At 44.4% G+C, this 274,466-nt stretch overlaps 24 protein-coding genes and 3 long non-coding RNA genes across 45 annotated transcripts in view; 15 read left to right on the forward strand and 12 right to left on the reverse strand.

Annotated features, from left to right (window-relative positions):
* The window catches only part of LOC133167032 (regulator of G-protein signaling 8-like), a 5,221-nt gene extending 154 nt beyond the window's left edge, over positions 1-5,067 (forward strand). Inside the window, exons 2-7 of one of the 2 annotated variants that reach the window (XM_061297534.1) lie at positions 280-586; positions 1,161-1,217; positions 2,938-3,048; positions 3,311-3,372; positions 4,074-4,240; positions 4,410-5,067. In XM_061297534.1, coding sequence (XP_061153518.1) covers positions 2,948-3,048; positions 3,311-3,372; positions 4,074-4,240; positions 4,410-4,604 — 525 coding nt within the window. In that variant the 5' untranslated portion in view covers positions 280-586; positions 1,161-1,217; positions 2,938-2,947 and the 3' untranslated portion in view covers positions 4,605-5,067. The remainder of the gene's footprint in view (positions 1-279; positions 587-1,160; positions 1,218-2,937; positions 3,049-3,310; positions 3,373-4,073; positions 4,241-4,409) is intronic. The other variant, XM_061297533.1, reaches the window with a different exon arrangement.
* A 3,144-nt stretch (positions 5,068-8,211) lies between these two features.
* Positions 8,212-9,658, forward strand: LOC133167048 (regulator of G-protein signaling 16-like). Its single transcript, XM_061297557.1, has 5 exons — positions 8,212-8,328; positions 8,489-8,572; positions 8,659-8,720; positions 8,800-8,966; positions 9,058-9,658. The coding sequence occupies exons 1-5, from the start codon at positions 8,285-8,287 to the stop codon at positions 9,271-9,273; spliced, it is 573 nt and encodes a 190-aa protein (XP_061153541.1). The 5' UTR covers positions 8,212-8,284; the 3' UTR covers positions 9,274-9,658.
* Positions 9,659-15,452: 5,794 nt separating this feature from the next.
* On the forward strand, positions 15,453-20,128 carry LOC133167047 (regulator of G-protein signaling 5-like). Its single transcript, XM_061297556.1, has 5 exons — positions 15,453-15,612; positions 16,146-16,259; positions 16,769-16,830; positions 18,416-18,582; positions 18,658-20,128. Exons 1-5 carry the CDS (start codon positions 15,569-15,571, stop codon positions 18,820-18,822), a joined length of 552 nt encoding a protein of 183 aa, XP_061153540.1. The 5' UTR covers positions 15,453-15,568; the 3' UTR covers positions 18,823-20,128.
* A 2,678-nt stretch (positions 20,129-22,806) lies between these two features.
* Positions 22,807-33,448, reverse strand: LOC133167147 (regulator of G-protein signaling 4-like). The gene is made up of 7 exons (XM_061297734.1): positions 33,317-33,448; positions 26,985-27,103; positions 25,282-26,620; positions 25,088-25,192; positions 24,437-24,501; positions 23,605-23,768; positions 22,807-23,518 (listed from the first exon to the last, which is right to left on the reverse strand). The coding sequence occupies exons 3-7, from the start codon at positions 25,323-25,325 to the stop codon at positions 23,276-23,278; spliced, it is 621 nt and encodes a 206-aa protein (XP_061153718.1). The 5' UTR covers positions 25,326-26,620; positions 26,985-27,103; positions 33,317-33,448; the 3' UTR covers positions 22,807-23,275.
* On the forward strand, positions 29,017-31,686 carry fetub (fetuin B). Its single transcript, XM_061297726.1, has 7 exons — positions 29,017-29,317; positions 29,416-29,529; positions 29,613-29,700; positions 29,793-29,959; positions 30,114-30,224; positions 30,332-30,418; positions 30,764-31,686. Exons 1-7 carry the CDS (start codon positions 29,102-29,104, stop codon positions 31,487-31,489), a joined length of 1,509 nt encoding a protein of 502 aa, XP_061153710.1. The 5' UTR covers positions 29,017-29,101; the 3' UTR covers positions 31,490-31,686.
* An 81-nt stretch (positions 33,449-33,529) lies between the features above and the next one.
* Positions 33,530-59,288, forward strand: LOC133167142 (carboxyl-terminal PDZ ligand of neuronal nitric oxide synthase protein-like). 3 transcript variants are annotated; one of them, XM_061297723.1, is made up of 13 exons: positions 33,530-34,002; positions 34,312-34,383; positions 45,304-45,396; positions 46,278-46,336; positions 47,070-47,178; positions 47,298-47,439; positions 47,654-47,856; positions 48,985-49,146; positions 50,016-50,181; positions 50,312-50,488; positions 54,209-54,405; positions 54,475-54,599; positions 56,630-59,288. In XM_061297723.1, exons 1-13 carry the CDS (start codon positions 33,898-33,900, stop codon positions 57,099-57,101), a joined length of 2,082 nt encoding a protein of 693 aa, XP_061153707.1. In that variant the 5' UTR covers positions 33,530-33,897; the 3' UTR covers positions 57,102-59,288. The 3 variants fall into 3 exon arrangements, with proteins under 3 accessions (XP_061153707.1, XP_061153708.1, XP_061153709.1); XM_061297724.1 differs by having other exon boundaries at positions 33,536-34,002; positions 47,702-47,856; XM_061297725.1 differs by lacking the exons at positions 33,530-34,002; positions 34,312-34,383 and having other exon boundaries at positions 45,304-45,395.
* Positions 59,289-61,077: 1,789 nt separating this feature from the next.
* lg14h8orf82 (linkage group 14 C8orf82 homolog) lies at positions 61,078-62,542 on the reverse strand. Of its 3 annotated transcripts, XM_061297732.1 has the most exons (4): positions 62,225-62,539; positions 62,032-62,091; positions 61,906-61,954; positions 61,078-61,737 (listed from the first exon to the last, which is right to left on the reverse strand). In XM_061297732.1, exons 1-4 carry the CDS (start codon positions 62,270-62,272, stop codon positions 61,268-61,270), a joined length of 627 nt encoding a protein of 208 aa, XP_061153716.1. In that variant the 5' UTR covers positions 62,273-62,539; the 3' UTR covers positions 61,078-61,267. The 3 variants fall into 3 exon arrangements, with proteins under 3 accessions (XP_061153716.1, XP_061153717.1, XP_061153714.1); XM_061297733.1 differs by lacking the exon at positions 62,032-62,091 and having other exon boundaries at positions 62,225-62,542; XM_061297730.1 differs by having other exon boundaries at positions 62,032-62,339.
* A 204-nt stretch (positions 62,543-62,746) lies between these two features.
* Positions 62,747-66,387, forward strand: si:ch211-191a24.4 (uncharacterized protein LOC100150331 homolog). 3 transcript variants are annotated; one of them, XM_061297727.1, is made up of 4 exons: positions 62,747-62,907; positions 64,402-64,504; positions 64,595-64,719; positions 65,519-66,387. In XM_061297727.1, the coding sequence occupies exons 2-4, from the start codon at positions 64,404-64,406 to the stop codon at positions 66,175-66,177; spliced, it is 885 nt and encodes a 294-aa protein (XP_061153711.1). In that variant the 5' UTR covers positions 62,747-62,907; positions 64,402-64,403; the 3' UTR covers positions 66,178-66,387. The 3 variants fall into 3 exon arrangements, with proteins under 3 accessions (XP_061153711.1, XP_061153713.1, XP_061153712.1); XM_061297729.1 differs by having other exon boundaries at positions 65,584-66,387; XM_061297728.1 differs by having other exon boundaries at positions 62,777-62,907; positions 64,402-64,719; positions 65,584-66,387.
* An 896-nt stretch (positions 66,388-67,283) lies between these two features.
* LOC133167140 (PH domain leucine-rich repeat protein phosphatase 1-like) lies at positions 67,284-75,591 on the reverse strand. The gene is made up of 17 exons (XM_061297720.1): positions 73,690-75,591; positions 73,279-73,475; positions 73,025-73,150; positions 72,770-72,918; positions 72,516-72,662; positions 71,990-72,220; positions 71,617-71,819; positions 71,486-71,546; positions 71,312-71,407; positions 70,878-71,033; positions 70,603-70,803; positions 70,312-70,474; positions 70,058-70,188; positions 69,864-69,980; positions 69,581-69,775; positions 69,264-69,501; positions 67,284-69,014 (listed from the first exon to the last, which is right to left on the reverse strand). The coding sequence occupies exons 1-17, from the start codon at positions 75,281-75,283 to the stop codon at positions 67,947-67,949; spliced, it is 5,073 nt and encodes a 1,690-aa protein (XP_061153704.1). The 5' UTR covers positions 75,284-75,591; the 3' UTR covers positions 67,284-67,946.
* A 1,111-nt stretch (positions 75,592-76,702) lies between these two features.
* On the forward strand, positions 76,703-88,099 carry tns3.2 (tensin 3, tandem duplicate 2). Its single transcript, XM_061297721.1, has 16 exons — positions 76,703-77,017; positions 77,589-78,319; positions 78,600-78,742; positions 79,262-79,352; positions 79,431-79,499; positions 83,046-83,202; positions 83,300-83,661; positions 83,782-83,865; positions 83,977-84,108; positions 84,223-84,318; positions 85,181-85,258; positions 85,540-85,617; positions 85,706-85,874; positions 85,960-86,028; positions 86,333-86,362; positions 87,177-88,099. The coding sequence occupies exons 2-16, from the start codon at positions 77,740-77,742 to the stop codon at positions 87,316-87,318; spliced, it is 2,280 nt and encodes a 759-aa protein (XP_061153705.1). The 5' UTR covers positions 76,703-77,017; positions 77,589-77,739; the 3' UTR covers positions 87,319-88,099.
* A 12,347-nt stretch (positions 88,100-100,446) lies between these two features.
* igfbp3 (insulin-like growth factor binding protein 3) lies at positions 100,447-110,172 on the forward strand. The gene is made up of 4 exons (XM_061297286.1): positions 100,447-101,093; positions 102,354-102,622; positions 102,765-102,884; positions 107,905-110,172. Exons 1-4 carry the CDS (start codon positions 100,727-100,729, stop codon positions 108,022-108,024), a joined length of 876 nt encoding a protein of 291 aa, XP_061153270.1. The 5' UTR covers positions 100,447-100,726; the 3' UTR covers positions 108,025-110,172.
* A 351-nt stretch (positions 110,173-110,523) lies between these two features.
* On the reverse strand, positions 110,524-113,208 carry igfbp1a (insulin-like growth factor binding protein 1a). The gene is made up of 4 exons (XM_061297287.1): positions 112,631-113,208; positions 112,284-112,453; positions 111,917-112,045; positions 110,524-111,625 (listed from the first exon to the last, which is right to left on the reverse strand). Exons 1-4 carry the CDS (start codon positions 113,013-113,015, stop codon positions 111,515-111,517), a joined length of 795 nt encoding a protein of 264 aa, XP_061153271.1. The 5' UTR covers positions 113,016-113,208; the 3' UTR covers positions 110,524-111,514.
* A 5,206-nt stretch (positions 113,209-118,414) lies between these two features.
* LOC133167386 (uncharacterized) lies at positions 118,415-127,723 on the forward strand. 3 transcript variants are annotated; one of them, XR_009717964.1, is made up of 5 exons: positions 118,415-118,752; positions 120,548-120,622; positions 121,677-121,814; positions 123,918-126,703; positions 126,874-127,723. It is a non-coding gene; the product is annotated as an uncharacterized LOC133167386 (long non-coding RNA). The 3 variants fall into 3 exon arrangements; XR_009717963.1 differs by lacking the exon at positions 118,415-118,752 and having other exon boundaries at positions 120,205-120,622; positions 123,918-126,333; positions 126,435-126,703; XR_009717962.1 differs by lacking the exon at positions 118,415-118,752 and having other exon boundaries at positions 120,205-120,622.
* Positions 120,699-136,770, reverse strand: LOC133167385 (adenylate cyclase type 1-like). 3 transcript variants are annotated; one of them, XM_061298150.1, is made up of 20 exons: positions 135,884-136,770; positions 134,674-134,823; positions 133,556-133,674; positions 132,567-132,678; positions 130,446-130,573; positions 130,031-130,189; positions 129,710-129,851; positions 129,226-129,381; positions 128,206-128,400; positions 127,053-127,150; positions 126,891-126,975; positions 126,587-126,676; positions 126,396-126,498; positions 126,021-126,328; positions 125,499-125,615; positions 124,972-125,118; positions 124,395-124,493; positions 124,078-124,186; positions 123,056-123,180; positions 120,699-122,801 (listed from the first exon to the last, which is right to left on the reverse strand). In XM_061298150.1, exons 1-20 carry the CDS (start codon positions 136,736-136,738, stop codon positions 122,469-122,471), a joined length of 3,630 nt encoding a protein of 1,209 aa, XP_061154134.1. In that variant the 5' UTR covers positions 136,739-136,770; the 3' UTR covers positions 120,699-122,468. The 3 variants fall into 3 exon arrangements, with proteins under 3 accessions (XP_061154134.1, XP_061154135.1, XP_061154136.1); XM_061298151.1 differs by having other exon boundaries at positions 126,021-126,147; positions 126,236-126,498; positions 135,884-136,721; XM_061298152.1 differs by lacking the exons at positions 120,699-122,801; positions 123,056-123,180; positions 124,078-124,186; positions 124,395-124,493; positions 124,972-125,118 and having other exon boundaries at positions 126,021-126,147; positions 126,236-126,328.
* An 8,630-nt stretch (positions 136,771-145,400) lies between these two features.
* sirt5 (sirtuin 5) lies at positions 145,401-148,552 on the reverse strand. Of its 2 annotated transcripts, none has more exons than XM_061298206.1 (9): positions 148,414-148,552; positions 147,646-147,755; positions 147,422-147,555; positions 146,853-147,078; positions 146,468-146,555; positions 146,339-146,392; positions 146,150-146,273; positions 145,935-146,050; positions 145,401-145,866 (listed from the first exon to the last, which is right to left on the reverse strand). In XM_061298206.1, exons 2-9 carry the CDS (start codon positions 147,740-147,742, stop codon positions 145,794-145,796), a joined length of 912 nt encoding a protein of 303 aa, XP_061154190.1. In that variant the 5' UTR covers positions 147,743-147,755; positions 148,414-148,552; the 3' UTR covers positions 145,401-145,793. The 2 variants fall into 2 exon arrangements, with proteins under 2 accessions (XP_061154190.1, XP_061154189.1); XM_061298205.1 differs by having other exon boundaries at positions 148,357-148,495.
* Positions 148,553-149,196: 644 nt separating this feature from the next.
* LOC133166932 (phosphatase and actin regulator 1-like) lies at positions 149,197-159,065 on the forward strand. Its single transcript, XM_061297340.1, has 13 exons — positions 149,197-149,340; positions 155,304-155,468; positions 155,531-155,611; positions 155,712-155,840; positions 155,933-156,136; positions 156,205-156,472; positions 156,623-156,822; positions 156,917-157,073; positions 157,236-157,291; positions 157,374-157,435; positions 157,863-158,003; positions 158,083-158,159; positions 158,244-159,065. Exons 1-13 carry the CDS (start codon positions 149,226-149,228, stop codon positions 158,257-158,259), a joined length of 1,671 nt encoding a protein of 556 aa, XP_061153324.1. The 5' UTR covers positions 149,197-149,225; the 3' UTR covers positions 158,260-159,065.
* Positions 159,066-159,140: 75 nt separating this feature from the next.
* On the reverse strand, positions 159,141-161,248 carry tbc1d7 (TBC1 domain family, member 7). 2 transcript variants are annotated; one of them, XM_061297342.1, is made up of 7 exons: positions 160,899-161,248; positions 160,611-160,691; positions 160,335-160,525; positions 160,091-160,228; positions 159,861-160,006; positions 159,562-159,691; positions 159,141-159,480 (listed from the first exon to the last, which is right to left on the reverse strand). In XM_061297342.1, the coding sequence occupies exons 1-7, from the start codon at positions 161,008-161,010 to the stop codon at positions 159,394-159,396; spliced, it is 885 nt and encodes a 294-aa protein (XP_061153326.1). In that variant the 5' UTR covers positions 161,011-161,248; the 3' UTR covers positions 159,141-159,393. The 2 variants fall into 2 exon arrangements, with proteins under 2 accessions (XP_061153326.1, XP_061153325.1); XM_061297341.1 differs by having other exon boundaries at positions 159,562-159,709.
* Positions 161,249-166,934: 5,686 nt separating this feature from the next.
* LOC133166493 (desmoplakin-A-like) lies at positions 166,935-182,653 on the reverse strand. Its single transcript, XM_061296434.1, has 24 exons — positions 182,333-182,653; positions 181,674-181,761; positions 181,065-181,186; positions 180,830-180,980; positions 180,600-180,725; positions 180,407-180,466; positions 180,147-180,314; positions 179,979-180,083; positions 179,820-179,915; positions 179,495-179,620; positions 179,192-179,344; positions 178,815-178,969; positions 178,582-178,708; positions 178,264-178,450; positions 177,759-178,054; positions 177,512-177,690; positions 177,185-177,323; positions 176,808-177,001; positions 176,554-176,716; positions 176,377-176,460; positions 176,034-176,141; positions 175,831-175,929; positions 175,225-175,722; positions 166,935-173,004 (listed from the first exon to the last, which is right to left on the reverse strand). The coding sequence occupies exons 1-24, from the start codon at positions 182,566-182,568 to the stop codon at positions 167,545-167,547; spliced, it is 9,120 nt and encodes a 3,039-aa protein (XP_061152418.1). The 5' UTR covers positions 182,569-182,653; the 3' UTR covers positions 166,935-167,544.
* Positions 173,011-175,218, reverse strand: LOC133166495 (desmoplakin-B-like). The gene has a single exon (XM_061296435.1). The coding sequence runs from the start codon at positions 175,176-175,178 to the stop codon at positions 173,736-173,738; it is 1,443 nt and encodes a 480-aa protein (XP_061152419.1). The 5' UTR covers positions 175,179-175,218; the 3' UTR covers positions 173,011-173,735.
* A 1,716-nt stretch (positions 182,654-184,369) lies between the features above and the next one.
* Positions 184,370-187,160, forward strand: LOC133167311 (uncharacterized). 2 transcript variants are annotated; one of them, XR_009717942.1, is made up of 4 exons: positions 184,370-186,118; positions 186,271-186,463; positions 186,589-186,681; positions 186,747-187,160. It is a non-coding gene; the product is annotated as an uncharacterized LOC133167311 (long non-coding RNA). The 2 variants fall into 2 exon arrangements; XR_009717941.1 differs by having other exon boundaries at positions 184,370-186,463.
* A 2,146-nt stretch (positions 187,161-189,306) lies between these two features.
* Positions 189,307-196,939, forward strand: LOC133166970 (solute carrier family 22 member 23). The gene is made up of 10 exons (XM_061297404.1): positions 189,307-190,473; positions 190,828-190,931; positions 191,445-191,599; positions 193,177-193,363; positions 193,494-193,621; positions 193,851-193,953; positions 194,222-194,448; positions 194,663-194,695; positions 194,800-194,923; positions 195,255-196,939. Exons 1-10 carry the CDS (start codon positions 190,060-190,062, stop codon positions 195,673-195,675), a joined length of 1,896 nt encoding a protein of 631 aa, XP_061153388.1. The 5' UTR covers positions 189,307-190,059; the 3' UTR covers positions 195,676-196,939.
* Positions 196,824-197,983, reverse strand: psmg4 (proteasome (prosome, macropain) assembly chaperone 4). The gene is made up of 3 exons (XM_061297408.1): positions 197,831-197,983; positions 197,329-197,404; positions 196,824-197,155 (listed from the first exon to the last, which is right to left on the reverse strand). The coding sequence occupies exons 1-3, from the start codon at positions 197,981-197,983 to the stop codon at positions 197,034-197,036; spliced, it is 351 nt and encodes a 116-aa protein (XP_061153392.1). The 3' UTR covers positions 196,824-197,033.
* A 71-nt stretch (positions 197,984-198,054) lies between these two features.
* Positions 198,055-204,068, forward strand: LOC133166969 (serine/threonine-protein kinase MAK-like). 2 transcript variants are annotated; one of them, XM_061297401.1, is made up of 16 exons: positions 198,055-198,191; positions 198,405-198,508; positions 198,598-198,763; positions 199,204-199,258; positions 199,417-199,538; positions 199,658-199,740; positions 199,803-199,935; positions 199,999-200,170; positions 200,288-200,455; positions 200,559-200,930; positions 201,007-201,203; positions 201,287-201,408; positions 201,517-201,627; positions 202,859-202,960; positions 203,081-203,158; positions 203,372-204,068. In XM_061297401.1, the coding sequence occupies exons 3-16, from the start codon at positions 198,663-198,665 to the stop codon at positions 203,527-203,529; spliced, it is 1,974 nt and encodes a 657-aa protein (XP_061153385.1). In that variant the 5' UTR covers positions 198,055-198,191; positions 198,405-198,508; positions 198,598-198,662; the 3' UTR covers positions 203,530-204,068. The 2 variants fall into 2 exon arrangements, with proteins under 2 accessions (XP_061153385.1, XP_061153387.1); XM_061297403.1 differs by lacking the exons at positions 198,055-198,191; positions 198,405-198,508; positions 198,598-198,763; positions 199,204-199,258; positions 199,658-199,740 and having other exon boundaries at positions 199,415-199,538.
* Positions 204,069-208,424, reverse strand: bphl (biphenyl hydrolase like). Of its 3 annotated transcripts, none has more exons than XM_061297406.1 (7): positions 208,256-208,424; positions 207,058-207,161; positions 205,514-205,680; positions 205,241-205,394; positions 205,014-205,145; positions 204,458-204,581; positions 204,069-204,403 (listed from the first exon to the last, which is right to left on the reverse strand). In XM_061297406.1, the coding sequence occupies exons 1-7, from the start codon at positions 208,324-208,326 to the stop codon at positions 204,337-204,339; spliced, it is 819 nt and encodes a 272-aa protein (XP_061153390.1). In that variant the 5' UTR covers positions 208,327-208,424; the 3' UTR covers positions 204,069-204,336. The 3 variants fall into 3 exon arrangements, with proteins under 3 accessions (XP_061153390.1, XP_061153391.1, XP_061153389.1); XM_061297407.1 differs by having other exon boundaries at positions 204,069-204,410; positions 208,256-208,421; XM_061297405.1 differs by having other exon boundaries at positions 204,069-204,377; positions 208,256-208,420.
* A 948-nt stretch (positions 208,425-209,372) lies between these two features.
* On the forward strand, positions 209,373-212,581 carry LOC133167052 (interferon regulatory factor 4-like). Its single transcript, XM_061297564.1, has 8 exons — positions 209,373-209,878; positions 210,198-210,384; positions 210,564-210,640; positions 210,725-210,863; positions 210,927-211,028; positions 211,095-211,478; positions 212,126-212,235; positions 212,314-212,581. Exons 1-8 carry the CDS (start codon positions 209,681-209,683, stop codon positions 212,467-212,469), a joined length of 1,353 nt encoding a protein of 450 aa, XP_061153548.1. The 5' UTR covers positions 209,373-209,680; the 3' UTR covers positions 212,470-212,581.
* Positions 212,582-213,326: 745 nt separating this feature from the next.
* Positions 213,327-230,391, reverse strand: exoc2 (exocyst complex component 2). Of its 2 annotated transcripts, none has more exons than XM_061297563.1 (28): positions 230,329-230,391; positions 226,516-226,669; positions 226,272-226,448; positions 225,880-226,006; positions 225,080-225,193; positions 224,866-224,990; positions 222,633-222,713; positions 222,383-222,528; positions 222,192-222,273; positions 222,011-222,113; positions 221,348-221,466; positions 219,344-219,457; positions 219,015-219,139; positions 218,867-218,935; positions 218,616-218,773; positions 218,418-218,539; positions 217,692-217,753; positions 217,509-217,589; positions 217,023-217,082; positions 216,807-216,868; positions 216,576-216,642; positions 215,982-216,098; positions 215,517-215,658; positions 214,679-214,734; positions 214,490-214,612; positions 214,318-214,379; positions 213,613-213,672; positions 213,327-213,532 (listed from the first exon to the last, which is right to left on the reverse strand). In XM_061297563.1, exons 2-28 carry the CDS (start codon positions 226,631-226,633, stop codon positions 213,439-213,441), a joined length of 2,766 nt encoding a protein of 921 aa, XP_061153547.1. In that variant the 5' UTR covers positions 226,634-226,669; positions 230,329-230,391; the 3' UTR covers positions 213,327-213,438. The 2 variants fall into 2 exon arrangements, with proteins under 2 accessions (XP_061153547.1, XP_061153546.1); XM_061297562.1 differs by having other exon boundaries at positions 214,679-214,752.
* Positions 230,392-230,646: 255 nt separating this feature from the next.
* LOC133167153 (uncharacterized) overlaps positions 230,647-274,466 on the forward strand; it is a 52,286-nt gene continuing 8,466 nt past the window's right edge. The window contains exon 1 of the long non-coding RNA XR_009717919.1: positions 230,647-230,846. This is a non-coding gene — a long non-coding RNA (uncharacterized LOC133167153). The remainder of the gene's footprint in view (positions 230,847-274,466) is intronic.

Below are 274,466 nucleotides of genomic sequence, written 5' to 3' on the forward strand. Positions count from 1 at the left end.
CACACTCCAAACTGATCGACCTCTGGGACAGTCAGCAAATATGCATCTCACTAAGTTTTCTTGCGATGAGAAAATATCTGCCACGAAGTGATGCCAATATTGCACCAGATGAAGGTGGCACTTTGTTCTGAAGAGTTTAAATTCAGCGCGTAGTTGTGTTTGGTGCGCTTCATTTAGGCATCAACCAATTAAGGGAGCTGCTACAACCAACGTATTCAATTGCAAAGTTACAATGTAGTGTCATCTACTATATTGCATTTTTCCCATCTTACTTTGCAGAATTCCATGTCCTGGAGCTAGCATAATGCCCATAAGGCACTTGGCAACCGCCCCCTCTGTCTCTCGCTTCTCTCCCACATTTCGCACCGCTGAACATGCTGCTGCCGCTGTTGCTACTGCTCACAGACGGCAATTTGACAAAGATCCCATCATCGCTTCTGAGCTAGGCACATTCATGCACGCACAAGAGCGGAATCAGCGAGCACTTTACTAGAAGACGCCTTCCGGACAGCCTGCAATTTAAAAAAAAAAAAAAAAAAGGAGACAAAGTACATTATCTGCCCTGCACAGACTCAACAGAATCCAGGTAAAGGATTAATATCCATTTTCTGTTATGTAAGCCGGCCTTGTCTGAATGTGCAGCTCAAAGTATTAAATGAATCGTTGACGGCATGCAGCCTGATTATTATCTGCAGCTTTCAGTCGAATTAGGAAAAAAAAAAAAAAGATGACGGAGAGTCGCTTTGGTTGATAGCTCAAATTAAGTGATTGCCGATACAAACCCCAATTCCAGTGAAATTTGAATGTAAATGAAATCCATTCAATAACAGACATCTGCAAATCCTTTTCAATGGAATACACAACGACGTTCAATGTTTTGGTGTTCCAACTGATAAATGGGCAAAACAAATTGTACTGTGTTTTGCCAATATGGACTCATTTTAAATTTGGCGCCTGCAACACATTCCCAAAAAGTTGGGACACGGAGGGCGTTTTTACGACTCACTTTTGCATTTAGCGACGCTCAAGAAGCATTTGGCAACCAAGGACACTAATTGCTGAAGCACTTGGAATGCTGTGAAATCAATCATATATTATTATATCAATAAAGTTGCCTTGTTTGTATTTTCTGATCTCCAAAACCAACATGGACTCGTCAGACGACAGCAGACTCTCCTACCTTCCATCAGCCATTTCCAAGTTTGATAAACTGGATGGTAAATTCACAAACATGATAAACTAGACGTGCTCCGGCACCAACATAACGAACCAAAATTTTTGAGGGCTCAGTTGTAGCATTCGATAGGTACCGGATTATTAGTCTGTTTTTGAGATGGGATTAGAACCCCCAACCTCAGAACTGTTTGCTGCAGCTGCTTGTTAAGCAAAGCTGTTTTATGCACATCCAAAATGAGGGCAACTGAATTGCAGCATGTTAATCGACATCGACGATGTTGTGATGGGCACCGAGCAACCCCGCGTGCATCTTTGAAGGAGAAGAAGCAAACGTAGCGCGTACTCTCCAACTGGAGAGGTGTGTCAGCGGTCGCTATTTTTAGCTGCTTCCCTCCGGGAGCCAGCCAGCTAGCCAGCCTTTGCTGCATGGCTGAATAGAACATGCTCTGTTTCCTCCTGACAACACACATTTGTCAGGATATTTTTATAAATAGTTCAACTGAAGCACGTGTCTGCACCCGACCGCAACTCGAGACAGATTCATCACAAGAGAGCAGAGAGGAAGCTGCTTTGGAAAATACAAAGCGGGGCCATCTCTTACCTCTATGCATGAAAATAACTCCACACTTGACATACCATCATCTGGGAACGCACGAGTTTTTGAAATCTGTCACATGTATACAGAAGACATTTCAGTTGCGCCAACAGTATGTGTGGTTGCTTTTAGTATAAGATACTGACTTAAGTGGGTCAAGACGCACAGACACAAAAAAGACACCATCCCTTCGTGCAGAAATAGTGCTTGGACGGGATTTGGCAAGGAAGAGGAATCCTCAATGTAGCGCTTTGCTATTTTTAGCAAGTGGTGACATAAAAGGGAACCTTTGATTTCTCCAATCCTTGCTGAAAATCCATTCTAGTTCAATTAGTAAATGTAATTCACCTTGAGATTATGACTCGCATCAGTCCAGTGCGTGTGCTTTCTGCTATGTAACAGGCGTGTTTCTAGGGCAGCACTTTTGACACGCATTCCAAAAGTGATTAAAAAGACCCCAAAATAGCCTTCAGTCCAGCAGCTCATCGATCCAAACAAAACTGCCCAAGTATTTCTGTGTCCTCCCGGATTGGGTCAATCAGAAACTACTGGTGTTGGTGGACCAGGAGAGATCCTCACTGATGTACAACCCCAGGAACCTGGGGCTGCTCACTCTCTCCACCACAGCAGCGTCGATGCTCAGCGGCAGGTGTTGGGTGTGACCCTTCCGGAAGTCAACAACAATCTCCTTGGTCTTGTTGACGTTCAGTAGGAGGTTGTTGTCCCTGCACCACGTGGTCAGAAGGTCAAGCTCCAACCTGTATTGAGTCTCGTCGCCTTTGGTGATGAGACCCACCAGAGTCGTGTCGTCAGCAAATTTCACTATGCGGTTGTGGCTGTAGGTTGCAGTTGTTTTAGAGTGAATTGCCGGTAGTGTCCAGCCCAAGAATCGTTTTTATTTTTTTGTGGCGCACCTCCTCACAGCCCAGACAGCGTAACTTGGCCCCAATCACCTAAGAACCACTAGCTTCACAACACATTATTAACTCACAAATAATTGTTAGAGCTCATATAGAAAGGCATGTTTTAACATTATAAAATGAGCCTAAAATGTTTTGTCTGACGTTTTCATAAATGGGCAAACCTAGAAAAGAGCAGAGAAACAAACATTTGGCGAAACGATATTTTTCTGATGCCAAGTAAACATTCTTATCTTCATTCGACAGGATTAGCACCATGAAGACCAGATTAGGATGTTTATCTCACAAATCTGACTCCTACAGTGACTTGTCAGAGTTTCTGCCTCCAGCCCATGAAACAACTGCCAGGTGTTTGAAGTGAGTTCGTCCATCTGTCTGGCTGTCCATCCATCCATCCATCCATCCATCCATCCATCCATCCATCCATCCATCCATCCATCCATTTTCTGACCAGTATTGCCCATCATTCGTACCCAGCAAACACAATTTAGTTGCAACCACTCTGGATTGAGCACAGGCTACATGATGCATTTAATCATGCTGCCTTTCACTATTACGTAAACCATTAAAATTCATGACAGCCATTCTTGCCGTGGCGTTTTTTTTCTCTCTCCGTCAGATTGTCAACAGACGAGGTTGTTGGATGGTCTGAATCATTTGATCACGTTCTGTCCCACAAATGTAAGTAAACAGCTTTCTGTTTGGGGGGCTGGCCATTCACAGGCATTGTGCCATGATAACATAAAATCTTGTTAAAATGTCAAATCAAATTCAAATGGGTGAAATCAGCTCGCCCAAATATTGCAAGTGTCCAAATGGGTCACATCTGGTAGATATTGCTCAACTTCCAGGCACGATAATTAAGACGGGGAAAAAAAAAAACATTTCGCAGGTACGTAAGAAGAACAGAGGAAGGATTCTTGAGTTCAGTCCACAGCTAAAGATATTTGGTGATTCCTGGCGTCGTCGTGATGAATATTGATGTCAATCTAACCGAACAAAAGGATACGGCCTTGCACAAACCAGCGTGTTGTGAAGCTCGCACCAAGAACGTTGCATATTTACAGACAAGCCGGACGAGCTGTGCTGAGCGCTCTGTAAACAAGCGACACGAGAAGGATGGAAGCAACGGGTCAACGTGACACGGCGCTTTGAGAAAAACATGCCCTTGCTCTGCGCTTGCACATAAATTGATCATTTATCTGCACTAATGAAGCAAGATTGAAAGGGCGGGTTGGTTGTTGATTTGTTTGTGTTCTAACAAACAAAGCCCGTTTCTGGGAACAAGAGTCTAAGCTGTGCATCACCTGATAAAAGTGCCTGAAGAATATGCTGCCTCGCAATAGTCATTACGTGTAACTCTGTTTCCGTCTTTTGTCCAGATGGCCTGGCCGCCTTCCGAACGTTTCTCAAAAGTGAGTTTAGCGACGAAAACATCGAGTTTTGGATGGCCTGCGAGGACTACAAAAAAATCAAGAATTCAACCAAACTTTTGTCCAAAGCAAATAAGATCTTCAAGGAATTCATTGATGTTGAGGCACCGAGAGAGGTCAGTGGTGCTCCTGCAATGGGAATGCGAAAAAAACAATTTAGTGAGAAGTGCTGTTGCCAGGCAGAAATGGGAAAGTGTGTAAAACTGTCAAAGCTGATTGGACGCAATTGCATTTTAAGGAAAGTTTTGTTCTCCAAATGCACCACTGATGGCATTCTTGCGCCAGGTCAACATGGACCACCAGACCAGGGAGAAGACCAAACAGAGCCTGGAGGAGCCCTACCCTGGCAGCCTGAATGAAGCTCAAGCTCTCATTTACAGTCTGATGGAGAAGGATTCGTACCCACGATTCCTCAAAAGCAAGCTGTACCAGGACATTGTCAAAAGGACTAACGACCGCGGCCAACGCCGATCGCTCTGATCCAACAAAGGGACAACCATCGAAACTGCAAAGCCTCCAACCTTTTAAAGCACTTGTGAAGAGACAAATAGACGTGCTTGAGTGTCTTCTCCAGCAGGTCCATCCATCCGTGCATGCGAGTCCTTTGGAAAACGGAAACGTGGAGGGATGATAATGTTAGCCCCGCCTACAAAGTCATTCGGTGAATGACAAGTTCAAAGCGATCTTGAGCTACTGGATCTTGCATGGCCAAAAGAATTTGGTGACCTTTTCTTCATCTGTGTTGGGTTTTATTTTTCTATCCCTCACTTTAGTTTGTTTTGAAGAATAGAAAACTTATCAATGTTGTCCGTCAGTTTGAACACATTTTAGTTCTCTGAATTTGCACATCTTAAAAGTGGGAGATATGATTTTGCTGTCCATTACATATTCTCTCATGCATGACTCAAGTAAACCAAACTGTGAGCTGAATAAAACTGAATATTTGCGTAGCACATGATTCTTACTATAAGCTCTTATTGTGACTGTGTGGACACGAGATGGAAAGGAAGGCAGAAGACTCTTTTTTTTTCTTCTTCATATTTTCAGGTTTGCAAAACTTTGTCTAAATACAGAGAGAGTTACAGTTGAATGAAATAACGCTCTCAAGTGGCTATTTAATAATCTTTGCGACCATCTGGCTCGTCCTGCTGGAGGCTCTTCATCAGCTCCCCAGAGTGCCATCAGACCATTGGACAAAAAAACAACACAAGTTGCAGCGTGCATGCTGCCAAACACAACCCCGCAGAGACCACACACACAGTGGCCGAGAACAAATTCCAAATCAAAAATATAAACTACGATTTGACGTGCTGCATGGATGTCTCAGGCCTCGACGAACGGTGAAACACATACGACCAGATTTGTCTCAACCAATCGCAAGCCGTCGCTGCATCACAGCACAGCGAGGCCTTCAGATCAAAACAAAAACAGTGATATGTCGGGAAACATTATAGCTTCTTCCACTGGCATTGACCTTTGACCGCAACGTTGTTTTCTTTCTGCCCACGCTTCCAAAACAAACAAGAGACGAACGCTTCCCATAAGACGATTGTCTGGCTTTGTTTTCTCACACGCAAAATGACACCCAAGCAACGCACGTGAGCAAGTGCAACACACGTGAGCAAGTGCTCCACCGTTTTTCTTCATTTATGACATTTGCATCAGTAGCTCAGCTGCATGCGAGAGTTTGGAAATAAAGGAAACGCTTTCCGAGGAAGTGATTAGGGCACGCTGTTTGCCGGATGTGATTTGTGAAATGACAACGAAATGTTTTCTCTTTGATTATGGAAAACTTTTGCTTGGAAAAGGGAAATATCCCAGTTCTTCAAAGATGAAAATATTTCCAATCATTTTTTAATGAAATTACTTATTTTCTGGTGTTGTTATACATGTTGTCAGACGCCTGAAATAAATGTCACAATGAGATGAAAGGAACTGTTGGTAGTAACATGCGGCGTACGTTTTGTTTTTTGTTGACATAACGTCCTGTTTTTTAAATTCTTTATTAGGTCACCAACCGAGTGTCCCGCTTCACGTAGCCGCGGATCATGAGGACACATTTGTGATGCTTTTGTGCTCAACAGCCAGGACGATCATCATGCTTCTTTATTACAATCATATCCACCACGCACGGTGCAGCTATTGTCTTTCTGTTTTTTTTGCCATCATGCGGCTTGTCCACTTCTAATTTGTCCTTACAGAAGCGTTGTATGTTTCCTGACCTACTTTTCTAGGTGAAAGCCTCTCAGTAAGATGCAAAGAGGTTCATTCTAGGTCCTTTTAATTTCTTTCAAAAAGGTGTTCCCAGTAGTTCTCGGAGCTGGCCTTTTGTTCTGGAGCTTTCAATTTGCCAGTGTGGCCGTATCCTCAAATTCATTTGATTATCCTCTCTGGCAACATTTCGGGGCAGCCTTCATTTCTTGGCTTGGAAAGGGATTATAAACAAAACCCATGCTGAGTTTCAGATGAGATAATAACATCTTTCCACGGCTATGGACATCAGTGGGTGAACAAACAGAATACCTTCTCAGGTGACGTAAGGGTAAGTCACAGCTTTTGTTACAAGTCACGGTATCGGGCTTGAGTAAAGCGTCAGTTTGGATGGTCTGAAATGGCTTCAAACTGAAGCTCCCAACAAGTCAACACAAATCATAGTTTTTACATGTATATTCTTAACACTGAAGGGGATCAAGCCAGTACAACAAAATGAGGCCAAATTTAATCAATTCGGGTAGCATACATGAGGCAAACTGTCGACTTCTGAGAAATGTAAAGGAATTGAAGTGCACTTTACAATCTGAAAAATACGCTGGAATTTATTGTGGAGCGCGAGCAAATCTTGTGCGCGTCAGCTACATCGGCTGCATCAGCCAACTTCAAGGACAAAGGGAAGCTCAGCAATGTTGGAAGAAATGATTTTATTCTTTATTTCCTCCTTCCTTTCTCTCTCTTCCGGTTGCCATTGTGGTGGGCACAAAAGGTGAGCTGACATCATCGAACGAGTTCATGGGCAACTCTTTTTTTATTTGCTGGCAACAAATGGTGCTATTAAAGCTTCACCTGGACAAAGATTGCCCAACGTGTGACGGGCTGTTCTAGCAGGGGCCATCCTCTCCATATTAGTTCAGGCAACATATCTAGTGATGCACACGTGGTCTTGGGACACCAAATGTCGGCCAAATGGTTTTGATCACAAGGTTCTGGGGTCTGTTTTACTCGTAGTGATGTGAAACTGAGCACAACCGCCCTTAGCTTTTAAACGCAAGACAAACTTTGATACCTAGAAGAGCTCCTCGGTTCCAGAGGCACGAGGAAGCAGAATCTGGGGATTTATCTGAGATGGGCTCCTATTTCTGGATTTGAAGTCACCCGGGTGATTAACAAAAAAACTCCTTGATGGCGAGGCCCTTTGGGGGGTAAACAAATTCATTGCGTGTTGCTTGACGCCTCGAAACCGCCTTATAAACCATGCAGGACTTCCTGGAACTGTTTGAATAGAATCGATTGGCCAACTTGCATATACTAATACACTCATGAGGGAACCAAATCGTGGCTAATGATAGTAAACACTTTCCATGGACAAAAGAAACTGAGTGCATCATCACACACCGCTGTTCTCCGATTTCTTTGAAACGCCTTCAGCGCTAGCTTTATGTAAGCTTCTCGGTACTGACAGCGCAGCGGTTCCGGTATGGTCCGGTCCGCTCCAGTTCAATATCAGCTTGGAACCCCCTACTACAGGTCTTAAGAGAGCAAAGTGCTTCATATTGCCAAATATTAAGTTTCCGCATATCCTGTAATGACCCCTCTCTTGTATAGTAAATTCCTGGTTTGATCTCACTATTATTCCGTGTGTTAAAAGTGTTTTGTAAGAGAAGGAGTATTCAAGGACATGCTTATTAGAGTGGCTTTATTGTTTACTGTTTTCAATCATTTGAAGCCCCCTCCATCCATGTCCTTGTGTTGACTTGACGGTGACTCTCACCCATGGGCGCGCTGGGATTGGCTGCGAGGTCTGATGACACACGGGAGGCGCGGGCGCCTGCTATAAAAGCTGCTCTCTCGGCTGCTTTCAGGCACGCAGACGCGGATCCCACGGATATTTGAGCACCACCCCACACAGGAGAGAAGCCAAGCCGCACCGTCTACAGTCCGCTGTTATGTGTAAAGCACTCGCATCCATGCCCATCTGCTGCTTGGAAAGGTAAGCAAAATGGAGGCATCACCGTTGATTCTCTCTGAGCAGATAAAATCGCTTTTAGGTTTCACTTGAGCGGAATTGATGACAAATGTATTCGGCTTGCTGCACTCAAGGTCACATCCAAATGAGTACGAATGTAACCTTCTCAATATTTTCTCCGCAGGGCCAAAGAGCTGAAAGCCAGGCTAGGAAGCCTTTTGCACAAATCCGAGAGGAGTCTGTTCAGCTGTAAAATGGGAAAGAACAAGTAAGAGCAATTCTCCCAGCCCCAGCCGCCAACAAGTCTGCTTTTCAATCTGGTCAAGTCTAATGACAAGGCACTGTTTGTTCTAGGCCAACCCTGGAGGAGTGCATGAGGTGGAAAGGATCATTTGAACAACTCCTGTCGAGCAAATGTAAGGACGTCTTTGCACATGTAATAGCAGTTTTGACATTTTGAGCTGATTCAATGTTTTTTTTCCTCTTTTGGCCCAGATGGACTGTGCGCTTTCACTGCCTTCTTACTATCCGAATTCAGCGAAGAGAACATTGCGTTCTACTTTGCATGTGAAGATTACAGAAGTACCAAATGTCTCGACGAACTGCCTACAAAAGCCCACAAAATCTACAACGAATTCATCGGCAGCGAGGCTCCCCGGGAGGTGAGTCAAATCAAATCTTATATTTGACGAGCACTTGCGGAGGCCTTATTTGACTCGGTGTTTAATTCCGTCTCACCGTCTTGGTTTCCAGATTAACATTGACCACGAAACTCGTGACATCACCAGAGCCAACATGAGCTCGCCGTCGCTGCACTGCTTCGACCGGGCGCAGCACAAGATCTACATGCTCATGGCAAAAGACTGCTACCCACGTTTCCTGCGCTCGCCGGCTTTCGGGGATCTGCTGGGTCAAGCCAAGCGAGGCGCCAAGCCCAGCAAACTGTCCCTGCTGGGGAGGAAGCCCTGAGCTGGTGCCGATGAAGCCCGTCCGGCCGCACTGACAAGAAAAGTCTCCCCTTCAATGACCCGCTGGAAAGAGAGCACAGGATTCCGTTTCCGCAACTGGAACATCCCTGGATAGCGCTGCGGGGGTCAAGGCAGCTGCTTTGGAATGGCACAAAATAATCAAGACAGAAGATATGGGAGGAATGCAAAAGCTCTTTTGGGGGGGGGGTCTGTTTGTAAGCACTGTTTTTGACAAGAAAAATGGGATATGATGAAGTTTTGTATTTATTGATGTGAATTTTGTGCATTTAAAAAGAATCGTGGCCACTCCTCACTAATATATTGCTATTTATATAAAGGTTGTATTTTTACATAACAGAAAATAAACCTGACAAACTGAACAAGAATGTGTTCCATTTTCTTCTCATCTGTTGTTATATTCACAAAATGCAATTGGGTGGAGACCCGAATGTCGTCATTGGAAATCAAATCTCCCTTCCTGAGCGGATCCTTTCCAGCATTTGACCATTCCATGGTGGAGTCTGCCTCTTGCCCCCAAGTCAGCTGGGATAAGTCCCACCCACAACCCTAATAAGGATGTGGATGCAAATGGATAAACGTTGCATCAAAAATTCTATACACAATATTATCTTGTACCCGCGTCACACTCGGTTAAACAAATATTTTAACACAATCAAAGTTGAGCAGGTGTTCCTAATATTATGTCTTCCCTCACAACATCATTTTATATTTCCTCACGACTGTTAAGGGAAAAGGAATTGGTCAATAAATGAGACACGGCAAAGTATGAAAGTGGTTGAGGCCATTCAAGTGTAACACTAATAATAGCAATAATTGTATGTTGTCTTTCCATGGCGCCCAGCTTGTGTTTTGTTGAGTTGTGGTGCCCAGGGAACGGTGTGAATGGGAAATACTTTGGCAAACAGGAAGCACAGAGACAAAAGTGACAGCATGGACGTAACAGAGGTTATAAAGTTTGATGATAAGCACAGTGACTGTTTGCACTTGCCATCAACTAAGGTAATAAATTGAAAAGAAAAATGGAAGCCAACAACCGTGAAAACTCCAAGGCCCTGGAAAAACCTTGAAAGCATCGATTGGTTTAGGTTATCTAATTTCTTGTTGCCTTTGAGCAGGTTTAGATTCGTTTGGCCGCACTGGGGCTGAATGTCGACTTTGTGTTTTTAGATGTCGTTGACGGGCATGGGAACGGCTGGCTCGCACGCCTGCGGTATAATCAAACACACAAGCCGCCAACTCGAACGCCTCTACAAAAGAACCCGCCTCACCATGCCGAAACCTTCAAACAACACATCTCCTCCTATCGTGATGCTCTTCTTGCTGCCAAATCTGCTTACTTCTCATCTCTCATTAATAACACCAACCGGAACCCCCGCATACTGTTCTCCACCGTCAACAAATTGCTCCAGCCACCGGCCACCAAGCCACCCTCCTCACCCGCCCTCTGTAACTCCTACCTTGTCAACTTTAACAACAAAATCGCCCAAATCAACAGTTCTCTGACCGACACCATTAATAACTTCTCCTCCCCCACCTCCCCTGCTCTCCTGCCCCCCCTTCCTGACCTCCCGCCCTTCCCTTCTCTCACTGCCTTCTCCCTTGTCGACTCCTCCACTATCCTAGACATCATTACCGCATCCAAGACAACAACCTGCTCTCTCGACCCTCTTCCGACGACCTTAACTAAGGCCTGCCTCCCTGTCCTCCTCCCTCACCTCACCACCCTTTTTAATCAGTCTCTATCCCTTGGCCACTTTCCCACTGTCTATAAATTTGCAGCCATCACCCCCATCCTCAAAAAGCCCAGCTTGGACCCACTCAACCTCTCCAATTACCGTTTAATCTCCAACCTTTCATTCCTTTCCAAAACCCTTGACCGCATTGTCTCCGCCCAACTCCACACCCATCTCCAGTCCAACAACCTCTATGAACCCTTCCAGTCCGGATTCAATCAATCCGGCACTGCCTCTCTCTCCCTGCCGCTGAATCCCTCATCCACGTCTTCATCTCATCCCGGCTTGACTACTGCAACTCCCTTCTCACTGGAATCACTGCTCACTCACTCCATAGACTTCAACTAGTCCAAAACTCTGCTGCCCGCCTCCTTACCCACTCCCGGTCCCGTGAACACATCACTCCTGTTCTCCACTCTCTTCACTGGCTCCCTATTAAGGAGCGTATCATCTTCAAGATACTCCTCCTCACCTTCAAAGCCCTTCACCACCTGGCTCCCACTTACCTATCCGACCTCCTTGTCCCCTACTGCCCCAACCGTCCCCTCCGATCCTCCAATACTTCACGTCTGACAGTCCCAAAATCTAAACTCAAATCCTTCGGTGACAGAGCCTTCTCCTGCACATCACCCCGACTCTGGAACTCTCTCCCTCAGTCTGTCTATGACTCACCCACACTCCCCATATTTAAGTCCCGTCTAAAAATGTACCTCTTCTCTCAAGCTCATGACCTCCCCTACCCATAACTGGTTTCCTCTTCTTGATTTTATCCGATTGGTTTTGTTGTTTAGTGGCCATTTTGAGGCACATATTTCTAGAATGCATATCAATGCAAGATAATTAGGTTCGATATAATTATGAAAGCGGCATGCAATTGTTTACATTTTGCAAATTTCACCAACTAAACGCCCATCAAAGTCACAGCTGCATAAATATCTGTTCAACTGACTGACGGTGAGACATTTGGGTTAATGTCTGGACACAAATACGTGTCTGTTTTTTTTTTTTTTTCATAAATACTTCCAAGATCCGCCTGTGTTCGATAGAAACACTAGAGGGCGCTTTAAAGCAGTAAATCACCACGACAATCAAGATCTGTGTGAGTGGAATCGTCACTGTATCCTTTGTTTCGTCACTTACCTAACTGGGGATGGAGCCGTGGGGTGGGCTGGTAAATTCAGTACAATAAACACAATTCAGCCGAATAATGACTTTATCACGAGTCCCCTGCTCAAAAACACAGAGCAGCATCTCAGACGCTGTGAAACGGACTTTTGTTTAACATCAATGTTCTCGTTAAAACATCTTGTGTCGTTTTTGTGATTTTTTATGAATAAAAATTATTATGTGGAGATAAAATAATGTCAGTCTTCTGGATTTATCCTGGACACGCAGGCTGAGCTGAAGGCGATTTTTATTTGTTTTGTTCTTGCACCTTCTTGTGGTGAACATCTGATATTGCACTGCCCTTTCATGGGATCTAGTTAACGCATAACCGTTGACAGGACTGTGCACGTCTGCATTACTACTTTCTTATTTGTCAATGTCGAGGCACACAAAACGATCAAATTGCGCCCTGCGTGTGCGTGCATGAGTGCGTGCGTTTTATCCCACAATTTTGTGGGTGCTTGATAGTGGGCGGAGCCTCCTGCAGCGGGGCATGATTATTACTTAGGTATTTAGGATGAGGGACGTCGGTCTGCTCTGTTGTGTTCATTTCTTGTGATGCATTTTCATTTTTCATTCATTGTTTTCAATACAGCAGTTTTGATTCTCACGTTTGATTACACTTGGAGGTGGGAAGCATTTGCTTTTCCTTTTCTGTATTTGTCTCAAAGCCCAAAAGTGGAGTTTTGCCCTATCAGGGGGTGGAAGGTTTATGAGCACTGTCCTCAAGAAATCTTTCTAGAATGCTGCGAATGCTTTGTGCGATGGATGCTTCTCGCAAATGATGACGTCGGATGAGACATTCCTCAAGCGGCTTGCCTCATGATTTACCAAGAGAGCATGAAGTGTGACGTTGATGAGATGTCAAGGCCAAAGTGCAAAGAGATGAAAAGACATCAAAACCTCAGTAAATCGAGTCGTATTTAAAAATATATAAAACATGGCAGGACAAAAAATTGATGGTTGGTCTGTAAAAAACAAATTGACCTTTGCGACAACCAAGGGCTGTTGTCTAAAAAGTACCTTCAAATCTTTAAGCTGTCAGCTGGCCTGTGAAAAAGTCAACAAGTAGCGAATGTCCCATGGACGGGCGGACAAGACAAAACTGCTACTACATCGGCTTTCTGTACACAGACTCCAAACATGAAAAAAAAGAACACAGGCCCGACTGTGAAATGTGGAAATTTCATTGTTCCTTTTTTTCCAGGTCTGCAAAAGTATATTCAATCACATTACTAATTATAATTAACCCAATTGAATCTTACATAATGATGATGATGATGAGAAGGAGGAGGATGTGACCTCAGAGGAACTTTGGCTTTCTCCATTTTTCAATATTGGCTTTCCACTTGGGACCTGCATTTGGAACTTTCCCATGCTTAGAGTGTCGTGCTGTTGTCATTCCCAACTCCAGACACTCTCATATACCCCACTCATAAGAATTTGCCGCTACCTTCTGTCCTTTCTCTTGTCACTTGCTTGAATTAATTTATTCATCAAAATATAAGACGTTGTGTAATTAAAGTCTGACAAATTATCAAGACGTGCCTGCATTGTGATCTTGTAGCTTGATTCCGTTTCCCCAGCAAGCTGAGATTACACTTGCGGCCATGAGCATGTACTTGTATTTATTTTTTTCCACTCCACAGAGGGTTTTGTTTATTGAATGCCTCCGCTCAGACTCAACCTCCTACGCCATTCATCATGTCTGCTGCAGCGCTTGCAACTAATCAAGTACAAATACTTTGTTCCTGTTACGAAGTATCCTGTGACTCCAGTGTGAACATTCCACATGAACAAATGCCAAGATGAACAAATTTTCAAGCTCCACACTCGGCATGTCTAATTTTAAATGCAAAAAATGATTGTATTCCGCTTACGTAACAGTGGCCACAAAATTGTATATCAAATTGACCTCTGGTGGCATTGTTTCTGAAAAAAGGGATAAAATCTATTTTTCTAAGACCAGATAACTACTAATTGTTTTCGCTACAGTCTTGAATTTGCAATGGCAAAAGCTGTCGTATATCTGAGCTAAACAGTAGTTGTAGATTTTTCCCTTCCGTTGTGTAAGAAGTTTGATCCAAAAAGCTCTTTCAAATAAACATCTTCATGAAAACAATTGATGGCGCTGTGGGAAGAGACGTTTAATTTCCTCTCGCGTCAGTGTGGGCTGCAAGCCGTGAGAATCCGGACACTTATTAGTCAGCCGACCTTGTGTCAGCAATTCAGCAAAGCCATCTTGACCAAAGACATTTTGAGATGGGAATACAGGACAAATTCCTGGATGTAAAGCATCACAAAACCGCCTTCATTGAGTTTATTGAATATGACGGTGCCATAAAAGTGCCTGGAGGTGATCTGACTCAAACTTTGTCACGAAGCGCAGTGAGACTGGTGAGGAGGGGGGGGACATGTTTATCTTCATGGGCAAATGGGGGAATCCTCATTATTCAAGGATGGATGAATGGAAAGACACGCGGGAAAAGTGATGTGCATTCCAGGAAAGCGCCAGCACGAAGCAAACGTGTGCTCAACAGTACGACTGCTGTGTTTGCTCAAGCCAATAAAATGGAAAATGTTCAATGAGGTTCGCGACATTTTCAACAATACAAGCAACATAAATACAGGACGACAGAAGCAACATTGCCTTCTACATAGTATGTGGCAAATATAGTTGGCGGCTTATAATTGGAAGTGACACTAAATTGTTTGAATAATATTTATCATTGCACATTTCACATCTCAGCAGGCCTCATTCAATGTCTTTCTACTTTTGATTAAATTTGAAGTTGTCGCTTCTTATCGACTGAAGACGCGTGTTTGTATATAAAATGTCGGGAAACAACTTCTTTCTCAGTCAAGGAGTTTCCCAGAGTGAGCGCTGGGGAAAGGTCAGCCTCTCAGCCTGCTGCCTGCTGAGAGCCTCTGTGGCCCGAGAACACGAGAAAATAGTCAAGCATTCAGTCAGTTGTCAAATCAGTCGTATTAGAAGAAACTATCACATCATGATTTCAGACTTTTTGGGAAGAGTTCCTCAGTGGTGAAGGTCTGCCAGAGCTGGATGTGTGTGGCTGTGATTGGGGATGCTGAATATGAAGTCCTGCCAAGGTGTTTGCATGTAAACACCTGTCCTCCTCTCTCCTCCTCTGTCCCGCTTTGTCCAGACTCTGCCGCCACCAGGGCTGCACACATTCCAGTCTGATTGGCTTCACTTTTGGCCCGCAGCCCGGAGAGGGGAAGGAGGGGGGGGGGGGGAGCTGCATAAAGCCCCCTGCATGTTCAAAGCCTGGGCCAGAACGCAAGAAGAAGTCTCCTGCTCACTTTGGACAAAAGCAGTGAAGATTAAAACAACACTTTTGACGCTTCTGCAAAATGTGTAAAGGATTAGCTGCCCTGCCCCAAACTTGCCTTGAAAGGTAAGACCGACCCACCCGCAGGTTTCACATCATTAGAGCTTCATCTGCTTTTTTTGATTTAGCGCTAAAATGAAAATAATAAGCATATTGGCACCTAAATGTCGGTGTTCCTGCAGGAAAAAGGTTGTTTTTCCCAGAGAGAAAAATTACCTAACTCTGCTTCATATTCGACATATTTGTTATTTTGAGTAATTTTTTAGTGTTGTTTATTCCATGAAATATTTTTTGATCATAGATTTGTACAGCACAGTGATTTTAAAACGTCAACTATTTGTTGGAGAGGTCCGTTTCTGCTTCCTACTGCCGAGGTGCTCTTGAGTAATCTCAAGACGATCAGCACTGTTTACGTGTCCTTTCCACGCCAATATCGCTCCCGGCACGTGCGCATTCTGTTTCGGTGTGTACTGTGCAACAACACAAAAAGTCTAAATTAGATTTCACCTTGTGTAATGATAATATTAAGTCTAATAAACACACAAACAAAAAGCATCTGCACAAGCTGTTAACCTGCGCTTCTGCTTCATGTTTTACAGGGCCAAGGAGATCAAGTCCAAATTGGGAGTTTTGCTTCAAAAGCCGGAAAATGCAATCGACCTAATCGTTCCCTACCCGGAGAAAAGCGAGAAGAAGCCGGAGAAGTTTCACAAGTAAGCCTTTTCCCCTCCTCACCTTTGTGTAGCCGACAAGATCAAGTCCCGCTGTGGTTTGCTCGCGTTTGGCTAAGTCGCAAGACTGAACCCAAACCCAAAGCGACTTATCAAGAGTCACTATTTTTTAAGTGTTTGTGTTTTTGCTAAATATTTCTTCTGCGCTTTCAATGTAGCACCTGCATTGTCACTCAGTGCAAATCATTTTGTAAAAAGCAGAGCTGTTTTCCATTTGCTCATTACAAAATATGAATATCGTCCTGCTAAAGGTGGAACACCAAATTTTCCGAACGGTGGATCATGTGAGCTTAATTATCAGCAGCTGTTTCCACACAAACCCTCTCAGAACAAACGCTAGAATGGTCACGTCTCTCAAAGGTTGCAACAAGAAGCAGCAGCAGCAGCAGCATTTTGTCTTTTGGTTTTGTTTAATTTGCACAGCCCATTTCAGAATGTGTTAACAAAGGTTTTTGTTTCTTTTACAAATCCTGCACTTTTTGTGTGCGCAGACCTTCGTGCGAGGAGGCCTCCCAGTGGCGTGAGAGTCTGGAGCGAGTCCTGAACAACAACTGTAAGTGCGCTCCCTCCCTTATCAGCTTCACAGGAGCTCAACTCGTTCGTTGAACCAGACGTGAAGACTCTTGACTGTTTCAAAAGTTGCTCAAAGATTATACAACATCTGATCTTGGCCAATGCCCAACAGGAAACAATGCCTTGTTGAGGTCTGCTGTGTGTCTGTCCGTGAGAGTGTTTACAATGACGAGGGTTGCTTTGAATTTGGAGCCCATTAGGCCATAAACAGCCTGCCAAATTTATTTTCATTTTTAATAAAGACACTGTCATGTGAAAGAATTAAATTGACCAGTCACAAATCCTCTTTGTTCTTTTGAAGAAGTTTAACAAACAACTGTTTAATTCAATGTGTTTGTATGATCTGAGAAGTTGCGAAATGCAAGTAGCCAAGGCGCTTCAACTCGGCAGAAGACCTTTTAAAATATTTCTCTTGCACCGACGGGAGCAGAGAAATCAATTTTGTGGAGACGCACGCTCTTGATTTATATGGATTGCTCCGTGGCTGCTGCGTGTGTTACGCTTATAAATTCAGAATTGGAATAGTCCGCCAAGTTCATTTCAACTGAATCGCAGCTCCAACATGGGGAAACAACAATAAATTGCCAGATAAAGAATCTTGAAAGAAAAAGAATGTATCCACATATGGCAGTCGGATTTTTTTGGTGCGTGTAAAGGTTGAATTTGATTGCTTCAGTGCAAGTTTGAGTTGGGGAGAAGTTGACAAAGTAGATTTGTTCTGGCCCGTCATGTCTTGGAGCGCCTGCCAGAGGCCAGCGGGTCCGAGAGGTGACGGGCGAGTCAGCGGCGGGCAGCCCACGATCTTCTCTGCGGTCCTCGGCCCCCTGCGCGGCCGAGGGTCAGCAGACGTTCGCCACGCAGCGAATGGCTGTCAACCAATTTCACAATCAGCAACCTCAACACATTATTGAGCCTTGTAGAGGTTACAAGTGTGAGCTTATTTTTTTGTTTGCTTCTACGAGCAGCTTGTCAACGGGCGTGCGTGCACTTCAGCTTGATTGCTATTTAAAAGCGAGCCAGCCATTACGGTGGTCGAGATGAGAGATAAAAGGCGGAGGGGCAAGCAGAAGGCTTATCATGCCCGGCGCAGCCTTGATCAGACAATGGAACCTTTTAAGGGCATTGTGCCCAATGACAATGCCGTATAATGAACTGAGTTTGTGTTGCTTCTGGACGATGTTGGGGAAACAAACAGCGTGTATTTCTTTCCAAATCAACTTGTTTGCTTTCGTGAGTGTCAAACATTCAAAGCTTATCGTGACTAAATTTGCTTGAAACATTGTTTTAACTCTATAGTGGTCACGTTTTGCCAGGACCAACACTCGGCTGGGTCTTTTCCAAGCAAAAGTCGTTTAGTGATCTCACTCCAACAAGTAAGCAAATCATTTGAGATCCAGGATAAGTTTTTGTCGTGTCAAACAAATTCCGTTTCCCACAAAGATTGAGATGATATGAAGCTAATTGCCACTTCGAAGAAAGGTCACTAAATGGTCAAAATCGAAAGGGGCCAGGTATTGATTAGCGCTAGTATGCATGTTAAATATATTTCTGCCTCTGTCTGTTAGATGGTCTGGCTACTTTCCGTGCCTTCCTGCAGTCTGAGTTCAGTGATGAGAATATCGAGTTCTGGATGGCCTGCGAGGATTTCAAGAAGACCAAGAAGCCGGAGAAGATGGCTGCCAAGGCAAAAATGATCTACGAAGACTACATTCAGTCAGAGGGGCCCAAAGAGGTCAGTCAGGCTTCCCTTCAGATCTTGAGTCACTAAACAACTTGCTGAGTTTGACTCTTTGGTCTCCTGCCACAGGTCAACATTGACCATTTCACCAAGGATGTGACTCTGAGGAACTTGGTGAATCTTTCTCCCGAAACCTTTGACCTGGCCCAAAAGAGAATCTACGCCTTGATGGAGAAAGACTCCTTCGGTCGTTTCCTGAGGTCTGAGCAGTACCAGGAGCTCTTGGTCAACTAAAGGCCGGCCCGAGACTGAGCGGCCAGGTGGGGAGGTGGAGAATGGATTTCAATTCGTGTTTCGCTCTCAAATTCATCAATTAACAATTGAAAATGGAAATTAAGAATAATTCAATGAACTTTTTTGAGTGCTAAAACTCAAGAAAAAAAGATTCCAAATTGGTACAAAATGAGAGGAAAGTCGAATGAACAATTTGGGTGTAAACAAAAAGCGACGATACTGATATTGAACTCATAAACAAGCGAGCAGCTCAAATCAAATTGCCCCGACCACCAAATTGTATTCCTCATGGAACAGAACCTTTCATCAAAATCAATATTTAGACAAAGTTGACGCCAATCAACTCTCGTGAAAAAGAGATTTCCAAATAGGGTCGATCTTTGCGTCCAAACTAGGCGTGGATGACAAAACCACATTTTGTAATTCTTCAAAAACAACTTCAGCATACATTAGAAAAAATCCCAACGTACCTTACATGGTAGTGAACTTGCTGTTTAGTATTAGTCTTTTCCACTTTCCGTTTTCTCTCTCTCACTCACACACACACACACACACACACACACACACACACACACACACGTTTCTGTCCACCAAGCTCCTATTTGGGCTCCTGCGAGAGCCTTCCTTGAGATGAGTGCTGGCAAGTTGGCTCAGTGGTCCAGCTCCTTGGCTGCCACCAAACTGCAAGTTGCTTGGCTGGGAAAAGCAGTGGGAGGGCATCTTGGAAGAAGGCAACCGTGTGGCCAGATGGTTTTCTAAAGTATACACAAAGATATTAGCGACCCGAAGTGGTGTTTGTTTCCCACGCGCTTTTATTTACATTGTACCCAATCCGTTTCTGTGCCCTTACTCACCACACCCGCAAACAGATTTCCGATTCGGATGCTGTCATCCCTACCGATGCTTTCGATAACATTGTCCAGAGCAAAGAGTAAAACTAAATCTTGATGATAATATAAAAATGTAACTACTTTGCGCTTTAAAACTCTTTATTCCCTATAAGTTGATTTACGGAGTCATATAAAGTGTGTGATGATACACATGTATGTAATCTTTTTTTTTTTGTATTACCAAAGAAGTAACGCTGTACTCAACACAATATTATGATTTGCATATTCACCATATTCACCATTTGTCAAGTCCTTTTTCTTGTGAGCCGATGGCGCGGATAAGCCAGTCTGTTGCCATCGGTAACGGGCCAGAATATCGGTCCGAATGTGGGCCGTTGAGAATGATGAATGATGATGTCAGCAAATGGTGCATGTACGTCTTGGAGATGAGCACATAAATATCAATCTGCATACTACTTGTGAAGATGGATTTATTTGATGTGTAAATATGGATTTGTTGTGGCTAATTTATTCAGGAATACAAAATGACGGCTCCTTAATTCTTTCAATGGAGAATTCACGGGGCTTTTTTTTATATCTTTTTAAAAAAAAAAAAAAAGGAAACATTCCACTTGTCCTTCTGTGTTTATTTTGTATCAGTATAAAGGCAGAGCAAATTAAACATGAGCACAGATATAGACAACTTGATTTTTTTGAATGGTAATCGATTGGGCCTGCACGTGTGCTTTATCCGCCTCTAAAATTGCTGTTCAACTTGAATTTGGCATCTTGCGAATTACATTTGTTTTTGTTTTTTTTCCTAATTGCAACATAGCATTTGCATGATGTCATGTTGAAGACATATTTGTTATGTTTCAAGCACAGACTGAGCATAATTAAAAACAGCTTGCTAAAAGCTCGGCTTCCCTTTTCTCCTAAAATGGCGTCAGTCTTAAGGTGATCGCAACAAATAATATTGAACTAATTGGAGAAGTTAACGATGCTGTCGCACTTATGTGACAAGATGTTCCACTCGATCTTCACCTTATTTTTGATGGAAAAATTATGACCTAATCCATTACACTTGCTTCATGAGAATATGTCCCAGTTATCATTTTTTTCATACTCCATTTGATGAGTGAATAACAGAACGGAAACAGATGTGACAGAGAGAGTCTGCCAACACAAACATCGTCGGAGGCTTGCTTGCTCACATCCTTCGTCTTTTCCAAGAAGACGTTGGAAAATTTCAGATTCCTCCGGGTGTCACATGGGGGTTAACGACATCGCGAGCAACTTGTTTGTTCTACATATCGTGTACATTTAGCCGGAAGAGAGCACGATTAAAAAGATTTAATTAAATGTAAAAGGGGATGACGTGATCCAGCTTTGTCTTTTAGTCAAATGTTTTTGAGATGATCAAAGTCCGAATGTTGCCTCAGTGGCTCGTTGAAGATGGTAATGACGTCAGCCTCGACACATTGTTGCAGAGGCCTCCGAGCTTTGCAGTAGCAGCCGCCTTTTAGCAAAGTTAAAAGTTAAGTTAAAGTCCCTATGATCGTCACACACACATCTGGGTGTGGTGAAATTTGTCCTCTGCATTTAACCTATCCCCGTGTGATTTTGATCCATCCCCTGGGGGAGAGGGGAGCAGTGAGCAGCAGCGGCGCCGCGCTCGGGAATCATTTGGTGATCTAACCCCCCAATTCCAACCCTTGATGCTGAGTGCCAAGCAGGGAGGCAATGGGCCCCATTTTTAAAGTCTTTGGTATGACCCGGCCGGGGTTAGAACCCACAACCTTCCAGTCTCAGGGTGGACACTCTACCACTCGGCGACTGAGCTGGTATCGTCAACGTCATTTGTTATTGTGCAGGAGGAAAATAATTTCATGATCATTTCTGTTTGTCATTTGCACCATCGGTTGAGAGACGATTCGAGACAGACGGATGGACGCAACGATGCGGACTAAATTGCCTTCTGTTCCCGTCAGCTGCTTTGCCGGCTGGCCGGTGAGCAGGAGAACGAATTATCTGATAACATGAAACAGTCAATGGTTGGTGACATTTAGTTATTGCAAATTGTGGCACCTCAGTCCCGCAGTGTTTGCCATCAAAGCGAAACGAGAGACACAAAAGAGCTTTGGACACACCAGCTGCACGTAATTTGGATGCGTCTGTCTCAGGTCGGTCACGCTGGACACGTGTGGAGCACACAGGTGGCAGCGTGCGTGGCCCCCGAGCGTACGTGCTGCCTTGCACGGATGATTACATTAACGGGCCAGATCCTGTCGGGATTTCATTAGCGGCTTGATGCTGGGGAGGCAAAAGAGAACATCCAGTGATAAGCCAGATAATGTTGGATCGTGCTCTGCCGCTCTGTGGCCGATCAAGCATTATCTAATAGAGCTGCCGGCAAACAAGAAGCACATGGAGGCGTCGCGGCGTGCTTTCTGTTCTGTGTCTTCTTCATTTATGTTGAATGCAGGTCCGTCGCAATATTGAGACCGGGTGTTATGTGTACCACTATACTGTCAAGAAGTGTAGCAAAGAGAAAACTGCAAGAATCATTCATTTCACATTATAAAGTCAACTATTTTAATTTCAGACCACTTGAACTAATTGTTTCAAGTGGTCTGAAATTAAAATAGTTGACAAATTATAAAGTCAACCGGCTCAGTGGCATAGTGGTAGAGTGTCCGCCCTGAGACCGGAAGGTTGTGGGTTCAAACCCTGGCCGGGTCATACCAAAGACTATAAAAATGGGACCCATTGCCTCCCTGCTTGGCACTCAGCATTAAGGGTTGGAATTGGGGGGTTAGATCACCAACTGATTCCCGAGCGCGGCACCGCTGCTGCTCACTGCTCCCCTCTCCCCCAGGGGATGGATTAAAATCACACGGGGATGGGTTAAATGCAGAGGACAAATTTCACCACACCCAGGTGTGTGTGTGACGATCATTGGGACTTTAATCTTTTTTTTTTTAATTTCAGACCACTTGAACTAATTGTTTTTTCGTCACCTTGATAAATTAATTCACACCAAGTTCAAGTTGCATAACAATTGTTTAGATGAGTCCAAGCTTCAATTTTCTTTCGATCCCCAATGGGAATTTAAGACATGATTTGCGACTACATAAAAAAATACCCCAATGTCATCAATGCATGACTTTTGTTTATTTTATTTGTATACACACACACACACACATGCACACATACACAAAGACAAGAGTAGCTATTAATATAATAATATATAATAGTTACATTAGCAAATGTATTTTCTGTTGTTAAATAATCATGCAAGGTTATATTCAAATCAATTTATGTTATATTTTGATTTACAAAAGGCCTCTTGAAATTAGTAGTCCAGCATGCAAAATCATCCAAAGCATTAGCTGTACTTTCACTAAATTGAAAGGTGCTTCCTATAACACAAAAGCACACAAAAAGGAAAGCATGAGGGCTTTCCAGCAATAACAACAAATGAAACGCTGACTCTAGGCAAGCTGCACGTGAGGATTTCTTTCTTCTCTGAACATCAAAATGTGCTCTTGAAACCCTGCTAACAGCACGACCAACTTCTTGCATGCAAGTTGTTGAAACGTTCTTCCCGTCTTCCTTCCCGTCTAGGCACCGCCCGCCAGTTCCTGCCCGGTCGCCACCGCGGCGCAGTCACTTTTTGGTTTCTTCCGCACAACAGAAGCGTTGGCCTGACTCAAATCGAGGATCCATTTGGAGTGCAGGAAACGTCTGTAGGAGTCTTTCTCCATCAAGAGGTAGATCCTCCTCTGAGCCTCATCAAAACATCGGGGAGAGGCGGTCATGACGTTCTGCCGTGTTTCCTCTCTGGTCACACCTTCCAGGTTCACCTGCAACAGACATGACGAGATGAGCATGTCAAGAATGTGGCTGCAACAATAGGCAGAGACGATTCTCTTCTCAGCCATGCGGTTACCTCGTTTGGAGCGTCTTGGGCCACATACTGCTCGTAGATGGACTTTGCTTTCTTCTCCAACTGGCACGCTGGAGTGTTCTTGAAGTCCTCACAAGCAAGCCAGAACTGCATGTTCTCTTGGCTGAACTCTGACCTCAGGAAGCTCACAAACACTGCACGACCCACTAACAAAGAGATCAAATACACAAGATAATTGATAGAAAATGTCTACACACATCTCTTTATTGAGATTAAAAGAAATCAGACCAGGCTAAATTGCCAAATTGTTTGCAACACATTTTTGCGCTATGACCTTTGACCTGCAGAATCCAAATGACAAATGAAATAATTTAGCTGTGCCAAAGCCTGATTTGTTTTTTTTCTTAAACAATGCACGTGTGTTTAACATGATCAAGAGTATCCAACAGAAATTCTAGAATGAATTCCATGTCATGGCCTTGAAAGATTTGGAAAACATTTCAGGACATTCAAATGAAGTGATTGTGGTCAAGGAAGAAGCAGGTCACATCTGAGCTGGTTTACTGTAAGGCCATTGCTCTTACAAACACAAACACACATACGCACGCGCATGCACGCACACACACACACACACACACACACACTAGCTGCTACACTGGTGATAAAGCCCTGAGGGAGCGTCCAGTGCGTAGCGACACGTAGCAGAGATGCAGAGCATGAGAACATATGCAGTGCTCCCGTCTTTAGGTTTTGCTTTTTGGGCCACCGGAAACAATCGTATGTTGAAATCAGTTGATGTCTTCAAGTACTTTGTGTACAAAAACAGAAGAAGAGGAAAAGTGTCGTTTATGTGGCGCATTTTTTCCCAACTTACATTCAGACTTCATTACATTGCTGAACGATGCCTTCCATTTCTCCACCTCGGCAGCAGTTGTCACCCTAAAAGAAATATTTATTTTTCATTAATAAAGATATGGCCAGGAAAAAACAACATTTTTGTCTGTTTGGAATACAATTTAGTACAGAATAGACCAAATATTGTCTCTTGTTTGCTGAGGAGCTTTGACTGGAAGAGCAGTGCAGATGATCGATAAGCTTGCATCGACCTGGCAATCAATGATTTTTGTTGTTTACTCAGCTAAGCAAATCAACTGAGGCAATCCATTTATAGATTTGCCATCTTTAAAGAAATGGTCTTCAAGTGTTTCTGATCATCTCAAATTTGACTCACAAACATAAACATAGCCATGCATCAGGGTATTATTTATTTACACTTTTTTATTTTGCCCCCCTCATCACAAAGCATGCGACTAAAGTCCCATCCAGAAAAAGACGTTTGCTGTGTGTGTTTCTGCTGAGTCGAGATTCAATAACAAAATGATTGCGTCGCTCCAAGTAAACACAGTAAGTTCTTCAAATTGGACCTGACCGTGATGACATCGTCATTATTTGTGACCTCACTGTCCACCTAGAATATCTTTGGCTCATTTGAAAAAGTGGATGAGTAAAGGTTATTCCAACCAACCTTTCTGCAGCTTCTTCATTCTTTTCTTTTCTCTGCTTTTGGTCCACTTCTTGAGACTCTTGCTTGTGCAGCAAGAAGCTTATTTTGTGTTTGATGTCTTTGGCACTGTGCAAAAGAGGACAAAAGAAATATCAATTTGGGTTGTTTGATTGACAAAAAAACAGCATCGCCAACAATATTTTCCACTTGCTTACCTTTTCAGGCATGTTGCAGGAAGTGTTGCAAGTCCTTTACACATGGTACAACATTAAGATCCCAAAGCTTCACCGTTTGTTTTCTTTTGAACACAGAAGCGCAAACTAGTTCGGTGGCTGGAGGCTGTGGTTATGGCACCGATGAGTCGTTTAAGGCAGCGGGCTGAAGCTGTCTCCACCCCTCAGGAGCGCACATTGATGAAAATTTGTAATCATCCCAGTGGACGCTTGGGGGTGGGGGCAACGCAAGCTGAGGGAGGAACTTGGAGAGATGCTCTCTTTTGGTCATCAGTGTTGTTTATTCTTACAGGTCGGATATTTGGTAAGATGAGAAATGGTGGGAACCGCCTATGCTTTGGTTTTGAAGAAGATGCTTCGTGATATGCAAATGTTTAACAAAGCAATAAAATGCCAACTGCTCTGGCACACACTGGGGGCTACAAATGGGGTCCTCGGAGGCCGGATTGGCAACCACTGGCCTCATGAGTTCCTTTTCTTAAGCAGTTTTGGAAGTCAATAAAAATGTTCCACCATGTGACGCAAGCATGAAAAGGACAAGAGCATCTATTTTGCATCTTCAACATTTTTGTACTCTTAGATGCCGTCTGGGAGCATCTCAGATTTCTGAGCTCAGTGTTTTTGGAAACACATGCGAGCATTTAGCGCATGCGGTGCTGCCAGAGGTTCTGATTTAAAGCAGGAATGCAAACGAAAAACGCTTAAATAGTTGTTTGGCTGTTAGCAGAATTATTATCTTCTGCACTCAAAAGCAGAGTCAAACACAGTGAGTAAATGTAAAAAAAAAAGCTGAGAATATTGTTAGTAGAGCTATCGGCACACTATAGGACTCAATTAACCCTTTGGTAAATTATTCAGAGCTAATTTCCATCTGCAACCCCCTTACCCGAATTAGTTGTGTGTGATCGATAAATTGATGTGGAATTTCCTCTCAAAACAAGTCAATCACGGCCATTCCCTCAAAACGGAACCGCAGTCACTCTTTTCAATTCCACAGCTGCTAACAGTAAGACGTTTTGAAGTTTCCAGAAAGGCTTACGGTTGAGGCGATTTTCTTTCATTTGTTTGCAGCTTTAACCTAATGACCCATAAAGCAGAACTGACGGAAAACGAGGCCCGATCCATCACGGAACAATAAAGAGTTGTGACGCGCCTACGTGGGGAACTTCATGCAGGTTCACATAGTGATTGAAAGCAGCTTCGCTTCGATGGGGCCTCCGCTGCTTTGATGTGACCCGTCTCCACAAATGATGGATGGGACAAGGTGCACCAGCAGCTCTGCTCTGCTGTGCTGAAGGATTGTCCAGGACACCTTTTCTCTCTGTATTCATATCAAACACAGATGGGGCATTACAAAAACGATGCTCGGGATTCAATCATCCTTCCAATTCATTTTACCAAGGAGAAAAAACAGAAGTGATTTGTTTTTCATTTTGTTTTCTTTTTTTTAGCAAACTGGTGAGGCACTGGCACCACATTTAAAAAGTAGCCAATGGACTATTTGAAGGCAAGATGCACTTTGAGAGTGAAGATATAACGAGCAGCACGTCACAATTGTGTCCAAAATGCAAATGAAGGTGCATTAGCACTGTGTTTAGGGGTCTTATTATGGCTCATGCAGGGGTGCAAATGCATCGTCAAACATGTTTCATACATTTAGAAAATAATTTCCGGATTTACTCAACTCATTGCACTGCAAGTTGGTCATCGACGTGTGAATGAGCTTTTCACTTTTCACTCAGGGGCGCAGATGCACGTCAATGGTTCCGTTTGCGGCAAGACAAAACACCAAGGCCCTGGCACCCTGTGTGATGCATTTAGTGCAGTGGCGTCACCTAGCGTCACAAAAGAGCTCTTGACACCATTTGCAACACAGCTTCCTTTCACAGCAGGGGTCACCAGCTCCAGTCCTCAAAGGCGCCAATCCGGCCTGTTTTGGGTGCAGCCCTGATTGAAATTATTAGTTTATCAGCAAGATCTATTAAGCCATTCTGATGATTTGAACCAGGTCATCTAAAACAGGCTGGATTGACGCCCTTGAGTACCAGACTTGTTGACCCCTGTTTCACAGGCTGCTTACAAAGCTCCCAAACTGTCTAGCCTTTCAGTTATGAAGGAGAAACCATGTCAACACAACAGCGACATTGCCTTCTAAAAAATACAAAAAGGGAATGTTACTCAACTCACATAAACTGAATAAATGTTAATGTTTGACTTTTTTTCTATTCAGCTGTCATTGTGCATGTTGGTATTCAGTTTTAGTGCCCTTTATTCTCTCTCTCTCTCTCTCTCTCTCTCTCTCTCTCTCTCTCTCTCTCTCTCTCTCTCTCTCTCTCTCTCTCTCTCTCTCTCTCTCTCTCTCTCTCTCTCTCTCTCTCTCTCTCTCTCTCTCTCTCTCTCTCTCTATCTGCCTCACAAAAGTGACTACACCCCTCTCATTTCTGCAATGTTTTAATTATAGCTTGTCACTGAAGAAATGACACTTTGATCCAATGTTAAGTAGTCACTGTAGAGTTTGGATAGCAAAGTAGATTTATTGTTACTTCAAAGTAACTTAAAATACAACAATGAATGTGTAAAATGCTGGCAACAAAAGTGAGTAGGTTATAGACAGTATAAGAAATAAACTATTGAAAATGATCATGATTAAAATCCAAAAGAATCAACACGACTTTGTTTAATGTTTTAGAAAAGGTCTATAAATATTGGGACGATAAGAACAGTCACGTTGAAAACACTCTGCTGTTCTTGCAGCAGCTGAGTGGTGACTGCAGTCAAGGTGTCACAACTTTATGCTGGTAAAAATGAATAATCCAGGTTCTCTACTTGACCTACATGGTGGGATTTCCGCAAACGCACCACGGCTGTCAGAGCGTCACTGTTATCAAAAGCTCACAGCAGCACACACGTAAACTGAATATGTGCCGATACAGCACAATCAGATGGACGCAACATGAAATCTCAAGATTCTCCGATTAACCATGCATGTGCGATTAGCAAGTGGCTGACCAGGCCTTACGCTAACTGACCAGTGGTTTGGCGATGCTATTTACAATGCGCTCCACAATTGATATTGAAGAATTTCCCACAGCACAGTTGAATATCTGTCACGGCGGCACAGTGGTTAGGAAACACTGGTCTAATGAGTTTCATACTCGTTTCTGGCAGTCGTGTGAAAATGCATGAAAGCTTTTGTTGTTTCTGTTTTTTCTTGCTACCTTATCTGTTTTATCTTGCTGTCTTTCCATTGTCTTGTTTCATTTTATTTCAAAGTGGAAAAGGGCCAATCTTTAGCCTTGTTTGTGCAGATGTCAGTTAGGTTATCAAGTGGACATGCTTATGCACACATGTACCATGTACTCTGAAGCCCAAAATGCTATGTCTCCTTTTTATTTTACACACAGTATGCAATGCGACGTGCTACTCTGATTGTGTAACAAAATAAAAACAATTTAGAATTTTAATTTCAAAGGCGATTATCGCACCTGATAACCGGTTTCGGGTCTTGATTGAATTCCGTGAGTAGATCAAGTCATTTGTTGTTGTCGCTCGTCACGGCAGAGAACAGATAAGCTCTCTTATGCAAGTCTGCATCTTATTTGATCAGCAAACGTGGATCAATCAGCAGATCAAGTCTGATTGGACAGTGTCTTGTGAGAGGGGTTAAAGGCTCAATGGTTATATTTACCGAAAGAAGCAACCCACCAGTGTGTGTTGCAGGGGCTCTGGGGGGCTGCAGAATATAAAAGACGCTCATCTACTTCTTGGCACATCTATCTGACTCGAGGGAGACGCCTGCACCATGATGAAGTGTTGCCTGTTGTCATTGCTGCTGGCTTTGGGCTGCATGCACATCCGAGGTGCACCGGTGGACCAGGACGCCATGGCCATGGAGTCTTGTGAAGATGCTGTGGCCCTGGGCGCTGCCAAGGAAGCTCTTAGCAAGATTAACCAAGAGCGGCAGGAGGGCTACATCCTGAGCCTCCATCGCTTATCCAACGCACACTCCACCAAACACGTGAGACTTGCCTGTGACTAGTTAGAGAAAGTTGTTTTAATGTCTGTAATTCAGGGAGAAAAAGAGTCGAATCCATCATCGTCTGCCTGACGTTGCAGGGAGAGACGGGCATCGTCTTCTATCTGACCTTGGATGTTGTCGAAACCAACTGCAGTGTGCTCAGCAGAAAGGACTGGAAGGACTGCGAGGCTCGCCCCACTGAACAAACACCTGTTAGTAGCAACAGGAAATTTGGGTTTTGGTCCGATAGCAGCCACCCAGACTTGGTTTCAATGTCAATCTTGTTGTGGTTCAGGTGTACGGCCAGTGCAAAGCAGCCATCTACATGAACAGGGTGCACAGGGTGGTGCGGCTCTACAAGTACAACTGCGTCATCAGACCAGGTCAGTTGTTAACTTTCATTTTCATACCTCAGTTATCTTTCTGGAATCAGACAAAAAATGCCAACAAAGATACTTTTTTGTTTTTGTTTTAGTGCCCGCAGAGAGAGTGCACCGATTATGCCCAGACTGTTCAACTTATGTGGATTTCGATAACGCCGAGGTTCAGAAGACCGTCTCGGAATCCCTGGAGAAGTTCAACAACAAGAGTGGATTGGGCAATCAATTTGCTTTGCTGAATATCAGCCGAGCCACATCAGGGGTACGACCTCCACTTGCCAGGACCTCACACATCAGTTTATCTGTTTTACGACTATAGACGCTTGATCATTTGAGTATCAGATCATTTGTAAAAGCGACCTTCTCTGTGCTGGCCACTCATTCAAGTGACTTTTTTTGGTTGCTATTTTGTCCAGATGGCCATGGGAATGTATTACCACGTAGAGTACAGCATCCAGGAGACGACCTGCCCCAACAACAAAGAAACAAAGACGGACAACTGCCCACTCATGCAGTGCGAGTTTTCTGTCAGTCAAGACAAGCTCGTCCATTATTTCACAACACTACGCTATTTTTTGTATGAGGTTGTTTTTTAATTTTCTCGTGACTTTTGTGTTTTTCTTTCTCCCTTTAGCACAAAGGTTTCTGCAAGGCCTCGCACTTCCACAGTCCTGCTGGTGATGGTGAGGTCAGCGTAGAGTGTGAGATCTATGAGGCCGAGGTAAGGGCATAAAACACCAGTTTAGCTTCTTAGGGCTATCACTATTGAATATTTTTAAAATCGATTATTCTATTGATTAATCAAACATTTTATTTGCATCAAACCATTTCTAAATAAAGAGCATGAGTTTTGACCTTGTAAAATGGGCTTGTATGGTAAAAGTGGCAAAGGTTATCACCTCATAATATCGAATGAGGGTGACTTAGCCTCCCTGCTAGAATGTTTGAACAAATATGTCTGAACAAATATGTCATCCATTATGGATTGATTTTGCTTGCATGTGTACTTTAGTGTTTGTCGAATTGCCATTTGAACGGTGACCCTAACCCTAACCCCCCCCCCCAGGCTGCTGAGCGAGAGAAGAAAGTCCACTTCGGCACAGAGATTGATCACGTTCACAACGACACGCACAGCGACGGCCACGACCAAGCGCACGCCGCAGACTCTGCGCACACGCATGACCACATCCACGACCACACTAAGAGCCACGCTCACCACAATAGTGATCACTCCAAGGACAGCGACCACCACCACACCCATGACCATCAGGGGGGAAGCGCCCACAGGCACGCACACGACCACTCCCACGACCACGGGCACGGGCATGATCACGTGCACACCCACCACGCCAAGGCGCACGATCATAGCGCCGACTCGCCCAACCAACACCATAACTACAAGCATGAAGAAGGTGTGCACACGCACGACCACGACCACGAACTTGCCCTCGACCACGAGCACAAGCACGCTCACTTGCATGAGCACGAACATCATCATCATCATCACACGCACGAGCACGAGACAACGTTCCACGACAATCCAGAGGGCGTCGTCAGGGTGCTTCCGGCCTTGGGCCAAGCCACGAGCGCGCCTTCCTCGCCCGAGGTACCTGCAGGCGAAGAGGCGGTCGTGCTGCCTCTGGTGCCCGATCCGCAGATCCCCGGTGAGATGCAACCGAGCATTCGGTCCTTCCCCGCTTCGGTTTCTTCTCAGTGTGCGGCGCCACTAGTACGAGCAAAGCTGGTTGGGAAACTCTTTGCAGAAGACCCCATGTTCAAGGCCACCGCCTAGATGGCGCGTCGGAAGCAAGTGGCGTTCTTGGATACTTCATTTCCTCTTGGTTGCACAATATCAATAAAGAATGACAGAAATACGCAGCTGTTGCTCGAAACTAACATTAACTAATGTTCTTTTCAGTGACCACCACTTTTCTGTTTTTGTTTTTTACCGGCCTAGGGCATATTGAAAATTAAAACTGAATACAGTAATCCCTCGTTTATCGTGGATAATTGGTTCCAAGACTGCGAAGTAATGTCATCCTTTTTTAACATACATACATTGTTTGTGTATCAATAAGTGTATATTAAATCATATAAGTGCTTATGTTATCATTAGAACATTAAATAATAGTTTCAAACATGTAAATACTATATTAATACGTAGTATAAACGACATATCGAAAGTAATCTCTAAAAAATATAAATATGACGTGTGCGTGTGCGTGTTGTGGGTGTGCGTGTGTGCGTGCATGTGTGTGTATGTATGTATATGTAGCGAAAGTATACATACTGTAAATATGTTTTTAGAACTGTTTTATTATGATAAAAACTTTTTTTAGAACAAGGTACATGTGTACATACTGTAAATATGCTTTTAGAACTCTTTTATTATTATCACAACTTTTTTATAACAAGGTACAATACTGTAAATATATTTTTAGAACTCTTATTCTTATAATAACTTTTTATGAAAAGGTACAAGTGTACGTACTGCAATTGTGTGGACACTCCCAGCCTTCTGCTGGTGTGTAGGCAACTTTCGTGCCATAATTCCTCAATTTATAAGGTTTATTTTAAATTTGTGAATTTTTTATCTGCAATGTACTGAAGCCGAGATAATCGAACCGCGATGTAGCGAGGGATTACTGTACTGCATATAAATTTGGCTTGTGCTGGTTTGCATTGTTCGTCTCGCTTTTCACACAGTGAGGCTGAAAGCTTATAATGAATTTAAAAAAAACTATATTCGCTTCTACAATGATGCAGATTTGCAGATACGCAACATGAAAATACAGACTGGGTACATTTTGGATTTTTAATATTGAAACATAACAAATCTGGCATTTATCTTTTTGTGTTAGAAATTGTGCCTCAATATGCAGTAAATGCTCAACCTTGGCATTGTTCACTTGTGTGTGTGGGGGGGGAGGCACAGCGCAAACATAATTTCCTCTGTAGTTCAAAATCTGTACACAAGATGTCAGACTAACGTTGGCTAGCATTTAATTGCGTTTTCCTTATTTGTTGGGGGTTCATTCCCGGCAGGTTTAAAATAGTGACATGCCCATCTTGCCAAAATAAGGCGTAAACATTGCAAATAAAACCAAAAAGTCCTTATGAAAATACTCCAAGCACAGAAAAGTCGTTCCTTTGATACTTCCCATCACTAGATAGGCCTACTAAACAGTTTAAAACCAAGAAGATCCTGTGAAGAACGTAAGCTTCTTCACCATGTCAAATCTTCAGCACGACATTCACTGCGGCGCTTAAACAAATTCTAAAGCTGTGGTGTGAAAATAAACTATTGCTGCTCCACTTCCCCTTTCCTTTGTGCCTGGGACCACCTTGAGGGGAATTCTGCATCTGGGTAACACAGATGGGCTCTGCCTTATACAAACAGATAACTGCTGCATTATCAAACGATTCTAGCTCATAGATGCACTTAAACACACAGCATTTGTGGCGCGTATAGTTCCCACTTCAACCCATATGAAAATTATTGGATTATCTTTGCTATGCATAAATTGGATCTGCCATTATCGCGATCTGGGGCCCTAACTCAGACAATCCTCATGTAATACGTATTACGCACGTAATACTGCGCTTAGTAGTGGATTACCTTTAGCCACGAAGAGGCAAAGTTTAGCCCGGAGCTGCAAGAAGCCACTCCTTCTTCTGCTGGAGGGGAAAATTCCGGTTCTCCTCGTGCACGTTGTTGCGTGCGCGCAGGAGGAAAGGGGCAGGTATCACAAGTGGGGCCCCTCCTCCAGAGAGCCGAGCCGCGGTGGGTTTGCGCGAATGGAAACCGCTGGAATGGCAGGACGGAACCGACGACTCGATCGCTCCCTCCCAACACGGGTGGGGGGAGCTCGGCAGCCACTCGCACGGGAGGCAGGACTCGCCTTTGAGTTGCACACTACAAGTAACAACTCGGCCCAATACATCCGGATGCCTGCTGTGCCTTGTTGTATTTGCGAACCTTGAGCTGACTTGTTGGAGTCTTTGGAGCGCGCCAGTGCGCCGGGTGCCGCTGCAAGACGTTTACGGGGAAGCGCTGCCTGTCGAGGGCGGTGTGGCGCCGCTGCAATGCTGGCACGGACGAAGGCGAGGAGAGACATGCGCTGACCGGATTTGGAGTTGGTTCCCGTCCGCACCGACGCCTTGATTAGTCTAGTTTCCCACTGACTGCGGAGTTTAAAAATGCCCGTGAAGAGCAAATACAACCTGGTGGATGATGGCCACGATTTGAGGATCCCGCTACACAACGAGGAAGCCTTCCAGCATGGAATCAACTTCGAGGCGAAGGTCTGTTCTCAAGTGCAACAAAAAGTCGTACTCGTTTTACTGAAGTGTAATAGCACCTCCCCGAACACCACCAAAGTGGCTTACTTTTGTGATTGTGCGTTTGTGTTTTTGTTGTTGTTGTTGTTGTTGTCCAACCTGCATCGAGAACAGTGTTTAAAAAGAAACGATGAACGCCAGCGAGTATATTTAAGAACTACCTTTCTGTTTACACAAGCATCGAGGTCCATTGAAGTGATATGTCTTAGAAGATGATCAATTACGGTGACAAATTGGATGATTCATGTGCTCTGTTTGTGTTCCTGCCACCAGTACATTGGCAGCCTGGATGTGACACGACCGAGCAGTCGAGTGGAGATCGTGGCTGCGATGAGACGAATAAGGGTAAGCAGACTCAGTCAGACGCCGCCAAATTGCCTCTGCTCTACTCATATCTGCAAACAAGACCCTGCATTTGAAAATGTTACTCTGTATAAAAATCTCATAAACTGGGTGAATTTCATATTTTTAAAAGGTCAGTCCAGACGCGTGGGTGGGTGTAACTTTGTCACTCATTGACTAATGTAAAGTGTTGAAAATGGCTTGCTCTTTTTGATGGTGCAGTGCAGTGAGGTGCGATCTCTCCTGACCCCCAGCTGTGCAAACGCAAGATTGATGCCTTTTCCCCCAAATTACACTTAATGAGTGCCAACTTGGCAACGTTTGACTTTGCATCGTTTAACTGGATTGGTTGCCAGTGCACTTGGGGCCATTAGACGCTCCTTTTGATGAGAAGCAGAAAACGCACCCATACTCATGCTCACAAACATTTTCCTCATTTCGGCTCATCACTTTTAATTTTAGAGTTTTCAGAACCACCCAAAGGCTGTTTGTAGCTTCCCATTCCAATCTAATGAAAATGGCCTCGTCATTGTCCATATGTGTGGTGGCGTTATGTTATTGTCTGCCTGAGTATATTCCAGCTCAGTAGCCACGCCGGAACACGTGCGTGACGGGGCAAAAGACTCCAAATGTTCTTTTCCCCTTTTGCGAATCGTGGCCGGCACCTCTGAAGGTGGACCTCCCAGTGCGCTGCCATGGCAGCTGCTGTGGGCAGGAAAGGGAGCTTTGGTTTGGCTCGTCCAGTGTGAAAACGCTCTGACGCTGGCCAGACAACACAATGGAGGGAAACCACGGGAATCTAACTTGGGAAGGAAGATACACTAACAAAAAACAAACAGTAGACAGTGTGGAAGACATTGGTTTCATGCATCCTCTGTAAGATTTTTATCTGACCTCCAGAATATTTGTGCCCCGTCAGTCCTGGTAACCTGGCAACCTTTCCATGTGTGCTGTCATTGTTCACTGCATGCATGAGTCACCTGTGAGCAGGCTGCTGATAGCAAAGCAATGCCATCGCAAAGCAGGAAATAACTCCCAAGCTGTGTGGCGTGTTTGGCCCTTTCGTATCCGAGTGCCATTTCATCAGCTACACATGCAAACTTGGTCGCATGGGAGATTTTCTTTTAGATTGATTGGTGCTTGTTTACAGAAGAAATGGTTTATCCGCTGTGCGGGAAAACACTAGGGATTCCATCTCAATGGAAAATTCAGGGCATTTCTTGTGTTGTATACTCCTGTATATTAATCCTTAATGGCGTATATTTGTTCCTCTGTGCTGTTATATGGCACAGACACTTAGAGTTCCGCAAAAGTGAAATCAAAATTGACAAAATAATAGATATGTACAAAGTGTACAGAAGTGTTTCATTTGGCATTATACAGCTTTCTCTAGTATTGTCTATTTAAAGGTCCAAAGGTTAAAGTTGAAAGGGGATAAAATGAGCCATCAATGCGACGCTATCAATAATGACGGTTTCAGCTCTATCTCGGATTATGCTTCGCCATTCATGATTTTATGTTTTCAGGCGGCACTTCCTCAGTTGTCTCTTAAAGTGAAACCAGCAGATGGGGAAGGCTATAAATGATGTACAATGATCCCTTGCTACTTCGCGTTTCGTTTATCGCGGCTTCACTACATCGCAGATGTTTTTTCCAAATTATGAAAACATATAAAGGTCAAAATAAAACTTCTAAATTGATGAAACGTCTGTCTAACCTTTAGGACAATGTAGTATTGCTCCAAATGTTCGTTTACATTCCTTTAGAAGTCCGTTTTTGCGTGTTAGCACGATTGCGAATTATCATCTTTCCGCTAACTCGTTAGCCTGCCCAGTACTTCATATACAGGTCAAACATATAAAGGTCAGAATAAAACTTCTAAATTGAGGAAAGGTCTCTCTAACCTTTAGGACAATGTAGTATTGCTCCAAATGTTCGTTTACATTCCTTTAGAAGTCCGTTTTTGCGTGTTAGCACGATTGCGAATTATCATCTTTCCGCTAACTCGTTAGCCTGCCCAGTACTTCATATACAGGTCAAACATATAAAGGTCAGAATAAAACTTCTAAATTGAGGAAAGGTCTCTCTAACCTTTAGGACAATGTAGTATTGCTCCAAATGTTCGTTTACATTCCTTTAGAAGTCCGTTTTTGCGTGTTAGCACGATTGCGAATTATCATCTTTCCGCTAACTCGTTAGCCTGCCCAGTACTTCTTGTCGGTGACCATACTTTGCGGATTTCACTTATCGCGGGTGATTTTTTTAACCAGTTATACGCGATAAACGGGGTGTTACTGTATTTGTCAATTTCAAAAGCTGTTAATGCATAACTAGCTTCATTGTTTGCAAGTTTCAGTGATATACATTGTTGTCAGATAGTCCGTTGTTGTGGAAATATTTCATAGATGGAGTTAGAAAGCACCTGTGACATCAACGTGACTAATGAATTTTTTCATCACCGCATTTCAAAACCATGCACGTCTTGTCCAGTTTGGCTTGTAAAGTTGAAGAATATCAATCAGCAGTCAGCAGTGAATCTCTCACCTGATCTCAAGCTCCGTTTCCATTCTGTTCCATTCTTTCTCCCCCTTTTCAACCTTTTCACTCGCAGCCACTTTGCCTAGCGCCGTACTACAATTTCTTCAACCTGTCCAATCCTCCTGCTTTTCATCAGTGGCTGAATTAAACCTCGACTGATTTACCGCTCTCCTTCCGAGAACCCACAGGAGGCCTCGTCGGCCGGCTCAAATTAATGGAGACGCCAACGTCGTTTGATTTTCCCCCTAAAGTTACTTTGGTCCTAGGAGCTTCAGTTGAGTCCAAGCCCAAATCACGAAGCTCCGCCCTCGTGCTGCTTCTGTGGCGACAAGATTATTGAGATGACACTCGGCACCGTTCGACTTCAAGTACACACGCAACGACAAGCCCAACTGTCAGCACACATAACTGCACTCCAATCTTGACTTCGCATCACTTCCTCTTTACTCCTTTTCCTCAAACATCCCTCGAGCAATTTCGTTCTTTCCTGCTTGATGTCTTAAACTAACAAAATACAGCGCTGATTAAAGAAAGGGGGCACTCAATTAACTTCAAACTGAAAGATAAAAATATTCCAAATGAAATAATATATAGTAACTCTTGACTTTTTCCAATGGTTGCACATTCTTTTGAGGACAGAATGTCAATCAGATTATTTCTCTAACTTTCAGCGAGACTTGTACGCCTGCCGACACATTGATTCAATTTGACTTTGACAGTCCGCTGCCAAATCACGATTGGAGTTGTTCTCGGGCACTTGAGTCACAGAGGGGTCTCCAACAAATCGGATCACTTCTTCAAAGACCGACTGAAGAAAGAAGTCCAAGGTTTCAATGGAAAACACAATTTGGACGAGAGGAACGAGTGTAAAATTTACAATGAATACAAAGGAGCTACTTTCTTTGTTTGTTAGCTTTTTGCTTGCATCACCTGATTCACATCTTTCACAAGTGCCTCGTTCTCAAGTGCCTCGTTCTCATCTTTGTCTTTTCCTCTACCTCCTCCTCAATCTGCTTGACTCCAATTTTCTGTCACCCTAATCTGTCTTTGTAAACCCCCCTCTTTGCCATCTGGCCCCTTCGCTCTCCCCCCTCCTCCTTTTCATCTGGGACCGCTTCCCGTTCCTCCGCCTCCTTTGGATTTTTCCATCCCATTCATATCTTTATCCGTGCCGTCTTTGCACGGGGCAACGCGGCAGCCGCCGTTTCAATTGTTGCTCAATCCCCCCGCCCCCGCTTGCTTGGGCTATACTTAGCCACGGTTACCATTGCTGAGCTGTCACCTCGGAGACTTTCCCGCCTGCAGCGGGACTTCCAGCTGTAGCGGCAGCCGTGTGGAGATTTCACCAAGCCTATTTGGTCGGTTTACCTGCTTTGCTATCCTGAACGGCGCTGGGGAAGTGAAGCGGGTCAAGCCTAAGTCACCTTCAAGATAGATGCTGAGGAAACTGGCCCAGAAGACAGCTCAGTTCAATCTGCCAGCCACTTTTTTTTTTCTTCAGGTACTGTCTCCAGTTCCCAGAAAGTGACTTACTTGGCTACTGCAGAGTCAAAGTCTTGCCTTGGACCAAATTAGCGACTGTATGTGTAAACATGAACTCGGGACTAATGAGAGGCTTATCTGTCTGAATCTTTTTCACATTAGCTTGAAGTTGCCTGAATCTCGTTCCCGTCTTGGGACAGTTGCGACGTGATAAAAGGTGCTGCACATGATCATTATGTTAATGATGGACAATCATGTGACTTTCTGTCATGAATATTCATTTCACAGCACCCAGGGCACAATATGAAATTGCTTAGATCACCAATGTGTTCTTTACAAATCCGAACGCCGAATCGCTCTTGCGGCTGGAACAGCGATCACACCGGCTGTCATCATCTTCTTTATATGCACCAGAACCCCGTGAGAATATCACAACACAAATTGTTACCAAGGCTTCTCGGTCAGGGCGGATGAAAGGGAGCTCAAGAAATTGCATGATCGGCTGGCTGATAGCGTTCCTGCGCGTGTGTGTGTGTGTTTGTGTGTGTGTGTGTTTAGTAAGTGGGAGCGAGTGGGATGGAATTACGTTGCTTTCCGTTCTGGTTTTAATAGAAGCGTTTCCTCTTCACAGACACTTTCATTAAGCGGAACGCGGCTGCTGTCGGCCCGGCTTTATGCTCTGCCACATTGTGTATAAACTTTTGGAGTCCAGCTCGCCTGCAAATGCTGCTCCCTTGATATTACTTGAGTCGTAATTGGAAGACGTTTTCATGCCCTGCGATTGGCTGTCGACCAGTCCCAGCGTGTACGCCGCCTCTTCCCCAAAAGACGGCTCCAGGAAATAGGCAGATGTCATTTAAAGAAAGATGATGACAATGAATGAATAATACATTTGGTGATTTGCCGCCTTTCCATGATGATTCAGAGGAATTTAAGAAATTTTGCATTGCTCATCTGTCTAGAGCAGTGGTTCTAATACAAGGGGGTGGTGCGATCCGTAATACATAAAATGCAGGCCACCAAGGCACAGTCTTGGAAAAAAAAGTCAAATAATATTAGTAATGGAAATAAAACATCAAAGACACTCTTGCAAAAAGGTCCAATTTGGATATTTCCCGGATACTGCGGCTTGTCCGGCCTTGCACAGCAGCCAGATGAAATTGCATCAGGATGCCCGACGCTCATCCTCTACTTTCACCAAACACTCCAGGGGCGGTTTCAGGCCCCAAATGGCGTTCTCAAGTTTGTGGAATGGACCAAGTTACACTGGTGATTTATGACTCATCCAAGATGGTGGCTGTTTTCAAAAGTAAAAGAGCAGGCAAGAGCAGTCGTCCTGTCCAAGGTCACGGATATGCGAAGTACTATGTAGTACTAGATATCCTGGAATCTTGTGTTGTAGCTCCACCTGCATAGGTCATGTTTTGGTTGAATGCCACATGTGGATGATGTCAACATTAGCGCTCCCCCTTCTTGCTATGTTGAGATACCGGGCGGCTTCAGTGTGGAGCGTGTTTGTGTTATTTCAGGAAGGGGAGTTCGTGAGGGGAAATGGAAGAACAATACGTCTGCATCTGCAAATACTGCCGACATGAGTCAAGTGGAAATGTTCATGTTTGCGTAGATGCACAGCTGCCCTTGTGATTTGAGTCACATCCAAAAACTTCACTTTAAAGGGGTTAAAAGTAATGGATTAGTCGATTCTCAACTTAATCGAAAACTTTTTTAATTAAGTAAGCCATTGTTTAAGAATAATTGTTTGATTTTAGTCTCTCCACAGTAATTATTCTGATATCTGTAGACCATCATGAAAGCCAATTGATTAGCTTTTGTGTTTGCTTTGGAAAACAAAAACAGGACCAGTAACTGGATCAGATATGAGGGGGTTGGTGAGTACATCAATCCCTCTCATGCAATATTGCCTGTCAACATCCAGTACATATACTGTATGTTCCACGAAAGATGACTGTTCACAGAAGTGAGCCTCTGGTATGCCGCGCCATGAGCTACTAATCCGCCTTCTCAGCAGGGATTCTGGATAATTTGTCCCAATGAGGGATTAGCTTCCGGCCACTGCCCTTTTCAAATCAAACCGACAAAATGGCTGCTCTGCCCGTGTCAGTCCACATATTGCAAATGTGCAATGAACGTCACACTTTGCTTTTCTGTGAAATGCACTCAATGACGATGTCTTGCCTTGCTATTAGGTTTGAAATCTTCATTATTTGCTCAACTAAGTTGCCAGAAATGTAAAAAGACTCAAGACTTTGTTTTTAAGGTTCAGCAATGGCCTACTTTTCCCCAAAGTCCAATATTACTTGAGCGGTGTGCTCCGCAATGCCTCAGCGCAGCACATGATGTTCTCCGGAGGGCTCCAATATCACATTTAATATCTCTTGGTTAGCGGAATTGCACTGTAGTGGCTAAAGCATGGGGACGATGCGAGGATATGATCTACTACTGGCAGTATTATTGGCAAAATAAATTTCAGTAGATACGGCAAGTCAGATAGCGTGAAAAGTTGGCTCGGACTAACCTCTGTTGGCTATCCCTCCAAGCTCGTCGACACACATTTTCATTCCATATCTGTCCATCTTCACTGGTCATGTCTCACTATTATTTTGATTGTTCCCGGAGTCCTATATATTGCAACACTTACTCCTCCTTAATTCAGTTGGAGTAAATTAAAGAACACCTGGCTGGTGGTTTTATAGGTTGAGAAATTTAAAGAACGTCGTAAGTGCTTAACATTACAACCTGATACTAAAATGTTTATAAGACCTAGAATCAAAGTGCTTTAGTGGTTGCTGGCACAATGCGCAGAACTTCTGCTAACAGCTGTTTTTTTTTTTTCTTTTTTAACTTCCCATTTTTATAGTCTTTGGTATGGTCTTAACTAGGCTGGATGTAATTTTTTTTTGTTGGCGTTGATTTCTCCGACTGCCCATAAAGGCACCACCACGCTCAGTGCGCACATGTGAAAAAAGCGTGCGGACGTGAAAAAGGCGGCTCTGTATGGGAGAGACGTTGAAGAGAAATAAAAACACCCTTGGAAACCAAAACTTGCCCCTCGTCGTGACTCGGAGCCGCAACAAATGTTTCGGATTTGTGTAGGGTACATCGTGACAGCAAACGAGCAGGTGATCGAGCAAGCGTCTGATACGAGATCATTGCGGTCGTATGGAGCGTGTTTGAAGTGAACAGCAGAGACGAAAGGAACAAGGCAAAGTGTTGTGAAATAAAATATTACCTGTAATACGCATTTTGTTATTTGCTGATTGAAACTGCTGATTAAACTGTGAATTGAAACTAATAGGAAGAAAACAACTCTCGCTCTTTATATAGCTGACGTGTCTTGCGCATCCGTTCTGCGCATCGGATCCATAATGCGCATGCGCAGTCATACTGCCTCCGTATGACGTCCGGTCCGCGATGTAGATTAAAAAACAAACAATATTTGACAATAACACACCATCAAGGATTGCACCATCGCATCAAACGATGTGTCGTCAATTACCGTTTTTTTCCATGTATAGTGCGCCCCCATGTATAGTACGCACCCCTAACAATGGCATGCTGATGCTGGAAAAAAGCTTGTACCCATGTATAATACGCACCCAATTTTTATGAATTTTTTTTTAATTTTTTTTTTTTTTTTTTTTTTTTTTTAAGTCCCAAAGATCGTCACACACGCAGGGAGGCAATGGGTCCCATTTTTAAAGTCTTTGGTATGGTCTTAACTAGGCTGGATGTCATTTCTTTTGTTGGCGTTGATTTCTCCGACTGCCCCTAAACGCACCACCGCGCTCCGTGCGCACACGGCGGCTCTGTATGGGAGAGACGTTGAAGAGGAATAAAAACACCCTTGGAAACCAAAACTTGCCCCTCGTCGTGACTCGGAGCCGCAACAAATGTTTCGGATTTGTGTAGGGTACATTGTGGCAGACGGCAAACTAGCAGGTGATTGAGCGAGCGTCTGATACAAGAGCATTGCGGTCGTATGGAGCGTGTTTGAAATGAACAGCAGAGACGAAAGGAACAAGGCAAAGTGTTGTGAAATAAAATATTACCTGTAATACGCATTTTGTTATTTGCTGATTGAAACTGCTAATTAAACTGTGAATTGAAACTAATAGGTGGAGAACTGAACTCTCGCTCTTTATATAGCTGACGTGTCTTGCGCAACCGTTCTGCGCATCTGTAATGGCGGCCTCCGTATGACGTCCGGTCCGCGATGGAGATTAAAAAACAAACAATATTTGACAATAACACACCATCGAGGATTGCACCATCGCATCAAACGATGTGTCGTCAATTATGAATTTTACTAAGTGTGTTGGGCAGGATGGCTGAATGCGATGCGCGATTGACAACAAACAAGAAGAAAGGTGAGTTTTATTTCGGGGGAGATTTGTCATGTCTCGTCCCCAGTTTTGCTATGTGTCTAGGTTGCCATAGTTTCTGTTCGTGTCACCCCGCTCTTCCTGTGTCACCTCAGTCGATGTAACGTGTTTTGTATTTAAGTCCTGTCTGCCCCTCGCTCACCGTTGGATCATTGCATGTGTTACTGTCATTCTGTTCCTGTCTTTGGTAATGTCACCCTGTCTTTTTGTTCCACGACTTTGTCGGTCAGTCCTGTTGTTGGTTTTGTTGTACCATGACTTTATTTAAAAAAAAAAAAAAAAAAATATTAAAAAAAAAAAAATTTTTTTTTTTTTTCTTTGTACCCATGTATAATACGCACCCCAGATTTTAGGACAATAAATTAGTAAAATATTGCGCACTATACACGGAAAAAAACGGTATGCATTTTACTGACTAAGTGTGTTGGGCAGGATGGCTGAATGCGATGCGCGATTGACAACAAACAAGAAGAAAGGTGATTTCAAGTTTTATTTCGAGGGAGATTTGTCATGTCTCGTCCGCAGTTTTGCTATGTGTCTAGGTTGCCATAGTTTCTGTTCGCGTCGCCCCTCCCTTCCTGTGTCACTTCAATCAATGTACCGTGTTTTGTATTTAAGTCCTGTCTGCCCCTCGCTCACCGTCGGATCATTGCATGTGTTACTGTCATGATGTCTGTTTGGTTTCTGTTCCTGTCTTTGGTAATGTCACCCTGTCTTTTTGTTCCACGTCTTTGTCGGTCAGTCCTGTTGTTGGTTTTGTTGTACCATGATTTTCTTAAAAAAAAGAAAAAAATTAAAAAACGTGTATAATGCGCACCCCAGATTTTAGGACAATAAATTAGTTAAATTTCGCGCATTATACACGGAAAAAAACGGTAATTATCCAAGTCACTTGTGAATGACTAAACGACAGTAGAAAGGCCTGTGTCCATGGAGATTTCTTGTCAACACTTGAAACGTTGCAATTCTCAACAATTAGGCAACATTTATTCTATCAAAAAAACCAACATTCAAGATTCATTGATAATAATCCATCATTGCATTTTCTATCACGCGTGTCCCCACGGGGGTCGCGGGCGAGCTGGAGCCTATCCCAGCAGTCATCGGGCAGTAGGCGGGGGACACTCTGAACTGGTTGCCAGCCAATCGTAGGGCACACAGAGACGAACCACTCGCACTCATACCTAGGGACAATTTAGCCTACCAAGCATGTTTTTGGGATGTGTGAGAAAACCCACGCGGGCACGGGGAGAACATGCAAACTCCACACAGGGAGGGCCGGAGGTGGAATTGAACCCGCACCCGCCTAGCTGTGAGGCGGACGTGCTAACCAGTGCGTCACAGAGCCGCCATTGATAATAATAACAATTATAATTTATACTGTATATGTATGTGTATAGGTATGTAGTATGTGTGGATGTATATTTGTATATGTATACGTGTATATGTATATGCGTATATAAATAGGTGTACCGTATTTTCCGGACTATAAGGCGCATGCACCTTCAATGAATGGCCCATTTTAAAACTTTGTCCCGGACTATAAGGCCCACCATTAATGCATCATGTCAGATTTTTAATCCAAATCAAATCATTCTCTATTTATCATTTCTATTTCAACTTCAGACGCAACAAATTAATTTATAATCACAAAATATTGATCCATAGTCGTTTTGATTCATGATTCATAGTCTTCAGCGGGCCACTTATGATTGATTTCATGACACAATGCTTCGGGCCAGTTTAGATTTAGGAATTTAGTTCATATATAAGGCGCACCGGACTATAAGGCGCACTGTTGGCTTCTGAGAAAATTTTAGGTTTTTTGGTGCGCCTTATAGTCCGGAAAATACGGTATATGAATATTTGTAAATGTATACTTTTATATGTATACTTTGATGTGTGTAAGTGCATATGTATATGTAAACGTTTGTGTATGGATGTGTGTTTGTGTGTATGTGCATATGTGTACGTGTATGTGTACATGTATAGGTGTGTAGGTGTATACGAGTATATGTATACATATAGACTATGTAGTATGTATTTATGTACATATACGTTTAAACGAGAAGGAGGCTTTGAGGCCACAAGTAGTTGCTAGCCGTGGAGAATAAGCGCATCACGACTGCCACTCTCAATACATCCACAACGATTCTACTTAGCGAGACGTGATGATAGTCAGCCCAGAGATTGGATAACCACTTCGATGTTAAGCTCCCTTTTCAACGATGCGTTTCTCGCTGCCCTCAAATTCCTTTGAGTCTTCCATTTTTCTTTGTTAACGTGGCTTGTTCTGACTGATGCGCCGAGTGCGGTGTGCTTCCCGCTTTTTAAAGTAGAATGGACCGCAGAGAACTGAACGATGCAGTGCAGACAGGCCGCTCGGTGTAACAATATACGTTGGATCAAAAAAATTGGGGGATTCTTTTCTCGTGTTCTGTCCTTCGCTCAAGAGAATGCAAAGGAGCAATCGTCATGTCTATGTCTCTTCTCTTTGCAGTATGAGTTCAAGGTGAAAAACATCAAAAAGAAAAAGGTCAGCATCATAGTGTCTGTGGAGGGCGTCAAGGTCTCCTTGAGAAAAAAGAAAAAAGTAAGTGACAGTTCTCATGATTTTCCGTATGCCGCTCAAGCACGTTAAGCGTTGCTCTCCGGCTTCACCCGCAATAGTTCTTTTTTTTTTTACGTCATCTGCTCAGACACGCTAAGCCTGCGAATTCTGCCCAACTGGAGTCATATTGATTGGGAATATTGGTTTCATGAAGGTTGAGCCGGGTGAAAGCGCTGCATTGTTTTCAAGGCGCAATATCCGAGTCATACGGAAGGTCCGTCGGCGTCCGGCAGCTCAAATGTCAACCGGCGGTCCCGAGCTCATCTCCAAGAGCTCATCTCAAAGTCCAAGTGCGATGACGGACTAAAGATAGCAATGATTGAAATATTGAGTCAACAAAGCTTCAAGGAGATATGAATCAATATAAATAATTCCTCCGTTGACATTTTAGCGTGACATTAAACTCCCGAGAGGGCGGACTGACAAGGGAAATCATTGTGGGGGTTTGTGGACACGCGTGTGTGGCGCACCGCTCGGAGATGCGCGCTAGGTCAATATTTGGGATGATTTCACTTGAGAGCATCGGCAGCAAATGCCACCCGACTGGCGTGTGTTATTTTTTTCTCATTTCATTGGCCATCAATTATACTCCAATTTTGGCTATTCAAGGGTGGGGCTGCTCGACTGTGCAGGAATTAAACCCAATGTTTAAATAGATGTGATGGAATCAGTTATTTATCTATGATCGGGATCGGCTCCAAAATCTTGATTGTATCAAGTAAAATTGCTACTATCATAACTCAGCTGTTTTTTCTTTTGGTTTTTACTTCTTGGATGCACTTGAATTGAAATTGAAATGTTGCGTTTCAAAAGTTTGAACTTTGATTCCAGCCGTTCTAATGCTTAGTTTGTTTTTAATACAGAAAAAGGAGTGGATGTGGGATGAAAATAAAATGATGGTGATGCAGGACCCCATTTACAGGTAAGACACTCAAATATCTTTTCCGCCATCCCAGCACATTTTGCGAGCGCTTGACTTTTGCGAGCACTGTCATCAGGTGCACAAATTGACACCAACTTGAGAAGATTGATTTTTTTTCTTGCCTGGCTGTCTGCCATCCATATCAGACGAGAGCAAGCGGTGTGACATGTTTGGAATCCGCTTTTTTGTTGACCTCAGCGAAGCAGTTGATGTTCTCCATGATCACATGTTGCCTGCCGTCCTTAATTTAAGAAGTACACAGCCTCAGCTTGAGATTCTAAAAGCCCGATGAGGGTTGCCAAGGAACTCTCCCACGCATCCAAGCATTTAATTTCTGTTAACTGTCACAACAGCTTAACGAGCGAAATACACACTCATTGATGTCCTATTTCTGATTTGCCTCTGTGGATCAGATTTTCAAATTGGAATGCGATCATAGCGTTCATGAAAACTGTTCTCTCCAGACTTCTAAAGACTCAGAAGTGGTCCACTCGATACCTTACTTAATCCCCTAAACTGGCCCTGATCAGGTCAAATCACTTCCCACACAGTCCATTAAAGGATGACATTTCTCAAAAATGTCTCTGTGTTTGCCCATTATGTTTTTCTCCATCATTGACTTCATATGCAAGATGGGAGGCTGCTTCTCTAAATGAAGGTCGCGGAATTTATTTCCTTTAAGTGGTGCGTAATTGAATTTTTTTTTTTTGTGTGTGTGTGTTTTGTCTTTCAGAATTTTCTATGTGTCTCATGACTCACAGGATTTAAAGATCTTCAGTTACATTGCCCGAGATGGGCACACCAACGTCTTCCGCTGTAATGTTTTCAAGTCCAAGAAGAAGGTGGGTGAGAAATTGGTCTTCAAATTTTGAACTGCACTAATATTACATCAATGGTATTCAATTCCGTTTACTGGAAAAAAATGACCAGGGCCATTATTGTCGCTGTTCTCGGTCAACAGAGTCAGGCCATGCGCATTGTCCGCACTGTCGGTCAGGCATTTGAGGTCTGTCACAAACTGAGTCTGAAGAACGCGCAGCTGAGCAAAGATAACCAGGCCGACAGCCACGGTGAAAAGAATGCAGACGACACCTCCATCTTAGGTAAGAGCAACACAAAACAAAGACACATCGTGTGAGGAACGCATTTTGGGTCTGACGGAAGTTTTGGGATAGTCAGACTACATTTCCCATCATTCTTAGACGCGGAAATAGTTCGAGTATCAGTGTTATACTAATGGATGATTTTTTTCTTTTTTGCCTTGTGTCCCTCCATGTGTGGCTGCATCCATGCTCATGCCTCCGTGTATGCGTGCAGGAGTGCGTGCTCATCCACCCGTGTGTGTGTGTCTTTTACTTGGCCCAGGCGCGGCGGAGAAGACGACGACGGTCGCCGAGGAGACGGACATTGATGCCGACGAGACCAACCAGCCGACGGTGTCCGAGGAGCTCAACGTGAACCGAGGGGTGACCGATCTGGATGCCACAGCCAAGACATCCGAGCTCAACCACTCAGACAAGGTACGAAAGGAAGCGCAGATTTGCACATTTCTTTTGCGGACTTGGTCCTTAGGTTAATCCTGAGATTTCACAGTAAGCCCGTTTGAAAAATGCTCAATGTTCATGTGGTCAACTGAGTGTTGGGATGCGACTGAGCAAGTGACACACTTGGCTTGGTTTTCTCCTCGCATGGAACGTCAAACTCACTTGACCTCCCGTTGAACTGTCCACGCGTGCCCTGTCATCCAATTACAATGGGCATCCATCCTACTTTAGATTTCCACTAGTCAAGTCAGGATGCTTAGCCTGAAGCGGCAAAACTGCTGCTGCACGTCACAATTCACTATTGTCTGCAGCTTACGTCCTTACCGCGCTTTTCTTTTTTGAAGGCATTGAAAGTAAAAACAAGCGAGAAATATCTATTCAGTGGAAATATCTTATTTATGAGCACTGCAGATACCTTAGCATTCATCGGACCTCGGCTCACTGGAAAACATTTTCTCATGAAGAGGCGATCTCGCGTGTAGCAGACCTGAAAAGGAATAAGGATGCCATTTTGCTTATTGTCGTGTTTGCTGTTGGTACGAGCACTCTGCTGTGGCTCGTCTTTATTTACTCTTCTTCCTTGCAGTGCTACTGCAGTGACCTATTTTCTCGGTTTCTGATGCTCACACTTTTGATAAGAAATTTCTGTCATCATGAAAGGATCATTTGCCAGATGCCTTGAAATAGAATTTTAAACTCCTCTGGCATCATTAAGCCGTCTCCTCAGTGGGGATATCCAAAAACCAAATCACGGTAGTTCTTGTTTATTTACATTTGCTAAAATAAGGCACAACTTGATTCCTAGCCGCTCTATGGCTTAACTGATTTATTGTGAGCCTCTCCACAAGAAGCAGATCATGAGAGCGGAGTGGGTCGCAGTGTTAAACTGCCAGTTGTATATGTCTGAAGGCTGTAAGTTTTAATAATTCATTTCGAAACTCCACATCAATTATTTGTAATAATTCCAGTGTGCACACGACCAAAGTGAGCTCCAGCTACGATCTAACACTTCTGTCATGACAAGTCAACCTGTTTTGATAACCTGACCACTTAGCTGGTTGAAAATTCTCGTTTTCAGCTAATCCGTAAATTTGTTGTCGGCAGATTTCCGAAGAAGCCTCCTTGCTGATGTCCAGCCCCAGGTTGCTGCTTCCGGCGTCCAGTGTGCTCTCGCCCGGCACTCCCTTGTCTGTTCACCATCAGATCCAACTTCTCCAGCAGCAGCTTCAGCAGCAACAGCAGCAGACGCAAGTGGCCGTGGCGCAGGTGCCTTTGATACATTTGGGCAATGATGTGATTGCTTTCACAATCCCAGCCTGGCCTATATTGATGTTTTCGAATCACCTCATTGATTTTTTTTTTTTCTTCTTCTTTTTGGGCATTGGGGATGGAATCACTATATCACTCAACAAAAATGCAAAGGTCCCAAATGGCAATATTATTAAGCTTGCTGGCTTTGCTGACACTTGTAAAAGCTTGCTTTTAAATCAGGATAAAGAGCAAAAAGGTTCCCCCAAAAATCTTGCCGTTGTTTTTATCTGAGACTCTCTATGCAAAAATCTGAAATCTTTGTTGCATAGTCTCAGTTAATAATTGATTGTTCATTTCCACTCATTAAGGATATAATAGAATGACAGCAGACGATAGAATGAGTTGGTGCTCGCGGGCCGATCGATGGGCCGTGAATATTTCTTTAATTTCTCATTTATTTTTGTTAGTTAACTGAGCGCAGTCCCTCAAAAGAGCATCAAACATCTGCGGCTCATTTAGAGCAACAGCTGGGATCGTCCGTGACGTCGACATAAGTAGCGCAGGGTATGCCACAGTGACCAAACGGATGGATGAGGGGACACCAAAGTATTACAAGAACACAAAGTGCCTCGCTAAAAATCCATCTGCAACTCCTGCGGTAAAGTAGAACATTGCACAAGAGCGTGTCAGAATAAAAAAGCAGCGCCTGAGCTAAGAGAGAAAGCGGAGCCGCTGCAGCTATATTTTCTTGGTGCTGCGAGAAAAGCAGACAGGTCTTGAGAGCAATGGGCCGTTCAGTTGTTGCCGGGACCCACCCCACTAGAATCCAAAAGTGAACACCGTGCGTCAAAGTGGAAATGGAATCTTTTTTTCTTGCCCCGAAGGTTCACCTCTTGAAAGACCAGCTGAGTGCAGAGGCCACGGCTCGGCTGGAGGCACAGGCTCGCGTTCACCAGCTCCTGCTGCAGAATAAAGACCTGCTGCAGCACATCTCGCTCCTGGTCAAGCAGATGCAGGAACTGGAGAGCAAGATCACCGGACCTGGCTCCAGTAAGTCAATCTGGCAGAATATTGAGGAATCTTTCAGCAAATGCGACACACTTATAGTTTCAAAAATCAATTCACGTGTCCATGAAAATATATATTTTTTCTCATCTGATCTTTGTTGTTTACTTACCAGCGGGATCCCAGGACAGTTTGTTGGAGATCACTTTCCGTTCCACGGTGGCCCCGGTAATCTGCGACCCAACAACGCCTGAACCGGAGGTGTCGGCCCTCAACCTACCCCAGCTTTGCAGCGCCGACGGGGCCGCCAATGCATTTGCATCTTCCAACGGGAATCTGGGAAGCCCGCTAGGTAGGGACCAAGATGTTCTCCAATTGGAATGTTTTCTCGCAGGGCCTCTGCCACCTCCCTCCTCCTCCTCGCCTCCCCCTCCGCGCAAAAGCAGCAAGCCTGAGGTGACGGAGACGCCCGAAGACGCGGCGAAGTTAGAGCCGAGCCGCCGGGACTTTGCTAGTTTTCGAGAGTCGGGCATCGTCTCGGAGTACGAGTCCAACAGCGATGACAGTGATGAAGAGGAGGAAGAGGAGGAGGTGATGGAATTCTTTGCTTGGGGAACAGAGGCGGAGACCCTGCGGCTGCTGAATATTTTTAACAAGCAGCACCTGGGAGACCAAATAGCCGCGTAACACGCTAAGCAACAGCGTGACCGTTTTTCTTCCGTCCTGAAGAAGACATATCACAGACTCAAACATTTGGGTACCACTTGTGAGCAGGTCCACTTGAATATCGTTTCCTCGTTGTTATTGAAGGCGTCAACATACATATTTCTAAATTTTGAGACTACAGATTGTTTTGGGAGAACAAAGCGTTTGTTTGGGAGCTTGAACTAATTTGAACTCTTAGAGTCACTTTGCCTTCCAAATGATTAAATGAGCACTCGCCCAAGAAAGAGCAGCCGTGGCATTTTTGACTACCTTGGAGATGCTCATCCACTCCCCGGCGATCTGATGGATCTGACAGACAGTCAACTATGAAATGACGGAATAAATTATTGATCGGCCGCCTCCAATAATTGGAGCCAAATTGCATCCCCGTCCTTGTAATCCCATTTCATTTTCTTGGGAGGACTTTTCCTGACCTCCACTAGTGAGCATACACGCGGGACTGTTTCTCCCGTGGTAGTAAGCAATATAAATATTGCAAAAGATGCGTGAAGAGGTGTGGTGCGCTCGCCTGAGCTTTTCTGTTTCGTTCGTGCTGATTGATGAACTTGTGGGACCAAACATGAAAGCAGAGTTGCTGTAATGATATCTTTGTTTCAGAGAGCAGGACCCAGTTGAGATTAGGCATCAGAGGTTATGCTGCCTTTAATTAGCGTAGCTTGTTATGGCGCTATCGACGTCCGTGCTCTCGGACTGCAGTCAGGCGTCGATTACAAGGCAATAAAGTTTGAATTTATTGAAGCATTTGCAACGAGACTTAATTATAGCCTGACCGTAAAAATCATAATGTTTTTCTCCGGAGGTAATTACAATCAGGTGCATTTTCTCACACAAGAAACAAGCGCTGGATGTCGCCCCGAAGGTCGGTGGGTCGGTTAACTAATTGGGTCAGGATTGAAAGATTTCTGCATCAAACAGATCAATCGCTACTAATGTCTTGAGAGGATTCTAAGCTAAGGTCGGCTTCTGTTGGTGGAGTTTAGATTTGGGCTTTAAGTAAGCCAAGTTTGAATGCGGACTTCGGGCTTTGGAAAGCCCCCCCGGAGAGGCTTTGGAGCACAGCTTGCGCTTCCTGCTTTGATTCAGGAGATAAAACAATTTTTGCCGATTAGAGCAGGTGAAACTGCCGAACATGTTGGATTTTCAACCAGCGTTAGCATGCGTGTTTATAACTATATTTGGGGAAGAGCCAAAGTTGTCTGGCCAGTTTTGCTCCGTTTGAGGCCCCCCTCAACATCAATTGGAGCCACTTTGAGTGGAGATAATGAAGCTGTTCCTCCTGTCACAGTTCCAAACCTTCGGCATAATTGTGTAATTTTTCATCATAATTGCGTAATGTCGTCGCAGATGTGCGCACAAAATGAACCATTAGTGAGCATCCAAAGTAATCACGCTTCATTTCAAGCCCAGATGTATCAGAGGCACTACCTGTGCCATAAAAAGGGACACTAATGGCCCGCTTGACGATTATTTCACAAGCAGTCAATAATTTGTACCTACTTTTCATTGAAAATCCATTTTGTTTCCTTCCTTGGATTGTTCTCTATATTGTGTGTTAGTTCCTTCAGCTGTAAATTGAAGTGTGTATTTCACGTCGCAGAGTCGTTTGTGGCAAATCGACCAATGGAGAGCAAATGCTGCAGTTGCCGCAGTAAATTTTCCCACTGAAATGGGACATTACTCACGCCCCCCCCCCCCCCTCGTTTATTAGTCTGCAGCAGTTCTGCTAGCTCATGTGCCGTGTTAAATTGCGCACTTATTGCTGATAATAAAACTGTGTCAAATGAAGCTTTTTCTTTAATCGTGGCATTAAAACTGACTTTTGAGAAGAAAGCCAGCAGGATTAGCAATACAAATTATGTTTTATGTCTTGGTCTTGTATGTAGGTCCCGCCGTGTTGATTCATCATTTGCCAGTGTCGTCTCAAAGTCATCAGCAAAACACAAACACAAAATAAACATTAATTCATTTTGTGCTCTTCAAAGAACAAGTCGAGCACAGTCGTAATGGCCGCCGTGCAATTGAGACGCTGGTCAGGAGCGACTCAAATGGACAGAATGGAGTCTCACCGTGGGATGAGGCTTGCTTAGTTATTGTGGCTTGCTTAAGTGTTGCCTAAGATTGCGAGGGCGTGTTTGTGTGATGAAGCCTGACCACCCACAGCAGCTGCCCACTATCTTCCAATGTGTCTTGTTTGCGCTGGATAATGAAACGTTATCTTGTATGGTTGCCTTTCGCTACTATTCTCCGCAGCGCAAGATTTGTGTCATCTTTGAGATGTTTGCCCTGGACTAATTGAGAGGGTGCAGATTTGCCGGGAGCCGCGGACGCTTTGGGGAAAAGAAAATGAAACGGGAGATTGAAACGAAACCGGCGTGATCGTATTATAGTAATATATAAAATAGTAATATTCGTTTTTCATTCCAACAACCGTTTACAAAGTATTTCTTTGTAACCTGTTATGAGTAAGTGTGCATGCGTGGAACCAATGATTTATCTTCCCGTATTTTCTTCCTCATCTCCTTGAAGTATGGGTATCATGAAGCGCCGTGCGCAGCGGGCCTCACGCACATTTGCTGCCGTGGCCCTCCGGCTAATGTGCTACTTTAGTCCATCTCTGGGGACGGTAAGTGAAACGCTTGCGCATGCAGCCCGGCGTCAAGGTTAGGCCCACTCTGCCAGATTCTGCGACCGCCTCCTTCCCTTTGCAAACGGCAATATGTTTTGCCTCCTTTTATCGGGCCAAGACAATGTATCACTCAGACGTCTGCGTGCGATGCCAGACTGCACTCAAAGCCATTACGCTCGCCTCACCTGTTTGGGCATTTCTGTGATGAAAAGCAAAATTACCCAAACGTGCTTGATTTCTTAGAAGGTTGAAAAGCTCTCAAATGTGGTCGCTTTGTGTTTTTTGACCTGCTTTCCGAGAAACCTTTCTCTCTGTGAGGTAAGCTTTGAAATCTCCAGTCAATTCATTCCCACCTCATTGTGTTTGTTGGTTATTTGCATGTAGTTTCTCCTAATGTATTGCACGTGTCTTTGTTCATTAATCGCGTCGCATCGGCATCTTGCGAAATCATCCATCTTGAAGGCACCGTAAATCATCCAAATCTTTGTTGGGGCGTGCCAACTTGAATGGACATCTTTCAAAACAGCACTTCAGACAATCATGGTGTCTCTTCAACTCGCTGAGTACGCGGAGTGCCAAACGTCCTCGCCACTCCAATCGAGTAAGAGGACGTGGTAGCTGTCGAGAGGAAGCGATGACTCCAAGCTTGACACCAATCAATGTGTTGTGTGCTCTCCGCTGCCGCTACTTTACTCCTCCTCCTCCTCTGTCTTTCTGCAGTTGACCAAAGCATGTATGAGAATTCCGTTGCCCAGCAACAGAGTCCGCAGACCACCAGGCAAGGCCCGCCTTCCACCAGAAGAAGCCCGACATCCCCAAACTCTCACCTGTCCATCGGTGCCTCGGACTCTCCATCGTCCGGAGGCCAGCAGAGGCTGAAAAATGCCATCAATCTAGGCAAGGCCGTCGGGGCAAAGGTGAGCCTTGCGCAAGCTACAATCAAAAGCCACGTGCTTTACTTCTGAGCGCTCCTTCCATCATTTCAGATGAACGACCTGTTGAGGAGGAAGGAGTCCAGCCACGTGGGCGACATCGGGGTCACCGAGGTCAACAAGAACGCTGGGGCGGTGTGGTCTTGCATGGACCAACTCGCTGAAAATTCGCCATACAGGTATGAAGCGATATCCAGGACATTGTTTTGTCCACTAAATGTACTACTGTCAGGTTTATATTGACAGTTTATGGCAGGGGTCACCAACCTTTCTTAAACCGAGAGCTACTTTCTGGGTACTGATTAAGGCAAAGGGCTAGCAGTTTGACACACGCTTCTGAAATAGCCAATTTGCTCAATTTAGCTTTCACTATGTGTTTTTAGTATTGTCATTTCCAGTTCACATGTAAGTGTGATTTTAACAAGAATAGCAAAAATACATTCAAACCTCGGTTTTCGACCACAATCCGTTCCAGAAGGCGGTTCGAGAAGCGAATCGGTTGAATTTCCCATTGCAAATAATGGAAAAAAATTTAGTCCGTTCCAAGACAAAAAATTTTTTTTAGAAATTTAGAAAATAATTTTAAAGTCCTGATGTACTTTCCAGAATTTAAGTGGACCTAAATGCGCAGGGAGTTTAATTTTGTCCCATCGCGCAACTGCAGCGCACCGCCGAACACGCAACCGTAGCGTGTCGCCGACCGCGCAACTACACCGCACTGGTCGCATTATTGTGACAGAGCCGTCGCTGAAATTTAGAAAATATTTTTAAAGTCTTGATCTACTTTCCAAGATTTAAGTGGACCTCAGTGCGCAGGGAGCTTAATCTGGTCCGATTGCGCAACCGCAACGCGCCGGGCGCTCACTGTTGCATTGCTTTAAGAGCGTCCTTATGTTTTAGGATGGCTTTACTGCTCCCACTTGCTTTCTTTGGAGGCATGATTAAGGGTTAATACACTCCTCAAAGTAACGAAAATACAATAACTACGGAGTCAGTCGGCATCCGGGTCGCGCGGTCAGGTTTTCTCGGGTCCTCCCGGCTCATCTCGCAAGGTTCGACCTCCGAATTTTGTTCAACAACCGAAGCAAAGAAATTGAGAATTTTTTGTTCAAATTCCGATTTGTTCAAGAACCGGGACAATCGGAAACCGAGGTTTGACTGTAAAATAAATAGATGCAGCTCACTGACAAGTGCCGCTATTTGACAGTCCTTCGGGCGACTCATGCGGTCCTCACGGGCGACCTGGTGCCCGCGGGCACCGTGTTGGTGACCCCTGGTTTATGGTGCCCCCCCCCCCCGTTAAAACCAGTGATTTTCCCCAAACAATCTTCTCAAAATTTTTTACGGAAGAAGTCAGCAACAACTTCGAACTAAAAAAATAATAATCTCGTCACTGGCCGCTTTCAAAACGAAACTTCCAAAATGACCAAGCAAGCCGAAAGCTTTGACCTGCGGCGAACTTAATTGGCCAAGTAGTTCACCGTCTTACCTCCTGCTGCTTCAGTAATTTTTAACCAGCAGTCTCCCCGAATGGCTCTAATTAGAATGCTTCAAAGTTTGTCGGTGGTAATATGAACACGAGGCCTTGCTGTTATACAATGTCACCAATAAGACCTTATTAAAAGGGCCAGTGCGACATTCCTCAGCGCAACTCGTTTTTCCCAAAAAATACAGCAACATTTAAATAAGCACGAAAAACAACAAAGGCTTGCCAGTGTTTGCGTTTTGGACAAATGAGAGCGTTCCATTAGCCAGCCAAACGTCAGCAGTTGGCTTTGAGCTACTTGCCATGTTTAAAATAGGCTCGTCCCCTATTTTGTTGTTTGCGGCGGACGATGCCGTTGAGCGGCTTCCCCGCATTTGTATTCAAACAAGGGAGCGGCGACGAGAAGCACCTTTGGCTGCACGCCGAGACGTGAGGACGGAATTTAGAATGAGAATGCAGCGTGCCAAGTTCATGTTCGCCAGAGTTCTCAACCCCGATGACTTGTCATGTTGATGCATGGACTTTTTTTATTTTAGTAATGGATTGCAAATTATTTTGCAGAGCCCTGAGAGTTAAGACACCCAGTAGTGGCGTTTAAGTGTCCTCTTCTTTGTTTGGAATGCATCTGCAATGTGGTCTTGTCACAAAGGGGGTGAAAAAAATGATTGTATTGCACAAGAAGATGGCACAGACCTCTCAACTAAGAACGTTTTTCTCTTTCAGCCACTTCCCCTTGGACTCCATCCCTCGGCTTGACCCGCCGCCGCCGTCGGGAAAGAAGCGTCTCCCTCGGGCATTAAAGACCACCCGGGACATGATGATTTCCTCGGACCCAGTGGTCTCCTCTCCGGATGCCACGGACGTGTCTTCCCCGATGGCCCTGCCCGAAAAGATGCCCTTCATCACCAAGGAGGAGGAGGACGCATGGGATGGTGAGCTGGACGCCGGGCCGATGGAGGCGGGCTCTGCAGGTGAGCCAGCGGACGAGACGTCGGAGTTGGCGGGAAGCGGTGCGACACCAGAAAAAGCCAGCCGAGGGCAAGCGGAGGAACGCCAGCTCCTTCCGTCTGTACCAGACCTGATTAACAAGGATCCTTCTCCTAAAAGCCTGAGCGAGGAGGCCGACAACGCCAAAGACGAGCACGCGGGCGCCGAGGACCAAGAGCCCCACCCGGATCTGCTGTCCTTTGACTGAGTCCAAGACGCCAGGGCGGGCGGGATGATTCTCACCACTCTTTGTAGTCCATCCGGCTCCAGGGTGTCTTGGAAAAGGGAATGCGTGAGTTCACAAGCATTTTTTTTCTACCATTTTCGAAACATTTTAAAGCCTTTTCGAGTCCAACTTCCCGGGACTGTTTGCTGTCTGGAAAACGTCAGGACAGTTTTTGTGCATTTCAAAATAAAGGTAAAGGTGATCTGTTTTTGAAGGTGCTAAATGGACTTCTTAGTGACATATATTTTTACTGATTGGATAATGAAGTCACCACTAACCCAAGACTGAAAGGTGGAAGTGGAGTGAAAAAGCAGGATGAAGAAATTTTATGCATTATGAGAAGAAGAAAAAGCAAATCCGACTTTGATGCTTGTAGTAGCTGTTTAGAGTGTTTTCCACATGATTGCACAATAACAAAAATGTGAATTAACCTCAAACTAACATACAAAAGTATTTGTAGTGTTTGTTTCGAGTCCAAAATGGACCAAAATAGAGTGAAGATATTTCATTGCGGAGAATTTCAGGCTGAACGTTTTTTTCTTTCTTTTTTCTAAAACGAGCACGGCAGCGGAACGGACTGATGAGAGGAGTGAAATCGATGTCAAGTATAACAACCAAGCTGATGAGGACTAGTTGTTTTTATTCCCCGAGGGGGATGGGGGGTGGGAGGGGTGCTGGGTGCTACAATGATCATTATACCGAAGGCGGCAGACCAAAGACGTGATTGTCTTCATCAGTTGTTTTTGTTCTATTTTGTCCGCCTTGCCCGGGTGGGAAAAGAAGGATTTATTGTGATTCATACTTGAGATTTTTCTCTTTCATCTTTCAGTTTATTTGTTTGCCATTTGGTTATTTTCAATCCTTTTTTTTCTGTTGTTTGTTGTTAATGTTTTAGCAAAAATTGTCCATGAGAGTGAGTGCTGGAAAAAAGTATTTGCCCTCTTCTCAAATCTTATTTCTTTGCTTTAGACAGCTCAAACCACTAACTGAATCTTGATTTTTTTTTAAATAGCTTCCACATTTTCTGCACTGTCAATTTGAAATATCCTGCTTTTGAATAAAGGGTTGGGAATGTCAACAGTTTTGTAAATCAGATCGTCGATTAATCAACAAAATAATCCACATATTCATCCATTTTTCAAATATCCGTTACTTGAAGCCACTTTGATGCAGATTATCATACTAATGTAAATATCAGAAATGTATACTGTGGAGGGGGGGGCGTTTAGAATGTAAAAGCAGCACACTTCATTTTTGCATTTATCTTGTGTAGGCTTCTTGTTTCACATCTTTGGCCCTGGAAAGGTTGAGGTGTCCCAGTTGGGGGACGGCGATTCCAAAGCCCTAAAACTGACAAAGCGAGGTACACAAGTGGCCTCTAAAAGTGAGCGACGATCCCTCCGGGGACTTTTTGACCTCCGAAGCTAAGAAAAATTCCCAGAAGACACAGACCCAACTGTTGTTAGGGTCGTGGCCGTCTCAATAAAAGGAATGCAGAGCTGGACGCTCTCCTTTCCAGAAAAGGCACTTTTGTTTCACTTTCTACTCGCAGTCTATTTTCAGCTTGTGTCTTTGTGTCTTTGTCATGCAAGCTGCCCGCATCGCCAAAGGTCTTTGTTCACGTCCAAGCCGTAATGTTGTGCTCCCCAGAGGCTCCTTTACGTTTGGAGTTGGTCGGCCGACGTTACAACCTCTTTGGTTTATGGCCCCACTCACCACCCTCTCTAGTGGCTGCTGGCCTCGTTTAAAACCCAAATACTTCAATCATAAAGTGGCCACCGTGGCTTTTTTTTTTTTATAGTACTCATGATCATGCCAATTTTTATATGAATGAGCGTGTTTTCTATAGTACATGTGAACTTGTCGTGTCTGAGTCATATGTAGTGTGGTTTGGAAAACCAGCCTTTTCTTTTGTCGTGTTGAATCTTTCTTTATTTTGTGAGTTGGACATTACATAAAGAATGAAGGAAGCTAATAAATGAATAGAGCTGCTTAAAAACAAAATTACCTTAATGTCCTTTTTAAATGTTTCTATCAAATCGTTTTTGTGGTGTAACAAAAATGCTTAACATTGTTGATTATTTTGGATATTTAAGTTTTACTTCCCAAATGTATCACTCTGACTGTAATCTGTATCACATGTGGAAATAGATTTGATTATGAATTTGGTGTGAGTTTGTATTAACTGTGTCTTTTTCTCATCTTGGATTGAGGCTTTCGTGACGTTATCTGATATTGTTGATGACTCGCTCACTTCTTCAGAATGCCTTTGTATTTTATTCCTAGCATTGTGCTCTGTTGCAGCCATTGTCAAGAGATGGTCCGCGGTCCTCTAGTGGTCCTTGGCGGTATAGTAGGTGGTCCACGCAATTGGAAATGGAAAACAATTTTAAAATAAAATTGATTTATTATTTAAACTTGATTTCTTTTCCAGCTAATTTTGTAAATCAATTAACCATTCAAATTATGTCAAATGTAGCTGAGATTCCCAAAAATAGACATAAGTAAATAGCCAGTACAAGTCTATCCTCCTTTGGTGCAAAATAAAATATTATTCCGCCAAAGCTGTGGTCCCTGAGTTGCTTCTTGGTTATAATGGTGCGTCCATGGACAAAACCAGTTGAAAATCCCTGCTCTAATGTGCTGGAGCACCATCTACATGACTGAGGTGGTACGGTCTCACAAAGCCTTGTTTGAGTATTCTTGCCACTGTTTCTTGACTTATGTTTGTTGAGTCGGGATACTGCTTAGTGAGGAAGGGAAACAAATGAAAGAAGATCTACTTGCCGGTAATTTCCACATCCAATCAGTATGTTTATTGCTTAATCATTTTAACGTAATGAATGTATGCGTGACCTGCAAATAAACCAGGACCTTTGCTCAAACGGAATCAGCAAGGTTGGCAGGAAAAACAAATCTGATGGAAATCTTTTGCATTTTGTGAAATCGTTTGTTTCCAAGTTTGATATGTTGACCATTATGATTTGGGTTTTGGACATTTTCCACAATAGCTTGTCCATATAACAGAAGGCTAGAGAGGAAATGGCTCAAGCAACAAGGGTTTTGCTCCAGGAACACTTTGGCTACTTAATCTTCCAGTCACGCAAAAGACATGATGAATCTGTTTGGAAGGATTTTATGACCCAGCTAAACAAGTCAGAAACACCGGCCCTTCCCAGCAAGACGAAAATACTGTAAATACATTCTATTTTGCTACTGTTCCTGACATTTAGGGTGCATACTGCGGTGATATATGACCGTCGGTAGCAAAGAGGCAGACAAGCTGTTAACGTGTGTGTTTGCGGCTTTGTGTGTTTGTGGTTTTGTGTGTGTGCGTGCGTTTAATAAAAGTCACAGGGGCTTACTGCAAATGTGTTTACTTTTTACTGGACGTTAAATGCCGTATTGGATAATAAAAACTTACTTCTCTTCTGGGAGGATAAACACTAAAGAAAAAATTGGAGCTCGGGGTATTTGTGAACGTTGCTGTCAACAAACTCATTCAAGCATGCCATCATCATCAATATTACTAATGACTACGACAATGAAGGTTACGCAGATCAATTAGAAGTTGTTCCGCGAGTTGACGTCGCCCCCTGCTGGTCGTGCAATGACGCAGGTTGAGCTGTAGTGACCTTGCTGATATGAAAAGTGAAGCAAGCGGTGTAATGAGTAATCAGTCGGAAAAATGCATAATATGCTCAGCCAATCAGAAGAAACTTGTCTTGGTGAATATAAGCTTTTTAGACCCTCGTGCTAAATGTTTTCATTGTGTTCAGATTTGAAGGCAACCGTTTAACAAGTGCAGTTCTCTAATCCCATAATTTCTCTGGAGCAGGCAGTGCTTGCGTGTTCGCACTGGTATTGACGCTAACCACTAAGCTGTGTAAAACGTCGATACAAACAGCACTTGACATTTGCCACGTCGTGTCTTGCGAAATAAGTGGGGAACATTCGCTAACATTTCAAGTTTAATTTGGTCGTTCGCTAATATTTCAAGTTTAATTTGCTCATCAATGTCACGGGCCTTGGCAGGGCTCATTAAATTAACAAACATTTAACAATTCTTAGTTCCAGGATCATATGAATGCTTGAAATGCCAAACCTTTATGACTGACATGTCACTCAAGTGTCATTATATCAGAACATTACAGCCCTCCACCTCGGCTGTCTTCTTCTGTGGCAAAGCTTCTGGCCAGCTCATTGCTTAGTGTGTACTGCTGTTTCCTCCATAGGAAGTGCGTGGGCGGTCCTGACTGAGCCTGCTCGGAAGCGTAGCTAAAGAACGGGCTGAGCTCGATGGCCAGGGATGACCTCACCAGCCCAACGCCGCCCACTCGCTCCAAGCAGGGGTGGTAAACTCGTCCACTGGTTGGGTGCATGTAGAGTGCCTCGGGCTTGAAGTCCACCGTCAGCTTGTCTGCGCCACCACAGAACGACAGCGAGTCCCGGTCACCGGTAGCGTCCTGCAGCAGCTGCGTGAAGACCACCGGTCGGTCATCGCAACGCAGGAAGTTCCTCTCTCGCCCGCACGGGGACAGGAAGGGGAAGGCGTCCTCGTAGCGTCCGCTCTGGTTTAAACGGAGGCGACTGAAGAAAAAGACTAGGAACTGTTTGTCTGGTGAGACAAGAAAAGAAATACAAACCACCATCACATTAAAAAAGACCCAAGTTTTAAGATAAAAATGCGCAAGCAGATATACGTCGACAGCAGACTTGTCTCAGGTTGTTTATATGTTGTACATTTCTAAACAACGTCAGATTCCAGTATCGAACTCGCCTCTACCTTTGAAACAGGTGACAAAATTCTTCACTTTGGTGTCATCCAGGAACAACTGCAAAGAAGGCCGCAAGCCAAAATGAAGAACATCTCAAAGAACTTTGCATGAGAAACAACCGCCGCAACTGTCACCTGCCCTTGGTGGTCAATGTAGTAGAAGTATTCTCGGATGCGTGGCTCGGGGCTCTGACCCTGCACGTACGCAGCGGCTGTTGTAAGGCTCTTGTAGCCGGTGGGCGTGCAGCGTAAAGCGGCCACACGCTGGCTGACAAGCACGGCACTTGTCCGAAGAAACAACATTAGCTCAACCTCAAAATGTACTTACACGACTAAGAGGGATCCAACGTGAGATTCGGTGTGACCAGCAAGACATGCAGAAATACTCTCATAAACAAACTTCAACTTTGACTCATGGCGTAACCCGGAAATGTTTATATGTTCGTTTTATGTTGACTACCGCCACCCAACGGTCCAAATTGGTATAGCGCTATCGTGCTGTAAATTAAATTTGTGCGTAAAACAGTGTAAGAACATCAATGCTGTGTGGTGAATAGACATGGTATCAGATTTTGTAGATTTGTACATAAATGTATCTGAACATGAAATACAGTGCTGTCATGTTTTGACGTTTACATCTGGCGGAAGATTTGTTTCACAGTACAAACGAAACAAACTATTTCCCTTAGGTGGGTGGCTAGAGCAAGAGCGAAACACAAGTTGCGTCAAAAGTGACGTACAACTTCGCTGACTTTTTTTTTTTGTCATTCACTCATTCACGCACACACACGCACACGTAGCTAACATATGTTTAAACGCCTAGGACGCTGTGTCGTACGTTAACGGGGTTGCCATATTGAACGTGAAAACCCAACCCCTCCCCATCCCGCCTCCTCTTCCGGGCAGGGTGGGGCACCCTCCACCTTCCTTCTACCTTACCTGGGCTCGCTTCATACGGGACGCCGTAATGGCGAAATAGTTTCACTTTTCCTCGCGGACACCAACTTTACAGTGAGTTTGGATTTCTGACAAGTGCTAAACGCTGAGCCACCCACATTCGATTTGGGACACTGTTGACAGCTTTGAGTTTCCAGTAATTGATTTTTGGGCAGTGACGAGTGTTTCCGAGTGGGGCGATTTTCGGTGGAATACTTTTTAAAAACTTTCTAAAACGTTTTCTTGTAGCGTAGACGTGAGCCGATTTCGTCTGATAAAAAGTTTTGACGCACCACCACTATTGTTTTAGTGGGGTCTTTAGATAAGATCACTTCAGGTGGTCGTCGCTAGCCTCTCACTGTTGTTTGTAGGTAGAGTTAAGAAATGTCGGGGGCGGAGCCAGGTTGCATGGCAAGCATACAGCAGATCAGAGTGGATGCACCTGCTGTTCCTTTTACAGCTGATAGCCATAAAGTGGAGCCTCGGTTTTCGACCACAATCCGTTCCAGAAGGCTGTTCGAGAAGTGAATCGTTCGAATTCCTAATCAAGTTTTCCCATTACAAATAATGGAAAACAATTAATCCGTACCAAGACAAAAAACACCATATTTTACAACATAAACTGCGTAAATAAGTGAGTCGGTAATGTATAAATAAATAATAAACTGAATTAATAGCGTAGGCTAGGCTGGGGAATCTATTGCTGTATCTGTAGGTACTCGCTTGTGTTTCATTCTATTAGTAAAAATATATTTTTAAATTGTGAGGGGAAAAAAGCACATCAAGCCATTTTTTTTTTATTTACCAATGAAAGACAACATTTCAAAGATCATGTGAAAGAAAACGTTTTCTTAATTTCAAAAAACAAAAAAAACCTGCAGAAATTCTAATGGAAGATAACATACAGTATACGTACTGTATCAAAGTTCGTGTGGATCGAGCTTATTGTCGATTTTGCCATGCAAAACTCCCGCGCCAACTCTGACACACGCATACCGGACTCATATTTTGCAATTAATTATTTTTTAAATTCAACCGTTTTGCGTACTACTTTCCTCTTTTTGCCATGATCAACTTTACTGCTCCCACTTGCTTCCTTTGGAGGCATGATTAGAGTTGATGCAATCCTCAGAGTAACGAGAACGTAATAACGAACGGAGTCAGTTGGCGTGCAGGTCCTCTTGGTCCTCTCGCGAGGTTCGATGACCAAAATTTCGTCCGACATCCGAAGCAAAAAAATCTCGAATTTTTTGTTCAAATACCGATTTGTTCGAGAACTGGGACGTTCGAAAACCGAGGTTCCACTGTACTTGCAAGTTCTCTTTCACAAAAGATATACACAGTATGCCATTTTTAAAAACTGATTTTTCATGTCAAATGAGTTACTCAGTTATTGGACACAGAAATAACGGACCAAACTAGCCATACTAATTTAGTTAGCACTGTATGTGAGTTAATAATTGACTGTCTCTAAATTATAGTGATTGCTAAGCCAGAATAAACTCAAGTGAGAGCGGCAACGTTTTTCCTTTCTCTTCAAAGTTTTTTGGTGTCCTTTTCATTTCCCAGCAATGAGCCAAGCACCCCGGTCCAAGCCGGGCCACAGGGAGAGAAACGGGGACCACCGACAGCCCCGTGACCCACGTGATGGTGACCGCTCATCAGCTGACTGGCGAGTACAATAGAAACTTTCATTTTTGTTGATAGCAGCGCAAAAGACTTGAACGAATGGATCCCAGTTGTGTTTTTTGCCGTTCTCCAGGTCATCCTCCCGACCACCGTATTACGACCGCGATCCGGACCGCCGCCCAGCTCACAGCCATGAGCGTGACGGACCGCGTGTTGAGCGTAATGACTCCAAATGCACACACATGTGCTCCAGGAGAGGTGAGGCTGTCTGCGGAAAGGATTCGGGGCTTTCTCCAAGGCATGCTTCCATTCTGGTTTCTGTGACTCAATACCGTCCAACTGGTTTTCCCACAGATTTCTTTGTCATGTGGATGAGGTACGGTACAAAGCTGCTGCCGAGGATGCAGCATATGCAATAACTACATGGGTTAGGGCAGGGGTGCCCAATACGTCGATCGCGATCGACCGGTCGATCGCCAAGCCACTGTTGGTCGATCGGGTGATATTAAAATGTTTTAATTTTTATAATATATATATATATATTTTTTAATTAATTAATTTATTTATTTTTTCACACTTGACGCGTGTACAAACAACAGCGCTAACAACACAACACAAACACGCTAGCTCGCGAGTTCCCTCCAATTGTCAGAACCCTGTTTTTTCTCTTAAACTTAAGAAAGGGTATAAAAATGAGTGGGGCAGCTCGCCATAGTAAGAAGTATCACTTTCATAGGGAATGGGAGTAGGACTTTTTTATATATATATATATATATAATTATTTATTTTTTTAGTGGGTAGATCTTTGTGACTTGGTCAGTTCAAAAGTAGCTCGCGAGCTGAAAAAGTTTGGGCACCCCTGGGTTAGGGCTAGGGTTAGCGTTAATAGTCAGGTTAGGGTTAAGCCTAAATCGGGTTAGGGTTCAACGACTTGCCGTGATCAATGGCTCAAAGGATTTTGTAGATAATAACTAGACAGTCCCTCTCACAAATGCTTCACTTGAGTAATTCTCAGTCACAGAAACTCGATATCCATGCCAATGTATTGTGCCTTCAGGTATCGTTTTGATTTGCTCGGTGCTGACCAATGGCCTGGTCCTGATCTGCGTGGTTGCTGCGCAGATGGTGACGTCGGGCTTATCCTCCATGGGCGGCCTGGGCGGCATCAGCATCAACTCCAACTTCAACCTGCAGGGCACGGAGCTGCAGAAGGTGCGCGAACTAGACATGCACTACAGCCAGATGAGAGCGCCGGGCATCTACGGCGGCATCGCCTTCAGCCTGACCATGGGTGTGCTCTCGCTGCTCTTTGTGGTGGCGGGCAACAAGCCGCCCCACCGTCTGTCCCGCAAGCTTCTCTACGGGGCGCTGGCGTTTCAGGGCGTGGGGGCTGTGGCCTATGTGGTGGCCGTAGCTCTCTACCTGCACTTTGTGATCGGTGTCAATGCCACTGACGTTTGCGTGCAGCGCGAGCGGCTGTACGCCCGCAACGGCTACACCTGGATGAACTGTGACGTTGGCGGAGCCGATGCAGCCGTGGCTTTGTTTGGACTCATCACGGCCATCCTGTACACCGCTGGCACGGTGCTCACCTTCCAAACCATCCGTTGGGTGAAGAGCTACTTGAAGGAGCATAAACGGCGCCATGCGGAGCCAAAGCAACCCAGATCAAATCAGCAGAGGACCCCCCTCGGGGCCGAAACCACCGAGGTGTGACAGACCGTTTGGATTTTGCCTCCTCCTCCATTTAACAAAGTGATCGTTTAACATTTGTGTTGTGGAACTCAGATCGCTCGTTTGACTTTTTGTAAGTGCATCAGGATACCTTGTTTTATGTCATCGTGCAGTTTTAGCATTTTTAACCGTTGTTTTTGAAATGCACACATGCTGTGCTTGATTAAAAAGGAAAACTGAGAAAGGATCAAATTTGCATTTATTATTCATATTTGGTATGTTCAAAGTTACGTGTGCGTCATCAACTTTAAAACGTTTTTAGTAAGGCTTTTTTTGGAAAAAAAATTACTATGTATAGAAAGGCTCTTTTATGGAAAATAAAAAGACCATGTACAGTAAGACTTTTTTGATAAAACAATTTGACCATGTATAGTAAGATTTATGGAAACATGACTAAAGCTTTTTTAAATTTAAAAAGAAAAAATGCATATATAGTAAGGCTTTTTTAAATTAAAAAATTTTACCACGTATATTAAGACTTGTTTTTATGAAAAAAATGACCATGTTTATAGAAAGGTTTTATTAAAATAAAAAAAGACCACATATAAGTTTTTTTTTTAATAAAACAAGTTAACCATGTAGTAAGACTTTTTTTTAATGAAAAAAATGGCTACGTATACTAAGGCGTTTTCAAATGAAAAACAAAAAGACCATGTAGTATAAAAAAATAATTTAAGCAAAACAAATTGACGATGTATAATAAAACTTTTTTTATGAAAAAAAAGCGGCCATGTATACTAAGGCTTTTTCAAATGAAAAATAAAGACCATGTAGTATAAACTTTTTTTTTTTTTTTTATAAATCAAATTGACTTTATAGTACTTTTTTTTATAGTACTCTTTTTATGAAAAAAATATCCATTTCAAATAAGGTGTTTTCAAATGAAAAATAAAAAGACCTTGTAGTATAAACCTTTTTTTTCACCGTCGATGATGAAAACGCGCCCTGCATTGCATGTCTTGCGTGTTTGTTGAGGTAGGCTTTCTTGAAGACTGCATTGACTACTTCTGTACGGTAGGTGGCGGTATGCAACAGCGAAAATAGAACATGAATTCGGCAAAACAGCAACTCATTAAGAGGTCAGAAAGTTAATTTGAAAACATGAGTTTATTTAGAAAAGTAACTTTTTGTGCAGTTGAAATATATAAGTTCAGATAACATTCAATGTGCTGGTTAGAACAAGAGTATCCTCATCTTCAACATTCATTCACCACGGCAGCAAACCTCAGAACACAAACGTGGAGGAACAGCCTACTGAAATTCATACGTATATAATTAATTTTTCTCTCAGAGAAAAACTGCCTGCATTGGTGACCATGTCACTTGAAAGTATTAAACTCCTAGGAGTTAGTTAATATTGTACTAACTCTGACAAATGAGAGACCAAAAGTTATGACAGAATAGTTGGAATATCCACAAGAGAACTCGGCGCTCAACGTACCACAAAACAAAAGATGAAACAGAAAAAATATATAAATTCTGGCAAAATATTCTCAATACCCTCAAGTCGAAATTCTATTGGAAAAGCATTTACAATGCTTCTGAAATGTAAAATGCTGTTGAATACAAGTGTTACAAAAATTGCATTGCATCTTTGTTGCGCACTAAGTTAACAGTAGAAAAGAGTAACATTGACTTCTTTTAAATAATCTCTCGTCCAGACCAACTGGAATCCTGTGAGGAACCAGCGCAAATCAACGTGGACTCCGAGATGACCAGGTGGCACAGTGGCAGACTGGAAGGACTCCGAGTTAGAGCGGTGTAATGTACCGCTCAGTGGGTTTCTGGTAGGCGGCCGCTTGCTGGTTGCGAGTCTCCATCTGCTGCTGTCGGATGATCTGCTGCACTTCTTCCTCCAACTCCGGCGGAATGATCAGCTGGTCATCGGGGTCTGGCTGAGCGGAGGCGTTAAAGTAACCCCCTTGCTTCTTGAGCGGGGCGTCCCCCGCCTCCTCAATCAGGTCTTGGTTCCTGCCTTGGCACGCCACAGAACCGTTGGCTCGAGCCCGCCGGCCCAGAGGGCTGTAGCGGGTCTCCCCGCTGAGGCAGGGGGAGGGTGGCGTGACAGGGGGAGCCCAAGACTCATGACTGGAAGCCACACTGGGAGGAACACGCGTGCCACGCGGTGGGGGGCCGTGCAAACTGTGGACATCGGCCTCGACCTCCAGTCGGCTGCCGTTGGAGAAAACCCCCGGGATGGGCTCCTCGTCCTCGCTGTCAAGCCCGTTGTCGGACGACTGCCTCTGGAAGCCACCGCTTGCGACCCAGCGCCCGCCGCTTCGCCCCAGCAGGCTCAAGTGGCACGACGGCGGCTCGGCTTGCGGCGGATCTTCCGACGACACGGTGGAGCCCACCTCGCTGCTCAACTCTGACGCACTGAACTCGCTGCTAAGCTCGCTGACGGTTCCCGAGGAGGCCAGGGGAAGCGCCATTTCGCCGCTCCCCAAGTAGGGCTGAGCGTGCGCGCGTGCGCCCAGACCGGGACTGTGTGGCGGAGGCAGAAGCTCGCAGAAGCAGCAGCAGTCTTCGCTAATGCTGAGCCGGACCACCACGGCGCTGAGGCTGTCGGAGCAGCCGTAGCTTTGAGCCAGCGTGACCAGCTTCTTGGCGGCGGCCAAGGCGTCCGGAACATTCCGGACCGCTTCCACCGCCTCGCCGGGAGACAACATGTCCCACAGGCCTCGGCTGCCCAAGAGGAAGAACTCATCCTGTGGGGTGAGCATCACCGTGGAGACGTGTGGCCGGGGGGTGACGGACGGACACAGGAAGGAATATCCCATCATTCTGGTGGAGTCAGTTATGCCGTTGACTTTATTGTCCTGCAGAAAGAGAAGCACAAAGGCCCGAGTTAAATGCGCAATCTCAGCTGCAGTTGATAATTGGTTTCCATTCTGGTCTCATAGCTCCGCTAACTACGTATGCTGTGTTGCCGTTTACATGGAGGATAATACGGAGAGCCTAACACTCAAAAGTCGAGGCACCAAGCACGCCTAGAACAGACTGATGAAAAAAAACACAATGACAAAGTGTAGGAGCCCCAAAATTACGAGCGCACAGTTGAGGCTCACCTCTGTGATGATGGCGTTATGTTGTCGGACCCTCTGGCACTCCACCTCTTCTCGGACGGTGTGGATGGCCGAGAGCGGCACGGCTTTTCCATCTCGGCACAAGACGGCTTGGCATCTGCCCACGTTGGCGGCTTTCAAAGTGAAGCAGCCGCTGCGCTCGCCAGGAGGCGCGGGGGCATGTCTAATGTGACACAACGCCGCCGATCCGCCCAGCCTTTGGCCCGCCGTGCCCAGTTTCCTAGGGAAGATCGGTACAGAAGTCACGCTCAGCAGAGCACAGCTGCGGAAATGTTGGCTGTTGCCGACCGAACGTCTACCTTTGCATGGTGAGGAAAGTGTTGGTCATGTAGTCTCCCAGGCTCGGGCCTCTTTGGAGCTCCTCGGCTAACACGTCTCCCATGGTGCACTGCAGCAGGTAAGGCACCTCAACATTTCTGTCGCCATCAAAAACGCCATACAGTGCTTCACGGGCTCCACAGAAGGTGTCCAGAGCAAGCGCGGCCACACACAACCTGCCAGGAACAAACAAGTTCTATCCAGCTTTGCAAGACATGCGTAACATGAAAAGAGAAAAGATGAACCGAGAAGCAAAGGACTGACTTGTTTTTGATTCCGGAGGCTTCCGTGTATCCGTGACTCCAGACTGCAGGAGCTCCGTGACGCTCGCTGGCGCTGGGAGCGGACGGTGACGGATCCACCCTTAAACATCGGATATTACTGCAGAGACACCGTGTGATTTTGTGAGTCTTTAGCTAAAAACGAGAATGGAGGTTTCGTATTGGGAAGATTCCTACTTGAGAAGCTCCAAGCTCTTGTGGTCCAAGTTAAGGCGGGGATTTCCCTTGAGATCCAGCTCCTGTAGTTTGGCGGGAAGTGACTCTGGCAAGGTAATCTCCGTCAGCTCGTTGCAGCTCAGGTCCACACACTGACGGTGAAAACACAGATGAGGTTAGACGCGGCGGGATCTTTGGCTGGCCGAAACCGACGGATACCCAGACGACAACATTTGCATTGCTGACTGGCTTTTCGTCGCGTAGTGAGGTTGAACCTTGATCTCGGGCAGCTGCAGGACCTCCGGAAAGGCGCTGATACAGTTGGAGTGTGCAGAGAGGCTTTGCAGACGGCGGCAGCTCAAGATGGTGGTGGGCACGCTCCTCAACCGATTGCCACTCAGGTCAAGCTCTTCCAGACACTCCAGTTGGGCCAGCTTACTACAGAGCGACAAATAGATTAAACTAAGGAGCTACAACTGGTTTCCAAACATGAAAGTTTTGCGTTGCTAGCAAACAACCAAAAACTCCTCCTGATTGAGTTTGGCTTTTTTTTTGTTTTTGTTTACCTGGCAGTGAAGGCCTGCAGCTGGTTGTAAGAGAGGTGAAGAACTCTGAGGTTGCCATGTCCGCTCAGGAGCGGGACACACGTGTCTGTCAAGCAGTTGTTGGTGACATAGAGCTCCTCCAGGCTGCTCGACGTGTCCTCCGACGGGCTCGCGGCAGGGAGGCTCTCCAGCTTATTGGCCGAAGCATTCAGATAGAGCAAGCTGAAAGCATCAAACGTACAATCGGCATGATAAAGCAAATGAAAAGAAAGGCAAGCGAGGCAGCCTGTAATCACTTCTGGGCTTTGATGAAGAGGTTGTTTGGAAGCTCCTTGAGACAATTGTGCTGCAGGTCCAAGATTTGGAGCTGGGAGGTCTCCGGGCCCTCGCCCAGCTGGCTCAGAGCATTCCAGCCAGCTAGCACCTTTCGGAGGCCGCCGTTGGATAGCAAGCTAGGATGCACAAACACAATCAAGCTCACTCTCTTTGGAAACTGAAAGCTATATCTCACTCAGTCAAAAACAATTTTTGCATTTGGATCAGAGCGGTGCTAAATGTTCTTTGATCGTGTGGCGACCCCTTCACGTGGCTGTCTCCTTCGGCTTGCTTCCCACTGTCACTTAACAAAGAACACTTTGTTACACGTTACACGTAATTGATTCCTTTTGCTTCGGCTATGCGGTTCAAGGCTTGGTAGCGTTTCATGAAAGTATTTGTGTGCGATGCTCACCGCGCGGGCAGCTCGCTCACGAAATTGTGATTGATGTCCAAAAGTTCCAGTTTATTGCTTTCGCATACCCAAACTGGGACAGCACTTAGCTTGTTCCTATAAGAAAACAGACAAGCGTCAACATTCAGCTAAAACCAAGAACATAGTCTCATGCTTTGTAGTAAATCTCGGTACCAGGACAAATCCAGAAGAGTCAGATTCTCCGGAACAGGCCGCACATCCACTTCTTGCAGCTCTGTAATCATGAAGACAATATTGATGAATCAGCAACCTGAAACAAAGCGCGCTTTGCGGCCGCACCGTACCGTTGCGTGCGGCGTGCAGGCTCTTGAGGGCGTGGCCGCTGACTCGCAGGACGGCGAGTCGGTTTCTATCACAGTAGAGAAGCTCCAGTTTGCAGAGGGTGCTGACATCCAGCTGCTGCAAGCCGGTGTCCCTGAGGTCCAGCTGCACGATGTGCTCCAGCTGCTTCGTGTCTCCCAGCGTCACACTTTCAAGCCGGTTCAGCCTGTAGGAGCAGAAAATCACCTTGGAGTGGATTATGCGAACTTAAAGTAGACGGACGGCGCCAAGGAGTGATTTGGACAGATTTCTATTTTTAATCGCTACGGTATAAAGTAGCATCCGAAGCCTACCGCATACTTCAAATTTTGGTCTCCTGAAGGTTTTAACGTTTACCTGAGATCTATGTGGCGGCGAGCGCACAACGGCTGCGGTTCGCCCATGTGCAAGACCGAGATTCGGTTTCCTGACAGGCACAGTTTCTCCATGTCTTTGATCTTCTTCAGGACAGGAGGGATGCAGGTGAACCAGTTGAAAGACAAGCCAAGGTAGACCAACGCCTCCAAGGTGCCCAGCTCAGCGGGCAGTGCAGTCAGGCAGTTGGCGTCCAGAAGAAGCGTCTGCAGGCTGCCAACATTGCTTTTGGGTTAATTGACAAAAATGCAACGTTGCTTTTCCCGCCTCAATTTCTCTCGAAACATGCTACGGTCAACTCTGAGAAAGAGAACTGAAAAATTATCGTCTGACATTGCTACAAAAAAAAACAACCGTGGCCCAGAACACAGCCACAATCAACTATGCTCTGAGAAGCAAATCTTTCGGCTGACCCTTTTTAATCATAATAACTAGCAGTGAGAAAACAAAGATGACTTCATGAATCAGTTTCCTTTTTTTTTTATTGCTTTCAGTCTGGTCAACTTACTTTTGCATGATTCCAACTTCCACAGGAAGGGTTGAAATGTAATTTCCCGACAAGTTGAGCTCAGTCAGTGACGTGAGGTCACATACGGCCAGTGGGAACTCTGACATTGCGTTATTGGACAAACTCAGGGTTCTCAGTTTACAGAACCTGCAAGAGCCGCAGCGCTATAATCAATAATCTCATGACGCGTTGCGTGTTACTTTAGGACAAGCAATCTGGACATTTGACATGCCGTCAAGGTGCTGCAAACTCACCTGGTAAGTGCTGAAAGCCCTTTGTTCATAGACAAGAAGTTGTTTTTGAGATAGAGATGTGTTAGGTCCTGACTGTGAAACAGCTGAGTGGGCAACTCCTCCAGACTGCAGCATGACAGGTCAACAGAGTTCACCCGCTGGGACGCAATCTGACTTGGCCAAGGACGGACACAACGAGCAGGGTCAATTGTCTACGATCGTTTTCAAAGGACGCTGGTTTGAAAGGAGAAAACATTTGAGAAGGTCAAGCCTCACCTTGGAAGCGGTTCTGTGCCAGGAGAGGTGCTCGGTGTAGGACTCATAGCTGATATAGTAGGTCTGGCTCTGGGGACCCGCTGAGCTTAGCGCCAAGCAGTGGCTGTGCCTCTTCACCTCCTCCACCTGAATCAGGAACATTTTCAAATTGCATCTCTATACAAGTTTCCCAAGCGGAAGCAAAATAAAAAAAAATAAAAAAAGATGCAAACGCTTTTTTAAGCGCGTCACAGACGACAATACGGATTGCATACCTTGCCTCCAATGAGAGGCAGCACGTGGATCTTGCCCGTTTGGGCGTGCTTGACGGACGACACGAGAAGGCAGGTTCCGCTTAGCGTGACCTGCCGTTTGGACCAGCGATTGACAGGCAGCACCGGCTTCCCTTTGCGCACATTGAATACCCCGGAAAGCTGCACACGCTCTGAACCGCCCGCACTCCGAGGCTTTCCTGTAGAGGGACCAGGGCTCATTACTAGAAATCCCAGATCCCACTTTTTTACCCCTTAACCAAATTTATGTTGGAGTACTCGTCGAATCGTAGCACTGACAAAAACATTTCGGGAGGACAGAGTATCCAAGTATGCCTCCACAACAAAAATTAAATCAAATGAAAGGCATAAATTAAAAGAGCAAAACATCAACTCTTTTTTCACAGTACTCACCAAAGTAGAAGCAAATGAGGCTGCCAATGCCCGCATTCATTCCCTCCTCTTGGACCCTCCACGGGTCTTCAAAGCCCAGGTTGCTCAGGTATTCATTCAATATTTGTAGAGGTCTCTCGTCGTCGTGCAGACGTCGCACAACGCCGCCATGCAGCTGGACAAAGAGCGCTGGAGTCGGACTGCTATTGATCTGCTCGGGCCGCCGTCTGCTCCCCGCATCGATCTCCGGGTCGAGTCGCACCGACGCTCGCTCACTTGTCTGAGAGCTGCTGGAGCATTTGGAGGTGGCTTTTGCCAGTTGAGGTGAATTCTTGCCGTCGCCGGCGGCAGCCTCGCTGGCGTCTCCCAGCGAGCCGATCGGTCGCTTTGGAGCATTTGAGAGATATGCGGTTGAAGGTGGGTCTGCGGGAGAATCACCAGCTGAGCGTGTCGGAGAAGAAGTGAGCTCCAGCTCATCGGACGAGCTCTCAAACGGATCGGGTCCCTCTGTGGCACTGTCACAGTTTGGGCTCAATGCCGGCGAGTCTGTAGGCAAACCTGCGACTTCACTGAGGGAGTCCTGCTGCGGCATGCTTTTGGGTCCTCCCAGGCTGATGTCCTCACAAGTACTGGTCTCCAAATCTGATCCAGAGTACGCGCCACAACAATCGCTTGCACTAAAGTTGACTTCCAAGCCAATGTCGTTCAGGCAAAGCTCTGATGAAGAGTTAGTTGCAATTGAATCATCTAAGAAGAGATCAGACTCAAAACATGGTTTCGCCTGGCTGTTAAACAACAGAGCCTCATTTGCTTTTGTCTTCACGTCTGTGGGATCTGATCCAGCACTACGCGTGTCATCAGTCTGTCCATGAATATCTTTCTCAGTTGTTGTCTGGCAAGTGACTCTTAAGACACCCTCACTCTTATTTGCTTCCAGCTTGCTGACCACCTCTGCGGCCAGAGTGTCTACTGTGCACAGCACTGGCCTTGGGTAGGTGGGCAAGAGCCAGTCATGGACGTGAATGCAACCCCTTCTCAGGTCCGATCTCACCCATCCCTTGTCGGAGGCCAGGAGCTGCTTGGATTGCTTCTGCCTGAGGAAGGTTTTCCGATCCAGACTCAGGGTGCTCAGCGGAGAGGCTGAAGGGGCGACGCCGGCCGCCTCGGCGGAAGACGCGCTGGGAGAGGAGCTGCTGGTCGGCGGGCAGCCCAACGACAGATTCCGCTTGTGCCGCTGCCGTCTCTTGCTCAGCAACGAGTTGCTCGAAGTGCCGCTGTTGGCCGATGTAAGGCTGTAAATGTTGCCCGTCATCGCCGAGGGCATGTTGATGTTCTTGACCGCGCCGCCAATAGCGTTAGCAACTTGGTTTTGGTAGATTCCATTCCTGATGGCAATCTGCAGAAGGGAGGTGGCCGCCAGTCCCTTCCCTGTCAAGAGTTTTGCCTCGGCGCCTCCAGTCGCCTCGTCTTCCCCGATGGATGGTCGCTTGGCAGCAGATAGCGCCATAAATCCGCTCGATTTGGCGTGAGCGGCGTCATGATTACACTCTGGCGTCCACTGCGGTGTTGGCGAAGTCGGAAGAGCGCCAGACTCGTGTTCCTTCACACGTTCCATCCCCGTGAGGCGCAGTTAGCGACAGCTTGCAGGTGGAGAGAGCTAGCCTTGGCTAGCGTCGAGCTCTCTCCGTTAGCCTAGCCTAGCCCAGTCCGGGTGCTGCGTGGTTCTGGTAAATACCTCGTTGGGCCACATCATCCCATCGTTGCAAGCGACCGTTAGGTAAGCGGCGGGTTGAAGATTTTCGAATGCGGTCCTAGTTTGTTGCCATGGAACCCAGCACAAGAAGGCGAGTCAGGCTGTCCTGCCTGCAGACGGATGAGTGACGGGCGGCACGGCAGGGCAGGGCGGGTCCCAGTGAAAAGAAAGTGTGGTGCATTCAGTGTCGCGCCGACGCTCGGAAATTTGCTCGTGTGGGGAAAACAGTGACGTGGCACAGCAGGGAAAAAAAAGAAGAAAGAAAAATCTATATTTACTTATTATTATTAACATTACAAAGATTTTTTTTGATAGTCACACCAATAACAAACATCAAAACTAGAAACATCAATGAAGTACATCAAGCATTGCTCAAGTTTGACAAATCCCCAGGTGGGGCCACTGTTGCGCTACAATCTTGCAATGTGGCGTCTCATCAGAAAGTAAGTTAGATTTAAACTTGACAGGACTTTAGATTGTAGTTGCAGTGTGGTTAAAATGAGAAACTGTGCACACTTTCAGTGTGTCTGCCTCAAGCTGTTCAAAATAGTCATTTTTATTTCAACGGGGATATACACCTGCTGTTATTTGGTCTTTATATTTGACATCTGCAGTGAAGATCAAAGCATTCGCGAGCAAAACTTGTGTGGTCCAAGAATGGACTAGTGTGGCAAACTGCAGCAGAGGCCTGCTCAAGAATGTTGTTTTCGACCACAGGTGGTTCTACTTTACCCCCTCAGCCCACCGTGAGCCCGCCTCGTCTCGTTTCTATCTCCTCATCGACACTGCACACTCAAACACTGGCTTCTTCTGCGTTTATCAGGCTCTTCTCGTGCCTTTCAGGTTCAAGTTGCAGGTTGCAATTTGTCCGCCCCCCCCCCCCCCCCCCCCTTCAGTACACAAGCCACTTGAAAGACCGCCCCCGTGTTTACATTCCCTTCTCCATATTTGAGTAGCTCAAGGCCTTTACACAGCATGCTGTTTCCTCATTGATGACCTCATCTGTGCAATATAATGTTGTTGTTTTTTACCTGGTTGAATATGTGATGTTGATTGAACACTGGGTAGATGGTCACCCTTTAACCTCACTCTGGCCCTGAGACACCAAAAAGTATGAGCGCATAGTTACACTTTGCAGATACCTGTGTCAACTGAGGCAGGATGCGGGGTAGGAGGGGGGGGGGTGTACTCGCTGAGCTGGCCCTTTTCAAAACGGCGGGGCCAGTGAAGGCGGAGATTCGTGGGGACGGACGGAGGAAGCAAGGAGGACGCGTAGTAAGGACATGGGTGGTGGAGAGACAGGCAGGAGGGGCTGGGGGTGGGTTGCCAGCACCTTAACAGTCACTTATCTGCTTGTTTTTCTGTGCTGACTGCCTGCCATTCAGAACGGACGATACACGAGGAGGAGGAAGGAAGGAAGGAGAGGAGAGGGCACGCCGTCTGAAGCTTTGCATCTCCTTTGCAGTCTGCTTTTACTTCAGGTCCTTGCAAGTCCTCCGGCTTGTCCTCATCGGCTTCCAGCTCGCCAAGTTTGACATCAAGCAGTCCTTCAATAGTTCTGCTCAGTCTGTCGCGAGAGTCCCGTCTCAACCGCAGGTACACTCGTCTGCTATTCTTCGTGTTGATTGTATTTTGTTATCAGAGGAATTCTACCAATTGACCAATGTTGAAAATCAACTTTTCAACGTGCTGTGTTATCTGTACGTGAGCAAGTGGGGGAGATCTTTGACACCATCTGTGAGATCTTACCATGCGTGTCTGGAATTTATTGCCTGTCTGCATTTAAGAGCCTGCACTCACCATATGTATTGTAACAAGAGGTACACGATGAACTTAAAGCCTCAAAAGATTGATCACAAAACAACGTGTGGTATTCCAGCCTCCTTGCATCCCCCCCAAAAAAGTGTTTGGATGGTGTGAGTCTGTTCAAGTTTGACAGTAACAGTAAATGTCGAGTGCCCGAATCATCAACAATCAGCTTGATCTGACCTCGGGCAGATTTTGTGACAGACATGTTATTTGCGTGAAACACATGCACCATGCTCTTACACACACACACACACACACGCACGCACGCGCACGCACACGCACACACACACACACGCACACACACAAAGTTTGTCTGTCTTTGAAGCCTGCAATGAAAGCAACATTTGTGTCTTCCCAGCTCGACTCCTACGGCTCGTGCCCAACAATGACACTCGTTTAGCGGGGCGAGGTCGAGGAGTTATGACCAACAATCTTCACTCTTCTCGCTACGGTGGCCAAATGGCAACTGCCAGCATTTCCTTCAGGTCTTTGTGAAGCTTCTAGTGGTCATGACTGAGCTGGCCGCATGCAAAAGGGGGATGTCGGAAGACGAGTCTTGCTTGGGACAAGCTGTGAATGGAGAGTCCTCATCCAGTGACAGGGAGACGGATATATTGGAAGATGAGAATGACCAAGCAGCTCCTTCATGCAATATTTGCTCCCTTTCTACGGAGAATCTGCCAGAAGAGCCCAAATCAGCCCCTGCCGACTTCACTAACAGCTGCATTCAACAGGAACGAGAATCCAAAAGCCAGTTCGTGTCAAATCGAGAGTTCAGCGCAGAGCGAGAGTCGACTGAGAAGCCGTCCGCATCGCTGGCTCCTCAGGCATCGAGCATAGGGCCCAACAGCGAGGATGCCAAGGCTTGCAGTCTTACACAAAACACGGACACAGAGGCGTCGTCTTCCCAAGAAGCGGACTTTGCTTCGTTGTCTTTAGACATCGATGACTCGATCGAGCAGTTGAACCAACTGATCCTGGATTTGGACCCCACATTCATCCCCGTGCCGACCAGCAGCACCCGCCTGTCACGATCCACCTCCGTCCAAAGCAGCGGCCTCAGTCAGAAAGGAGACGCCCATCTAACTGGTAAGACATCGCGTACTTTGGGTCTGCTTTGACCTACACCCAAACATCACAATCTGAAGTCGATGCAGCGCTTTGCTGAGGAGCTTTCCTTTCGCTTGAACGCTCTTTGTCCCGCAGATGTTCCACCATCTGTTTGTGCGGAGATGCCTTCTTTTGTCATCTGAGTATCTTGATTCTGTTGCACGATTCCATTTCAGAGCCTTATCTGACTGACTGCCTTTTATGTGCCTCCCACATGGCCGTTCTTTACCTTTGGCTTGATCTTGTTGCTCTTTTGCAGGCTGGCAGCAGCAGAAGCAGATCAGTGATGTGACTGACTACTCCAGTTTTTGGATGTGCAACGCGGATTTTCCTGGTACTGGGGAAGAACCTCAAAGATTGGGGGCCGACCTGCTTGGCACTCCCTTCCATTTGTCATCACAGGTAAGCATCTTGGAAGAATCCAGTACTGCATTTTTTCAGAGATGACTATCCAAAACCACTAACAAACAAACAAACAGTAGAATATGAAACAAGTAGAAGAAAAATCTCATGGGGCTCATTTTTATCGGTCTCTCATTTTGTCTGGGTTGACATTATACGCTTCTGTTGGCATGAATAGCCTGCTTGTTTACACTCAAACAGTCTGTACTCACAAACTCACACACACACACGCACACACTCACGCACACACGCACACGCGCACACGCGCACACACTCACACACACACATGCACGCACTCACTCACTCACTCACTCACTCACTCACTCACTCACTCACTCACTCACTCACTCACTCACTCACTCACACACACACACACACACACACACTTACACGCACGCATGCACGCACATCACAAGACTGAAATCTGCTGATGTGTGTGGATTTATTACCCCATAAGACTATGTGGAAAAACAAATTTTGATCCTGGCTTGTCTTTCTGCCTCCTTCTCATATCTGAAGTTTTACTGTGTCGACCACAGCGGGCAAAGCCATCGCTTTGAATCGGTGCCAGCAACTCCGGCCTTTCCGCTGTCTCCTCCGACGCCTTACGGTAAGAAATCATGTCAACGCGTGGGCGGCTGTTGCTGTCTTCGGGAATCTTATCAGCGTCCCATTTCTTTTTTCCCAGTTGAACACATGTCAGAGTTTCCTCATATCAAGACCGGCGGCCGATGGGGCCAATCCAGCTGGACACAAGGTAAACTTTCTCAGGAGCATTTTTGCGTATGCACCAGTGCAAGCATGGAGACAAGATTTTCTGCTTGACTGCTCAGGAAGTTTGGACTCAAACACACGCTCATGGCTGCCAGACAGGGTTCAGGAGATGCCTGGAATGTTGACTTGGCATAACGCACACACACACACACCTGGCAAGGCCGCTGCTGCTGTTGGTGGACAATGCAAACATGACTGTTTTGGGTGAAAGGCAGGCAACGCTCTGGCTTCACTATTGTCTTACATGAATGGAGTAAAGCAAAATCACGTCTGAACATGCCTTCAGCTCACTTGGGACATGATGGTGAAGCATGTGCCGTAATTCATAATCCTTGCGGTATTTTGATGAATCGTGCTACAGGCAGAACAGCTGATGCTGGATGTCTATAAATAGTTTGGGCTGATAAAGGAAGAGCACTGCTGACAGGATGTGCAGGCACATCCTGTTCTGGGAGGGGACGTTGGAGAGGGTCTTTTGTTCCCGCCACATCCGGAGAGACCGGCGGCTAAATTTGCACTTATTTTGCACTTAAATTTGCGGCTAAATCGACTCGAGAACATTCAATCACCAAACCAATTTGAAAGATCGATATGAGGATGGTCGGCTAGGTTGTCGACCGAGTCCTACATTTCTTGTCACCTATAGCTGTTTACTAATGACCCAATGTGACGTGTATGTTGGAAATCATCCGTCCAGAAAAAGTGACGCTGGATTCAGATAGTAGACAATTACTTCCTGTTTACCACTTTAGAGCCAGATGACTGCCTGGGAAAGAATTTGACCCTTCGGGACACTTCCGCTCCCGGTTCAATTATTTTCATGTCGTGTTTACGTCTGATTACGTTCATGGCAAATGACCTGACGGCAATGTCAGAAGCCCTGACTGGGCTCCAGTAAAGTGCCACTCGCTCTGCTGTCACGAGGACAAGCACATTCACTTTCAACATACTCCACATATGCTATAAATGCCGATAAAGTTCCGCAAAAGATGATTGGTTGTAATTTGCCTAACCATGCAAATGGCATTTCTGGAAGTGGATTGTAGGAATATAAGCAGCATCCGTCCGAGTTTAACACGAGCAGATACTATACAAACACTTGACTGTTTGAACCCTGAGCGGTCAAAGGTCAGCAGAAAAGAAAGTCAAGACGCTCGCTACGACTGCATTCACTTCTTGAGATGTTGGACTTGTTGGGATTGACGATGTATTTCTTTCTTTGAGCCGGACAGATGGACTCCATTCCAGTTCATTCCAGTTTATTTCCTTTGTGAGCACAAGGCGCACGTGTTCATGAATGCAACACAGTCCTGCCACCGGCATTGTAGGCAAATTTATGATGCGCTCAGATTGAACGCACAGCAGCAGACGTACTCGCTTGGGCTCTGCGGGCTGTTGTCTCCGTGTCTCCGTGTTTGTAGTGAGCAGAAGGCGGGAGCGGACACGCATGCCCCGACAGAGAGGACCCCCACCACCACCACCACCACCACCCGTTCAGCAGCACGGTTGCCCCCTTTTGTCTCCATTGCCCATAAAAGGCCACATGTCACCTTTGACCCCTGCAATTCATTCTGATTGGGGGAAAGTTCTCCCAGTGCCCAAGAAAGAACAATGCTGAGTGGTCAGTCAGAGGAAGAGGGTGGAGGGGAGGTGGGTTCTCACTCTCCTCCTCCCCTTGCTTCTGTCCCTTCCTCCCTGGAAACCCACGGGTCGAGCCGTGTCACAACAAGGAGGAACAAACAGAGTGCTTCTTTTTCCATCTGGAATTGGCCATGGCCACGCTCCGCTCCAGAGCTTGAGCTCAACGGGGACCGCTTCCACGAGCTCAAGAAAGTCCGCTTGTAGGGAGTTTTTCGTTCAGCCTGCAACTGGAAGCCAGACAGAGAAAGAGGCCAACAGGAAAGCTGCCTCGTGTTGCACATCATGACCGCATCTCTTGGTATGTACAGCATGCGCTCCCGTGTCAGACATTACATTCCTGGTCCTCTTCAAATTCTTCTCTCTCTCACTCTCTCGAGGTAGGGAGGGAGGCATCTTGATTATCACTTTTAATCTCCTTCTTTATGTAACTTTCTTTTACATGTTCGCCAGATGACAGAAGAAGCATTTATTTCATCTGCGCTCCCCCCCCGTTCTTGCCCAAACACGCTCAGCTCCAAAACGCCCACCCAGATGATGTTTGACTCGATCTAGGACACATTGTATACGTATTGATGACTTTACCGTCATGAGATTGATTTTATTATGTGGTGTTGAAATCGGCCTAAGTCCCATCCTTATTTGGAAAGATTCTACTTTTCTTTGCTAAAACAGTTGGAAGAAAGGGAAAAGCCGCAATTATAAGGCCCCATTCTCCGTGATGACCTAACCAGATGGGCAAAGACTGAGGAATTTTGAATCGTCTCAAAAACGTCTGGAACCTTTTTTTCTCTGTCTAATATATTGACCGTTCTCATGACTCCAACTCGAAGTCTTTCAACTTCAACATGAATACAAGCATGACATTGCACGAGACTAAAAACCCATCTCTTGGTATTTGTAATATGATTGCTGGAATGGATCTTCCACTATAGTTTCAGCAAGACAAATTCATGGCGTTATGTTCTTTCATTTGCAGTAACTTTTATCTGTTGACGTTGCGTCCCGTTGGCCATGTCTCTTCTGCGGGCTCATCAGCTGGCTGCAACTTTGCCTCCTGAAAGCCGTTTGTCCAAAGATCAAGGCGGCAGAGCACAATGTGATTTACAGCCGCCATTTGGAGGAGTAGCGCTTTATGCTTTGGATCTTTCTTGGCCTAGTTGCTTCCATGGACTGTTTGTATGCTTTTCTGGGCATGTCTCTGAGGCAGTAGTTGTGATGAAGAAGCATCGGCAAGGTTTGGGACAGAAGCTGATGAAAATGGCATCACAGATGCTCTCCAAGAGGAATCAAGACACATGTAAGATGATGGAGTGGACTTAAGGCGTTGTATCGCCGCTTGGTAACGCTCACGTCTGTTGAAACAAGGCCGCTTTCTAAAGCAAATTCCTCCAACACGAATTCCTCGAATCCAAAGAGTGGTGGGGGTAAAAAGGGTAGGCGGGGTGTGTGACTAGGGAGGGGGGCATGGTCGTGTGTCTGAACAAGGAGCCCTTTGACTCTCTTCGCTGTGACTCATGCTACTCGAGGCCTGCTTGTGGCCTGAGGACGGCTGTGTTCATGTTTTCTGCATGATACGGATTGTTTGAATGTCAACATGTCATCGTGGCATGTTTGAGCCTTCCGCAGCTCTTGTGTTCTGTCAAAATGGATCGTACGTTGCGATGGAACCTGAATGTGACATCTATTTTGAGCTTAACATTTGTCAATCTTCAATTCATTTTTCAAAAGCAACGAAAACATCTTCTTTGGCCCACTTCAAAGTTCACTCTCAAAAAAGAAAAGTTTTCCTTGTAACATTTGACATCCTTTGCAAAGTACTGGTGGCCAGTCAGCATTTTAGCATCAGAACCGAAATGCTAAAAAATGCTATCTTTTTTTTTTGTAATAGATTCCCGAAGTTTCTTGGACAGCGTAAACCATGGCGGCAGCTCTCTTGACGGAGATTTGTTCACGTCCGACGTGTCGGTGAGCTCGGCTTCTTGTCCACGGATATTTGGTTCCACATCTTCTGTGTCATCAAGCGGCCCCCTCCCGCATTTAGACAGGTATACATTTAGCTGTCGTTATATTTTCAATCACAAGAACTTTTAGGATCTTGCTCCAATGCTGAAGCTAATCCCAAATGTCCCAAATGTTCATCAGCTGCTCGCCGCCTCCCGCTTGGCACCAGCAAACGCCGACCTCCTCACAACCCTCAACTCCCATCAAGCGCAGCACACCCAATGCCCTCGCTTCACCTCGGGCGGACTCATCCTCCTTAAATGGCAATCTGGAGCACAGTCTGCTGCAGGCCGTGGAGGACCTGGGGGTCGGTGGGGATGGGGAGCTCCCCCCGCTGTTGCCGGAAAAGAGGAGAGCAGCGGAAGGTGGCGACCTTGGCTCCCGCTTGCCTTCTCTCGCCGGCTTTTCCAGTCCTCACAGTGAAGGCAGTCTCAGCCTTTCTTTCTCCTCACTGACCGCTGACCCCTTCAAAAATTTAAGCCGGACCTCGTCACCCGGAGCAGGTACAAATCTATAAGAGGGCAGCTCCCGTATACTGGGGCACGGTGATTGTTAACTTGAGCATGTTGCAGTTTTTCTTGCAGTTGACGAAGCTTTTCTGTTGCATTTGTATTTGCTTTTAGAGCTTGGCAGTAAGCAGGACACTGTGAAGTTTGTTCAGGACACTTCAAAGTTCTGGTACAAGCCTGACATTTCCCGAGATCAAGGTAAATATCACGTTATTCCCACTCGCGTCCAAATAGTGGAAAAGGTGTCTTGCCATGCAGAGCACGAAGCAGCCCACGACTTATTCTAACTCCCACTTTATCTTCTGATAGCGATTTCCGTGTTAAAGGATAAAGAACCCGGCTCTTTCATTGTCAGAGACAGTCATTCATTCCGCGGGGCGTATGGATTGGCGATGAAAGTCGCAACTCCGCCTCCATCCGTGGTGCATCACAGCAAGAAAGGTAGGCTCCTAATCCGGATCAAAACAAGTGATCCATTTTGCTAAGTTTGGTCAGTAATGCCTGTGTCAATGTTTGAATGAATGTCAATGCGATGGATATTTTGTGTCTTTGCAGTTGGAGATCCATCCAATGAGCTGGTGAGGCATTTCCTGATCGAGTGTATGCAGAAAGGAGTCCGTCTCAAAGGCTGCCCTGACGAGCCGTTCTTTGGTGAGAATAAGAGGAATTGAAAGAATAAACACTGCGTCCCAACTGCGTTGAAATTGGGACAGTCACTTTGCTGAAAGCTGTTACAACGCCAGACCAAAGTGACTGATTTTCGATACAAACATTCCCAATTTCCCATTCCTCCCTCACTCCCTCCCTCCCTCCCTCCCTCCCTACCTCCATCCATCCATCCATCCATCCAGCCAGCCATCCAGCCAGCCATCCAGAAGTCAGTTGAGTGAACTGCTACATTACCAGCAACTGCACTGTACTGTTATGTAGCTCACTAGCTCCCCCGGCTGGTCACTGCTATCTAACACAGCTATCTCGTTCAAACGTCCGTCCATCCGTCCGTCCGTCCATCCATCCATCCATCCATCCATCCATCCATCCATCCATCCATCCATCCATCCATCCATCCATCCATCCATCCATCCATCCATCCATCCATCCATCCATCCATCCAACCAACCAACCATACATACATACATACATCCAGTCATCGGGCAGTAGGCGGGGGACACCCTGAACCGGTTGCCAGCCAATCGCAGGGCACACAGAGACAAACAACTATCCGTACTCGCACTCAGACCTACGGGTAATTTGGAATGTTCAATCAGACTATCATGCATGTTTTTGGGATGTGGGAAGAATCCGCAGTGCCCGAAGAAAACCCACACAGGCACAGGCAGAACATGCAAACGCCACACAGGGAAGGCCGGAGGTGGAACCCGCACCCTCTGAAGTGTGAGGCGCATGTGCTAACTGGTGCGCCACTGTGCCGCCCTGTTCAAACGTTTCTTGTGGTTTTTTTCCCTTGTACTTAATGTTCGTCATAGTTATGTATTCCCTTTTTTTCTGCCAGGAAGCCTTACCGCTCTGGTGTGTCAGCACTCCATCACACCTCTGGCTCTACCCTGCAAACTCATTTTGCCTGACAGAGGTAGGATGAACGCGGATGCCATGTCAAAGCAAGCATTGAAGAATGCACAACTTTATTAAGCTACTCATTGACCCAGTGAGCTAAATGCAGAAAAGAAATAAATAAAATAAATACTAAATAAATAGATATTAATAAATACAAAATAAACAAATAAATAAAATAAATACTAAATAAAAGCAAGTTGTTTTCACTGCACTTTCTGAAATTATTGTAATCTGGGAGACAATATGTGGCTTGTGGGTTTACGTTGGACTTCTTTTGTGACATTTTGTACCTGTCAGATCCGTTTGAGGAAATGAGTGACTCTCCTGCAAAGACGGCAACAAACTCAGCAGCTGAGCTTCTGAAGCAAGGAGCAGGTACAAAAAAAAATATTTGAGTGCATCTCAGGCACGTGAGCTAGCTTGGATCTTTGTGTTGACATGATCTCATTGGTCATTTTGTTAGCATGTAACGTGTGGTACCTTGGCTCTGTGGAATTGGAGTCTCTGACGGGGCACCAGGCTGTTCAGAAAGCTACCACGGTGACGCTCACCCCGGACCCACCGACACCGTCCACTGTTGTCCACTTTAAGGTGTCAGCGCAAGGCATCACGCTCACAGACAACCAGAGGAAGTGAGTGAACTAAATGCTCCAGACGAGCTCAGAGTTCATCTTGTAACATCTCACTTGAACAAAAATGCACGTGATGTCCCTCCAGGCTGTTTTTCAGAAGACACTATGCAGTCAATACCGTCATTTTCTGTTCCTTGGACCCGCAAGGCAGGAGGTGAGTCACGTGACACAACAAGACGGAACATGCTTGCAATCCCATTTCAGGAATGGTCTTGACACACAATAAAGGATGTCGACACATGACACATACGCAAGTCATCTGATGACTGACAGTATTTCGCAACATGTTTAAGTGGAATCAGTCTTCATTGATAAAATCAGCATTTAAAAAAAAATTGAGAAAGGGTTCCATGACTCTTTAACGTCACCTAGCACATGCCTCACATTCTGAGACCGAAGATCATTTGTCTTTCATATTGAGGAATGGCCTTCCCTAATTAATATTTTGTTCCACACAGATGGCCGAGAGGAAGTGCTTCTACAGCAAAGTAAGTGTCTCATCCAGGGACTGGACATTTCCACCTTGCCACGTGATATTGTCGATGAAAGTCAGATGAAAGAAAACCAGATTTGTGGAGTTTTGGGTTATCTCATACATGGTGCCCTTTTTTAATAGATGATTTCCTTTTGTTCTCATGAAGTGTTTTTATCTGTACTTTTTTTAACTCATCTGCACAGGCGTCTGACTATAAGCGTTCCATAAATAATTAGTGTGAAGGTGAAGGCCTTATTCTTCTTCTATTCATCTGATTCACTTCATTACACTTATTCCAAATATTTACGTGAGGATTGCTTGCATTTCTCTCATTTTTCGTTTTCGCAAGATTCGCAAAATTTCGGCAAAATTCCGGCAACGTTTTCCCCATTCATTCTTAATGGCACATTCAACGTTTCACATTTACATCGTTCCTGTTTGAAATTCACATCATTCAGCTCCTTCAAATCACATTGGAGAGGATTGTCAACATTACCAAGATTGCCACGCTTTAAAAAGTTTTGCAAAATGTCCTTTCTCCGATCTAATTTCTACATTTTTCTATCGATCCAACCCGTTCCAACTTTAAACATCATTCTGTCGCATTCCCCAAGTATTTATTCAGCTTCTTCGCCCTCACACGCAATTTCTCCAGAAATTGCAAATTCTAGTTATTGTTGTTTTTATTATGTTTGGACATACAGTGCGAGTTCCCCAATGGGTCAAAGTCATTATCTTTTTTTTTTTTCAGTGAACCCGCTCTTTTGCAATCATTTCAATTCACTCATGTTGTCATATTTCAATATCCTTGTTTGTCTTTCTCGCAGGATATTTGGGTTTGTAGCAAGGAAATCTCAGAGCGAGACTGAAAATATTTGCCATCTGTTTGCTGAACACGACCCGGAGCAGCCGGCCAGCGCTATCGTCAACTTTGTCTCGAAGGTCATGATCGGGTCGCACAAGAAGTGAGGCTGAATGCCAATGTGTCAAAGACATGAAACAGACGCCTTCCAAAAATGTTTTTTTCATTTCTAATACAGTTCTTACTGTATTTATTAATAATTTAATTGCAGTTTAGAATTCAATGGTAGAAATGATTTGGCGGAGATTGCCAGCATTCTGGAAAAAAAACCAAGATTTTTCTCAATAACTGAGCCATTGTTCTGAAGAGCGTGGCAGTGTGCTAACACTGAGTGTGCTGCAAAATGATGCCGCTAGAGAGAGCAAAAGCTAACATGAGGATTTTCAACTCATCAACTGGATGAAACCAGAGCACTCTTGCTAACAGTCGTGTCGAAGAAGTTAGATGGGACACGATAATTATTGTGAAAACTATATATAGTACGTGACTTGTCTTATTGATTGTCAGAACGAGCAATAATAACAAATAACATTATTTCACATGAAAGACAGCCGTCTATAAATTTATTGGCAAAATTAGCCGTTTTAACTTTTCATGTTTATTTAAAAAGAGGACTTTGATGTCTCTAAAACAATAGGGTTTTTTCTCTTTGTGTATGAGATGTATTTTTCTTTGTGTTGACTCTTCTCAAAATATTTATCCATTTATCCAGATATGCTTTGTACAAATGTAGTTTTCCAAAAATGTTCATGTCACGAACTGTATTTTTGTATATACATATTATATATATTCTGTGCATTGACAAATAGATAATGTAACTCAGGATTTATGCTATTATGTCACATGTTTTTTTATGTATTCTGTAGCTCATTAAAAAATCAAGATATAGCTGTGTTGTTTGTTTTGTTTTTCTTTTTATTGTATACGGTAGTTGCCATAATGACATACAATCCTGGAATGCAGAAATTTTCAAAATGCTTTTTTTGTCTGAACTATTTGTAGGTCAGGGCTACATGTTCATTTTGATTTATGCGACTTGGCAAAACAACGACAAACTGAATGCGCGTCTTCCATATTTGCCGTTTTCTTTCAATCTTGAATTGGTGATTTGCAGTTTTTTCGCCGTTAGATGGCAGTAAGTAGTCACCTTCTCGAACAACAAAGTGGAACGTGGATGCTTCAATTCAGTGCTCTTCGAATTGTATGGCTCATTGATTGAACAAGAATTCAGTTTAAGGACATTTTTTAATGAAGAGCTTCTTACATGTAAGCAAGACAGAAAAAAATGGGCCTCCTGGTTGCACATGAATGGCTGTCTCCATCTACTGTTTTACTTGAGATTTTTAGGGGAGAGATAATCTGATACAGGCTTTGAATTGGGGTCTATTCATCATCCTCTTTGGGGATTGCTGTGGAAGTAGAAATAGGACAGAGACACGGGAGACACGTCAGTCCAGCCAGGTTGGGAAATGGGGGAACAGCATGATAATTTGGGGCGGTGGGTGAGGGTGTGTGTGTGTGTGTGATGTGATGGTGTGAGAGTGTGTGCGGGGGGTGGGGGTGACGGTGGCGGATGGGTGTCGGTGCTGGATGACCTCACCATTTCAGGAAACTTTCCCACAGCCTGCACACAAAGAAAGCCGTCAAAAAGCAAAAAGGATGAGGAAGAATAGAAATTTAACACACTTTTAAAAAGAGGAGGCAAAGTAGGAACGTGACTGGGCAAAAGAGAGAGAGGCCTTCCAGGAGGACTCGTTTTCCCTTTGTGGCCTTTTGGAGACTGGCCGTTGCATTTTGTGTCGAAAGCGTGCACCTGGCAGCACATTCCTGGAATCACACTTGCACAGAATGGTGTTTGTAAATCCAAAAGCTGGCTTCCGTTGGGGAATGCCTCCCTCAGCCTCTGATCCCGGCAGGGCCTCCTCCCACTTTATTTGAGTTACCTATTTCAAGCCCACGCCAAGTGTGCTGCTCCTCTCGCACAAATCATTTCTCTTCTATTTGTAATTTCCTGGGCTCAGCCTGCACGCTTAGCTGCAATCCAGCAGACTCATTCAATGATGTCAATTTATTTGGCTGATGATGATTTTTTTTCTTTACTGCCACTGGGTGACATTTGATCCCGTTGCTTTCAAACTGAACATAATGCTGCTATTTTGTGAGCTGAAAAGCGTATTCTATATAAATATTTCCGGAGGCTGTATCTAAAATGCAAACAACTGATGTTCTTTGCTGGGAACTGTCGAATGCTCAGGGTGTTGTGAGCAGGCACGCGTTTTCTTTTCTGAGCCTTCACTGGCTGTCCTCGCATGACTTTCACCTCTTCTCACGTAGTGAATGAAGCAAACGCAACAGGGAAAGGCTTCCGACACCCTCGTGGCTGGTATGGCCTTTTCCAGAGCAGCAACGGTGTCTGCACCTTCAGCTTTGTATGTCTGACACAAAAAGCTTGATTGCTGGAAACAAAATGTCTTCAATACACTGACAAGATGAGCACATACGTGCATACCGACACGTGCTCACGTCCGGCCTACGTGCTCTCGGGCACATGCTGAGAAAGTAACGCCTTTATGGCCCGCGTCTTCTCTGCATTGTCCCTGCTAGAAGTGAGGCGCACGCATGCACGCACACACGCACGCACGCACACACACACGCACACGCACACGCACACACACACACACACACACACACACACGCACGCACACGAGCGCTCCCACACAAAGGAGCCGGGTACTTGGGTATCAGCGTCAGTCTTAATGAATCTGTCTCCAGGGGGCGGGACCTGGGTAATGTCCTGCACAAAAGAGCTCCCACTGGGCCAGCGAGCCAAGCAGAGGCCAAGAGATTAACTTGCATTACATCAGCATCCCCACAATGCACCTAATGAGGGAGGGATTACGTGCGTGGATGTGCGTGGGCGTGTTGGGGCTCATGCCATTGCATCACTCATTATACACTCATTTGTGCTGAATCAGTCCATGTTCAGCTGCGTGACCGTGCATGTGCTGGCTAAGACATAGGTTGGATTGGAACGTGCGTCTTTTGAAACCTCCCCTTGCTCTGAAATCCAACTGAGTTGACGTGCGGGAACCAGCGTCCACCTTTGTACCATTTCAATCCACCTCCATGTAAAGACAACCATCAGCAGCAGCAGTTTTTGTGTCCATGATAGTGGTCAAGCCCTCCCCCTTGAGTATGATGTCATCCTTCATTGGGGATGTGTTAGGAGGCGTGTTTAGAGCGGATAACCTGAGGACACAATAACAATGATGAGTGAAACCTGAACCTTCTGCTAGTGACCTAGCATGCAGTCGCTAGCCGGGAAGACCCTCAGGTGGCTACTAGCTTGCTGTTAGCATTAGCATAGGTTAATGGCCGGGGTCTTGACCTTCAGGCCGGGAGGTCAGGGAACGACCTCTTTGTCGGAATCCTCACACTGCGTACAAAGACCAAACTCACGGCTACGCACGAGACAAAGGGCAAAAGGGCGACTTGATTCACGTCTTTACTCGCCCATCCGTGCACACTGCACAAATACAAGCTTACATGCGAGCACAGAAAGTCCAATGCGGGTAGAAGAAAAGAGAAAAAAGCAAACCCTCCTCGGGGTCGCTCTCCTTTCTTGGAGTCCTGCGACAGAGAAGTGAGAGAGATACACACACACACATTCATCACCTGGGAACCCGTCCGCTCGCTTCCTCCACCCTGGCCGAGCGGCCTTTTTGGGAACAAGCCGAGCCTTGTGCGGCTCCCAACAATGTCGGCGACACTCGACACTGGCGGCTCGCTGCTAATTGTTCGCTCACAATGCTTCCTGGTATTGTGCTCAACAATGGCCACTCTGAATGGGGGCGCTAACCTACTTGTATTGTTGCTAATTGGTTTCTTGAGAGCAGGAGAAAATAGCCAGAGAAAGGGAGAGAAGAAATGTTGGCAATGGACTGCGGTTTCATTGGAGTCGCAAGTAAATAGAGTTCACAAAGGCCTTTGTGGGGTCGAGGGCCGAGGGTCGGAGGTGAAAAAGAAGAGGCGCACATGCACTATGCGCGGGCTGACAATGAGCTCATTCAGCCTCTCGGCCCGGCGACATGATGGAGAACTGAGGCCATTGGACACACGGTGCACTCAAACGTATGCTTTCGAGCACCAGCCGCAGAAGTATTTTGTGTACAGTCAGGATTTAACAACAACAAAAAGAATCTGAGGCAGCTTTGCTTGAAGAGCACGTTTCAAACACAAGCTAGCTAAAATGGCAACATCATTTATAAACACCAGAGGTGAAACCATTGAACGGCTGGACAAGTAAATAAAAGTGAGTGCTGTGGACAGATTTCAGGGGAGTTCCTTTTTAGAGGTTCACTGTCATAGAACATTCCTGTTCCTCTGAAAAAAACAAAGACGAGGCTTATCTTACGATTCCACACTCAGTTGCGTTTGAATCTGGCCCCCCAAAATCCAGAAGGCTGGCCATCGTCAACGTCATAGCTCAGTAAGCCAGTATGGTTATGTCTGGCTCGTCAAACGATCTGCTTGACATCAACTTGTGGGGACTCTCACGTCTTTATTTAGGAATGGAATCTGACAGCTGCTTCCCAGCTAACATTTTGCTGTCATTTACACAATTAACATATCAAAACAGTTATATATAAACACAAAGTATCAATTTGGGTTTGTCTAGCATGTCTGGAAGATGATGAGCAATAATACGTCTCTCGGTACATTCAGTCCGGCATTACAATTTCCACTCTTCAATTAACATGCGATTTTGGACCGTGATTTGAAGCCCGAGAGAAGCCGCAGAACATTCAAGTGAGCTCCGCACGGAGAGTCCCCGGCCGCAATCGTCTTGCTTTGAAAACGTCTCTGAGGGTGCCTTCGCACTTGCCGTTGCGTCGTCCCACAGCCAAATGACATCATGACGATCTTTTGAATCACAACTTGAGCTTCTTCCTCTACTTTGTTGGCATGTCGGTATTTGGAAACAAAGAAGGAAGACAAATAGGAGTGGAAAAATGAGCAAAGGAGGGAGGGAGTGGGGTGCTTCTTAAATAGCTCATGCAGAACAGCAAATCCCCCAGCAGGGCAAGTCAGCTGACTGACCGCCACTTGCCAAGTCATAGTAGGGGGTGGCGAACGGAGCGGGGGGTCTTACATGTACCGTATTTTGCGCCCTATTAGGCGCACCGGGGTAAAAGGCGCACCTTCAATGAACGGCCCATTTTAAAACTTTGTCCACATATAAGGCCCACCGGACTATAAGGAGCATAAAATAGAAGCTTTACTGCAACAAACTGAGGTTGACTAGGGTTGCGGTATGCACCCAGTAGCCCAGGGGTGGGCAAACTACGGCCCGCGGGCCACATCCGGCCCACGGGACCGTTTAATCCGGCCCGCCAACCCTGAACAAATTTTTTTTTTTTTGGTCATTTTGCCTGCAATGACTGCGTTTCCCCAGTAGGTGGCGAAGCGCTCGCCTGCGCATTTACTACCGGAAGCCGTGTCAGAAAGCTTGGTGCACACTCACAAGTGCGTGTACGTACTCAGTAGTACGGACTTGGCGCACTCTCGCTCTATTCGTATCAGTCCCGAATTTAGAGCGTGGGCTTTGACGACAGCATTCTTATAATTCGCGCGCTGAGCTTTCAGATGCAGTTTTGCGCTAAAGCCACCCACAAACCTTCCCCTGGAATCCTTCCATTAAAATGAGTGGCCCGAAAAAAAGAAGTGAGTGCCGAATGTTAAAAAAGAGTGGACAATTTGGCTCGACGTACGCGACGTGACGTTCAGCCACATCAACATCAACCCGTCACAGATCAAGGTAAACGGACCAACACCTCGGATCTCGCCTAAGAATTGCCACAACAAATTTTACTCCAGACTATGACGCACTAGAAAAAAAGGGAGACCAACAACACTGTTCCCACTGAAAATGAACGGGAGGCTCTCAAGTTTATTGTAAAAAAATGCATTTTGAATATGATTTGTACACATAGCAGGGATTGAAACTAGCGACCATTCTCATTTTCAAACAATGCAGGATGCTCAAGGACATTGATGCACCACCTATTTGCGACTAATCTTAACCTGTAAAGTTCTTAAGGCTTACTTTAAGGAGGTGTTTCCCGTTTCCTCACCTCTGTTACCAGGTGTTTGCGAGTTAAAACTCTGCTCTGATTTTCAGATACCCCTCACCGTGTTGCTGTTTTGATTACTTTATTTGGATGTATGCTTTCACCGATTCTTCAAGATGAAAAATATTTGGTCAGAATGTTTGCCGTTTGATGTGATCTCATAAGATAAACATCTTTCATTAATCTGAACTGCAGGCACTGAAGTGATGGAGATTGTTATTCATAATAACAGTGTCGTATTTTATGAGAATGACTGATAGCAGTTTTTTAGTGAATTAGTATTTTTTAATGCTGTTAATAAATGCATTTGTTTTCAAAAAAATTGTTTGGAATATCCATGCTTTACTACCTACTAAAGGCCAAGATCTTTTATGCAATGACCTTTACAGGTCGCTTATATGACTTCACACAACGCCTACGTCAATCTGCTCCTTGTCCAGCCCTCCGGTCCAAATTTAGAACCCAGTTCGGCCCGCGAGTCAAAAGGTTTGCCCACCCCTGCACTAGCCAATAACCAACGAGCCCTCTGTAAACAATCGCGTTTCTCGAACGATCTCCTATAAAATGATCAGAACTGACTAAAGTTCGATCTAACGCATTGGTACTACTTACCTATGTTTCCCTTCCATATCGATCCGTAGATTTACTCGAAACATTAACAGAGCAGCCTATTTTGACATGAAATAGCCTCGTGCGTATAGCAGCTATCATTATAGCATTAGCCATCCGCAATTTCCTATGAGCCTCAGCTCGCAATCTCCCATGAGCCTCAGCAAAGTGTAAACAATCGCGTTTCTCAAACAATCTCCTATAAAATGATCAGAACTGACTAAAGTTCGATCTAACGCATTGGTACTACTTACCTATGTTTTCCTTCCATATTGATCCGTAGATTTACTCGAAACATTAACAGAGCAGCCTATTTTGACATGAAATAGCCTCGCGCGTATAGCAGCTATCGTTATAGCATTAGCCAGCCGCAATTTCCTATGAGCCTCAGCTCGCAATCTCCCATGAGCCTCAGCAAAATGTAAACAATCGCGTTTCTCAAACGATCTCCTATAAAATAATCAGAACTGACTAAAGTTCGATCTAACGCATTGGTACTACTTACCTATGTTTCCCTTCCATATTGATCCGTAGATTTACTCGAAACATTAACAGAGCAGCCTATTTTGACATGAAATAGCCTCGCGCGTATACCAGCTATCGTTATAGCATTAGCCATACGCAATTTCCCATGAGCCTCAGCAAAGTGTAAACAATCGCGTTTCTCAAATGATCTCCTATAAAATGATCGGAACTGACTAAAGTTCGATCTAACGCATTGGTACTACTTACCTACCCCTTCCATATCGATCCGTAGATTTACTCGAAACATTAACGGAGCAGCCTATTTTGAAATGAAATAGCCTTGCGGGTACAACAGCTATTCGGTGACGCCCCCTGACAACAGTTACCGTAATGTTGGGAAGCGATGCGACCTTGTAATTTACTAGTCGTAGTAAAACGTACTAAAACATTTTGGCAGAGCACTGTGTACAACCAGTATGGATCAACAAATTCATCACTTGATCCATATATAAGGCGCACCGAACTATAAGGCGCACTGTCGACTTTTGATAAAATTTAGGTTTTTAGGTGCGGAAAATACGGTACTTCCGCTAACACAATCACAGAGCACAGACAAGAATACGAGCGCCAGTCCTTGAGATCAGCAGCCAGTCGAAACATAGCCTGGCTGCAACAAGACAAGGAGACACCAAAACAAGTGCTCGGCTTGCCCTGCTGTCCTGCTGTTTCCAAAATCTAAACCGTCCTTCCCTGACTCACTGTTGGCGGAAATACAACTTTTTAAATGTTGGTCCGGTCAGATCAAGATATTTCCAAACATTTGAAACATCTGCTTTCAATCCATTTTATCAAATTCCCGTACTTTTTAGTGCATGTAAACATAACGAACGGCAAATTGTTTGGTTTCCAACACAGCCGCATTTCATTTCCAGAAGATTTTGGAAGGAGACACTCTGCGCTGAGTAAAAACAGTCACAAATTCTTCCAACAATTTGAACACGATGCACTGAACCTCCAAGCTTTGATGTCGCATGATGATATCCTGAGTCTAATAAAGAAAATATAAAGATGCTTTGAAAATCCCAAAGTCGCTCGCTGACAAATACTCACAAGCATGCTGACGCCTCTTGGCTGAATGAACGGAATGCACGCGCACTCATCTTAACCTCACACACAGACACACACACACATGCAAGGTCAAGCTCCAAGGCAACTAGTGCGGCCCTGTTGCGGAAGGCTCCAAAATGCGCTTTGATGACATTCTTGCGCGAGGCGTCATTTCCCACTTTACATTCCGAGTGTTTTGATCTCGTGCAAGTGTTTTCACGATGCCGGATGGCGATCCGGAGCTGTGGGACAAGTGACTCATGGCTGGTACATCCTTTTGATGTCTGCGTTCGGGACCTCCCAACATTTCATCTGACACCTGCAAGCCAGCTTTGAGGTGCCTCCAATAAAGAAAGCACGCTAAACGTGCAGCTCATGTGCTCATCGGGCCAACTGACCCAAACGCAACAACAAGAACATATATTGATCACCTGTGACGTGACTTGTGCACAGGCTCCGGCCTTCCCTCCCAGTAAATGTGGTCCAACGTGGAGAGGGATCCTCTTCTTATCATCTCATCATATACCGAATAGTTATTCGTGAGGAGCTAGAAATGAAACGAGAAAAGCTTAGACGGTCAGACAGACAGACATACGGACAGCCCGGCACTCTGTCGTGTTAAACGTCATTGTCTTCCTCAGCTTTTGCTGACAGACATATGTCTCGGGAGTGAGTACAGCAAACACACATGGAGAAGCCCTGTTTACACTCGTGTGATGTTGGTGTCGCAGCTCGCCCGCCTTTTGGCGCGAATGGCCGGGATCCAGAGCACCGTGTACTTTTGTGGCTCAAAGCGGCGCTTTCAACTTAATGAGACATGGACTGCCTGATTCATTGACTCCAAAATATATGTTGCGGCCACAAGACTAGTGTGTCATTAGAAATCACTTGACAGAGACATGGAACCAAAAAAAACATCAGCGCTTCTTCGTAAAATTGTTCCTCTCAAATGAGTCATAACAAGAAGAGCAGGAAGTAGAAAGTTGGAGGCTGTAAAAAAGAGTCACCTGCTTCTTTGTGAATTTGAAATCAAACTTGAGTGAGCACTCAGCGAGGACAAAGAAGAGATCTTTCTGTCTGCTCGGCGGGGTGCTGCCTATGCTCGACTAACTCCTGCTGTTGAGCCAATCAAAATGCTCCATGTTCTCTTTGTGTCACACTCTGAAAGTGCGTCAAAGCTAAACGTACGTCATACTGGAACGGTTCGCTTCCATTCTCGGTTGAGTGGTCAATGTTTTCGGTTTGATACATGTTGACTTCAAAAGAAAAATGTTTGTAGAGTAAAAGTATAGATTCATGGCATCATTTTCTTTATTACTATCATTGTTATTGTAGTGATATTTGAATTATTATTGTTTCTATTCCAGTAGTGGCAGGCATGACAAATAACTCAACCAACCTGTGTACCCATTTACTGCCATTCATACAACAGAATATATGCATACATATACATATGTACGTATACATGTACTATATGTATACATAAGTATATGTTTGCATATAATATACATGTACATACATTCAAACACATGCATTCATGCATACATATGTACATACATAGTGCTCATGTGCCTTTTTTTTGTCCTGCAGCGACTGTCGAGCGTGATGCCCAAACCACAACGTGCAGTCTCTCAGGGAAGCAGAGCATTTCTTTTAAATGTGTTTTGTACTTTGTGCAGCGCCAGAGGTCTAATTACGGCTGGTTTGAACACACAGACACCCCAATGTCAAAGACAGACTCTACAAATCACACAGTCATTAGTGGCCAAATATGCTTTTTGGTTTGCTTTCAGGGCTTGGCAACACAACAAAAAGCCACGGCAAATGAAAGCAATCAAGTCTACAATTGGTTTCATCGCGCCATACGGACACCAATGGCACTTACGCAAACCCATTGGCTGTAAACGCTTTTTATTTGAAAGTCAGGATATAATTAGAAACTTGTGGCTTTCCGAGTGTGTGCGCGTCTGTGTGTGATTTTGTGTGTCTGACCGTGTGTAAAACTTGATGAGTGTGTGTGCGTGCGGGACTTTTTTCCCCGCCTCTCTTTCTTACTCACACACCCATTCTTTCCCTCATTAGGACAAGAAGCCCCAAATATTTTGGGTCAGACATCAAATTGTCATGAGGAATTTCACAGTGCTCCGTTGCAAAAATATATTCTACTATACGGTCAGGAAATATGAATCTGCTGTGCTCAAGTTGTTGGCGCCACACCAAATGTTTCTGCTGGACCAAGAATTGCTGGCTTGATTTTCACATTGCTCAAAAGTGACATTCCATCCACCTGGTCAGAGAGGTCCCAAAATGGGCTTACTTTAAACTATTTTTCATCATTCCTATGTCGGAATAGCTGAATGTTTTGTGAGGTCACAAAATTTCTTCCAGACTGCGCAATGTGTTTGTGATTTTTGTTGAACATTTGGTCGTAATTCAGTTCACCAAGTCCCACAAATCTAAATGTGAACATCTTAAACAGACAACATTTCTTGCGTCCCCGTCGTGTCTCAGAACAGTGAAAAGTTGTTGGGATGCAAATCTATTTCTGAAGCCAGATTTTTTGTTTTTCACTCATAAGTCAAAAGTCAAAGTCAAAGTCTGCTTTATTGTCAATTTCTTCACATGCCAAGACACAAAGAAATCGAAATTACGTTCCCACTATCCCACGGTGACAATATACATACAAGTAAACAACACAAAAAATAAAAACAAGAAGGCACAAACAATAAATAAAAAAGAGTGATGAATAAATAATAAATAAACAAATAACATAATAAATAAGAGGAGCAAAAATGGAGCAGACAGTCAGAATATAGCGCAAAAGTACAGGACGCTACGCAGAAGGGGGGAGAGAGTTCAGGATCCTAACAGCCTGGAGTATGAAGCTGTTGGTGAGTCTAGTGGTGCGGGAGCGCAGGCTCCTGTACCTCTTCCCAGAGGGCAGAAGATCAAACAAAGAGTGAGCGGGGTGACTCACAACACTCACAATCGTGGTCGCCTTGCTGGTGAGATGGGAGGTGTAAATGTCCTTCAGGGAGGGGAGTGAAGCACCAATAATCTTACCAGCCGTGTTCACTACGCGCTGCAGGGTCTTCATGTTTTAGTCAGTGCAGCCAGCACCCAAAACAGCGATACAACTGGAGAGGACACGCTCAATGGTGCCACGGTAGAATGTAGTCATGACGGCCGGAGGAGCACTTAAAAATGCGACCTTCCTTGCAAGGACCAAAATTGGACCGTGCGTACGCTTCTCAACGTTTGACGGGAAATGCGTTGTTCTCAAGGCCTCGTAAGGGAGAGAGATTTATAAAGTGGGCATCGCCGTGCTTGCAAGTGTCATCATTTTGATCAATCGTTTCCTGACAGCCCCCACCACCAAACCCATTTTGTATCAGTTGTGTTGACTAACCTGCTTTGCGGGAATGTCACAAACAGGAAGCGGATGCCACGGCTAATTTGCACCACTCCAAATACATTGGCACACAAACAACAGGCCAAATCTCACTAAAGTTGTTGATTTGACCTTTGCAGAATGTCTGCAATGTGAAAAAAGGGAAGAAAAATCGTGACCCTTGAAGTGAGTCAGCATTTGAGCATGCAACCCACGTGCTTTTCCCTGCCGCCTACCTGTGTGCAAAGGTCAAGGTGGCAATCCTCTTATGCTGAGTGACACTCTCTGATCCCTACTGCTCTGCGTCCTCAACCCCATTTGTGCAAAATGTCCATTTTCTTTCCATGAGGCACATGAAATGAGGCAAGTGACAACTTTGGTGCAAAGAGCGCAACGTTGTCCCTCAGGGTGGAGGCAAACAAATAAATCAGTTGACATCTTTCAGCTCCCAGAAACCTCAAATGATAGTGAAGTGCAATGCGCCAGCATCACTGATCTGACTTTGCATTTCCAAACGAACGATTTGCGGCCCAAAATGTGCTACATTGTGGCAATGTAACCCAGACGATTGTTGAGCGGACTGCCCAAAGTCCAAAGAGGAAGACGTTCCTTGAAAGGGAAACGACAAACTGTCAATGACATTGCACTTGGAAAGCAAAAATGTCATCCAGACCTCTTTTCAAGCCATCATCAGTCCGACCCGAGATAATGCCACGTGAAGTTCAACTCTGCCACTTGCATGGCAAAAAAAACTTGGGGGCCGGCAAGTGGGGTCAGCGTTTTGCTGAATTGCTTAAATTGGGAGGTAACCGAAACCCAGTGTGGACAGCGTGACAACAAACAAAGCAAAAGGTCGACAGAAGTTGAGTGTTACTGCGGAGAGTCAAGTCAGAAGAAAAAGTCACCCTAGCCCGACAAATGTTATTGCTATTGGGCGAGTGTTTCCTTACACTTTGCTTGTTATTCAGAATGTAGTCTCAACACCTTTTCTGCTTCTGTGGTGGAAATCACACAATGACTGATACTGATTGCTTTATTTTCTCAGTGTGTACCCAACTCTGGCGTTTGTTATTGCAGAATGAGAGGCTATGCTGGATCCAGGGGCTGCGGGGGGCTAGGGAGGGGGTGTGCTGCGCCTGCACAATCGTTGCCTTCCAAATCTTGTGGGGCCCGCTGGCATGCTGGAGATGACGCGCTATAGCTGCAGGTATGACAATCCCAAACATTCCGTAAAGCAACACTTCTTTGGCTGCAGCTGGTTGCACAAATACACACACAAAATATTGCTCTAGTGTGTTAACATGAAGAACAAATACTGCCAAAAAAAATTTGTACTGCCTCCAAAGAAACGTTTTCCAAATGTCAGCTTGAGTGCAATTTTGACTCACTGAGTCACTTTAATTGAGCCACCAATTGGTGATAGAAAACTGTCACGACAACTAAACACAAACGCCTGCACTGCAGCATGAAATCATGATGCACGAAGTCCAAGTTTTTCCGAACTTTTTTTTTATGCGCTGCCATTTCTTTTCTCCTATTGCGCAGCAGAGCAGGTTGCGCAGACGGCCGGCCCATCGGAGTGAGCGGCTTCGTCTTCCTAGCGGATGTTTATCGCGGTCCCTCATGTCTGGACTCCGTTTACATTATTCATACGGGGGAGGGAGTGACTTCTTGGCCTTTTCCGCTCCTGTATAAAATGAGAAGTGCGCGTCAAAGAAAATACAGATGGAGAAGGCCAGCCAGCTCGCTGCGCCACCGAGAGCAAACTCCAACTGCGTCCACTCGTTGTGACAAACGCAATCGGCACGTACCATGCCCGCGCTCTGCCTGCTGTGTCTGACGGCCACTCTGGCCGTGCTCGCGCGATCGGGTGTCGCTGCCGTGGGGCCGGTGGTCCGCTGCGAGCCGTGCGACGCCGCGGCGCTCCTGCAGTGCAAGCCTCTGCCCAAGGACTGCGCCGAGCGGCTGCGGGAGCCGGGATGCGGCTGCTGCGTGACGTGCGCCCTCGGCCGAGGGCAGCCGTGCGGAGTGTACACGGCGCGCTGCGGCTCGGCACTCACCTGCCAGCAGCAGCTCGGGGAAAGCCGGCCGCTGCAAGCTCTGCTGGAGGGACGGGGGGTGTGCGCGAGCGCGCCGTCCAAAAAACTACACGCCATCCTGGATTCGGCGCAAAAACAAGGTAGGCAACGGGGCGCGAGCGTGACACGCGAGGCTTGGCAATCGCGAGCGTCATTGCCGCTGCTGCTGCTGCTGCTTCTGTTGCTGCTCACTGCAATGTTTCATTTTTGACATGAGCAGATTTGGGCTTGCTGCCTGGCGTGGCGTCTTCCAGAGGAGATATCGCTCGATCGCAAAATGTCATGTTGGTTTCTTATGCACCTTGCCTTTCCCTCAGTGCTTTTAGTGGCGTAAGAGGCCACGTTTGACTCAAGAGCGAATTAATATCATTCAACAAATTACACAGCAGTGAAATTTGTTGCACTGTGCGCTCAACCACCCAAAAACTTGATGTGTTTGCGCACGCTGTTGTGGAATGTGGCTCGGCATTTTAGCGCTACATCATCCCTCATCGCTGACAAGGCACTTTTCCCTCCCCCCATCTCGCTACAACCTCAAGATATTTGGTGTGAACGAGCACGGCGGTGTTCACAGCGGTGAGACGGCACACACGCCAACAGCGTGTGAATACACACACTCTTGTGTGTTTAGGCACTGCTGACGTCAGGAATCCAAATCTCTGTGTGCTTTTCTTGTCTTTGGCCTTTGGGTTTGGCTGCAGCAAATCTTTCACCCAGCAGCCAAATTGTCCCCGCAAACACATCGGTTGGCCTGCGTGCAGCATCCATCCACCAGTCACACTTGCAAACACACACAACTTGGTAAAAGATGAGGAAACCGCATTTTTTTTTACTGTCATCTCCACTGCGCATGACAAGGTGGACCCTCATTGGTCCATTTGTAAGTGCAGCCGCCTGCAGGTTCCCAAATTTGTGTGCAGTCTTCTGTCATCAGCTAACATTGGCTTGCTCTATACGTCAAAGGCCCTGAGTTAAGCCACCATTTGAATCGATGCTTTGCGAATGGAAATGACTCGACTTTTTGCCCTTTGAATCACACCGGATCCGTTTGCCACAGCCCAATTAAAAGTGATATGCGTGGTCCTGTCGCTGGCTTTGGGCTAACTTGTTAATGACTCGACCTTTGTGACGCTTGCTACAAATTTAAACGCGTGTGCAGACTTAAGTGTAGACTGGATCCCACGTAACTGCAAGCCTGTCTTGTTGTTGTCTGTCCTCCTTGCTGGACCAGAAGGTTTCCAGCTAACAAACAGTCAAACTAACAAGCAAGGATTCCAAAATAAAAACAGCATTTCATTGATGGCGCCAAACATTCTGTAATTGATGTTCTGATGAGCCTTTGTTTTATTTTCTTCGTGAAGACAGTGGGCGAAATCAGGTCGAGGAAGGTCTTGCCAACAAGACGGTGACGTTGAGCACGTCGAGCGCGTCGCCCTCTTCGCCCGCTTCGCCGACTGTCAAAGGGGGGCCGAGCAGAGGCGCGATGGACCCCAGGTCCCCCTTGCACAACAAGCTGATAAAGAAAGAGCAGAACAGGAAGACTCACAGCTACAAAGTGGAGTCAGTGTCAGAGGGAGCCAATATGGACATGCAGAACTTCTCCTTGGAGAACAAACGGGAGACCGCGTATGTAAGTCAAACCCAAGCAGATGTCTGCCAAAAAACAAAATAATGCTACATCATTTGATTTGATTTAAAATTTGCAGGGCATGCGTTCTATGCAAGTGTCTTTGTTGCAAACACAAATCTCTCGATTTCATGTGTGTATGCAGGGCCCATGTCGACGGGAGATGGAAAGCATCCTCAACGGTCTCAAAATCAGCAACCCGCTCAACCCAAGAGGCTTCCGCATACCCAACTGTGACAGAAGAGGCTTCTATAAGAAAAGACAGGTGATCCCTACACAGCTTCTGCAAAACACACCTGTAGACAGACCCAGCACATGTCTGAGCACTTTGATGAAATCCTCACAAGTTCACCCCCCTCCCTCCTTTTTGCTGCTCCGGTTGCCTTGACAGCCACATCAACACTATATTATCGGAATGACTGCAACCATGTATTAGTGCAGTCGGTGCAGGCGTCTGACTCATGCCTGACAGGAAATGAGGTCGGTCAGGTGTGCAGTGTGGGAGTGTGTGGGGGTAGGCCTGGAAGAATGCGGTTCTGGAGCGTGTGTGGCACGGCAGATGTGGCGCCAGCGGAATGTATGGATGGCGGTAGTTTCGGTGGAGGAGGCGTGGGCTTCTCTTGGTGAGGCGAAGAACAAATGGTGGTTGAGTTTTTCTCGTCTGTGGTCCAGGCTCAGGCCACCCAAAGTCAACCTACTTGAGAAGGAGGAGTTAAGGACACTCAAACATGTTGCACAAATGGCAACGCCACCGTTGAAAAGTGGTGTCAAAGTCCAAAAGTCAAAGTCAGCTTTATTGTCAATCCCTTCATATGTCAAGACACACAAAGAAACCGAAATTCCGTTTCCTCCATCCCACGGTGACGAGACACAGTACACGATAAACATACAAGTAGACGACACAAAATAAAAACAAGAAGGCACAAACAATAAATAATAAATAAATAAAATGAGTGATGAATACCGTTTTTTTCCGTGTATAGTGCGCAAAATTTAACGAATTTATTGTACTAAAATCTGGGGTGCGCATTATACATGGGTACAAAAAAAAATATTATTATTTTTTTTTTAATTTTTTTTTTTTTCAAAGAAAGTCATGGTACAACATACGACCGCAATGCTTTCGTATCAGACGCTTGCTCGATCACCTGCTCGTTTGCTGTCTGTCACAATGTACCCTACACAAATCCGAAACATTTGTTGCGGCTCCGAGTCACGACGAGGGGCAAGTTTTGGTTTCCAAGGGTGTTTTTATTCCTCTTCAACGTCTCTCCCATACAGAGCCGCCTTTTTCACGTCCGCACGCCTTTTTCACATGCGCGCACGGAGCGTGGTGGTGCGTTTATGGGCAGTCGGAGAAATCAATGCCAACAAAAAAAATTACATCCAGCCTAGTTAAGACCATACCAAAGACTATAAAAATGGGACCCATTGCCTCCCTGCGTGTGTGACGATCATTGGAACTTAAAAAAAACAAAAAAAAACAAAAATGGGGGCGCATTATACACGGAAAAAAACGGTAAATAATAAACAAATAACCCAATAAATAAGAGGAGCAAAACTGAGCCAGTGTGCGTACAGTGATTGTCGAGACTAATCACAAGAACTACAACAGTGCATTTGAGGCACGTTTTCCTTGTGTTGGGGTTTTTGTCCGGGGTATTGCATCGTGGTGGAGAGTAGCGCGACTGGACAATCAAAACAAGCCACAACGGACGCACACGTCATCAGAGAGATCCTCTCGTCGAGTAACGTCGGCCAAAGCGCCGTTTCATCCCGGTTTGCAAAACAAGGGTCTTCGTTGTTCCTTGACTCGGTTCTGTCAACAAATATCTATCAGGAATGTGTCAGCTCTGCTCATCGTCTACGCGAGTGTGCCAAGCCTTATCGGCCTTGGCTTATTTGGATGCTTGCGGGGGTGCAGGCTCTTAAATCTATCCGAGGGAATGCGTCTTCACCGTGTGCTGCAGATTTATGACCGGAAACACGCTGAAAAGGAGACCGTGTGAACCGTCTAGGGTGACAATTCTGTGAAAAGGAGATTGCACTGGGGGGGGGGTCTAGGAATGGGAGGGGCTGAGCTGAGTGAAGAAAAAAGGCCTAAGATTACACTATGATTAACTGAAACTTCATCTATAATCGTTTCAAACTGCTAACATGTTTTCACCTTCACTGCCGCCATCAACTGCTCCCCACGAGGATTCACCTCCGCAATTCCTCGCTGTCAGTTTGACCAGTTTATGGTCAAGTAATGTTAAAGGCCAAAGAGGGCCACGCAAAGACAAAGATTATAGAAGAACCCCAACGCTAACCTCAGCACTAACGCCTGCAAACCATATTTTAAATCAGAAATCATCAACCCAACTAAAAAAGTAACACTTGGCCTTCTATTTATTGATTTTTTTTTCAAAATCACTTTTGGGGTGGAGCCACATAGCGGATGGAAAACATGCCACTGACAGACAAGTTGCTCAATGTGCAGTTTGAATGAAGTGTCAATGTGCATCTCATACGTGTGTTGCTGGTAATCCGAGTGCCTTGGGAGGCGTCTGAGCTGTGTGAGTCTACCTTGGCCAAAGAACAAGCTATTTTTAGCTGCAGCTAAATGAATTGCTTCAGTATCCCAGCCCAGGCCACGCGTAGCCTGCGCTGACCCATTCATTACAGTCATCAATCTCGAAACTTCTCCCTTCCCGTCTGACTCTTATGCGCACACACACACACGCACGCACACACACACACGCACACACACACACACACACACACACACACGTTCTCTCCGGTATTGATTTTGGGTAGTGAGCATTGTGCCAGTGTGTCATCCATGCCATCCTATCCATTCCATGATTGCACTCATCCAGGCCTTCCTTCCTTGCTTGGCCTGGAATCAGCCTGCATGCACGCGCTTGTGAATGGGACAACAGTTTCAGAGTTAGTGTGTGTGTGTTGAGAGGAGGGGGAGGGGCGGCGGCCTGAGCATGGCAGCCAGGTGCCTGTGTGCTCGTTTCCTTCCTTCCTTCCTTCCTTCCTTCCTTCCTTCCTTCCTTCCTTCCTTCCTTCCTTCCTTCCTTCCTTCCTTCCTTCCTTCCTTCCTTCCTTCCTTCCTTCCTTCCTTCCTTCCTTCCTTCCTTCCTTCCTTCCTTCCTTCCTTCCTTCCTTCCTTCCTTCCTTCCTTCCTTCCTTCCTTCCTTCCTTCCTTCCTTCCTTCCTTCCTTTCCTTCCTTCCTTCCTTCCTTCCTTCACTCCTCCTCGCGCCAGGCAGGGCTGCCGTATTGAGGGGATGTGCGCAAATGTATGCGGCCACCGCAATCACTTTATAATAACTGCTCAACCTTTCAGACTGCTATTTTAACTCTCTCACATGCTCTGTTCCATGGCCGGATTTTTAATTGAGCCTTTGTTCCCTGTCAGCCAGCCATGTTGGCTGTTTGTATCATGTAACATTCATGAGTTGAGCAACCAATACCAACATGTCTAAGAATATAATCGACAAACACACGTTTAAATTTGGCCATTCCGTTATTTGTCATTCAGCGGGTCAACATTGGGTCTTGTAACACAAGCGTCCTTATGTCGCCTTAATGATGCTGACTGTAAACACACATTTGTATTATTTCTCAATTTTTTTGATTTTGTTTTCCCGATTGGCAGCTCCTAAAACGTCCTCAAACTGTTCTTGGATTCTGGTTGGCCTCCACATTTTGCAAAAAGCATGCAGACATTTGCGCTGCAAGGGCAACTTGAGTGGAAACTGAAAGGTAGCCCAGCAACCGGGCGACGCATACGTTGCGTACTACAGAATACTTCCTATCCCTCCTCGCTCTTTCCCCTTGACATACACACATGCGCACACACATTGAGTGTCATCATTAAGCAGGGCAGAGTAACACAATGTTAAGCTCCTCTCGCCCGCTGGGTCAGGTCTAAAATAGAAGCTGGCCACAGAGTTGAGGGCACCTAAAGAGGCTACAGAAGAGGAGGGCGGGGTTTTGAGGGGAGGGGGGCAAAAACAGAGAAAAACAAGAGGACAGGGGGGGTGGAAATGGAGTTGATCCAGAAAGAAAACAAAACCTCAATGAGACATGTCGGACCTAGACGGCAGCAGTCGTATTTGAACAGGGCCATGAAGAGCCTTTGATCGTCTCTTGACTACACCGGAAACTGACACCTGCTCACACTCACGCAAACCCTGATCGTGTGCCGCGTCCGTGTTTCCCGAAAGGAATGAAAAAGATATTGGCCACCAGGATTATACACCGTGCACCAATGCAAAGCCCGGCCTAAAGAAATGTGGCATTCAATGTGTACATGGTGTTGAACTCATAAAGTTGCCACTCTACAAAAGCCCGTGGGCCATTTTATACGAGTGCTGAGGTGCACATGCGTGTGCTTGTATTTTGACGTGCCTTGGACCTGACCTTAGGTGCCTTTCTTCCATTTGGACTGGGCCAGAAAAATACAGTGGCGTTAGGGTGAATGACGCAAGCCAAAGTATTTGTGTGTCCTCGCTGATTTGCGCAACATGTTGCTTTGTTGACATACGTTTGGGTTGGGGGAGAGCATGCACACGCCCTGGTGCACTCGCCCTGGTGCACTCGCAGGCCATAATCATTTCCAGATGATTTTGAGTCTCTGCCAGACTCCCAGAATAGCATCATTGGTTTCCCCGCAACCCTCCGACTGGCCTTGGCAAATATTTTAGCAACGGCGTGTTTACCGTCACACTTTCTCACTCAGTGTTTCTCATTCCGAGCCTTCCATTTCCAAATGATGGAAAGAGATTGATTTGCATGTTGCTCATGTTGTGAAAGCATCACTCTGATCATTATACTCACATCATCTTGGACAATGCAGCAGCTTAGTATGTTTTTAGCATTTACAGACTCTTCCGGACCTGGGTCATACCTCGTTGTCAAGTCATGAATCCGTCATGGGTCAGGCAACACCCGTTGATTTGCATGCTTTGGGGAAATCTCGTTTCTCCGTCAACAATGACTGACCTTCGTCTTATTGGAGCTCTCTTGCAGCTTAGCCTACTTTGGCCATGGAGGTGTAGCTAAACTATTTTTAGAATAAACACATCCACCTTTCTAGATAGACGTTCCTACACGGATTATTCTTCACCATGGGAACCCTAATCTGTTTTCAAAATATTGCCCAAAATGCTCGGCGAAGGATGGAAGGTGAGGAACATGTGAGATGTGTCAAAGTGAGGGAACCACCTGCTGTCTTGCCTGCCGTCATTGATGACGAGACTGAACTTTCGCCACCTCTTCTCTTTGCAGTGCCGTCCGTCCAAGGGCCGAAGGCGGGGATACTGCTGGTGTGTGGACAAATACGGACAGCCCCTGCCCGGCTATGATGATCGTGACGACAAACAGTGTCACAACCGCGAGAGCCAATGAAGGAAGCGAGGAAGCAAGAAAGGCAAAGAAAGAGAGGGGAAGGGGTGGAGCACCTGTCCGCCAAGCTGCCCATCCATCGCAACTACCTGTTCCATGCCGAGTTCCTCTGTTGGTTCTCCAGAAAACGTTCAAGCTAAAAGGAAGAAAATGTTGAAACGCCAAGAATTTCACCATGTGCACTATTTTTGCTAGGAAGGGAGAGAAATGAGGGAATTTTCCACTCGCTTTTAAAGAACTTCTTTGGGACTGTGAGCCCCAAAATGCAGCGTCTCCGTATCAATGTTCGTGCCAGCGCCAGTCTGCCGGCGCTCGTGTCCAAGTGGGATCGCTTGCATCTCGTCTATGGCTGCATGTTGCACAAGAAGTGTTTTCCCAAAAAGTGTTTGTGTCGATACTAAGCGCTATATGGCTAAGCAAGTGCAGGCCTTGTACCATTGGACGAATCAAAACAAGTGTCTCAGGGTCGCTTCCGAAGAGCAGGACGATGGCACGGCAGGGCATCGTCTCCCTATTTAGCACAACTTCACGACTGCATCCATCTCGCCGCTCAACTGCTTGTAGCAGGATAGGATCAGCTGCAGACCGCATCGTGCCTTAAAAATGTCCCCTTTACATGCCTTACCGCCATAGCAAATCGATCACCCTCAGCCGTACATGTAATTAGCAGCAATTACAGCAATCGAAAGATAATTAAAAATCAACTTCTTGAATTAAAACACCTCTTATTGAATTAAAGGACCTGTCTGAGCCAGTCGGATCTACGAGTTCATGTTCGGTCTACGGCAAAGTATTATAGCAGTGGTGGCATCAGAAAATAGCCCAAAGCTGATGTTTGTCATCGTAGAGGCATCAGCAATTCCGTGATGAGCTTTTATCACAGACGGACCGTTGTGGAAGGGATCAGTCCACCCTCCTCCTCTCGTCTGTTGCCACCACCTGCTCCTGTCCGTCCACGATCCTCCCGATCCTGTCCTGGTTCTGCTTCTCGTTCTTGTCCATCCTAGCGGCGCTGAGATCCCATCCTTTGGCCGTGTCTGTCCCATTTGTTTGTTTTTTGTACGCGACTCGAAAACAATAGCGCTCCTCACGTCCTGTCAGCGACTTGTTGAAACGTGTGAACCCGGTGGGATCGGGTCACCCCGCCCGCCGCTGGTGCAGGCTACCCCTATGCTACAAGCACAAGCACTTAAAGCACTTTAGCTGCACCTGTGCAAATCACAATTGGGCCTCTTTGCATCTGCGTACGTTTCCTGACAGGCAGTGTATGTTCAATTTGTGTACTGTAAGTCAGGAACCGGCCAGGCTGGGGTTGCTAGGAAGAAGGAGAAAAAAACGGAAGCCGCACCAGGACTTTTGGCGGGTGAGCATAGCGAAGGCCTTTAGAAAATTCCCTTTCGTTGCAACTATTTGCATTTTGATTGTTGTTGTGTTTCTTTGATCAAAGCTTGCGCACAAATGTACAAGGTGGATGCATGCGCTAGCAAAGATCGACCCGAGCGGGAGGAGGCCCGCCGGTGTCTGAGGATCTGGCGTCCCAGTAGCTCGCTAGCACTTGCTCAAATTGAGAGACCCGAGCCCGGCGGTACTGCGAGACTTCTTGCGAGGGGAGGACAAGGAATCAAGATGTCAAAGCTATTTCCTCCCTACATGTGTCTTTTTGTATTTTCTGGCCACTCGGCAAACAGTTCTTCCAAATATGAACTATTTATCTGAAAAGATTTATAAGCTGATCCAAACTCGGTTTCTCGTGAATTGCACAGCAAACTCAAAACGCGTTTTGGGGAATGGAATCACTACTTCATGTTGACTTTGTAACATCCAATGTCTTCTCTTGCTCCTTTTATCCACTGGCGACTTTTTCACAACGTTACGTCTGCCCACGCCGCCATCTTGCCTCAAAGCCAGGTTGACACTCTTTTTTTTTTTTTATTTTGACCTTTTTGCCCGCTGGCCATGTTAAGGATCTCTGTGCACAGTTTAAATGTCAGCTTGATCCTTCCAAGTTTATTTTTGGAGCATTTCTTGACACTAAACTAGAAACCTCACATGTATTGCATTATCCAATCACGAAACCGGTTTGCTTTGAAATATCATTTGTATTTAATGTTGTTGTGGGTTTTTTAATAAAAGATGAACACGTGAAAATGACGTTTGTCACTTTGTTTGATTATGAGTATTGCAGCACAACATCGGAAAAGCGTCGCTCTGTCGTCCTCGCTTCTGCGGAGTAACAAATCTGCTGCTGTTTCCCACCAATGCAATCATTCTGTCTCGGAATGTGTCAATAAGGATCAAGCGAAGGTTCCATTTGTAAAGAATAAAAATAAATCCGTCGGTGCCAGGCGGGCTGGCAGCAGGCACGGGAGCCCGAAGCGCATTCCTGTGCCCGAGCGGGGCAAACAGAGTGGGTCAAAAGGTAGCGTGCGACTCAACGGCTTGGCCACAGCTGGCTAAAGTTAACACCACCTTCCCTTGGATAGCACCACGCACAAGCCGGGGTTAAGTCATGTTTTTATTAAATATATCACCTTTGGGTTTCTTACATTACATCTCAATTACAAAAGTGAGCAAGCGGTCGGTTAGTCTCTTTGGAATCAATAGAAACAATCCTCTCCATCAGCAGCATGTAGATCAGAAGAGAGGCGCCACTCGAGAACCACGGCACGGTTCAAGCGTGGGACTCCTTCCATGTGGTCACGTGTTCTTATCCCGAGAGAACGGCAACATACGAGGTCGAGTAGCAAGTCTTGTCAACAGACACACAAACATAATTGCGAGAGGACACATCAATACTGGAGGTAGGTAAATGTTGAAATACCCGTCTGAGCGGAGGTGCGTCAAAATGGCGGCGCCCGCGAGGAACCCGGCCGAGGAGATGTTTTTTGAGACTACGTCCTTGTTCCAATTGGACAGCCTTGCAGTCACTCCCAAGAGCTGATGCTGATTCGCATCAGGTCTTGAAAGACATTTAAATGGCAGCAATGTAGAAAATTATATCAAAATATTTAAAAGCAAAAAAAGTCAACAACAACAGCAATCATTGACATTTAAACGCTCAGTGCTTTCATTCTCGCTTGGTTTGTCACGTGCAAACCTCCAGACAACTTCGACGGTACAACGAGCTCAACTCAGCAATGGAGTTAGTCAGGGCCAAGATAAATATATACACATTGAACAGCCAATAATAAAAAAAAACAGTAACACAGAAATGTCATAAATACCAAAAATAATAATAATGACACAACCACAGCACACATTCAACCCAACTGAAATAAATAGACTGAAAAGTAAATACGTATCAATATTAAAATCTCCATTTTGAAAAGCAAAAATAGACTCTTGCTCTTCTCTTTGGGACAGAACGGGGCAATGGCAGTCCCACAACAACAGTGTACCTGATTCAAACACCACCAAGGATCGGGTCAATAAATAAACAGCTATCAAAATGGAAAATCAGTGGCTCGCTTCTTTTTCTTTGGGAGATTCTTGCTTAAGAGCACTCGGAATCCGCCAACAGCTCGCCGGAGCCTAAAATCTTCTTGCCATTCCAGGAGTTCACGCACCAGCATCGTCCCCTTTGGCCATCCAGAGATGATTCACACTATGGACAAATCAAATCATTTCAATTGACCTTCCACGTCAAAGTAAGTTCTTATGGATTCATTTGGATCATGCACACGTTTTGCGTGTGTAGCAGTACACTATTTATTCAGACAGTATCGACATTTTAATTCGTGTCCTGAGCCCAAGCGACTGCTGTGCTGATTGTATTTGCACAAGTGTATAACTGGACTGCATCATATCGACAGCAAACTATTCAAGAATATTAGAAAGAGCACTGACTGTGAAATTTGTTCTGGACTCATGCTGGTCACGCAGTGCTGGTACCAACCTGCTTGGCCTTGTAAAGCCCGTGTTTGTCACAGTTGGGGAGGTAGAATCTGGTCAGCTTGTCTCCAAGTTTCTGTTGCGATTTGGCAATTTTCTCCAAGGCTCTTTGCAGCTCGATGTGACAAGGCCCCTGTGTGGAGCAAACCGGCGACGGGAGAGTTCAACAAAAGCCTCTCCACATTGGAGCCAGCCACCACGTAGGCTGAAAACCACCAACTGCACCCCCGTATCAAATAGCATATGGGCTCCCCCTTGTGGCAGCGCCCATCGTACCATCTAGCTTGTAAAACTTTTAGCAACAAAATTCCCATGGATGAATTGACAGTGGCGTCCGTAAACCTGCCTATATGGGGATTTGCCGTGCTCACCTGCTCGACTAATTTTTTGCGGATGGCGACGAGTTTGGCTTTCATGCTCTCCTGCGCGTCGGCAGCCGCCCTCGGGTCGTATGGCTTAGTCTGGCCGGGGAGGTAGTAACTGAAGCCTGGGTCCGAGACCACGGCGACATTTTCCATCTCAGCCTCCTGCTCGCCCGGATCTGGAGGAGGGACGTTGAATTGGATGAATTGTAACGGATGTCCGTGAGGGGGGGGGGGGGGGGGGGAGAGAAAAAAGAGGGGAAAAAAAACGGCTGTGAGAGGAACAATCGGCTTATTTATTGAGCTGTATAAATTAGATCGTGTGGTAGGAAGCGGTTGGGGGGAAAAAGGCCTACCTTGTGTCTGAAGCTCCTCAGTCGGTTTGGGCTCGGAGCTCTCCGTGCACACGGCTTGTCCCCGGGTGAGAGAATGCAGCGGTCGGGGGTCCCCGGGCTTCGGGCTGCACCTCAGTCCGGAGCCGCACGGCGCCGTGTAGATGCCGCAGAGCTCATCGGCCGCCAGGGCGCAGGCGGGACAACATCCACAGCCGGGCTCCCTCAGCACCTCCGCGCACCCGGGATCCACCGGCGGACACTGGCTCAGCCTCTCGGGAGTGCACGGCGAGCACCGGATCGGCTCCGGCGCCAACACCGGGGACCCCATCGTGACTGTCCCTGTTGCCAGCACGGAGCACACAGCTGCCACCACGACGTGTTTCACGTAAAATCCACCCCAAAGCATCTCGAAGCCTTTACACTACACTACGCAACGACACAAATTGCAGCGCAATCGAGTGAATGGTCAAAAGTCAGCCGTTATTCGGTTTCCCAGCGTATCTCGCTCACGAGAGTGTTTCCTTTGATTTGGGGGTGAAATGTCTCTGTGTGCGTTGCGCGCAGCCCTATTTATAGCCGCCGGCTCGTGTATGTGTGTTTGACGCATCGGCGTTATGAATGATTTCAGAAAAGAAGGTGTACTGATAGCCTGGCCTCTGATTGGCCCACCGACGGTCAGCCCGCCAGCTCATTTGAATACAACAATCCCGTCAATATTTAGTTTGGAATAGTCCGTGCTTGCGCATATTGTGGACCAGTGAGGACACCAATGTTGTAAGCAAGGACACACGATTTTCCCACCGGGGTATCACACTAAAACAACTTTAATCACGTTATAAGGCTCCACGACAACAAAATAGTTGTCCTTTAGGCGATTTCTTTTCTTTCTTTGTTTTAAATAACGACTTGGAATTTTCTCACATGCAGATTTATTGTTGAATGAATCGGTTTGAGTGCACGGTGACGTGGTTCTTTCAGCGCCCGTGTGAATAAGCCTCCTTTGTTAGGAGCTGCCCCCATTCATGGTGCGCTCCGCGAACTTTTTACATCCCGTTTGGGAAACTCAATACAGTAATGAGCGAAAATGCGGTTGCGCACGTCTGCTCGCAGTGCGTGGGCCTTTGAATAGAACACACTGGCTCCAATCTGAGAGAAAGAGTGCATCCGCGCAGAGAGACGCGCATTGAGTCAAAACATTTGTGTAATTGACGGTTCCCGCTTAGGACACACTGAGAAATTGAAATCCGGTCTTTTGCGTGAGCTGTGAGGTCGCAATTTGGCCTCCAAACCAACACAAGGCCAGTTGAAATGACCACTTTCCTTGTTTATTAATAGAAAAGAAGTCGGAGCTGGGTCGCGCTGACCTGACGTGTCCACTGGCACGTTCCTCAAAGTGCACGCGCGTGCGCGCTTTCGGGAAGGAAGATGCTTTTGAGGCTCCAATAGCTAATCACAGCTCTTGCATGACCTCCTTCAAGTCACCAATTCAACTCACGCATGTTGTGATTTTTATTTTGTTTGTGTACAACATATGTTGTAAAATAACATCATGAGAAGGCTTGTTCGTGGTGACGATTTCTGATGCAACAAGCGTCCCCGTGTGATTGGCCCACGCAACTTCTTGATAGGATTGCATCATCTGTCAACTGCTCCAAGGCTCCTGCTCACGTGAGCTCACGTTTGGATCAAGGTTGCAAGGTGCACCCAACCTGAAGGCATTTTACACACATTGCCAATTTGGATGTTGTTCAATATTCAAACCTACGCACACGCCACAATTTACACAGGCAATGAAAACCGATTGACAATAATTCAACAAAAAAGGTCAGACAAATGGAAAAGAAACATCGTGACTGTTTTCATTTTCTTAGCTGTGTGTTTGTTTGTCCGGTTCAATAAATGGCTCTTCCTTCAATTGAGTTCAGGGCCGGGCAACTATTTTTGCAAATGACAAACTGGAACGCTAACCTCATCTATGTGATATTGTCTTCATGTATTTAGAAACAAAATATATTCTTTACAATAAATGACTTATTATATATAGTTAGGAGAGATCGTGTTGAAACAAAAGGGTACGTGCTCAGAAAATTCAAATTTTAACCTGTGAAAATTGCAACACTAATTTAATGCAACTTGCAACCGTCAACTCATATTAGCCACTCCTCATCATGCAGGAATCCCAAATACACGTGACAAGTATAATCTTCGAGACAGCAATGACTTGTAATAGCTTACGTGAAACGACTTTACCAAATACATTTGAACAACTTTGCAGTGTGCGTTTTTGTCACAACAGAACGGCTGAAAAGCGAGGACCCCCACGCATGTATTTGGAAAGGAAAGGGATACTTGACTTATGGCGCATTTTCAGCAGGAAAAGGTGAATTTGCTAACACCTCTAAAAATTCATGCGGCTGCTGCTGTCGACTGCAAACGGCATCGGCCAGTAATGTGCAAGTTCAGTTCGCAAATGTGGCGCGAATCGTGACTGGTTGGCAAAAGGCAAACTTTTTACTACTGAAAATTGCTAAATTAGTCAAATATTTCTCATCAAAAGAGCTCTGAGTGCGCCGGGGGGCTCCTGGGGATGGCTCACGTCGACCTTGCCAGAGTTGTACGAGATCAAAGGTGGCCCAAAAGGGTTGACAGGGGTCAATACTGGACTCATGGTAAACCCAAGCTAACTCGACGACATAAAATTATGAGTGACCAACAAGCGTGTCTTTTTTCCATTTGCTTTCATTTTGCACTTGGACAAGAGGTGCGGCTTCATTTATTTTAATTGCGTAAGTGAAACCTCAGATAAACCGCGATTGAAGGAGAGACAGCCACCCCCCCGCCACCCCACCCCACCCATATGCTTTGTGTGAGTTAATGTGCTGCCGGGAGCAAGCACATAAATTAGATGATGCATGCATACATGCACAGCTGCCTAACCACACACTTCTCAAACAAGTTTGTGCTTGCTTGTCTGTCTCTCATCGTATGCCTTCAAAACAGAACCTTGTCGTCTATGGACGTGGCAATTCAGCCTTAAGGACTCAAACTTGATTTATGGACCTGTGATCACTGGCTGCCTTTGTGTGCCATCGGATCCCACGCGCTTGAGGAGAGCCGAGTTATCTCAGGTCAGGGGCAGACCTACATTTTATGTCCTCTGTTGGATGCCGGCACAACCCAAAGCACACGGCCGGGTATCGTCGCCGCGGGGTTTGTGTTGGGCAGAGCGAGACGAGGGAGAACAGCTCTTTCACATGTCACGTGATGTTCAAACAGCACTTGGCCTTGAACGTCCCGCGGTTGGAATGTTTACCTTCATTTCTGGACTACAAGACGCACCCGAATATAAGCCGCACCAGCTAAAATGGGGGGGAAATCCTGTTTTGTTCATATTTAAGCCGCATGTGTTTTAATGTTTAATTCCCATACATAAGAGAATATGCACAAATCATACAATATTATAAAAATCATGAAAAGTCCATAGCTAGGCCGCACTGGACTGTAAGCCAAGGCTTCAAGGCTTGTGCAAACAGTACCGGTTTATAGTCTAGAAAATACAGTACATTTGTCAAGAGTGCCCGGAAACCGTCTCCTTGTCTCAGGAGACAAGGAGAGTACACACAGAAACGCGTCACTCCATTCCATTGAGCTTGATTCAGACCTTTGCACAGTGTCAAAAGGGGGATTTCTATGTCGTATGAACTCGGGGGGTGGGGGGGGGGGGGTGTCTTGTTTGAACCCACACCCACAAAAAGAATGCACAGCTGCATGAATGCAGCTCTCAAAGACTAACGCAATGTTTGACATGTTCACTGGAACAAATACAATTGATCATTCTGAATTTAGCTTGGTATAATTAGATTCTATTGGAACTATAACTGAAACTACAAACAACCACAAAAGAAAGCAGGACCGGATGTTTATATTTGTGACAAAACAAAGTGTTGTGAATGTACAGCTGCTGTCGCTTGATGTCATCCAAAACAAAAAAAAAGGTTTATGCAGTTTAGCAGGTGGCTGCCCGTAAGGAATAGTATTGCTAATGCTAGTCCTGATGCTAACATAAGTGGTCCCCAACCTAGTCCTTCTCTGGTTTCCATGGCAACAAGAGGGGACACTCTTGTTATTGTCTAAATTGTTGGGTTTCCACCGACGGCAGGGATATCTTCCATACTTATTTGAATGCGAAATTGGTTCAACAGCAGCAGTGAAATGGAAGTGTGGAAATATTTCTCTCTTCTACCATCGGGCTACTTTCCGTTTTACAGCGGATGATGCAAGAATACATCAGAGTCGGGCCGCACGTTTGCGTCACTCGGTATCACGGCTAGCTACTTTGCTGACTTTGTGCCCTATTTGGAGAAATGAAGTCCGCATTTGGCAGGATGTTTTGATGCGTGCCTGTTTGTCAACTTTACATATGCTTGTGAATGTGTGTGATTGCACACCTTTGTGTGGGAAACCCAGGAAGTGAGCGCTCCCATGTGCCGGCCGACGTCCATTGTGTTTGGCTTCCTTCATTCTCGTACTTCTCTGAGTGACTTTATGTTTAGCTGCGACGTTTCCTTCTCTCATTGTGCCGCTAATGAGAAGCCAGAGGAAGTGTGTGCCATAGCATGCTAGCACTTGGCAAAATCAACTAGATGGATTCTCATCAATGAGCTCCTTTGGATTTTGCATGTTTCCAATCCAAATCCAGTCCAGACATACAAGTAGGCCGCATCGAGGTGTTTGGAGCTGTTCATTTGTCAGTTGCGCTTTAGAGAGCACTTTTAAAAAGGACTATGAAAATCCTCCTTCTCACCCAAAATACCACCAGAAGGGTCAAAGCGCTTATCTTTGACAAATGGATGGATTCCAAATCATTTTGAGCTCGGCTACATTGAGGCGGTCAGTCAAGGCTTTGAATTCTTTTCCACGATTCCTCAGGTCACGGTGCTCCGCCTTGAGCGCTTTACGGCCTTTGGAGAAGCGTGTCAGATTCTGTCTTTGAGAAGAGGCCAAACATATGCGGCAGGAATAGGGAAGACTAGACTGGCCAGCCGCGTTCTTACACAACCTGGAGTTCATTGACCCGCCGTGTTTATGCGCTTGTGGGGAGAACAGAACGGAGTGCTCAGAGAATAACACTTGCGCTGGGGAAATCCTTGATTGGAACATAGTGCAGAGGAGGATGTTTTGCTCAGCTAATCAAAAAAGGAGAGTTGCTGTTTGGGCTCCATATTGAAGTGCCGTGAAAGCTGCTTGGGAAACAAGCATGTGTACAGTTGCTTTGTGGATCGCATTGGACAAAGGCTACGTTACAACAAAAGAGTCATATAAGGGGAATTTATATATTCATTCATGCATTCTATTTGTTGGGACTTTATGTTTTGAATAAAATATAATTAGTGCCTTACATTTGTTTTTGTGGTTTTCAAGGAGACTTACTTACATAATCTTTAGTTAAAGGGGCGAATATTACAGAAGCGTAGAACTGCCAATATGGAATACAAACTTTCAATGGTCAAACACGTGTATACTACATATTTGCAAATACTTTTAAACATATTTACATATTTAAATATGGGTACATATATGATATGATGCTTGTTGTGTGAAGGAAAAATGGCAATAAGCTACGCTGAAAATACGATTTGTATGGCAGTGAGAAAACAATGACAAGTAGCTGACTAAAAGTGCAACATTGCAAGCCACAATGTTGGGACAATTTTAATGCGCAGGAGTCCCCTGCGCCCCATGAGCAAGTCAAACTGCACCCAATTTCTTATCCTTGGGAGCCAGTGATGCAAACTCGTAAAAGCACAGCCAGTATGTGGTAACAGAAAGACGTAAGCGCTCGCTGGGCCCTTGTTTTCCCTCCCACGCTTTACGTCCAAATTCCAGCACCACTTCCAGTAAAAGGATGTTATGACACAAAAGGCGCATTGGGAAAACTTTGCGAGGGAAGGCCGGAAGTAGTAAGACTGTCATTAACATCCCTCTCACACGCGCTCTGAGTGCTGACGGACGAACGGCCACTCGGCTCTTCCGCGGCCGTACGCCCAACGAGCGCCAAAGGGAGCCATTTGCTCTCCCGTATCGCGGACTGTGCCAATATTTGCTTTGGCACTCCTGCGTCTGACGTGCCCTCCGTCCAGCAGGTGGGAAATGCGTGCGTCAACACACGCGCACATAAACTGTAGCGCATCGATTCATCTTAACTGTTTTGAGATTACATTTAATATCTACAGAAATATGTATTTAACATCGGTAGGGGAGAATGTGAAGAAAAATTAATGATAGTACCATTTCACATTTGAACCGCTACGGTACAGATTCTCGGTACCTGCCAATCAGTACCAGTACTCAGCGGTATTTGGTTTTGGTAGTTTGGTGTGCGCATTTGCAGTGACGGGTTAATTTCATTGAGAAAATCTCAACAGTTTAATAAAGATACTTTGGTCAGTATGATAAAACAACACCGATTCGAAACAAATGAGCAAAAGAAGATGAAGTAGAAGAAAAATCAATCAAGAAATAACATTTTACAAATAATAAAATCCACGTGTACTTTCTATTTGGGTCTGGCAAGGTTGTGGACTAAAGTGCAGGGAAGTGGGAAGGCAGGGTGGGTGGGATTAGTTTAGTTTAGTTTATTGTTTAGCACATATTATATCAATAACTGTGCAAGGAGGGAGACGAAGCCTAGGGCTTGTAAAGAGCGCCACTCCTTCTAACCCCCAATTCCAACCCTTAATGCTGAGTGCCAAGCAGGGAGGCAATGGGTCCCATTTTTACAGTCTTTGGTATGACCCGGCCGGGGTTTGAACCCACAACCTTCCAGTCTCAGGGCGGACACTCCAGGCCACTGAGCTGGTCGGATTGCACTCGTAAAGTTTGGACATGAAAAACAACAAACACAAAGCACTTTGGTTTGATCGAAAACAAAATTAAAGAGTCCAAACACCATCAAATCAAACCAACAAACTAAAAAAAAAAATCAAGTCAACAATAACCAGGACAAAGGGTCGTGACAACTGACAGGGACCACAAGCAAAACCAAAGTGAAGCTAAAGCGGGCAACTACGTATATACAGGCAACATGACGACACCTGGACGAGTGGTCGAGGGAGCTGATTGGTAGATGCAAAGCAGCGGGCCGCGACAAAACCCTAAAGAGACATAACCTGAGAAGTGCGCGGGCCAGACATGAGCCAACAAAAAAGAACAGTCGAAAGCACACATCAGAACAAAGCAAAGACAAAGCAAAGTTCCTGGCCTCCCATTTTTACTCTGTAACCTTAGTTAGTGTCACAACAAGTATTTGACCCCAACTGCAAATTCAAAGCAAAAAAGACATCCGTGTTTGTGCCCGTGTGTGGGTGGATGTGCGTGTTTTTGCGTGTAATTTGTTACTCATTGAAAAACAGCCTTAATTCTTTGGCGTCATGACCGGTCTTATGTTGCCATGACAACCTGTCATCCGGGCTGTTCAGCATGCCAGTTGCACTACCAGTTTTCACACACACGCACACACACACACACACACACACACCGATGAATGTTTAGGAGCTGGCCCTTCCTGTGGCAGGACTGAGGGGGGGGGGGGGGGAGGGAGCAACTCCGTTTGACAGACAAATACACACAATCATTGTTTGGCTTTCCTCTCTTTTTTTCTCAGCCACAATTTGTTTGTGTGTGTCCCTCTCTGTGTGTATTGTTATGTGTACTGTATGTATGTTGATTCCTGACTGTCTATTTGGGTCATAACATAAAAAGGAGGATACAGTAAGTTCCCGTGCGGACTCGGAAAATCCCAACATTACCTCGAGATGCAACAAACAAACTCTCACATAGAGCAACATTTGCACATGATGTTGGAAATTCAAAAATTCATTTTGTAATCCCTATTTGTGTGTCGAGCAGTGTGTCCTTTCTCCACTTGTGCTTTTTCAGGGCCTGTTTTGCAACGTCGAGGAATGACGTTACTTGTGAAAAACACATCTGGGATCACGGAGGCTTGCTCCATAGGTCAGCTACTGTTTTTCTCCTCCCTTACGTAACTTTGTAGGTTGTTTTGAGTAGAGAAAGTCAAGTTGCCCCCGTATGACGCAATTCTCTCTTGCTTTATTTTCACATTCACAATACTTTAATGTCATTCAAATGTAAACACGGATACAAAGTATGTCCTTTCAATTCACATAAAACATCTGGAGATTGTCAACAAAAGTTTTAGTTGTGAAAAAGACGACAATGTACAATAGCGAGAAAGACCTGCATACGACAATGGCATCCAGTATCAAAATAAGCAATTTACAGGGACGTCGTACACAACCACTGGCCATCGACTTGAAAGGATCATATAAAAGTCATCACCGTTTTGAAAAAGGTAAAGCAAGCATTGCCAGTCAAACAATTTCAACGTCGTAAGCACGACATCGTCTTGCTCATGTCCCGTTTGAGACAAGGAAAAAAAACACTGCTCATTAACGGCGCAAAGAATCGAAATGAAACCATTCAACCGAGAACGTCCGCATGCACGTAACCGCAGGCACACATTCATTGTGCTACAGCTCAACACCAAGTTTGATATGTTTATGAAAATAGGTTGGCACGTTACAAACCAATTGACTGTGGTGGGAAAGAGCAGGGGCAGGGGCAGGGAGGAGGACCCGCCCCCCACACCACCTCAACACGTCACGTCCAACTATCCTGAAATGTTGTACAGCGAGCTTTTGAAGAAGACACAAGTCGAGAAAGCACCTTACATTCGAGAGTTCCGCTACCCGGAGAGAACCTGCACGTCAATTCCACGTGTTGGCCACAGCAGCTTCCATCGATGCACACGCATCACGGGCCGCGGCTCTTTCTTTATTAGCGTGTAGCATGCTATCCCACAAAAGAATCTGAACTTGTCAGCATGAGGAAGACATGCAGCTTTTCTGACTCACTCCTTATAAACAGACATTTTATTTGACATATGAAAGCATATTTTAGATTGTAAAAATAGACCACTATTAAACGATAAAAATATTACTCAATAAATAAATAAATCCACAGATTCTTTTTGTTCTATTTCCATTAGCTACGAGTCGCGCTCACCGTGACATGGAAAACAGGCTTTCAAAGTGATGCTTCAACTGGGCAGAGGTACGCCGGAGACTGGCGAGGCTAACTACGCACATTCTACGAGCAAAATCGAACCAGGATCCGGCATGCAAAGGTGAGAATGTTGCAAGAGGACACCGAGCATCTTATTGCTACACTTGGACAAGGAAGGATCTGGAAATCAAGCATCACAGGCAAACAACCGGCAACGTGAGCGGAACGCAGCGGCGGCGGCTACATGCACTTAGCAGCTCAGGCCCCAAAAATGAAATCACCTCGTGTGTCATATGAGGTTTACGATCAGCTACAAACAATTAAAGGCCTTGCCCTGTTGCATTTTGGCAAGTTGATCAGCATAATTACACATTTGGCTCCGTCGACTCAAAACTATACACCGTGTCTCGTTGCCGGTGATGCCGCGGCAGTAAAAGCGTCATCTATAAAAGTCAACATCAAAAAGCCGCTAAGGCAAATCTCACTGATTTGGTTTGAGACTGTGGGTGGGCTCATGCGCTTAAAGGAATTTGTTGCGTGCTACACGAGGATCGCTGCATGTTTTGATGCTGATTCGGTGGATTCGACACATGGAGGCGTTTCCACGGAAATCCCGGACGCATCCTTGGCTTTTGACGACGAGCCTCCTGCATGGTGGCGTCAAGCAACAAACTGGACTTGAGCTCCATTCGAGGCCAACGCAGTGCAGGCTCGAGTCCGTGAGGACGTCTCCGCCCTCATTTTGCTCCCATTTCCAACTGCCACTCTGGAGACGTCACACGACTGCCACAGGGACGGACGGCAGGTACCTCATGGTGCCGGCGGAGCTCGTTGCTTTGGCCACGCAGGGGCCGGGGGTCCTGACCGTACCGTAGGTGGCGAGCGTCGGCGCCGGGCTCAACCTGGTGCGAACATTCCCTTGGCCAAAGGTGCTTAAGCGCTGCTCTGTGTTGCGGCGCTGCTGCTGGAGGGATTGAGACGGGCCGCAGTCTTGCTTCCGCTCTTCCAGGAAGTATGTCAGCATCTGACCTTTGCCCTTGACGCTGACTTGGCCCCGGCAAACAAAGTTATAGTGGTTTGCGATGAGACGGTAGACATCTTCTGTCACCTGGAAAAGAAATACGGAAGAATGCACAGTTTGCAAAGACGGACAGATACCATCTCGTTGACCGAGTCAAGCGAGGTCAATTTCCTTTAGTTACTGCGGCGCCAATTCACAGCCAAAGTTCTCTCAAGGCACTTTGAATTTGGAGCAGGTCTCAAACCGCATTCCTAGTGAATATGCAATTTAATTTTTGGGGATTCCTGCTGCAGAGATTTGGAGCACGCTTTCTATGCATTTGCGTGCAATATATACCATACCTGTATTTTGCCTTGGACTCCAGTGCTATCCATTCTGCTTGCTACATTGACAGTGTTGCCCCAGATGTCATACTGAGGCCGCCTGGCCCCAATGACTCCTGCCACCACTGGACCCACGTTGATTCCTGAGCACAAACCAAAAAGCAACAATGAGTTGCTGTAAACTTACACAACGCTGACCCCCAAAACTCAAGAAAATGTCAAATGTTTCAAATGAACTTGCTGGGATCAGCCACGTCACACATGACATGCTGAGATGCCTCAAGCGGGGCACTACCCAAAAACCAGCTCATAAACTGTCACTATTTTTCACCCAGTGATAATCCGTCTCCCTTCCATGTTTTCGTGATGCAAACAAAAGAGAGCCTAATGACTGTTTTGGAGCCACTCTGGATGTCATGTTGACACCTGCCTTATTAGAAACATATTGCCGTTACACCGCCATGGAATCCAAACAAAACGTAGCCTAGCATAAAAACGTGCCGCAGCTCGCAGGCGGTGACGCTTGTGTCCGACCCTCACTTGTTAAACTTCTGCCCCGATCGAAACGGAATCGTTGACGGGGGCACGTTTGAACGTGTTTGGATGCTGGCAAAATTATAAGAAGGCGCTGGAATCATTATGTTTTCATACACGTGCGGGAATCTGTCAATAAATTAGATCAACAACATATTGAAAATCCTGTCGTTCCCAATTTCAAAATGGAATCCGCTAAAATGAATAGCTGGATTCAAAGCAGCAACCTCGTGATTTTCTAACTGCACAGCTTCTGTATGGAGCCATGGAGTCTGAGGTCAGGACAACACTGTGTATGCACTGTATAGGTATAACACTGTGTAGTGAACACGCTGGCTGCCCACAGGATACTCAGCACAATGGAAGTCAGAACGGCAGGTCCCCTTGTGACGAGTTTCCTGGACGGAAGGCGCTCTTCTCTCTGATGCAGTTCCCAGCAATCAGTGTCAACAGTGTCCAGTGCAACAGGTCAGAGTTGTGACGTGACGGCTGCACGTTTCACTCACCCACTCGAAGGACAAAGTCATTGTAAGACTGATAGTTAATTGCATCCAGGACATCGAACATCTCAATGGCAAAATCTGCTACTGTGCATAGATGTGAGGTGATGGAATTCTGGAAAACATGAAACACACAACATGCGTGCTGACCAAGCAGTCAAAAGCGGCACGACTTTGCTCTCGTGGCGCTAAGCATGCGAAGCGACATCTTTGAGGCTTCGCAGGCCCGTAATCCCCCACAGCGCGGTGGACTATTAATACCAACGACGGCATGAAAAAGAACTTTCAAGAAAAGTCAAGGGTACTTTGAGCCAGGTGCCTACCTTTGAGCCAGTTGTAGGAACGAGCCCCACGGCAGCCATGTAAGTGCTGCCAATTGTCTTGATTTTCTCAATATCTCTGTAGCACTCTTTATCCATCAGCTAAAAAGAAAGACCGGGGAATCATCTTTAGCAGCACAAAGTATTACTCTTACTCGGCATTATGCTCACACACAAAAACAAAAGTTTAAAATACAACAATATGAGAATTGTCTTCCCACAGAGTCTGGAAGAATGTTTTCAAAAATGGTCAAATGGTTCTTGTGGCAGACCAAAAAGGATTCAGGTTGATGGTCTTTGCTCCCACAACTTGGTGACCCTCAGGGGCCCTTACTGGGTCCCTTTTTATTTACTACTCATATAAAATGCCCTGTGTCAAAATATAACTGATACCAAATTTCACCTTGTTAAAGTTATACGGGAAAAGTGATATCTTGTTAGCCCGTGTTTGACAATGGGCTCTTTTTCAACTACCCACCCGTCCGTCTGTCTATCCACATCTGTGATCCATCTGTCCCTCCATTGACAGTTTTTAAAGTAATGAAAATGCACCTCTGCAAAGATGAGAGAATTCTTTCACCTCATCAAAATCAGCAATGATCTCATTGAGCAGCCTGAGACATTCGACGCCCATGTTGTTTCCATCCAGTTCGATGTAGAAGTCATTGAAGTTGGCAATGGAAGCAAACAGTACTCCAACCTGAGCATAGGACTGGTAATACAGGTCCTGATGGGGACAGGGTTCAGGAGATTCTTATTCTTACTGCAGTTGTTATTAAGACCAGAAAAACAACAGATGGCAAATGCAGCTTCGACGTCATTGAAGTCATTTAAATGTTTCATCAGTGCTACGAGGGGGCCGCACTTTCACGACGGTGACCTCGCGACCAGCACATTTGCCTCATAGTTCTCGGCTTTGGAACTGAAATCTTGTTTCTGGTGTTCCTGTGTGACATTTTCGTGTACTTATATGGCCAATCCCTCCATCTGTGCACATCCGAGCGTGTGTTCCCAGCAACCTTTTGTGCGTGTCAAAGAGGTGCGAAACTCTTCCGGCGGCCGAGCCTGCCTAAACACGTCGGCGGATTCAAGATTCAAGATGCTCACCATGTTCCTGGGGTTGGACATGAGGAAGTGTTGAGCCACGTGTGCCGGCAGCAGGTTGAACAGGATTCTCTTGTTGTCCAGTTTCACTTTCTCCATGTCATCTCTCTCCTCTTCTGCCTGGGCGGCGTCAACCGTCACGTGGGGCACAAACAAACAAAAAGGTGTCAATCTTTGTCTCATTTCAACTGATCTTGGGTGGTGATGACGTGTTCTTGTCACTAGGGGGAGATAATGAGTTGGTTTTCATGTACTCGTACTGGTCTGAAAATGCCAGCTCGGAACATAGCCGCTTTAATTTCCCACGTGCAGAAATCATGACATCACAGCATAAAGTATCTTTCTACATTTCATGTTTTTCAGTAATGTTTTAGTTTTCTGCAATAACCAAGCCAAAATAAATTGAAAACATTTCTTCAACTCTTATATAAATATCAATGACATTTTCAAGGGTATTAATATTTTCACTCAGACATTTCGCGTGTAAAAAAAGATGTATGTTCCAAACATTATAAATGCACATACCTGAGTTGCCCACAGGTAGTCAAGACGCAGCTTGAGGTCGAGCTGCCTTGAGTGGAGAGCCAGCGCACCAGAGAACAGCAAGACGGCCAACACGGGATCAGAAGCTCGAGTGTGGAGAAAGCCACCGCTGAAAAACAGAGCACACGTTCCACCGGCACGGTAGGATGGATCCCACGCACGGATCCGACCAGCACCCAATGCACTTTGAGTCTTACCCGACAGCTTGCCGATAGCCGCTGGTCTCCACCATGACGGTGTAGGTGACAGACAGGAGGAGCAGCAGCAGAATCTTGGGCAGTGACGACACTCTGAGGTAGGGGACTATGGTGAGCGTAGCAGCCAGGCAGGACAAGAGCGTGTACGCCACGCTCGGACCTGCTCCATTTGCGATCGTGATGTTGAGTGCTTCGACAGCAAACGCGTCGTCGGGAGAATTGTTGGAGCTGACTTGAACGCGACCCCACGGAATAAAGCCCAACTGTAAAAACCCAAGAGCAAAACGCTACTTGACAGAGACAACAGAAGAATAAATATAAGGAAAAGCCACCTGAGATGACAGGACTTACCATGCTGGCCTGTGCGACCGAATACGAGAGCAAAACAAGGAAGACGCACACAAGCGTCCGTATCTGGATGGTCAGGCAGCCCGGTTGGCACTGACGGACGGCAAAACAAAGGAAAAGGTTGGCTGAGTTTGCTACGTGCAACTCAATTCCCACATCTTCTTCGTAAAGCAATGTAAATGAATTGAGAATTGTGTTATCAGAGGTCAAGATTGCAAAGTAGCTGCATTGTGAAAATCTGTACAAATAACCTCAAGTAAATGTGTATAAGCCGCATCTTGATCAAACAGGAACGAGACCTTCCTACCTGAAGACTGGTGAGGTGCAGGTACATGACGCAGGCCACGTGAAAACAGACGCAGAACACCAGCAGAAGCAAAACCGGCAAGGCCCTGGCGGACAAACAGCAACGTGGCACATGTGCAACATGTCCATTTTGATTCCAAATCCAACAAAGTAAGGAACCTACTGCGGGATCATTAAGAGATAGATGAGGCCAAAAAACGCCGCCAGGATCAGAGAGACAACCACTGCGCCGATGAAATGATCGTCACACATCTGGTTATACTGCGAAAAGAAAGAAAAGAAGCAGCCGTTCAACTTTTAACTCCACATGCAACTAAAACAACTTTGTGACTTGTTCAAAGCTGGACATTCCTTCTGAAAGGAACGATTCAAATGTTGCCATGATGACGCTCTCTCCTCAAATATCAAGTCGCTGCCCAATTCAATGTTGTGACAGAACTCAACGCACTTCTGCTAAAACAAGAAGTCTCTATATCTTGTGTTTGACAACTATACGTTGCTTTTTGGGTGTGAAGAGTGGCTTTAAATCACTGACACTTGGTATGTTTTCAATTTTGAGTCATACGCACTATTTACTCTGACACTATAGCACCGTATTGGACACAAGTACGGCAAGAAACCTGCTTTCGAAGAGTAACTTCTGGAAGGGGCGGCGTATTCTACACAGGTGCATGTTATTCACGGGTGCTGCTGTGCGTTTGCACCGTGCAGGAAAATCTGTCTCGTGTCCTTTTTAGCAAGGGCATTCAAAGTGGGGCCAGGTTTTTTTCTTTATTGAAGTTGTTTGATAAGGTAATCAGGACCGATTAGTTCAGTATAATTATCCAATATTGCAATCCCATGCCAAAATAAAGACAAGACTAACGTCCAAACGTCCGTCCACAACAATGTGTCCAATAATTCACATTTCAAGTTTGTAACGTTCCAAAGCGCCGTTATTTACGTATGTGCCTCATTTATTGCTCTCTGGGCTCTGCCCACGCACACAGGAGCAAGATCACATGTGCTGCTGAGACATTCCCAAATCATTATGTGCAACCCCTCCTGAGAGGGTGGGTGGATTGCTCAAAACACACACACACAAAGACACCACAGGCTACAAGCGTGGGTGCAAGGGACGAAAAGGGAAAAGAATTAGAGCTGTGTCGGGTGGATGTGTGAGATTAAAAAAAAGGAGGGGGGGGCGGGGTGAGGGGGTTCAGTCACGAAGCATCCTACTGGACTGGACCCGTAATGGGGAAAGTGCGGTATGGCCACATTATTCTCCATGCATGGTATCCAAGTCGTTTTATTTTTCTCTGCATGCTCAGTCTTACCCTGCGCTCCCTGTCTCTATTCCGAAAGAACAAGGTCAGGTAATTGAGGTCGGACGTCCCCGACTCGGTCTGGCGAGCTTCAATGAGGCGGCCGATGTAGCGGTTGACTCGAGTTCCAGGCGAGTGCTGGACAGCGGCCGCTGAGAAAGACGTCCGACTGCGCAGCTTCTCGGACGCCGTCCTTAAAGCTCTCCGCTGTCACACACGGCGCAAATACACGCTCTTGACAATGCAAACAATCAAGTCCAATGTACTGCGCTCTTATTTTATCATATTTTTTCTGTATATGCAAACGGTGTTTCTCTCCTTGAGACGGGTGTGTTAGCACACTAAGGCAACCGCTAAGCCCGACAAAGAAAAACAAATGCATGATCTTGAGTAATGTCCTGATGAACAGAAATGGAAAGTAAACAAAACAAAAAGAAAACCCGCTGTAAAATGCTCTGTGACGGCTCTCATTTCAGAGCAGGATTAGCAGCGGTTTCTAGAAAATCGGTATTGTGCTGACAAATGCAAACATAACGAATATAATACTGTTTGACAGATCAGAGAGCACAGTATTGCAGAGGCCTGGACCAAGATTCAAAGCAGGTACCTCCTGAAAACATTGAGCAACATGTGCAAACCGCATTCAACAAATATTAGGCCATAAAATCCAAGCTCAGAGGCTTAATTAAAGTTAAAGTTAAAGTCCCAATGATCGTCACACACACATCTGGGTGTGGTGAAATTTGTCCTCTGCATTTAACCCATCCCCGTGTGATTTTAATCCATCCCCTGGGGGAGAGGGGAGCAGTGAGCAGCAGCAGTGCCACGCTCGGGAATCAGTTGGTGATCTAACCCCCCAATTCCAACCCTTAATGCTGAGTGCGAAGCAGAGAGACAATGGGTTCCATTTTTATAGTGTTTGGTATGACCCGGCCGGGGTTTGAGCCCACAACCTTTCAGTCTCAGGGCGGACACTCTACCACTAGGCCACTAATTCCTCCAAACACTGAGTGTGGAGCAGATGCTGGTCACCTTGTCATCATCCTCACAGGTCATGACATTGGAGAAGGGGATCTCCGCCTTGAACATCTTCCTGCAGTGCATGAGTTGAACAAGCAGGTAGCACACCGTCTTGAACTTCATCCTCTTGGCTGGTTTGATGTCGGACAGAATCAAACCAGGAAAGATCTGCAAAAGTTAAAGCAAGTTAGACAAATGTCTTTGCATTATATTCCTAAATCTTCATCTCTCAATATTTATATGCATTTTAAAACCACTATTGAGAACAACATGTGTGTGTGTGTGTGTGTGTGTGCGTGTGTGTGTGTGTGTGTGTGTGTGTGTGTGTGTGTGTGTGTGTGTTTGTGTGTGTGTGCTGGCATAACACATAGCCTGTCTTCCTCTATGCAGCAGAGGATTAACTCTTCCCCACTGATACATGTTTCACCTATCCAGCTGTGTGCTGGTAAGAAAAACAAGAAAATACGGGCGAGGGGAAAAAGCGAGTCAAGCCTACTTTGCGCCTGTGCGACGGCACAATGAAAAATGTCTCGATGTGATGTTTCTGAAGGAAGGCGTGTCGCTTGTGGCCAAAGCCGGGTTCCACCTCGTAGTCGCCGTTCAAACACTCCAGGGTGGTCTTTGTTATGTGGACCTTACTGGGAGCAAAAGTAAGAAAAAAGATAAAAACACGACTTGCCATCGGAATATTGAGTCTATTGGAGAAATAATAAGGAAATTAATTTTCAAGAAACTTTGATCCTGAAAATGTGAAACAACAACATGATGTTTTATGACATCCTTGGTTGGATCCACGCAAGCCACACCGCTTACTGACCCAGGCAGCCCCCCAGCCTCCATCACGTTAGCCAAAGTCACGTCGTTTGACCAGACGTCGTACTGCCATTTCCGGAGGCCCAGCACGCCACACAGCACTCGTCCCGTGTGCAGGCCAACGCGCATGTTCAAGTCCACCTCGGTCGCCTCCACCACTGACCTGTGAGAAAAAGGACATTCAAAACATTGACTGTGAAGAATAAAGATTCACTAGTCAAATTAATTATTGCAATAAATCGATCGGATGTAAATAAAATGCATTCTGAGCTCTGAGCAGTTTTCCTCCACCACAATTAAAAATATCAAGTAACGATATAAAGTTAAAAATACAACCCATGACCTCAGTGAAGATAAGTAGTAGAGAAGATGAACGGACTGTGAGTCAAAGGGGGGGCATGCTTGTTTGTGCGACTCACGCTATGGTGTCAATCATGTCAAGGCCCATCTCTACACAGCAGTGGGCGTGGTCAGCCTTGGGTTGGGTCAGTCCCGACACGCAGTAATAACAGTCCCCCAGGATCTTTATTCGCCTGCAGTGGTTCTCCTATTGACAAACGAACGATACGCCCACCATCAAGCTACAGTTGTCAGATGAGATGCTCTTGAAGATAATTCTAAGTCATGCAAGAATAACTTGGCTAATCTTGTCATTAGAGTCTGCGAGAAAAAGTCATCTTCCATTCTTAACATGTCTCTTGGAAGACAAAGCAAATTCAGCACAACATGAGTGTGTCTGAAAGTGAATGCGAAATGGTAACGCACATAAATTGATCAATTCTCATTTTAACAGCTGCAAAGTATTCACACCGTACGTTGTGAAGTTGGACTTGACACCGAGCTACATTCAATTTGACGGGTGAGAAACTGCACACAATCAGCATACAAAAGCGTCTCGGCTCATGAATATCAGCGTGTGTGCATGTGCAATTGTGTGTGCGCGCGCGCTTGTAGTTGAGGCCAACTGTAATTGCTCCGACATGCTATTGAAGTAGAATCCCACCCACACGTTCCCAGATGGATCAGTTATGTGTCGCAGTGCACACTTTGCACACTTTGCACAAACCCAGACAGACGAACACGCACGTACGACACGACACGTGTGGGGACGGTGCAAAGCGGATGATTGCGCAAACATCTGGCAAAGAAAGTTAGAAGAGGAGCTTAAGAATGACAGGGCGCAGTGTCCAGTCACTTGTTGAAGCAGTTCCAGGGGGGCCTGAGGCATTCCCACAGCGCCAATGTCAATCTTATTTGTAAAGCACATGCATGAACTCAAAGCGCCCAATCTGTCTTTGGGTCGCTTCAGCTTGCCATTCCAGCAGAAAAAATGTGTTCTGCGGCGGCCTGACACCTCTGACACGCTCGCTTTGAAAGTAAATGTCTTCCTTCCTAATGCAAACATTGTATCAATCGTTATTAGTCTGCAGCGGCTACACACACACACACACACACACATAGGCACAACGTGAACGCATGGCAAGTGTAGCATTCAACAGATTACTGACTGCTGCTGCAGAGATCACCTCCTATCTTGTTCTCGCTCCCCCTCTGTGTCTGCTGGCATTAAAGCAGGACTGATTGGTGGGATGCAGAATCAAGTCGAGGAGGATAATCCATCTGGTCATGTGACTTTTGTTCATTTGCGTGAATGTAGCCGTCAAGTTTAACCACTGTGCACGTGGCTCACGAGAGGTGGAGGTCAAGAGAATGGCATAGGTTGCACTCATCGTGTGCGCTCATATGAAATCTACGAGCCACGGCTTTGCCCAATATCAGAAAAAAAACAAAACAGCACCAGAACCAGAAACATAAGTGATCCATTGAAATCCTGACTTCACTTCTGGCGCATCATGGTGGTTGTATAAGCTCTTTTTATCTTTTCACGTGGCGCTAGTCCAACCAAATCATGCCCTAATGAAAATGTTGGAAACATTTCAAAGTTTGGTTTGTTTGAAGGTGCAGCGTCAAATGAGGCTGGAAATGACACAAGTGTCACAGATGAAGAGAAATGATGGAAAAATAATGAGCAGATAAGTTGACGTTTTTGAACTCTCACTTTGAGTCTATCTGTGTGTCTCTGGCCCGTTTGTCCACAGCCGCATTGAAGGTCTTATCTCCTCAGTACCAAGCTGCTTCTCTACCTAAAAATCAGCAAATTCATCTTTCTGCTCGGAAGCCTCCATGCACTTGTCTGTTATGACCTTCATGGGCCCCTTCCTTTATTTCACTCAGCCCCTCCGGGCTGCTGGATCAATATTTTGCACAGCATATTAAATGAGCTACTGCATTTAATAATGCATTTGGCTTCCTTGTTGATCTTTTCCTTTTTTATGTACAGGCATGAGCGGGAGCGAGATCACGCAGATGTGAGATCGCCGTCACGTACAATCATTCATCAAAAATGGATTGATCAATGGGACATTTGGCCTCTAGAAGCAAATTCTGGCTCCATTGCAGCTGGAAGAACTACTGTTTATTATTGCAATGCTTTGACCGTAGTGGTTATGATAAATAAAATAAAAAAGTCTTATACTTACTGTAGCAAGTTCATCAAACTTCCCAAAGAGCTCGTTGAGCAGCTTGACCAATTCCTGTGCTGTGCACTGAGAAGCCAAGCTGGTGAAGCCCACGATATCTGCAAACAGTATGCTGGCCAAAAAGACAGAAAACCAGAGATGAAAATGGGATTGATATTTGTCAAGCTCCACAAACAAGAAACATTTCAAACGGCAAGGCGTGCTCGATCCAAATGCAGCACAAGTTGCTAAGTGGACGTTCCTCATTGCTTGAAACCACAAAATCAATCGGAGGTTTTAAGTGAACGCTGCTGGCGAGCTGATTGAGTGAATGTGAGGAAGGTGACCAACACTACTTAGCTCCAATTTCATTTGCTCAGAGGCAACAAAACAAGAAGCAGGAGCACTGCCTACAGTTCTCTTGGGGACATTTTTGTTTTTTTTAATGATTGTTTTTGTATGGACAATACAGAAGGTCACTGATCCTCACAAGGCAGATGGACTCGTGAGAATATTGTTTTTTTAATCTCACAAATCCTTTTCACCAAGCTTCGCACTGCTACATGTGTAAACACGCAGAAAATGTGCGGCGGAGATGTCAAAAAAGGTCCCCAGAAGTATGATCGCTGTTTTCACTTCATCTGCTGCTTATCAAGCTCAAGCTTTATGTCTACACGCACGTTTTTGGAGGTAGGGGAAATTGGAACGAGATGAATCGGAAGAATTATGTGGAAGATGCGTGCCAGAAAGAGGTTTGAACTTTAACCTTTTGCCAGTTGCGTCTTCCTCCGAATGGGGACCGAACTTCCATACTAGCGTCGGCAGTGCAAAAGAGTTGCCGGGCAGCTCCACGGATGCGAACTGGCATCATGACCGCAGTGACACCGATTGATGACATTTGGGGTCGCATAGCGCCACGCGGTGGGCAAACCTACGTCATTTTCTATTCTTGAGCTGGATGGCAGTCTCAAGAGACAACGTTTGGCTCGTGACGCAGCCGCTGGTTTTACCTGACATTGTCGTGACGTTGAATGTAGATCTTGTGAAAGATCCTCTCGGGGGGTTTGAGAAAGTCCTCCTTCATCTCCATGGCAACGTTTCTGGGCAGCAGACTCATTAGGAGACGCTCCTGAGAAGGCAAGGCGTCCAAAGAGTATTCTCGTGGATTTTTTGGAGCCAAAATCAACAACGTTCGTTCTTTTCACGACAAGTGATGTGACGAAAACTGTTGGCAAAACGCTCCGCAGTCGCGCGTTGTGTACATGCGTCACTGTCTTATTATAGATACAATTTCTCAATAGTGTCCATGGTGAAATTATCCGAACCAATTTGGTAGTATCGACTAAATGCAAAATGTCGTCCTTACTGCAAAAGGAAATTAAAATGTGCGTACCCCACAACACAGGTCACCACTGCACAACCTGAATGTCAAGACATCCATATCCATGACAACTGAGTAAATTCGGCCAGCCCACTGTTTGCATTGGGATCACATTCCTTTCCGACTGCTTTGAGTTTAGCTTGACAAAGGTTCCAAAAACCTTTGCATGGCGGGATGCGATGTTTCATTGTAAGTTCCAATTTCAAGACTGACTCTGGGAAGATGTGATAGTCAAGGATGGTTCGTATTTAACGCTCAATCGACGGCTGACATTCAAAAGCCGGCCATCTGTTTGCGAGGCCAGCGGTTGATAGATCCCAATCGGCTCCTGCGTGTTTTCTTCCACCCGGATCAACTGTGACCTTTGCTCAAGTATGGAGGCCACCAAAGCAATCTGCTTGCGTAATTACCTGTCAGAAGGTGGCCTGTTACCGCTCGGCAAAACGCCACATATCCCCTGGGAGGCGTGCACGGCCAACGAGAAGGTACGCACATCCATTCATTGCCAATAGTTAGCGTGGACGTATGGGGAGTGACCACGCCCAGCAAAAGTTGCCTGCTCCTTTTTCAAATGGCGCCGAGGCATATGCCACAGTAATTGTTGTTTCCTAAAATAGCCGCTGTCATAGTTACCGCCTTCCCGTAGGAAGGTTGTGAGAATGCATTTGCACCTGAAGCCTTAAAATGGAAAAAAACTCCACCGCTTCTCCCGCTGTGTGAACATGCGTGCAAACCTGCACACCTCACCTGTTTCTCGTTTTCGTCCTCCAGTCTCAGCCGCTCCTCAATGCTGTTGCGGGCCTGCAGGAAGACTTTCCTCTGCGTGCGCTCGGTCAGAATGCGCACAAACACCCCCAGCAAGTTGACGCTGCCGAAAAGTACCGCATTGGCCGCCAACTACGTGCAAAAGAGAGAAGGCAGGGCATGAAAAATAAATATGGGTACATGGACACACGTATGCACAGCTAGGCTATTTCTGTTTGTTAGGGTAAAAGCCACACACAGTTATCCCGATTGGGCTCTCTCCAGATGAAGTGTAGGGCAGCAATAGCTTGAAGGTTTTTTTTGCTTCAAGAGGACAAGTCGGCTTGTTCAGAAGTGCATGTGTGTGTGGTGTGTGTGTCTGTGTGTGTGTGCATGCGTGCGTGTTTTTGCTTGACATGAAAGGCAGCAAAAAACAAGGAGAGGAGGCTTGAAGAATATGCACTGGCAGACAAAGAGCATCATTGATTACGGATCTAAGGCTATTGATCCTGCAGCAGGACACTTTGTTGGGAGGAGGAAGTCTTTGGCCATCACCTTGTTTGAAAAGGGGGTGAAAGGTGAAAGAGATGACGCTTCCTGTACTCTGGGCCTGGAACAAGCTGGTTATTAAGCACACGTTAGTCATTATTCGGATGTTCTTCCCCAAATGTGCCTGTAAAAATTAAAGTGTTAACAATATGATTCTCAAAGCAATTTCTTGCGGCCAAGTGCTTATATTTGTGACTAATAGAAATCAGTCCATCTGTATTACAATCAAAAGGTTCTTATAGGTTACCCTCACGTTAAAAAGGCAAGGTATGAATTCATACGAAAGACAGTTTTTTTAATCTACTTCCATTGGAGTTTTGAACTAAATACTTTGAGTTGCAGTCCTTTCACTCCACTGCAACCTCGCCAAACAAGTGGTGGTGTGGACCAAAGTTTTCCCGTTCCATAAATGTGGAGGGCATCCTTATGAGTGTCCTACAAGCCCAAACTTGGAATTTTGTTTTGCTTCCAGATTTTGGGGACTCTTGTACGCTTTCAGCACCGCAAGAGGGACAGCTCCACAACACCGCTGCCTCTTGTGTCAGCTTCTCGAACGTGTGGTGGGACATTGTGTGCAACGTTTGTCGAAAATCCCTCGCCAAACATGCACGTCCCTCGATCCCCGGGTTCCAACATTTGCACCGAACGCAAGGGCTGCACCTACCGGTCTCCACAGCTCCCGCGCCCTCCTGCTGACGGACGTGGAGATGACAATAAAGTGGGACGTAGCCAGCATGACGCCGAAGAGCACCGCCAGCAGAGTCCGCACCGGCAGCAACACGTAAGCCACCAGCGTGACCAGCATGAGCTGCCACACGCCTTGCTCGGGCGCGGGGGCGCCCGCCGCCGCCGGCTCCGACGCGGCAGAGGCCAGCGGGAACGGGCAGCAGAGCAGCGCGAAGGTGAAGCTGAAGAGTAGGGCCAGCTTGGCAGTTTGCTGCAGCTGCGTCACCTGCAGGTATTTCACGTTGGTGACGATGAAGAGCGAAAGGAAAACCACGCAGTGCACCGGGTTGGAGCCCTTGGAGAGGCTGAGACGCGGGTTGGAGAGCAGCTCCACGAGGGACAGTGACGACGCGGCCACGATCAGCACCGCCAGCGCCTTGAGGGTGGCCGTCTGCTCCAGCTTCAGGTTGTAGTTTTGGAAAAGAGCCTCCAGCTCATGGCTGTTGAACTCGTCCTCGCACACGAAGGCGTCCAGCGGTGCGGTGGCCGGGCAGCGCGCCTTTCTCCGCCGGCTCTTGACTCTCGGCAAAGGCATCGCCTCCATGACGGGGCCATTCACTAAGCGGGGACGGCTGGCGCACGGACGCTTCAACTTTCTTGCTCGCACTCCCTCCGGTGCGATCTCGCAATTTGGCCCCCCCCCCTCCCTAGACTTCGCGGCTCCGTGGCAAGTGCGAGGGCTGGGGCGGTGGCACAAGTGTAGGGAGGGAGGGAGGTAGGGAGGCAGGGAGGGGGCGTGCGCGGCCTGTCCACAGGTTGACAAGATTTGGTGTGTTGTCGGAAAAGTCAACATCCCTCCCTCTCTATCTCTCTCGCTCCCTGTCCCCGCCCCCACCCCAACCTTCCCTCTCTCGTAGTTGAATCACATGAGACAAAAGGGCCAAATGGCGATTCTGCATGATACGCAAGCTAGATACGAGAATGATTGTCCCAAGTTTGCAGATGGTGCCAACCACAACGTCTTGCAAATTCTCTCTCAGTAGTCTCACTCAGATGCTTCCTTCCATTGCAATGCCGTATGCGGTGCTTGCCTGCCTGCCTTGTATATGGCTGAAGATGGCAGGCAGCAAGGCAGTGCCGGTGATTTCCCCTCAGCGTCTGCAGTCACAGCAGATGTAGTTCCCAGCTAAAAATAGATGCAGCTGCACCACGCATGGCAAGAATTTGGGCTTTTCTGCCTTTGGAACACACGCACACACGCGCACACACACACGCACACACACACACACACACACCTCTTATCTTAAGGCTGTTTGAAAAGGAATAATAAAGGACCTGGAAGTAAGGTATAAAAGCAGCTTCCTCCCAATGGACAAAAGAGTGTGATGCGTTAATTCTTCAACTTTATATATCTACAATTTGTTCTAGAATTAGTCAAGAATTTGCTATACTCATTGGTCTCCCTCAAGGGGGAAATTATGAATGCATAGCCTGTTTGACATAGAAAAAGGTCTCCAATCTGGAGTGAGAGAGTGCTGCATGCGCCATTTGAAGCCTTGCTGAAGGGCACAACAGCAGCAACCCAGCAAGCAAACTGGTATCTTTCCAACAACCAGGTGTCTCTCATGGCTAGAAATGTTTGAAGGGACCATGAGATTAGAAGCTAGGAGGAATGGCCAAAGATTCATGGAAGAATACATTTTCATTTCAAGTGTGAGCCAACCGAACTTTAATTTGTCAAATGAGGGCTCGCATCTGGAAAAACATGTACGTATCTCAAGGCACCGCTGCGCAATGGCCATCCAATAATGTTATCGTTGACAGAAATGAAGGCTATTTTCTGCTTTGAATGATTTTCTGCACGACAGGCTTTGAACACGCAAAGCCACATCCGGCCACATGCTGAGTCCCTGCTTCGTTCCGTCTCCCCAAGTAAGTGACGGCTGCAGACATTTGGACCATCCTCTCTCCAGGATGCCTGACAGTCAGTTCCCTATTGCCATGGCAACAGAGGCAGTAAGACGAGCAGTTATGAGTGATACGCCGCCAAGGTGTTTCCCGATCTAACACGACAGCTTACGCTTTGTTTCTGCTGCTCCTGCTCGCTCCACTCCAGACTCTTTTTCGGGCGCTTTGAGCTGCATGGCGTTGGCAGCCGAGGTGTTTGCGTGTGACTTTGAGAGCCACGGTGAGGCGGCTGGCTCTCCATGCTCGCTGACATTTCTCAAAATTGAGGCTCTGACGTGAAAGTAGGGCCAGCGCAAATGCGGAGGTCACAGCAAGAAATCAACAGCACAAAATCCACATCACGGTGTGGCTCGAGGGGGGTGAAGGGCAAAACTCAATGACGTGATTCTAAATTTGTCAAACTATCATCAGGTTTGGAAACGTCCGGAAACCAGGTAAGCCGTACGGCAATAAAACACACGAGTGCCGTCATGAGAGAAAAGTGACGAGCATTCAAAGCTCCCATGACTGACGGGGGCCATGGCAACCATTCCTTTCAATTTGGGCCACAGAAGTGGTGGGGTCCGTCTTTTGCTGGGCCCCAAATTCCTGCCAGTATGCCCGTGCGTGCGTGTGCGTGTCTGTGTGTGTGTGTGTGTGTGCGTGCGTGCGTGCGTGCGTGCGTGCGTGCGTGTGTGTGTGTGTGTGTGTATGGCTTTGCCTCAATTTGCAGCACATGAGAGTGTTATTGAGAGCTATTTTTAATTCTCATTTCCCTCAGCAAGAGATGTCAAAGGGAAGCTGAAAAACACTTCCACGGCAATCTCAAACCAGCCCATTGCGCACACACAAACATACATAGTTGTTAGTTTGAGAACTCACCAGCTGCATCTTCAAAAGAAAGCCCGCCAGATTGCCCATGGATTTTTTTTCTTTTCATTGTGCTTTTTAATTTCTCTCTTGAGTGCTGATGAGGACAATTTTATGTGGAGTTCAGCAGCCATCATTCTGATTGTTACCCTGAGTGGCTGCAATTCTGTATGACTTCCGAATTTGCTTTTCAAGCAGCAAGAAAAAATATCGCACTAGCTTCTCACATTTAGTGGAAATGAAAATGAGTTTTTTAATTCTCCGGGCATCTCCTAGCCACACTGCAGAACTCAACATGCGGCAAATGGCAACGATATCAATTCCCTGCGGAGGTGACAATCCATTGATTTTCAGCAGCACTTTTTGAAGTCACAGCAGACTTGAAAGCAGGATTACGCTCATCCTGTAGGAATACCGACAAGGATTTCTCTTAGGCAATCGACTTTTACACAAACGCCTCTTGTCAGTCAATTGACGTCTCGATTACGTCATTGTCAGGATCGGAATGGAGCAGGGCGACCAAATGCAGCTTGGTCCAGGGTTTATTAAGGGAAAAGGTAGTTGGAAGGGAGGATGAGGGGAACAAACCAACAGAACCAGCAAACTAACATAACTCAACGGACCGACCGACAGACTGGCTAACCAAAACAGAACTGACAAAGACAGGAACCAAGAAACAAGGACAATCTGACAGAGGAGTAAGGGGCAGACAGGACTTAAATACAAACCGGATTCGGTTAAAGTTGGGAAATTGTGTAAAATTTAATTAAAACAAAATACAATGATTTGAAAATCCTTTTCAACCTATATTCAATTGAATACATAACAAAGACAACATATTTAATGCTCAAACTCATAAACTTTGTTTAATTTCTCAAATAATAATTAACTTAGAATTTCATGGCTGCAACACGTGCAGTAGAAGTTGGGAAAGGGCATGTTTACCACTTCGTTACATCACCTTTCCTTTCAATAACACTCAATAAACGTTTTGGAAGAGAGGACACTTATTCTCTTAGCTTCTCATGTGGAATTCTTTGCCAGTCTTGCTTGATGAACCACTTCAGTTGTTCAACAGTTTGGGGTCTTCCCTGTCGTATTTTACGCTTCATAATGCGCCACACATTTTCAATGGGAGACAGGTCTGGACTGCAAGCGGGCCAGGACAGAAGCTGGACTCTTTTACTTCAAAGCCACGCTGTTGTAACACGTGCAGAATGTGGCTTGGCATTATCTTGCTGAAATAAGCAGCGGCGTCCATGAAAAAGACCTTGCTTGGATGGCAGCATATGTTGCTCCAAAATCTATATGTACTTTTCAGCATTTATGCCATGGGAACTAATGCACACCCATACCATCACAGATTCTGGCTTTTGAACTTTGCGTTGCGTTGATAACAGTCCGGATGGTCCGCTTCCTCTTTGGTCCGGAGGACACAACGTCCAGTGTTTCCGAAAACAATTTGAAAAGTGGACTAATCAGACCACAAAACACTTTTCCAATGTGCATCAGTCCATTTTACATGAGTTCGGGCCCAGAGAACCCGGCGGCGTTTCTGGATGTTGTTCATAAACGGCTTTTGCTTTGCATGGTAGAGTTTTAACCCGCACTTACTGATGTAGTGACGAACTGTATTTACAGACAGTGGTTTTCTGAAGTTTTCCTGAGCCCATTTGGTGATATCCTTTACACACGTCATTTTTTAAGGCAGTGCCGTCTGAGGGATCGAAGGTCACGGTCATTCAGTCGTGGTTTCTGGCCGTGGCGCTTACGTGCAGTGATTTCACCAGATTCTCTGAACCTTTTGATGATATTATGGACCGTAGATGTTGAAATCCCTAAATCCCTTGCAGTTCTGCTTTGAGAAATGTTGTTCTTAAACTGTTCAACTATTTTCTCACACAGTTGTGGACAAAGTGGTGAACCTCACGTCATCCTTGCTTGTGAAAGACTGAGCATGTTTGGGGAGGCTCCTTTTATACCCACTCATGGTACCCAAATAGCCTGATCACATGTGGGATGTTCCAAATAGGAGTTTGATGAGCTTTTCTCAGCTTTCTCTGTATTTTTTGCTACCTTTCCCAACTTCTACTGGACGTGTTGTAGCCATGAAATTCTAAGTTGATTATTATTTGGCAAAAAACAATTAAGTTGATCAGTTTGAACATTAAACGTGTTGTCTTTGTAGTCTATTCAATTGAATATGGGTTGAGAAGGATTTTCAAATCCTTCTACTTAGTTTTTATTTACATTTTACACAATTTCCCAACTTCAACCGAATCCGGTTTGTACAAGACAGCTAACGAGAGGCAGATGAGGGTGATCACACTGATCATGGGCACACAGAAGGGGAGAGAGGAGCACACAGACAGAAATTATGACAAAATGCACACACAATGGACTGATCGGGGGGGACGAGTCGTGTCAGTCATGGTTTGGTCTCCCATGGCTGCTTCTGGAATGGGCTCACTTTGTCGAGGAATCCTGAAGTCTACAAAACCGTTTTGTCAACGGACAAATGTATCCAAACTAACCATAAGTTCATCATGCAACGAGACGATGATCCAAAACAAAACACACCACCGACCCAACAAAGGACTTCATCAAAGGGAAAAGTGGAAGCTCTCAGACTGGCCAAGTCTAAGACAAAGTCCAACCAACGGCTGAAGGGAGAAATCCCCAGAAAGCGACAAGGAGTGAAAGAGGCAGCAGTAAAATCAAACGGGCACATCAAATATCGAGCAGCCGCTCGGTAAAACCCTGGACACAAAGTGTGACGAAAGCTGGGGACATCATCACAAATACTCATTATCACCAAGAGCGCCGCGTGTGCTCTCTGACAGATGACGGCTCCTCAAAGCAAATATTGAAGCGGCGGCACCCGCTGTTTGCAGATCAGAGCTCTCATCTGGCAGAGAAGGCGCTCGAGATGTGACTGCTGCGCAAAACCACACAGCCGCTGTAACAATGACAACTAACCTTGTATAGATTGTTGGCGAGACACAAAATGGGCGTACCATCATTGGAAAATGAACGATGCAATCATCGGGTTTGGTTGTTTTCAACTGGAACTGGGCCTCAAGCCCGCTGCGATCAGCTCCGGCATGTCCGTGACCCAAATAAGGTTAAGCGGTATGGAAAATAGAGGAAGAAGACTTTGCTTGCCCAAACTGGATTGTACACAGAAACAGATGTGAATGCTGATCTACTAAGCGGGCCTGCCTGGGAGTGTGTTGGGCATTCTGCCAACACATTGGTGAAGGGAAGAGGTTGAAAAAGGAGATCATGCTGCGGAAGAAAAGCGTGGAAATGATGAACTGCAGTTTTGCATTGTTAGCTTCTGGTAAACATGCACTTCTATCATGTCAGGTCCCAACAACACTGGCCAGTGCTTCAACTGACACAAGCCAAATGTGGCCCTCCAAAGGGCTAGCAAAGTAGCACTTCTCCTGAAACACACACACACGCACGTGCACGCACGCACAATAACCGACTGGTAGCGCAGCTGTTGCCCTCACGTCTGATTATGCTATTGACACTTGGCAGGAAGCACAAGTGGAAGCGTGCCTGCAGGTCTGAATGTAAAATCCACAGAGGAGGCGATCCGATGATGTAACTCGTTTACAACGCGGGCGCTTTTCTGCGTGAATCCACACAGTCAGTCCCTTTTTGCGCAAGCCGCTATCATGCCTCGGTTGCGTCCACGTGCTGATGATGAGCACGAGGAGCAAAAGGTTAGCTGCTCCCTTATCATACGACCAAATGGTATCAAAACACAAACTTTCACAAAGTCGACACAAGTCGCTGCTTGCTAGCAGCTAACCACATGTAAGCCTGACGGGCAGAGAGCTTAAAATGTCAACAGTTGGCCGTCTTTACTTTTGGCAGAGGGAGGAGCAATGTTGTCCATCCATCCATCCATCCATCCATCCATCCATCCATCCATCCATCCATCCATCCATCCATCCATCCATCCATCCATCCATCCATCCGTTTTGTAGGACTGAACCAAGATCGGTAGCTTTAGCAAGGAAGCCCAGCCTCCCCTTTCCCGAGCTACTTCATCCAGGCCCTCTGGGGCTGGCCAAAGAATGTCCTCTCCGGGGCTTCCTTGTGGTGTCACCTGCCCGGTCCACCTGAAATGTCCTTTTTGAGCGGGGTGTGGGGTGATGACACACTAAGTTTTTTACATTCTTTTGATCTGTAATTTAATAATAATAATAATAATAATAATAATAATAATACATGGCGGCTCGGTGAAGCACTGGGTAGCACATCCGCCTCACAGTTAGGAGGGTGCGGGTTCGATTCCACCTCCGGCCCTCCCTCTGTGGAGTTTGCATGTTCTCCCCGGGCCCGCGTGGGTTTTCTCCGGGCACTCCGGTTTCCTCCCACATGCCAAAAACATGCTAGGTAGACCAAATTGTCCCTAGGTATGAGTGTGAGTGCAAATGGTTGTTTGTCTCTGTGTGCCCTGCGATTGGCTGGTCGGTTCAGGGTGTCCCCCGCCTACTGCCCAATGACGGCTGGGATAGGCTCCAGCGCGCCCGCGACCCCCGTGGGGACTAAGCGGTTTAGAGAATGGATGGATGGATAATAATAAATTATATTTATAATGCACTTTACATTCGGAGGAATGTCAAAGTGCTATATGGCAAGTAAAAACAAGAAAACAAAACAAGGATAGACAAGTATAAAATAACTGGACGACAACCAGGATATGAGAACAGGAATTACGGAAATGCTAGAGTAAAGAGGTGAGTTTTAAATCCGGTTTTGAAAGAGTCAGTGGATTGGGGTGCTCTTAGGTGGTCGGGGAGGGAGTTCCACAGTGTGGGGGCTGCATGGCAGAAGGCCCGGTCGCCAATGGTGCACAACTTGGTTTTCGGGACGTGGAGAAGGTGTGAATTGGATGAGCGGAGGCTTCGGGTGGCAGGTTTTGGGGCAAGGAGTTCTTTGAGGTATGGGGGAGCATGTCCGAGGATACACTGGTGAGTGAGGAGGGCGATCTTATAATCAGTTCGGAATTTGATGGGGAGCCAGTGCAGAGAACAAAGGATGCACTTTTCATCTCTCTCTCTGGGAGAGACAGGAGACTGTTGTGTCTGGGTTCATCACGTGGACTACTTACTTCCACACAGAGTAATCTAAAAGATCCACAACAATTGAGCCAACACATCGCAAGGAAAAAGTCATTTGCGTGTGGTGACTCATCTTTGACTGCAATTTTTAACACACAATTTCTAACAATGCAGCAAATGTGTTTAATGCATCTCAAATAGCAAGTCTACTTTTCCTTTGGTCTTTGCCAACTGTAATATTTTGTGCACAGACCAAAAAAAAAAAAAAAAGAGCCTGAAGACATTTGACAGCGCCTGTCACTTCACAAGCCATCCGGCGAGTTAACGTTCAGAAACATGTTTGAAGCATGCAGTTGACCAACAGAGATTTCTTGTTTGCAATTTTTCAACTAACATTCCAAGAGAAACAAGCGGTGAGGGCATTGAATCTAAAAAGGGGGCTCCAAATGTAAACAGTAGCACGCAGAGAAGCTTCGCGGGGCTAAAAATAGAGCCATGGAGAATGAGAGGGAGCAGGCAAGAGAGATGTCGAAAGAGAAAGCTTTGCTTACGGTCAGGGATTAGTGCTTCCCTGGAGGATTTTCACTCCAAAAACCTAATCTGGGGTGATTGGGAAGAGCACCAGCTTCAGTCATCTTAATTCTGTTAAACCCTGCCCGGCCCAGCATGCATGGGCGTGCATGTGCGTGGGTGGGTGTGTCTTTAGGCCCCCATTAAGCGTAGAGATTCCGCTTTGGCTGCTCATAATTGAAAGATACTTATTCAAATGTATACACACACTCACATACATAACACCACGTGCCCAATTACCAGCTACGGGGAATATTAAAAGTCTACACACCCCTGTTCAAATGCCAGAGTTTTGTGATACGAAGAAGAATGATAAATCAATTAAAATGCCTTTTCCACCATTAGTGTAACTTATTAGCCATACAGGGGAAGGAAAGGTGTTGACATCTCGCCACGTCTCGCGTCTTTCAGTGGGCAGGCTAATGTTGACTGGGAAATACATTTGATAAAAGAGTGAATGTGAAAGATCCTCTTTGTGTCGTACAAAATGTGACGTGTGTATTTGATGAATGATGGCGAAGGCACACGGTCAGTGGCGCCCACCGGAGCAGGATGGGAGTCACAGGCATTTTCTAGCACGTGCTCGCAACTTACATTGCATCTGGACCGGCTGCGCTTTTCCGCTCTGCTTTTGACAGCCCGAGCAATCTGGCCAATACAACTGAGATTGGCATGAAATTGTGGCTGAGCAGGCGAGAAATTGGCGCTGTTATTTTTGGAGCGGAGTCACGAGGGAGCGTCTGACCATCATCCGCTCTCTAATAAGCAAGTGATGACGGTGAAGCGCCTCAAATAATACAGACGGCATTGAAAGTGAAGCCCTGATGCGAGAGGTAGAGCCCAGAAAGAGCAAAGATAAGAACTCAGGGGAGAAATCATAGCTGCCTGATGCTAATAAACTGTAAACAGAATGATGATGAAAGTTGGGGGGGGGGGGCAGATTGGCAAATGTCACGCACCATCTTATCTTCCACAAAAGCAGATCAAATCAAATAATACTGCGACATAACAACGAGAGAGTGCCACACACAAAAGGAGGAAAATGTCTGAATGACAAGAAAATGTTTTTTAATGAGTACTTTGACTGACATTTTCATCATGTAACAATTCATGTAATGAAGCACTGACAGTTTTCTTTGGCGTCTAAGCTGTACCACAGTAGAAAACTTGCCCTTGTGTTTAGTGGAGCGTTTGGCATAGCAGCGGGTTAACACTGCCCCCTGCTGCCACACACCAAATACACAAGACTGGCGCGAGTTGTTTTTCCGATGACCTAATATTTTGCACTTCTCAGGCGACTAAATGAAGGAACTTGCATTTGACAGTTTTCAAGTCTGCTGCACGCTGGCTTCAAATTTTACTACTAAGGAACAAATAATGACTTACGCCCGACGCCGTTTTTTTCTAATCATCATCCTACAATCAAGCAGTTGATAGTTTTCATTGATTTTCAGATGGGTGGGCACTCAAAGCAGGGGGTAAAGTCGTCCCACAAGGCCCATGAAAATGAAACCTAAAAAGTGAAACGATACAATGTTGTCAATGGCTGTGTGAAGCAGTAAAAAGAAGAATGCAACTTACTTGAAACGCATGGTGGCCGGTGTGTCTTCCATGTTGAACTCGGCCACGGGCACGCCTCTAGCGGCCACCTGAGGAGCAAACATGGCTGCCGGATATACCACAGAAGAAGTGCCAACCTGTGTGTGTGGGGGGGAGCATTGTGTCCCACAGAATGTAAACGTTACCAAAATAGTTCCAAATTGGACAGCAAGAACTCAAAACTTGATGACACTCACCACCAAGCAGAGGTCACAGATATCCAGCACTTTTTCCGCTCGACTTAAGGTATCCGAATCAAGAGCCTCTCCAAACCAAACGACGGCTGGCCTCAGAAGGCCGGAACAGCCGGCTTGTTCGCACCTGGAACACACACACATGCATGTACGCATTCACGCAGAGAGCAGATGACCATGCGAGCTTCTTACCTGGGTAGGTCCTGGACAGGGATCTGAGCATCATGTGTTCCTGGCTCCGGAGCTCTGAGGAAGCAATTTGATACGAGGTATGAAGCACCTCAACGTGGCCAAACCAAAGGTGCCATGCACATCACTTACCCTTTTCCCTCCAGAGCGGCACAAACGGGGCTCTTGTAATTGGCCGCTTCATGGCCGCAACTCATGCAACGCGTTTTAAACAGACTTCCTGGAGAGGGAAAGAGACTGAGCAAAACAGGATGTTGTTTTATTACAGGTTTATTACAGGTACAACCCTCACAGGAGCGGAACCCTACGAGTGAAATTCCACTACGAGTCTGACGGGAAAGCATTGAAAAGCAGAGAGGTTCTTATTTGACTTCAGATCAATCTCTGGAATGGGGCAAACATTTAGATTCTTTAGCTTGTCTTTCCGCAACTATACAAACTGACAGACTACCATTTCCATATTTAGTCTTGGAAGCCAAAAATCCAAATCAATTGCCAAGCTACAGACAGTCATTACCGTGAATTTCCAGGATGTTTTTGGATCCAGCACGGCAGTGAAGTTCATCAATGTTCTGAGTGATGACAGTGACTCGGCGGCCCTGGCCGGCCAGACGTTCCTCGCACTGCGCAATGGCCAGGTGAGCAGGATTCGGGGTTTTGCTAAGCATGACTTCGCGACGGTAGTGGTAAAACTCCCAAACACGGGACGGGTTTCTGGAGAAGGCCTCGGGAGTGGCGAGATCCTGAAGGGGCACACACGGTAGCAACGTTCAAACACAACACGGCCTCTCGATCAAAGTCGATGGTGGATAGATCCATTGCGAGCGCTTAACCCCATCGCAATCTCAATTCTAACCGTTCGAGTGTACAATGATTTTAGTTTTTTTTCTTTATTGTTTCTTTGCTTTGCGTAAGTCTTTGCCACTATATGTAGCACGAGAAAAAAAGCAAACACATATAAGGTAAGAAAAAAAAGCGTCCCCATTTCAGATATTTAAGTCACCTTGGTGACAATTTTTAACATGTCAAATGATGACGTGCAGCAGAATGCCAGTTAGTATTTGAAGAAAAGGTGCAGAAGCATACCTGAGCTTGCCACTTTCTCCAGTAGCCCCCGGCCCCTCTGAAGGTGGGGACTCCACTCTCTGCACTCACACCTGCTCCGGTGAGGATGGCTATATTGGAGGCCTTGGAAAAGAGCTCCCTAAATGCGGCCAGGTCTGTGCAAGAAAATGCATTCCCAACATTGACAGTGATGACAGTCTGTTCTCGATAGGAAAACAAAAAGAGTATGTGACCGGTGCTCTTACCCGAACTGGGTCTGGTCATGCTTGGGCTGTCCCAACATTTCCTCAGTTGAGCAAAAAGTTTGATAGGGCTTCTGGAGGTCAGCTGCCGTACAATCATCAGGTTTGGATGACTAGGGATGAAGTTCATTGTTATCTTAATGGCAACGTTTTTAATGCTTTTTGCATCATTGTATCTCAGGGTCACAATAACTGGTCGTATATAAAGTGTACCTGCTATTGCGCTCACCAGTAAATTCATTAAGTTATGGACGTATGATCTTGCTTGAGACTCAACATAAATTTTTGTGTGACATGACAGAACAGTAATTGCTTTATGATTGAGACATTCAGACATATCCATTTAGTTTATAACCTCAATGTGCATTCCACGTCACCACCAAATGCAACACCAAATCATATTAGTATTCTTAATGAATGTCACTCCGATACTATCAGTTAAATAGGTGTCAGTTCAAGTGTTATAAGCTAAACTGTCATGAAAATGTAATAACACTAACGTTTGACGTCTTCGCAGGTTGGAGTTTATAAAACACTTTTCCAAACCTCGTACATGTTAATGCAGGTTGGGGAACAATTAAAGTATAGGCTACTACGCGTAGCTAAGCGAGTAGCTTGTTTACGGTTAAGAAGAAAACAAACCCCGTTTCTCGCACAAGCTGTACTTATATAGCGACATTTGCAGACTGTAACTGTAACGAAGTGTATGCACACCTTTAAGAATACATTTCCAAGTTCGTTCATATGCCCGACTTGAAAGTTTGCCACTACCTGTCAAAATGTGACAACGGAAACTGGACACTTCTGCTCAGTCTGCCACTACCTGTCGAACTGTGGGAACGGAAACGGGACACTTCCGCTTCCGGATGTCCGTCTGTTCCGCCCCTATCCCATTATTTAGGATTACGAGTTGAAATTTCCAGCTACTGTCAATATTAAACATAATACAAAGGAGAGTAAATAAAACACATTGTCCAAATAACGCTACAAGCGGATATAATCACGAATGAGGATAACGGAAAACGAGACCAACAGAGGACGCACTCGTACCACTTACTGCGCATCATATTGGGGTGCATGTGGACAGTTTAATTAATTGGTTAAACCACATCATTAGATAAAAATAGTGCAAATTCAGAATAAACAAATATCGGTACAATTTTTGTACAATGGACACGCGCCAATAAACGACTGGATAATTGATTTTGCTTTTATTTCGATTAATATTTGGTGTCATTAGTGTTTGATGTTGGTTTTCCTTTTTAGGTGGTGATGGAGTGAAATTTTGAGAACCTAACCCGCTCTATCTGACGACGGCCACGTTATTGTCTGTAACCCAATGTCGTCTGATTTGATGATACAGCAGACCTCCTAACAAACACCTTAATGAACAGATAATTTTGACTTTCCATTGAATATGAGCGTGTGACGTGTCGGAGATACCCCTCCCAACCCCATCCTTACAATAGCCCACCCACTCCCGCACTGTGTCGGGCTGAGCGCTCGCGAGTGGCTGCGGCGGCGCCGAGTCTCGTCACGCCGGTCGTCTGTGGACGCTGGCCGGCTGGCAGGCCCGGGTGGACATGGCGGCGGCGGCGGCCCCGGAGCAAGAGGACCGCAGGCCGATCCGGAGGGTTCGTTCCAAGAGTGACACGCCTTACATCAACGAAGCGAGGATCTCTTTGCACCTGGAGACAGGTAGGGGAACCGGGAATCGACAACGATGAGCGCCGCATATCATATTCTATTACACCTGCAGCCTCTCGGGGCCAACGCATGGTCAAAGGCGTCCCCATCGGTGCTTCGTTATAGTGACCGCCCCCGAGACATCGGCATGACTACGAGGTTTTATGATGCAGCTTGGCGGTACCCGTGATGCGCAGCTGCACGTTGGAGGATAATAACCTCACGGTGACTCACACATGGGAAAATTCGCCAGATACGATGGCTTTATTTTAAATGGATGATTCGTGGAGAGCTCAGCCTGGTTCGGTAATCATGTCAAATTTAAAAAAGGACCCTAACCCATGCAAACTCGAAAGTGACCCTCCGTTGACTTGAAACGCTATCATGGCATTACGAGACGTGTAGCCATAGCAAATGGTACTGGTTTGATGCTGCGCTTGTCACAGTGACAGTTTTCTTTGTTGCCATGGTCACGATGAACAGCTAAAACATTGCTTTCAAAATGCATACGGGAAGAGAGCTCTTTCTCCCATTCGGCAAAAGCACACTCATCATCCTCATCTTAATCGTGCTGGTTGAAGAGCTTGCAAAGCTGTACAGTGGTCCTGAAACTGAATAGCGAAGCGTCTACTAGGGATCGGCGTTCGGTCACCATCACCCACATAATGACACCCCCCTCCCCCTTCACCCCCTACTTGCGCCACTACTGTATCCGAGTTGCACTGGACCCTCCCCCAGAAAAGAAGAAGAAAATGACAAATGCCAGTCACACGGTGCATTGACGACACGTGCCATTTTTTCTCCTTAGTCTATGTCAGAGGTTTATATCTACCGCAGCCTACTGTTGTTTTTACAATATAGTACTAAAAAGGAGAACTGTGCGGAGATGATTGTTAGGGATGTCAGGTTGTGTTGTGTGACGTCATGAGGGGAGGCGCGGCAGTTCAATACAGAAAGTGACTGAAACAACAGCTGTCGTCTTGGGTCTGATTCATATCAATACATATATCACGCACAAACATGGTGTCAGAAGTGGCTGGACGGCGCTGTGCTTCGCTGCGGGGCCAGTGAAAGACGGTGAGGAGAGACAGACGGACAGAAGGCAAAGACGAGCGAAACGGCGGTTAGCGGCCTGCTAGGCTAACGACACCACCCGCCATGGCAACGAATATACCACCGCCGGAGGAGATGAAGATGAGCGGCGACCTGGCGAGCAATTGGGACAATTTCAGAGGGGAATTTGAAGACTATCTACTGGCAACGGGATTATCAGAGAAAGAGCAACCAGTGCAAGCAGCAACCCTACGGAGAGTAATGGGTAATGAATGTCGTCACATTTACAAGCATAACTTGGGTCTCACGGTGGACCAAGGGAAGGATGTTAAAGTTATTCTTGATGCTTTAGAGGAGTACTTCAAACCAGCTAGAAACGTCATATTTGAGAGATTTGTTTTTGGAACCTGCAAGCAAGATGAAGGGGAGCCCATTGATGTGTTTGTGACGAAACTGAGGGAGAAAGCTGCTTCGTGCGAGTATGGACAACTCAAAGAGGACTTGATCAGAGACAGACCGGTGCTGGGTGTGATTGATGAAAGTGTGCGCCGCCGGCTGCTCAGACAAAAAGGTCTCACACTGGCATCGGCCATAGACATATGCAGAACGGCGGAGATGACAGACACGAGGATACAAGCAATCACGCAGGACAGGCCTCCGGAGACAGTGCACAAAATGGATGGCCCGCGGCCACGTCCCCCGCCCAGGCAGGAGCGTCCGGACGGAATCCGGAATCAGGCACCTAACACATGTGACAGCGCTATGTGCAGATTCTGCGGCATCACGCACAGGCGTGGGCGTGATTTTTGCCCAGCCTTTGGAAAGAACTGTAGGAGCTGTGGGACCGCAAATCATTTTGCCAAGGTTTGCATGAAGAGGGGCCAAGCCACAAGACAGCTTCACGCGGCAGACGGTGAAGTTCCCGAGGACATGGACAGGTCTGACATGGGAGCACACATTTACACAATGGAGAGCATAGGGGCAGTTCAGGGGCGAGGGAAGAAATGGTTTGTCAACTTGAAAATGCATGGTGGGTTTCAGAGGTGCCAGATAGATTCGGGGGCCACATGTGATGTCATGAGCATAAAAGACATGAGAAGACTTGACCCTGGGGCAAAGCTACTACCTAGCCAGACCAGGCTAGTATTGTATTCAGGCCAATCCATGCAATCCGCGGGCATATTCCACACAAAGTGCGTAGTGAGGGGTAGGGTACACAGACTGCGGTTCGAAATAGTGAGAAGTGGGCAGAGACCTCTGTTGTCAGGCGAAACGAGTGTGCGGCTAGGATTGGTGCACTTCACCATCCCAGAAGAACTTCTTATGGTGAGACACAGCAGCTCAGGGCCATTGACCAGACAGCAGCTTGTACTGACGTACGCAGATGTTTTCAACGATCCAGTTGAGTCACTCCCAGGGGATGTTCATTTTGTGCTAGATAGTAATGTACCCCCGGTGCAGGCTTCCCCACGCAACGTCCCGGTGGCCTTCAGGGAGGCAGTCAAGGCCCAGTTAGATAGGTATGAGGCTGATGGCCACCTGACGTCAGTGTCTGAGCCTACTGAGTGGATTAGCAACATGGTGATTGTCAGGCAGGCAGAAAAGTTGAGAATTTGCATAGATCCCAAGTCATTAAATCAGGCTCTAAAGAGGTCCCACTACATTATGCCGACGCTTGAAGATGTGTTGCACAAGCTGCCCAGGGCCCGCATCTTTACACTAGTAGATGCAAGAGATGCCTTCCTACAGTGCAGGTTAGACGAGGAGAGCAGTTATACCACCACGTTCTGGACGCCGTGGGGCAGGAAGCGGTGGTTAAAGCTGCCGTTTGGAGTGTCTGTGGCCCCTGAGATTTACCAGCGGAAGCAGCATGAGCTACTGGCAGGGTTAGATGGGGTGGAACCTATAGCGGACGACATTTTGATTGTGGGGTGTGGGGGGACAGATGAGATAGCCACACGGGACCATGATGCAAAGCTGTTAGCGCTCATGCAAAGATGCAGGGAGGTAAAGCTGAGACTGAGTTTAAAGAAACTAGTGTTCAGGGTCAGAGAGGTCAACTTTCACGGACACATCCTATCAGCGGAGGGCCTTAGAGCAGACCCGGAGAAAATCAGAGCGGTCCGGGACATGCCACACCCCGTGGACGCCAAGGCCGTGCAGCGATTCATTGGGTTTGTGACCTACCTCGCAAGGTTCATGCCACGCCTGTCTGAGGTGTGTGAGCCACTACGGAGATTGTTGGACAAAGATGTCCCATGGCATTGGCTGCCAAAACACGACGCAGCGGTCGAGGAGATTAAGCGACTCGTCACGTCGGCCCCGATCCTGCGATACTACGATGTGACCAAGCCAGTCACCATACAGAGTGACGCGAGTCAGAAGGGACTTGGCTGTTGCCTGCTGCAGGAGAATCAGCCGGTAAGCTTTGCTTCGCGGGCACTTACTCAGACGGAGCAGAACTATGCACAAATCGAAAAGGAATGTCTGAGCATAGTGTTCGCGTGTCAGCGATTTCATTACTATTTGTATGGGCGGGGGGAGATCACAGCTGAAACCGACCACAAGCCACTCATCTCCATTTTCACCAAGCCACTCCTCTCAGCGCCCAAACGACTCCAGAGCATGCTGCTCACACTACAGGGATACAATCTGAAGGTGGTGTACAAGCCAGGGCCCGACATGCACCTCAGTGACACCTTGAGTAGGGCCACGGCTTCGCCGCAGGGGCCTGGCTCGAGATATTCGAAACAGACTGTTTGCTGCATGCAGGAAGCACAAGTGGACGCTGAACAGATAAATCAGGCTGAGCATCTGAACGTCACCAGCCAACGGCTGAGGCAGATAAAATTGCACACAGTGAGTGATGGGAGTCTTCAGCTGTTGCAGGAGGTGGTGCTCCGTGGTTGGCCAGATCGCCGGGAGGACACTCCACTGGCAATCAGAGAGTACTGGTCCATCAGGGACGAGATCAGCGCACAGGATGGAGTGCTTTTCAAGAGTCAGCGAGTTATAGTGCCCAAATCATTGCGTGCTGAAATGTTGAAACGCATCCATGCCAGCCATGTGGGAGGAGATGCCTGTTACAGACAGGCCAGAGACACGCTATACTGGCCCAACATGCACGGTGAGATCGTGGACTATGTGAGCCAGTGCTCAGCCTGCAACGAATACGCACACGGACAGCAGCGGGAGACGATGATGTCCCATGCACTCCCTACTCGACCATGGCAGATCCTCAGCATGGATCTGTTCACGCAGGCTGGCAAAGACTTTCTGATCATGGTTGATCATTATTCGGATTTCTGGGAAGTAGAGTTGCTCCCAGATCTTTCGGCTGAGACCACGGTGCTGAGGTGCAAGGCCCAGTTTGCACGGCACGGTCAGCCTGATCGCGTAATTACGGACTGTGGTGCCCAGTTCGACTGCGAGGCGTTCAGGAGGTTTGCGAGAGACTGGGACTTTGACCATGTCAAATCCTCTCCCAGGTACCCAAGGTCGAATGGGAAGGCTGAGTCAGCCGTGAAGATTGTCAAGAGCCTGTGCAGGAGGGCGGCAAGGGCGGGGACCGACCCTTGGCTGGCCATCTTGCAGTGGAGGAACACGCCTACGGAAGGCATGCTGAGCAGCCCCGCGCAGAGGTTGATGTCTCGCAGACTGAGGACGCCACTCCCGGTTGCCGACACACTTTTGGAGCCGAGTGTGGTGGGGGGGGTCCCAGACCGGCTGCGAGTGAAACACCAGACAGCCAAACTCTGGTATGACAAATCGGCCAGAGATCTGCCCGAGTTGTGTATCGGACAGGACATAAGGATGAAGCCCCTGCCTGGGGACAGGACGGGCAGGTGGCGAAGAGGAGTATGCTTACGGCTGGTGGGCCCCAGGTCATACCTGGTGGACGTCGAGGGGACACTGTACCGCCGTAACAGGGTGGATCTGCGACCTGCGGAGAGCAGCGCCGCAATGCCGGGGCAGCACGGGGTGCAGCACATCAGCCCACCAGCTGACAAACCCGGGGATCCACCTGGCACCGCGATCGACACTACGGGCGACACTGACACAGTCGCCCAGGAGGTCGCACTGCAGGAGCAGAGTGACGTCCGCCAGCCTCAGAATGGATCGCCTCCACATACACCTGTGCCAGGGCGCAGGACGGCCAGTGGCAGGATTATAAGAGCGCCGAAGAGACTGGACTTGTGAGCTGTGTGGGTACTGAGGGGCCTCGCGGTCAATTGGGTTGTTGTTGAATGTGTAAACAAGAAAAAACGAAGAAACAAGAAAAAAAAAAAAAAAAAAACAAACAGAAAAGGGTTATATGTTGTACACTGCTCTTTGAAATGTGAGTTACATGTACACTGTTCTTTGACATGTGAGTTAGGAGGTGTTTAAGTGTTCGCTGATACGTAAAGTCAAGTGGGGGGAAATGTGGGAATTTATCTTCGATCTGCATGTATAGTTGCCATCTATGGAAGGTGAGATGTTAGGGATGTCAGGTTGTGTTGTGTGACGTCATGAGGGGAGGCGCGGCAGTTCAATACAGAAAGTGACTGAAACAACAGCTGTCGTCTTGGGTCTGATTCATATCAATACATATATCACGCACAAACAATGATCTTCAACCAGTGCTCCGGTAGACCGGTAGATTCCAGTCCTCAATCGTTTTCCTCACCAGTCAATACTAAACACAGTACCAGCACCTCCCAGTAGGTGATGCTTTAGTTGAGCTTGACGGAGGGGACGTATCAATTCAAATCCTCAGTTTTGTGTTTCAAACACGACTGTGGAAAGACTTGCACGCGTGCGGCTTCATCATGGTGTGTTTGCAACCACAGCTGCATGACACTGGTCGGATCGCTTGGCCTTGGTTACGCGTGTTTCTGCGAATGTCATTTTATTGTTGAAAACTTTTGATTTTGTTGCAGCCGAAGAAGTAGAAAGGCTAGCGGCAATGCGCTCTGATTCACTGGTTCCTGGCACGCACACGCCTCCCATCAGGCGGCGAAGTAAATTTGCCACCCTGGGGCGTCTCTTTAAACCCTGGAAATGGAGAAAGAAGAAGAGTGAAAAGTTCAAGCAGACCTCCGCTGGTGAGGATGAGAACACATTGCACTCTTCTAGACTGCATTTTAACCGCTACTTTACCTCTCAGTGTTGGAAAGGAAAATGTCCACAAGACAGAGCAGAGAGGAACTGATCAAGAAAGGCGTGCTGAAGGAAGTTTACGAGAAAGGTGATGGCACATCCAAACCTACAAGAATGTTCATGGCGTTGACTTGGCCGTCCCGCCGTTCCAAATCGTGACATTGCGCTCTTGTGCCGCGCTTGCGTAGTAGACAGTTCGTCATCATCGGTACCACAGGAGGAGGGGAAGATGCAAAATGGCCGCTCTCCCGTGCCGGGGCGCAATTTGCCACAATTTGAAGGTACCCAGCCAATGGAAGGAGCGGCTGGGACCGGAGGTAGGCAACATTGAAAAAACACCAAAAAGCAGCGAGCAAAGTCGAAGAAATTGGATTAGTGCCGTGTTTCCATTGCCTTTCTTTCTCCTCAGGTGTACTGGTGTTTGACATCCCCGTTGAGAGTACAAGTCAACCGGACCAAGCTCAAAAATGTAACCAGGCTCCCCCCGCAAAAAAACCTTCTGTGTACCCCACGGACGATATTGACTCAACATTGCACAGACCTCCTGCAATACACAAGCAAGGTCCAGCGCTACTACCAAAACCTTCCAGCAGGATCGCAAATCACACAACAGGTACATTCGCCTCTGTGACATTCTCGGTCGCGGTCTCCGAGCTCCTCCTTTCTTTGGTCAATTTCCAGATGGCACCCCGGTGAAGTTGCCGTGCATGGCAGTGAAGCTATCTCCTCCTCTAGCGCCCAAGAAGCTCATGATCTCCGTACCCGCGGGGTGCGTGGAAGCCTTCCCGCCTCTGCTCGCCTTCCAGAAGTGCTCCGCCCCTGCCAGCCACGCCCCCGTGGGCGGCCACTCACTGCAGTACGGAACACTGCCCGTCCCGCTTCACCCGCCGAGCCGAATCATCGAGGAGCTTAACAAGACCCTAGCCCTGACCATGCAGAGGTTTGAGAGGTGGGTGTCCAAACAGGTCATTCTTTGGTTTTGCAAAATTACATTGTTATCCCCAAATGTTTCATTTAATTTGTTTGTACTTCTGGGGACGCTCGTGTTGATCTCTTCAGCAAGCACTCCTGACCTTTGCCCCTTTCCCACCAAACACAGTTCTGTGATGCGCGGCATTCCCACGGTGATGATGGAATGCGACGACAAGGAGAATCTCCCCAATGAGGCGGACTACGAGGATCTGCCTGTGATGTATGGGGATGACGATGAAGACGAGGAGGAATTAGAGGAGGAAGATGAACAAGTGGATGAGGAGGAGGAGGAGGATGATGAGGAGGAGGATGAAGCATTGTTTACAAGTAGGTATAAAGACATGTAAAGACAGACATCAACAATGTGCAGCTGCACTCGCCCATGACGTACGTGTGCTGATGGATTTTCTCGCCACTGCAGGCACGCTGGCCCTGAAGGTGCTACGAAAGGACTCTTTAGCCATTAAAATCAGCAACCGTCCATCAAAGAGGGAGCTGGAGGAGAAGAACATTCTGCCGCTACAGTCCGACCAGGAGAGACTCGAGTCCCGACAGCAAACAGCGACCAAGCTGACACGGTGCAAATATGGCCACCACTCGTGTACTCCCCCACCCTCACTACAAAACATTTTGTTGGTCCAAACAAAATGACTAGTAGCGACCAGATGAACACAATTCCTTCCTTCTCGCATGACTCACAATGTCATGTCAATAAAACTAAAAGATTTTTTTTGTTCCAGACGATTGAGTCAGCGCCCAACTGCCGAGGAACTGGAACAGAGGAATATCCTGAAACGTACGTTACGTTGCATGCTAAAAATAGAACACGAAAGACAAAAGAGCACCTACGAGATCAGTCATCTTTTCTTCTTCTTTAGCTCGAAACGACCTGGAGGAGCAGGAGGAGAAGAGGGAGATCAAGAGACATTTATCCAAAAAAGTAAGTGAGCAGCTAACTCTCTGTGCAGATGATTTTTTTCGAGAGGAACATGGTTGCCATGGTGCTCTGGACTACCACCACACGCTATTCAGATGACAGCGCCTTCTTAGGACAACTTGACCTTTGGTTTGAGTCACTGTGAATGCTTTGTTCAGAAAGCAAATAAAACAAATTTGCTCTTCACCTTTGAAGGTGCCTGATTTTTAAAATGTGTTTTAATAGCATGACTGATTTAGTAGCGAGTAGCTGCATTCATGTCTGTTTTGGCAGTGTCTGGAAAGCACCAAGAAGCCAATTCAAAAGCAGAACGCACAGTTGATTTGGACAAAATGTGCAGCATCGCGCCTGACACAGCCAGCGACGATGGCAGCGTGTAATCTGCTAATTTGCGTTTGTGGCTCACACCGACTCTGCCTCCGCTTTCTAGCTCAGCCAGCGGCCCACGGTGGAGGAGCTAAGGGAAGCAAAGATCCTCATTCGCTTTAGCGACTACGTGGAAGTTGCCGAGGCTCAGGACTACGATAGGAGGGCAGACAAGCCCTGGACGCGACTGACGGCCGCTGACAAGGTTCCCGCAGAGCGACAGCAAGTCCAATTTGGAGTGGACCACATTTGATTCATCTGCTTGATTTGTGTGTGTCATTCAGGCTGCCATAAGGAAAGAGCTGAATGAGTTTAAAAGCACCGAGATGGATGTGCACGAGTCCAGTCGTCACTTCACCAGGCATGAAAACAACAACAACCTACAAACACTTTAGCCCCAAATTACTCTTGGAAATGTACGTAAACTATCACTTTTCTTCTGCAGGTTTCATCGGCCCTAAAGGAACGGTGATATTGCCGCATAGGCGGGCAGACGACACACTCGGCAACTTTCCTTGGAATGTCGTTCCAGGCTGATTTGGATTTCCATAAACATTTTGTATCAACAAACTGCACTTTTGTCAAGTCAAATTGGTGCCAATTCGGATTCATTGAAAGAAGACTGGACTTGAATGAGACTATTGGTGATTTGGAAATCCTAATTCAGATTCAGACTCATTTGAGCCTTTTCCATGTTTTACTGCTAAAGAGCAACATCTTTCTGTTCATCCACCAACGTCCTGTTTTTTTCAGGCCACGAGGTTCTTGCGGCCGGCAACAATTCTAATCTCCGTGTTCAACTTGCACTATGTTGAATTGTGACAGGGTACAATGATCGTGTTCCATAAATCAAGCAGAATGAAGGGACAGATTATGTGCAATGAGACTTAAGTAGACTATTGTGACTTTTAATAATATCATGGGGGGGGTTATGATATCATTTATGTCAGTGTTTGTTGGGACCATTTCCATTCTTCCAGGTGAGTTGAGTCTCACCCAATACTTGGTTCTTCAAAAATCAAATGTCTTCAAAACCAAATCAGCAGTGCAATAATCTCAAACAAATCTTGACTTGTTGAAGCGAGCACAACTTCCTAATTTGAACCAAACGACGCGAGTCCATTTGAACGCATTCCACAATTGCCGACGTGGACCCTCCAGTGAGCTTCTGGTTCAGAGCGCCTGCAGTCAGGTTGACAGCACTCTTGATTTCTCCATACTGCTCCGTGTTTGTGTGTGAGAGCATCTGCGTGATAGTGTGCGTGTGTTGCCAAGCTACTTGCTTGCGTGCACACAATCACACTACTTGGACATAAAAAAAAAAAAAGTGAAATTTCAAATGTTTTGGGGTAAAGCATGTATTATTTATTGTGAGTCTTTGATGATGTACGCAGTTTCTTAAACAAAGAAATATGAGTTTGCCTGCTTGGGTTTTTTTTCTCTTCCAAACATTCTCAGTTTCTCACCATGTTCATCGTGGCTGCTCATCTCCCTGTCCTTTCCGGTGATTGCTCATGAGATCGTGATGATCAGTATGCACGGTCCAGGTCGGAAATCTCTGGAGTGTGAAGACAACGAGCTGACTTGCCCACAATTCACATGGCGTGTATCGGGGTGCCACAATATTTGTGCCACAAATCGATAGCTTTCGTTACAATGGCGTCCGTGTTCTCTTGCGGTATCTGCAATGGTTAAACGCATGGTGAGGCGAGAGCGCTGTGAAATGTTGATCGCGGCGGCACGTCGCACAGTTGCGGACTCACATTGCACAAGAACTTGACAATGCCCTCCGGTCGGTTCATCCCCAGCAACATAATCTTGTAGCTGAGCAGAATCTCCAGGGCAACAAATACCAGGATCTTACAGGAGCCACTAATCACCTTGTCCCACACTCTTGAAAACACATCCAATCAATAGGACATATGGAAAGATATAAAAGTAAATCACAAACATTCCAAATGTATATTTCAAGAACAGAAACATCTACTTTTCGTTCCTTTGACAGCTTTTTGTGCAACACTGGACGGAAAAGAAAGAAGTGTGTTTAGGTTTGAGGACTCACCTCTGCAAGCTGGACTCGGGCAGGCAGCCCGCAAAACAGCGTTTGAACCAGAGGTTGTATGGAAGTTGTGCCAAAGCGCCACTGGTCTTTAAATGACTGAGGAGGCCTGACTCCTCCTGACTCAGGTAGTGCTCCAGGCTCTTTGGCTATACCAACAAAGGTGGCACAGAACCATGGCCGATTCAAAGCTAATCCACAGCCACACAAATGACACACGCTGTGACACTTACAAGATGTGGAACTGAGTCTCCAAACTTGGTGTGGAACTGACTGACAAAACTTTTAATGAGCCAATAGCAGTCAACGGGATCCTCAACTATCTCCTCCATGGCTTGACTGATGGACAGGAAGTCCTCATGCTCTTTATCCTGAAAACCAGATTAACAGCTGATTTATGGGAAAAAGAAAAAAACACACACCAATATATACACGGCAGTAGCTGTGAAAATTCCCTTGCAAAACGCGACATCATACCGGTGGTGAAATTTCAGAGCAGCGCGGAAGCATTTGGCTCTCCAGCTGGAACATACGCAAGTACACATGGGTGGAAGGTGAAGAAGACTTGATGAATCTCATCACTTCCAGAGCCTCCATGATGTCTTGGTACTGCTCCTTTCTATAGCTTCCGACCAAGGTATGAGAGTCGCTATGGGGCGGCAGGACGCCTGAAGAACATGGAGATAATACGTGATGCATCAAAAACATTGGACAACCAATTGCAATGCAAGTTACAGTCTAAATGTGTCTTACCTAACAGAACCTTCCACACATGGACCCTGTACATGGACGGGAGAGGAAAACGTTGACTGAAGGTACTCAGCTTCTCAAGATCTGTCAAAGAGGCACAGTCTCTGTAAACAAACCGGCTTGCATATAGATTCATGCAAGCCAGTTAGAAAATAAGAAGCTCATCTCTACATTTAATAGATTGTGACTGATGACCCAGTCTGATGAGTTGCATCATTGTGACCATAAAACTGTCTTTAAATCTTCTGAGTGACTCGGTGTTTAATCGTATGTGACAAAATTGACACTCACCCAGAGGGTTATCCTTCAGCAGTATTTCAAGAGACTTTTTCTCCTCCACTCCTCTAAAGCCAACTTTCTCATAATAAGCAGAGCGAAAGTTCCTCTGAGGGTCGTCAGCCATAATTTCACCTGGCAAAGCAGCCCACACACGAGAGCAAGCGTTTCACGAGGGCTTCGTCCTCTACGGTTAAAGCCTTCGTAGTTGTTGCACTATTGGCATGGCTGCAGAAATTATTTGCGTCACCGGACCTTAACTTCGAGTACCATTTATGACCAAATAAATAAAATCATAATGTAATGTATGTTAAACAACACGTTCGCGTTCTGTCACGTTCTTCTTCTTCTTCAGGGGGTTTTGTGTCGGTTGGCAAGAAAAATGTAGGTTCATTACCACCACCTAGCGGTATGGAGTGTGAACCTGCCCTAGTGCTAACAGTACAAACTAACTAAAAAACACACTATCATTCTAAAATCCTGCTGTCAGTATAATATTTTTGACGAAGACAAGAAACTTGGATCACATTTCCACGAAACTGGCCAAAACAATGAAGGTCTGTTTTGTTACATATACATTTTTAGCTACATAATTTTTAGGGCAGTGGTTCTTAACCCGGGTTTGATCGAACCCTAGTGGTTCGGCAGAGCCTCGACTGCGCAAGTCCAAACACACTTGATTTATTGTGTAAATTCGTGACGACGCATATGTGAACTGGTCTTGCAAAGGCAACAGCAGAAGTCACACTGATTTGCAGGTATGTAATTTGTTTTGAGTTCATGCGTTGTGTTGGTGATGTGCTTTGAACAAGGTGATGTTGATGCATGGATCATTTTGTGCACCAGTAATAAACACTGATGTCTTGAATTTAAAAAAAAAAAAAAAAAAAAAAAAAAACACTCAAGAGGGGTTCAGTGAATGCGCATATGAAACTGGTGGCAGGGACTGGGAGATTTTTTAGGCCAGGTGTCAGTTATGTAACCAGGCCACCCTGGCCTTGCCCACACGTGCATGTTCACACCCACACTTAAATGCATGGGCACAAGCAAAACGCATTTGTGCGCACACACATGCACACAATCATTCTTTGGGTTTTGTTGTGGGTGTGAAGAAATGGGGTCGAAATACAAAAACTCCTGCCTAGCTACAAAAACAGATATGCTCAAACCTCATTGAATAAAGTACATAAGCATAGTAGTATATTCACATATTAAATCAATAAAAGAAAAAATCTAAGCATATAATTATACCTACACACCAAATCAATAAAGACATAACTAGACATTTTTGATTGGCGGTAATGACAAAGGGTTTTATAACTTTATGATCGGATATGTATTTCTGTGCACTTTGAAATAACAAATGTTTTTTGATATATTGCCCCAATAGCTTAATGACCCTTAAGGTACTGTTTAATGATGGTTTTCTAAATCACGGACACTGCCAAAGTCGTCTAAAAATGTTCAGTACTTTCTTATTATAAGATTATATCTTATGTATTGATTAATGCTAGACGCCATCTTTGGATTACTACTGAACGTTCTGGACAGAGGGAAATGTTTTGCCTAACAATGAAAAGATATGTGTCAAAAGATAGTGTCAAAAGAACAAACAAACAAATTAAGATTAAAGATTAAAGTCCCAATGATCGTCACACACACACCTGGGTGTGGTGAAATTTGTCCTCTGCACTCATCCCCGTGTGATTTTAATCCATCCCCTGGGGGAGAGGGGAGCAGTGAGCAGCAGCGGTGCCGCGCTCAGGAATCAGTTGGTGATCTAACCCCTCAATTCCAACCCTTAATGCTGAGTGCCAAGCAGGGAGGCAATGGGTCCCATTTTTATAGTCTTTGGTGTGACCCGGCCGGGGTTTGAACCCACAACCTTCCAGTCTCAGGGCAGACACTCTACCACTAGGCCACTGAGCTGGTAAGTGGTGAGTAAGAACTTTGCATAGTCAGGGAACATTAACAAATTGATGCTGTCACAGCCAAAAGTTCACATACGTAACTCCGTACAAAATGACAAAATTGAAAGAATGATGAATGGGCGGTGTGCGACAGTGGGCGAAGTGGATGTATGTGCAAGAATGGTTTACAGGAAGGACACTTGGAGATAAAACCGGTAGAGGTGCCAGAGGAAGAGCGGCAGGAGGAAAACAACCAAGAACCCGGCCAAAAGTGATCGCCAAGGCCGAAAGACGGGATGGAAAACAACAGCCCCCACACACACCGAATCACCCATAATCAGCACCCACCCCCACGGAACCAGCCCTCACCAAACCAGCACCCACTCTCATGGAATCAAACTCTCCTGCGAACTTGCCACACCCCCTGACTCATCACCCATCAAACTCGGCCCATACTGGCATGTGCAACTGAATATACTAAGCTGACCAAAGAACCTTGAACGTTGCCTTTTCTGAATGGAGACTTTCTGCTCTTGAGCATGGTCGCACAAAAGGCCCAGCGCTGTATTGTACTTTCCTGAAAACAGAGCTTTCTTAACAAGAATTGTGATTGAACTCAACCAACCTGTGTATGTCTAAATTTTGTTTCGGTGTCTTAGCCTTTTCCTGTTGAGTTACATGGTGGATAGGAGGGTAAAAGATGGTGCGTGAGTGTGTATTGGATTTGGCCCAGACGAACTGGCTAAGATGGAATTCCAAATTTCAAAGCTTGACATGGAGGACCTGAAGCATCGCTCTCTCTCGCCCGGTGAGCTTTCCCCGTCAGGGGTATGGCCCCTGCGGCTACTGCCGTGCGTCGAGAATGCCGATTAGACAAAGGTAAATTTCATTCTTTCCGAGATTAACCCTAGGTCCGTTAAAATGAATTTATTCTATCTTCAAATTGGATTTATTCAAATTTTAAGCTCAAAGACAGGCGAGGAGATGCAGACCTCGGTGCAGGAGAGAAGAGCCATTTTTAGGGCGTCGTCATCTCCATTCTTTGGGCCAGCCTGTTTTTTTAAACAGAATTCGGATTTTGGAACAAGGTGAACTGATCACCAAACTGAAACTGCTAATTAAACTGTGAATTGAAACTAATAGGAAGAAAACAACTCTCGCTCTTTATATAGCTGACGTGTCTTGCGCATCCGTTCTGCGCATCGGATCCATAGTGCGCATGCGCAGTCATACTGCCTCCGTATGACGTCCGGTCCGCGATGGAGATTAAAAAACAAACAATATTTGACAATAACACACCATCAAGGATTTCACCATCGCATCAAACGATGTGTCGTCAATTATGAATTTTACTGACTAAGTGTGTTGGGGGGCGGCTCGGTGGGGCACTTGGGTAGCACGTCCGCCTCACAGTTCGGAGGGTGCGGGTTCAATTCCACCTCCGGCCCTCCCTGTGTGGAGTTTGCATGTTCTCCCCGGGCCCGCGTGGGTTTTCTCCGGGCACTCCGGTTTCCTCCCACATCCCAAAAACATGCTTGGTAGGCCGATTGAACACTCCAGATTGTCCCTAGGTGTGAGTGCGAGTGCAAATGGTTGTTTGTCTCTGTGTGCCCTGCGATTGGCTGGCAACCGGTTCAGGGTGTCCCCCGCCTACTGCCCGATGATGGCTGGGATAGGCTCCAGCACGCCCGCGACCCCAGTGGGGACTAAGCGGTACAGAAAATGGATGGATGGATGGAAGTGTGTTGGGCAGGATGGCTGAATGCGATGCGCGATTGACAACAAACAAGAAGAAAGGTGATTTCAACTTTTATTTCGAGGGAGATTTGTCATGTCTCGTCCCCAGTTTTGCTATGTGTCTAGGTTGCCATAGTTTCTGTTCGCGTCGCCCCTCCCTTCCTGTGTCACCTCAATCAATGTAACGTGTTTTGTATTTTAGTCCTGTCTGCCCCTCGCTCACCGTCGGATCATTGCATGTGTTACTGTCATGATGTGGTTTCTGTTCCTGTCTTTGGTAATGTCACCCTGTCTTTTTGTTCCACGACTTTGTCGGTCAGTCCTGTTGTTGGTTTTGTTGTACCATGATTTTCTTAAAAAAAAAAAAAAAAAAAGGAAATTTGTACCCATGTATAATGCGCACCCCAGATTTTAGGACAGGGGTGGGCAAACTTTTTGACTCGCGGGCCGAACTGGGTTCTAAATTTGTACCGGAGGGCCGGACAAGGAGCAGATGGACGTAGGCGTTGTGTGAAGTCATATAAGCGACCTGTAAAGCTCATTGCATAAAAGATCTTGGCCTTTAGTAGGTAGTAAAGCATGGATATTCCAAACAATTTTTTTGAAAACAAATGCATTTATTAACAGCATTAAAAAAATAATAATTCACTAAAAAACTGCTATCAGTGATTCTCATAAAATACGACACTGTTATTATGAATAACAATCTCCATCACTTCAGTGCCTGCAGGTCAGATTAATGAAAGATGTTTATCTTATGAGATCACATCAAACGGCAAACATTCTGACCAAATATATCATCTTGAAGAATCGGTGAAAGCATACATCCAAATAAAGTAATCAAAACAGCAACACGGCGAGGGGTATCTGAAAATCAGAGCAGAGTTTTAACTCGCAAACACCTGGTAACAGAGGTGAGGAAACGGGAAACACCTCCTTAAAGTAAGCCTTAAGAACTTTACAGGTTAAGATTAGTCGCAAATAGGTGGTGCATCAATGTCCTTGAGCATCCTGCATTGTTTGAAAATGAGAATGGTCGCTAGTTTCAATCCCTGCTATGTGTACAAATCATATTCAAAATGCATTTTTTTACAATAAACTTGAGAGCCTCCCGTTCATTTTCAGTGGGAACAGTGTTGTTGGTCTCCCTTTTTTGCTAGTGCGTCATAGTCTGGAGTAAAATTTGTTGTGGCAATTCTTAGGCGAGATCCGAGGTGTTGGTCCGTTTACCTTGATTTGTGACGGGTTGATGTTGATGTGGCTGAACGTCACGTCGCGTACGTCGAGCCAAATTGTCCACTCTTTTTTAACATTCGGCACTCACTTCTTTTTTTCGGGCCACTCATTTTAATGGAAGGATTCCAGGGGAAGGTTTGTGGGTGGCTTTAGCGCAAAACTGCATCTGAAAGCTCAGCGCGCGAATTATAAGAATGCTGTCGTCAAAGCCCACGCTCTAAATTCGGGACTGATACGAATAGAGCGAGAGTGCGCCAAGTCCGTACTACTGAGTAGGTACACGCACTTGTGAGTGTGCACCGAGCTTTCTGACACGGCTTCCGGTAGTAAATGCGCAGGCGAGCGCTTCGCCATCTACTGGGAAAACGCAGTCATTGCAGGCAAAATGACCAAAAAAAAAAAAGTTTAATAATACAATTTGTTCAGGGTTGGCGGGCCGGATTAAACGGTCCCGTGGGCCGGATGTGGCCCACGGGCCGTAGTTTGCCCACCCCTGTTTTAGGACAATAAATTAGTTAAATTTCGCGCATTATACACGGAAAAAAACGGTACTCAACTCTCGGGTTTCTTTGATTTCAGCGGGACTGGCGTCCGGAAATGACGGAATTAATCTAACAATAGATTAGTTACCTGAACAGCGGTTAGACTTGGAACAAATCTTCTTTCCGTACCGGCTTAAATCAATTCTCGTCTCCCCTACAGACTGCGTTACTGCAGAGGGGTTGAAGTACAGAATTTTACCCTTTAAACGGAGAGCCGGTCACTTACATCAGATAAGTGCACGATTGACATCCTAAAACTGAAGAAATAAAACAAGCACGCGTTGAATAAATTGGATAACAGGAGATTAGCTATGGCTTTTGCCGTGAGGCGCGTATAGCGCGCTTCCAAAATTGTGAACCAAATCCAACAGTATCTACCTGCAGCGCTTCATCTCATAAAATGGACTCTCATGCTGTTTTAGCTAACATTGTATCGCATCAGATTGTTTGTATTTGAAAAATATCGCCCACCCGGCCTCTAGAAGTTTGATTCCTCTATCTGTGTGTCCTTCTAAAGGTTTTTTGGATGTCACAAGGGGATGTGGGGCAGTTTAGTACAAACAACGGTGAAATGTAGTTGGGCTAGAAATGTCACTACTTGTCGCACACACCGCTATTGCGAAACATTCATGTAATATGTTTTATTGAAAACAACATATTAGCAAGTAAGCAGAATGACCATGAATATATGGACAATTATTCATTCACTCAAAGAATCAAAAGTTTAATGTTTTCATGAATACACAGTAATACCTTGAAATCCCCCCCATTGTACAATCCATTGGTGTTTTGACTCTTCTGTTGGCTTTTTGTGGCATCTTTCACGAAAGGAATTGAAAATACATATTAAATGCAAGTCGACTTGAAAATGTTCTTTCAATCAAATCAACATCAAATTATAGTTGAACATCCATTGTGGTGTACCACTGTGCATGTAAATAACCTTGCAACCCTGCCAAAACAAAACAAAGAGAATAGCCTAATAAATGCAGAATGAATGCAATCACAGCATCAATATGTTCCCAAAGCAAAAAAAGCCCCTTTTTCAGACAGCACACGAAGAAGTAAGTCATAGGTGTTGTTTCACAAAGCGGTTGTGGAGAGTAAGTCTCAAATGTTAAAATTTGCACGCTGCGTGTGGCTTCCCAATCCTGTCTGATTGATTGCTTGAATGTATTCATGAGTCAATTTCAACTCCCCTGACTCAACTCCATACCTTCGGGATAAGACCGTGGGTTAGGGTCTGGTGGTGTGGGTGGTAAGGGTTGTATGACTGTAATGACTGGTTGACAAGGAGGCGGGAGAGCCTAAATCCAAACTGCTTCTACGAGAGCTTCGTCGTGAGCCACTTCTAGAGCCTGTGCTAGATCCTGGGGCAGACGCAAAATTGTACGGACTACTTATCCCTCTGGAGGAAACGGATGATGCTGGTAACATTCTCAGCCCAGTACTCTCCTCCACCAGACAATTCTCCAGAGCCTCCTTATAAGAAATCTTCAGTTTGCTCTTTGGGCATGTTAAATTCTTTGTGTGGTGTCTGACATCTTGGAGTTTCATAGCAGTGCTACCATCAATCCAGCCCATTTGCAAAGCATCTGCTGTGCTTCGTCTACAGCCCAGTTCAGGGTCGCAAAGTCCTCCTGTCCCAAATTGGAACTCCAAAAACCTCTGGCCTGCCTCATAAGGTAGCCACATTTCCTTAACAGCTTCAGCCGCGGACATTTTCTTTCCGGTTTTGACATCTTCAAAGCCAATAAACGCTTTCTGAGCGGCCTTGAGTTTGGCTGCCATGTCATCGTTAATGATGCCTTGGCGGCACGCTTCTTGGATGCTGAGCCGACGCCCATTTTCTGGATTTACGATTCCTCCGGTGCACGCTTGTGCCTCCAGCAATCTCTGAGCAGTTATGGTATCAACAAGACCATTGTTTAGAGCTGCCACGATTGATAATTTGTCCAAAGTTTCTGTATCAAATATGGCGCCCACGGGTTCCTTTTCACCGACAATTTCAACAGGAGAGGCCAGGGTGATAGCGACACTTGCTGTTTGATTTAGGGTGTCTGTAAGGCCTTGAGAATCACTACCGGTTGCAAAGCTTTGCTCTTTAATGGTGGGAGGTATTGAAGATGTTTTTGTGAAAGAAGATTTTGTCATTACTGTTGCTGTTGATGATGACATTGACGTCGGAAATGAAGCCTGTGACGTGGAAATTGTTGGTGGCAATCCATGCGTCTTTTCAGTGATGATATCGGCAAACTCTGTTAAAGTAATGATCCCTGAGCGATACTGATTAATAACTGACTGTTCAATGAGTTTTTTCTCAAGCAGTTTATTGATGTCGTACTCGCTTCCTGTCTTCTTGTCAATGAAAACAGAACGTTTGGAACCATCAGGTTCAGTGATAGTGATCTCTTCCCACTCACACTCCTGTGCAGAAAGCTCCAGGTAGGTGCTGTAGTCAATCAAGCCTTTATCATATGCTTGACGTATAGTCATCTCCTTATTAGTCTGCGGATCCATAATTATCACTCTCGTTTTTCTCAAGGTGTTTTTCGTCGTTGCCTCTTGTTTTTCCTTGTCCACAATTGGCAAAAGGATCAGGCCAGTCTTTCCATGAGTAATACAACGTTTCTTAAGACCCAAGTATGTTAAGTTTTCCTCTGTGTTAGGATCAACGTAATCCTTATGAGCAGCATTCTGATCGGTCACATTCTTATTCATTTCCTCATTTAAGAATCCTTTGCGGCAGGCCACATCCACATCAATCCGATGGCTGTGTTCAGGATCAATAATCCCGCCACTGGCAATCTGGGCCTCAAGAAGGCGTATACCATGCCCTTTCTCAACTAGACCCCTCTTGATTGCCTGGAAAAGAGATATTACATTTTCTGTACCAGGAAGTTTGTAACCTTTCACAGCTCTTTCTGCTGATAGCAGGTTGTCCAGACACTCGGCCCCAAATACTCCTTTGTTATAAGCGTCACTAACAGTGAGGTGAATATTGTTCACTGGGTCGACGATAAAACCTGAGGCAGCCTGGGCTTCAAGAAGGTATAGAGCTGTCTCCGGTCGTAAGAGTCCACTTTTCATAGCTTCATAAACTGTCATCACCCTATCACTGGCTTCATCCAATAGTCCTGCTATGCAGGTGGACTTGCCCAAATAAGAACGCAGTCGGTACGCAATGTCCTGACTTGTCAGTCGCCCTTCTTCCAATCCATTAATATCAGATAGCTCCAGCAGGTTGGCATCTACTAGATCTATGACAGAGACTTGACTTCGAAGCCCTTGGACAGTTGTTGGTTTTTTAGGTTCTGGAAGAAGCAATAAACCCGTGCTTGTGTCTGCTCTGCATCTTGCTTTCAAGGACAGATAGCTAACTGGCAGTTGCGTGTCTGGATCCAAATAACATTCAGGATACTGACTGAGGGCCTTGTATAGGTCTGCATCTATCAGATCTCGATCCATAGCAATGTCCCTAGGTAGGTATACACTCAGGATAGGATCCAAAATACCTCCTGCACACTCTTGAGCCTGAAGTACGCGAAGAGCTGTGTCCTTGTCAATAAGTCCCTTTTTCATGGCCTGGCCAGCTGACATGAGCAGGGAAGTGTTTGGGTCTCTGTAACCTATGGCAGCAGCTTCAGCAGCAAACAACTTTGATTCGTCTTCCTTAGAGACAACACCTCTCGCACATGCTTCCTTAACAGTCAATTTCTGATTTGTCTGTGGGTTAATGATGTGTCCTGTAGCTGCCTGAGCTTCAAGTAGCAAGTCAGCACTGTCAGGGGCTATAATACTTTCTTTCTTGGCCTGAGTAAAGGACATTTTTTGGAATAATCCAGTTGAAATCCCAGCAATTATAGCAGTGCCTTTGAGGAAAACCTGCTTTTCTGCTGACACCTCCGGGACTGTTTTCACCCCTGTGATGAGTTGATTTAATGTAGCTTTGTCCAAGACTCCACAGTCAAACAATTGTTGTGCTGTTACTGTCTTGCGCACACCGTTAAATATCAATTTGGAAGGATCCAGCTTTTCTGAAATTGGCAGAATTTGCAGGCCACTGTGAGGCTCTGTCTCGCATCTAAGTTTCAAAGCCCCGTAACTTACATCAAGCTCAGGTTCGGGATTAAGGTAGTATGTAGGGCTCTGATTTAGACAATTGCGGAGGTCTTCATCTAATAAATTGCGTTTGATCGCTACGTCTTTTGGGAGGAATACACTGAGAGTGGGGTCAAGTATTCCTCCAACGCACTCTTGGGCCTGCAGGAATCGTAAACCAGTTTTCCAATTAATTAGTCCTCTTTTCATTGCCTCATAGACAGACAAAGGCCTCGCCATACTTGGATCTTTATAACCAATAGCAGCGGCTTCTGCGACTAATAATTTGTCTCTGTCCTTTAGATCAACTACTCCTCTGGCACAAGCCTCATCTACTGTTAGCTTCTGATAAGTCGTAGGATCGATTATGTGACCGGTGGCAGCCTGTGCTTCCAGTAGCAAATTTGCAGTCTCTGAGGATAAGAGGCCTTGTTTTTTAGCTTCTGACAAAGAAATTTTTCCCTGGTTCCCAGCTTGAACCCCAGCAATCGAGCCAGTTCCCTTCAGAGAGATAACTTTTTCAGAAGACATCTCAGCAACAGTCTTCTCCCCTTTCAGTAACTGATCGAATGTATGCTTGTCAAGCACTCCACATTCGAACAACTGCTTCGCTGAGACTGGCTTGCGGACACCATCAAACATCAGTTTGGAGGGATCTTTTCTTTCAGTAATTGGTAGAATTATCAAACCAGTGTTGAACTCGGTTTTGCATTTTTTCTTCAGAGCCTCATAGCTGACATTTTGTTCATTCTCCGGGTCAAGGTAACACTCTGCATTTTGATTCAGAGCCTTACAAATATCTGCATCTAAAAGGCTGCGATTCACAGCCATGTCTTTGGGGAAGAACACACTCAGATTAGGATCTAAAATCCCCCCACAAGAGTCCTGGGCCTGCAAAAGGCGTAGCCCAGTTCTCCTATCGATTAGTCTTTTGTTCATGGCTTGAAAGACTGAAAGCGGTTTAGCCGTGCTAGGATCCCGATAACCCAAAGCGGCGGATTCTGCTGCCAAGAGCCTATCTCGATCTCTTATGTCCACCAGTCCTCTGGCACATGCCTCCTCTACTGTGAACTTCTGATTAGTTTTTGGATCAATAATGTAGCCGGTTGCTGCCTGGGCATCAAGTAGTAAATCTGCACAATGTGGATTCATCAGCAACTGTTTCTTGGCTTCTGACAAAGATATAGTCCCAAAAGATCCAACTTCTACACCAGAAATTGGCCTGATCCCCTTTAAAAATAGTTTTTTTTCTTCTGACAACTGTGGGAGGGATTTTTGTCCCTTTGTTAATTGATGAAGTGAATGTTTGTCCAAGATACCACAGTCATGCAACTGTTGTGCTGTGACTGGCTTACGAACACCATCAAAAATCACTTTGGATGGGTCTATTCCCTTCGTGACTGGCAACAGTAGCAGACCAGTGTGAGCCTCTGTCTTGCATCTTTTCTTCAAATCTCCATAACTGACACCGTGTTCGTTGTCTGGGTCAAGATAACACTTGGGATTCTGGGTCAAAGCATAACTGAGATTTTCATCCAAAATACTACGACCGATAGCTGTGACTTTGGGAAGGAACACGCTGAGGTTCGGATCTAGTATGCCACCGACACACTCCTGGGCCTGTAATAAACGCAGTCCATCGTTTCTGTCAATCAATCCCCTCTTCAAGGCCTCGTACACCGAAAGTGACTTGACTGCACTGAAATCCTTGTAGCCCACGGCAGCAGCTTGTGCAGCTAAAAGTCTGTTTTGATCTCTCGGGTCTACCACTCCGGCAGCAACTGCCTCCTCTACTGTCAGCTTTTGATTAGTTTTGGGATCAATGATGTGGCCTGTGGCTGCCTGAGCATCCAGTAGCAGGTCAACAGCATCTGCTGGGAGAAGACCCTCTTTCTTTGCTTCTGTGAGGCTCATTTTATAAATAAAACTGTCACCCTGTGGGTTTTCAATGATCACCCCCGCTATCGGGCCTGTTCCTTTGAGACTAACTTTTATATCGACGGATGCATCAGGAACAGTCTTTTGCCCTTTAATGAGCTGGTTAAAAGTTGGTTTATCCAAAAGCCCACAATCAAGCAATTGGGTTACTGTAATTGGTTTACGAACACCATCAAAAATAACGGTAGCTGGATCCAAGGTTGGGAGTTCTCTACTTTTCTTGACCTCATTCTGTATAGTCTGTCTCACAAGAGTCAACTCTGTGAGTTCTTTCTGGAGGTTTGACAGCTTTCCTTTATATGTATTCTCGAGCTCACTAAGTTCCCTTCGAAGCCTCTCTATCTCCATTTTCAAACTAGTCGTTTCCCTTTCCAGACGTTCCTTGTCTGCATTGTACTGGTTAACAAGACCCTGCTTACTTTCATATTGTTCCTTCCAGTAACTTAAATCTCTTTTCACCCTCTCATTCTCCTCCTGTACACGTCGCTTATTTTGAAGCTCAGACTCAAGAGACAGCTTAATGCGTCGGCGTTCCTCCTCGAGCCTTTGGAGGTCATCTTTGTCTGTCCCAGACAACTGGAGTTTCAGCAGCAGTGCATCTCTTTCTTTCACAATCTCGGTGTACTCCGACTGCAGTGATAGCATTGTGCTTGAGATCTGTGGGAAATGAGTGAGATCAACAAAAATGGAAAAGAAGCTGAAAATTAGTCAATTCGGGCATGTTTAGAAATTTACATAGCATGAATTTACACACGTGCAAACGTAAAATCGAATTGCATAATTATTACGTACTCAAAAACCTGGCCCAAACCCATTTTGCTTTGTTATTCCAAACTACATTTTACATACTGCAATTATTGCAACTAATAAAATCAAGTAATTGGATGCTAATTATACCAATGACGATCTCTCAGTTTCAAAACGGCACACATTACTTATGTGAAGTTTGAATTTCATTCAAACAAAAAAAAAAGTGTTGGCTGTAGTTGTAAGCAATTAATAGGTCTCTGGGCGAAGGAAAAATTAGCAGAAGTGAAAACTTGTGCAAGCTACATCTTTTGGATTAGTGGAGTGAGGAGTGTGAAGAGATCAGCTACTCAACTACCACGCTTGAATGACAAAAGTCATGCACTTAATTTCAACTTGTAGAAAAACGACTTCTGATTTCAAAAGTCTGGGTGCTGGGTAAAATAGAATGATCAATTTTAGTTTTTCATATTTAGAGTGCCAAATCACAACAAAAGTAACCTTAATAAACCTTTCATCTTGAGCATGTGCAGTGCTGCTTATTGAATATGATTCCTTTTAAAGGACATTTTACAAATGCAATTTTGTTCGACAACTGCATATGGGTAAAACATGTTTCTTTTTCCCCGTGTAGACACCACTCAAACTTTTGGGAAGTCAGATGCTAATCTTGAAGCAACAAGAGAAAAATATTTTTGAGGTTCATGCAAGCAATCAAGAATTTTTCTATGGATAGTGATGACTACTTGATTCATCTGGAAAGATGGGAGCAGTCTGGGAGAAGGTTTCAGACTTGCGGGTACCTCAGTGGCTTGAGTTTGCATTTTGGAGACGGACACCTTGAGATTGTCCCTCTCCACCGAGAGCTCTGAGACAAGGTTGCAGTAGTCAACATTGCTTCGCTCGCTAGCGTGCAGCTGAAGCTCCAGCGCAGTAATTTGGGAGGAGATCTCATCACCATGATCCTCTTTGGATCTCAAAAGTTCTGCTTTATCATGTCGTGTTATCCTAAGCTCCTCTTCCAAGCTCAGTCTTTCTTTCATCAGGATTTCAGTCTTCCCCTTGAGAGTTTGAAGTTCAGAGTAGTTTTCATTCAGATCTTTACTCTTCTTCTCTATTGTTCTATGCAGACCCTCGTTCCTTTGGTTTACCTCTTCAACTTTTGCTTGCTCCTGTAACAAGAGATGCTGCAGGGCTTTCAGCTCAGTGCTCAGTTGCGACAACTGTTCCATAAAGCTTCTGTTTTGGTCCAAGCTTCTTTGCAGTTCCTCCTGCATAACAAGACACTGTTCTTCACCTCTCGTTTCTGATGCCTTGACTTGCTCTTGGTTCGGGCGTAAAGTGGTAATGGTGCCGTAGTACTGTCTCATCGTCATTGTGGTCTTCTCTAAATTCATCTCAATCTGCCTCCTTTTCGTTACTTCTTCTTGGTTGGCGTTCCTCAGGTTAGCTAGCTGGATCTCCAGGCCATCTCTAACGGATTGAATGTCTTTGATGCGGCCCTGTAATCGATTCAGGTTTTCTTCAACTCTACTCCGATCCCTATTCTCCCTCTCCAGCTCCAAACGCATATTGTGAAGCTCCGCCTCGCACGTCTGCAGTTGGGCCACGGCCTTTGCTGAACTAGCTAGCTCTGCTTGAAGTTCGACCAAGGTGTGCTCTAGCACACATTTTCCTTCCTCTGTAGTTTCCCTTCTTCGTACCTCTTCCTCCAGACTGTGGGTGACGTAGGCCAGCTGCTCAGTCTTCTTCTCCAGCCCCTGTCTAACTTGAGCCAGGTCCTCCTGGTACTTGTTGCTTTCCTCTTCCCTCTGCTTGATCAAAGCCACAATCTCACTTTCCAGTTCTCTTCTCATGTGCCCTTCTTCTGTGGTTAGCAAACGCTGCCTATGGGCTTCTTCCTCTGCTCTCTTCTTTAGTTCTTCTGCCTGCTTGAGGGACATTTTCAGCCTCCTGAGCTCATCCTCCATAGCCCTCCCCTCTGCTAGCATCCTGTCATATTGCATTTGAAGCTGACATGTCATCCTCTCTCTGGGCCGAAAGCCGCTGAATTGTGCTCTGACTGACATGTATCTGGGATTCATAGTGAAGCTTTAGGTTATTGATCTTTGCTTTGCATTGGCTTCTTACCTTTGAAATCTCCTTCTGCAGTTCTGCCACCTTGGAGGTTTCCTCTTCTAGCTTCCGTTGCAGCTGCTTGATCTCATGCTCTTGATTTCCCATCGTCTTTTCCACTTCCACTTTGGACCAGCTCACGCTTTCTAACTCGGTATGCCTCTTCCTAAGGACAGACTCGTACTCCTGTTGCTGTTGGGTGTGGCGCTCCTCGGCCAATTTCCTCTTCCTCTTTTCTTCCTCTAGCAAGTAGTTGAGACGTGTCACCTGATCAGCGAGGTCCGCCAGTTGGTTGTGTGAGTCATCTAGGCTGTCTTTTGCGGCATTGCACTGCAGCGCTGTGGTTCGCTTGATCTCCTCCATCGACAGCAGCTTGTCCTGTGACTGGGACAGCTCGAGTTGATAGCGGACAATCGCATCTTCGAGAGACTTGTTCTTGCTATTGCGATCCTCCATAGCCTCCCTCAGTATGCGAAGCTCTTCCTCTAACAAGTCAATTCGAGTATTTCGAATCTGGAACCAAGGCAGAGTCAGTCAAGATCACTGCAGTCTAAGAATGGCGAATAATCATTTCGTTCAACTCTAACATATTTACATATCAACAAATATAAACTTCAGTACCTTAAGATCCTCCATGTTTTTGAGAAGCTCCCCTATGAATTTCAAGTAGTCATCAGACATAGTAAGCAACTCCATGTAACGGGTCTGCAGTTGACTAGCCTAAGAGAAACACAACAGTGATGATTTCATTCTTTCATATGGATGTTATCATTTGTTTGGATTGATAACTTGACAAATAAAACATGTGCAATTGTCCACTGTACCTCCAGAATAAGATCTACAGATGGCGATCTTAGCATTGTTCTCTTGATAGGGATGTTGAGCAAAGTCTCCAAGCCAGAGGTGTAACAGGCTAGGTCTGTTTCATAATCCTGTAAAACAGAACGTCATTTTAAACTTAGGTCCTCCTTTAACGTTGTAATTTAAACTTTCTCTCACGACTATTAGCATATCAATGTCGCTAATAATTGATTACAATGATTTTCTATTGCATGTCTGCGTTCTTACAGTTGAAGATAATCTGCCAATGCACGTTTGCCCACCTTTAAGGAAGATGGAAAGACCTAATAAATATAATCAATAATAACCAAGCGTTGACCTCCTTACCTTGATTGAGGCCACGCAGGCCTCATTGTCTTTGAGGATTTTCTCCAGTGCATCCCTCTTTGCTTTGATTTCTGCATTCAGAGCCTTGATAACATGACAAATGCAAAGATGGCGGATTTGGAAACACAATGTCAGAACAAACATGGCATAGGTACAAAATCATATTGTTGGAAAAACCTTCTGATTGCTGATGTGGTCTTTCAGAGATTGAACATTCTGGATGTTGGTGGCTTGCAAGCTGTCTTGCTTTTTGCGAGTGTCATCAATCCAGTCGCTGAAGGAGGAGCTAGACTGCTTGTAGTGCTCCAGTTGAGGCAGGTAGTGCTGCAAGTCCTGCAGTCTGAAACCAATCCATTCATTTGAGGCAAACCCTTTGCAGTCTTTTCTTCCGCAAGGTTCATTGATTCAGTTTCAACAGGTCCGTGGTGTACCTAGTATCAATCTGCGCCTTTATTCGTCTCCAGCGGTCTGACAGCAGGCCCACCTGCTCAGTGCATTTTGACAGCATCATGTCACACTTGTAGAAGGGCCCGCCCACCTGGCCATTGCACTGGTTTGCCTTGGCAAGTTCAGCTTCCATGGAGGTCACAATGTCACTTTTGCCATCCAACCCATCCTGAACATTCTACACAGAATGCGCAAAATAGCAACGGCATGATAAAACCGGTCAAGGTGACTTTAGTCAATTTTGCCGTGGGTGGGCAATTCCGGTCCTTTGATCATTTGAGGACCGCAATTGTCGACCACTGCCACATCGTCTCCTTTGCACTGCGGCAGCACTGCATCAATCCCCCAACAATATACGAACCTTAAGAATCTTCAAGTAGTCGTTCACGTCTTCCGGTAACAGAGAAGTGGTCTCCTTCTCGGTCAGTCTCGCTTCATGAACTTTAACTATATCTTCAGCATGTGCCATGCTTTCCAGCAGGTCCCTTAGAGCCTGTAGCCTGGTAACGGCAAAGATGGGATTTCATCACATTCCAGGATATGACCAGGACGTTACGAACTAAATACTGGTGCTGACTTCATGCAGACTTAAACCATGTGATATATTTTACATTTTAATGAAACCCGTATTGAACTTTAAGGAATTTATTTCAAGGCTAACTGAGCAATTGAAAAACAAGAGTCTTACCAAAGAAGAAAAGTTGATAAGTTGCTCTCCAGACCGCTGAGCCGTTGGGTGATGACTTCAAGCTCACTAAGTAGGAATTGAGCTTTATCAGAATCATTCGTGCTCTCCAGCTCCTTCATAATATTCTCCCTCAGCCTGATGTACTCCTCTTTCATTGCTTGGACGTCAAGCTGCGCACTCTTTAATATTGAGAAATGGACCGTGAGGGTTAAGAGCTTATATTTGAGTGCCCGGTTGTTTTGTTTACCTCCATCTGTGTGATTCTGAGGCTGCAGTCGTTGGTCGCATCATCTCCCAAGCAGATGTGAACATGCTGACTCAGCAAGTCCTCAGCTGCTTCCAGCTTCAGTCTGAGTGCTTGCAGCTCCGTTAAACTGTGAGACGAAGTGACCTTCTTTTTCACTGGCTCCGTCTTGACCGCTTTCACGACCTCTTTCGTGATTTTCTTCACCTCTGTTCTCTGCCGCTCTTCCTCAAGCATTCTGGCATCTTCATCGGCAGCTGAGGTCATGATAATGAGCTGTTGCTGCCCTTGCTGGGCTTCTAGATAAAAATAATTTTAAAAAAACATAAAAGACGAAATTGCCGATTTAAAACTAGTTTCTAGTAAGTGGTTATTTGTGGCACAGTAGGTTGTTGTCATTGCATGATGTCATATTGTATAAAAGATTTTATTAAATGTTTGCACATTTCTTCTTTAAATGTCAAAAATGAGGTATGAGGTTGACTTTCAGGAGGCGTATGCGGCTTACGGTAAGCGGGTAGCTGCACCACGAGAGTTCCGTAGTAGGCCTGAGCCCCATTGAACTGAATCTCCATGCCCTTCTTGTCGTTCTCAGCAAACATCTGAGAGCCTTGGCAACTCATTTTGAACTCTTCATAATGCGTCTCCAGGCTCCTGATAAACTGGGAGTACTCCTCGGGACTCATCCGAGCCAGCTATAATGAATGATGTACAGTCAGATGATGCATAATGTGTGGCTTAAGAGCTCAAGAGAAACAACTATCTGCTGGCCTTTTATTGGCCTACCATTGCTTTTGCTACATTTTACATTGTATTCATCCCTTACCATGGTTAGGGTGAGCGAGTTGATGCGATTGATATCCAGAAGGCAGTACTGCCAGGCGATGAGACTCTTCACGTTGATGTACAGCTGGTTCCAGAAAGACATTATGGACTCATAGAGCTGCTCGTTTCTGTTGAAAGGAAGGAAAGAACATACGTTGGCGATTGTTTTGAATGTTAGTGCAAATGGCAAACATGCAAAAAGAAGAAATAAAGTTTGAAGTGAGCGCCACCTACTTGTTAGCCAGGTTAATGCTGAGCGGATTGGGAGGTGGGAGGATCAAGCAGACGGACGGTATGACCATATCCAGTCCCCCTGGCCCCGTGACCTCCCACTTGCTGCGCTGACTGTTGTCCTTCAAGATGGCCTCGTCACCCTTACAGATCACCTTCTGGAGGATCAACAAACACAACCCCCGGCTTGCGTAACAAATGATGGATTTGACTTGTATTTGACATTAGTTACCCGGCTCAAAAACTAGAGCAAGATTAATTCTTTCAAAACCTTTGCTGCCATTAATGTGGCCTATAGCCCGAAACAACCCAACATCTTTGCGAGAAGGGAAGCCGAACTCAACAAGTGAGGTCCAACCTTCAAGTGTGAAAACACTGACCTGGTCTTGTTTGAAGTCGCACAAGGCTTTGGCAATGACAGGCCGATTGCTCTTCTCTTCTGGGTTTCTGGATTTCAGTCTGACGATGCCGTTGGCCTTGTTAACAAGATGCTGAACTTGCCTCTTTTGGTCCCTCAGCGTCTCTCGCTCCCTCTAAAGTAAAAGACAAAGAACAATCGGATGGAATCCACTCCCGTACAGTGCGGTATATGATAGGCTACTGAGAACGTGGCAAAGCTACGCTAGTGCCAACAAGACTGCAGCTGTGATACATCGTGTCAATTGGATTGTCTTTCACTGTACCTCCAATCCCTTGAGGAACTCCAACAGGTTTTCCAGTGAGGTGTTTTTGTCACAGGTGAACTTTGTACAAATGGATTGTTGTTGCCCCTGCAAGGCGCTGTATGTCCCATTGGCCTCCTTAAAGAACTTGAAGCAGATGTACAGTCTTAGTTAAGTGACTTGAAGTTGCTAGTTGGATAGCCTACGCATGTTACGCTGTAAGCCTGATCCGGCCCACCTTCCAAAAGCGGTTTGATGGCTTTAGCGATGCTAACAGCACAACCTTTCCATCCTTTGCTATTCTGACATGAAGGTGATACATACCGCTAAGAGTTTGGAGAATTACCTGATTGTATGCCGCATTCTCCTTCAAATGCACGTCGATGCATTTGGTAATTTGAAGGAGCCAACTCCACTGAGTCTGCAGCGTGTCCCGGTATGCCTTGAGAACAAAATTCTGTCAATGAGGCTACCGCTAGCACAGATTAACACAATCAGAGCAAACCTCGATCTTGTCCGAGGCCGGGTGTTTGTTCTTCAGTAGGGTGTCTGCTCGGACCTTCAGTTTATTCAGATGCTTTTCTTTCTCCTCAAGGGCACTCATGAGTTTCTAGAACATACAGAGCATTTGTGGATGAGCTGACACAATCTTGTCGGAGGTGTCGCTACTCACGGAATAGCTTTCTTGCTTGCGGGGGATGTACTGGTCCAGGTTCTTTTCACCCCAGTCAAAGATCAACTCTTCTTCTTCCTTGTCATTGACCCACATGATCTCCTTGGACAGTTCCTGGATGATCTGCTGGAGGTCTCCTAACTGCTGCATCCGAGCATGTGATATTTGCTATGGCCATAGAGGGAAGAATTTGTACATTCAATAACAACCTCACCACCGAATTGAAACCACTTGGATTGTAGTCAAGGCATTTGTGTGACCTGTAGACTGTCCCACTCCTGGTCCAAAGCATGAAGATTTCCTTTGTCCCCTTTTTTGACCTAGGGGATCAAATCAAACATTTTCACTATTTCAGGACAATAAAAAGCACACAATGAGATATTGGTGGGGGGACTATGGTTTTGCTGGTCGGCTGTGACAACAGCAAGCTTTAGAATCGTAACGATGACCAACCAATTCACTCCTGGCTCTGTCCACTTCTGCACTGTTCTGGATGGAGTTGTGAAACCTCTGGTGGCTGATAAGATTCTTTTCTATACCAGCAGGATCTTCACCCCAGTATGTCGTTTCAATCAGACGCTGGAGAAAAAAAGCGCAGCATATTGTAAACATCTCTGTGAGTCTTATTTTTGCAAAGGTAATCCGAGGCACAAGTCTTTGTGCAAGGAGATGAGTGTGCCCACCTTTTGCTGCGCGATCCAGGCCACGGCATCATGGAAGCTCTTCCCCGGCTCCTCCCAAGTTCCAGAGCTCCCTTTACCACTCCTTCTCCTTTGCAAAGAGCCGCTCATTGCCAAGTGGACCCCCTTCAGCTGATCATTACAAATCTCCCAACTAGGTATCGGCAACAGATGGGTGCAAATGGAGAGGCGATACTTGCCAATATTACTGCAAAGCTTTTGGAAGGAAAAGGCTTACGTTTTGACAACGTTGTCGTTGGGCTGACCCATCTGCCTCAGGTCCATTGCATACAACTTGAGCTGCTCAATTGTGTCTTTCGCCCTCAACATGTACTGCTCTGCATCAGCCATATTCCCCCCCTGAATTGAAAAAAACACACCCAAATGCTCAAATGCAGTGCCGTTGAATATGAATCATCATTATAAAAACAGAAGAACTTGCTGCAGAAAGACCAGGAAGAAAATGAGGACAAATATTTTCCGTCTCTTATGCAGGGCCAGGATGCACTAGTTGTGATCTACATTTTCACCGCTACGTGTCACTATATCCTGCAGACTAATTCTTGACATGCTTCTAGGGGGAGAGATTTTTGTTTCTCTGTATCACAGACAAGAATTAGCTTAGCAGTTGTCATGTGCTCTTAAGTTAACTGCAAAACAATCGATGCTTGGCAGGTGACATAGCTTTTTGTTACAAAACAAATTCGCATTACCAACAATTTTTACTGTTGTGACAGCCCCCCGACACCCCCCAAAAAAAGAAAAGAAAAAGGTGAGGAAGAAAAGCCACTGTGTTCACACCGCTTGGTCGGGGGGGAGGGGATAATATCGAACAAAACAGACTCACAGATTGCAGGGCGAATTCGGCTCTCCTCAGGTCCTCCTGACACTGGGCTTGAAGCGTCATGACCCTCTGATGGATGTCGTTGAGGCCGCTGCACAGTCAAGCAAACATCTAGTGTGCAAAAGTGCACTCCAACAAGTTGATGTCTACAGTCCTGACTCATCTCATGAGACTTTGTTGTTTTGCAGAACGTCACAGAGACATATGTCTAGTACTGAGACTCACATGTCGAGTATTGTCCCTAAATTAGGAAACTATCATACAGGGAACAGCACTCGCTGCAGACGCTCGCAATAATAGCCATTGTCTGAGATGAATACTCTGCATTATTGTTGCAAATGTTTTTTTTTTGCAAACGCAAAACCTTGTACAACAATTCTCCAATGCCGATACCAGCTGCACTATCTTGTAAATATAACATATTTAAACATATTTTAAGTTTGTATTTTATCTCCTAACACTGAATTCCTTTTTTACCATCAAGCATTAGCACTCATCTATTTGACAGTACAGTCTTGCCGTAGTCTTTCATTGCAGTAATCAATCGAGTGTAAACTACACATTGCTGCTGTTATGAGAAATGCTGACTCAACAAGATAGATGGAGTCGATGAAATTTTGCAACAAGTGTGGGAGAAAATCAAAAGTCGTTGAGAAGTGTACCTGATTCCACCTCCCGTGGTGCATGTCATTCTTCCGATGGTGTCGACCGCCATTGCCCCTCCTGCCGAAGTCTTGGTCAAGGTGTTGTGTCCATCCATGAAGTGGTCGTAGCCGTTGCCGGCGGCCCCTTGCACCAACTCCGTGCGGGTGTAGCGGAAGGAGCCCCCGCCGGGGTCTCCTTTGCGGCTCAAGCTCGTGTTCATGCTGAGTGCATTTTGAGAACCGTACTGACTCATGGCTCACAAGGTGTCGCACCGGAGAGGCCGGACGAGTCGCTGTCTCTCCTTCCACCCGTTGCAGCAGACTGTACCCGTGCTTCAGGTGCCTAGACTGTTTTTTTTTTTTTTTATGTGACCACGCCTTCTCCAACCTGCTGAGCCAAAATGTTTCTTTCACTCTCGTTCTCTTTCTGCCCCTCCCAAGTCTGCCTGGCCTAAAGCTGTGTGTGTTCTTTTTTGGTTTTTTTTTAAAGCTTGAGATAATGTGCTGTGATGTGTGTGTTCAATTTACTGAAATATGAAATTTATTTTCTCCATTGAAACGACAAGAAATGCCTTACATGCATTATAGCCCCTAACAGCATGATGACTTTCAATTGTATTTTAAATGGAAAAAAATGGCTCTGTATTGCAAAATAGGAATATAAAAGCGTATTAGAAGATTGTAAAATGTCAAATTAAAAAGTTGCTTTTAGATTGCACTTTGTTGACACGGTCATGCGGGCACGCAATTTATTATTTGGTGCCAGTTGCTAAATGATACAACAATGAAGCCTGGATTTATATGCCCAGTCCAATTCTGGCGTGGGAGGGGCCCAAATCTGCTCAGGGGTGGGCGAGACTGAGTTTTGGTATTTTTGCAGCTGCAGCACGGTGGTTTCTACTTTTGGCCTTTAGCATCACATCAGTGTAACTTCTTACGTTAGCAATGTAACGCTTTCTTTAACCAGTCAGATTTGCCTAAGAAAAAAGTCTTCATTTTCATCCTGTTGGCCAGAGCAAACTTGTAGGTCAGATAGCAAAGCACATCCGTAGCGATCCGCTCAACAATTCACTCAACAATCTCTTGGTAGACGTTTGTATTTAATTCAAGATGTTTATGTTTTGTCTGAACTACTGCCAATGCCACAGTTGTGTGCTGCTGGCTTTTTTTTTTTTTTTTTTTTTTTTTTTACATCTGTAATGTTTGAAGTCAAGTATTTTCAACATTTTGACTATCGTACGCACGCTGCACAACACACTCTTGCCTGCAGACAGTGGGTGGAGTCTTCGGGAAAACAAGTTTGACAACCAGACATGAACTTGTCTTTGCTTTAGGACAGCATGCTGTAGTTTAATTAAGAAGTTTAAAAAAAATGCTTTGCTGCATTCAGTAATGCAAAAGTGCATTTAGCCACAATGCAGAGTGAAACAAAGCAATAAATATTCTTCTGTGCAACTTGACTCGTATCAAGAATTATTTTCTACTCCCTCAGCCTTGACAGCTCCAGTCACAATGCACATTGCAATTGCCGCCGTGCTTCGTTAGCTGTAATGTTCACGCTTGTTGTTCTTCACTTGGCATTGAAGAAATAGTTGTCAAGATCAAGATGGGCTCTTTAGCTGAGGCAAAATTGCCCACTCACTTGCTCAGCCAATATCGGCAGCTCTTGAGGTATTTAGCAGGTGCGTGTGTTCAAAGAGTGGTCTCGCCAAGTTTTGTCTGGTCATGCACTCAGGACTTGAAGTGCACTTGAAAGATGTTCTTTAGATTTATGTCAAGCATATTTGAGAACAAATGACAGAGTGCATAATTGTTTTAATGACTCCCCTTGACTTCACAACTATTCCACGTCACTCCTTTGAGACTGGCTGGCCGGCATTGAGCATGACATTTGTGTCTGCGACTGCCTTTGTGAGCACTTTGTAAACCTCCACGGAAAAAAATGCATTTCATTTTCTCTGCAAATCAGGTCCCCACATTACCATGAAGTTTTTCCCTGCGGCACATGACAGAAAAGAGTTTGGCTCTTGCGTGAACTCACACGGACATGTGCCTTTTGCAGAGCAGCATTCCACGGCAGGCGGGCCTTGGCCAAGATTTCGCCGTGCACTCTCTTTTTCACAGGTGACAGGCGGCGACGCTTGGAGTAGCAAACTTACACAAGTCACTACGAGCTCGCTTCAGTGGTTAACTTGCTGCCGGCAAAGTGTGGGTGTGTGCCTTCCTTTCATTCCTGCATCCTGGAGACAAGCTAAGGCTTGAGCGGACACATCAACGCGTCTACGATCTGATTATGTAACAGCAAGCCGCTTTCACGTATTTGATTTAATTAAGTGAGCTGCATTTGTTTGCATGGATAAGTTTCACAGCCATGCGCATCACCTGCACATCTGCCCAAATTGCTTCTTCATTTGGGCTCTTTTTTATTTTATTATTACATGCGGCGGTGCTCAACAAGAATGTTCCAGCACCTTCCCTGCCTAAGAGGGATTTTTGTGGTTGGTTGTTTTCTTTCTACAGTCTGACAGAAATCATCACGTCAAATTTCATTCCTCAGAAGTGATGTTGAATGCCTTGTTGGGGTGTGGCCGCATACGCAAGATTGTGTTCAGGAATGAAAAGAGCAGGAACGTTGACAATGACTGACTTCTATGGCAGCAAGTGCAAAACTTTGAGTAAAAGGTGGCCTGAGTGCCGTTGAAGCAAATTTCAGCTTATGGCGGGTGCATTGTCGCTGGCCGCGGGCCAGGTGAGCAGAAGACGAGCCGGTTTTGCTTGGGTGTGTCCCTACGGTGGCTTTAGCTCAGCCCGCCGACACATCTGTAAAAATCCAGATGAATGTTCATCCATCCCGACAAGGGTTGCAAATTTCCTTAACCTGTCCTAACATGAATAAAGCTCAAGTTGTGTTTCTAAGCGTGTAAGTTCCGTTTTGCCATTCATGGACCGCGTTTGTCGAGTTACTGCACTTTGTAGTCTGTGGGAGAACTCGGGGTCATTTTTTCTTTACTTCGCAACTCGGACCTTCCAGTTCAAAAGAGTGTTCTCGTGCACTTTTCTTAGTTGGAAGTTGGACAAGTCGGACTCCCCACTTCCCTCGATTGCAGATTTAGTTCCCGGTCTTGAGTTTTTTTTCCTTGTGATGGTTTTGTACTTTTTGTTTATTTTTTGGCTTCTCTTTGAAATTTCTTTTTTGAGTTGCACACCAGCCTCATTGATTTGATGAACAATTGCAGCCGTAGCAGGCAGAATAATGAAAGTGAGTGCTGTGTACCTGTGTGTGCGTGTGTGTATTTATGTGTGCGTGCATGCGTGCGTGTGTGAGGGAGTAGGAGATGGCCTTCGAGACAAAGCCCAAACTTATTCATTGCTTAGGGCACTTTCATCAAAGTTGAAAGCAGTCTGTGTGTGACTCGCTGGGGTGAAACTGAGAGCCTCTGTGCTCACCGTTGCCATGGAGACGATTTTGCCACCCATCATTGCAAAAAAAATGCAATAAATGGTCATTTTGAAAGTTGTAGGCTACAGTTTGTAAGGCGAATGTACATTGGAAATGTGCCAAGTGTGTTGAGTACAGGTGAACCGTCATTTTGCCAACAGCTAATCCTGTGGCAGTGCCACACCTGAGCGCCTGCTCAGCTGACATGGATATGCCTCCTGGGATGTGCAGAGGGGGAGGGCGAGCTCAAATGAAAAGAGAAGGATACCTGAGCTCGGACAGCTCTATGGTCCGATTGAAACTACAGATACTGCAGCAACTTCACGCACACGGGTGGGAATAATCAATCGAGCCACGCAAAATAGGTTTGCATTTCATCCGAAACACTCGTTGTGGACTTGACACTGCCTCCCATGATATGATTGACGCTTCTTTTAATCACACTCCTTGTTCAATTCAATATTTGAAGAGCTTGGACATGTTTGTCATAATCATTTATCCTCATTCTAATTTGAAGGTGTGGCCACGTTCTGTTTTAAGCACCAAGAATGCCAGCTCAGCAATGTGCTATATGGGTGTAGTTGGCAGATAACACACCAGTTCATTTATGCCCAGCTGCCCAGCCCAGTCCATCACATTTACTTTTACAGTAATCGAGGAGGAGGACGTTTGATAAACATGAGAGATGAGAACTGAGCGAACAAACAAAGGTTATCACATTTCTGTTAGCAAACATTCATCCTTTTGAGACGTGAATGTTGAATTGGCTTGACTTGACACTTTTCTGCTGCCACGATACTTGATGTGCTTTATTTCACCCTTTTCACTTAAGCAGATGACGATTCAAAGGACATATGAGTACATATGAGAGGAGCCCAGAGATAATTCAGCAGGCCTACTTCAGCAGGGATCAAGTCCTCGGCAACAAGTTGGGTTTTTTTGTGTGTTTTTTTAAAGCGTTTACATTCTAATATTTGGCCTTTTTATTTGCAGATTGTTGGGTAAATGCAAAACTCCAGTTCAGGCTCCTTAATTGTGTCACTGTCACTGTTGGAATCTCAAGGTCACACATTCTCGGGCATGAAGACCAGTTGCAGTCACCGACACGCCCATAATAGCGACGTCTCGCTCAATACATTCGAATCATTGTGTCGCATAACATTGTAACGATCCAGAAGAAATACTCTCGCATGGTGACAATGGACGTGTCTGAAACGATGCAAGGACGTGCGTGAATTATGTGATGGTTTGTCGCCCCCGTGCGGCCGAATAGTCTAAGCGCCCCCTCTATTGTCTTTCTAAACCAGTAACTACTAGGGGTGTAAATCGCAGGTTTTTTCCACGATACGATATCATATCGAAACAAAGAACTACGATACGATATTTGCCGATATCTTAAAGCCTGCTGCGGTTCATTCACGATATATCACATTATAGTGGTCTACGATCGATTTTTTTTTTTTTTTTTTAAATAAAAAATATAGAACAATATCCTGATTTATAACAATTCATATGCAAAATCTTTATTTAGGAAATTACAAGCGTATTGTAGTATACAAAGTGCTTATTTTAACGCTGAACTCAAATGTCGTGTTTTTTCTTTAAATGTGCGGCGAGATTTGTGCTCCCTGAATATTTGATCACCGCATGGCAGGATTTACAAACTGCACGTGTCTTGTCGGTTGAGCCATCTTTTCTTTGGAATCCAAAGTGCTTCCAAACGAATGACTTGAAGCCTAAAGGGGAGCAAATTTCCTTGTCTTTTTAGACACTAGCCATAGCACCAGCCCAGGAGCCGCGTACTTGTTGTCGACTCCCCTTTCACGTGCCTGCTCTGCTCACAACACAACGCCGCGCACTGCTCCCTGCTCCCGGAAAGAGGAAGCAAGCAACAATGAACTGGATTTCAAAATAAAGTCGCGTCTAATGTCCGAGGTCAAACACGGCGATATAAATCGATGTTTACGTTTAGCATCGATGCCAATAAATCGTAGAGCATTATATCGATTAATCGATGTGTATCGATGAATCGTTACACCCGTAGTAACTACCGTATTTTGCGCCCTATTAGGCGCACCGGGTTATAAGGCGCACCTTCAATGAACGGCCCATTTTAAAACTTTGTCCATATATAAGGCGTACCGGACTATAAGGCGCATAAAATAGAAGCTTTACTGCAACAAACTGAGGTTGACTAGGGTTGCGGTATGCACCCACTAGCCAATAACCAACGAGCCCTCTGTAAACAATCGCGTTTCTCAAACGATCTCCTATAAAATGATTGGAACTGACTAAAGTTCGATCTAACGCATTGGTAATTGGTACTACTTACCTATGTTTCCCTTCCATATTGATCCGTAGATTTGCTCGAAACATTAACAGAGCAGCCTATTTTGACATGAAATAGCCTCGCGCGTATAGCAGCTATCGTTATAGCATTAGCCATCCGCAATTTCCTATGAGCCTCAGCTCGCAATCTCCCATGAGCCTCAGCAAAGTGTAAACAATTGCGTTTCTCAAACAATCTCCTATAAAATGATCAGAACTGACTATAGTTTGATCTAACGCATTGGTACTACTTACCTATGTTTCCCTTCCATATCGATCCGTAGATTTACTCGAAACATTAACAGAGCAGCCTATTTTGACATGAAATAGCCTCGCGCGTATAGCAGCTATCGTTATAGCATTAGCCATCCGCAATTTCCTATGAGCCTCAGCTCGCAATCTCCCATGAGCCTCAGCAAAATGTAAACAATCGCGTTTCTCAAACGATCTCCTATAAAATGATCAGAACTGACTAAAGTTCGATCTAACGCATTGGTACTACTTGCCTATGTTTCCCTTCCATATTGATCCGTAGATTTACTCGAAACATTAACAGAGCAGCCTATTTTGACATGAAACAGCCTCGCGCGTATAGCAGCTATCGTTATAGCATTAGCCATACGCAATTTCCCATGAGCCTCAGCAAAGTGTGAACAATCCCGTTTCTCAAATGATCTCCTATAGAATGATCGATGACTAAAGTTCGATCTAACGCATTGGTACTACTTACCTACCCCTTCCATATCGATCCGTAGATTTACTCGAAACATTAACGGAGCAGCCTATTTTGAAATGAAATAGCCTTGCGGGTACAACAGCTATTCGGTGACGCCCCCTGACAAAAGTTACCGTAATGTTGGGAAGCGATGCGACCTTGTAATTTACTAGTCGTACTAAAACGTACTAAAACATTTTCGCAGAGCACTGTGTACAACCAGTATGGATCAACAAATTTATCAATTGGTCCATATATAAGGCGCACCGGACTATAAGGCGCACTGTCAACTTTTGATAAAAATTTAGGTTTTTAGGTGCGCCTTATAGGGCGGAAAGTACGGTAATTGATTCAAAGGTTCATGAAATAAAATAATAACAAAGAACAACACGTGGCCTTTGAAAGCATCAATTAAACATAAATGTGTTCGTCATAGATGACACGATGGCGACACGGCCACTTGAATGATTTTGAGCAAGCATTTCGGGGAAGGAGCGGCACAAAGGAGATCATTGTTGCTTGCCCGCAGATGCCTGTCACTAGTGCAGTCTCTCCAATCGCAACACATAGCGCGATCGGCGAAGGCTGGGCTTCGCCTTTCCCCCCATCCCACGTCACGCCATCTCTGCGACCCTCTTTGCCTCCCATTGAGAAGACAGCGGCAGCACAGTCGTCTGAGCCTCTCAACGTAAGCTCTCAGAGCGACAAAGCGAGCCGGCGACGGGAGGGAGCCTGAATGCTATTTTGGGAAGATGCGCGCCTCCAGAACTGGGCTCGCACTTTGGCTTCGAACGAGACCTGTTGTGGCGCACATGGATGACCTCGCAGCAGATGTTTAGATGATATTCTCTCATTACCACTTCCAAAAAGGCCTGGCTAGCCCCGATCGGCTCCACATGGATGCATCCCACTACGGGAGGTGCGCGCATGCAGGAGCACAAAGCCCATGCTCGCCCGAGCAGCTCATTCCTCTAAGGGAAATTCCCCACAAGCTCCTGAAACAATTGGACTGCTTCGGGGCCCCCGCGGACGACATGAGGACAACTGTAATGTGATTTGCTTCAAACACCGCAGACCCGTTTTTTGTCTGAGAGGGGATCGAGAATTTTTGGTTGCTACGATTAGGATTTATCTGCGCCGCGAGCCCCTTTGTGTCCGCGCGGAGGCTTAGCACAGAGGGGCTTTGCTTGCTGCTTGGCTCTCTTGCTTGCTTGCTTGCTTGGCCGGCTGTTGCGGCCAGCTGCTCCGCGGGACTGGGCAGCGATGGCAGCCGGTCGCCCGCAACCACACGACCACCCGCCCGAGAACGGCTTCATCCCACTTGATCAGCCGTCACCCAGGCTGCTGCCGCACATCGACGCCTCGGTTCTGCCGTCTCTGGGAGGGTTCGGGAGGCACCAGAAGCAGCTCGTGGTCCTGACCTGGATACCGGCATTGTTCATAGGCTTTAGTCAATTCTCGGATTATTTCCTCTTGGCGCAGCCCAACGGCACGTGTTTGCAACCTTTGGGTAACGACAGCAAATGGACAGCAGAATCGTACCCGCTCACCGGTACCGGGCTGCAGGTCAACGGCACCGGGGATGATGAAGACGACGACGGCAGTGGTCTGCTGTGCGCCTGCAAGGAGAGGACATTGGAGCTGCACACGGGACTGAGTCAGAATGTGGTTACCAAGGTAACGAGAGAGCGCGACACTGGTCTGCAAATTTAACGAATACATTTATAAGATTTTTTCAAAAGTAGATTGACATCTGTCGACTGTGACAAGGCTCACCCACTGACCTCAACTTGAGATGGAGGCTGCGTGCACCCCCCAATTATCCAATGTGTATACACTAGCCTACTTATGGATTAGTATTTACTGTATATGGTTTTTATAGTGTTTTAGTTTGGCATATCTTGTCGTGAGATACTGGTGAAAGATAATTAAGACAGGTATCGACACTGGCCTTGTAAGAATAATTTACATTATACATATGCATTTTGGATTTATGCACGATTTTGATTTCTACATTTTTTGTGTTTACAGTGGAACTTGGTGTGTGACTCAGCCTGGAAGGTCCATATTGCCAAATTTTCTTTGCTCGTGGGCTCCATTTTTGGCTACTTAGTGATGGGTGTCATGGCCGACTGGTAAATTCACTTCCTTTCCACTCCTGAAAGCTTGTGTTCATATTGAAAATTCTATCTTAAACAGTGACTTCTAAGTCAATTAAGCATCACTGATTCTGGATGCCTCCATCAGGCGCCCTGATGGAGAAAGCTCTATTGCGTTTAATTTGGTACAACCAGACAGCTCTCACCCGAGCATCCGAGGCAGTGGGCTAGCTCAGAAGGGCTTCATACTTCAGTTGGTGCCAGACCCACAAATTGCTGCTTCGTTTGTTTTGACATCCCACAAGGCAGCTCAGCTGGCGCGTGGGAAAACAAAATCCTTTGCATTGTGTCCTGGATCAGTAACCATGGAAACCATGTAAAGAACTGGCTTGATTCTAATATGACCTACTGGGCAACCAAACGAGGAAGTCCAGGCGGCCCAAACAAGACATGGCCCGTACGGCCTTGTTGACGCGATTAGCTCATGTTGTCGGGTTGTAAGCCCTTTGTAAAGATGTCTTTGTTTTTCTTTTTCTCTCTGCTTCCAAGGTTCGGTCGCCACCCGGTGTTGATTCTCTCTGTGCTCTTCATGCTGGTGTTTGGTTTGAGTGTTGCCTTCTCTGTAAATGTCACCATGTTCAGCACCTTGCGCTTCTTTGAGGGTTTCTGCTTGGCGGGCCTCGCTCTTTCCCTCTACGTGCTCAGTAAGTACACACCTTACACCTGTCTGCTTTGGCACCGCTTGCATCCTCACCACCTTTTCTTGTTTCCCCTCTGTTGTCAGTCAGGCGGAATGTGAATGAAAAAAAACATATGTTGAAGTTGTCGCTACAGCTTCATTTGCATTTTTAAGAAAAAAAATCACTTGCTGATCTGCTTTAGTGCCAGCAGCACGTTTGTATTTTGCTCCTTCACTGCACCATATCACGTGACTTGTGTAATGAATCATATTTTCTAACTCCACTCATCACAAAATGCTTTGAATTGGAATGAGGTCAACCGTGCGCTTACTGCATACACGTCAACGACCAAACTGTTTGCGTCCCCCATTTGATGACCTCATTCCATTCTTTCTACCAACGGAAATATGGAATCCCGATTGTCAATCTATTTGATCCTTGGCCCTTTCCGTTTCCACTGAATTTGTCCTTCAATACCCCCTCTCCGTTTGTCCATTGCTTTCTTGCTTTCTCTCTCCCCCTTGCAACGATTTTATTATTAGCACAGAGACTCGCAGCGCTTCTTTTCTCGCGCTTCCTTTCATCATTTGCTTCTCTCGCTACAGATTGCTGTCGCAATCATTCGCCGGCCCAAATATGCCGACGCGATGTGTGTAACTGTGTGCATCGTTGGGTGTGGCAGCCATTTGGGACGTGTTTATGAGGAATTGAGCGCCTCGCGGGGCCGTCCTTGGGGAGCTATTAGCGTTGAGCTTCTTCGTCCTCACGTTTGTTTTTCATTTGAACTTGAGGCCATGGCGCACGATTGCAGTCACTATTTTGATCATTTGAACTCACACACTGTAAGAGAGTTGGTTGTGCCATGGAAAAGATTTGCTTGGTTCCAAACTTGGTACGGCAGTTAAGGGTCTCAATCTGAATCTCCTAAATGTTATGAAGTCTTGTAAGAAATGTTGACAATTCCTCAGCTATTTGGACGCACTCCCACACAGACAGTGGTCACCAGCTGGCTCTCAAAGCCTGCCCCCCCCCCCCCTCCGGTTTTTGTTTTCTTCAGACAAGGAAGTGCCGGTGAATGAGTGTGTGCAAAGAAAAGAATGAGGGAGAAAGGAGGCTTCATGGGGGATGGGGTGAAACCAGGCAGGGAGGGGGGGATTGGGCAGGGGAGTGAGGCGATACCAGGATGAGCCCACAGGCAGGGGGGCGAGAGGGGGGGCACTGAGATAATCAGCGCATTCTGCTACTCAGCGAGAACAAAAGGTTTGTGCCTACAGTGTGTGTGTGTGTGTGTGTGTGTGTGCGTGCGTGCATGCGCGCGGGCGTGCGTGCGTGTGTGTGTGCGTGCAATATCTCAGTCGAGCTGGCAACAGTTGAAAACAGCACAGGGAGGTTTGTTTTTTGTTTTGTTTTTTTGATTTGCACATGTGGGGTCACTTCCGCATTGTATAAAAGTAATATGTTTGCAATGTTGCGTACGCACAGATTCTTCAGACTGGATTATTTAAATTTTTATTCAGATGCCGTTTTCTGGATATGTTTGTTAATAATGGTGAGCACAGTTAAAGCTTGAAGCCCTCTTTTTGGTGCTCTCTTCACTTGAGGGGTGGAGCTTTGCTTGCCCGCCTGGCGTTTCTCCATGACCATGGTGGCCAGTTTCCTGATGGTGGCGGGGCAGCTGCTGATGCCTGGCCTGGCTGCCTTGTGCCGCCATTGGCCAGGGCGAGATGACTGGCAGGTTCTGCAGATTGTCATCATCAGCCCCTTCGTCTTGATGCTGCCCTACGTCTGGTGAGTTGACACAAACGCAATGTGCAGGACACCACGCAGCGTGCCCGCCACGCAGCGCCTCCTCGTTGCTTTGGCAAAACATTGTTTCTTGCTGTCTGTGAGTTTCATGAGTGTCTTGCCCTTATGGCAGGATTTTTCCTGAATCGTTACGCTGGCTGCTGAGCACCCGGCACTACAGACGTTCCAAAGCCATGATGCTGGGCATTGCGAGGAAGAACCAAGTGGACATGACGACTGAACCCAACAGAGTTCTTTCAGGTGCTGAAGGCTTCATACAGGGTCAACCGCCGGTCAAGAACCACCGCTCAAAGCTCATGTCACATTCGTTTGGACTTTTTGCACTCCATTCATTATTTTGTGCTCGCAGCAGCTTCTTGATATGATTCACATTTAGACAACTCATTTAAGTTAAGAAACTACAATGCGAAAGTTGCGATTCTATCTCCTGTTGCGTCAAGGTGTGAGCAAGGGTCTTGTTTTCAAGCAGAGCTGGAGCAGGAGCTGCACAAGAGGCCCCAGCGCTCCTGTGTGGTGAAAATGATGAGTACCAGGAACCTGTGGAAGAACATTGTGGTGCTGTGCGTCAACTCGTAAGTCATTTTCTTGCCTGCAATGTGCTCAGACACTATAGCGACATCGTTCACAGTCAGCTACTCAATGCCGGATTCATTTTTTGCTTTAAGTACCCTTGGCTGGTATCATCGGCCTCCTTTAGTACCCAATATCTTAAAATACGGGCCCCGATTCCGACACCTGTACTCCTCCGTCCCTTCTGAATTATGATTCTTTCTCCATAAAGATGAAGTCAACTTATTTTCCATCAACTCCCAGCTTTGCTTATTGTGTGCATTTTTACAGGTTGACAGGCTACGGGATACACCACTGCTTCGCTCGAAGTATGATGGACCCGGAAGCCCAGCCCACTGCTTTGTGCCACACGGACTACTATACCATGGCTGGCATCGCCGTGGCAACGTGCGTGGCGCTGTGCCCCATGGTCGGCCTGATGGGTCGACGCGGCGGCCTTCTGACCTTCATGATCATCACAGCGCTCGCGTCACTGCTGCAGCTGGGCCTGCTCAATCGTGAGTCACCGTACTGGGAAAGCACTTTTTCTAGCTCTCTCGACGATCAAAATGCAGCAGCTCATGTTTTATGCAGTTTCGTAATTGCTGAGAACTGAAAAGATTTTCAGGCATGTACAGCCTACTTGTGTCACGAATGCCATGCACAATGTTTTTGTCATTAGCATGTTTTCTTGTCTGCCCTCCCCACATGTCAACCACAAATGCGATCCAGTGATTGGGAAGTACAGTCTCCGGTATGACACAGGTACTGTACAGCTACTACCATTGCTCGCATTTGGTCAGGTTGGATGAATTACATGAAATCATATTGAGTGTTTTTCTTTCCCTGCTTTTTTTTTTTCCTCACAGTCCTGCGGGACAGCCTAAAGAGGAAATTCTCTGTGGCCTTCTCCATCATCGGCATGTTCTCCTCTCATGCTGTCAGCACCCTCAGTATTTTCTTTTGTGCTGAAATCACACCAACAGTCATCAGGTAAGTGAGGATGATAGAAAGAGAATCATGGAGAGGCTCCTTGTGACTGAAATGCTTCACTCCTGACACTTGTGAGCAAATTTGGAGCAGTGATGGGAAAATGGTTGAACCAGTTGTATTTTTGGACTACTCTAGTTGTGTTCAACATGGGGCTGATGAAAGCACACCGACTTACCATGTCGTCGACCCCGTTATTGAAACCAACAGTGCCATCTAGAGGTGTAAAAAAATACAGCAACGGGTTCATGAAGCACATTTCAAGCTTCATTTTACCATCACTCGAAATGGGAAGGATGTTATGCGCTGAGCAAATCCTCTTGTCATGGCTCAGGGGCGGAGGTCTGGGTCTGGTCTTAGCCAGCGCCGGCTTCGGCATGCTGACCGCGCCCATCATGGAGCTCCACAACCAAAAGGGCTACTTCCTGCATCACGTGATTTTCGCTTGCTGCACGCTGCTGTGCATCATCTGCCTGCTGCTGCTCCCTGAGCCGCGGGGTCAGCCGCTGCCCGAGAGCCTGGCTGACGGGGAGACGTTCACCCGGCAAACCTTGCTCCATCCGGGCGAGCAGCACCTTCTCCTGGCCAAGGGTGACAGGGACTACTCGCGCGTTCACGACACCCCGCTTCACCTGTCGGCCACGGGCGGCGCCACCGCGGCAGCTGCCACCGCTCTGGCAGCGGTGCCGGCCTCGTACTCCTTGGCCACCGGCGGCGAGGTCATTGCCAACCACACGATGGCCAACGGGGTTTGAGCGCAACGAGTTGCTCAGCAGCTAACAGGTCTGGGAAGCCACTTGAACTTGGGATTCAACTCGAATCCCAAATTCAAACGGCAAATCATTGAACCATTTTGAAGGGAACCATTTCTTTTGTTGTGACCCTGATGAGCTCTTGTGGCAAGAGAGGTTGGGATGTTGAGGAAGGTAAATTTGTCCTTTGTAGTTAAATTATGAATTCAAGAATTGCTAAAATATTTGACCTGATTTGTATTGATCTGAAATCTCCTGTGTTGCACTGCTGTCTACTCTGTTTCGAGTCTTTCCCAGGTCAAAGGAGCCGATGAAGGCAAATGGAGCAGCTATCGGTCAGTGTCAGTTGACTTCTTCTAACAGTTAATTTTTGCACTACAAGTCAAGAGACACAATCAAGCGGATTGGCTCAACCACTATCGCTGTATGTTTTGCATGAACGGGCACCACGTTTTAAAGGTTATTTGTATTACGCTGGTCCACAGTGGCACTTTATCCAGAAGTTGTTGTAGACGCTGATTTTGAAAGTGAGCATCACGGCGGTTGGTGAAGGTTTATGAAGGTTGCTCATGCATCCGGAGACCTTGGCGCGCATTGCCATGAGAGACTGCGGGCGATGCTACACAGACGTGAGAGTTGAATGGACATTGAAGTTCTCTTCTCTGAAGTCTTATGATGTGTCTCAACATTTGAACTGCCTTTTATGTATCTGTCGTTCTGAACCTTTTGTCATGCAGCCCAATTTTAGTCGCTTGTCACTCGCGAATATCCCGCTCCATGTCTCACTAGCTGTGTTCTCTGTACTGTGGTCATGATGTAATCCTCCTCCGGTGGTAGCTAGCCAAAAAGCACAATTACAAAACTAAACACTAGTAGACTAGAACAGTCTGCCTCGGAAGGGGTTGCCTGTTGTTAGGGATTCTTAGTACCACGTACAACCTGTGTTCATGAACTATTCAGCAATGATGTGTGATACACCTATTTAGACTCTACAAGCACATTCTATAGTAGCGTTACATAAACTACAAACAGAATTGTAGGACCCAGCATCTTCCTTGTACTTCTTTAGCATGTTTCGTATTTTGAATACATGGTTCATGTTTTCACCACTTACACTGAAAAAAAGAAAGACACAACCCAGCCACCAAAACTGTTTTCTAAGTCGTATTTTTTAATGATGCATTTGTACCAAAAGCCATAGGCTGACATGTTTTGATAATAGAACTCACCTAATTTATTGTGTCAATAAAAAAAACACTGGATGTGACGTTCTTGTGTGTGGTAGATGTCACCGCAACAAATAAGAGAACAACCAGCCCTTCCTTTTCTACAGTCTCACACAAAATCGCTTGGGGAAAAATTCAAAATTTCCCCGGATGAAGCTCAAGCTCCTTTTTGATTCGGTTTTCCACTAGCAGAGAGAGACTGGAGTTGGTCGTAGGAAGACTGTAACTAACAAAAACTTGCTTTTGGGTCTTCTTTGCTGCAAAACGAGACACACAATTAGTACACTCTCTTTGGAAGGCTGCCCCTCCATTCTTTTTAACATATTTATATCCCCTCAGAATGGAACCAGTGATGGAAAAATAATGAGGCGGAAAAAATCCACAGTGTCTAGTGCTAAACTATTGTGTGGAACAAAGAATGCAGCAATACCTAATCTCTGTGCCAAAGAATTTGGAGCTGTATCTGAAGGGTCCCCCATCACTAACGTAGATAATGGCATGGAGTCCTGCACAAAAGATAGACAGGCTTCAGATTGGACACTACTGACACAGTTTTGAATCAAAATGTCGTATTTCACTCAAAAAATTCGCCGTTTCATTTATACCAATACTAAATGTGATTTTGAGATTTGGCCCATCGTTGCAATGACCATATATTTATGCATTCATTTCATCTGAGCAGACAACGAAATTAACAACGGGGCAGTGCAAAGGGGCCAGGTTTGTGTGATCACAAAAGAAGACATAAGATCAGATGAGATCAGATCACTTCATCATTAACACCATCGCGATCACTTGTATGAGTCAATTCACGCTCAAAGAGAAAACACATTTCGTGTGACGAGCTCTTCTTAAGACGTTTCTTTCCCCCCTTCTCGAGCCAAGCGATGCCGAGTCATTTTGTACTTGTTGACCATCAGCTTTGGACTCACGTATCTGCTGCTCATTGAAACCGCCAAGTTGGAAAGAAGTGGACTCGAACCAACCCAGAGGAAAAAAGCACCACTGAGTTTCATGACGTGAAAGTGAATCGTCTGCTCCATAAATCTTTCCGAAAAGTTGTGAACTGAAATAGGATCCGGCATCTCTCCGACTTGGGCGTCACTCGATTTTATCTATTGATTTATATTTATTGTTGTCTTGTATGCAAACGTGAATTTCCGAGCGGAAGCAGCATAACTGGTAAACAACAACTTCCAGGTCAGGGCGGCAGCCCAAAGCAATCGATTGCCGATTTGAGGTGTAACAGTTCTGGGCTGTATCGACGCCATCTACAGGACAATCTACGTACTGGTACAGTAAAACTGTATTTGTTTTGTCAAATTGCGTAATATGTGATTTATTTAAATTACTGGTGCATTTTGCTGTGACTTTGTGATACCCTAAATAAATGCAACCTGTCTTATAAAGCTTGCGGTACTAACAACCACCGAGCTTCTCCACTGAGGTTGTTTCCTGGCACATATTTTGAACCACATGTCAACTTAATCCACTTCTCCTCACCAGGGGATTGTTCTGTTTGCCGTGAAAGGCTTATCTCCGTTTAGCTGACAGAGGCATTCCAACAAACAGGATCCAAACACTCTCCTCAGAAACAGACAGAAATACAGGTAAGGCACCAAGGCACAACTTCCATCTCTGTATTTGAAAAGACAGGAGCTGAATGTGAAATACTATGTTGTAATGCTTTACATTACAGTGAGTGAGTGCTGCACTGTGTAGACTGGAAAGGCTCCTCTTCAAGGAGGGGGGTGTTTGTGGAAAATGAACCGCTACACAATGCTCAAACAGCTGGGGGATGGCACCTATGGAAGTGTACTCCTAGGCAAGAGCAACGGGACTGGCGAGCTGGTTGCCATCAAAAGGTGAGCGCAGCATTACCACCTTTGGAAGATGTCAAAAGGTCAGGCGGCCTAGTTCGAAGCTGGGGGAAAATGGCTGCTGCATGGCCGTACTAAAGTGAATTGGCTCACTTCTGGAAACTTTTCTTTTTCTTGTTTATAGTATTTGTAATTGGCTAGTGATGGCTTCATGTAAGCAGAGCTGTACTGGATTTTATTGATGGATACAGATTGGCATTTGCCATCTGATCAGTGATCAGTTATGTGTTTTAATTAAAAGCTCTTCTCAGATTAATTCATTGTGAAATTAATGTCAAAGTAAGCTCAGAGGTGAGACGTTAGAGAGCGCTAGATTCGAAAGTCAGGGAAAGCCATTGGAGGGTTATTTGGAACACATCTGCCAAACATTTTTAAATGTGTATACGATGAATAACAACAATTCAGAAAAATGTGTCACTGTTCAGGATGAAGAGGAAATTTTATTCTTGGGAAGAGTGCATGAATCTAAGAGAGCTGAAGGTGAGGATTTGATCAATATGTAATCAACTGTCGCTCCGTTTGCTAGAACGATGACGTGTTTGGCTTTGGCTTGATGGACGTTTCTTTTTTTCATTAGCAAATGATTGTATTCTGTTTTCCCCACTTACTGAATCCTCCGGTTGTCCCCTGTTGTACAGTCGCTGAAGAAACTGAACCATCCGAACGTAATCAAACTGAAAGAGGTCATAAGAGAAAATGACCACCTCTTCTTTGTCTTTGAGTATATGAAAGAAAACCTCTACCAGCTCATGAATGAGAGGTAACGTCGGTTCACCAACGCTTATAGTTGCTTTGTGCCATTTTCACCAACATCCATTATTGCCTTGCGTCTTTGCCACAACATTTTCTTCCTTTTTTTCCCACCTTCGATGCTGTCAGGAACTATGCAATGTTCTCCGAAAATGAGATCAGGAACATCATGTTTCAAGTGTTGTCTGGATTAGCCTTTATGCATAAACATGGTAATCATTATTATAATTTTATTTTATTTGTGCTATGTTTTAAGTGCTACATTGCTTTCTAGGGTATTTCCACCGTGACATGAAACCGGAGAACTTGCTCTGCATTGGTCCTGAATTGGTCAAGATAGCAGATTTTGGCCTTGCCAGAGAAATTCGCTCGCAGCCACCATACACAGACTACGTGTCCACCAGATGGTGAGAGAAATGACAGAATGTTCTCAATTGAGAGACGACCCATAAAACGGAATCACTGGTCAGGTACAGAGCTCCGGAAATTCTGCTCAAGTTCACCTCCTACAGCTCCCCCATCGACATCTGGGCAGTGGGGTGCATCATGGCCGAGCTGTACACGCTCCGCCCCTTGTTTCCTGGCAACAGTGAGGTGGACGAGATCTTCAAGATCTGTCAAGTGCTGGGAACTTTGAAGAAGGTGAGCCAACATACGAGAAGCGCCCACACTTGACCCAAGTGCCAATCAAGTCACGTTGCTGCTGCTGTTGTTGTCGTTGTTTTTTCTTTCCGTCATTTCTCCGGGCTAACGCGTTAGGCAGATTGGCCCGAGGGCCACGTTTTAGCCAGCTCGATGAACTTCCGCTTCCCGAAATGCGTCCCGACATGCCTCAGCTCGCTGATTCCCAATGCCAGCGATGAAGCCATCACACTCATAAAGGACATGCTGCAGTGGGATCCCAAGAAAAGGCCAAATGCTGCTCAGGTGCACCCACATCTTGATTAAGATGGATCATTTTTACACGATGATCACCTGAAAGAAAATTCTCGATGCTCAGACACGCGCCGTCTTTCCGTCTCGTTTGCAGGCACTGCGGTATCCCTACTTTTACGTGGGTCAGTCACTTGGTGGTCCTCCCAAGTTTTCCAAGCAGCGCAAGTTGCAGTCAAAGGATGTCAAAAGAGCCGTGGAAGGGCAAGTTTTGTGTAAGACAAACAAGACGGCTCAGGAGCCCAAAAAGAGTCAAACGGAGCCGCAGATCTGCAGCCAAGTTCTCCATCAGCCTCTTCAAGCCGTCCAACCGAGCCAGCAGACCTGCAGTCAAGTTCTCCATCAGCCTCTTCAAGCCATCCAACCGAGCCAGCAGGCCGACACGCAGCAGGAAGCTGATCCCAGCTTGCTTCCATCCAAGGAGCAACTGGAGCCACTCAACCTGGTTAAAAACAGGCCGCCGGTCCCGGTATGTCTTTCGCAGCTACCCGTGACACTGGGCAAAATCGTCAAGTCTGATTATCTCCTTGCTCGTTCAATAAAAGCCCACAAAAACAGTGAGCATCGGGCCAGGAAACAGTGTCAGCAGGGCGAGGGCCGGACGAAGACGGTGGGGTCAAACGTCCATCAAATCGGTGGACAGCTGGGAGACAACCGAAGACGCCGATGTCGGCGTTTCCATCTCCAAAAAACCCACCATCAACTCTTTGGGGGAGGAAGCCCTCGACGTGTCCAGTGCTTGGTAAGTGCTTGTTCGCAAGCATCGGAGCGGGTCGTTGGGTTGATCCAGGAAATAAACAAAAACAACTCAAACCTCTTGTCCAGCTTTCCACTCCCCAAGACATCGACGGCGACAAAAGCAGAATGCGGCAACGAACTGGACAAAGGTGACTCGGCAATCTTGTCTCCCAAGCAGCACTACCTGCGGCAGTCCAGATACCTCCCAGGTGAGGGGGTGCCACAAAGTCCTGGCCCACCTCAAGAAATGGAGCTTTGACTCATTGGAAAAATGATCGGCTTGCCCGACCAGTAAATTCACTTTTTACGCTTTTCAGGCATCGATCCAAAACGAAGATCTTCAGCGGGCAATCAGGGAGCCGTCAGAAGCTTGTGGAACATCTTGGGCTTAGCGCAAAAACAGGATTTGGAGCTCCCCCTTATTAATGGTCAGCTCTGGACACAGCTCACTTCTTCAGCAGGCCATACATGTTACTTTTCAAAGTCAGTCTGCTTTATTATCAATTTCTTCACATGTCAAGAAACACAAATAGATTGAAATTGCGTTTCCTACTATCCCACAGTGACAAGACATATTACATATTATATATACCGTAAATTCCGGACTATAAGCCGCACCGGACTATAAGCCGCACCGGACTATAAGCCGCACCAGCGAAAATTGGGGGATATTTTAGTTTTTTTCTTATATAAGCCGCACCGGACTATAAGCCGCACGTGCACACGCGTTTTTTTACAAAGAAAGACCGTTCACAGAAAGCCTTTTTAAAGTTTTTATAACATACTTTAACATGTCTTTCTCAACATTGCCTGTGACGAAGGGTTTAGAGCCCTTTGACGCAGGTCACCTAGCGTGCATTCTTACTAAAGCTCATAATAGTCACAAGCAACACAGCCAGAATAAGCAGCAGCCATAGTAGTGTTTCAAATTAGTATTTTTGTTGTTGTTTTTTTCTTCAAGATACCGCAGTGTATAAAAGTGATCAAGTCATCACAAAAATCACGAAAAAAATCCTTATATAAACCGCACCTGACTATAAGCCGCAGGGTTCAAAATTTTGGAAAAAAGTCGCGGCTTATAGTCCGGAATTTACGGTATATCTCTATTATATTATATAGGTCCACGGACAACAAAACATTCAAGTAAACAATACAAAATGTATAAACAAGAAGGCACATACAATGAATAATAAGAGCAATAAATAAATAAGACCAACATGGTTGAAATGGAGCAATTGTGCATACAGCTGACAGTCAGAATATAGCGCAAAAGTACAGGAGGAGTAGTGCAAGACAGCCAACGTGGCCCAAAAGGCCAGGATATTATGCAGCCGAGGGGGGAGAGGGTTCAGGATCCTAACAGCCTGGAGTATAAAGCTGTTGGTGAGTCTGGTGGTGTGGGAGCGCAGGCTTCTGTACCGCTTCCCAGAGGGCAGTAGATCAAACAAAGTGTGAGCGGGGTGACTCATGTAAAGGTGTAAATGTCCTTCAGGGAGGAGTGAAGCACCAATAATCCTACCAGCTGTGTTCACTATGCGCTGCAGGGCTTTCATGTTGTAGTCAGTGCAGCGTCCACCCCACACAGCGATACAACTGGAGAGGACGCTCTCAATGGTGCCACGGTAGAATGTCTTTAGTATCGCTTCTTGTCTTCAACAGACTCCTTCATGTCAAAGACAAATCTTTCACCTCTCGAGAAGTCCGAAACTAAAGACGCTAAGCAGATGAGTCCTCTGGCGCAGATCGGCGTTCCCTCTGCCAGTAAGCTACATCAGCACGCTTCAGTTCTTTTTCACTAGAATGTCTCTCTGAGATTTAAAAGATAGAAAGAGGTGTCCGTTTTCTAAATTTAGCGACCTGACATTATTCCTGGATGTTTAGGTGATCTGTCAACCCCTGCTGATCTCAGGATTGACTCCAAAGTCAAACTGTCCAAGACTACAATTTTCGCCAATAAAGGTAAATGCACACATTGTCATTGTCATTGATTCATTGTTCATCTGCGTGTGCCCTGTGATTGGCTGGCGACCGGTTCAGGGTGTCCCCCGCCTACCGCTTGAAGATAGCTGGGATACGCTTCGGCACGATTGAGACCCTCGTGGGGAGAAGTGGTTCAGATTACAGATGGCCATTTTGCAGTTGTAATGACAAAGGTCACTTTGCTGCCCGCAGATAACCAGATGGAGCACGATGACTTCAGAGCACCGCAAATCCCGTGTCCTTGTCCAAGTGGCAGCTTCTCCACAATGAACAACTTGGCCAGAAACACACACATTCCGCCAGTGCACGGGCGGGTGGACTGGACCGCCAAATATGGAGGCAATCGCTAGAATGAGTGGCCGCGTGACGACCGCTTCCCATTTGCCATCGCTCATTTGCCAAATGCTACGAGCGAAGCTCCCCAGCGACCGACTGCGACGTCACTTTTGTTGCGCTTGCAGAGACTCGTAATCTTCCCCAATGGGACCTCCGTAATTCAGTTCTGCAGCGGTAACCGGAACATGACCTTTGGATCTATGTGGACCACCTCTGGACTACTAAATCAGCAGAAATGCAAGCGGAGCATCTCAATTTTTATGAGTGCTTGGAGGACAAAAGGAGAAGGGACTCAAATCAGTCAGAATGCTGCATCAAGTCCAAAATATGTCTTACGCAACTTGATCATTCAATCCAATCTTTGGCGTTTTGTATGAGCGCAGCTGTCACATGACTTTTGAACCTGTGTTTTGTCAATAAATGGACTAACTTGTCGTTCATTGACAAGCCTGGGCGATGTTCACACAACCTAACCTTTTCACCCCGTTGCTTTGCAACAATTGAATTGTACTCTTTTGAAGACTTTTGACAAAATAAATGACAAGAAATGGAATTACTGTAAAGATGTTTAATATTGAAGTGTGATCCTTTCCAGAAGGAGCTTTCGTGTAGCCCAAGCATCTTCCAAAGCGGTTGTTGAAAGAATATTAACTATTGCAAGCTTCTCTTTTGTCTGACCTCATTGAGCTTCATGAGGCGGCCCGGGCACTCTGTTAAAGAGTTTTGATCCAGCATCATTCAAGACGTAAAGTGTTAGTTTAATGATTTGTGTCCCTCTTGCAGAAAATCTTCCACCAGTTTGTTGAATTCTTCAGGAAACCTCAGATGGAGGTTGTGCTTTCCCTCTGGCATCCGATGTAATCTACGCTTGGAAAGGGAAGACAACCGCTACGATCTATGATGGGCTTTTTTTCCTGACATGGTCACACGCTCTGGTCTCACCGTGATCCCGGAATGCCTTTGAGGAGGAAGTCAGGGTGACTGCGGGGCACCATCGGATCTTTTTCGCCATGGATAATCAGAGTCGGACATCTGATCAGAGGCAAGAGCTCGATGCAGATGTTTCCTAAAAGAGACAACATTTTTAAAGAAGTTTGTGAGAGCCTATGCTTAATATATTCTAATTGAAAGTGAGAAATATATCGCGGCTGACATCTCTTGTGGAAAAGAGGTTACTTAATTACAAAATCCAAACATGATTATGAGGAAATGTGTGTAATTTTTTTTACTTTTTGCTTGTCAAAATGAAGCTTCAAATTTGCTTCATGAGCCAGACGTACCTTGTGACTCCTTTAGATGGCGCTGTTGGGTTAGGTGTCTTCATTGTCAGTGTCTTTCAGCACAACATTGAGTCCAAAAAATGCAAGTGCTTCATGAAGCAAATTTGAAGCTTCATCTTGCCATCACAAAGTAATGTAGGAATCAGCTCATTGTTCTGAAATCTTTTCAGTGCTTATAAACGCATCTCCTGGCATTAAATTATCTGCCATGTTTTCACCTTTGGCTCTGTGTGCAAATTGCGCCACGCCATCCACCCAGGCTTGCCATGTTTGAGCAAAGACTTGTGCTCCGTACACCTCCTCCATGGGCGCCCTCATCCTTGCGCTCCATTTGGACACATCACGGACCGCTGGTGGTCCCGCCGAGCCCGCACAAAAGGCGATACAATGTCAGCAAAAATGCCCGTCGAATTTGACGACAGGGGATGCAAGAGTGAGCGGTTACAGTTGTAAATGTCGAGGTCTTGTTGCGATACAAACGCATTGGACCCCCATACCACCATCTTGTTGATGAAGTCGGGATTCCTGGCAGCAGCGATCAGGGCCGTGATGCCCCCGTCACTCCATCCCACCAGAGAGAACTTGACAAAGCCCAACGTCTAAAATGAAGATGCCTACACTGGTAAGTGAATCCATTCTAATAATATGGAAATTGATTGGGACTTGCTTATAAATGGAACTTTAAGACTTGAGACTTCCTCTCAGATGAGCGACCTACCCTCATGAGATCCACCGCATCCCTGGCGTCCCTTTCAAAGAAGTCCAGCGGAAAATCTCTGTCTGGAGGTCGCGACTGTCCATAACCACGCGGATCCCAGCCCACGACTGTAAAAAGATCCTGATTCAAAGACTTCAGCTGAGGTTGAAAATCTGTCTTTGTGCTTCCTGTTGTGAATGAAAAAAGCAAGTTGTTATTTAGAAATATTTGGCTTTGTTAGTTTAGTTTTTAATCTGCTCTAATCAGATGGTTGCTTGCTTGCTATTGTGACGACTGCATGATTGGAAATGCGTTTTTGAGAAAGGAGGGACAGAGAGAAGTACAATCTGGAGACTTTCTAAATCCACCGTGTCAGGGTTTTCCAAACTATCTTGATCGTATGATTATGTTGGAATGTATGTAAACAGTAATAAATAACCTAGCTAGATTAGTTTTATGCTTATGTTGGTGTGTAACCAGTAGGGGTGTAACGATACATCGATACACATCGATTAATCGATATAATGCTCTACAATTTATTGGCATCGATGCTAAACGTAAACATCGATTTATATCGCCGTGTTTGACCTCGGACATTAGACGCGACTTTATTTTGAAATCCAGTTCATTGTTGCTTGCTTCCTCTTTCCGGGAGCAGTGCGCGGCGTTGTTGTGTTGTGAGCAGAGCAGGCACGTGAAAGGGGAGTCGACAACTAGTACGCTGCTCCTGGGCTGGTGCTATGGCTAGTGTCCAAAAAGACGAGGAAATTTGCTCCCCTTTAGGCTTCAAGTCATTTGTTTGGAAGCACTTTGGATTCCAAAGAAAAGATGGCTCAACGGACAAGACACGTGCAGTTTGTAAATCCTGCCATGCGGTGATCAAATATTCAGGGAGCACAAATCTCACCGCACATTTAAAGAAAAAACACGACGTCAAAGTTCAGTGTTAGAATAAGCACTTTGTATACTGCAATACTCTTGTAATTTCCTAAATAAAGAGTTTGCAGTACCTTGTTGATTTTGCGTATGAATTGTTATAAATCAGGATATTGTTCTATATTTTTTATTAAAAAAAAAAAAAATCAATCGTAGAGCACTATATCGCAATATATCGTGAATGAATCGCAGCAGGCTTTAAGATATCGGCAAATATCGCATCGTAGTTCTTTGTATCGATATTATATCGTATCGTGGCAAAACCCGCGATTTACACCCCTAGTAACCAGTAATAAATAACCTAGCTTGTCCCATCCTACACAATGTCGTAAAACATCCCCCTGCTATGTTTTGACTAGAGGTCAAGGGCTTTCTCTCCATCCAGTCCACTCTCACCCCCACCCTGTTTCTCTTAATAAAAAGGCTCTTGTGGGAGGCCAGAGTCAGACGTCATTCGATCATTGCTGTACGCACAGTGACGAATGGACTCTCCGCCTGCGGGTGCCCAAGAAGACTTAATTGTCTCCCGTGTGGTTCTTGCAAAATAAGTTGGAGTGAGCACCACTCTAACACACCGTACTTAACTTGAACATGAAAGCGAGTGTTGTGTACGTTAAGTTAGTGTGTACCTAAAGCACCAGGAAGCAACAGCATGGCGTGTTTCCCTGTGCCTGCCTTCTCATAGTAAAGATCAACCCCGTTCACATTTTGCCTGCCACATGTCAGTGAGGAGCTGCAGAAAAACACCCAAAAAAACCATGTATGAATTTATTTACAGTGGTGAAAACCAACGATATATTTCTATATAGCGCCAAGAAAACTATGATTCAAGTGATATTAATTTGAAATGATGTAACATCTCATACCTTGAGCATTTTGAGAAGATTTTGATAATGTGAGGGGGGGTTTTTAACTGAGGGATACAAAATGGTTGTAAAACAACACGTAACCTACTGCGTGCTATACAGTGATCCCTCACCACTTTGCGGCTCACTTTTCACAAATGCGCTACTTTGCGGGTTTATAAGTGAAAGGAGAACGGCGTTTAAATACACGCTGATAGCGTGGGCCATGCCTCTGAACAATGTGTGAGGGAAGAAGCACTAATCTGTGCAGAAGTCGGGACACGTGACAATATCACGTGTTTGTTGTTTTATTTACCGTAAAGGTACAATACATGCACAGAACAGTGTGGGAATGGTTATTAAGGGAATGGGAAGTGTTTATGTAGTGGTAAAGTATTAGGGAGCGTTTAAAATATTCTGTACTGGACCACGATGCAACAGAAGATTCGTGCGCAACTGTGACTCACTTTGGTTTCGCTATGCATGATGTGCATGATGATAGTGTAGTGTGGTAATTCTGAGGTTGGACACTGTTGTAAACCATACTTTCAATTGACTTACAGTACACTTGTCCCTTATAGCGGCCAACAAGAAACACTATGTGTTGGATATTTCAATACAATGTGTTACAAATTCTAAATAATATATATACCTTTTCTACTTTGCGGATTTTCGTTTATCATGGGTGGTTGTGGAACTCGTCTCCCGCAATAAACGAGGGGTCACTGAGGGATCAAATATTTCCTCAGCAAAACATGGTGTACGTGTGTTAGCAAGAATGTTTTCTTTCCTGTTTGCCACAAGGAAAAACGACGCCATCTAGTGGACATCATCACGCATGAACGACTTCCTGCCAATGTGGTGACGCCACTGCAACAAGCAACCCCCCCCCCCCCCCATTTTTTTTCTTTCCCCGCATTCAAGCGCCCGTACACTTTTCAAAGACATTTTGCAATATTAAACATGGTCGACGTGTGAGCACCAGTTCGACTGCATCGTGACCGTCGCGCTCCTCAGGCTGACCAGACGTCCTCCACGTAAAACCGATGTCATTCCCGCTTGTTCGAAAATCTGAGCTTTCAAGTTCAGTCTTCGTCAGTCTACCCACGAATCGTTTTGCATTTAAAGTGAAAGGACACTAACGGACTCGCTGTCGCAGAGTCACGAGTTGCTGCTGCTCCTGCTATTGGTTTCAATTACAATTTCAAATGCCTGGCTCCACTGTACTCAATCCATCGGAATTTAGAATGAAACTGAGACTGCTAAATGTGAATTATTTCTTTGTTGTAATTTTTAAAATAAAATCTAAATTCTAGTGAATTCTTTTTTTGTTGCAATTTTTTAATTAAAAAAAAGGCCATGAATGTCCGTAAAGCTTTTTAACTAAGAAAATGACCAAGCATTTTTTCATAAATAAAAATGACCATGAATAGTAAGTTTTTTATTATTATTATAAATAAATAGACCATGGATAGTAAGGCGTTTTTAAATAATAAAAAAAGACCATGTAAGTCTTTTTTTTTTTTTAATGAATAAAAATGACCATGAAAGCAATTTTAAACGTGTAAAGGCTTTATTTTGTAAATGAAAATGTGCTTTTTTCTGCTCCGCTGATTGTAAACGCCTCCGCTGCCCGTGCCATCATCTCAACCGCACACAGGAACGCAGTTCAAGACAACGATTGCCCTGCCGAGTTGTAAAATAACTCGGGGGAAGATGCGGGCGCATTTACTGGAAACAAAATGAGCTCGCGTTTCAGCCTGCAGCCATCGAGAAACAAAACGCCGACGGCAACATCGGTGACTTTTCAGAAACGGATTCGGTTTGGATTGGTTCCGTCTGGCACCGCCCCCGTGACCCTGACCGGGTTGGGTTAAGCGTTGACCAAACCTCCCCCCCCCCCCCCCCCCCCGCGCCGTGTGTCACAGATGCAGCAGCTGCTATATCAAGTCATTTGAGCTTTTATTTCAAAGTTGTTCAGATCCTCATCCACTTTCTGTGCCCAATTGCAAAACAGTTCAGCGCACTACAACAGGACAGCTTCATGCTTGTAGTGAGGCGACTGTGCCCTAGTTGAGTGGTTGCACAAGCTTGATAGTTGTTCTACAAGTGGCCTCCCACCTCAAAGGAACATGCAACATCCCCATGCAGCATCCTCTGGCCACACCCCTTGAGGGGCACGAGACGCGCCACATTTAAGCGGTGAGATGATGACGGCGACTTCACACACACTGAGAGCTGTGAAAGAGTCAAGACAGGCAAGGCTAGTGCGGCTGTGCAAAAGATTCCACCTGCAAAGCACAAGTAAGAAGTTCGCAACTTTGGAGTTGCTTGGCAAACTTGGCTGAGAGACTTACTTCGACCCAAGTGTGGGACACGGGCAGACGTGGTGTCCGTCGGGCCAGACATGAACCCTGACGCGGATTACGGACTTCACGGAAGCAGCGGCAACGGAAAGTTGCGACAGTGGCTCATTGAGCAGGTGGATTGTGGGAAATATGCAGGCCTGGTGTGGGAGAATGACGAGAAAAGTATCTTCAGGATCCCCTGGAAACACGCCGGCAAGCAGGACTACAACCGCGACGAGGACGCTGCACTGTTCAAAGTACCAACAACAAATGACACCTTAGCTTCCTGCGTCCTCCCTTTGCCTTTCGCTTTTCTTCCTGTGTTAATTTGCGTTGGCTTGCTTCACCTTTGCGCCCTTTTGTAAATAGAGTGCAAATGCATGGATTATTTTTCTGATGATTTTCAAGTTCAGCACTGCCCGTGTGTACTTTTCATTGACTTTCTTTGTGGTGACTTTTCGATGCTGAGTAATTCGAAAAGCGCGACACCAACATGTCGAATGTCCTAAGAATAATGACTAAGTAGGTCGCGAGCAGAGCCGTTTGAGTTTTTTCCAATGTTTGATGTCGCTGTAGGCCTGGGCGCTGTTCAAGGGCAAATACCGGGAAGGGGTGGATAAGCCCGACCCGCCAACTTGGAAGACTCGCCTCCGCTGTGCCCTCAACAAAAGCAACGACTTTGAGGAGCTGGTGGAGCGCAGCCAGCTGGACATCTCCGACCCCTACAAAGTCTACCGCGTCATCCCTGAGGGCGCCAAGAAAGGTCAGTTGTCGCATCATTTGTCTCTTCTGGGATGGAACTGTGATGGGGGAGATGGACTTTTTCTCGAAGGCAAAACGTCAACGAGTCCAAGTCGTATGACTCCGGCTGCAAAGTGCCGGTTGTTTCCGTTGCTTTTTCTGAGGAAGCATTTCAGCAAATGTGTTCAACCTGACTTTCAGGGCCCAGAGAGGAGGACGGTCCTCTGAGCCCCGTTGGCTATTCTGTGACTTCAGCCTACGCCGCTCTTCAAACTCAGGTGATTCTCTATGGCCCGCCCCAAGGTTTTTGTCAATGATGCGGTTGGCATGTTTCGAACCGCGTGTCGTGTGTCCTTCAACAGATGCCTACGTATGTTCCCTCTCCGGAATGCGGCTGGAGGGACTTCAGTCAGGAGCAGACCCCTCTGCCAGAGCTGCCCTTCACTCAGGGCCCGTGCCCCACTCGCAGCCTGCCGTGGCAAGGCCCATCTGTGGAGAACGGTATGTCGCTCACGCAGTAAGTAATGGGCTCCCCTGAAATGACACGTGTGTGGATGCGTGCAGGATACCAGCTCAGAGCTTCCTTTTACTCTTACGGTCCCACCGACCCTCAGCCCTCACCTTTTAGTCTGGACGGCAGCATCAGATCAGCAGAGGCATTCCGAGGTACTTTGCGAGTGCAATCTTTTCTTTGAAAAAGGCTCATGACTCACACGTCTTTTCTCCATGCAGACACACGGCTGCATGTGTCGGTGTATTTGCGGGACACCCTGGTGAGGGAGGTGACCACCTTCAGCCCGGAAGGCTGCCACATCACGCCAGCCTCCCCGGAGGAAAAACACTACTTGTCCTCAGGAGGCCGCGACGTGGTCCCGCTGCCCGCCGCCGACACCTTCGCAGCTCAGAGGAGAGCGTTGGAGCGGCCGGCGAGTCCCCATGCCTCCGCTTTGGAGGGGGGGCTGCTGTGTTGGATGGCCCCTGACGGACTCTACGCCCAGCGGCTGTGTGAGGGCCGAGTGTACTGGCAGGCGGGACTCGCCCCCTATGGTGACAAGCCCAAAAAGCTGGAGCGGGATGTCACCTGTAAACTTCTCCACACGCAGGACTACCTCACAGGTGAGAGCCGGCAGGGCCGGGCTACTTGTACTATTTCCGCTGGCCAGTTACATACATTACATACGTCTTTATTGTGACTACTTTGTTTACAATCAGCATTTTTATTAAATATTGAAAAAAAAAATGTTATGAATACCATTATGGCCAGAAGACAAAAGTTTGCATCGTCACACCAAATCAAATTTGAATGGCTTTAATTTGAATCATGTTCAGCTGGGCAATCTTAGCAGGTAACACAAGTGAGCGTGACACCAAGATCTTTTTGCACCGTGAGAAGCTCACGGGATTCTTCGCCCCTCGTTGAAGGTCGAGTTTGCCAATAGCTCATCTTTTGAATACTAACAAGTTGTGTGGGCCTAAAACCTGAAGCAAAGTCCCCCAAAAGTGGCTGTCAACAGCTGCAGCGGGCCAGGGTGTCCTTTAAGATGAGTCACTGATGATCGCTACGCTGTGTAAGCGTGACCGCCCACACGTTAAAACAGCTCAAGTGTGTCAAGTGTTTAGGGCTTTGCAAATGTGTTGTGGCCACGCAGGGGTTTCCATTGCAGTCAGCCCCAAAGGTCACACCTCAAACCAAGCTTTTACGATTAAATGCCTTTCACATATCTCAAGTTGACAATTGCCACTGTCTGTGTGCCGGCCATCAGAGATCCAGACGTTGGGGCTCCACGGTCGACCGCTGGCCACTCGCTTCCAGGTTCTTCTGACTTTTGGAGATGAAGGTCTTGACTCTCAGAGGGCGGGCCTCACTGTGCAGGTGACTGACAAAGCACTCACACTGAAACCTGCGTTAGGAAATGTAAAAGCTCAACATGAAACGGAATATTCCTCCCAGGTGGAGCCTTTGTTTGCCAGGCAGCTCTTGTACTACGCCCAGCAGACAAGTGGACACCTGTACCGCGGCTACGAGCACGCGGGCCTCACGGAACACGTGGGTCTCTCCGAGGACTATCACAGGGCCCTCACCCAGCATCGCAGCCTGCAGCAGTGACTGGAGCAGATATGATTTGGACGATCAAGATACAAAATAGTGTATATAGCTCGTTTGCGCAGGCCGCAGCTGTGCAGCAATTTAAATCTGGAATAAAATGCCATGCAGTTGACGGGCTGTCTCAATCATTTCATAAAATTAGAATCATTCAAATGCATGAGCAAGGTTTGACAATAAACTCGAGAGCAGAGAGGACTATTGCCGCAAGTCAGAACAGAAAGCTATAGAAATTGATTGCCTGAAAAACTTTGCATCACATGTTCACTTCCAGGTCAAACAAAAAAGTGTCAAATTTGCATTTGTACATTTTCAGTCATTCTTTTCTCAGTTTCAAGTTGTGTGTGAACGTTTTTTTTTGTTTTGACGGAAGGGTACCTTCAGTTTTAGTTTACTTTGTTTTGGCTCTCAATGAAAATGAATTGTTAGTGGCTGAGGAAGGAATTTAGTGTAGGCAAGGAAAGTGCTGAAGCCTGAGTGTGCCTCACAGAGAGCGCAAAAGCCCAAAAATGTTTGCTTTTTGTAACAGCCCCGGCGGACCACACCCCGCCAGTGCTTGCGTGAGCAAGCCCTCGAGACGCCAGACGGCTCGAAGGAAGTGGAGGGTGCAGATGAACGGCTACACCCTTTGTTTGAATGCAACCGTCAACAAAAATGTGTCTTTCAACTCTTCCCGTGCGCCTGGTGGTTCAACTGTAGGCATTGACAACGTCTGTCATAAAACGCTACGAGTACGTTGAAAAGGTAGGAAACGTATATTGGTGCCATTAACTGAAAACGCACTGAACGAGAATAAGTCAAAGCTCCACATGGTGATCCACTGACAAACATGAGTTCAGAAGGATTGTGCTTCTTGAACCTTTTTGGCTTTTGGAGCAAAACTTTATTTGAACATTTGGGCTCCAGTTTGTTTTTGATGTGGAAAATGAAAGTGACACACAAGTTGCGGTCGTGCACAAGAACGGCTGGAGTTTATCTCTTGACAGGCTGGACGTAGGCGGGCTGAAAGCAGGTGAGCTGCAGGCGCATGCTGCTCTTAAACATATTCAAGAGTTCTTCCAGCAACCTGGCACAAGACACGCACGCGGTCCATTACAAGTCTGGAAGAACATCTGAGCAGAACGTGCGCGGCACAGGGACACTCACTTTTTATCTGATGCGCTATATAACGGAGGAAGGGCCTCCAAAGCCATGTGGAAGCTGCCACTGAGAAAAAAAAAAGACTCAAAGTTAGTCACAGCAACAAATAGACACTCTGCGTGTGTGTGTGTGTGTGTGTGTGTGTGTGTGTGTGTACGGCCATAAATAGGCTTGGTTCAAAATAAGTTTGACCCAACTTTTTGGATGGTTCCAATTTTTTTCACAAATCGGGCTTGTTTTGAAGCCAGCCTTCTTAAATGTGTACGTTTAGGGCCACTTTCCATCCGCATTGTGGAGCTCTGTGTAGTTAAGCTGTCAATTAAAGATGAAAGTTTGATTGGCGCAATCATCTAAAAATAGCCTCCAACTGAACGGAATGCCAGCAAAATGTCATTGACAACACAAGAGAAGCTCGGGCATCAAGAAGGAGCAAAGTCGAGCACGGCTGTTGAGTGATATAGGGTTGCCACGGCAACAAATCATTTCAACGAGCGAGCCAATGCGCACAGCAGAAGCAGATTGCTTTCACTTCCTTTCTCTCAAGCCACCGAGGAACATAAATACGGATCGTAGCGAGCCACACATGACTGTTAAGATGTGTGTGCGTCCGAAACACACGCAGTCTCAAGAACCGAGCAAAGTGAGTTCCTGTCTGTGGCGGCCCGCATGTGTGCGTTCATGCATGGGTGCGTGCACGCGCATCGCACTTACTTGCTCTCGGCATTCAGGTACGTGGCGACGGCCTCTCTCAGGGCGCAAAGTTCAAGTCGAGCCTAAAAATGGAGGTCGAAGGTGCAAATGTTAGTCAGCGAGCCATCTGACACATTTCGCCGCCGGCAGCAGTCGGGAGCTTGCGCTTGGAGCAAGTGTGCGATGGCAATACCTGCAGGGCGCCGTTTTTGCTGAAGTTTGACACGCACTGCATAAGGCGACACATCTCGTCCGCAACCGTTGCAAGGATTTTGGACAAGACACAAGCGACCAAGTCCTTGGAGATGGTAAAGACCTGGCGGACGGATGAAACTATTTAGAAAGGCGTCAGCAAAAGAAAAAATGCAACTGGGCATCATACCTCAGCATGAACGGCGATGATGTTGACCAGCGCTTCTTTTAAGTAGCTTCTCACTCCTGAAGAAGAAGGACACACTGCATCCTAAATTGTTTTTTTTCTCTTAAACGGAGAGTTTTGTCAATTGTCAATCAATGCTCCTTTCGGTTTGAAAACATTAACTGCGGTTTATTGCATTGCACATTTTGGACCGCAGAGTAAGAGAAACTGTTGCTTCCAAATATTGCCAACAGGCAGGGAACTATTTTTCTAAATCCAAACAAATTGTAGGTCCATCCATCCGTTGATTCAGTTTGGGGTCAGATGATGAGTTGAGCTGACTTTGGGCGGAAGGCAACCGTGCTGATCTTGAGAATTAGCCCCGTTTGTTTTTCGACTGGATGGTGCCGATCAACTCTCACAAGGGTGTGCAACAAGCGAAAGTAGCATATCCTACAAGTGCGGTCCACTATTCCAAAATGTTCCTCTTTCACATCCAGCCTGCACACACTCGTCAGACCAAAGCAGAACAAGGTTCAACTTCACTTTCATCATCATTTGAAAAGATGTCGTCTCTCTCTCTCTCACGTACGAAAGCACGCATTTCCGTGCTAAGGCAAACCACATCTATGCAAACAGGGTTCATCTGTGTTTTCTCAGGCCAAGACCGTGCAGTGTGAGCTCCCGAACAATCTCAGAATAAGGCCTTCAGGCCGCATGACACGAGCAAGCGCAATGCTCCTCCTACGAGCTCTTTAGTGTACGGGCTTCAAAGTGGGTCGCCAAGCTGGGTTTTGGGGGAATTCCTGCGCCGTGCGTGACGAGCGCTTCCTTCCCTGGCAGGGGTTGGGTGTCAAAGTACCTGTGGGAGTGGGGCAGTCTCTCCAGTCAAAGTAGCCGGCGTAGATACCCGGCTCCAGGGAGCCTGCAATGGGGTCGGCTCTCCTCTCCACGTAAGCCTCAAAGAGTTTTTCGTCCAGTTCCCGAACAGCTGCCACGCTCACCTGGCGGGTGGACAACAGCAAAAGCGGCACTCAGTCCAAATCAATCCTCTGCTAGCCTCACAAAATGGAAATTGACCTTTCACAGAAAGAACTTTTACCAAAAAGTTACACTGAACTTTTGCTTTGTGACTCAAACATGAGTCATCGTGTCTGCGATGGGCTTCTGATGCGGTACAATAAAGCCGAGCGGATCGCATCTCGGCGGCACTTCACAGAAACATCCCAACGTGCACTTCGAGGACAGCCCGAGCCGCAGCAAAGAGCGGCTGACTCATTGACCGTTCAGATGACAGCAATGTGAGACGGCGCAACTTTCCACTGACCCGTGTGATCTTGTCCGAGCCCGTCAAGCAGTGCTTGTCAAAGTGATCGGCCAGGTTGAGGAAGGTGTGTCTCTCCAGGTAGTGGCAGTTACTGAGGATGATCAGCAAGCGTTGTTCCTGCAAAGACAGCAGCAGCACACGCATCAACCATTATGGAATGGAAGAGACACTCTGTTGCATTCACATTTTCTGCTCCAAAGCAACAGTTCAAAGGCCAATTACGAATGTTTGTTTTTTTAATCTTAATGTATTTAATTTGAATCTTCTTCAATGCAAAATCTTGTTGGGGAGGAGACGCCTACACATGATGCAAATGTGTAACTTAGGTGAGTGGAGTGGAGTCATCTTTGGGCAAGGGAAAACCCCCATCTGCACCTTTACCAGAAGCACTGTATGCAGCAAATGCCCCCCCCCCCCCCCCGCCCCTCCCCCGATGAACATATTTGACGGCTTACAGGAAAGGAGGATGTATTTGCTTCTCGTCCACATAAGTTGATAACATTTTGCGGTTGCAATGATTCGGGTCGACTGTTGCCGTCAGTCACATGACATGTCGAGTTTCAAAGAAAACATGATGGAAAAGAGGATGCTTACAGATGTTGGACTGGGGCACTCCTGCGTGTTGTGAAAGCGATCTGGAGAGGACAGATCCATGGCAACGCTACAACAGAGAGAGAGAGAGAATCTTAACATGTCACTTCACTGGTTCTTTTATCTCAAACAAAATACTTTAGGTTGCATTACCTGACATGTTTACAAAATGAACTTAGTACAACAATCTTAACACGTGTTCACGGAGGCCCACCACAATGTGGCAGCACTTACTGAGATGTTGGCACTTCTCCATCTGTGTTTTTGCTGAGCTGTTCCAGGCAGCTGATGAAAACCTAACACGGGCATTCTGGTCAGGCATGTTGGGAGAAACACACAACTGGGCTGCTACACACATAAGCGGGCTGACAGATAAGCATCACAAGCTATTACGCGCACCTCAACAAAAAACACATCCCATTGAGTGTTTTGAGACAAAAACAAACTCACCTTCATGATGCTCACACAGAGGTCTGTGGCTTGGTCTTGAACTTGGTCCAGCTGGAGTATCTGCAGAAATACGGCGCATAAAGAAAAGATCATATTGCGCATATTTGCTACTTGATTGGCATCTGTATGAGATTTGTTTGCGTTGAATATGTGTAACTGGGTTGACCACTTCAATCAAACGATGACGCCATAGTTGTGATTGTAGCCTTGCCGCTTTGGGCTAAATTGTTTGATGTATTGTAACTCCGAAAAACCTCTGATGAGTAGCCTTTGGTATTGTCTAAAAGCCTGTGCAGCCACTTTGCAGCCGTAGATTGACGGTAATGTTTTGCAAAGGAAAGGTTGAAAAGTTCAATTGCAGGATTCTGAAAAGGAAGTCAAAGTCGCTGCGCTTTGAAAAAACACGAACCAAAAAAAAAGTCAAAAGTCAGTCAGTCCGTCCGTGGCCGAGTCAGTGGATGCAAAAGTATATTTCATATTTCTTACGTTGATCTCTCCTGGCTTGATCTCCAGAGGCTCTTTGAGTGACTGCAGCATGTGGACCACACACTGCTCAAACTGAGAAGGCTGGCCAGACCATCGATGAAAGACACGGAAATGGATGAAGACAAAAAAAGAGAAATGTCTGCTAACAGCTTCAGGAATGAAACAAGCCACGTGCGTCCTCACCAGCTTAGTCAGGCCTTCGTTATCTACCAGCCAGTCTTCCTTCTCGGCGAGGTTCCTGACATCTGAAAAGCACGCAAGCAGATTCCAATTAGAGATTGCCCGAGGACAATACGGAGAATCTGACAACACGCTCATTCTTTGAGCCATCTTGAAATGTTGTCGAGGCTTCATTTGTTTGTTTGTGGATGGCCATGTCTGAAAGCTGAACGGTTCATACAAAAAATGTAAAAAGGTGCATCGTCAAAATGCCGTGCGCCTCTATTTTGTAGACGGCTCGCTGGAGCCAATCCCAGCAGATCTCAGCTGATTCTGGCTGAGGCTAATTACAGGGCATTTCTCGCACGTAGAAGGCCTTCGCAACAGAATTGGCGTGGCTTAAATAAAACCACAATGTGATAACAGGAAAAAAAACTCTCAAGCAAGTTGACTGAAGTCAAACGGCAGACAAGTGAAAGCAAGTAACTCTTCTCAAATTAACCAGCTCCACCACAAGTGAAACTGAGCTTTAGTCCCATAAAACGTCCGCTATTATTATTCTTTTTAAAGTTGTAGGTGAAGGTTGTTGTGTTAGCACTAGATTGTTGATGTTTAGCTTGCGTTTTAAATCGAGGAAGTGGAGTGCTTTCACAGCCATCGTCCAAAAGCATCCAACCAAAATCCTGTTCAGAGGAAAGGCAGGCAGTAAAATGTGGGCAAAAGAAAATCTGTGAGGGATTCCTCCCTCACCATCTGCGGTGTGCAGCAGTGTCACCATGAGGCAGTGAACGCGCAAGTCCAGCAGCAGATCCTGGATCACCTGGAGCAGGTCATTTGGGATCTCCAGAGCGGACAAAGCTTCGTAACAACCCCTGCAAGAGAAGCAGCCATCAAATTATGGAGCAGAGCTGACTTGAAGAAAGAGTGAATTCCTATTTGTCTGTTGACCTGACAGTGTGAATGATTTGCGTGAGCCAGATCCCAGGAAGTTCTGTCTTGTTCTCCCAACCTCCATAAAGACTCTGCTCCGCTGGCGGCAGCGTCGTGGGAAGGAGGGCCCCGCGGACGAGCTTCACCAAGCGATTGGTCACCTCCTCAATCATTTTCTACACACACATACACGCACGCACGCACACAAACAGTCAAGAGGACTTGGATTCCAAAGTCACTTGAATGCCACTTCAGAAGACATGCCGTACTTTAAAGTCATTTTGCCTCTGTCGCGCATTCTTCTTGGATTTTTCCACTTGTCCGGATTTCTCTCCAGTCTGCAGAAGCGATGGGGGAGACAAAAAAGGAAGCTCTGCTATCTGGAGACGGAACGTCTCACCGTGATGCCTTTCTTACCTCACTAAAAAGACTGCCATTGACGTAAGAGATCCAAAGCTTCCAGAAGTTGGGCAGCTGGCCGATCATCGCATCCGAAAGCTTTTCCACAAACTGCACCTGCTGAGGGCTTTCAAAGCGCCAATCTGAAAAGGGTGGATACGCGAGTCGTTTGTGAATCAACCCGTTCAGAACTTTGAAGAGTTGCGGCAACCCAAGTGAAGCTGCAAAGCTCTCCCGAATATTCACAGGATTATTATGGGCTCAAATCTAGCCCCTGCTGCAACCAAAACATGTACATGCACACAAAGAAGTGCTTGCGCCGAACGTGTCAGGTGCGCGCTACTTACTGCTCGGTCGTGTCATCTGCAGGCTAGCGCCTCTCTTCAATGACGATGCGTGGCCCAGCCTGCCGAGAGCAGACGGACGACTATCCCCATTCAGATCCAGAACTCCGGCACAGACTGAAATGTACAGGAAAATGAGGAGTGGGGGCGGTAGCAGAATTGTGAACTCAAAGGAACACATACCAATATCAAACACTCATTTTCATATTTCCACATTCCTCCATAATCTCAGAGGGCTTTCACACTAAACAGTCCCGCCTCAGTGGTTGTACCTATCTTTATTTTTGTTCCGAGCCAGCCCTTGCCCGGCCCGCAGTTAACAAGACGACCTGTTGTTTCAGAAACAGGGCGGGAAGCTCGGTGTGAGCCGGGCTGGGGTGCGGCAGGTTGACACACACGGCGCGGCAGCTCTTTTTCAGCTCATCTGAGAGCAGAAATCCAGCAGATGGCAACATGGAGCTGCGTTTTCACCACATCATGTGGACCTCAGCAAGTCCTGCAGCTGGCTTGCAGTGCTAACTTCCAAATAGACACTGAATCAACAACTAGAAAAGATTCACTGGCAATAAGATGGACGAAAAAAGATGCCCAACGAGCAGTGTTGTGTTTGTTCATTTTGTATTCCTAAAATGATAACTAGGATTGAGGCTATTTGTGTTTCTCAGACAAGGCGACGCACAGTGCTTCACATAAACAAAGTCTCGCTGTGTCGCTCATATTTCAGACATCACAAGATATGTAAAATGTTGTTTTGACTCCAATGTTTTCTCTCATTAGAGGAATGAGAGCTGCTGTTGTTCCAGCTGTTGGCGGAGAGGCGTCGAAAAGACAGACAAAGAGGGACAGTGAAGGGACCAAAAAATAAAAAATACAAGCGACTCTTAACCTTCCTCGGAGTCTTATTATGCTTCGGGAGGTACATTCTTCTATTTTTTGTGAGCCAACGCTGCATTTGAAGCGTAGTTTGTTACACGGTCGAGTTCCAATGGAGCCGTTGGAGGCAGCAATCAAAGAGGTGTTAATCGGCACCCTTGTAAAGTCGCGCACTGATTGAGCCTAATCGCAACCTCATGTCTCCTTGTCAAATTGAGAACACCGCAGTCCCTCCAATTATTCGCTGACAAACTTATTTTCCTATGAACTAATTTCCCTGCAAATTGTATTGACGTTGGCAGAAGAAGCGCCGTTGAGGAAATCGGAGAACTGGACTTGAATCAGCCGCAGTCAGATCGGGGGCGTTGAGATTCCCACATACGGAAGCAACTTCAACGGCTATCTCGCCCCGACTTAAAACAGTTATCAGAACATCGATGCCAGCATGTGAACAAAACCAGAACACGTGATGAGCAGAAAGGAGGAAGGAGAAGCCAAAGTCAAGGCGATTTGCTTTTGCCAGATAATGGTGAGTTCGGGGAAGTGAGAGGCGGAGGCATGCAGTGGATGCGGTTTCCCCAATGGCAACTGCTTGAAGGTTGCCTGGCCGAAGGGATTTGCCAAGATTTCAAGAGGTGTGGCTTTGGACCAAGAGGTGAGCAGGAAAGACCACGGGGGGTGGGGGTATAGTTGTGTTTATATTGCAACTAGCCTGAGTGGCACAGCCACCCACTTGTAATTTTGCCTTCAATGCCTGATGTGGAGTGGAAGTGTATACACGTGTGTGCTTGGTGAATCATGATTCATGCTGGACATTTTTGTGCTGCCTGTTTTAGTTGCCGCTAATTGTTTCAATCCATCTCCTGTACGATGCTGTACGAGAAATTGCACTAGATAGGCCAAGCCCTGAAACCCAAATCCGCTCGCTTTATCTAATTCAGACATTCAAGCAAAAATAAATATGCGGGCCTCGAGTCGCAGGGACGGACGGGTAGAGGAGGGTGACGACGGAGTAGGGAATGCGCACCGAGGACGCCACGTCACAGGCAGCTGGCTTCCTCTAACTTCCGACTCTCTAGATATTTCACAGGAAATGCTCAAATGTTTGTTTTGTTTTGAATGTGCGTTGCTTACCTCGCTGACCTCCGATAAACTCGTCCCTGCAGTCTTGCATGAGCTGCAGGATCCATTTGTGCTGAGCGTAGATGCACTGCCACGCTGGGTCACCTGGAGCGTGCAGGTCAGATAGGTACCTTCACAAGGAGACAAAACAGGCACATTGATTCATCTTGCGCTCTGTGGCATTCGCTTCACTCCCTTTGAGGTTTTTGCATACGTTTGTTATCTTTGGAAAACCTACTGGTTTCTGACCAACAACACAGTGGACCCCACTCTTTATGGGGGACAGGGACCGGGCAGCCCATGCAAAGCAAAAATCCACCCAATCCCATCCCTCCATCCATCCCCAGCAGTCTTTGCTGGACCTTCTGTCAGCAATTAATTTCCCTCGGCAACCTGCGGTTCCCGACATGATTCATCCTCTGGTCTGCGGCCCGGCTCCTCCTGCTGCTGTCGTCATATAACGAATCCGCACACTTGTTTCTCATTAGCTAGCATCAACACACGCATCTCCGGCTCGCCACACGAAGGGGACTTGAGCAAAATGGCAAAATGCCGCTGCACTGTTCTGCGGTTTCGCGTTGGAAAACATCCAACGATGAGGAAAAGCATCATTTGAGGACCTACCTGGATAGATTTGATATTACCATGATGGAAATAGATTCAAAAGCGCAAGACCTGATGTATCTCTTCTGATCATGTAGCGTTGAGGGAGTCTGAAGCAGTTTTTCCAGAAGCAGGCTCCTGAGTGCCCTGATCCTCATCTCGACCTCCGCATACACTTTCGAGCAAAAGGAGAAAGATGATTATTCATTGCAGCTTTTCTGGAAGCATACAAACGAGGGGGATTGCCATTTACCCTTTTTAAAAACCGCGACTTCTGTATTGCCAAAGAGAGATTTGGCTTTCTCGTAGTCATTTATTACCACGTCGTAGTCTCCCTGTAACAAAACGTTGGGAGTGAACTCAGCTGAACCCAACATTGGAGCCAGCCGCATCAATTACAGAGACGTTTATGTTCTCCACTCATCAAAGAAATCAAAGGCATACCTTTTGGATGTTGCGCTCGATATTAAGCGGCAGGTTAAAAAGAAACTTGAAACGCTGCAGGACGTTGAGTGCATTGCGCGTGGAGTCCGCTTTGTCTTTCCGCCCCAAAACCTCCTGGAAAAGCGTGTCCGCCGTTTCACTTGCACCTGTGAACGAGAGAGACAGCAAGAAAGAAAAGACTTTGCATGTAAAGTACAACACAACATGTGAAAAAAATGAAAGGCTGAGACAAAAAAAAAAAAAGGTCTACTGTTGAGGATGACTTCCAGCCGGTGGGTCATTGATCCCTCCACTCGTTCAGTACCATCAGAATCCTGCCTCTGGTGGATAGCTGGAACACAAAAAAAGAAAGAAGAGAGTTTTTAAAGCACAACGATAATGAATAAAAAACTTTTGAAAGGGGAAGGAAATCCCAGTCACAAATATATGAAAAGAAAAATCAATTTCAGGAAGATTAAACTCGATTTATGGACTTGACTTTGTTACAAATGTTGCATGGGAGAGATAGCATTTGGAGAAACACAATTGGAAGCAAAGAAGAAGACAAAAATCAAAATTCTCTGACGGCTTAAATGATTTAGAGAGAGCGACGTATTTTCATGAATTTGAAAAGGAGTGAGTAGGGGATCAAACAGCGAAAGCGAGAGAGCGAGCAAGCGGCGCGGCTAACCCGGTGAATAAATAAATGGTGTGCAGTCGTGGGCCGCCGGGCGCTGAGAGCCGCACGGCCGGTTTATTGACAAAGGGGAGGAGAGTCGGGAAGCGGACCTTCCACATACTTGTCGAGCCATTCAAATATGCAACAAGGAGACTTTTCCAAAATGAGGATGAAAGATACAAAGATGGGGGGGGGGGGGGACAGTCCAATCATTCCCTCTCGTGCTTCCCTCCAACCGTTAGCAAAGCTTGGAGGCAGCAGAGCGAGGGGAGAGCAAAAAGACGGATGGACGAACAGACGGACGGGGCAGAGCTTTCCAAATAAATATAAGGGCTCATTTGGACGCACAGAAGGTGCAGACATTCGAGTATTTCACAAAAAGCCTTTTTTTTTTCAGCATGGAGGTTTCTGTCTTTCTTGCACCTCTCGCATGGCTGTTTTAAGCAAGACTTTGGGACGCACAAGAAGACAAAGCGAGCGTGTGCGCCGCTTGACATCTTGACTGTCCCCTTTTGCCCTGTTGCCAGCTGCGTGTCACACGCATGCGTGTGAGACACTGAAGGGCCGATGACGTTCCATCCAAGCTAAACATCGGGTCAAGCTCCGGATAACTCGCTCCGCCACGACTTGAGGAAGAGCCGCAGCTTCCCTTCCTGCAACTATTGAAGGACAAAAATGAATCGGAATAAAAATACAGCGTGGCCCGGCCGCTTTCTAAAGCTGGAGATGTTTTGACTCCTGTCGGGGCCGGGGGCTCGGGGGAACCGGTCCTGGGAATGGGCTTTTTTGGAACACACGAGCGGTTCTGTTTCCTGCATCGCTCGAACACTTCCTTTTGACACAACAATGCAAAACCTCTAATTTCAACATTTCACTCACAACAAAGCTTGGCAGACTCTCAGCCAGAGTAGCTCTGTCTCAGAGGTGCGGCCTCCGGGCGAAATCGAGTCCAAAACCTTCCACTCGACATTTCAGAATACGTCCTACAGGCACCAACCAAAACATTTAGCCAGGACCAAACAATGATCATAATAATCATGAAAAAAAAAAAAGATTCATCTCTGCACTACATTTAAAGGGAGCCACTTCGGTTGAAGTCAGCTGCTGAGTTGAAAGCATCATAGCAGAACGTAAAATATGTTCAGCCAATACAAAATTGAATAAGTTCTCGAGGGTGGCTTTGCATCAGGTGGGACTGTGACGTGTTGACACTCCCCCCACAAGCCGGGCCAACTGTACGTTTCCCTTCTAGGCAGCGGGCACAAAGTTGGCACGCTCAGCGCATTGTTCCAATTGCTCATATTGGCTCCGTTATCATCTTGAGCAATCCTAATATTCTCTCTCACATTGTGCTGTGCCCCTCTGTTTATTTGGACACTATGAAAACATTGCCGTTCTCCCAGATGGGCCATAAATATACGGAAAGCAATAATAATAATGACAAAGATAGAAAGTGTGCTTATAAATAGCCCCAGGAAGTAACAGAGTGGTTTGAGTGGAATAAAAGAGTAAACAATCAAAATGCACAAATGACAAGCCGAAGCTCCGTTTACACCATTTGTACAGGGCGCCCATGGCTGCCTGGTTACTGGCCACGTAAAAACTAAAAGACCCACAAAAGTTGCCACTCGGGTCAGAAGAGGAAAAAAATCTACGAGAAGGATAAGCAGCCTCTGCGTGTCTATTGAAGGTCGCTGTGGCATAAACACAAGAAGTCTTTGAGAGCAGTAAAGGAAAGGTTCACGCTTTGAAAGTATGCAGGGTCTAAATGGCGAGCCACTGAGCGCCATCCAACTTTACATCAAGGAGTCTTCACGGTTCTCACCTGCCAGTGCGTCCTGAGCCTCAAAGAAGGTACTGAGTCCTCCTTTAACGTAGGCCAGACTCCCCTCGTTCTTCTTGTTGGCTTGCTTCTTCAGATTGCTGGCAGCCATCTTCAAATGTTCAAAACTAAGAAACAAAAGCATGGCTTTCGTTAACCAGCAAAAATAAAAATTCAGGTTTTAACGTTTGAATCATTTCAAACAGAATCATCATACCTCGAGCCTGCGTGGTTTTCGATAAGATACCAGGTCGCAGAGAAGTTCTCACTGGTGAAGTCACCACTCATCCCAGGAAATGTCATCTCAAGGTCTTTCAGGGGGAACTTTCCTCTATGGCAAAAAACAAAACAAAAAATTAAATCAGGGAAACATTTCAATATTTTGGAGTCACGTGTGTTATAAGAATGAAACCCTTTCGCAGATGCCTCCTATGCATGTTGCATTGATGCTGAATGCAATTCATTTTATTAAGTACCTGTGGCGCTGTTCTACTGTCAGATTTTGTGTTATTGTGTAAGCAGGGGTCAGTGCGTAGCCAACACACACAAAAAAAAGTCCTCCAGTTTGGCGTGGGAAGCCAAATGTGAGCTGCTTGAGAGGAACCCGAGAGGAACCCGTGCTTCATTAGGCAAGCTTGATCTCAACTAATGAGCCAAATCCTATCCAAACTCGAGAGGCAGCACCCGAGAACGCACAGACAAGCACAAGCATGCTTGCACACTAAACACAAGTCAGCTCAGAAAAATAGGTCCAAATGACAACTATTTCATCAACCAATGATTTGTATCTCAAACTTGCCTTCTACCTGCATGATGACCAGAAAGCAGCACAAGTCCTGAAGCTTTGATTGAAAACCGATTTACACTGAACAATTATATTTTCGTGGTCAGTGGCCACCACCACGTCTTTCCAAAGCTGCATATGTAGAGAGCTTGTTTGTCTCATGATGTAAACAAGGCCAGATGTACAGAACTTGACGCGTTCACGGCAATGGAATTCTGTTACGTGTTCCGTACTTGTCGATGTCGATGCCCAGTGGATTGTTGGGTCGGAGGGATAGAGGGGAGATGCCTTTGTTGCGGTCCGTCCTCATGTCGTAGTAGTTGAGTTCATCCACCCACACGGCCGACTGATCCAGAATACCTGCCGGTGCAACAAGACGATTATCTTAACAGCACCACCAAAATTGGACAGTGAGGCGCCAGGGTTACTCTGGATTTTTCTTGCAATAAACAAACCCGTGGTACAACTGATACATCCACTATTCATATTTTGATTATTTCTGACCAAATTAGAAGTGGGCAGGCTTTCTTAAAATATGTCATTTATCTCCACAGTGGAGGGTGAAACAATGACTGAGCAAAATTCAGGATGGCGATGGCTGCCATCTTGCGAGTGATTGTCTTACCGATCCTCTCCGGTTTGAGCAGTTTGAACGACACGGTGGACGTCCCGAGGCCTCCAGACTTGGTGGTGACGATGATTTCGCCCTTGTCATCTTTTGCCGGGCCCACGCGGCACACTATCTTGCTGGCTGACATCCACTCCGCCGTCAGCAGGCAGTTATGTCCACATATGGACAGACCTGAATTGAAGCAGGAGAAAGCAAAGGTCAAATGCGAGGCTGCCATCATGTGGGCTGAGGACATTACCGATGAGATCAGCTGAGCCCGTGCCCAGGTTTTCTCCACGGATGGTAACTTTGGTCCAGGCCGGACCCTCCTTGGGCGAGATGCCCGTGACGAGCGGGGGCGGACGGACACGGGACATGCTGCTCTTGGCCAAGTGCGCCAGGCGGATCCAAACCTGAAAAAGCAAACACGCAATGGCACGAAGATCGTAAAGCCAAAAGTAACACTTTCAAAGAAACCATGCAATATTGCTGCACTGGGTATCTAATCGTGCTTTCAGGCTGGAAAATACATTTCAGTATTTAAAATAATGACTGGATAGTTTTAGTTGGTCAATTTTGCACTGTTATTTCTGAAAAGCCCCCGAAACTAAAGCCATCCCAAAACTGACCGATAAAAAAAAAAAGGCCCCCCAGCTTCCAAACAATGCAAAGTATGCTCTGCAAGAGTTATTTGTAAGACAGCAGAAAGGAAAGTGAGAAGCAAGGAACGGCGCTGCCGAGAGCAGGGGGAGAAAGAATGTAAACCTCAAAGCTCAGAATAAATAAACCTGCCCTCAACGAGCACTCGCCGTAAACTTGGACGAAAACGACCACGCAAAGTGGCTTATGCCCGAGACATTTTTCTTCCTCAAATTATTAGCAGCTTAAATGACGGCAAAGATGAAGCAATGCTGCGTTATTTACGTTGAATACATTTTAGACATAAGGTTGTTAAAAACGACAACATGCAGGCAAAAGAATGGAAAACATTTAAAAGTAAAGGGGTGGGGCAGAAGAATTTAAAAGCAAAGTAATGAAATAAACAGTCAATTACTAAAATTATTAAAAGAATATACAGTGCAAGAATATAATTTGGGGGGAAAATGACTCAAGAAACTCGAGGCACTGCGCACATGCACAGTAGACAGCGTGCGGAAGTACCAGTGTGTGTGTGTGTGTGTGTATATGTGGAAATGTGTGTGTGTGTTTGTGTGTGTGTGTGTGTGTGTGTGTGCGTGCGTGCGTGCGTATGCATATGTGTGTGCGTGTGTGCGCGCGCGCGTGTGTGTGCGCGCATGTGTGGTCTGGGTGTGTGGTCTCCGGCATAGGCCGAGGGAGCGCCTGCTGACGGGCGGGATGAGAAAAGAGCCGCTGTGTTTACTTTACTCCAGAGGCTACACATGAACACGGGAACACTGCCCAGACCCGTCGCTCCACAAAACCAAGGTGCACAAGATCACACACGCAAAACGCAGAAGGGCAGCATGGTCAGCGAGACATATGTTGTAGTCTTGATTGAAAAGCTATTAGCGAGATCTTCTTGGCACGAGAGTGATGAAGATGCTGTGATATCAGAAGATCCCTAACAAACACAGTCTTCTCTCTTACAACATGTTGACACCTTATTTGGGGGGGTTAAAAGTACAAGTTAGGATTTTGGGGGAGATTTATTAGATAAAAATGAGACCAAGAAATAAGGAGCTGGAACCCTTTCCCTCATCATGGGTGTGTTTGGAATTAGTCTCAGAGCGTGCACTGCTTCACTCCAACTGCTGTTAGAAGCTTTTGAATTTAGAGATTTTGGTCCCCAAAAATGATCGAGGCACAAATTCTCAGTCAAGTCTGTTTTCTCTCATCACAAGAGTGCCCTGCCCACTTGTTTGTCAGCCTTCGGCACTTTTCAGTTTTTTGCTCGACAAAATCAAGTCCCCCGTTTCCCAAATGAAAATCCCAGAACAACAAACAAAATGCTGAATTTGTTTTTGTCTTACCCGACTGGAGACGAACAGCCTCATCCAGTCACAAGGCAAAATGAGAAATTCCAACTTTTATTAGTCAACACTTTTCATATAAACAGGTTTGGAGGGTGAGAACTATTTCCTGTGAGATTCTGTCGAAAACTCAACATTGTAACTACCGTTTTTTTCTATGTATAATGCACCCCCATGTATAATACGCACCCTAAAAATGGCATGTTGATGCTGGAAAAAAGCCTGTACCCATGTATAAATTGACCCAAATTTTGACTCCCACTTAAGTCCGTAAACGTAAAATTATTTCAGAAGAAAGATCATTTTTGGGAACAACCGGATGTTATTCTGCATGCGCTAGCAAACTCAATAGCGAAGAAATGTTCCGGATTTGTGGAGGGTACATTGTGACACCAAACGAGCAGGTGATCGAGCAAGTGTCTGATACGAGAGCATTGTGTTCGTATTAGGGATGCACCGAAATAAAAATTCTTGGCCAAAACCGAAAACCAAAAATGAGGAAACCAAGGCCGAAAACCGAAACACCGAAAGAAATGATTATGTCAGTTATTAGAACCACAGCATTTATGGATTTATATTATATTATATTATATTATATTATATTATATTATATTATAACATGCTGGCTCTTATCCCGTTTTGCCACGTGCTGGCTGCGCTGTTTGCTCACGTCATCACAAGTTTCGGCCGTGTTGTTTCGGTGATTTAGGTCTTTCGGCCAAAAACCGAAAATGCACTTTTGGGTCATTTTCGGCCGAAGATTTTCGGTGGCCGAATTTTCGGTACATCCCTAGTTCGTATGGAGCGTGTTTGAAGTGAACAGCAGAGAAGAAAGCGCATCTGTAATGGCGGCCTCCGTATGATATCCGGATAAAAAAAAAAAAATTGTACCCATCTATAATGCGCACCCCAAATCTTAGGACAATAAATTAGTTAAATTTTGCGCATTAGATGAAAAAAGACCCGATAATAATACCAATCAGTATTCAACATTTTCAGATGTTACATTATTATGATCTAAAGCAGTGGTTCTTAACCTTGTTGGAGGTACCGAACCCCATCAGTTTCATATGCACATTCACCGAACCCCTCTTTTGTGAAAAACATTTATTAATTCAAATTTAAGACTGATGTTTTTTTACTGGTGCACAAAATTATCCGTGCATGAACATCACCTTGTTCTAAGAACAAAACCAACACAATGCATGAATTCACAACAAAATACACACCTGCAAATCGGTGTGACTTCTGCTGTTGCCTTTGCTAGACCAGTTCAGATAAGAGTCATCACAAATTTACACGATAAATCAGGTGTGTTCGGACCGCCACAGCGGAGGCTCTGCCGAACCCCTGAGACCGACTCACCGAACCCAGGTTAAGAACCACTGATTTAAAGGTAATTTCTCCAATCACTGTAGTTGAGTTGCTAATAAACAGCCTAATTGTAGAAAAAGTCTTCTGTACAAACCGGGCGCACAACGAGACGTCGCGTTTGTCAGGCTCATTTTGTGCATTCTCAGTCGAGCAAAGACTTCATTTTGTTTCAAAAACCATGCCACTACATTTATCCAAAACCAACAGTCAGGGCCACCCATTTTTGTCATGGGAGGTCTGCAGGAAATGGGACATGTTGCGACCTCTTCCTCCAACATGCTCACTCGCTTGCACTCACGTGATGATTAAATACAAACACACAACCATGTACCCATCCAGCCATCCTTAACGCTTAGGGAGGGGTCATAGACAATCAATATTACGGAAGAGAAAGACCCTCGATAAAAAATAAACAACTTCCTTCCATCGCCCCAAAATTAGTGAGAGTGAGCGAGCAAAACTGGCGATCGATGGTTTCAGACAAGACATAGAAGGGGCATCATCTGCATTGTTGACATTTCTCAAACCTAAATCGACCACTGAATTTGTGTCAACACAGAGAACATATATAGAGACGGAGAACACAATATCATGATTGATTATTTGTGTTTCGTGTGACCTTGAATATGGCGCAGAATATTAATTATCATGCAACAATTGAATAATGACGTTGTACTTAACATGCGATAAAAAAAAAAGAAACTTACTGAGAGTCGCTGCCGATCTGTCGCGACCGTTTCCTGTAGCACGGGTTCACTTCCGGTATCCGTTCTAAGGTGCTGCTTTCAGAATAAAAGTTCAGGAGGCGGGGGGGGGGGGGGGGGGGGTACGAGGCGTGACGCACGGTTTCTAGTTGCGTCCAGACAAAGTGGTGACAACCCGAGGACAAATAATGCGGGGATAAAAAGACGCACGGGCTTATTCTGGAAAATGCAAACCAAAGTCACAATCACATCCATTTTACATTCTTATGCTCCTGGTACTACTTCCTCTACAGACATAATATACACAGTCGAATACGTCAGTCGAATAAATAGGAGTACTTTAAATATATATATATTTTTTAAAAGTCGATAGGTGGACAGAAGCTTTTTCGTTGTGGACAAACTGTTCAAGAGCAAAAGAACTTTTATTAACATAAGGTCATTCACTCACTCACATTCAACAGCTCCTCTCCGCAAAAAAACACAAATCGTCAAGTTGTGGTTGCGGTGACACAATGAAGGTAGGATTGAGCAAAAAAAAATTGAGGAAAATATTATTGGCCGCAAGCTTGTTGCAAACGAAATGGAAAGGAAGGTATAAAGGTTTTGAACACGCTTTTATTTGTAAAGGTTTATATGAGCAAGAACCCAATACAGTGGAGCCTCGGTTTTCGAACGTCCCGGTTCTCGAACAAATCGGTATTCGAACAAAAAATTCGAGATTTCTTGTCGGACGAAATTCGGTTGTCGAACCTCGCGAAATGAGCCGAGAGGACCCGCACCAGCTGACTCCGTTCGTTATTACGTTCTCGTTACTCTGAGGATTGCATCAACTCTAATCATGCCTCCAAAGGAAGCAAGTGAGAGCAGTAAAGCCATCCTAAAACACATAGACGCTCTTCAAGCAATGCGACAGTGAGCGCCCGGCGTGCTGCGGTTGCGCGATCGGACCAAATTAAGAGGTCTACTGAGGTCCACTTAAATTTTGGAAAGTACATTAAGACTTTAACAATATTTTCTAAAATTCAGCGACGGCTGTGTCACAATAATGCAATCAGCGCGGTGCAGTTGCGCGGTCGGCGACGCGCTACGGTTGGGCGTTCGGCGGTGCGCTGCAGTTGCGCGATTGGACAAAAATTCGCAAATGAAAAAATGCTTAAAAAAGGCGGGTTTTTTTTTTTTTTTTTTTGCTTTGAACGAATTATTGTTTTTCCATTATTTGTAATGGGAAAATATGATTCGGAATTCAAACGATTCACGTCTCGAACAGCCTTCTGGAACGGATTGTGTTCGAAAACCGAGGCTCCACTGTAATTTGCAATCTGAGATGTTGCAGGTATCTGTGTTTTGCATTATCATGTCACTATTGTCATCTGAGAGAGATTTCCGTCAAAGTTTAATTGAAAGAAATCACAAAATGAAGCTGTAACTAGAATTTTGCAATTTCTGGAGAAATTGCGTGTGAAGGCGAAATGTATGAATAACTTTTTCGGGGAATGCTGCCGAACGATGTTGAAACGTGTTGAATTACTTGAGAAATGTAGAATATTTGGAGAATTTGTGGTGAATTTCAAAATAAAAGATGTGAAGTTTTTGGGAAGTTGTGGAATAGGTCGAAAAATGATGAGCAGTTGAAAGTTGGAATGGGTTGAATCGGTTGAAAAATGTAGAAATGAGAAGGGAAAAGGGAATTGGGTGTGAATTTCAAAATAAAAGATGTGAAGTTTTTGGTAAGTGGGAAGTTGTGGAATAGGTAGAAAAATGATGAACAGTTGAAAGTTGGAATGGGTTGAATCGGTTGAAAAATGTAGAAATGAGAAGGGAAAAGGGAATTGGGTGTGAATTTCAAAATAAAAGATGTGAAGTTTTTGGTAAGTGGGAAGTTGTGGAATAGGTAGAAAAATGATGAACAGTTGAAAGTTGGAATGGGTTGAATCGGTTGAAAAATGTGGAAATGAGAAGGGAAAAGGGAATTGAGTGTGAATTTCAAAATAAAAGATGTGAAGTTTTTGGTAAGTTGTGGAATAGGTAGAAAAATGATGAACAGTTGAAAGTTGGAATGGGTTGAATCGGTTGAAAAATGTAGAAATGAGAAGGGAAAAAGGAATTGGGTGTGAATTTCAAAATAAAAGATGTGAAGATTTTGGGAAGTTGTGGAATAGGTCGAAAAATGATGAGCAGTTGAAAGTTGGAATGGGTTGAATCGGTTGAAAAATGTAGAAATGAGAAGGGAAAAGGGAATTGGGTGTGAATTTCAAAATAAAAGATGTGAAGTTTTTGGTAAGTGGGAAGTTGTGGAATAGGTAGAAAAATGATGAACAGTTGAAAGTTGGAATGGGTTGAATCGGTTGAAAAATGTAGAAATGAGAAGGGAAAAGGGAATTGGGTGTGAATTTCAAAATAAAAGATGTGAAGTTTTTGGTAAGTGGGAAGTTGTGGAATAGGTAGAAAAATGATGAACAGTTGAAAGTTGGAATGGGTTGAATCGGTTGAAAAATGTGGAAATGAGAAGGGAAAAGGGAATTGAGTGTGAATTTCAAAATAAAAGATGTGAAGTTTTTGGTAAGTGGGAAGTTGTGGAATAGGTAGAAAAATGATGAACAGTTGAAAGTTGGAATGGGTTGAATCGGTTGAGAAATGTAGAAATGAGAAGGGAAAAAGGAATTGGGTGTGAATTTCAAAATAAAAGATGTGAAGGTTTTGGGAAGTTGTGGAATAGGTCGAAAAATGATGAACAGTTGAAAGTTGGAATGGGTTGAATCGGTTGAAAAATGTAGAAATGAGAAGGGAAAAGGGAATTGGGTGTGAATTTCAAAATAAAAGATGTGAAGTTTTTGGTAAGTGGGAAGTTGTGGAATAGGTAGAAAAATGATGAACAGTTGAACGTTGGAATGGGTTGAATCGGTTGAAAAATGTAGAAATGAGAAGGGAAAAGGGAATTGGGTGTGAATTTCAAAATAAAAGATGTGAAGTTTTTGGTAAGTGGGAAGTTGTGGAATAGGTAGAAAAATGATGAACGGTTGAAAGTTGGAATGGGTTGAATCGGTTGAAAAATGTAGAAATGAGAAGGGAAAAGGGAATTGAGTGTGAATTTCAAAATAAAAGATGTGAAGTTTTTGGTAAGTGGGAAGTTGTGGAATAGGTAGAAAAATGATGAACAGTTGAAAGTTGGAATGGGTTGAATCGGTTGAAAAATGTAGAAATGAGAAGGGAAAAGGGAATTGGGTGTGAATTTCAAAATAAAAGATGTGAAGTTTTGGTAAGTGGGAAGTTGTGGAATAGGTAGAAAAATGATGAACAGTTGAAAGTTGGAATGGGTTGAATCGGTTGAAAAATGTAGAAATGAGAAGGGAAAAGGGAATTGGGTGTGAATTTCAAAATAAAAGATGTGAAGTTTTTGGTAAGTGGGAAGTTGTGGAATAGGTAGAAAAATGATGAACAGTTGAAAGTTGGAATGGGTTGAATCGGTTGAAAAATGTGGAAATGAGAAGGGAAAAGGGAATTGAGTGTGAATTTCAAAATAAAAGATGTGAAGTTTTTGGTAAGTGGGAAGTTGTGGAATAGGTAGAAAAATGATGAACAGTTGAAAGTTGGAATGGGTTGAATCGGTTGAAAAATGTAGAAATGAGAAGGGAAAAGGGAATTGGGTGTGAATTTCAAAATAAAAGATGTGAAGTTTTTGGTAAGTGGGAAGTTGTGGAATAGGTAGAAAAATGATGAACAGTTGAAAGTTGGAATGGGTTGAATCGGTTGAAAAATGTAGAAATGAGAAGGGAAAAAGGAATTGGGTGTGAATTTCAAAATAAAAGATGTGAAGTATTTGGGAAGTTGTGGAATAGGTAGAAAAATGATGAACAGTAGAAAGTTGGAATGGGTTGAATCGGTTGAAAAATGTAGAAATTAGAGTACAAAAACGGAATTTGAGAGAATTTTGGTTGAATTTCAAAATAAAAGATGTGAAGTTTTTGGTAAGTGGGAAGTTGTGGAATAGGTAGAAAAATGATGAACAGTTGAAAGTTGGAATGGGTTGAATCGGTTGAAAAATGTAGAAATGAGAAGGGAAAAGGAAATTGGGTGTGAATTTCAAAATAAAAGATGTGAAGTTTTTGGTTAGTGGGAAGTTGTGGAATAGGTAGAAAAATGATGAACAGTTGAAAGTTGGAATGGGTTGAATCGGTTGAAAAATGTAGAAATGAGAAGGGAAAAGGAATTGGGTGTGAATTTCAAAATAAAAGATGTGAAGCTTTTGGTAAGTGGGAAGTTGTGGAATCGGTAGAAAAATAATGAACAGTTGAAAGTTGGAATGGGTTGAATTGGTTGAAAAATGTAGAAATTAGAGTGGAAAAACGAAATTTTAGAGAATTTTGGTTGAATTTCAAAATAAAAGATGTGAAGTTTTTGGGAAGTGGGACGTTGTGGAATAGGTAGGCAAAAGATGAACAGTTGAAAGTTGGAACGAGTTGAATCGGTTGAAAAATGTAGAAGTTAGAGCTGAAAAACGAAATTTTGTGAAAATTTGTCGGACTTTTTAACGTGAAAACGTGAAATTTTTGAATTTGGGAATTTTGGGAATGTCGAGAATCCTTCCGAATGTGATTAGAATGTGCTGAATGATGTGAATTTCAAATTGGAACGACGTAAACGTGAAATGTCGAATGTGCCATTAAGAATGAATGGGGAAAAATTTGTCGGAATTTGGGGAATTTTGCGGAATCGGAAAATGTTCGGAATGAGAAAAATACAAGCCACCCTTTCCTGAATATTTGGAATACGTGAAAAGTGGAATGGAGTGAATCGGGTGAATTTTGTGAAAGAAGAAGCGGGACAAAAAAGTGAGGAGAATAAAATATAATAATAACTAGAATTTTGCAATTTCTGGAGAAATTGCGTGTGAAGGCGAAATGTATGAATAACTTTTTCGGGGAATGCTGCCGAACGATGTTGAAACGTGTTGAATTACTTGAGAAATGTAGAATATTTGGAGAATTTGTGGTGAATTTCAAAATTGAAAGTTTGGAATATTTGGTAAGTGGGAAGTTGTGGAATAGGTAGGCAGAAGATGAACAGCTGAAAGTTGGAATGGGTTGAATCGGTTGAAAAATGTAGAAATTAGAGTAGAAAAACGAAATTTTGGAGAATTTGGTTGAATTTCGAATTTGGAATTTTTGGTAAGTGGGAAGTTGTGGAATAGGCAGGCAAAAGATGTACAGTTGAAAGTTGGAACGGGTTGAATCAGTTGAAAAATATAGAAGTTAGAGCAAATGTTGAATCCCCATAGAGAATGAATGGGAAAATAAAAAAAGCAATTGCGCCAAAATCTTTCTAAATTTGGAAAAAAAACAAAAAACGGCCTCAAGAGGTTCACTTTTGGGGTAAAAATGTTGAAACGGGTTAAATCGGACAAAAAACGAAAAAGTTAGCAATTGTAGCTATTTGGGGCACTTAGTGTTGAAATAAGGTCACTTCCGGTTTGATTCGGGTCATTTCCGGTCTAATTTGGGTCACTTCCGGTTTATTTGGGTCACTTCCGGTTTAAAACAGGTCACTTCCGGTTTAGCTGAGGTCACTTCTGGTTTATTTGGGGTCACTTCCGGTCTAAAAAGGTCACTTCCGGTTCATTTGTGGTCACTTCCGGTTTGATTTGGGGTCACTTCCGGTTTACCAGAGGTCACTTCCGGTCTATTTGGGGTCACTTCCGGTCTATTTGGGGTCACTTCCGGTTTATTTGGGTCACTTCCGGTTTAATTTGGGTCACTTCCGGTTCGTCTGAGGTCACTTCCGGTTTATTAGGGGTCATTTCCGGTCTAAAAAGGTCACTTCCGGTACATTTGGGGTCACTTCCGGTTTGATTTGGGGTCACTTCCGGTTTACCTGAGGTCACTTCCGGTCTATTTGGGGTCACTTTCGGTTTGATTTGGGGCACTTCCGGTTCATTCTGGGTTCATTGGTGGCACTTCAGGGTCATCCAAGATGGCCGCCACACTGGAATTGGGGGTCAAGGGTTGAATTGTGTAAGCATAGTGGAAGTGGGGGTGAATGGGAGTGAATGTGGGAAGAATAAGGTGAATTAAGTGAATAAATTTGGAATGGGTTGAATCTGTTGAAAAATGTAGAAATGAGAAGGGAAAAAGGAATTGGGTGTGAATTTCAAAATAAAAGATGTGAAGTTTTTGGTAAGTGGGAAGTTGTGGAATAGGTAGAAAAATGATGAACAGTTGAAAGTTGGAATGGGTTGAATCGGTTGAAAAATGTAGAAATGAGAAGGAGAAACGGAAATATTGGAGAATTGGGTGTGAATTTCAAAATAAAAGATGTGAAGTTTTTGGTAAGTGGGAAGTTGTGGAATAGGTAGAAAAATGATGAACAGTTGAAAGTTGGAATGGGTTGAATCGGTTGAAAAATGTAGAAATGAGAAGGGAAAAGGAATTGGGTGTGAATTTCAAAATAAAAGATGTGAAGCTTTTGGTAAGTGGGAAGTTGTGGAATCAGTAGAAAAATAATGAACAGTTGAAAGTTGGAATGGGTTGAATCGGTTGAAAAATGTAGAAATTAGAGTAGAAAAACGAAATTTTAGAGAATTTTGGTTGAATTTCAAAATAAAAGATGTGAAGTTTTTGGTAAGTGGGACGTTGTGGAATAGGTAGGCAAAAGATGAACAGTTGAAAGTTGGAACGAGTTGAATCGGTTGAAAAATGTAGAAGTTAGAGGTGAAAAACGAAATTTTGTGAAAATTTGTCGGAATTTTTAACGTGAAAACGTGAAATTTTCGAATTTGGGAATTTTGGGAATGTCGAGAATCCTTCCGAATGTGATTAGAATGTGCTGAATGATGTGAATTTCAAATTGGAACGACGTAAATGTGAAATGTCGAATGTGCCATTAAGAATGAATGGGGAAAAATTTGTCGGAATTTTGGGAATTTTGCGGAATCGGAAAATTTTCGGAACGAGCAAAATACAAGCGCTCGTCGCGTGAATATTTGGAATACGTGAAAAGTGGAATGGAGTGAATCGGATGAATTATGTGGAAGATGAAACGTGTCAAAAAAGTGTGGAGAAACGTAGAGAATAACTAGAATTTTGCAATTTCTGGAGAAATTGCGTGTGAAGGCGAAATGTATGAATAACTTCTTCGGGGAATGCTGCCGAACGATGTTGAAACGTGTTGAATTACTTGAGAAATGTAGAATATTTGGAGAATTTGTGGTGAATTTCAAAATAAAAGATGTGAAGTTTTTGGTAAGTGGGAAGTTGTGGAATAGGTAGAAAAATGATGAACAGTTGAAAGTTGGAATGGGTTGAATCGGTTGAAAAATGTAGAAATGAGAAGGGAAAAAGGAATTGGGTGTGAATTTCAAAATAAAAGATGTGAAGGTTTTGGGAAGTTGTGGAATAGGTCGAAAAATGATGAACAGTTGAAAGTTGGAATGGGTTGAATCGGTTGAAAAATGTAGAAATGAGAAGGGAAAAGGGAATTGGGTGTGAATTTCAAAATAAAAGATGTGAAGTTTTTGGTAAGTGGGAAGTTGTGGAATAGGTAGAAAAATGATGAACAGTTGAAAGTTGGAATGGGTTGAATCGGTTGAAAAATGTAGAAATGAGAAGGGAAAAGGGAATTGGGTGTGAATTTCAAAATAAAAGATGTGAAGTTTTTGGTAAGTGGGAAGTTGTGGAATAGGTAGAAAAATGATGAACAGTTGAAAGTTGGAATGGGTTGAATCGGTTGAAAAATGTAGAAAGGAGAAGGGAAAAGGGAATTGAGTGTGAATTTCAAAATAAAAGATGTGAAGTTTTTGGTAAGTGGGAAGTTGTGGAATAGGTAGAAAAATGATGAACAGTTGAAAGTTGGAATGGGTTGAATCGGTTGAAAAATGTAGAAATGAGAAGGGAAAAGGGAATTGGGTGTGAATTTCAAAATAAAAGATGTGAAGTATTTGGGAAGTTGTGGAATAGGTAGAAAAATGATGAACAGTTGAAAGTTGGAATGGGTTGAATCGGTTGAAAAATGTAGAAATTAGAGTACAAAAACGGAATTTGAGAGAATTTTGGTTGAATTTCAAAATAAAAGATGTGAAGTTTTTGGTAAGTGGGAAGTTGTGGAATAGGTAGAAAAATGATGAACAGTTGAAAGTTGGAATGGGTTGAATCGGTTGAAAAATGTAGAAATGAGAAGGGAAAAGGAAATTGGGTGTGAATTTCAAAATAAAAGATGTGAAGTTTTTGGTAAGTGGGAAGTTGTGGAATAGGTAGAAAAATGATGAACAGTTGAAAGTTCGAATGGGTTGAATCGGTTGAAAAATGTAGAAATGAGAAGGGAAAAGGAATTGGGTGTGAATTTCAAAATAAAAGACGTGAAGCTTTTGGTAAGTGGGAAGTTGTGGAATCGGTAGAAAAATAATGAACAGTTGAAAGTTGGAATGGGTTGAATCGGTTGAAAAATGTAGAAATGAGAAGGGGAAAGGAAATTGGGTGTGAATTTCAAAATAAAAGATGTGAAGTTTTTGGTAAGTGGGAAGTTGTGGAATAGGTAGAAAAATGATGAACAGTTGAAAGTTGGAATGGGTTGAATCGGTTGAAAAATGTAGAAATGAGAAGGGAAAAGGAATTGGGTGTGAATTTCAAAATAAAAGACGTGAAGCTTTTGGTAAGTGGGAAGTTGTGGAATCGGTAGAAAAATAGTGAACAGTTGAAAGTTGGAATGGGTTGAATCGGTTGAAAAATGTAGAAATGAGAAGGGAAAAGGAAATTGGGTGTGAATTTCAAAATAAAAGATGTGAAGTTTTTGGTAAGTGGGAAGTTGTGGAATAGGTAGAAAAATGATGAACAGTTGAAAGTTGGAATGGGTTGAATCGGTTGAAAAATGTAGAAATGAGAAGGGAAAAGGAATTGGGTGGGAATTTCAAAATAAAAGATGTGAAGCTTTTGGTAAGTGGGAAGTTGTGGAATCAGTAGAAAAATAATGAACAGTTGAAAGTTGGAATGGGTTGAATCGGTTGAAAAATGTAGAAATTAGAGTAGAAAAACGAAATTTTAGAGAATTTTGGTTGAATTTCAAAATAAAAGATGTGAAGCTTTTGGTAAGTGGGACGTTGTGGAATAGGTAGGCAAAAGATGAACAGTTGAAAGTTGGAACGAGTTGAATCGGTTGAAAAATGTAGAAGTTAGAGGTGAAAAACGAAATTTTGTGAAAATTTGTCGGAATTTTTAACGTGAAAACGTGAAATTTTCGAATTTGGGAATTTTGGGAATGTCGAGAATCCTTCCGAATGTGATTAGAATGTGCTGAATGATGTGAATTTCAAATTGGAACGACGTAAATGTGAAATGTCGAATGTGCCATTAAGAATGAATGGGGAAAAATTTGTCGGAATTTTGGGAATTTTGCGGAATCGGAAAATTTTCGGAACGAGAAAAATACAAGCGCTCGTCGCGTGAATATTTGGAATACGTGAAAAGTGGAATGGAGTGAATCGGATGAATTATGTGGAAGATGAAACGTGTCAAAAAAGTGTGGAGAATAAAAGAGAATAATAATAACTAGAATTTTGCAATTTCTGGAGAAATTGCGTGTGAAGGCGAAATGTATGAATAACTTTTTCGGGGAATGCTGCCGAACGATGTTGAAACGTGTTGAATTACTTGAGAAATGTAGAATATTTGGAGAATTTGTGGTGAATTTCAAAATTGAAAGTTTGGAATATTTGGTAAGTGGGAAGTTGTGGAATAGGTAGGCAAAAGATGAACAGTTGAAAGTTGGAATGGGTTGAATCGGTAGAAAAATTTAGAAGTTAGAGTAGAAAAACGAAATTTTGGAGAATTTGGTTGAATTTTAAATTTGGAATTGTTGGTAAGTGGGAAGTTGTGGAATAGGTAGGCAAAAGATGAACAGTTGAAAGTTGGAACGGGTTGAATCAGTTAAAAAATGTAGAAGTTAGAGCAAATGTTGAATCCCCATAGAGAATGAATGGGAAAATAAAAAAAAGCAATTGCGCCAAAATCTTTCTAGATTTGGAACAAAACCAAAAAAAACGGCCTCAGGAGGTTCACTTTTGGGGTAAAAATGTTGAAACGGGTTATATCGGACAAAAAACGAAGACGTAAGCGCAAATGTAGCTATTTGGGGCACTTAGTGTTGAAATAAGGTCACTTCCGGCTTGATTCGGGTCATTTCCGGTCTAATTTGGGTCACTTCCGGTTTATTTGGGTCACTTCCGGTTTAAAACAGGTCACTTCCGGTTTAGCTGAGGTCACTTCCGGTTTATTTGGGGTCATTTCCGGTCTAAAAAGGTCACTTCCGGTTCATTTTGGGTCACTTCCGGTTTGATTTGGGGTCACTTCCGGTTTACCAGAGGTCACTTCCGGTCTATTTGGGGTCACTTCCGGTTTATTTGGGTCACTTCCGGTTTAATTTGGGTCACTTCCGGTTCGTCTGAGGTCACTTCCGGTTTATAAGGGGTCATTTCCGGTCTAAAAAGGTCACTTCCGGTACATTTGGGGTCACTTCCGGTTTGATTTGGGGTCACTTCCGGTTTACCTGAGGTCACTTCCGGTCTATTTGGGGTCACTTCCGGTTTAATTTGGGTCACTTCCGGTTCGTCTGAGGTCACTTCCGGTTTATTAGGGGTCATTTCCGGTCTAAAAAGGTCACTTCCGGTACATTTGGGGTCACTTCCGGTTTGATTTGGGGTCACTTCCGGTTTACCTGAGGTCACTTCCGGTCTATTTGGGGTCACTTTCGGTTTGATTTGGGCCACTTCCGGTTCATTCTGGGTTCATTGGTGGCACTTCAGGGTCATCCAAGATGGCCGCCACACTGGAATTGGGGGTCAAGGGTTGAATTGTGTAAGCATAGTGGAAGTGGGGGTGAATGGGAGTGAATGTGGGAAGAATAAGGTGAATTAAGTGAATAAATTTGGAATGGGTTGAATCTGTTGAAAAATGTAGAAATGAGAAGGGAAAAAGGAATTGGGTGTGAATTTCAAAATAAAAGATGTGAAGTTTTTGGTAAGTGGGAAGTTGTGGAATAGGTAGAAAAATGATGAACAGTTGAAAGTTGGAATGGGTTGAATCGGTTGAAAAATGTAGAAATGAGAAGGAGAAACGGAAATATTGGAGAATTGGGTGTGAATTTCAAAATAAAAGATGTGAAGTTTTTGGTAAGTGGGAAGTTGTGGAATAGGTAGAAAAATGATGAACAGTTGAAAGTTGGAATGGGTTGAATCGGTTGAAAAATGTAGAAATGAGAAGGGAAAAGGAATTGGGTGTGAATTTCAAAATAAAAGATGTGAAGCTTTTGGTAAGTGGGAAGTTGTGGAATCAGTAGAAAAATAATGAACAGTTGAAAGTTGGAATGGGTTGAATCGGTTGAAAAATGTAGAAATTAGAGTAGAAAAACGAAATTTTAGAGAATTTTGGTTGAATTTCAAAATAAAAGATGTGAAGTTTTTGGTAAGTGGGACGTTGTGGAATAGGTAGGCAAAAGATGAACAGTTGAAAGTTGGAACGAGTTGAATCGGTTGAAAAATGTAGAAGTTAGAGGTGAAAAACGAAATTTTGTGAAAATTTGTCGGAATTTTTAACGTGAAAACGTGAAATTTTCGAATTTGGGAATTTTGGGAATGTCGAGAATCCTTCCGAATGTGATTAGAATGTGCTGAATGATGTGAATTTCAAATTGGAACGACGTAAATGTGAAATGTCGAATGTGCCATTAAGAATGAATGGGGAAAAATTTGTCGGAATTTTGGGAATTTTGCGGAATCGGAAAATTTTCGGAACGAGCAAAATACAAGCGCTCGTCGCGTGAATATTTGGAATACGTGAAAAGTGGAATGGAGTGAATCGGATGAATTATGTGGAAGATGAAACGTGTCAAAAAAGTGTGGAGAAACGTAGAGAATAACTAGAATTTTGCAATTTCTGGAGAAATTGCGTGTGAAGGCGAAATGTATGAATAACTTCTTCGGGGAATGCTGCCGAACGATGTTGAAACGTGTTGAATTACTTGAGAAATGTAGAATATTTGGAGAATTTGTGGTGAATTTCAAAATAAAAGATGTGAAGTTTTTGGTAAGTGGGAAGTTGTGGAATAGGTAGAAAAATGATGAACAGTTGAAAGTTGGAATGGGTTGAATCGGTTGAAAAATGTAGAAATGAGAAGGGAAAAAGGAATTGGGTGTGAATTTCAAAATAAAAGATGTGAAGGTTTTGGGAAGTTGTGGAATAGGTCGAAAAATGATGAACAGTTGAAAGTTGGAATGGGTTGAATCGGTTGAAAAATGTAGAAATGAGAAGGGAAAAGGGAATTGGGTGTGAATTTCAAAATAAAAGATGTGAAGTTTTTGGTAAGTGGGAAGTTGTGGAATAGGTAGAAAAATGATGAACAGTTGAAAGTTGGAATGGGTTGAATCGGTTGAAAAATGTAGAAATGAGAAGGGAAAAGGGAATTGGGTGTGAATTTCAAAATAAAAGATGTGAAGTTTTTGGTAAGTGGGAAGTTGTGGAATAGGTAGAAAAATGATGAACAGTTGAAAGTTGGAATGGGTTGAATCGGTTGAAAAATGTAGAAAGGAGAAGGGAAAAGGGAATTGAGTGTGAATTTCAAAATAAAAGATGTGAAGTTTTTGGTAAGTGGGAAGTTGTGGAATAGGTAGAAAAATGATGAACAGTTGAAAGTTGGAATGGGTTGAATCGGTTGAAAAATGTAGAAATGAGAAGGGAAAAGGGAATTGGGTGTGAATTTCAAAATAAAAGATGTGAAGTATTTGGGAAGTTGTGGAATAGGTAGAAAAATGATGAACAGTTGAAAGTTGGAATGGGTTGAATCGGTTGAAAAATGTAGAAATTAGAGTACAAAAACGGAATTTGAGAGAATTTTGGTTGAATTTCAAAATAAAAGATGTGAAGTTTTTGGTAAGTGGGAAGTTGTGGAATAGGTAGAAAAATGATGAACAGTTGAAAGTTGGAATGGGTTGAATCGGTTGAAAAATGTAGAAATGAGAAGGGAAAAGGAAATTGGGTGTGAATTTCAAAATAAAAGATGTGAAGTTTTTGGTAAGTGGGAAGTTGTGGAATAGGTAGAAAAATGATGAACAGTTGAAAGTTCGAATGGGTTGAATCGGTTGAAAAATGTAGAAATGAGAAGGGAAAAGGAATTGGGTGTGAATTTCAAAATAAAAGACGTGAAGCTTTTGGTAAGTGGGAAGTTGTGGAATCGGTAGAAAAATAATGAACAGTTGAAAGTTGGAATGGGTTGAATCGGTTGAAAAATGTAGAAATGAGAAGGGGAAAGGAAATTGGGTGTGAATTTCAAAATAAAAGATGTGAAGTTTTTGGTAAGTGGGAAGTTGTGGAATAGGTAGAAAAATGATGAACAGTTGAAAGTTGGAATGGGTTGAATCGGTTGAAAAATGTAGAAATGAGAAGGGAAAAGGAATTGGGTGTGAATTTCAAAATAAAAGACGTGAAGCTTTTGGTAAGTGGGAAGTTGTGGAATCGGTAGAAAAATAGTGAACAGTTGAAAGTTGGAATGGGTTGAATCGGTTGAAAAATGTAGAAATGAGAAGGGAAAAGGAAATTGGGTGTGAATTTCAAAATAAAAGATGTGAAGTTTTTGGTAAGTGGGAAGTTGTGGAATAGGTAGAAAAATGATGAACAGTTGAAAGTTGGAATGGGTTGAATCGGTTGAAAAATGTAGAAATGAGAAGGGAAAAGGAATTGGGTGGGAATTTCAAAATAAAAGATGTGAAGCTTTTGGTAAGTGGGAAGTTGTGGAATCAGTAGAAAAATAATGAACAGTTGAAAGTTGGAATGGGTTGAATCGGTTGAAAAATGTAGAAATTAGAGTAGAAAAACGAAATTTTAGAGAATTTTGGTTGAATTTCAAAATAAAAGATGTGAAGCTTTTGGTAAGTGGGACGTTGTGGAATAGGTAGGCAAAAGATGAACAGTTGAAAGTTGGAACGAGTTGAATCGGTTGAAAAATGTAGAAGTTAGAGGTGAAAAACGAAATTTTGTGAAAATTTGTCGGAATTTTTAACGTGAAAACGTGAAATTTTCGAATTTGGGAATTTTGGGAATGTCGAGAATCCTTCCGAATGTGATTAGAATGTGCTGAATGATGTGAATTTCAAATTGGAACGACGTAAATGTGAAATGTCGAATGTGCCATTAAGAATGAATGGGGAAAAATTTGTCGGAATTTTGGGAATTTTGCGGAATCGGAAAATTTTCGGAACGAGAAAAATACAAGCGCTCGTCGCGTGAATATTTGGAATACGTGAAAAGTGGAATGGAGTGAATCGGATGAATTATGTGGAAGATGAAACGTGTCAAAAAAGTGTGGAGAATAAAAGAGAATAATAATAACTAGAATTTTGCAATTTCTGGAGAAATTGCGTGTGAAGGCGAAATGTATGAATAACTTTTTCGGGGAATGCTGCCGAACGATGTTGAAACGTGTTGAATTACTTGAGAAATGTAGAATATTTGGAGAATTTGTGGTGAATTTCAAAATTGAAAGTTTGGAATATTTGGTAAGTGGGAAGTTGTGGAATAGGTAGGCAAAAGATGAACAGTTGAAAGTTGGAATGGGTTGAATCGGTAGAAAAATTTAGAAGTTAGAGTAGAAAAACGAAATTTTGGAGAATTTGGTTGAATTTTAAATTTGGAATTGTTGGTAAGTGGGAAGTTGTGGAATAGGTAGGCAAAAGATGAACAGTTGAAAGTTGGAACGGGTTGAATCAGTTAAAAAATGTAGAAGTTAGAGCAAATGTTGAATCCCCATAGAGAATGAATGGGAAAATAAAAAAAAGCAATTGCGCCAAAATCTTTCTAGATTTGGAACAAAACCAAAAAAAACGGCCTCAGGAGGTTCACTTTTGGGGTAAAAATGTTGAAACGGGTTATATCGGACAAAAAACGAAGACGTAAGCGCAAATGTAGCTATTTGGGGCACTTAGTGTTGAAATAAGGTCACTTCCGGCTTGATTCGGGTCATTTCCGGTCTAATTTGGGTCACTTCCGGTTTATTTGGGTCACTTCCGGTTTAAAACAGGTCACTTCCGGTTTAGCTGAGGTCACTTCCGGTTTATTTGGGGTCATTTCCGGTCTAAAAAGGTCACTTCCGGTTCATTTTGGGTCACTTCCGGTTTGATTTGGGGTCACTTCCGGTTTACCAGAGGTCACTTCCGGTCTATTTGGGGTCACTTCCGGTTTATTTGGGTCACTTCCGGTTTAATTTGGGTCACTTCCGGTTCGTCTGAGGTCACTTCCGGTTTATAAGGGGTCATTTCCGGTCTAAAAAGGTCACTTCCGGTACATTTGGGGTCACTTCCGGTTTGATTTGGGGTCACTTCCGGTTTACCTGAGGTCACTTCCGGTCTATTTGGGGTCACTTCCGGTTTAATTTGGGTCACTTCCGGTTCGTCTGAGGTCACTTCCGGTTTATTAGGGGTCATTTCCGGTCTAAAAAGGTCACTTCCGGTACATTTGGGGTCACTTCCGGTTTGATTTGGGGTCACTTCCGGTTTACCTGAGGTCACTTCCGGTCTATTTGGGGTCACTTTCGGTTTGATTTGGGCCACTTCCGGTTCATTCTGGGTTCATTGGTGGCACTTCAGGGTCATCCAAGATGGCCGCCACACTGGAATTGGGGGTCAAGGGTTGAATTGTGTAAGCATAGTGGAAGTGGGGGTGAATGGGAGTGAATGTGGGAAGAATAAGGTGAATTAAGTGAATAAATTTGGAATGGGTTGAATCTGTTGAAAAATGTAGAAATGAGAAGGGAAAAAGGAATTGGGTGTGAATTTCAAAATAAAAGATGTGAAGTTTTTGGTAAGTGGGAAGTTGTGGAATAGGTAGAAAAATGATGAACAGTTGAAAGTTGGAATGGGTTGAATCGGTTGAAAAATGTAGAAATGAGAAGGAGAAACGGAAATATTGGAGAATTGGGTGTGAATTTCAAAATAAAAGATGTGAAGTTTTTGGTAAGTGGGAAGTTGTGGAATAGGTAGAAAAATGATGAACAGTTGAAAGTTGGAATGGGTTGAATCGGTTGAAAAATGTAGAAATGAGAAGGGAAAAGGAATTGGGTGTGAATTTCAAAATAAAAGATGTGAAGCTTTTGGTAAGTGGGAAGTTGTGGAATCAGTAGAAAAATAATGAACAGTTGAAAGTTGGAATGGGTTGAATCGGTTGAAAAATGTAGAAATTAGAGTAGAAAAACGAAATTTTAGAGAATTTTGGTTGAATTTCAAAATAAAAGATGTGAAGTTTTTGGTAAGTGGGACGTTGTGGAATAGGTAGGCAAAAGATGAACAGTTGAAAGTTGGAACGAGTTGAATCGGTTGAAAAATGTAGAAGTTAGAGGTGAAAAACGAAATTTTGTGAAAATTTGTCGGAATTTTTAACGTGAAAACGTGAAATTTTCGAATTTGGGAATTTTGGGAATGTCGAGAATCCTTCCGAATGTGATTAGAATGTGCTGAATGATGTGAATTTCAAATTGGAACGACGTAAATGTGAAATGTCGAATGTGCCATTAAGAATGAATGGGGAAAAATTTGTCGGAATTTTGGGAATTTTGCGGAATCGGAAAATTTTCGGAACGAGCAAAATACAAGCGCTCGTCGCGTGAATATTTGGAATACGTGAAAAGTGGAATGGAGTGAATCGGATGAATTATGTGGAAGATGAAACGTGTCAAAAAAGTGTGGAGAAACGTAGAGAATAACTAGAATTTTGCAATTTCTGGAGAAATTGCGTGTGAAGGCGAAATGTATGAATAACTTCTTCGGGGAATGCTGCCGAACGATGTTGAAACGTGTTGAATTACTTGAGAAATGTAGAATATTTGGAGAATTTGTGGTGAATTTCAAAATAAAAGATGTGAAGTTTTTGGTAAGTGGGAAGTTGTGGAATAGGTAGAAAAATGATGAACAGTTGAAAGTTGGAATGGGTTGAATCGGTTGAAAAATGTAGAAATGAGAAGGGAAAAAGGAATTGGGTGTGAATTTCAAAATAAAAGATGTGAAGGTTTTGGGAAGTTGTGGAATAGGTCGAAAAATGATGAACAGTTGAAAGTTGGAATGGGTTGAATCGGTTGAAAAATGTAGAAATGAGAAGGGAAAAGGGAATTGGGTGTGAATTTCAAAATAAAAGATGTGAAGTTTTTGGTAAGTGGGAAGTTGTGGAATAGGTCGAAAAATGATGAACAGTTGAAAGTTGGAATGGGTTGAATCGGTTGAAAAATGTAGAAATGAGAAGGGAAAAGGGAATTGGGTGTGAATTTCAAAATAAAAGATGTGAAGTTTTTGGTAAGTGGGAAGTTGTGGAATAGGTAGAAAAATGATGAACAGTTGAAAGTTGGAATGGGTTGAATCGGTTGAAAAATGTAGAAAGGAGAAGGGAAAAGGGAATTGAGTGTGAATTTCAAAATAAAAGATGTGAAGTTTTTGGTAAGTGGGAAGTTGTGGAATAGGTAGAAAAATGATGAACAGTTGAAAGTTGGAATGGGTTGAATCGGTTGAAAAATGTAGAAATGAGAAGGGAAAAGGGAATTGGGTGTGAATTTCAAAATAAAAGATGTGAAGTATTTGGGAAGTTGTGGAATAGGTAGAAAAATGATGAACAGTTGAAAGTTGGAATGGGTTGAATCGGTTGAAAAATGTAGAAATTAGAGTACAAAAACGGAATTTGAGAGAATTTTGGTTGAATTTCAAAATAAAAGATGTGAAGTTTTTGGTAAGTGGGAAGTTGTGGAATAGGTAGAAAAATGATGAACAGTTGAAAGTTGGAATGGGTTGAATCGGTTGAAAAATGTAGAAATGAGAAGGGAAAAGGAAATTGGGTGTGAATTTCAAAATAAAAGATGTGAAGTTTTTGGTAAGTGGGAAGTTGTGGAATAGGTAGAAAAATGATGAACAGTTGAAAGTTCGAATGGGTTGAATCGGTTGAAAAATGTAGAAATGAGAAGGGAAAAGGAATTGGGTGTGAATTTCAAAATAAAAGACGTGAAGCTTTTGGTAAGTGGGAAGTTGTGGAATCGGTAGAAAAATAATGAACAGTTGAAAGTTGGAATGGGTTGAATCGGTTGAAAAATGTAGAAATGAGAAGGGGAAAGGAAATTGGGTGTGAATTTCAAAATAAAAGATGTGAAGTTTTTGGTAAGTGGGAAGTTGTGGAATAGGTAGAAAAATGATGAACAGTTGAAAGTTGGAATGGGTTGAATCGGTTGAAAAATGTAGAAATGAGAAGGGAAAAGGAATTGGGTGTGAATTTCAAAATAAAAGACGTGAAGCTTTTGGTAAGTGGGAAGTTGTGGAATCGGTAGAAAAATAGTGAACGGTTGAAAGTTGGAATGGGTTGAATCGGTTGAAAAATGTAGAAATGAGAAGGGAAAAGGAAATTGGGTGTGAATTTCAAAATAAAAGATGTGAAGTTTTTGGTAAGTGGGAAGTTGTGGAATAGGTAGAAAAATGATGAACAGTTGAAAGTTGGAATGGGTTGAATCGGTTGAAAAATGTAGAAATGAGAAGGGAAAAGGAATTGGGTGGGAATTTCAAAATAAAAGATGTGAAGCTTTTGGTAAGTGGGAAGTTGTGGAATCAGTAGAAAAATAATGAACAGTTGAAAGTTGGAATGGGTTGAATCGGTTGAAAAATGTAGAAATTAGAGTAGAAAAACGAAATTTTAGAGAATTTTGGTTGAATTTCAAAATAAAAGATGTGAAGCTTTTGGTAAGTGGGACGTTGTGGAATAGGTAGGCAAAAGATGAACAGTTGAAAGTTGGAACGAGTTGAATCGGTTGAAAAATGTAGAAGTTAGAGGTGAAAAACGAAATTTTGTGAAAATTTGTCGGAATTTTTAACGTGAAAACGTGAAATTTTCGAATTTGGGAATTTTGGGAATGTCGAGAATCCTTCCGAATGTGATTAGAATGTGCTGAATGATGTGAATTTCAAATTGGAACGACGTAAATGTGAAATGTCGAATGTGCCATTAAGAATGAATGGGGAAAAATTTGTCGGAATTTTGGGAATTTTGCGGAATCGGAAAATTTTCGGAACGAGAAAAATACAAGCGCTCGTCGCGTGAATATTTGGAATACGTGAAAAGTGGAATGGAGTGAATCGGATGAATTATGTGGAAGATGAAACGTGTCAAAAAAGTGTGGAGAATAAAAGAGAATAATAATAATAATAGAGAATGGTGTAGAATAACATATGTGTGAAGGCCTTCGCCTTCACACAATAACTAGAATTTTGCAATTTCTGGAGAAATTGCGTGTGAAGGCGAAATGTATGAATAACTTTTTCGGGGAATGCTGCCGAACGATGTTGAAACGTGTTGAATTACTTGAGAAATGTAGAATATTTGGAGAATTTGTGGTGAATTTCAAAATTGAAAGTTTGGAATATTTGGTAAGTGGGAAGTTGTGGAATAGGTAGGCAAAAGATGAACAGCTGAAAGTTGGAATGGGTTGAAAAATGTAGAAATTAGAGTAAAAAACGAAATTTGGGAGAATTTGGTTGAATTTCAAATTTCGAATTTTTGGTAAGTGGGAAATTGTGGAATAGGTAGGCAAAAGATGTACAGTTGAAAGTTGGAACGGGTTGAATCAGTTAAAAAATGTAGAAGTTAGAGCAAATGTTGAATCCCCATAGAGAATGAATGGGAAAATAAGAAAAAGCAATTGCGCCAAAATCTTTCTAAATTTGGAACAAAACAAAAAAAACGGCCTCAGGAGGTTCACTTTTGGGATAAAAATGTTGAAACGGGTTAAATCGGACAATAAACGAAGACGTTAGCGCAAATGTAGCTATTTGGGGCACTTAGTGTTGAAATAAGGTCACTTCCGGCTTGATTCGGGTCATTTCCGGTCTAATTTGGGTCACTTCCGGTTTATTTGGGTCACTTCCGGTTTAAAACAGGCCACTTCCGGTTTAGCTGAGGTCACTTCCGGTTTATTTGGGGTCACTTCCGGTCTAAAAAGGTCACTTCCGGTTCATTTGTGGTCACTTCCGGTTTGATTTGGGGTCACTTCCGGTTTACCAGAGGTCACTTCCGGTCTATTTGGGGTCACTTCCGGTCTATTTGGGGTCACTTCCGGTTTATTTGGGTCACTTCCGGTTCGTCTGAGGTCACTTCCGGTTTATAAGGGGTCATTTCCGGTCTAAAAAGGTCACTTCCGGTACATTTGGGGTCACTTCCGGTTTGATTTGGGGTCACTTCCGGTTTACCTGAGGTCACTTCCGGTCTATTTGGGGTCACTTCCGGTTTAATTTGGGTCACTTCCGGTTCGTCTGAGGTCACTTCCGGTTTATTAGGGGTCATTTCCGGTCTAAAAAGGTCACTTCCGGTACATTTGGGGTCACTTCCGGTTTGATTTGGGGTCACTTCCGGTTTACCTGAGGTCACTTCCGGTCTATTTGGGGTCACTTTCGGTTTGATTTGGGCCACTTCCGGTTCATTCTGGGTTCATTGGTGGCACTTCAGGGTCATCCAAGATGGCCGCCACACTGGAATTGGGGGTCAAGGGTTGAATTGTGTAAGCATAGTGGAAGTGGGGGTGAATGGGAGTGAATGTGGGAAGAATAAGGTGAATTAAGTGAATAAATTTGGAATGGGTTGAATCTGTTGAAAAATGTAGAAATGAGAAGGGAAAAAGGAATTGGGTGTGAATTTCAAAATAAAAGATGTGAAGTTTTTGGTAAGTGGGAAGTTGTGGAATAGGTAGAAAAATGATGAACAGTTGAAAGTTGGAATGGGTTGAATCGGTTGAAAAATGTAGAAATGAGAAGGAGAAACGGAAATATTGGAGAATTGGGTGTGAATTTCAAAATAAAAGATGTGAAGTTTTTGGTAAGTGGGAAGTTGTGGAATAGGTAGAAAAATGATGAACAGTTGAAAGTTGGAATGGGTTGAATCGGTTGAAAAATGTAGAAATGAGAAGGGAAAAGGAATTGGGTGTGAATTTCAAAATAAAAGATGTGAAGCTTTTGGTAAGTGGGAAGTTGTGGAATCAGTAGAAAAATAATGAACAGTTGAAAGTTGGAATGGGTTGAATCGGTTGAAAAATGTAGAAATTAGAGTAGAAAAACGAAATTTTAGAGAATTTTGGTTGAATTTCAAAATAAAAGATGTGAAGTTTTTGGTAAGTGGGACGTTGTGGAATAGGTAGGCAAAAGATGAACAGTTGAAAGTTGGAACGAGTTGAATCGGTTGAAAAATGTAGAAGTTAGAGGTGAAAAACGAAATTTTGTGAAAATTTGTCGGAATTTTTAACGTGAAAACGTGAAATTTTCGAATTTGGGAATTTTGGGAATGTCGAGAATCCTTCCGAATGTGATTAGAATGTGCTGAATGATGTGAATTTCAAATTGGAACGACGTAAATGTGAAATGTCGAATGTGCCATTAAGAATGAATGGGGAAAAATTTGTCGGAATTTTGGGAATTTTGCGGAATCGGAAAATTTTCGGAACGAGCAAAATACAAGCGCTCGTCGCGTGAATATTTGGAATACGTGAAAAGTGGAATGGAGTGAATCGGATGAATTATGTGGAAGATGAAACGTGTCAAAAAAGTGTGGAGAAACGTAGAGAATAATAATAATAACTAGAATTTTGCAATTTCTGGAGAAATTGCGTGTGAAGGCGAAATGTATGAATAACTTCTTCGGGGAATGCTGCCGAACGATGTTGAAACGTGTTGAATTACTTGAGAAATGTAGAATATTTGGAGAATTTGTGGTGAATTTCAAAATTGAAAGTTTGGAATATTTGGTAAGTGGGAAGTTGTGGAATAGGTAGGCAAAAGATGAACAGTTGAAAGTTGGAATGGGTTGAATCGGTTGAAAAATGTAGAAGTTAGAGTAGAAAAACGAAATTTTGGAGAATTTGGTTGAATTTTAAATTTGGAATTGTTGGTAAGTGGGAAGTTGTGGAATAGGTAGGCAAAAGATGAACAGTTGAAAGTTGGAACGGGTTGAATCAGTTAAAAAATGTAGAAGTTAGAGCAAATGTTGAATCCCCATAGAGAATGAATGGGAAAATAAAAAAAGGCAATTGTGCCAAAATCTTTCTAGATTTGGAACAAAACCAAAAAAAACGGCCTCAGGAGGTTCACTTTTGGGGTAAAAATGTTGAAACGGGTTAAATCGGACAAAAAACGAAGACGTAAGCGCAAATGTAGCTATTTGGGGCACTTAGTGTTGAAATAAGGTCACTTCCGGCTTGATTCGGGTCATTTCCGGTCTAATTTGGGTCACTTCCGGTTTATTTGGGTCACTTCCGGTTTAAAACAGGTCACTTCCGGTTTAAAACAGGTCACTTCCGGTTTATTTGGGGTCATTTCCGGTCTAAAAAGGTCACTTCCGGTTCATTTGGGGTCACTTCCGGTTTGATTTGGGGTCACTTCCGGTTTACCAGAGGTCACTTCCGGTCTATAAGGGGTCACTTCCGGTTTGATTGGGTCACTTCCGGTTTATTTGGGTCACTTCCGGTTTAATTTGGGTCACTTCCGGTTCGTCTGAGGTCACTTCCGGTTTATTAGGGGTCATTTCCGGTCTAAAAAGGTCACTTCCGGTACATTTGGGGTCACTTCCGGTTTGATTTGGGGTCACTTCCGGTTTACCTGAGGTCACTTCCGGTCTATTTGGGGTCACTTTCGGTTTGATTTGGGGCACTTCCGGTTCATTTTGGGTTCATTGGGGGCACTTGAGGGTCAATCCAAGATGGCCGCCACACTGGAATTGGGGGTCAAGGGTTGAATGTGTAAGCGTAGTGGAAGTGGGGGTGAATGGGAGTGAATGTGGGAAGCATAAGGTGAATGCATTTGGAATGGGTTGAATCGGTCGAAAAATGTAGAAATTATAGTAGAAAAACGAAATTTTAGAGAATTTTGGTTGAATTTCAAATTTGAAAATTTGGAATTTTTGGTAAGTGGGAAGTTGTGGAATAGGTAGAAAAATGATGAACAGTTGAAAGTTGGAATGGGTTAAATCGGTTGAAAAATGTAGAAATGAGAAGGGGAAAAGGAATTGGGTGCGAATTTCAAAATAAAAGATGTGAAGTTTTTGGTAAGTGGGAAGTTGTGGAATAAGTAGAAAAATGATGAACAGTTGAAAGTTGGAATGTGTTGAATCGGTTGAAAAATGTAGAAATGAGAAGGGAAAAGGAAATTGGGTGTGAATTTCAAAATAAAAGATGTGAAGTTTTTGGTAAGTGGGAAGTTGTGGAATAGGTGGAAAAATGATGAACAGTTGAAAGTTGGAATGGGTTGAATCGGTTGAAAAATGTAGAAATGAGAAGGGAAAAGGAATTGGGTGTGAATTTCAAAATAAAAGATGTGAAGTATTTGGGAAGTTGTGGAATAGGTAGAAAAATGATGAACAGTTGAAAGTTGGAATGGGTTGAATCGGTTGAAAAATGTAGAAATTAGAGTACAAAAACGGAATTTGAGAGAATTTTGGTTGAATTTCAAAATAAAAGATGTGAAGTTTTTGGTAAGTGGGAAGTTGTGGAATAGGTAGAAAAATGATGAACAGTTGAAAGTTGGAATGGGTTGAATCGGTTGAAAAATGTAGAAATGAGAAGGGAAAAGGAAATTGGGTGTGAATTTCAAAATAAAAGATGTGAAGTTTTTGGTAAGTGGGAAGTTGTGGAATAGGTAGAAAAATGATGAACAGTTGAAAGTTGGAATGGGTTGAATCGGTTGAAAAATGTAGAAATGAGAAGGGAAAAGGAATTGGGTGTGAATTTCAAAATAAAAGATGTGAAGCTTTTGGTAAGTGGGAATTTGTGGAATCGGTAGAAAAATAATGAACAGTTGAAAGTTGGAATGGGTTGAATCGGTTGAAAAATGTAGAAATTAGAGTAGAAAAACGAAATGTTAGAGAATTTTGGTTGAATTTCAAAATAAAAGATGTGAAGTTTTTGGTAAGTGGGACGTTGTGGAATAGGTAGGCAAAAGATGAACAGTTGAAAGTTGGAACGAGTTGAATCGGTTGAAAAATGTAGAAGTTAGAGGTGAAAAACGAAATTTTGTGAAAATTTGTCGGAATTTTTAACGTGAAAACGTGAAATTTTCGAATTTGGGAATTTTGGGAATGTCGAGAATCCTTCCGAATGTGATTAGAATGTGCTGAATGATGTGAATTTCAAATTGGAACGACGTAAATGTGAAATGTCGAATGTGCCATTAAGAATGAATGGGGAAAAATTTGTCGGAATTTGGGGAATTTTGCGGAATCGGAAAATTTTCGGAACGAGAAAAATGGAAGCGCTCGTCGCGTGAATATTTGGAATACGTGAAAAGTGGAATGGAGTGAATCGGATGAATTATGCGGAAGATGAAACGTGTCAAAAAAGTGAGGAGAATAAAATATAAAAATAACTAGAATTTTGCAATTTCTGGAGAAATTGCGTGTGAAGGCGAAATGTATGAATAACTTCTTCGGGGAATGCTGCCGAACGATGTTGAAACGTGTTGAATTACTTGAGAAATGTAGAATATTTGGAGAATTTGTGGCGAATTTCAAAATAAAAGATGTGAATTTTTTGGTAAGTGGGAAGTTGTGGAATAGGTCGAAAAATGATGAACAGTTGAAAGTTGGAATGGGTTGAATCGGTTGAAAAATGTAGAAATGAGAAGGGAAAAAGGAATTGGGTGTGAATTTCAAAATAAAAGATGTGAAGGTTTTGGGAAGTTGTGGAATAGGTCGAAAAATGATGAACAGTTGAAAGTTGGAATGGGTTGAATCGGTTGAAAAATGTAGAAATGAGAAGGGAAAAGGGAATTGGGTGTGAATTTCAAAATAAAAGATGAGAAGTTTTTGGTAAGTGGGAAGTTGTGGAATAGGTAGAAAAATGATGAACAGTTGAAAGTTGGAATGGGTTGAATCGGTTGAAAAATGTAGAAATGAGAAGGGAAAAGGGAATTGGGTGTGAATTTCAAAATAAAAGATGTGAAGTTTTTGGTAAGTGGGAAGTTGTGGAATAGGTCGAAAAATGATGAACAGTTGAAAGTTGGAATGGGTTGAATCGGTTGAAAAATGTAGAAATGAGAAGGGAAAAGGGAATTGAGTGTGAATTTCAAAATAAAAGATGTGAAGTTTTTGGTAAGTGGGACGTTGTGGAATAGGTAGGCAAAAGATGAACAGTTGAAAGTTGGAACGAGTTGAATCGGTTGAAAAATGTAGAAATGAGAAGGGAAAAGGGAATTGGGTGTGAATTTCAAAATAAAAGATGTGAAGTTTTTGGTATGTGGGAAGTTGTGGAATAGGTAGAAAAATGATGAACAGTTGAAAGTTGGAATGGGTTGAATCGGTTGAAAAATGTAGAAATGAGAAGGGAAAAAGTAATTGGGTGTGAATTTCAAAATAAAAGATGTGAAGGTTTTGGGAAGTTGTGGAATAGGTCGAAAAATGATGAACAGTTGAAAGTTGGAATGGGTTGAATCGGTTGAAAAATGTAGAAATTAGAGTACAAAAACGGAATTTGAGAGAATTTTGGTTGAATTTCAAAATAAAAGATGTGAAGTTTTTGGTAAGTGGGAAGTTGTGGAATAGGTAGAAAAATGATGAACAGTTGAAAGTTGGAATGGGTTGAATCGGTTGAAAAATGTAGAAATGAGAAGGGAAAAGGAAATTGGGTGTGAATTTCAAAATAAAAGATGTGAAGTTTTTGGTAAGTGGGAAGTTGTGGAATAGGTAGAAAAATGATGAACAGTTGAAAGTTGGAATGGGTTGAATCGGTTGAAAAATGTAGAAATGAGAAGGGAAAAGGAATTGGGTGTGAATTTCAAAATAAAAGATGTGAAGCTTTTGGTAAGTGGGAAGTTGTGGAATGGGTAGAAAAATAATGAACAGTTGAAAGTTGGAATGGGTTGAATCGGTTGAAAAATGTAGAAATTAGAGTAGAAAAACGAAATTTTAGAGAATTTTGGTTGAATTTCAAAATAAAAGATGTGAAGTTTTTGGTAAGTGGGACGTTGTGGAATAGGTAGGCAAAAGATGAACAGTTGAAAGTTGGAACGAGTTGAATCGGTTGAAAAATGTAGAAGTTAGAGCTGAAAAACAAAATTTTGTGAAAATTTGTCGGAATTTTTAACGTGAAAACGTGAAATTTTCGAATTTGGGAATTTTGGGAATGTCGAGAATCCTTCCGAATGTGATTAGAATGTGCTGAATGATGTGAATTTCAAATTGGAACGACGTAAATGTGAAATGTCGAATGTGCCATTAAGAATGAATGGGGAAAAATTTGTCGGAATTTGGGGAATTTTGCGGAAACGGAAAATTTTCGGAACGAGAAAAATGGAAGCGCTCATCGCGTGAATATTTGGAATACGTGAAAAGTGGAATGGAGTGAATCGGATGAATTATGCGGAAGATGAAACTGGACAAAAAAGTGTGGAGAATAAAAGAGAATAATAATAATAACTAGAATTTTGCAATTTCTGGAGAAATTGCGTGTGAAGGCGAAATGTATGAATAACTTTTTCGGGGAATGCTGCCGAACGATGTTGAAACGTGTTGAATTACTTGAGAAATGTAGAATATTTGGAGAATTTGTGGTGAATTTCAAAATTGAAAGTTTGGAATATTTGGTAAGTGGGAAGTTGTGGAATAGGTAGGCAAAAGATGAACAGCTGAAAGTTGGAATGGGTTGAAAAATGTAGAAATTAGAGTAAAAAACGAAATTTGGGAGAATTTGGTTGAATTTCAAATTTCGAATTTTTGGTAAGTGGGAAATTGTGGAATAGGTAGGCAAAAGATGTACAGTTGAAAGTTGGAACGGGTTGAATCAGTTAAAAAATGTAGAAGTTAGAGCAAATGTTGAATCCCCATAGAGAATGAATGGGAAAATAAGAAAAAGCAATTGCGCCAAAATCTTTCTAAATTTGGAACAAAACAAAAAAAACGGCCTCAGGAGGTTCACTTTTGGGATAAAAATGTTGAAACGGGTTAAATCGGACAATAAACGAAGACGTTAGCGCAAATGTAGCTATTTGGGGCACTTAGTGTTGAAATAAGGTCACTTCCGGCTTGATTCGGGTCATTTCCGGTCTAATTTGGGTCACTTCCGGTTTATTTGGGTCACTTCCGGTTTAAAACAGGCCACTTCCGGTTTAGCTGAGGTCACTTCCGGTTTATTTGGGGTCACTTCCGGTCTAAAAAGGTCACTTCCGGTTCATTTGTGGTCACTTCCGGTTTGATTTGGGGTCACTTCCGGTTTACCAGAGGTCACTTCCGGTCTATTTGGGGTCACTTCCGGTCTATTTGGGGTCACTTCCGGTTTATTTGGGTCACTTCCGGTTCGTCTGAGGTCACTTCCGGTTTATAAGGGGTCATTTCCGGTCTAAAAAGGTCACTTCCGGTACATTTGGGGTCACTTCCGGTTTGATTTGGGGTCACTTCCGGTTTACCTGAGGTCACTTCCGGTCTATTTGGGGTCACTTCCGGTTTAATTTGGGTCACTTCCGGTTCGTCTGAGGTCACTTCCGGTTTATTAGGGGTCATTTCCGGTCTAAAAAGGTCACTTCCGGTACATTTGGGGTCACTTCCGGTTTGATTTGGGGTCACTTCCGGTTTACCTGAGGTCACTTCCGGTCTATTTGGGGTCACTTTCGGTTTGATTTGGGCCACTTCCGGTTCATTCTGGGTTCATTGGTGGCACTTCAGGGTCATCCAAGATGGCCGCCACACTGGAATTGGGGGTCAAGGGTTGAATTGTGTAAGCATAGTGGAAGTGGGGGTGAATGGGAGTGAATGTGGGAAGAATAAGGTGAATTAAGTGAATAAATTTGGAATGGGTTGAATCTGTTGAAAAATGTAGAAATGAGAAGGGAAAAAGGAATTGGGTGTGAATTTCAAAATAAAAGATGTGAAGTTTTTGGTAAGTGGGAAGTTGTGGAATAGGTAGAAAAATGATGAACAGTTGAAAGTTGGAATGGGTTGAATCGGTTGAAAAATGTAGAAATGAGAAGGAGAAACGGAAATATTGGAGAATTGGGTGTGAATTTCAAAATAAAAGATGTGAAGTTTTTGGTAAGTGGGAAGTTGTGGAATAGGTAGAAAAATGATGAACAGTTGAAAGTTGGAATGGGTTGAATCGGTTGAAAAATGTAGAAATGAGAAGGGAAAAGGAATTGGGTGTGAATTTCAAAATAAAAGATGTGAAGCTTTTGGTAAGTGGGAAGTTGTGGAATCAGTAGAAAAATAATGAACAGTTGAAAGTTGGAATGGGTTGAATCGGTTGAAAAATGTAGAAATTAGAGTAGAAAAACGAAATTTTAGAGAATTTTGGTTGAATTTCAAAATAAAAGATGTGAAGTTTTTGGTAAGTGGGACGTTGTGGAATAGGTAGGCAAAAGATGAACAGTTGAAAGTTGGAACGAGTTGAATCGGTTGAAAAATGTAGAAGTTAGAGGTGAAAAACGAAATTTTGTGAAAATTTGTCGGAATTTTTAACGTGAAAACGTGAAATTTTCGAATTTGGGAATTTTGGGAATGTCGAGAATCCTTCCGAATGTGATTAGAATGTGCTGAATGATGTGAATTTCAAATTGGAACGACGTAAATGTGAAATGTCGAATGTGCCATTAAGAATGAATGGGGAAAAATTTGTCGGAATTTTGGGAATTTTGCGGAATCGGAAAATTTTCGGAACGAGCAAAATACAAGCGCTCGTCGCGTGAATATTTGGAATACGTGAAAAGTGGAATGGAGTGAATCGGATGAATTATGTGGAAGATGAAACGTGTCAAAAAAGTGTGGAGAAACGTAGAGAATAATAATAACTAGAATTTTGCAATTTCTGGAGAAATTGCGTGTGAAGGCGAAATGTATGAATAACTTTTTCGGGGAATGCTGCCGAACGATGTTGAAACGTGTTGAATTACTTGAGAAATGTAGAATATTTGGAGAATTTGTGGTGAATTTCAAAATTGAAAGTTTGGAATATTTGGTAAGTGGGAAGTTGTGGAATAGGTAGGCAGAAGATGAACAGCTGAAAGTTGGAATGGGTTGAATCGGTTGAAAAATGTAGAAATTAGAGTAGAAAAACGAAATTTTGGAGAATTTGGTTGAATTTCGAATTTGGAATTTTTGGTAAGTGGGAAGTTGTGGAATAGGCAGGCAAAAGATGTACAGTTGAAAGTTGGAACGGGTTGAATCAGTTGAAAAATATAGAAGTTAGAGCAAATGTTGAATCCCCATAGAGAATGAATGGGAAAATAAAAAAAGCAATTGCGCCAAAATCTTTCTAAATTTGGAAAAAAAACAAAAAACGGCCTCAAGAGGTTCACTTTTGGGGTAAAAATGTTGAAACGGGTTAAATCGGACAAAAAACGAAAAAGTTAGCAATTGTAGCTATTTGGGGCACTTAGTGTTGAAATAAGGTCACTTCCGGTTTGATTCGGGTCATTTCCGGTCTAATTTGGGTCACTTCCGGTTTATTTGGGTCACTTCCGGTTTAAAACAGGTCACTTCCGGTTTAGCTGAGGTCACTTCTGGTTTATTTGGGGTCACTTCCGGTCTAAAAAGGTCACTTCCGGTTCATTTGTGGTCACTTCCGGTTTGATTTGGGGTCACTTCCGGTTTACCAGAGGTCACTTCCGGTCTATTTGGGGTCACTTCCGGTCTATTTGGGGTCACTTCCGGTTTATTTGGGTCACTTCCGGTTTAATTTGGGTCACTTCCGGTTCGTCTGAGGTCACTTCCGGTTTATTAGGGGTCATTTCCGGTCTAAAAAGGTCACTTCCGGTACATTTGGGGTCACTTCCGGTTTGATTTGGGGTCACTTCCGGTTTACCTGAGGTCACTTCCGGTCTATTTGGGGTCACTTTCGGTTTGATTTGGGGCACTTCCGGTTCATTCTGGGTTCATTGGTGGCACTTCAGGGTCATCCAAGATGGCCGCCACACTGGAATTGGGGGTCAAGGGTTGAATTGTGTAAGCATAGTGGAAGTGGGGGTGAATGGGAGTGAATGTGGTAAGCATAAGATGAATAAAGGGAATAAATGTGGAATGGGTTGAATCGGTCGAAAAATGTAGAAATTAGAGTGGAAAAACGAAATTTTGGAGAATTTGGTTGAATTTCAAATGTGAAAGTTCGGAATTTTTGGTAAGTGGGAAGTTGTGGAATAGGTAGGCAAAAGATGAACAGTTGAAAGTTGGAATGGGTTGAATCGGTTGAAAAATGTAGAAATTAGAGTGGAAAAACTGAATTTTGGAGAATTTTGGTTGAATTTCAAATTTGAAAATTTGGAATTTTTGGTAAGTGGGAAGTTGTGGAATAGGTAGGCAAAAGATGAACAGTTGAAAGTTGGAATGGGTTGAATCGGTTGAAAAATGTAGAAATTAGAGTAGAAAAACAGAATTTGAGAGAATTTTGGTTGAATTTCAAATTTGAAAATTTGGAATTTTTGGTAAGTGGGAAGTTGTGGAATAGGTAGGCAAAAGATGAACAGTTGAAAGTTGGAATGGGTTGAATCGGTTGAAAAATGTAGAAGTTAGAGGTGAAAAACGAAATTTTGTGAAATGTGGAATGTGCCATTAAGAATGGATGGGGAAAAATTTGTCGGAATTTTGGGAATTTTGCGGAATCGGAAAATTTTCGGAATGAGAAAAATACAAGCGCTCATGTCGTGAATATTTGGAATACGTGAAAAGTGGAATGGAGTGAATCGGATGAATTTTGTGGAAGAAGAAGCGGGACAAAAAAGTGGCGGGAATAAAATAGAATAATAATAATAATAAAGTAAATGGAGTAGAATAACATATGTGTGAAGGCCTTCGCCTTCACACAATAATAATAATAGAGAATGGTGTAGAATAACATATGTGTGAAGGCCTTCGCCTTCACACAATAATAGAGAATGGTGTAGAATAACATATGTGTGAAGGCCTTCGCCTTCACACAATAATAATAAAGTAAATGGAGTAGAATAACATAAGTGTGAAGGCCTTCGCCTTCACACAATAATAGAGAATGGTGTAGAATAACATATGTGTGAAGGCCTTCGCCTTCACACAATAATAGAGAATGGTGTAGAATAACATATGTGTGAAGGCCTTCGCCTTCACACAATAAAGTAAATGGAGTAGAATAACATATGTGTGAAGGCCTTCGCCTTCACACAATAATAATAAAGTAAATGGAGTAGAATAACATATGTGTGAAGGCCTTCGCCTTCACACAATAATAATAATAAAGTAAATGGAGTAGAATAACATATGTGTGAAGGCCTTCGCCTTCACACAATAATAATAAAGTAAATGGAGTAGAATAACATATGTGTGAAGGCCATCGCCTTCACACAATAACTAGAATTTTGCAATTTCTGGAGAAATTGCGTGTGAAGGCGAAATGTATGAATAACTTCTTCGGGGAATGCTGCCGAACGATGTTGAAACGTGTTGAATTACTTGAGAAATGTAGAATATTTGGAAAATTTGTGGTGAATTTCAAAATAGAAGCTGTGAAGTTTTTTGGTAAGTTGTGGAATAGGTAGAAAAATGATGAACAGTTGAAAGTTGGAATGGGTTGAATCGGTTGAAAAATGTAGAAATGAGAAGGGAAAAAGGAAATATTGGAGAATTGGGTGTGAATTTCAAAATAAAAGCTGTGAAGTTTTTGGTAAATTGTGGAATAGGTAGAAAAATGATGAACAGTTGAAAGTTGGAATGGGTTGAATCGGTTGAAAAATGTAGAAATGAGAAGGGAAAAGGGAATTGGGTGTGAATTTCAAAATAAAAGATGTGAAGTTTTTGGTAAGTGGGAAGTTGTGGAATAGGTAGAAAAATGATGAACAGTTGAAAGTTGGAATGGGCTGAATCGGTTAAAAAATGTAGAAATGAGAAGGGAAAAAGGAAATGGGTGTGAATTTCAAAATAAAAGATGTGAAGTTTTTGGGACGTGGGAAGTTGTGGAATAGGTAGAAAAATGATGAACAGTTGAAAGTTGGAATGGGTTGAATTGGTTGAAAAATGTAGAAATGAGAAGGGAAAAAGGAATTGGGTGTGAATTTCAAAATAAAAGATGTGAAGTTTTTGGTAAGTGGGAAGTTGTTGAATAGGTAGAAAAATGATGAACAGTTGAAAGTTGGAATGGGTTGAATCGGTTGAAAAATGTAGAAATGAGAAGGGAAAAAGGAATTGGGTGTGAATTTCAAAATAAAAGCTGTGAAGTTTTTGGTAAGTGGGAAGTTGTGGAATAGGTAGAAAAATGATGAACAGTTGAAAGTTGGAATGGGTTGAATCGGTTGAAAAATGTAGAAATGAGAAGGGAAAAAGGAATTGGGTGTTAATTTCAAAATAAAAGATGTGAAGTTTTTGGTAAGTGGGAAGTTGTGGAATAGGTAGAAAAATGATGAACAGTTGAAAGTTGGAATGGGCTGAATCGGTTGAAAAATGTAGAAATGAGAAGGGAAAAGGGAAATGGGTGTGAATTTCAAAATAAAAGATGTGAAGTTTTTGTGACGTGGGAAGTTGTGGAATAGGTAGAAAAATGATGAACAGTTGAAAGTTGGAATGGGTTGAATCGGTTGAAAAATGTAGAAATGAGAAGGGAAAAAGAAAATATTGGAGAATACTGTGTGAATTTCAAAATAAAAGATGTGAAGTTTTTGGTAAGTGGGAAGTTGTGGAACAGGTAGAAAAATGATGAACAGTTGAAAGTTGGAATGGGTTGAATCGGTTGAAAAATGTAGAAATGAGAAGGGAAAAGGAATTGGGTGTGAATTTCAAAATAAAAGATGTGAAGCTTTTGGTAAGTGGGAAGTTGTGGAATCGGTAGAAAAATAATGAACAGTTGAAAGTTGGAATGGGTTGAATCGGTTGAAAAATGTAGAAATTAGAGTAGAAAAACGAAATTTTAGAGAATTTTGGTTGAATTTCAAAATAAAAGATGTGAAGTTTTTGGTAAGTGGGACGTTGTGGAATAGGTAGGAAAAAGATGAACAGTTGAAAGTTGGAACGAGTTGAATCGGTTGAAAAATGTAGAAGTTAGAGGTGAAAAACGAAATTTTGTGAAAATTTGTCGGAATTTTTAACGTGAAAACGTGAAATTTTCGAATTTGGGAATTTTGGGAATGTCGAGAATCCTTCCGAGTGTGATTAGAATGTGCTGAATGATGTGAATTTCAAATTGGAACGACGTAAATGTGAAATGTCGAATGTGCCATTAAGAATGAATGGGGAAAAATTTGTCGGAATTTGGGGAATTTTGCGGAAACGGAAAATTTTCGGAACGAGAAAAATGGAAGCGCTCTTCGCGTGAATATTTGGAATACGTGAAAAGTGGAATGGAGTGAATCGGATGAATTATGTGGAAGATGAAACTGGACAAAAAAGTGAGGAGAATAAAAGAGAATAATAATAACTAGAATTTTGCAATTTCTGGAGAAATTGCGTGTGAAGGCGAAATGTATGAATAACTTTTTCGGGGAATGCTGCCGAACGATGTTGAAACGTGTTGAATTACTTGAGAAATGTAGAATATTTGGAGAATTTGTGGTGAATTTCAAAATTGGAAGTTTGGAATATTTGGTAAGTGGGAAGTTGTGGAATAGGTAGGCAAAATATGAACAGTTGAAAGTTGAAATGGGTTGAATCTGTTGAAAAATGCAGAAATTAGAGTAGAAAAACGAAATTTTGGAGAATTTGGTTGAATTTCGAATTTGGAATTTTTGGTAAGTGGGAAGTTGTGGAATAGGTAGGCAAAAGATGTACAGTTGAAAGTTGGAACGGGTTGAATCAGTTAAAAAATGTAGAAGTTAGAGCAAATGTTGAATCCCCATAGAGAGAATGAATGGGAAAATAAAAAAAAGCAATTGCGCCAAAATCTTTCTAAATTTGGAAAAAAACAAAAAAAACGGCCTCAGGAGGTTCACTTTTGGGGTAAAAATGTTGAAACGGGTTAAATCGGACAAAAAACGAAGACGTTAGCGCAAATGTAGCTATTTGGGGCACTTAGTGTTGAAATAAGGTCACTTCCGGCTTGATTCGGGTCATTTCCGGTCTAGTTTGGGTCACTTCCGGTTTATTTGGGTCACTTCCGGTTTAAAACAGGTCACTTCCGGTTTAGCTGAGGTCACTTCCGGTTTATTTGGGGTCACTTCCGGTCTAAAAAGGTCACTTCCGGTTCATTTGGGGTCACTTCCGGTCTATTTGGGGTCACTTCCGGTCTATTTGGGGTCACTTCCGGTCTATTTGGGGTCACTTCCGGTTTATTTGGGTCACTTCCGGTTTAATTTGGGTCACTTCCGGTTCGTCTGAGGTCACTTCCTGTTTATTAGGGGTCATTTCCGGTCTAAAAAGGTCACTTCCGGTACGTTTGGGGTCACTTCCGGTTTGATTTGGGGTCACTTCCGGTTTACCTGAGGTCACTTCCGGTCTATTTGGGGTCACTTTCGGTTTAATTTGGGTCACTTCCGGTTCGTCTGAGGTCACTTCCGGTTTATTAGGGGTCATTTCCGGTCTAAAAAGGTCACTTCCGGTACATTTGGGGTCACTTCCGGTTTGATTTGGGGTCACTTCCGGTTTACCTGAGGTCACTTCCGGTCTATTTGGGGTCACTTTCGGTTTGATTTGGGCCACTTCCGGTTCATTCTGGGTTCATTGGTGGCACTTCAGGGTCATCCAAGATGGCCGCCACACTGGAATTGGGGGTCAAGGGTTGAATTGTGTAAGCATAGTGGAAGTGGGGGTGAATGGGAGTGAATGTGGGAAGAATAAGGTGAATTAAGTGAATAAATTTGGAATGGGTTGAATCTGTTGAAAAATGTAGAAATGAGAAGGGAAAAAGGAATTGGGTGTGAATTTCAAAATAAAAGATGTGAAGTTTTTGGTAAGTGGGAAGTTGTGGAATAGGTAGAAAAATGATGAACAGTTGAAAGTTGGAATGGGTTGAATCGGTTGAAAAATGTAGAAATGAGAAGGAGAAACGGAAATATTGGAGAATTGGGTGTGAATTTCAAAATAAAAGATGTGAAGTTTTTGGTAAGTGGGAAGTTGTGGAATAGGTAGAAAAATGATGAACAGTTGAAAGTTGGAATGGGTTGAATCGGTTGAAAAATGTAGAAATGAGAAGGGAAAAGGAATTGGGTGTGAATTTCAAAATAAAAGATGTGAAGCTTTTGGTAAGTGGGAAGTTGTGGAATCAGTAGAAAAATAATGAACAGTTGAAAGTTGGAATGGGTTGAATCGGTTGAAAAATGTAGAAATTAGAGTAGAAAAACGAAATTTTAGAGAATTTTGGTTGAATTTCAAAATAAAAGATGTGAAGTTTTTGGTAAGTGGGACGTTGTGGAATAGGTAGGCAAAAGATGAACAGTTGAAAGTTGGAACGAGTTGAATCGGTTGAAAAATGTAGAAGTTAGAGGTGAAAAACGAAATTTTGTGAAAATTTGTCGGAATTTTTAACGTGAAAACGTGAAATTTTCGAATTTGGGAATTTTGGGAATGTCGAGAATCCTTCCGAATGTGATTAGAATGTGCTGAATGATGTGAATTTCAAATTGGAACGACGTAAATGTGAAATGTCGAATGTGCCATTAAGAATGAATGGGGAAAAATTTGTCGGAATTTTGGGAATTTTGCGGAATCGGAAAATTTTCGGAACGAGCAAAATACAAGCGCTCGTCGCGTGAATATTTGGAATACGTGAAAAGTGGAATGGAGTGAATCGGATGAATTATGTGGAAGATGAAACGTGTCAAAAAAGTGTGGAGAAACGTAGAGAATAATAATAATAATAACTAGAATTGCAATTTCGGAAGAAATTGCGTGTGAAGGCGAAGGCAGATGTTAATTTACAAACGTCAAGCGTTAAAAATGATGAGCGGGAAGAATAAAAAGGGAAAATAAATTATTTGAAATAAATGGGAAAATGTTACAAATACATGTTACAAAAAGGTACAAAAGATAAGCGTTAAAAATGAAATGTTACAAATGTTCACGACAAAAGTTACAAATTATAACCGTTGAAAATGATAACCGGGAAGGATAAAGAGTAAAATAAATAATGACGCCCAATGTGGGAATCGAACTGACGCGGGGTTTGATACCACTCGGGAATGATGCTCGTGTACTGGAATCACTTGTGTTTCCCACGAGCTAATTGAGTCCTTTACTATGTTGTGGTTGAAATTGGTTAATGTAATGAATGTGTTTGTTGAATGCGAATACGTAATCAAAGTGGTGGAAATTGCTTAATGTAATGAATGTTGAATGCGAATGTTAGTTACAAATGATAAGCGTTGAAAATGATAAGCGGGAAGAATAAAGAGTAGAATAATTAATGACGCCCAATGTGGGAATCGAACCCACTACAGGAAACTGGCTCGGGTTGACATTGCCATTAAGAATGAATGGGGAAATAAAAGGCACAAATTTGCTAATTACTTAAAAACGGTAAATGTTATGAACGCGAAAAATACTGGCAAGCGTGCCATGAATTTTTGGAACGTGTGAAAGTTTGAACGAGGTGAATCGGTTGAAGCATGTGGGAGTAGTTAGATGTCAAAAAAGTGGGAGGAATAAGTTGTTTAATAATAAAGTACAATATCAATGTGTGAAGGCCTTCGCCTTCACACAACTAGAATTTTGCAATTTCTGGAGAAATTGCGTGTGAAGGCGAAATGTATGAATAACTTTTTCGGGGAATGCTGCCGAACGATGTTGAAACGTGTTGAATTACTTGAGAAATGTAGAATATTTGGAGAATTTGTGGTGAATTTCAAAATTGGAAGTTTGGAATATTTGGTAAGTGGGAAGTTGTGGAATAGGTAGGCAAAATATGAACAGTTGAAAGTTGAAATGGGTTGAATCTGTTGAAAAATGCAGAAATTAGAGTAGAAAAACGAAATTTTGGAGAATTTGGTTGAATTTCGAATTTGGAATTTTTGGTAAGTGGGAAGTTGTGGAATAGGTAGGCAAAAGATGTACAGTTGAAAGTTGGAACGGGTTGAATCAGTTAAAAAATGTAGAAGTTAGAGCAAATGTTGAATCACCATAGAGAGAATGAATGGGAAAATAAAAAAAAGCAATTGCGCCAAAATCTTTCTAAATTTGGAACAAAACAAAAAAAACGGCCTCAGGAGGTTCACTTTTGGGGTAAAAATGTTGAAACGGGTTAAATCGGACAAAAAACGAAGACGTTAGCGCAAATGTAGCTATTTGGGGAACTTAGTGTTGAAATAAGGTCACTTCCGGCTTGATTCGGGTCATTTCCGGTCTAATTTGGGTCACTTCCGGTTTATTTGGGACACTTCCGGTTTAATACAGGTCACTTCCGGTTTAGCGGAGGTCACTTCCGGTTTATTTTGGGTCACTTCCGGTCTAAAAAGGTCACTTCCGGTTCATTTGGGGTCACTTCCGGTTTGATTTGGGGTCACTTCCGGTTTACCAGAGGTCACTTACGGTCTATTTGGGGTCACTTCCGGTTTATTTGGGTCACTTCCGGTTTAATTTGGGTCACTTCCGGTTCGTCTGAGGTCACTTCCGGTTTATAAGGGGTCATTTCCGGTCTAAAAAGGTCACTTCCGGTACATTTGGGGTCACTTCCGGTTTGATTTGGGGTCACTTCCGGTTTACCTGAGGTCACTTCCGGTCTATTTGGGGTCACTTTCGGTTTGATTTGGGCCACTTCCGGTTCATTCTGGGTTCATTGGTGGCACTTCAGGGTCATCCAAGATGGCCGCCACACTGGAATTGGGGGTCAAGGGTTGAATTGTGTAAGCGTAGTGGAAGTGGGGGTGAATGGGAGTGAATGTGGGAAGAATAAGGTGAATTAAGTGAATAAATTTGGAATGGGTTGAATCGGTTGAAAAATGTAGAAATGAGAAGGGAAAAAGGAATTGGGTGTGAATTTCAAAATAAAAGATGTGAAGTTTTTGGTAAGTGGGAAGTTGTGGAATAGGTAGAAAAATGATGAACAGTTGAAAGTTGGAATGGGTTGAATCGGTTGAAAAATGTAGAAATGAGAAGGGAAAAAGGAATTGGGTGGGAATTTCAAAATAAAAGATGTGAAGTTTTTGGGACGTGGGAAGTTGTGGAATAGGTAGAAAAATGATGAACAGTTGAAAGTTGGAATGGGTTGAATCGGTTGAAAAATGTAGAAATGAGAAGAATCGGTTGAAAAATGTAGAAATGAGAAGGGAAAAAGGAATTGGGTGTGAATTTCAAAATAAAAGATGTGAAGTTTTTGGTAAGTGGGAAGTTGTGGAATAGGTAGAAAAATGATGAACAGTTGAAAGTTGGAATGGGTTGAATCGGTTGAAAAATGTAGAAATGAGAAGGGAAAAAGGAATTGGGTGGGAATTTCAAAATAAAAGATGTGAAGTTTTTGGGACGTGGGAAGTTGTGGAATAGGTAGAAAAATGATGAACAGTTGAAAGTTGGAATGGGTTGAATCGGTTGAAAAATGTAGAAATGACAAGGAGAAAAGGAAATATTGGAGAATTGGGTGTGAATTTCAAAATAAAAGATGTGAAGTTTTTGGTAAGTGGGAAGTTGTGGAATAGGTAGAAAAATGATGAACAGTTGAAAGTTGGAATGGGTTGAATCGGTTGAAAAATGTAGAAATGAGAAGGGAAAAGGAATTGGGTGTGAATTTCAAAATAAAAGATGTGAAGCTTTTGGTAAGTGGGAAGTTGTGGAATCAGTAGAAAAATAATGAACAGTTGAAAGTTGGAATGGGTTGAATCGGTTGAAAAATGTAGAAATTAGAGTAGAAAAACGAAATTTTAGAGAATTTTGGTTGAATTTCAAAATAAAAGATGTGAAGTTTTTGGTAAGTGGGACGTTGTGGAATAGGTAGGCAAAAGATGAACAGTTGAAAGTTGGAACGAGTTGAATCGGTTGAAAAATGTAGAAGTTAGAGGTGAAAAACGAAATTTTGTGAAAATTTGTCGGAATTTTTAACGTGAAAACGAGAAATTTTCGAATTTGGGAATTTTGGGAATGTCGAGAATCCTTCCGAATGTGATTAGAATGTGCTGAATGATGTGAATTTCAAATTGGAACGACGTAAATGTGAAATGTCGAATGTGCCATTAAGAATGAATGGGGAAAAATTTGTCGGAATTTTGGGAATTTTGCGGAATCGGAAAATTTTCGGAACGAGAAAAATATAAGCGCTCATGTCGTGAATATTTGGAATACGTGAAAAGTGGAATGGAGTGAATCGGATGAATTATGTGGAAGATGAAACGTGTCAAAAAAGTGTGGAGAATAAAAGAGAATAATAATAATAACTAGAATTTTGCAATTTCTGGAGAAATTGCGTGTGAAGGCGAAATGTATGAATAACTTCTTCGGGGAATGCTGCCGAACGATTTTGAAACGTGTTGAATTACTTGAGAAATGTAGAATATTTGGAGAATTTGTGGCGAATTTCAAAATAAAAGATGTGAAGTTTTTGGTAAGTGGGAAGTTGTGGAATAGGTAGAAAAAGGATGAACAGTTGAAAGTTGGAATGGGTTGAATCGGTTGAAAAATGTAGAAATGAGAAGGGAAAAAGGAAATATTGGAGAATTGGGTGTGAATTTCAAAATAAAAGATGTGAAGGTTTTGGGAAGTTGTGGAATAGGTCGAAAAATGATGAACAGTTGAAAGTTGGAATGGTTTGAATCGGTTGAAAAATGTAGAAATGAGAAGGGAAAAGGAATTGGGTGTGAATTTCAAAATAAAAGATGTGAAGCTTTTGGTAAGTGGGAAGTTGTGGAATCGGTAGAAAAATGATGAACAGTTGAAAGTTGGAATGGGTTGAATCGGTTGAAAAATGTAGAAATGAGAAGGGAAAAGGGAATTGGGTTTAAATTTCAAAATAAAAGATGTGAAGTTTTTGGTAAGTGGGAAGTTGTGGAATAGGTAGAAAAATGATGAACAGTTGAAAGTTGGAATGGGTTGAATCGGTTGAAAAATGTAGAAATGAGAAGGGAAAAGGAAATTGGGTGTGAATTTCAAAATAAAAGATGTGAAGTTTTTGGTAAGTGGGAAGTTGTGGAATAGGTAGAAAAATGATGAACAGTTGAAAGTTGGAATGGGTTGAATCGGTTGAAAAATGTAGAAATGAGAAGGGAAAAAGGAATTGGGTGTGAATTTCAAAATAAAAGATGTGAAGTTTTTGGTAAGTGGAAAGTTGTGGAATAGGTAGAAAAATGATGAACAGAGTAAAGTTGGAATGGGTTGAATCGGTTGAAAAATGTAGAAATGAGAAGGGAAAAAGGAATTGGGTGTGAATTTCAAAATAAAAGATGTGAAGTATTTGGGAAGTTGTGGAATATGGTAGAAAAATGATGAACAGTTGAAAGTTGGAATGGGTTGAATCGGTTGAAAAATGTAGAAATTAGAGTACAAAAACGGAATTTGAGAGAATTTTGGTTGAATTTCAAAATAAAAGATGTGAAGTTTTTGGTAAGTGGGAAGTTGTGGAATAGGTAGAAAAATGATGAACAGTTGAAAGTTGGAATGGGTTGAATCGGTTGAAAAATGTAGAAATGAGAAGGGAAAAGGAAATTGGGTGTGAATTTCAAAATAAAAGACGTGAAGTTTTTGGTAAGTGGGAAGTTGTGGAATAGGTAGAAAAATGATGAACAGTTGAAAGTTGGAATGGGTTGAATCGGTTGAAAAATGTAGAAATGAGAAGGGAAAAGGAATTGGGTGTGAATTTCAAAATAAAAGATGTGAAGCTTTTGGTAAGTGGGAAGTTGTGGAATCGGTAGAAAAATAATGAACAGTTGAAAGTTGGAATGGGTTGAATCGGTTGAAAAATGTAGAAATGAGAAGGGAAAAGGAAATTGGGTGTGAATTTCAAAATAAAAGATGTAAAGTTTTTGGTAAGTGGGAAGTTGTGGAATAGGTAGAAAAATGATGAACAGTTGAAAGTTGGAATGTGTTGAATCGGTTGAAAAATGTAGAAATGAGAAGGGAAAAGGAATTGGGTGTGAATTTCAAAATAAAAGATGTGAAGCTTTTGGTAAGTGGGAAGTTGTGAAATCGGTAGAAAAATAATGAACAGATGAAAGTTGGAATGGGTTGAATCGGTTGAAAAATGTAGAAATTAGAGTAGAAAAACGAAATTTTAGAGAATTTTGGTTGAATTTCAAAATAAAAGATGTGAAGTTTTTGGTAAGAGGGACGTTGTGGAATAGGTAGGCAAAAGATGAACAGTTGAAAGTTGGAACGAGTTGAATCGGTTGAAAAATGTAGAAGTTAGAGGTGAAAAACGAAATTTTGTGAAAATTTGTCGGAATTTTTAACGTGAAAACGTGAAATTTTCGAATTTGGGAATTTTGGGAATGTCGAGAATCCTTCCGAATGTGATTAGAATGTGCTGAATGATGTGAATTTCAAATTGGAACGACGTAAATGTGAAATGTCGAATGTGCCATTAAGAATGAATGGGGAAAAATTTGTCGGAATTTTGGGAATTTTGCGGAATCGGTAAATTTTCGGAACGAGAAAAATACAAGCGCTCGTCGCGTGAATATTTGGAATACGTGAAAAGTGGAATGGAGTGAATCGGATGAATTATGTGGAAGATGAAACGTGTCAAAAAAGTGTGGAGAAACGTAGAGAATAATAATAATAACTAGAATTTTGCAATTTCTGGAGAAATTGCGTGTGAAGGCGAAATGTATGAATAACTTTTTCGGGGAATGCTGCCGAACGATGTTGAAACGTGTTGAATTACTTGAGAAATGTAGAATATTTGGAGAATTTGTGGTGAATTTCAAAATTGAAAGTTTGGAATATTTGGTAAGTGGGAAGTTGTGGAATAGGTAGGCAAAAGATGAACAGTTGAAAGTTGGAATGGGTTGAATCGGTAGAAAAATTTAGAAGTTAGAGTAGAAAAACGAAATTTTGGAGAATTTGGTTGAATTTTAAATTTGGAATTGTTGGTAAGTGGGAAGTTGTGGAATAGGTAGGCAAAAGATGAACAGTTGAAAGTTGGAACGGGTTGAATCAGTTAAAAAATGTAGAAGTTAGAGCAAATGTTGAATCCCCATAGAGAATGAATGGGAAAATAAAAAAAGCAATTGCGCCAAAATCTTTCTAAATTTGGAAAAAAAAACAAAAAACGGCCTCAAGAGGTTCACTTTTGGGGTAAAAATGTTGAAACGGGTTAAATCGGACAAAAAACGAAATAGTTAGCGCAAATGTAGCTATTTGGGGCACTTAGTGTTGAAATAAGGTCAATTCCGGCTTGATTCGGGTCATTTCCGGTCTAATTTGGGTCACTTCCGGTTTATTTGGGTCACTTCCGGTTTAATTTGGGTCACTTCCGGTTCATCTGAGGTCACTTCCGGTTTATTAGGGGTCATTTCCGGTCTAAAAAGGTCACTTCCGGTACATTTGGGGTCACTTCCGGTTTGCCTGAGGTCACTTCCGGTCTATTTGGGGTCACTTCCGGTCTATTTGGGGTCACTTCCGGTTTATTTGGGTCACTTCCGGTTTAATTTGGTTCACTTCCGGTTCGTCTGAGGTCACTTCCGGTTTATCAGGGGTCATTTCCGGTCTAAAAAGGTCACTTCCGGTACATTTGGGGTCACTTCCGGTTTGATTTGGGGTCACTTCCGGTTTACCTGAGGTCACTTCCGGTCTATTTGGGGTCACTTTCGGTTTGATTTGGGGCACTTCCGGTTCATTTTGGGTTCATTGGGGGCACTTGAGGGTCATCCAAGATGGCCACCACACTGGAATTGGGGGTCAAGGGTTGAATGTGTAAGCGTAGTGGAAGTGGGGGTGAATGGGAGTGAATGTGGGAAGCATAAGGTGAATAAATTTGGAATGGGTTGAATCGGTCGAAAAATGTAGAAATGAGAGTTGAAAAACTGAATTTTTGAGAATTTGGTTGAATTTCAAATTTGAAAATGTGGAATTTTTGGTAAGTGGGAAGTTGTGGAATAGGTAGGCAAAAGATGAACAGTTGAAAATTGGAATGGGTTGAATCGGTTGAAAAATGTAGAAATGAGAAGGGAAAAAGGAATTGGGTGTAAATTTCAAAATAAAAGATGTGAAGTATTTGGGAAGTTGTGGAATAGGTAGAAAAATGATGAACAGTTGAAAGTTGGAATGGGTTGAATCGGTTGAAAAATGTAGAAATTAGAGTACAAAAACGGAATTTGAGAGAATTTTGGTTGAATTTCAAAATAAAATATGTGAAGTTTTTGGTAAGTGGGAAGTTGTGGAATAGGTAGAAAAATGATGAACAGTTGAAAGTTGGAATGGGTTGAATCGGTTGAAAAATGTAGAAATGAGAAGGGAAAAGGAAATTGGGTGTGAATTTCAAAATAAAAGATGTGAAGTTTTTGGTAAGTGGGAAGTTGTGGAATAGGTAGAATAATGATGAACAGTTGAAAGTTGGAATGGGTTGAATCGGTTGAAAAATGTAGAAATGAGAAGGGAAAAGGAATTGGGTGTGAATTTCAAAATAAAAGATGTGAAGCTTTTGGTAAGTGGGAAGTTGTGGAATCGGTAGAAAAATGATGAACAGTTGAAAGTTGGAATGGGTTGAATCGGTTGAAAAATGTAGAAATTAGAGTAGAAAAACGAAATTTTAGAGAATTTTGGTTGAATTTCAAAATAAAAGATGTGAAGTTTTTGGTAAGTGGGACGTTGTGGAATAGGTAGGCAAAAGATGAACAGTTGAAAGTTGGAACGAGTTGAATCGGTTGAAAAATGTAGAAGTTAGAGGTGAAAAACGAAATTTTGTGAAAATTTGTCGGAATTTTTAACGTGAAAACGAGAAATTTTCGAATTTGGGAATTTTGGGAATGTCGAGAATCCTTCCGAATGTGATTAGAATGTGCTGAATGATGTGAATTTCAAATTGGAACGACGTAAATGTGAAATGTCGAATGTGCCATTAAGAATGAATGGGGAAAAATTTGTCGGAATTTTGGGAATTTTGCGGAATCGGAAAATTTTCGGAACGAGAAAAATATAAGCGCTCATGTCGTGAATATTTGGAATACGTGAAAAGTGGAATGGAGTGAATCGGATGAATTATGTGGAAGATGAAACGTGTCAAAAAAGTGTGGAGAATAAAATAGAAGAATAATAATAATAACTAGAATTTTGCAATTTCTGGAGAAATTGCGTGTGAAGGCGAAATGTATGAATAACTTTTTC

This window comes from Syngnathus typhle, linkage group LG14, assembly GCF_033458585.1.
Source record: "Syngnathus typhle isolate RoL2023-S1 ecotype Sweden linkage group LG14, RoL_Styp_1.0, whole genome shotgun sequence".
Classification (NCBI taxonomy): Eukaryota; Metazoa; Chordata; class Actinopteri; order Syngnathiformes; family Syngnathidae; genus Syngnathus; species Syngnathus typhle.

Excerpts from the sequence above, each read along its gene's own strand:
- LOC133167048 (XM_061297557.1), top strand. The coding sequence starts at position 8,285 with ATGTGTAAAGCACTCGCATCCATGCCCATCTGCTGCTTGGAAAG. Across the intron at positions 8,329-8,488 it reads CCCATCTGCTGCTTGGAAAG|GGCCAAAGAGCTGAAAGCCA; the intron begins GTAAGCAAAATG and ends TTTTCTCCGCAG. Across the intron at positions 8,967-9,057 it reads GCAGCGAGGCTCCCCGGGAG|ATTAACATTGACCACGAAAC; the intron begins GTGAGTCAAATC and ends CTTGGTTTCCAG.
- LOC133167047 (XM_061297556.1), top strand. The coding sequence starts at position 15,569 with ATGTGTAAAGGATTAGCTGCCCTGCCCCAAACTTGCCTTGAAAG. Across the intron at positions 16,831-18,415 it reads GCGAGTCCTGAACAACAACT|ATGGTCTGGCTACTTTCCGT; the intron begins GTAAGTGCGCTC and ends TCTGTCTGTTAG. Across the intron at positions 18,583-18,657 it reads AGTCAGAGGGGCCCAAAGAG|GTCAACATTGACCATTTCAC; the intron begins GTCAGTCAGGCT and ends CTCCTGCCACAG.
- LOC133167147 (XM_061297734.1), bottom strand. The coding sequence starts at position 25,325 with ATGTGTAAAGGACTTGCAACACTTCCTGCAACATGCCTGAAAAG. Across the intron at positions 24,502-25,087 it reads AATGAAGAAGCTGCAGAAAG|GGTGACAACTGCTGCCGAGG; the intron begins GTTGGTTGGAAT and ends TATTTCTTTTAG. Across the intron at positions 23,769-24,436 it reads CAATGTAATGAAGTCTGAAT|TGGGTCGTGCAGTGTTTGTG; the intron begins GTAAGTTGGGAA and ends TCTCTTTGTTAG.
- fetub (XM_061297726.1), top strand. The coding sequence starts at position 29,102 with ATGATGAAGTGTTGCCTGTTGTCATTGCTGCTGGCTTTGGGCTGCATG. Across the intron at positions 29,318-29,415 it reads ACGCACACTCCACCAAACAC|GGAGAGACGGGCATCGTCTT; the intron begins GTGAGACTTGCC and ends CTGACGTTGCAG. Across the intron at positions 30,419-30,763 it reads GTGAGATCTATGAGGCCGAG|GCTGCTGAGCGAGAGAAGAA; the intron begins GTAAGGGCATAA and ends CCCCCCCCCCAG.
- LOC133167142 (XM_061297723.1), top strand. The coding sequence starts at position 33,898 with ATGCCCGTGAAGAGCAAATACAACCTGGTGGATGATGGCCACGATTTG. Across the intron at positions 47,440-47,653 it reads AGACGACACCTCCATCTTAG|GAGTGCGTGCTCATCCACCC; the intron begins GTAAGAGCAACA and ends GTATGCGTGCAG. Across the intron at positions 54,600-56,629 it reads GCTGAAAATTCGCCATACAG|CCACTTCCCCTTGGACTCCA; the intron begins GTATGAAGCGAT and ends TTTCTCTTTCAG.
- lg14h8orf82 (XM_061297730.1), bottom strand. The coding sequence starts at position 62,199 with ATGTTGTTTCTTCGGACAAGTGCCGTGCTTGTCAGCCAGCGTGTGGCC. Across the intron at positions 61,955-62,031 it reads ACATTGACCACCAAGGGCAG|TTGTTCCTGGATGACACCAA; the intron begins GTGACAGTTGCG and ends CCTTCTTTGCAG. Across the intron at positions 61,738-61,905 it reads TTTTGTCACCTGTTTCAAAG|ACAAACAGTTCCTAGTCTTT; the intron begins GTAGAGGCGAGT and ends TTGTCTCACCAG.
- si:ch211-191a24.4 (XM_061297727.1), top strand. The coding sequence starts at position 64,404 with ATGAGCCAAGCACCCCGGTCCAAGCCGGGCCACAGGGAGAGAAACGGG. Across the intron at positions 64,505-64,594 it reads GACCGCTCATCAGCTGACTG|GTCATCCTCCCGACCACCGT; the intron begins GCGAGTACAATA and ends GCCGTTCTCCAG. Across the intron at positions 64,720-65,518 it reads ACACATGTGCTCCAGGAGAG|GTATCGTTTTGATTTGCTCG; the intron begins GTGAGGCTGTCT and ends TTGTGCCTTCAG.
- LOC133167140 (XM_061297720.1), bottom strand. The coding sequence starts at position 75,283 with ATGGAACGTGTGAAGGAACACGAGTCTGGCGCTCTTCCGACTTCGCCA. Across the intron at positions 70,189-70,311 it reads TGCAGCTGCCCGAGATCAAG|TGTGTGGACCTGAGCTGCAA; the intron begins GTTCAACCTCAC and ends TTTCACCGTCAG. Across the intron at positions 69,776-69,863 it reads GCCTCCGGAATCAAAAACAA|GTTGTGTGTGGCCGCGCTTG; the intron begins GTCAGTCCTTTG and ends TGTTCCTGGCAG.
- tns3.2 (XM_061297721.1), top strand. The coding sequence starts at position 77,740 with ATGACTGAGCTGGCCGCATGCAAAAGGGGGATGTCGGAAGACGAGTCT. Across the intron at positions 79,353-79,430 it reads GTCTCCTCCGACGCCTTACG|TTGAACACATGTCAGAGTTT; the intron begins GTAAGAAATCAT and ends CTTTTTTCCCAG. Across the intron at positions 86,363-87,176 it reads GGAAGTGCTTCTACAGCAAA|GATATTTGGGTTTGTAGCAA; the intron begins GTAAGTGTCTCA and ends TCTTTCTCGCAG.
- igfbp3 (XM_061297286.1), top strand. The coding sequence starts at position 100,727 with ATGCCCGCGCTCTGCCTGCTGTGTCTGACGGCCACTCTGGCCGTGCTC. Across the intron at positions 101,094-102,353 it reads GGATTCGGCGCAAAAACAAG|ACAGTGGGCGAAATCAGGTC; the intron begins GTAGGCAACGGG and ends TTCTTCGTGAAG. Across the intron at positions 102,623-102,764 it reads ACAAACGGGAGACCGCGTAT|GGCCCATGTCGACGGGAGAT; the intron begins GTAAGTCAAACC and ends GTGTGTATGCAG.
- igfbp1a (XM_061297287.1), bottom strand. The coding sequence starts at position 113,015 with ATGCTTTGGGGTGGATTTTACGTGAAACACGTCGTGGTGGCAGCTGTG. Across the intron at positions 112,454-112,630 it reads TGAGGAGCTTCAGACACAAG|ATCCGGGCGAGCAGGAGGCT; the intron begins GTAGGCCTTTTT and ends TCCCTCCTCCAG. Across the intron at positions 112,046-112,283 it reads GCAAAAAATTAGTCGAGCAG|GGGCCTTGTCACATCGAGCT; the intron begins GTGAGCACGGCA and ends TGCTCCACACAG.
- LOC133167385 (XM_061298150.1), bottom strand. The coding sequence starts at position 136,738 with ATGTTGACTTTTCCGACAACACACCAAATCTTGTCAACCTGTGGACAG. Across the intron at positions 133,675-134,673 it reads AGGACGAAAACGAGAAACAG|GAGCGTCTCCTAATGAGTCT; the intron begins GTGAGGTGTGCA and ends TTGCCTTCTCAG. Across the intron at positions 130,190-130,445 it reads GACATGATTGACACCATAGC|GTCAGTGGTGGAGGCGACCG; the intron begins GTGAGTCGCACA and ends TTTTTCTCACAG.
- sirt5 (XM_061298206.1), bottom strand. The coding sequence starts at position 147,742 with ATGATTGTACGGCAGCTGACCTCCAGAAGCCCTATCAAACTTTTTGCT. Across the intron at positions 146,393-146,467 it reads GCCGCTCTGGAGGGAAAAGG|AGCTCCGGAGCCAGGAACAC; the intron begins GTAAGTGATGTG and ends TTGCTTCCTCAG. Across the intron at positions 146,051-146,149 it reads TCTGTGACCTCTGCTTGGTG|GTTGGCACTTCTTCTGTGGT; the intron begins GTGAGTGTCATC and ends CCACACACACAG.
- LOC133166932 (XM_061297340.1), top strand. The coding sequence starts at position 149,226 with ATGGCGGCGGCGGCGGCCCCGGAGCAAGAGGACCGCAGGCCGATCCGG. Across the intron at positions 157,292-157,373 it reads ACAGAGGAATATCCTGAAAC|CTCGAAACGACCTGGAGGAG; the intron begins GTACGTTACGTT and ends CTTCTTCTTTAG. Across the intron at positions 157,436-157,862 it reads AGAGACATTTATCCAAAAAA|CTCAGCCAGCGGCCCACGGT; the intron begins GTAAGTGAGCAG and ends TCCGCTTTCTAG.
- tbc1d7 (XM_061297341.1), bottom strand. The coding sequence starts at position 161,010 with ATGGCTGACGACCCTCAGAGGAACTTTCGCTCTGCTTATTATGAGAAA. Across the intron at positions 160,229-160,334 it reads GCTCTGAAATTTCACCACCG|GATAAAGAGCATGAGGACTT; the intron begins GTATGATGTCGC and ends TCTGGTTTTCAG. Across the intron at positions 160,007-160,090 it reads GAGACTCAGTTCCACATCTT|CCAAAGAGCCTGGAGCACTA; the intron begins GTAAGTGTCACA and ends TTGTTGGTATAG.
- LOC133166495 (XM_061296435.1), bottom strand. The coding sequence starts at position 175,178 with ATGAATCCCAGATACATGTCAGTCAGAGCACAATTCAGCGGCTTTCGG.
- LOC133166493 (XM_061296434.1), bottom strand. The coding sequence starts at position 182,568 with ATGAGTCAGTACGGTTCTCAAAATGCACTCAGCATGAACACGAGCTTG. Across the intron at positions 181,187-181,673 it reads CCGAATTCGCCCTGCAATCT|GGGGGGAATATGGCTGATGC; the intron begins GTGAGTCTGTTT and ends TTTTCAATTCAG. Across the intron at positions 175,930-176,033 it reads CTGTAGATCTTATTCTGGAG|GCTAGTCAACTGCAGACCCG; the intron begins GTACAGTGGACA and ends TGTTTCTCTTAG.
- LOC133166970 (XM_061297404.1), top strand. The coding sequence starts at position 190,060 with ATGGCAGCCGGTCGCCCGCAACCACACGACCACCCGCCCGAGAACGGC. Across the intron at positions 191,600-193,176 it reads TCTTTCCCTCTACGTGCTCA|GGGTGGAGCTTTGCTTGCCC; the intron begins GTAAGTACACAC and ends TCTTCACTTGAG. Across the intron at positions 193,622-193,850 it reads ACCCAACAGAGTTCTTTCAG|AGCTGGAGCAGGAGCTGCAC; the intron begins GTGCTGAAGGCT and ends GTTTTCAAGCAG.
- psmg4 (XM_061297408.1), bottom strand. The coding sequence starts at position 197,983 with ATGCCGGATCCTATTTCAGTTCACAACTTTTCGGAAAGATTTATGGAG. Across the intron at positions 197,405-197,830 it reads TTTCAATGAGCAGCAGATAC|GACTCCATGCCATTATCTAC; the intron begins GTGAGTCCAAAG and ends TCTTTTGTGCAG. Across the intron at positions 197,156-197,328 it reads TTCTTTGGCACAGAGATTAG|CAAAGAAGACCCAAAAGCAA; the intron begins GTATTGCTGCAT and ends CTCGTTTTGCAG.
- LOC133166969 (XM_061297401.1), top strand. The coding sequence starts at position 198,663 with ATGAACCGCTACACAATGCTCAAACAGCTGGGGGATGGCACCTATGGA. Across the intron at positions 198,764-199,203 it reads GAGCTGGTTGCCATCAAAAG|GATGAAGAGGAAATTTTATT; the intron begins GTGAGCGCAGCA and ends GTCACTGTTCAG. Across the intron at positions 199,741-199,802 it reads AGCCTTTATGCATAAACATG|GGTATTTCCACCGTGACATG; the intron begins GTAATCATTATT and ends ATTGCTTTCTAG.
- bphl (XM_061297405.1), bottom strand. The coding sequence starts at position 208,326 with ATGACATCGGTTTTACGTGGAGGACGTCTGGTCAGCCTGAGGAGCGCG. Across the intron at positions 205,681-207,057 it reads GTTGCTTCCTGGTGCTTTAG|GAAGCACAAAGACAGATTTT; the intron begins GTACACACTAAC and ends CATTCACAACAG. Across the intron at positions 205,146-205,240 it reads AGACCTCGACATTTACAACT|CGGTCCGTGATGTGTCCAAA; the intron begins GTAACCGCTCAC and ends CGGGACCACCAG.
- LOC133167052 (XM_061297564.1), top strand. The coding sequence starts at position 209,681 with ATGAACCCTGACGCGGATTACGGACTTCACGGAAGCAGCGGCAACGGA. Across the intron at positions 209,879-210,197 it reads AGGACGCTGCACTGTTCAAA|GCCTGGGCGCTGTTCAAGGG; the intron begins GTACCAACAACA and ends ATGTCGCTGTAG. Across the intron at positions 212,236-212,313 it reads GGGCGGGCCTCACTGTGCAG|GTGGAGCCTTTGTTTGCCAG; the intron begins GTGACTGACAAA and ends TATTCCTCCCAG.
- exoc2 (XM_061297562.1), bottom strand. The coding sequence starts at position 226,633 with ATGTCCCGTGTCCGTCCGCCCCCGCTCGTCACGGGCATCTCGCCCAAG. Across the intron at positions 224,991-225,079 it reads GAAAACCACGCAGGCTCGAG|TTTTGAACATTTGAAGATGG; the intron begins GTATGATGATTC and ends TTTGTTTCTTAG. Across the intron at positions 218,540-218,615 it reads CAAATCATTCACACTGTCAG|GGGTTGTTACGAAGCTTTGT; the intron begins GTCAACAGACAA and ends CTTCTCTTGCAG.